Source organism: Acomys minous (genome assembly GCF_964271855.1).
Source record: "Acomys minous genome assembly, chromosome: 3".
NCBI lineage: Eukaryota > Metazoa > Chordata > Mammalia > Rodentia > Muridae > Acomys > Acomys minous.
Window position 1 is genome coordinate 63074123 of NC_140485.1, and position 288358 is coordinate 63362480.

Consider the following 288358-nt stretch of genomic DNA (forward strand, 5'->3'; position numbering starts at 1 on the left):
GAGCAGTGAGAAAACAGTCAGGCTGTCCCTGGTATTGGCTTAGCACGCCGTGCTCATTCCATGTGTGGTTCCTGGGAGCACCTCCTAGAGCTATGGGGAGGACTCTTAGAGCAGGGTTATGTTTGGAGTCTCCTGTGCTTCCCCCAAGTGGCATGGGGCTCTGTTAAGTTACTCAGTTGCACCCAGCTCCAGCTGCCCCATCTGCAAAGTCAGGCTCTGTAGAGCACTTTAGTCGGAGGCTCCTGACTTATGTGGTATTATAGGATTCTAGCAACATAGATAGGCTTTCAAGGGTGGAGATGGTCAGTGTGGCACTTCATGCCATGGCAGTGCATGTCCTCATGGGGATTAGACTCTTAGGGCTAAGTATAAAGCATGGAGGGGCAGTCTTTCTGAGCCCTAGTCTTCTGCTCTCCACCCCCACCCCCCACAATTGCTGCTACAGACAATTCTACATGTTCCTGTTCCTGTTGTTGTTTTAAAGAGACACTCTAAGTTCAGGACATTTGCTTTGTTTTGAATCTCTTTTAGAAAATAGTAATTAGATTCCCTTTCCAAGATCTTGAGCTAATTTTCCAAACAAAATGGTTTGGGTGGTGCTGGGGGGGCGGTGGCTAGAGAGATGGCTCAGCAGTTAAAAGCATGTATTGAGGACCAGGGTTCCAGACCCAGCACCCAAATATGATGACTTACAACTGTCTGTGACTCCAGCTCCAAGAGACCTTCTGGCCTGTGAGCACCTGCACACTGGTACACAGAGACAGACATGTAAATACAAATAAAAATAAGATATATCTTAAACATGGTCACTGAATAGGGGTGAGTTTTGGAGTCTTTAATAATCATAGTAGGTTAGTACAAATTCAAAATAACCAATAGCAATTATTTAGTGCCTTTTATGGATCACAAACCATGCTAAAGTATTAGGTAAATCAGGAGATGAAAATCTTGATTTCGAGGTCCGAAAGCCACACCCAAGCTACTGCAAGAACAAAACGTAGGAGAATTTCAGTACTGCTGGCTGACCTTAGGCATGGCTGCATCCAGGAGCTCACACCCTGTCCTCCGAACTCACCCTTAACCTCTTCAGGGTTTGATCTCAGCTCCTCTGCTTGCCTTCTCTCTGGATACACATTCCTCTTGAGGTAGCATGGCAGTCACTCACTATGAGCTCACACTGCATTCTCTTGATAACGTAAACGGAATAACTGTTACCCCAAAAGCTAACATGAAACACTTGAGCTGAGCGTTAGTCAGCCTGACTGGCCTAGACAGACTGGGAAAAGTATCTGTCTTTGACCTCATCCTCTGTGCCCAGGGACAAGTTGGTTTTTTTTTTTTTTTTTTTTTTGTTTGTTTTTTGTGACCAAGCCTGGCCTCAACATTTATACCTGAAGCCGGAGATGGAAAGTCAGACCCTGTTGTGATCACACAGTCCGGGAGATGTTAAGATGATGCTGTAGAGACATTCAGGGGAAATGGAAGATGTTCTGGTTGAATGAAGCTTAGATTTGGTCCTCAGGGTAATTCTGGGAAGCAGTACTGTTGTTCCAGGACAGATGCGGGGCAGCTGTTTTGCATGGTTATTGCTTGCTCAGTGCCGCCTGGCTATCTACTGGATGATCGCTTTTGTGCCTGGGTTTGGCCTCTCTTATCAGCAGCCCTGCCTACTGTTGCCCAGCTCGAGCATCTCATCCTACAGCCACTCCTCAGGATCTGAGGATGATGGATATCATGGATACAGAGAGCTGTGGGACTGAGTAATCCCATCAGTGTCCATCACCCAGGCTCTCTGAACGGCACTCAAGGATGTGGTGAGGCAGGTCGGCTCATGGACCTATTAAGGGAAAATCTTTGCTAAACCAATCCACAGGGACTGAAGAGCTGTTGGCCTTTCCAGTGCTCCATCAAGTGGCCTTATGCTCACGGGGAAAGCGACAGGCTTTATACATCACGAGAGAGGCTCGCCTTGACATGCTCTCACAGCTGGAATATGGACAGAGTGTTGTTTACTTTGCTCAATGCACAATTAGTGGGAATCAAAATGTCTCCAGATGCACTCGCTGTAGTAAATTATTAGGTAATTAACCTTAGTGCTCCCTGCTCTGGAGCGACAACTCGCTTGCCTGGGAGCCGTTGAGAGCATTTTTCAGGCGTTGGAATATATAGCTGGACTGGAAGCAAACGCCTAGCACAAGCCTGGGGATGGGGGAGGGGCTTAGGAAGAAACGGATTCTTGGCAGGGGGTGGGTGGGTGGGGGGGGAGGGGTGGTTAGGGGACAAAGCTGGGCTCACTGTTGGAGACAAAATACAGACTTATAACATAAAGGACAGGCCTGAGAACACGAGGGAAAAGGGCATTCCCTTGAAGAATCTCACACGCCGGCTTCCTCTCTCTCTCTCTCTCTCTCTCTCTCTCTCTCTAGAAGCAGGTTTAGGCCCTTATCGCGTCACACTTGGACTATTTTAATAGAGAATTCTGAAATGGCCTCTTTCAGTCTCTGCTCTTCAATCCTTTCTACCACATTAATCTTTTGAAGCAGGAAACTGGCAATGCCACCCGCCTCATAAGTCTCCAGTGGACCCCACCCTGCTGACAAGCAGCCAAGCGCCTTACTTAACTTTTCATTCTTCCGGCTTACAGACCCCTGCCACCATTGTGGTTGCTGCTAAGGGTGTCCACCTCCTGCCCTGCACACATTTCTGCCCAGGGCCTGGATGATGAAAATGGGTGATGGTCAAGAGCTGAGAGGGTCTGTGGATTTTAAAGTCTATGATCTTTAATGGGGCATGATCATTCCCTGGGTGTCAGGTTTCTTATTTATGAAAAGTGGGTGGTGATAGACACGGCCCAGAGGTGAGGGCCTCTGTGATGATGAAGTGGCATGGCACAACGCATGACAATGCCTGGGACATTGTCTCACAAAAGGGGCGTGGCATGCGAACATTCAGATGAGAGGGAGCTGGCACGGTCCTGGGGTGGGCTAATCTTCATTGTCAGTTTGATTTAGTTTTAGAGTGGTCACGGAGCTATACCTCTAGGTTTGTATCTGAGGGGATTTTTGAAAGACGGACTGATCCCAGCATGCTTTGCAACTCTTTCTGGTTCCTGCCTATGGAAGCAATGTGACCAGCTACCTCATGCTTTGGCTGACATGCCTTTTCGTCACGATGGGCTGTAGTCTTTTATTGTGAGCCAGAACAGACCCTTCTTTGATTAAGTTGGTTTTGTCAGGAATTTTGTCCTGGAAATACTTAGGTGACTAATAATAAAGTGGCTTCTGGGGTCTGGCTAGCCATGGTCTCCAGGAGGAGCCTGTGTAGAGCGAGTGGACAGCAACATTGGGCATACGGCTATGTCAGCAAGTGCTCACATTGACCTCACATAACTTCCTTTGCAGTCTGTCACCAGGCACCCTGGGTAGGACTGAGTACTCTGCCTGGAAGGGACTTTGCTCATCCTATCGCACATATCATGTTGTTCAAATGTCTTAAAAGATGACAACCAAAAATGACCACCACCCCCACCACCTCCAACAACAACACCAACAACAAGATCAAATGGCAAACAGAAAGGAATGAAGACCTGTGACCTCCTTGGAAAGGAGTTAGTGCAGTGGCTCTCAACCTGTGGGTCAGATTCCTTTGGGGTTTGAATGACCTTTTCACAGGGGTCACCTAAGACCATCAGAAAACACAGCTATTTATATCATAATTCATAACAGTAGCAAAATCATAATTATGAAGTAGCAACACAATTAGTTTTGTGGTTAGGCTCACCATAACATGAGGAACTGTATTAAAGGGTGGCATCGTTAGGAAGATTGAGAACCGCTGAGTTAGCGTGTTGGCCAAACACGTTTTCGGTGAACATGATTCCCACCTGGGTTCTGCCCTTTGTGACTCAGCCTGCAAGAAAAACGAGGCTTTAGAGGTAACTAAGAAGGTGGTGCTTCTATAAGATTCCCATAATCAGAGCAAATAAGCAAGATGGATTACAGAAAACACGAGAGAGGTCAAATCCAGACACGGCAGCTGTTTCTGCCTGGGTCAAAGCTTTGATTTCAGGCATTCTGAACCCCGTGGTCCCAATTCACAGAGTTGAGTCTTTGATTTCCAACTACTAAGATCTCCTGTTTTCTGAAATAATGTGCTTTCCAGAGTTTCAACTTTACCCTATTTGGGGTAAAGGGAAGCGGAAGGGGATATATGGTGATTTCCTCCAAATTGCAGGGTTCCTGCTGGGAAGGAAGGCAGAGACTCATGACTCAGGAAGTAAACCTCCCTGTCTAGGGAAGCCAAAGCTTCTGAGCTCCATCAGGGCCCATTCCCAAGAAGCCTGCTGTGGGAGGAGACTGAGCCTCCACTCTGTGGTGAGGAGGCTCTCAGACCCGTGGAGAAGCTAGCGAGTCCTGCAGAGAGCTCCAGGGTCCTAGCTTTGAAGCTCATCACCTGTGTTGGGATGGGCTTTCCAGTGATGCATCTGATTTTCAGTTACTTTGCTATTTCTGTGATAAAATACGTGATCAAGGCAACTTATAGAGGAAAGTGTTCAGTTGGGCTTATGGTTTCAGAGGGTTAAAGTCCATGAGGGCAGAATAAAGGCATGGCAGCAGGAGCGGGCAAGAGCTCACATCTTAATCTGCATGCAGTGGCCAGAGGGAACATGCTGGAAATGGTGTGAGGCTTTTGAAACCTCAAAGCCAGTCCCCAGCGACGCATCTCTTCCAACAAGGCTATACCTCCTAATTCTTCCCAAATAGGCCCACCAATTGGGGGCCAAATATTCAAACATATAAGCCTGTGAGAGCCATTCTCCTTGCTGAAAGTAACCTACCACAGTGCCTTAAGTAACCCCAATAAACCAAATGTTGGACTTCAGTTCAATCATTCATTTGATCTGTTGTGGTTTCCCATTCTAGAGTGGGTTGACAAATGTGCATCCTGTCTCCAGAGGAAAAGTCTCACAACACAAAGAGATGCTATCTGGCCTCACTGTAGCAAACTCAGATTATTAATCTTACTGGAAGGCATGATTGCTAATTGGATGGAAGAACTTGAACAACTCAAATCAACGGCTTGTAGACTGGTGTCTACAGGCTGCAAATGCCAGGAATACTCAAGAAATTTAAGTTTGCACCATAGTTTTTGGTAGTAGGTGTAACGGACCTGTCTGTTGCTCTGACATATAGGGGTCTGAGTCAGGAGGATTTCTGTGAGTTTAAGGCAAGCTTGGGCTACAGAGTGAAGCTTTATTGCAACAAAGCAAAGCAAAGCAAAGCAAAGCAAAGCAAAGCAAAGCAAAACAAAACCCAAGTTGTTGATTTTCACCATCACAGCCAGTGAGCACAGTACATCTGTGAGAGAGCATGTCTCTGTTCTTATTAGGTACATGGAATCTGTGTCTCTAATGCCTCCAGTCTGTGGGCAGTCTGCCAGAGGACCTGACTGCCCACTATCTCAGTATTCACCAATTAATTGCATTTTGCTTTCATTTCTATTGCCTATCTGTTGGTGCTGCTGGCTGCCTTGCTCCTGTAGAGTGGGCAAGGAAGCCCCTCTTTTTCAAGTGTTTCATACATTTGTTCTTTTAAAATTTTAACTCCAAAAATGCTTCATATGCATCCGTGTTGGAGACTGCCCATCACGGTGCTGTAGCTGCCCTCCCTCTGAGACATCTCAACCAAGACAGCGAGAGAAGCCAAGGGCAGGCCAGGGGCAAAAACATGAGTGCTCTTAGGCTGATGGCCAACACCCTGGGCACAGACTGCAGCTAGAACCAGAGCCCGCTGAGCTGAGACACGAGTGAGTGGCGGGAAAGATGGCAGCTTGGAGAAGGTCGGGAGGAAGTAGAGGTCGAGGTAAAGCCTCATATCACAGCTGCAGGGTGTGATGGAAGGCAGGCTGAAGCTGCAGAAAAGGGCTGTTAGGGGCCTCAGATAGATCCATATGGGCGGGGCTCCAGGAATGCAGTGCAAGAGCAAAGCAGGAAGGGAAATGCCTTTTGAAAAATCCAGTCTCTCCCTGGGTGCATCTGCTCACTGGCTTTAAGAATACAGATGTTTGTAGTTAAGCAAGCTGATATTGTCAAGTATCTATTTTTATTTCTTTTATAGCAATAAAGCTGGTTTACAATTAGATACTTGTGCCTTCAGTTCTGAACCTTCAATCTGTAGTCTATGTGCAGGCACACTTCTCTGCAGAGCCAGGAGATACAGATTTCTGGCCCTTTTGACTGGGCAGTCATATTTTCAACACTCCACAGTGGCGTTCTCTCAGAAAAAGAGCTATTGATGAGTGATCGGGCACTGCTGTTTCAATAAAGCTTTATTTAAAATTTGAGACTGAAGTTAGCTTAGATTTGATCACATCCTGTAGTTTGCTGATCCCTGGACTAAATTTTGTTTTTCAAATAGTTCTCTTTCCATTCAGGAGTCAAATGAGAAGGAGCAGAGAGCTTGCAGCCTCCAGGATCTGGACCAGAGCTTTGCTTTGCACTGCATTAACCTAAGTGGTCAGTACATAGTTTCTTTTGTTAGCATCACCATGATTATTTTCTATAGCCCTGCTTAATATTTATTTGCTCATAAAAATGTTATCTGAGTCTGGTTCCTTGTCACAAATTCTCACTGGTGTGTGTGTGCACATGTGTGTGTGCATGCATGTGTGTATGTGTGGTGTGTGTGAATGTGTGTGTGAGTACATTGGGTATGTGTGAATGTGTGTGTGAGTGTGTATGTGAGTATGTATGAATGTGTGCATGAATGTAGTCAGTGTGTGTGTGTATGTGTGTGCAATGTGGCAGTGAATGTAAACATGTGTGGTGTGTATGTGAATGTGTGTGTGTGAGTGCATTGGGTATGTGTGAATGTGTGTGTGAGTGTGTATGTATGAATGTGTGCATGAATGCAGTGTGTGTGTGTGTGTGTGTGTGTGTGTGTAGGCCAGAGGTTAACATTGGGGTCAGCATCCAAGTGTTTTCTTATCCCTCTTCACCTTAAATTTAGAAGTAGGGGCTCTCGCTGAACCCGAGCACGCTGATTTCATTAGGCTGACTGGCCAGCAAGTCCTAGGAACCCCCCCTGTCTCTGCCTCCTGAGTCCTGGGATCACAGGTGCAATCCTGTCATGTCTAGCTTTTTAGGTGGGTGTTGGGGATCTGTGATCAGACCTTCATGCTCGTGTGGCAGGCACTAACTACTCACTAAGCCATCTCCCCTGCTCCTCTGGGAATTCTGAGCACATTGAATTTCCCCTGCTCCTTTGAGGCTCTCCAGTGATGTCATACTTCTGAATGTAGACCATTGATTTTTCTTTATATAATTGACAAGGGGGACCCGGGTTTGCTGTCTGTACTTGGTGGAGGGTAACACCTGCACTTGATCATTGGCCAAACCTGTGCAGGAAATGCATGCTGCATCTAATGAACAAAGGCAGTGGTCTTGGGGAAGCAGGATGGCAGCATCACTCACCCGGCACCCCCGGAGGTTAGAGGGTCCTAGAACTGATTAAAAGCTATCTTCCTGAGTGTTCTTCAAAGTGAATGAATATTCCAATGAGTGCCGCTGTTTGATCCCAGCCATTTTCTTTAAGCGGTGGCTTGATTTGCTGTTTTGATAAGTCTGATGAAGTGTGTTTGAACATCAGCAGAGCTTTAACAGCCATTCCGACTTGTTTGCACAACGTCCCTAAATTGCAGGAATTATCCTCTTGTTGATATGACAGTTGCTACTTGGGCACAGGCATATTGTGTGCTTGTTTTAGTTAAGGACAAAGCTAGAAAACAACCCCAGATTAATTAGTTGTCACAATTAAGTCTCATCTAGAGTCATTTCCCATCAAGTCAGAGGCAGAGAAACCGGTTCAAGGCAGCTAGTGCCACGCCTTTGATTAATTACACCTGTGTTTGGTAATTTACTGTGACAAATCTGTTTCTTTTTAATTAGTTTTTTTAAAAAAGAATTTCATACAATGTATTTTGATGACATTCACTTTTCACTGACTCCTCCAAGATCCTCCCTATGCAGCCAACTTTGTGTCCTCAATTTTTTTAAACCTGTCCAAATGCTCTTGGATGTGTAACCTTCCCTTGGATTATGCAGGTTTTTATCAGGGGCCATGCCCTGAAAGAAAACTAACTTCTTTCTCTCCCAGAAGCACTCAGTAACCAATATCTCCTCAACTAGGGGTGGGACTTGGTGACCACCCCCTTCCTTTGTCTGGCTTGAGCCTGCTGCAGGTCTTGTGCCTGCTGTCACATTACTCAGAGTTCACATGAGAAGCTGACTCATCAGGTCGCTTGGTTGCTGCATGTGTCTTCTTCATGTAGTCAGGAGATGCTATTGAGGAGATCTCTGAAGGTACTGCCAGAGGGGCATAGCCAGCCTGTCAGAGTAACCGTTCTTTACACACTAAGATACCGACAGTAAGGCTGGTGAGATGGCTCAGTGAGTAGAGGTGTCTGTGACCAAGTCCGATGATCCGAGTTCTCCAGGACCAACATGGTGGAAGGAAAGATATATAATAAGAATGGAAAGCCAGTGAATCATGTATTACAACTAATATATAATAGTGTATATTATACAATATTCAATGTTATGAGCAATATATAGTTGTATATGTATGTAACCTCAAGCTTTTTTATTAACATATGTTAATAATACAATATAATGGGCTTCATGTCATTCACACACACACATATATAATGTAGTCTAGTCACATTCATTCATTATTTTTCCCTCCCCTCCCCCTCTTACTGTAGTCCCTTCATCTTTTGAAACAATGCCCCAAAGCTGCCTTTCTGTCAATGTAAGGTGAAAAGAACAGAGGAAGAAGATAAAATTTAACTTAAGAAGGTGAAGATGGTACCTATGAATCGTTAAAAATAATAATTTAGTGGCCTTCACAGACATGCATGGGTTAGACACTGTGCTTTGCTTTCCCTGTTCTATTAAAATCAGATTATTTTCTGATACAATCTATCCTGATTATATTTTCTCCTCTTTCTACTCCTCCCGGTCCTTCCCTACCTCCCCTCCCATCTAGATCCACTTCCTTTCTGTTTCTCACAGAAAAAAACAGGCTTCTAAGAGATAACAACAAAACACAACAAAGTAAAATACAAGAAGATAAAATAAAACCATGACACTGAAGTTGGACAGGTAGCCAACAGAAGAAAAAGAGCCCCCCAAGAGAAGGTGTAAGAATCAGAGACGCACTAATTTACAAACTCAGGCGGCTTCCCATAAAAACACTAAACTGAAAGCTATAATATGGGTGCCAAGGATCTGGTGCAGACCTCTGTAGGCTCTTGCTACAGAGACTTGCTGCTTTAGCCTCTGTGAATTCATTCCAGCTTTTCTCAGTTCATTTACTGGGCCTTGCTCCTCTGGCATCTTTCATCCCCTTTGGCTCTTACACTCCGGCCTTTTCTTTTGTGGGGCTCTCTGAGCTCTGAGGGGGGGGGTGATGGAGATATTCTTAGAGCCCTCTCTGTCTCTGTCTCTGTCTGTCTGTCTGTCTGTCTGTCTGTCTCTCTCTCTCTGTTTCTGTCTCTCTGTCTCTCTCTCTTACACACACACACACACACACACACACACACACACACACACACACACACACACACATCTCACTGTGGGTCTCTGCATTTGTTCCCATCTGCTGCAGGAGGAGGCTTCTCTGATGGTGGCTGAATAAGACACCGATCTATAAGTATAGCAGAGTGTTATTAGAAGTAATTTTATTGTTACTTATACAGTATTTGGTTTTAGCCTAAGTTTCTAGGCTATCTGATCTCTAGTTCTTGGTCACCTAAGCAGGGTCAGATATGGGTTCCATCTCATGGAAGGGGCCTTATGTCAAATCAGACATTGGTTGGCTACACCTACAAGCTTTGTGCCACCATTTCCCTAGCATATTTTGTAGGCAGGAAAAATTGTAGATAAAAGGTTTTGTGGCTGGGTTGGTGCCTACATTTTTTTGATAGTCTGCAGAGCAAAGACAATGGAACATTGTGGTGACGGTTCTATGTAGGAGGCACCCGCTCGACCACTCTATGTTTAATCATTTGTGTGGGTGTTGTCTTCAGCAACACCCTCCTGTCAGTTTGTGGAGAGCAACCTATTGTCCACAGGCTGGGTTGTTGGGGGATTTTCATGAGACTCCCTTTGGCTAACAACTCAATTGAATGTAACTCAGTCTGGGTCACTGTGATGATCTTTACTCATTAGGGAGATAAGGAAGATGAAGGAGGCAAGCATGACAGAGTGTAGGTACACTTTTTAAAAGTTATTTTTATTGAGTTCTTTTATCTACTACCCTTCTCTACCTCAATCCCTTCCAACCCCCCAATGCTAGGCAGGCAAGAAAGGAAAGGGCATGTAGACCTCTTTGGATTACTCCCTGCTGCTGATGGGTATCAGGTTCCTAAGGGATAAGTCTAGCCTTCATGGTCAGAATATCTCCAGCGGTCCAGCAAAACAGCAATCCAGCAAACACACCAGCAGGACCTAGAAACAGCAAGGACCAGCAGCATCAGGGGAAGAAGCATCTGGAGCAGCATCAGGGAAGAAACATCAGGGGGAGCAGCATCAGGAGCAGCATTGGGGGGAGAAGTAGCCACCACAGTCCCGCTGAGGCCCTCCCAATTTATACCCTCTTCACACTCCCCAGAATTAAACTATCTGCAGCTGGCAAAAATCATGACCCTCCTGGAGCACAAGACAATCATAGTTAGAGGCTGTGGACAAAAAGATCCCCATATCCTATACCTGGGATTGAGACAAAAAACAGATTCATATAACGTAGCTGTTTTGTTTTGTTTTTTAAGAAACCCAAAATTCTCACTACAATAGATAGTCACATAAGCAGGTGCGATGGGGGCTAGAGAGAAGGCTTGGCCACTTAGAGTGTAGAGTGCATGCTGCTTTTGCGGAGGACCCAAGCTTTAAGCACAGGAACCTTGTCTGTTGGCTCACAACCTTCCTGTGGCTCCAGCTCCAGGAGACCCAACACTTCTGCTTCTGCAGGCACATGGTGGTGCATGGCTGTAATCCCAGGGAGGCAGAGGCAGAGGCAGAGGCAGGCAGATCTCTGTGAGTTCAAGGCCAGGCTGGTCTACACAGTGAGTCTAGAATGGCCAGGGCTACAAAGAGAAACCCTGTCTCAAAAACAAAAACAAAAACAAAAACCAACCAACCAAACAAACAAAAAACCCAAGACAAAACAAAACAAAGCAAAACAAAGAAAGAAATTAAAAAAGGAAAAGAAAGAAATATCAAAAAAAGAGAGAAAGAGAAAACTTTACAAGATAAGGAGAGTAGCATGGTGACCCTAGGAATCCTCAGTGGGTGATCTGGTCTGTCTAGGAGGGTGGAAGTAGCTTCCAGGAGGGTTGGGGTGGGCTCCAAGATGGGGAGGTGGGCAGCTGGAGGATGGGGTGGGCTCCAGGAGGGTAGAGGTGGGCTCTAGGCGGTGGGGGCGGGATCCAGGAGGAAGGTGGGAGGGAAAGGGTCCTTCTCAGGGAGACCATTTGAGCCAGTCAGGAGCCAGAAGACAGTGAAGAGTAAAAAAGGCCGCTGGGGAAGGAGGAAAGAGAAAAGCAGATGAGGGAACGATGGATGGATCAGTCAGTGAAGAAGTTAAGTTGACCTTAGAAGAACTGCCACAGTGCTGGGGTGTGTGTGTGGGGGGGTGACTGTTGATACTCTGCTCAAACATCTGAGCTTGATCTCCAGAACTCATCTACAAAATCTGGAGGTGGCTGCTGTGCGCTTGTAATCCCCTTGCTGGGGAGGCAGATCCTGGAAGCTTGCTGGCCATCCAGCCACCCTGGTCATACTTGATGAGCTTTAGATCAGTGCGAGAACCTTCTTTGCTATTTCTTCTATGTTGTGAAGATTTGCATATACTGGAGGCAAGAAGTTAAGTTTAAAGTGGCAACTATCTGTCAGCGTCTGTAGTAAATACAGTTTCCTGGCACAGTTTTTAAAGCATACATTGATTGGACTAATGACTGCAGGAGAAGTGAGAGATGGTTTCTCCAGTGGTGTGATCACTGGTAGGGTTTTCAGTGCGCCTGAAAATATGCCTTACACATGTTCCTGTAAGCAGCCCCCATGAAATTCATTGGTTCATGAAACAAAATTAATAAAAGACAGAAAAGAAGAAGGGGGAGTGTTTGGGAAGAGGGGTGGGATCAATGGGATTGTGGTGAACATGAGAGGGAAGTGGGGGTGAATTAAACTCCCATTGAGTATATCACTAGGAAATTTATGTGTAGTGGATATATGTCAATAAAGACTTGAGATACACAAATGTATAAATGATGTGAATACCTCTTCTCATGCCAGATGGAAGAATCTGGAAGAGAAGGGGAACGGAGTGTGATTTGCCTGGTCATCCTGCATCTCTTCATGCTTCTCCTGGAAGCAATACCAGCCGTGCCTTAACATTTCACAGCCCCTCCCACAGCAGACCCTCACTTCTCCCTCATCTAAGGGCGTGACTGGTTGTCAATCAGAGACCAGCATCAGACTGCTTACCTTAGACATTGGTTCAGAGAAGGAAATATATGCTCTTATTCAACCAATGAGAGTCCCACCTGACGGACCTGTGAGCTGGAATAAACCACAGGACTTCCTCAGCTTTGAGGACACGGGTTCTTTCAGGAAAATTTCTATCATGCAGAGTTTGTGAGAGGAAGAAAGTGATCTCAGGGAAAAGCATGGCAGGGCTTAAACTTCAGTGATGCCTTTTCAGATCTGGATCCAGCCACCTTTGAAGGTAGCCGCACATATATTTCCTTTAAGTTTATGAACCAATAAATATCTCATTTACCTTTATACAGCTGAGATGTGTTCCATCCCTAGAAACTATATTCACTAAAAGTAGAAGGGGGTTCTAGAAATTTCTGTGACTTTACTACAGAATTACCAAGAACATCCTCCACATACTTAAATAATAACTAATTTTGAAACGTTCTGAGCCTTTGTCTGTAGTTTGATTTCTATTAGATGACCATCCAATGTTCCTTACATTGTAAATCTTCTGAACTTTCAAACGTATGTGCTCACAAACTCATTTTTTAATGGCAACCTGGCTCTCTATTTGAAATCATTGTATATGGTAATTAGTAATTGGAAAGATAATTTTAGTTAATTTTAAATTTAAAATCCATCATGCAAAACGGGTCGGATCCGAGTGGAGCCACCAACAAAGGAATGAAGCGGAGTGTGAGAGAAGCTGCACATAAGCCTGGAAATGAGACTCTGCAAACTTCTCGGGGAATAATCATTGTGTAGATTTTTACTTGTAATTATAATTTAATTATGAACCCACTTTTGCAACATTTTAAAAGTACATAGTTAGCATTTAAGTACTTTCCATATAATTATCTGTTATTGAACCTGCTCATTATAGACGGGCTGCTGCATAAATTACGGTGCTTTGTGTAAAAATATTTTTTACTTTAGATTGACTTGATATAAAAGAAGCCCCATCATCTGTATGGCTCTTAGTGGACCCCCCCAATACTGCAGACACTTCCAGCTCGGCTGCCTTGCTGAGGAAGTCTGGATGAAGTCAGGATCACTTTGCCTGATTTCCTCATAGGAATTTCCTCCTTTCTCTGTTGCTTTTCTTGAGACAGTCCTAGGGAACACAGATAGGTCCTGTTGCACCCTTCATTAACGTGCAGGAAATCTCCTATGGGGCGGAGGAGATGACTCAGTGGGTAAAATGCTTGATGGACAATTCTGAAGACGCAAGTATGATCCCTAGAACCCTTGTAAAATATCCAGAATTTGGGGCACATATTTATAATTCCAAATGAGTGGATTCCTGGGGCTCTAAATAGAACATTTTCTGTACAAGGAGTGAAACCATCTCAAAGAATAAAAATAAAAAAAAATCAAGGTTTGTGCCTATGACTACTGTCTTACAGTTCTATTGTTGTGAAGACACTATGACCACAGCAACTCTTATGAAGGAAAACATTTACTTGGAACTGGCTTACCATTTCAGAAGTTCAGCCCATTATCATCATGACAGGAAACATAGCATCACACAGGCAGATATAATGCTGCAGAGGTAGCTGAGAGGTCTACATCTGGATCCACAGGCAGTAAGAGAGTGTGGCACTGAGCCTTGTTAGCTATTAAAACCCCCAAACCTACCCCCAGTGACACACTTCCTTCAACAAGGCTGCACCTACTCCAACAAGGCCACACCTCCTAGTCCCCCCACCCCCCAGGCACGGCATCACCACTTCCTAATTGACCAAGCATTCAAATATATGAGCCTGTGGGGGGCCATTCCTATCCAAACCACACAACTGTGAATGTTAACAATACCCCCTCATCAATGATTTACCAACCAGACAGAAAATAAGACTGGAGAGGACTTGTAGTGACCAACAGGACTTAGTGACGTTATGGAATGTATTATCCAGCAGCAAGAAAGCACATATCTTTTCAAGTGCCATGAAATAGGGATTAAAAAAAAGTTGGAGAAAAAAAAAAAAGCAAGTTGGATAGCATCCTGAGAACACCCTGAGGTTGGTTGGTCTCTGGAATCCGCACACATGAGCACATGCACTTCCAGCCCAAATCTACTGCAGCACCCACTCAGTGTCCCTAGTAGGTAAGAGAAAGACAGTATTGATATTTGCAGGATAATCTTCAATATGTTTTCCTCATTCATTCCTGCTAGTCAACTGCAAGCGAATCCAGTGATGAGTTGTCTACCTACACAATGCCACTTACAGGCAACGGAGACGCCGAGACTGACACCTTGCACAAGATGGCAAAGCTGGAGATGCAGAGCCAGGACTTAGACAGAGCAGTGTGAGCGAGGAGGCGGTACACCCACAGCAGCAGGACCCTCCCTCCAAAGGGTGGGTGAAGATGCTGGGACCACTGTGGGGATGCTGCAGATGACTGAACTGCAGTGGTAGAATTATACATTTGGGCATACACGTGTCTCTTGTATCCCACAAAGGAATGATAGGCCACTGTTATAAGACACCTAAGTTACTAGCTGCTTTTTGTGGTTGTTGTGACCAAATCCTTGACAAGAAGCAGCTTTGGAGAGAATACACTGGTTAGTATTTTTGTCAACTCAACACAAACTTGAGTAATCTGAGAGAAGGGAACCTCGACTGAGAAAATTCCTGCACCAAGTTGACTATAGTCAAATCTATGGGGGTATTTTCTTGTTTAATGATTGATGTGCAAGGGCCCAGCTCACTGAGGGTGGTGACATCTCTAAGAAGGTAAGCCTTGACTGTCTAAGAAAGCAGGATGAACAAGACATGGGGAGCAAGCCAGTAAGCAGCACCTTTCCATAGTTCCTGCCTCCAGGTTCCTGCCTTGAATCCCTGTCCTGACTTCCCTGGATGATGGAGTGTGACCTAGAAGCTTAAGTAGTCCCTTTCCCCTTTTTTCTTTTCTTTTCTTTCTTTTTCTTTCTTTCTTTCTTTTTCCTTCTTTCCTTCCCTCCATCCTTTCTTTTTCTTTTCTTTCTTTTTCTTTCTTTTTTTGTTTTTGTTTTTTGTTTTCAAGACAGGATTTCTCTGTGTAGCCTTGGCTGTCCTGAACTCACTTCATAGACCAGGCTGGCCTTGAACTCACAGAGATCTACCTGCTTCTGCCTCTTGAGTGCTGGGATTACAGGGGTGTGCCACCATACCTAGCTTTCCTCTGCAAGTTGCTTTTGGCCACAGTGTTTATCACAGCAACAGAAACCCTGAGTGAGATGGAGGTCAAGTCGATTTCGGCTGACTCTTTGAGGGATAGAGTCTGTCATGGTGGCAAGAGGCTCCGTGGTGTCAGGAATGGCAGCTTCTTGTCAGATCTCAGTAGGTCAGGAAGTAGAGACTGGAGAGGAAGTGGGCTAGCGTGCCCTCGGTGATTGCTGTCTCTCTAGATGAGGCTCCATATCCTCAAGAGCTTGGGATCAAGTATTTAGACACATGAGCCTGTGAAGGACGCTTTACACAACAACAATGACACTTCACATTTGGCTTTCCAGTGAAAACCAGGTAGTGTCAAGGCTGGTGTTGGCACCTGTTCCCATATGCACTGAGTCCCTGGGGCGCAGCAGTCTGTTTAGGGAGAGCACGTGAAGATGCATTCAAGTGGCGCTCATTGTTAAACGTCATTCTCTCAGACCCACAGATCAGTTATAACCCAGGGCTGCCATCCGTCCGAGTACTGCGTTCTAAATTTCAAATGCACTTTGAGTTTTAAAGGAAGGGGCTGTCACCTCCAGTGATGTTGAAGCCTGTGTGGTCTCTGCCATCTCTGACTGAGATTAAGGCCCCCAGGAAACGAAAAGGAAATAAACACCAGGATTTCTCAAGAGCATCTCTGTGCCAGGCTGCCTACCAAATGCAGCCTCACATAAGAGCAGATACCCAAGGATTCAGTTTGCTCCTGTTTGGTGGGTAAGAACTCCCAGGCCTTGCTAACTCATCACCCTCAGAAAATAAGCTGAGATTTATCTCTGGGGGAAGCCACTGAGGCTGTGCGACTCCCCAGTCTTCCCCCTAGTCAGCCCTATAGAGGAAGAGGAGACCATGGGGTGGGGGTGGGGCTGAGCTGGATATGATGGCTGTCGGGCCTCTCGTGCCTCAGATGCACTGGCCTGCTGATTTCTTGTTCAAGAAAAGACTCGTGGGAGCCTGAGCCTGGGTAGCATTCTAGCCTGTTCCTTACTGGGTTGCCATGGGAAGAGTTATCCTGGAACGAGCACTTGCCATAGGAACTATGGCTGCACCAATGAGGAGACAACTTTTAACTCCACAGCGATTCCCATTGACACCGGAAGCAGTTGGTCTTGTATTGGTGGGGAGGTTCACGTCCTTCTGGAGACATGGCATAGCATTAATCTATCTTATCAAGCTTCTGCCTTTCTTTTCTTTCTTTCTTTCTTTTTTTTTGGTTTTTCGAGACAGGGTCTCTCTGTGTAGCCTTGGCCATCCTGGACTCACTTTGTAGACCAGGCTGGCCTCGAACACACAGTGATCCGCCTACCTTTGCCTCCCGAGTGCTGGGATTAAAGGCGTGCGCCACCACGCCCGGCGCTTCTGCCTTTCTATCACACCTGGCCTCTCCCCCTCATCCCCAACTCAAGCCGTGTTGTTCTGAACTGTATGAGCCATCTGGGACAGCGGATAGTAACGTACACTGTCCTCATGACTAGGGGACTCACCCCTCCATCGTTAGACACGGCTAAATTAGGCACACACCACATGCAAGTGGTTCTGGCTACCCCCACCTCTCTACTGGCAACGGTTCCTAGTGAAATCTCACAACGTTACACCTGACGTATTAGACTTTTATGTATTTATTTTCGGTGTTCTGGGTATAAATACGCAAGTGCTGACATGGGCTGCGTTTTTCAATTTTATGGCCAAATGACGTCTACAACAGACTGATTGATGGAAGCTTAGGACGTAGGATAGTTGGGCTAAGATTTCTCTCCCTCTTTCTCTCCTCCCAATTACTCAAAGAAGGAGAAAAGTTTTAGACAGAGATAAATGGAAATTATCCAGTGCCTTCAAATATATGACTCCCCAGATCTCCTGTCTGGGTAAATCAGAGCCTCTCATGGCTACAGATAATGAGATAATTAAAAAGTAGTAAATATAAATGTGGACTGCTGTCTACCATTAGGCCCAGAAAAGGGCTTCTGATCATGAAACACTGATTCTGTATTTGGAAACGTCATATCAATTACAAGAGACACTTTTACAGATCTTCCTAAGAAATATTTACATAGAACTATATTTCTATACACTACCCAAAATACGCCAAGTATAGATTTAATCAAAACTGTAAATAAGACTAAAGGTAGGCTGTAAGTGTGAAATATGCAGCTGTAAAAATCTTAGCAAAAATTTAAATCAGTTTCATTCTGAATTATATTGGCTGTCCTATCTCTTACCTCTTCCTCAGCCCCCAGCCTCCTCTTCACCTTAAACCTCTATCACTGGGGATGAGACATTTGGGGGGAATAAATGTCATGGTGGCTTTATGATTCTGTGTTTGTGGAGAACAGGGCTTAGATGTGGAGGGTGTATTTCTTACTCCACACTGCACTCTCCTGGTTTTTAACTCACTTATGAGGCCCTATGAGTAATGTGGCAGTTACAGGTGTGGGTGTGGGCTGACTATGGGCTGACTTCTATTTGAGACCAGCTTCTGGTGCCAGCTATGTGCTCTGCAGAAATAGGACTGGCAGAGAGAGAAAGTATTATCCCTTTGGGATGTGCAACAGAAAGTAGAGTCTGTTTAGTACACTTGCAAGAGGCGGCTGTAAGGAGTGGGCAGTACAGAGTGACAGCAGCCTGGGGCAGTGGGCTGTGGGGTCTCTATTAGAAGAATGCTTGGGTTTCTTAGCATGTCATTCTCATCATGTGAATGGAAGTGGTCCAGACTGGTTGGTGTTTCAGACCTTGGATGTTAGCCCAAATCCCTATACATATCATCTCCAGAGTTTTAATCTCTGCCATGCAGAGATAGCTTGCGCTCTTTAGGGAGACCCTTTAAGAGGTGGATCCCCTTCCAAAATGAGAAGATGACAGAGATAGTTTGCTGTCTGAACAGTCATGCAAAACTCTCTATAACGTTGGAGCATCATATCTTCAGCCTTCTGGCCCAATATATCTGACAGACATATTTTTGAAGCAGACACTATTGAGGGCTTGCTTACAATGTCTTGGCAGAGTTTGACTGTCAACTTTGTCTGTATCCAAGCTTGCCCATTTTTAGGCAGACTTCTGTCTGTGGTAGAAACAAGAACATTTTACCTACTGGCTTGTTGGCCACATTTGAAGCCATTTCCATAAGGAGGTTCTTTGATGCTCATCATCTTCTTTGAGGTAGGCTGGGTGTTGCCAGGAGTTAACCTGTCTCATTGTCAATGAATCTTTAAAACAATAAAAACATCTTTAAATGCCATATTCTGTATGTCTCTGAGGTTCTTTCTCAAGTTCTCTGATGGGGTTGAAGACAAGATAGTTTAGTTTTACAATTAAGCTTAGTTGTTTAGGGGTTAAGATGCTTTTCGGTCTAGATAGATGTTTTAAGTTGATAATGATGAGATATGATGGATAGTGATTTACATTCATAATTTTACATTCACCAAGATAGGAACGGCATTTTTTTTCAAGGCTGCCAAATACAAGTAGCCAAAATACTATGAATGTAACATTTATATAATTCCTGATTGTTTCATGGATCTTCTTGCTGTAGGTAGTTTGTAGTCTATATGTGTAATAATATAAACGTATATGCAAAAAATATTTAATAAAAAGATGTGGAGCCCCATTAGAGAAAATGGATCACTGGAGGTGGGCCTTGAGCTATATAGCCAGGACCCACTTCCTGTTCACTGCTTGGAGAGCAAAGCTGTAAAGTGAGCAGCCAGCCTCCTGCTCCTGCCTGTGTGCCTTCGTTGCCTGCCATTTGTCTCCTGCCATGATGAAAGAGCCCAACTGCCAATGACTGACAGTCAGAATAAATTTTCCCTCCCTTAAGTTACTCCCCACCAGGTGTTTGGTTAAATCAGCAAGATTGGAATACTTTTTCTTAGTTTATTTTGTGTTGTCAATTCATAAAGAACTGAAATGTATGGACTCTGGGACATCCAAAGTTATGTTGCCAGCAGGAAGCACAAGAGTCCTGTCCTAGGCCATAGGTCTTAAGTGTTAGTGCCCAACTTTGCTAAGACTGGAGTTGTCTATGAAGCTACATGGCCTCTCCCCCCCACACCTTTTTATTGAATGAATGAATGAAAGTGTGAGTGAATAAATGAAAACCGAGGTATTTTTAAAATGAACCAAATGTTATGATGGGACATGTCCATCATACCTGGTGCCACTGGTAATATTTACTACAAAAGTGGGATTGAGATGTTCATTCCAGGTCTCTGAGGACGGGGTACAGAATGCATGTAGTTTTGATGCATAATGCCTATTGATTCCGATGCAGACATGTGTGGGAGCTGCTGTGGTTATGGTTAGGCTATGGTTGCATTAACTTAGGGCATAGTTTCAAGGATCTGCACAGCTCTGGGAGGTGGGGTGTGCAGGGTGACCTTATCTATAAGGAAAAACACACCTTTGCTTGGTAGGTAAAAGCTATGCAGCTCATAGAATCCTTGGGATGGGTCTCCTATCTCCAGAATGTCCTCTAGGACTTCTTAACACTTGTACCCTATGGGACCTCTGGTATTCTCTTTACCTGAAGGGGTGGGGGGAATGAACATGAAGCAATCTTCCTGCAGCATTAGGACTAGAAATTTCTGGACTATAACATCCTAAGATCAGGATACATGAGTATGTATGTATGTATGTATGTATGTATGTGTATGTATGATGCATGCATGCATGCATCTATCTATGAATGCATAAATCTACCCATCTATCTACCCATGCAACCATGCATCATCCAAACATCCATCCAATCCTTAATCCTGTAGTTAGCATAATTCTTCCAAAATAGCCCAACAGAAAGCACAGAATTTAATTTTGTTGAATTGAGAAGAAGATCCCAATCATTTAGAGAGATAACTTAATGCATTGCTTCAGCCTGGATTCAGGGTCACTATTATGAGGAAAACAGCCTTTGTTTTCTTACCTTTAGAAATGCTATTTCAGAAATGTATAAAAAACAATCTGGATGAGGTGATGCACACCTGTAACCCCAGCCCCTGGAAGGCAAGGGGGGAAGCCAAGGACATTAAGGTCTTCCTCAGCCACGCAGAGAGCTCAAGGTCAACCTGGGATTTGTGAGATCTTCTCTCACAAAACAGAAAGAGAAAACAACTACCACAACAGCAAAATAAATGTGAACAAGAGCCAGCTTCTCCCTAGTAGGCATATGGGGTCCCTTGGAGAAATGCAATGAGGCATAGGCTTGTCCACACAGATGTGTAAAAATCCTGTCTGCCATTTATCTATTGAATGCCTTCAAGCAAATCCTGGGAACTTTGTAAGCCTTTGTTTGCTTTAACTCCATTCTAAATTATTATTATCCTCATCATTGTTATTATTTAACTAGTGTGTGTGTGTGCGTGCATGTACACGTGGGTGTGGGTAGGTGATTAAAGATGCCCAGGGAAGCCATAGGCATTGGATGCTTCTGAGCTGGAGTTAAAGACAACCGTGAGCTTCCCTACATGGATGCTGGGAACCGAACAGGGGTCCTTGGAAGAGTAGTATGTACTCAGAGCCATCTCTCTGACCTCTATTCCCTTAACCCCTTTCTTTTGGGGTGTGTGTGGGGGGTGTTAAGTATTTTTATAACAAAATAAAATATAAGAAGATTAAACAAAACCCATTGCTTCAAAGTTGGATGAGGCAAACAAACAGAAGAAAAAGATCTCTAAGACAAGGCACAAGAACCACTCATTCACACACTCAAGAGTCCTACAAAAATACTAAACCTAAAGCCATACTATATTTGTAGAGGACCTGGTACAGACTCCTGTCAGCCTTGTGCATGCTGCTTCAGTCTCTGTGAGTTCATATGAGCTTTGCTCAGTTTGATTTAGAGGGCCTTGTTCTCCTCGTGTCCTTGGTCCCCTCTGGCTCTTACACTCCTACCTCCCCTTGTGTGGGGTCCCCTGAGCTCTGAGGGGAAGGAATTGATGGAAACAACTCATTTAGAGCTGTATGTTCCAAGGTTTCTCCTCTCTCTCTCTCTCTCTCTCTCTCTCTCTCTCTCTCTCTCTCTCTCTCCCCCTCCCTCCCTCCCTCCCTGCCCCCACCCCCTGTGTGTGTGTGTGTGTGTGTGTGTGTGTGTGTGTGTGTGTGTGAGATGTCTTGTTGTAGGTCTCTGTATTTGTTCCATCTGCTGCAAGAGGAAGCCTCTCTTATGATGGCAGAATAAGATGCTGACCTGCCCCCTTGCAGGAGTCTTTTTAACTTTTAAGTGGAAGAATTAACGTGGTATCTGGTGATCTCTCCCTGTCTCCCTGTCTCTGACTGTCTGTCTGTCCATCTGCAAAGACTGTGTCCTTACCTGCTAGATCTATCTTTCCTTTTGCCTTTCTCCATTTTCTATAGGCAACAATACCCACCTTTCACCACTCATGAATGCTTTCATATACACACAGGGCTCCATCAGTACACAGGGCTGATTAGAACAAAATCAACTTCATCTTTTCTGACTTCTTCATTTCCCCTCCAGAGCTTCCCTTACCCAAGTAATGACAAGGTCTAATAAAATGGTTGTTCTTTTAATGCCTCGAAGCTGTGAAACTCCATGAGTTTTCACACAGAGGAGAAAAAAAATATTAATAAAATATTACTCTAGTGCCTCAGAAATTTACATCAAAAAACCCCATAAGGACCTAAATACTCACTGTCTAGCTTCTGTTTTGGCCGAAAGCAAACAAGAGGCTAAATTCCAGGATTAGAGTGCTGGGCATCAGAAGAACGTGTTTGCTGCCTGCCACTCATGGTCAAATAATGCTGTACTCAAAGCTGCCCAGTGTCTAATGCTTTCTGTCTTTTCTAATGCCCTGGGAGCCATCCCATCCAGGAACTGGTCTTTCTAGACAAACCTGTGTGCGACTGTCCCCAGACAGTTTGTTTGCTTTGAATGTTTTTTTTTTTTTTTTTTGTTTTTTTTTTGTTTTTTTTTTTTAATACATTTTTATTAATTTATACATATTACATCTCAGTTGTTAGCCCATCCCATGTATCCTCCCATCCCTCCCTTCCTCCCACTTCCCCCCCCTACTCCCCTCCCCTATGTCTGTGTCTGAGGGGGATCTCCTCCCCCTGAATATGCTCATACGGTATCAAGTCTCTCCTTGGTGACCTATTATCTTTCCTCTGAGTGCCACCAGGCATCTCCATCCAAGGGACATGATCAAATATGGGGCACCAGAGTTAGGCAAAAGAGATTTAGAGCACAAAAATACATTTACTTGTGTTTCCCTTCATCTGTCTTTCACCCAGCCACCCTCCTTTCCCTCCAACACCTTCATTTCAGGACCACACAGCAATATTTATTGCGAATGTGTGTCAACAAACGCCTACTCACCCCAGATAAAGAACCCACGGCAGATCAAAGTAAGCTTACCACATAGACCAGCTTGCTAAATCACTGCGTTTTACTTGGAATACTTTTGGGAGCAAGGGTGAAAGGTTACTTACAGGAATAGAAGTGGCTGATAGGCTGCTTACCCCTGCGTGGGTGACAGCTCACAAAAGCTGGGAACCTAGCACACACTGCACAGCCTGCAGGAAGCTCAACATGTTGGAGAGTGTCTCTGTTAGGCAGCTCAGCTGGTCAGAGCCTCTCCTAGGCAGCTACTCTGGTCTCTGTCTCTTCCAGGTTGTTTGGCTTTTTGCAAAGTAGTCTCTTAGTAGTCCTTATACGTGCTTGCAGAAAGAGGATGCCTAGTGGATCTGATAAGTTTCTGGGACTTCCGGAGGTCTTTGAGTTTTGTTTTTGTTTTTTTTTTTTACTTCTTGAATTTTAATAGGTCCCTGGAAGATGAAATGCCTTTTGTGGGAGGAAATTGCTCCACAACATGTACAACTATGTGACTGATTTATCCAACTGCTTAGTGCTCTGGTGATCAGAGGGTGATAAGAGACAGCTGCAGTGCTCAGCATCATGAGTTTTTGAGAGAAATATTGACAAAATGGTTCCACAGATGCCTTTAGAGTAATGCATGCAATTCATATTTGATAACTCTAGTGCAAGAAAGGCTATGTGCCAGAGAGATTGTGACCATAATGAGGAAAGGTCATTTTATCACTGGGGTCATTCTTCATGGCAATGAAACTCATGACAAGGGACAGAGAAAAGGTGAAAGGTCATGAAAAAAAGGCCCAGGCCAATGTCATAGGAGGAGGGATGGGGCAGTTGGTAGATGGGAGGCACTGGAATCTTGGGTGTGCCTAGAGTAAAGAGAGAGAGAGAGAAATCAGGAGAGAGGGAGGGTGGCCAGGGCAAAGCTGGGCAGAACAGACCCTGGAAAGCAGATGGGGCCATTGTAAGAGTTTGGTGTAACGTAAGGAGGACTCAAAACATAACAGAGAGTTTCAGGAGACATATCCATCAGGAGAGAAAAGGATGGGTTAAAGAGAAGGTGGAGCAAGGGGAGACAGGGAGATGGTGTAGTCTGTTATTGCTTTGCACATCTCTACCTAAGCCCCAGTGTTCAGGTAAGCTGTGAACACTGCACTGTAAGCCTGCGGTCTCAGCACTGGAAGAGGTAAGAGGGTCCTTGGAGCTTACTGGCCACCCAGTCCAGCCAAATAAGTGATCTGTAGGTTCAGTGAGAGACTGTGCCTCAAAAAATAAGGTGGGGGAGAAACGGAGGAAGACACTCAGCATCACTAGCTGGCTCCATCAATTCATATTGCACACGTGTTCATGCACCTACATACATGTGTACATGCACAAACACATGAATGGGCACACCCAGAGGGTGAATGGAACAGGTACTTCACAGAGGAGGTTTTCTTTACAGCCCACAAGAGGAGGCTAGGGGCTGGAGCCAAACATCTTGCCAAAACCCTAGGGAATGGAGGAAAGCATTTCATTCCAGGATGCTGGAAGGCACTTGGGACAGAACCTACAGACAGATACACTGGCTTATGGGCAGCCTCAGATAGTGTGTTGGCAAAAGATTTGAGGAGATACAAGTGTTCTGATGGGTGCAGGAATCAGTATGGGCGATATAGCGAAAGAAAGGAAATTCAGAGAGTGTTTCAGGTTGGTACCAGAAGAGTGAACAGAGCCTCAGAAAAGAAATCTTAACACACAGGAAACAGAACAAGCAACAGGAAAGTGAATGTCGAGAGTAACACTATGGAGCCATCAAGGAGTCTCTAACTAGTCATTAATCTCCTCCCGTTCTCAAATCAGCTCAGACTAGTTCAATATATCAAGTTAATCTAGTCTGTCATGTGAAGGAAAAATCACACATGTAAAATGGTCAAGATAAAACTTGATCTAACAGCTGGCATCGCCAGACCTTGGAGTCTTCCCACACAGCTCTGGTGGGGGGGACTCTCCTTTACCAATATTTTGTGATACAATTTGTTTGGCTCATCTCATGCCATTTCTCCGAGTCAGAGGGACCCAGAGAAGGGAGTGACATTTCTCCACTGGGAATTGTACAGTAAGAAGAGAAAGCGCACACTGGGAAGGTGAATTAGCAAATGGGCGATCGATGAGCTATCGATTATATCATCCTGTGCTAACTGGCCTCCATTTTAAGAGAGCCCTTCATTCAAGAGGAGTGAACTATGCTATGTCGTGCGCTCATTGCATTTTGTGTTACTGCAACAAAATACCAGAGAAAAACAGCTTAAGGGAGGAAAGGTTCATTTTGATTCATAGTTCAAGGGTTCAGCCCATCATAGTTGGGGAGACGTGGCAGCGGGAGCGTGAGGGGGCTGCTCACGTGGCATCCATAGCTGGCGATCAGGAACACTGGTGCTGAGCCCATGCTCTGTTTTGTATGCAGTTCCGTACTCTAGCCTAGGGGATGATGGTATGTCAAGCATTTAAGGTAGATCTTCCCATTCCAGTGATCCCAGGCTAGAAACTCCCTTAAATACTTGCCCAGAAAGAAGCCAGTCTCCTGGGTGACCCTGGGTGCTCTCAAGTTGGCAGTCAGTACAAACCATTGTGGGGATGCCCTAAGGTGTAAGTACTTCTGGGAGATTCTTGTCCTGTGTGTTGTAGCTTGTGGTGGGCAGAGCCTCCTCAAAGGAAAACTTCCAAATCCTGTTGCTTCCTGGAGTTGGTCATATGGACACCAACTTTTCATAAAATAGCACGAAAGCTGTCATAAAAATGAGAGTGGAGTCCTATCTGGAAGGAGAAGTTTGACCCAGTTGCTTCCCTCATTTTGGAGACTGGTATGATTCAAGAAGGGTATATAGCTCAGAGCCCTTCATTTCTCATAAGTTATTTTTTTCCATGTTCTTCTCTGAATCATTTCATCCTTCAAATTCTTTTTCAAATTTAATTTTATGTTCTTTTTATTTTATCTTGATTAAGCTTTGAAAGGACTTGCCCAGAAACTTCTCCTGCCTGATAATTAATTTTAAGGTATTCTTTCCCAGTTCATAATAGCTTTTGTTATTGTATAATTAAAAACAAAATTAAAATATTTCTGCCCCCTCACTTTCATGAAGCCTGTAATCCAGCTCCTGGCGATGACTGGGCCATCACAATGAGACTAGGAGCTCAGAATCTTTCTCTCTGTTGCAACTAAATTAAAACTCCAATAAGAAGAAACAAAGTAAATATTCAATCATTTCACAGAAATGATGAAATTTTGTGACAAACGAATTCCTCCCACCATTCAACACTCTTTAGTCTTTTCAGGGTCCTAGGGCAAACAATACCAAAACTAAATTGCTATGGGCCCTTGTGTGGGTGGCTGGTCCCCACCAAGATGAATAGCACCCATCTCCAGACACGGAGGATGTAATAGAGCTATGGAGGTCAGACATCTTGCCTGCGCTGCGCTGAGTTTCACGAGAAGGCTTCATCCAGAACTCTCAAATCCACATGGTTCAATCAAACACTTGTCTAGGTAACTTCAGGAAGGGCCTTTGCAGATGTAACTTCTCAAGTACATTTTTGCTCACACGTAAGAGTATGCAATCTCTCAAGGCAGGGAAGGCATGGAGGTAGGAGCCAGAGGCAACTGGCCACATTACATCAGCAGCCAGGAAGCAGAGAGACATGAATGCTTGCTTTCTTCTTCTTATTCAGTCCAGGACTCCAAGACACAGAGAAAAGAAGACTGTTGGGAGAGTCTAGCCAACTAAGTGAGGCCTAGAAAGATAGACATTTCCCCTGACTGATGGCAGAACAGGAAGTGAGAGGTAACCATACATCTTCATGAGGGATCTCAGGACAGCAGTGTTCTGAAGAACCAACCCGGGATCAGCAGCTGCCGCCTGGAAGATGAGCAGGGAGCCTGCCAATGAGGCAGGGAGACCTCAGTCTTTAAGCCATAGAGAAATGACTTCTGCTACTGAATGGTCCAAGAGTAGTATCTCCTCGCATTCTCTCCACTCAGGACTAGAACCATGACAACACTCGGCTGTAAATGTGGCGGGGACCCCAAGTCAGAGGCCAACCAGTGTCCCATACTCTTGCTACTTCCAGACCCACAAAACTGGAGACAAAATAAGGTGGTACATTTAGTGTTTAAGTTCAAGATCTTTTGTTACACATGACAGAAAACTAATTTAGACATTTAAAAGCCAGATAGGTAAGGCCACACGGAAGTCAAAATCTATAGTCAGACTTGAAAATAAATTTTTCATAGTTCAGGACCAGTATCTCAGAACAGGGGAAATATGATTGAGCAGCTGGTGGCACATAAAATCTGATGGCACAGGATGTCACATATGTTCAGTAGTTTGAGGGGTGTGTGTGTGTGTGTGTGTGTGTGTGTGTGTGTGTGTGTGCATGCATGTGTGTGTATGTGTGCACGCATGTGTGCACGCGTGCATGTGTACATGGATATGTGCAGGAACACACATGTGACCATGTGTGTGGAGGATAGAGGTCAACACTGGGTGTCCTATAGCCATCTATTTGTGTTTTGAGACAGGGTTGTGTTTTGACTTGTGAGCTTTCTGACCAGGGTAGACCAGATGGCTGGCAATCTCCGGGGATTCTTTCATCTCTCTCCCTCAGGCTATGATCATAAGCAGAGGCATAGAACACCATGCTCAGCTTTTTGCATGGGTTGTAAGGACTTGAGTTCAAGTCCTTATACTTTCTCAGCAAGTACTTTAAGATGTGCTTTTATTGCCAGGTGATGGTGGTGCTTGCCATTAATCCCAGCACTTGGGAGGCAGAAACAGGCAGATCTCTGAGTTTGAGGCCAGCCTGGTCTATAGAGTGAGTTTCAGGACTGCCAAGGTTACATAAGAGACCATGTCTTGAAGAAACAAACAAAAAGGGTGCTTTTCTTTTCAGTGAATAAGTAAAAGAACAACATACATTCAGGCCAATGATGGGAAGCAGGTATGACAGTGGTGACAAATTTGTATTTCTGGTGCTATCATATCCATCTCTATTTGAGCGGGAATACCTTCATATAAGAGCAAAATCACCTAACTGCGTTTCTCAGATGTATCCCCCTCATTAAATGCTACATGCTTGCTCAAGTAATATATCTCACTCACCTTCCTTTAAATATTTTAGTGACACTGTGCCCAGAAGACAAGAAGCTCAGTAATGAGAATAAGAAAACACACTCTTTTTTTTTTCTTGAGATAGTATCTTGCTATATAGCTCAGACAAGCCTCTAACTCATGACTCTACTGTCTCAAGGTGACAAGTGCTGGGGTGATAAGCACACACACCCCTGGAAGAAAATATAAAGCCTTTAGTGTGATTTCCATAACAAGAAGGGCACGTCCATCTGATGACTCCTATATTTCCAGTAAAAAATACCACAGACTCCACACAAGGGGGGAATGTCTGCTGCCCCTGTCTCAAGACAGTTTTGGTTGTAACAGCTGGGGCAAACTCTGCTGGAAGCAACTGGGAAGAGGCCTAGGGTGCTATTTAGGATTTAGAGTTGCAGGTGGTCACCCCCACACCACATGCCCACAGATAGTTAGACTGGAAAGCTAATGTTACTGAAATTAACAGTCCTAAATTACAGCATCTTTATTTCTCAGTGGGATGGCTTCCCTTTGCTTTCTTCCCTGTCATGATTTCTACAGGTCCCTGGCCTTGGTGGCTTTCAAGAAAATCGTATCCCATACCTTGATTCCACCTTTGACAGCATCACATCTACCTGAATTCTGTCAGTCTCTGTCAGCCATCTTTGACAACTGACACGTGTGGGTAATTACACAAGCTGATCTGAAGACGCCGACTCCAGACCAGGAGTTGGATGACACCTAAGAAGTGGGGAGACAGAGAGAGGCTTGTGCAAGTTTGGAGATATGAACTCTCCTAGTTTCCTTTTTGTTGCTGTGGTAAAATATCCTGACCGAAAGTGTCTCAAGGAAGAAAAGGTGTGTTTTAGCTCATAGTTTCAAGTTACAGTCCATAGTGTAGGGAACTCAAGACAGGGACTTGAATCAGCCAACCAAAGCAGAGGAGGAATGCATGCATGCATGCTGTTCGGTTCATGTTTTCCATTGTTACACAGTCCAGGACCTAGGCAATGGTGCCACTGGTACTGGGCTGGGTCTTCCTACTTTGGCGTGATCAAGACAGTCTCCCAGGCAACCTGATCTACATAATCCCCCATTAAGATTCTCTTCCCAGGTGGTTCTACAGCATGCCAAGTTGACAGGTAAAAGAAACCATCACATGATCATATGTGTGTCTTTGATAAAATAGTTGTTTGCTTCCTGTGGTTAGCATTACCTTCTTGAAGCTTCCCGGAAATTCTGAAGCACAAATTTTATTGTTCTCATTTCACGAATGGGGACATTTGGAGACCAGTGAAATCTAGCCAATATGCTCCAGGCTGAAATGACAATTGATGCTGGGACTGTGGCCTGACTTTTAGTACCTTGAGCCTACGACTGTAGACATCTTCTTCTTTGTCCACCATGACTGCTGATGCTTCAACATTTTGTTTTGTGAAGATAGGGCCTCACCCTGTAGCCCTGGCTGGCCTGGAACTTACTATGGAAAGCATGCTGGCCTTGAACTCCACAAAGATCTGCCTGCTTCTGCCTCCTGAGTGCTGGGAGTAAAGACATATGCCACCATGGTCCGCCTTGCTTCAAATTTTAGTTCTAAAAATGGCTGTGATGATTTTTCTGCTGTGATATTTAATTTAGTGTGACCTGTCTGCTCATTATCCTGACTGTCCTTCTGTCACCTCTCACCTGCTGTGAGATTCTTTATCAGCTCATGTCTCTGTGATCATTTTGTCACTGAGGGCTGGCTGTTCTAGCAAAGGAAAATGGAAAATTAAATGTATTATTTATTACTTTCCACAGAACAAATACAATCATCTTCCCCCCAAATATGCTTGATTATAGTCCACCTCTGTACATAAAATCCTTCAGTGGCTCTCATTTCTTAAGATCCCTCCCCACAAGTTTTGACTGTGACTCCAGTGCCTTGCATAGTCTGGACCATGCCTACCTCTCATGGTTCTTGTGGGCGAAGGTAAGGAACATGGGGAATTTAAGTAGAATGGCTCCCCTAGTGGGAGTTTATGTCTCATGCAATAGGCCAAGTAGACATGATGTGCTGGCCCGCGGTTCTCCTGGGCTTCCCTGCGTCCCTTCCAACCATCACTCCCCTTCCCATGTGGCAGAGTATCAGAGGAAGCGTGGTTTCTCCCTAACAGTCAGGGACATCTTTCTTCCTTCCATCCATTGGATAAATTGCAATCACATGGCCATCCCCGGACTGCAAAGGAAGTTGGGGCATGCCGTTCAGCTATGTGCTGCTGGTACGGGAAGGAAGGAGCCCTGTAGAATTCTTGGTCTTTCTGCGTGTATCTGCCCTTCACTCCTATCTTCTTCTTACATGCTTTAGCTGTACAGTGCCCCAGGGTTTTCAATGGATCTGTGGTCATTTCCACAAGGATATAGTATTCAGTTCCTATGCGTTGACACAATGTGTAAACTATAATGAACTTACAGAATTCCTTCTCCCGATCCAGTTATTTCTTGCTTTCTTTCATGCACCTCTTCCCTAGTGAAGGCGTCACCATTCTCCCAGACCTAACCCCACCCACCAGTTCCTCTCTGTTACATGTTCTTACAGACCCTGCCAAGTTCCACCACACAAATCTCCATTGGAAATCCCATGAGGGGCTGGAGAGCAGCAGGGGACGGACGGATGTTCTAAGTTTAGTTTCTAGAGCTCAGCTGACAACAGCTGACAACAGCTTGAGTGTACTAACTCCAGGGGACCTGGTCCTCTTTTCTGCTTGCTGCAGGCACTGCATGCATGCACATGCACAAACTGCACACACACACACACACACACACACACACACACACACACACACAAGTAAAATATTTAAACACTCCATGTTTGTGTGACAGTGTCGTTTCTTTCAGACTTGCCATCTAGACCATAATGCCAAGACACAGGTGACCACCTTGCTTGCACTGTATCTTAACCTTAAAGCACAACTCCTGCAGCCACTTAATAAATATCCATCAGATTATAACTTGACAAGTATACAGTGCTTGACAATCATATAGTGAGGCACACACATGTATGTGTGCATATGTGTGTGTGTGTATATTTCCATCGACAGATTCAAACTGTGACTTACTGATCATATTTGTGTCCTATGACTGCTTTACATTGCATCTCTGAGTTATTCAGGCTCTTATTTGTGCCCTGACTCCCCTTCTGTTTATTTATTCATCAAATGCATATTGAGTCTACTTGGGCTGCCATTCAGAGCCCTGAAACTATCCCAAAAGAACCAGCCATGTTTCTGCCATCAGTTCTGGATGGCAAAGGAAATCGACTCACATTCAACATCTGGGATGACACCATTATTCTTGCCACAGGAAAGCAATGAATGGAAGGTGGTGTGCGAAGCCTGGATAGTGGAAAGGAGTCTGTTGGTGGAATCAACCCTTCCCATGGCCTTTGTTGGTAGGTTGTGAGGGAAAATGGCGTTCGTTAGGTCCTGCTTCTAGTCTTCAGAGGTATATTATCTTATTCTCAGTGGGCAGACGCAGTGCTGGGATAACCAAATAATGCTGATTGTGTCTCACTGGGGGCTAAAAGGAAGCGCAGGACAGCTACTAGCCTTGCCTAGACACTCCCGGAAGCAGTGGCCTGAGGGCCGGCACCAAAGAGTCAGGCGAGTTTGCTTGTTTGTTTCCTAGTCAGGGTTTATTGTAGCCCACATGGTTTATTGAAATTCCGACGAGGATGAAGATGACTCTGAACTTCTTATCCTCCTGCTGGTCCTGCTCAGGTGCTCAAATGGCAGGCATGTGTTGCCACCCAGACTCAGAGCTTTGTACACGGGAGGCAAGTCCTCAACCACTGAGCTGGATGGTTTGGATGGAAAAGTGCCCCCTCTGAGGCTCATGTATTTGAACACTTGGTGCCTAGCTGGTGGCTGGTTAGAGAGGTAATGAAACCATGGAGGGGTGCAGCCTTGTGAAAGCAGATCACGAGGGGCGGGCTTTCAGGGTTTGTAGCCCCACCCCATTTCCTGCTCCCTCTGTTTCCTGTACGTGGGTGAGGTGTGATGGCTCCTGCTTCGATGTCTACCCTCCACCCCGACCCGTCATGAACATCTAACTGTCTGGAACCACAAGCCAAAAATAAACTTTTCCTTAAGTATGTTATCACAGCATCAGAGAAGTAACTAATATGATCCACACCCTTATCTCATGCCAGATAGTTATTTTTGGCTCATGTGCACTTTGACACCTTAAAAACCAGCACAGCTTCACCAGCTGTGATAGCAGTTGACTGTGGGGTGAACTTCCAAAGAGCCTGTGCCTCCTCACTTAGCCTTTCTCATTGTACACATCTTATTTATTTTATCTATATACATTATAGAGCTAAAATTGTATATATATATATATTGTCTTAGTCACCGTTCTGTTGCTGTGAAGAGACACCATGACCAAGGCAACACTTATAAAAGACAGCATTTAATTAGGGCTGGCTTACGGTTGCAGACATGGTGCTGGAGCTGTAGATCCGAGGGCTACGTCTTGGTCTGCAGGCATCTCAAAGCCCACCTCCAGCGACACACCATCTCCAAGGCCACACCTCATAATCCTTTCAAACAGTGCCACTCCCTGGTGACCAAGCGCTCACATTTATGAGCTTATGCGGCCATTCCCAATCAAACCAGCGTACACATGAAAGGAGATAGAAGTTTCCCTATTGTTCTTAAATGTTCCCGCTGTCCTCTTTAGGGGCAATGGCCAGTTTTTTTCTGCACCATCTTCAAAACCTTCACCTAAAACCTGCAGGATGCTAAATCCTGAGCGGGTTTCCTGTTCTTACACATCTGTTTCCTGTGCTTACTGATCAGCATTATCTTGGAGGACTCCTGTGTCATAATATGTGGCTTACTCACTCTTTCTCACAGCTGCAGAGAAAAAAAAATCTGTGGGAGCCATTTATCAAATCACATAGATGTGTGCACATCTATAATTAAGCCATGTGTGAAATATTTATATGTAAAGTGCATGAACAATCTGCTCATAATCTCTGTAAAGGAACATAGACTACTTTTTTTTCCCCCGTAAGTCACCTCCTTAAATCAAGACTGGGAAAACTTCATCCAAGGGCCAAATGAAGCTTTCTTTTCTTTTTTTTTTTTTATGACTCATTTTGATGTTTTAAACAATTTTTAAAAATTATTTTACTTTTGTACATATATATTTATATTATTACACATATATACAATAGATACAGCTTCAGTGGGACACAGAGAGCCTCAGTTTGAGGAGCAGCAGAATGAGGAGGTGGGGTTGAGACCTGCAAGCAGAAATGAACCCATTTGCTGCCTGACCTCAGCAGCAAGTGCAGCCTCTTCCTCCTCCTCTCTTTCCTGCATCTTCCTCCTCTTCTAAACTTTCCTTCCTCTTCCTGGCCTTGTTCCCTCCTTCTCTCTTCCCTACCTACCACCTCTTCCTTCTTTAAGGTACTGAAGATGGATCCCAGGGCCCCGTGTTTACTAGGCAAGCATTCTATCACCAAGCTGCACATTGTATTGAAAAGTTTTCCCACTGAGCAATTTGAAACACATTTAGCCACTTTACTTTCAGTAAAGTGTTCTTTATATAGGTGATTATCACAAATTATTTTATGTTATTAAAACGGCTTTACAATATAAGAATATTTCCTGTAAAATTAAAGGTTTTTTTTTGTGTTCAGAGAAAAATATTTAATTATTTCCTCAGTTCCACGTCCTTCTCTAAATTACACTGCCATTCTTAAAAAGCCACTGCTAGGAGGTTGTTATTGCAGGTGTGTGTGCGTGCATGTGTGTGCATCCACGTGTTTGTGTCTGTTTCTGTATAATAAAAGTGCAGATGTATCTATGTTTCCATATTATTTTACTAATTATTTGCATAGTAATTTATTCTCTATCAGAGTTAGGAAGTCAATTTATGTTATTTTATTTATTGTCACTGTATGTAGGAAGGGCACACACATGCTAACATGCTTGTGGACAATCAGAGTCATTCTCTTCCGGCTTTACCTGTGTTTCTGGGAATCTAACACCTCCTGTCAGGCTTGTAAGGCGAGCAAGCATCTATTCATTGACTCAACTTGCCAGCTCCAAAAGTCTGCATTAGAAGATGACAACAGTGCAGGACACAGCCCTCAAGTTCTGTGAAGTGGGCGTTGATTTTTCTCTCCAGGGTAAACATTTGTCTTCAGCTTACAGTCTGCGTATGGAAAATAAGAGGAGGTTTGTGTGAAAATGTGGATTAACATCTAGGTTCTGTGGAGCCTGTAGCATTCCTACCTGGGGTCGAGAGGATGGCCCATGATGTCCAGCATCAGATTTCCAGTCATCAGTGTCCCTCTCATCTTTAGCAGAGCTCTATGGTCTATACTCAACCTCTCCTTCATCTTCCGTGGACCCTGTTAGCATTGCCTCTGCATAGTTTACATGTTCCCTTGGTACAATTTTGAAGAGCATCCTTAAAGTTGGCAGGGATGTGGTTCACTTGGTGCTTGCCCAGGAGGCACAAAGCCTTGTGTTGGATCTCAAGCAAGACCAGAAGTTCAAAGATCAAGAACTTGAGGCCATTCTTGGCTACATGAATGCTCATCTCAAAGGCAAATAAACAAAGTCTTTGAAGCAGCTTCCTGAGCTATCTTTTGGGATTGGTAGTGCACATCCTTGTGGGATAGTTGCACACTTAAGTGAAATGAGGTCTGCCAATCACAGAGTGCACTGGCCAGCGTACGGTCAGTTTTCAGTGAGCCACTGTTCCCTTATTACACATGCATTTGCCTGTGCACCTCATTGTTTGGGACAAGTTTCATCCTTTCTAACTTTCTCTATTTGCATTCGTCAAAGCTGCCAGGCATACATGCACATACATACTGGCCTATCTTTCCCCAACCTATCTTCCCCTCTCTTTTAATATTAGTTTTAATTTCACGTGTATGGGTGTTTTACCCCCATGTATTTCTGCGCAGCTTATGTGTGTAGTGTCTTCAGAGACCAGAAGAGGGCACCAAATCCCTCGGAGCTGGAGTTAACAATGGTTGCTAGCCACCACATGGTGCTGGGAACCAAACCTGACTCCTTTTGGTGCAGTGACCAAGGTTCCTAACTGCTGAACCGTTGCCAGCCATGGGATCCAACTTCTTAAACAAAATTCATAACCCAGGATGGTAAGCCAGTGCCCCTGCTTGTTCTGCCTTTTGGGTTCTTAGAAGACAATACTGATTGAGAAATCACTTACCAAAAACAACAAATGAAGAGGGACCACCAATTGCAGGCCATCCAGTCACTAGATAAATCAAGCAAGGAAGCAAGGATGTAAGCAAGAAAGCAAGGAAGGAAGGAAGGAAAGAAGGAAGGAAGGAAGGAAGCACACAAACAAGCAAACAAGCAAACGTGACAAGGCAATCCTTTAAGTAGCACAGCCATCTCCATTGCTGGGGATGAGAAAGGCAGGAATTGGGAGTCATTTTATCTTTTTGGCACTTTAATTTCTCTAGTTAGAAAGTCTAGGCATTTCTCTAGTTTGGTGGCATGCCTATGGGAGAAGGAACCAACTATGGGGGCCAATACTCCTAGTGCTCAACCACAGCATTTGCTAATTAATAATCAACTCCATGTCACATCCCTTTGAGGATGAGGTCTTTGTAATGCATATTTCTCTCCCAGATTGGTAATTGTGTGTGTCATCCCTGGTGAGATGCGAACAGCCAGGATTCTCCTGTTGGTGCTTAGGGAGAGAAAAGACTAAGGAGAGCCCAGAGTGCGGGGAGACATTTGGGGGGTGGGGTGGGGGAGCTAGGATAAATAAAATGTGTTCCTTCTCCTTCGATGCTAAACCACAGTCGTGCCCTATGCACTTCTTAGCAGTTGTGTGTCCTTTCGAGAGACCAGAGAAAGGCCTGAGGAGCGAGGCTGTTTCCTTTCCACAAAGGCATCCCACAGAGCTGGGTGGCCTTGACTTGAATTACAATTCTGCATGGGTTCCTTGCCTGGCTTCTGAAGCTTCTAGCAGAACTTCTGATGTGTGTGCATTTTCCCAGCTTGCGTATTTTGCTGGCAAATTGCACTGTTGGCAGTGGGCACAGTGCCGGCTTCAGCGGAGCTGGCAGGGAACAGGGTAATGTGCTTGGCGCCCACAGAGCCCAAAGTCACTTGAAAGAGACAATGGCGATCTGTAGATAGAGTTGGCAGGAAGATAAAAGGGATCTCAGGCTTCCATCTTGGCCGTGTTGGTTAGGTTCACGAAGCTGATTGTGTCAGCAAACGTTCCATCCACTTCAGGATTAAAGATGAAAATGACTTTCCAAACCATGCAGAAAAAGACAAAGAGGAATCGAAAAGAGTTGCATGCATTTGAACTGTCAACAGCCTGTGTGCTGACCCCTCTCACCTCAGAAATTCCCCTAGCTATGAACCAGAAGAGCTACAGTTCCTGCTTGACAGAGAACATGGTGCTGGCGAACGTTTGCAAGGTTGTCACCAGTTGTCAATCAAACCATCAAGGTGCCCCACAAGTTGGCCCTAAGCTTCTCTCCTCTCCCACACATGGGATTGTGACCAAGTGTAGTCTTTTACCTGTGTGTGATCCTGTCAAATGGGAGGCAGAGGCAGGAGGATTGCTACAAGGTCAAGGTCAAGGTCAGCTTCAGCTACCGAGTGAATTCTAAGCAGGGCTAAATAGTGAGATAATAGTGAGACTCTGCCTCAGAAACAACACAACACAAGTGCCATTCTCTCAAATAAGCAAACATGCCGGTTTTGTGTATTAAGGTTCAGTTGTTGCTGTCTCTGAGAGGCAGAAGGTATAGGCCAGTTAGATTTTCCTTCTTAGTGCCCACTGTTGACCACCTGTCATTCTTTCACTGGACTTAAAATTGTTTCAAAAGGAGAGAAAGATGCTAGGGAAATGCAGTTGAATGAGAAGCGTCCTCCGCGTGCTTGGGTGTTTGAAGACTTTGTTTCTAGTTGGTGGTGCTGTTGTTGGGGGGGTTAGAGATTCTTTAGGACATAGAACCTTGCTGGAGAAAAGTATGTGACAAGAGTTGAGAGTTTGTAGCTTTGCCCCATTTCCATTTCTCTGCTTCCTGCTCCAACCACATGCTGCGATGTTTCCCTCTGGATGAGGGATATCTATTCTAGCCTCCCCTCCTTGCAATCCATACACCAAAATAAACTCCTTCTTCTTTAAGTTGTTTTTGGTTCACTGTTTCATCACTGCAACACGAGATGACGCCATTGTACTTACCACAAAAGCATGGGGATCTGAGTTCAGATTCCAAAAGTCACGTACAAACCCTGGCAGAGTAAGTAGCATAGAATGCCAGCCCTGGGCAGGCAGAGACAAGCGGGTCCCTGGGATTCATTGGTCAGCAGCCTAACCTAATCAGTGACCTCCAGGTTCGGTCCGGTGATAGACCCTCTCATGATAAACAGGGTGACAGGCCCTGAGGAATGACTCCCGAGGTTGATCTGGCCTCATCAGCACCACCTCTCCTTACAAAGACTGAGTGTTTTTTCACCGCATAAAGCTGCATGTGCCTTCATTCCGGATGACCAGTTTCACACTGCTTCTACGCTCACTAGCCAGTGCAGTAAAAGTAGCTAGTTAACCATTGTAAGCACTCATTAGTCGTGCAGTGTGTAGGATTAAGGTGTCTTTGAACCAATCCTATGAGGTAGATATGATGATTCCCCCATTTCTACATGGGACACTGAGGTACATAGAGACTAGGTAATGTGTTCAGGAATACACACATTCTATTACATGTACAAGTAAAAGTTGTATGATTCTTAAGCTATCACAGCAAAATGTAACTGTGTGGTGACCTAAATCAGCAGGTTGATCTTCAGTGATAGGGTCCTAAGTGTGTGTGTGTGGTGGGGGGGGGAGGGCAGAAGATGAGAAGATAAAAAGATAGAAAGCTATGGTTGGGCGGTCTCGTACAAATTATGTCTTGTGCCAAGCAAGCTTATTAAGAAGTACAGCATCTTACACACTATTTCCAGGGGAGAAATGGGACAAAGTCAGCAGAAACTATCATACAATGGGACAAAGCCAGCAGGAGGCTAATCAAGAAATGTTGCATAAGGGGAACACGGGATATCTCAAGGGTGGCAGAGACTGAGCACACAGTGGTCTTGGGGCTGATAACTCTAGTCTTTTCATGGGGGGGAGCCAAATCCCAGGAATGGAAACTTTAACTCCTTTGAGGCCCCAACCCCTACTGGCCTTGTCCAGTCTGCTCCTAGGCAGGGGCGCAGAACTAGGTTCCCTTTGTTCTGTCATCAGGACCCCTCAGAAAACCTTGCATCAGCCTGGCTCTCAACAGTGTTGAAATGCGGTCTGTCTATGACTTGCTGAGAGTGGAACCATATTAGTGGCTTTTACAGTTGACTTTGACTATACAATTACATTTTTCTGTTTGTTTGATTGTTTTTTTAAAAAACAGTTTTTAAAATGATTTGCTTTGAAAAAATTCAGACTAAGAAACAAAGTTTGCTAGGTTGCTGTTTGCAAAGATAGCAGAGTATCATTAATAGTGTCAGAGGCTGGGTCTCTCCCATGGGGTGGGTCTCAAGTTGGGACGGTCATTGGTTAGCCATATCCCTGAAGCCATATCTTATAGGCAGGAAAACTTTTGGGTTGAAAGTTTTTGTGGATGAATTGGTGTCCCCTTCCCTACATTGGAATTCCTGCCTGGCTATAGAATGTGGTGACTTCAGTCTCAGTATCTCCCACTGCTAGGAATCTCAGCTAGGGTCACCCCCATATCTTCCCAGGAGCCTCTTCCATTCCATGTCTCCACCTTGTCCCAGAGATGCTCCAACAACAACTTCCCTTCTCCCTCCAAGCCCTCTCATCTCCCATCTGTGCTCTTCCCACACCTGATTACGCCCCACCCCCACCCCATTTCCTTCTCCACTCCCTCTCTCACCCAGCTCATGTTAATTCTGATTTTATTTCTCCTTCTTAGTAAGATTTATGCATCTTCCCTGGAACCATCCTTGTTACTTAGTTTCTTTGAGTCTGTGGGTTGCAGCATGATTATTCTGTACTATATGGCCAATGTCCACTTACGAATGAGTACGGGAGATGCCATGAGTGTCCTTCTGGGTCTGGGTTACTGTTGGAAGAAACCTGCTGTTTGAGGCTGCAGTCCTCCTGATCCAGATAGTTTGGCATTAGGTGTAGGACTCCCTCTCCCCAGCAGGGCCCCTGGCTCTCTGCCTGCCATCTGGAGAGTGTATTTAGACATAGATGCCCCTAACCACATTTCATATATGGCCTTGACATAGCTCCCTGCTAGCTCTCCCCTCCCTGTGCCTTTAGGATAATTAGGTTCTGTGTTCCCATCCATATGGTAGGAGCATGCTGCCAAATGTAAAACAAGCACGGTAAAAATGCCTGCTTTCAACCAATTATGAACACCTATCCTGGAAGTCCGCCCCACCCCCACCCCCCACTTCCCAATGGCTATACAGCCTTTGTTCTCCCTGAGTAAAATTGAACTAGCTCCTGAAGTGGTTCCCAGAGAGTTTGATCTCTGTTGTGCTTATGGTTTTCCAGGTTCTGTGTCTTGTCTTTTGTTCCTCTTGCCTTGGTGAGCTGGTGGCCATCAGCCCCCCCTCCCTCCGGGAAGAGGAAAACCACAGGTTATCTCACTCGGGATGATTTTTTTTTTCTAGTTCCATCCATTTGCCTGCAAATTTTATAATGTTCTTGCTTTTAATAGATGAATAGTATTCCATTGTGTAAATGTATCACAGTTTCTTTATCCATTCTTCAGTCAAGGGACATCTGGGTTGTTTCCAGTGCTCGGTTATTATGAGTAAAGCTGACATGAACAGAATTAAGCAAATGCCCTTGTGTTTTGGCAAAACATATTTTAGGTATATGCCCAGGAGTGGTTTAGCTGGGTCTTGAGGTAGAACTATTTCAAATTTTATGAGAAACAGCCAGATTGATTTCCAAAGTGATTGTGCAAGTTTGTACTTCAACCAGCAATGGAGGAATGTTCCCCTTTCTCCACATCCTTGCCAGCATATGCTGTCACTTGATTTTTTTTTTTATCTTAGTCATTCTGATGGGTATCAGATGGAATCTCAGAGCCATTTTGAGTTTCATTTCCCTAATGATTAATGACGTTGAGCATTTATTTAAGTGTTTCTCTGCCATTAGAGAATCCTCTGTTGAAAAAAAAATCTCTATTTAGCTCTGTTCCCCCTGTTAAAATTGGGTTATTTGGTTTGTTTGTGTTTAATTTTTTGAGTTCTTTATACATTTTGGCTATTAGGCCTATATCAGATGTAGGACTGATGATCTTTTCCCAGTCTGTAGGCTGCTGTTTTGTCCCATTGACAATGTCCTTTGTCTGAGAGGCTTCATGCAGCAGATAAAGGAAACAGACGCAGAGGCCCACAGTCAAATATTAGGCAGAGCTCAAGGAGTCTTGTGGAAGAGTTAGGGAAATATTAGGGGAGCTGGAGGGGTCAAGGACGTCACAAGAAGACTTACATAGCCAACTAACCTGGGACCTTGGGGACTCATAGAGACTGAACCATCAGCCAAAGAACATACATGGACTACACCTAGGCCCCCTACATATGTATGAAGCTGATGGGCTTCTTGGTCCTCAGGTGTGTCCCTTAACAATTCGAGTGGGGGGCCCTCTCTGACTTGGACTCTGTTGCCTCCTTCTGGATCCCATTTCTCTAGCAAGGCTGCCTTGTCTTGCCTCAGTGAAAGAGGAAGCACTTAGTCCTGATGTGACTTGATGTGCCAGGGTGGAGGAAGGGGGTATAGGGGGAAGTGGGTGGTGTAGGCTTAGATTAAAAAAAAACTTTCTTTATTTAGGGTTCCTGAGGGTGAAAGAATGTTAGTAGGAAAGGGGATTGTAAACCTCTTTAGATATAGTTCCTTGGGTCCAGTCTTTGCCGGTAGAATATCCGCAGACCAGCAAACAGCAAACAGCAAACAGCAAGCAGCAGCAGCAGCAGCAGCAGCAGCAGCAGCAGCAGCATGACCTAGTAGAAACAGCAAGGCTCTGCTGAATCAGCATGAGTGAGCAGCAGTGGCAGGATGCAGCTGGGGTACCACAAGAAGTTCTCTAGAACGCTTCTCTGTGAAGTGAAGTGTAGAAAAGTGAAAACCGACGGAGCAATGTGAACCACTGCAAAGCATAGTGATGCAAAAGCCTTGTCTGTCTGTAAGCTTCTATTTATTCCTTCTCAGAATCCACACAAAGATGTCTTTTAGCTGGGAGATCCATGTCTAGTAAAACATCACCTGCCCTCTCATGGGTGTGTTTTCAGTTAACAAAGATCACGAGTCTGTTTTCAGCAGTGGATAAACATTCCCACATCCCACACTTGGGACCAAAGCAAAAAACATATGCACATGTCACAGCTGAGTTTTTAAACAAACAAGAAACTGCCACTTCAGGATGGGAGTGGGACTAGGAGGAGAGAGGGAGTGGTGTTTCAATAAAGATGTAAAATGAACAAGTAAATTAATTAATTAAAAAAAAAGAAATAAAGTTTGCCCAAATTGCCATTTTCCCTTTTGATAAAATCTCACTCACCTCATGAAACACCATGCCATTATTGGCACGATGCTATTGTCTAATGCAAATCTTATCCAGCTTTGACAAAGTTCCCTCTGAGTGTGCTTTTCTCAGAGCGAGATCCAGTTCATGCTCCATCTGTCCTCACTAACTTCTCATCTGCAACTCCTCCGAGCTGCTGCTGCTCCTTCTTCTTCTTCTTCTTCTTCTTCTTCTTCTTCTTCTTCTTCTTCTTCTTCTTCTCCTCCTCCTCCTCCTCCTCCTCCTCCTCCTCCTCCTCCTTCTTCATGATTGCCTGAATTTCATAGAACTGTCGTTAAAAATTCATGCAAACTTGACAGTTTGTGTCAATAGGGATGCATTCTCTCCCTGTTCTGAACACCACAGTCACAGGACTCATGCATCGTAGCGTGGGTTCCTTGCAGAGATGCTATGGGAGAAAACGTTTTACTACTGTCGTGTATTTTGTGGTACTTGCTCAGAATCTTTGGCTTTGTTCATAGTGGCAACCCTGCCTCTGTCTTCACATGTCCATCTTCTCACTGAATCCCCGTGTCTTCCATTTTTCTCTTTCTTTTTCTAATTAGATGTGGGGACTTGATATAAAGCCCAGGCTGCCTTGGGTTTCCATGTTCCTTAGTCAGCCTTTAGGATGCGAGGATAGGATTACAAGCATGTACCAGCATGCCAGCTTCACGTGTGTGTGTGTGTGTGTGTGTGTGTGTGTGTGTGTGTGTGTGTCTGGGGGCAGTCTTTCATAAACATGTGTTATTGGGTGTCAGTTTCACCCTATTCCAAGATGACCTCATATTGGGGTCCTTCATTCTAAATGAAGTCTCATCATGATAGGGTCCTCAATTCCTGCCTCAGTGACCTCAGTGCATTTTGAGGGTCCATGGCAGCTGTGTTAAAACTTCAACTCTGGATGTTCTCATGCTTGTCTGATAGTTCTCATCTGGGGATTCAAGTGACACATCTTTTGGGGAAAACACCACAAGCATGATGCTGTGCCTGGACTTGGGAGGCACACTGTATCCGTTGGCTCTGTTCCTGGTGATGCATACTCTGGCTTCCTGGTGAACATGCTGTAATGCTGCTTCCTGTGTGGCAACTCCATTGTTCTCCGAGGTTCATATGTACTTTGTGTCAGGGCTTTTGAGCCCATGTATATATCTTGCTCCTTATTGTTCTCTGTTCTCTCAGTTTTATTGTTGTTTTTAATTGAAATGTAATCTATGTAGCATAAACTCACTTCCAGATGTATGTGTATAATCAATGTCATTAAAATTATATTCAAAAAGTTGTGTGGCCATGGTCACTATCTAAGTCCAGAACATTTTCATGACTCAAAGATGTAACCAAATCCAAACCCTAGCTACTATTTCCTTTTAATCCCTTTATCAACTACAAGAAACCACTTATTTTTTCTTGGGGTATCCTGTTCAATTTTTAGCATCTATTGTTCATCCTGCAGCACTTACTACAATGGCATTTGCTATATTGGATATTCCTAAACCACACACTTTAAAAGCCAGAAAACAAAGTGATCCAGCCAATGAGATCAAATTACATCCATCATTAGGACATGATTTAAACGCCTGGGACAGTTTCAATGTTAAATGACCTTGTTTCAGGATGATGAATTGGGTAGACATTACAGCTGTCTATCACTTAGGTTGCTGCAGTTATCTGACACTATTGAGCAGAGTGTGTTCACATTTGTGACCAGAGTGGGTCTTACACCCAGAAGCCTTTCTAGGCTGCGCATTCCTCTTCTGCCTAGAGTTGAGTGAAATGAGTCTTGCCCTACACACATCTTCTTATGTGAACAAGAATCTGCACTGTATCTTGCATGCTATTTCCCTTTTGATTTATACAAGATGTTAGAGCATATCTCGTTCATTTCCACTCTCAAACTTTACCCAAGTCTGTCCTGTCTCGGATGAGCTACCTGGCTGGTTTCTGCACTAATGTCTTCATGGCATGTGAATCTAACTGAAGTCACAGTAAAGACACACTGTACACAGTGAGGATGGTCCCACAGCCATTGCAATGCTTCATCACTGGCATTTTATCATGCCAAAATCTATGATAAGGGATCCACCAGACTGCATGTGACTTCACCACACATCCTACCTTCTATGCGGCTTCACAGGGATATTAAGCTGTCTTCTTATGAATCACCACTAAATTGAATCTCCAGATCTTATGTTGCTGCATCTGAGTTTTTGAAAACTATTTACATTTACTTATATAAATGTATTAACTTTAATTTAGGCCAATAATTGCAGACATTTGAGATATATTTAGCTTGAGTTCTTAACTTGAGACAGTCTATAGGTTTGTACATTCTGTAGGCTTGCTGAATTAAGTGTCCTTGCATAATGGACATTTATTAATCATTTACTATATGCCAGGAATTGCATTAACTATGCTACATAGGTTACTTATGTTAATATAAACACATGTAAATATATGTTTTATATTCATGCAAATCTTCATTCCTCTGTGTTCCTCCAATGTACAACATGGCTGGGTTAGGTTTAATAACTTGGACGACATCCTCCAGATAGCTGTGATTTTATAACAGTCCAATCGGTTGAGGGGAGGGTCCCATTTCAAAGTACTCTGTGATCTGTCCTGATTCTCTGCTGAGTGAAAACTCTCAGAGTACATCCGTGCTGGGCTAGTATCCACTTATAAGTGACTATTTACCATGTATGTCATTTTGGGTCTGGATTATCTCACTCAGTATGATCATTTCTAGTTCCATCCATTTGCCTGCAAATTTCAAGATTTCCTTCTTTTTTAAAGCTGAGCAGTATTCCATTGTGTAAATGTACCACAGTTTCTTTATCCATTCTTCAACTGAGGAACATCTAGGTTGGTTCCAGATTCTGGAGATTACGAATAGGGCTGTTATGAACATAGTTGAGAGAATGTCCTTGTTGTGTGGGGGAGCATCTTTTGGGTATATGGCCAGAAGTGGAACATCTGTGTCTTGAGGTAGAGCTATTCCCAGTATTTTGAGAAAGTACCAGATTGATTTCCAAAGCAGTTATACAAGTTTGCACTCCCATCAGCAATGGACGAGTGATCCTCTTTCTCCACATCCTTGCCAGAATGTTCTGTCACTAGAGTTTTTGATCTTAGCCATTCTGATGAGTATAAGATGGAATCTCAGAGTTGTTTTGATTTGCATTTCTCTGATGACTAAAGACTTTGAGCATTTTAAAAGTGTTTCTCAGCCATTCAATAATCCTCTTTTGAGAATTCTTTATTTAGTTCTGAACAATGTTTCTTAATTGGGTTATTTGTTTTGGTGGTGTTTAATTTCTTGAGTTCTTTACATATTTTGGATATTAGCCCTTTGTCAGATGTAGGGTTGGTGAAGATCGTTTCCCAAGCTGTAGGCCGTTGCTTTCTATTGGACTCCAGGTGAGAGATTAATAGAAGAATGGGGATATAGAAGGACCCAGAGGGTTCAGGAGCTCCACAAGGAGACCATAAAGGCTGGAAGATCTGGACCCAGGGCAGCCTGCACAAACTGCTGTGCTAACCAAAGACAATGCATGCAGTAAACCTAGACTCCCTATTCAGATCTAGCCAATGGACAGCTCACTCTCCACAGTTATGTGGAGAGCAGAGATTGCCTCTGACATGAACTCTGGTGCCCTCTACTTCACCACTTTCCCTTGGTGGGGAGGCCTGGTGGCACTCAGAGGAAAGGGAAGCAGGCTATCTGGATGAGACCTGATAGGATGTGATCATATGGTGGAGGAGGAGGTCCCCTTCTGTCACAGGTCTTTGGGAAAGGAACAGAGGGAGGAATGAGAAGATACAAGTGAGGGGATAACAAACGGGATATAATCTGAATAGATTATTAGAAAATAAAATAATATAAGCAAACAGGCAATATAGAGACAGCTGCTGAGAGTGCCAAGAAGATGGACTGTATGTGAATTTCAGGTGGGCCCAGCTCAGAAACATGCTGGGGAAACAACGAGACAGAAAATTACAGGACACAAAATCCAGTACCTTGAAAATTCATGGTTTTATTTAAATACATATTTGTTAGTTTTTAAGTTGGTAATTATTTATTGCCACAATTAAAAATAAAAAACAACTTGATTTCTTAATAGGTCTAGGGGAGGGGAAAAGATTGGGATCAGGGACAGTGGGAACAGAAAGATAAGAGTGAGGGGATTACAACCTAGTAAATAAGTTATAATAAAAATTACTTGGCCCCCCAAAACCCCCAAGTCCTCCAAAGTGCTCTGTGAAATAACACCAGGACAAGGTATTGTCTCCTCAAAAGAGTAAGGACTAAGCAGTAACGGGGTATCTTTGTATATGACCACACAGAGTTCCACATCTGGGGAAGAGTAGGCACCTGGATTTCATCCTTATTATCCTGATCAAAAAGGGGACCAGTTCAATCAAAGATGTCGGTGGAAGGTTCTAGAACACAGAGTTCTTGCTGTGGTGTCACTGCTTCCCACATTTAACTGTTAAGGACTTCAGAGCCTTAGAGTTGGCAGGTGGGGCAGGTGTGATCAAGGCTACCAACTTAAAATATGACATGGTGAGGGGTCAACCTAGGCTCAAATATTAGAACACTTTTCAATCCTGAGTGGCTCTTGCAACCTGTTTGCTCAGGACACTCCTGATATCAAATGACACTCGTCACTTTTTTCAGACAAATCACTTCATCTAGAAGACATTAAAATGACCACATAAGCTGCTTCCAAGGATGAAATTACTCCACCTTTCATATGGCTCTTCTGCCTTTCTTGCTGCAAAGATCTGACTCAGTGATCTTACTCAGATCAGTTTCATCATAGTATCTGCCTTTATTTATTTATTTATTTATTCATTTATTTTAATAAAAAGCTGTTTAGCTCAGGGCAGCATCCAGAAAAACCAAGGATCTTTGTGGCTGAGAACTGGGCTCAAGAGTGGGGTGGAACAAGATTGTCAGAAGGTAAGGTGCCATCATTGGGTTCAGGTCATTGAAAAGAGAGCAGAAGTGGTATGAGAGGCACGGACTTCCTTCCTTCTTTCCTTCCTTCCTTCCTTCCTTCCTTCCTTCCTTCCTTCCTTCCTTCCTTCTTTCCTTGCCTTCATTAGATATTGGTCTGCGATGGGACACAGAGAGCCTCTAGGAACCTAGCCATCAGCCACGTGCTTGAAGAATAACAAATGGATGGTTGCTTGCAGGCAGAATTGTTTCAAGGGTTGAACCTCAGGGTTTGAGGCTTTGAAAGTGGAGGCTGGATTTTCATAGTGACTAACCCCAGCTATTTGAGTGTTATTTCGTCTTGGCTGTCTTGAGCTGCATCCTGCTTCGCATAGGCCTCTCTCAGAGATGTGCTAAGAGGTTCCGCCTCCCCCCCCCTCCAAACTTGGTCTGTTCACACTCTGTTTAAACTCAGGGCTGTCCAGTTGGGAGATTCCTGGTTAGGCTACTGATCATAAGATGCCAGATTACGCAGAACTTGGTAAGGCTGTGCCTGCTGTCTTGGGAGCTGTGCCTGTTCAGTGTCAGCGGCAGCCACTTGAAGAAAGCAGAACTGCAAAACGCCCTGACGTGTCTGTGCCTGCTACTGTCTGCGCCTGTTTGCTGTAGTCCCAGTGGAGTGTAGAAACAAACCAAGCCTCTCTGACAGACAGGCAGCAGAGAGAGAGAGAGAGCCAGAGAGGCTCGGACAGATTAGTGTAATTTATGCAACAAAACCTTTTAATGTTCTAAGATAGAATCATAAATCTCTTTCAGTTATTCATATGCAAATGTCGAGGGACTCACATGCTCCTGTAATGGATGACAGTTCATAACGATCCTGCCCTATTCAAACTTAATGGAAACGAGATAAACACGCATGCACTTATACTGTGCGGGTTTCTATGGGGGTGATTATAATACACACATCAAAGGTGTTGGTGGAGGACATACATGCCCCTTAGAATACAGGTGCCAAACACAGTCCACTGTAAAGGTGCAGGAATGAAGTAATTACACACAGTTAACAGCTCTCAGTGATTTATGTACTCGGCCTCACTGACTCAGACCATCCAGTGAATTCCTTGCTTGACTTCATTAGATAGTGGACAGGGACAGGAGCCAACAATAACCAGCTGCATTTTACTCCTATTTTTCTTCACGTCACGTTATACATTTCAAATTACTCTCAGAGACGTCTATTAATTATTTCCTTCAACAGCCTCAATCGTAAATCAGCTTTTATGTAATTGCCAAAACTAAGTGGCTTTGCTCTGTGGTGGTAAGCTAGAGAAATAACAACCCCAAAATGGCCATTTAATTATTATTATTATTGTTATTTTAAATGCTAGGGTTGCAGTGGTTAAGAGCACGAGCTGCTCTTGCAGAGGACCTGAGTTGACTTCCCAGGGCCCTCATCAGGTGGGTCACAAAACCACATATAACTCTAGATCCCAGGGGGACCCAACACCTTTAGCCTGCACTGCCATTTGCACTCATGCAAACACACTTACTTAAACATAGACATACACACATGTGCATAACGAAAACATTAAAAATCTTTAAATATATTTATTTACTTATGTGTTTAGGGGCTTGTACCCCTGCCTGTGCGTTTGTGTACTGCTTGAGTTCTAGGTAAGCAGAGGCCAGATGAAAGCATTGGGTTCTCTGGAACTGGAGCTACAGACAGTCGTGAACCACCACATGGATACTGGAAACAGCCTTGGTGCTCTGGAAGAGCAGCCAGTGCTCTTAAGCCCCGAGCCATCCTTCAGTTTTCTTCCTGTGGTGGGAGAGTGGGTGGCTGAGAGAACACGGCTCAGGCTTCTGATTCAACTCAAGGTTTGGGTCCTCACAACTCCGTTTATCCTTCAGGCTTTTCCTAAGGGAGGCAGCAAGGCTCAACACTAGGTCACATATCCTACCATCTCAGAGTTGAGAGCTCACGATGGTACGTGGCCCTTCTAGCACATTCACAGGTCCTTCTGGGTAGAGTCGCCCACCCAGCTTTCAGCCAATCATAAGCGACTGAATGTGGTTGTCTGATTGGACAGTTGTCACAGGTACACAGCAATGCTTGGCAAGGGACAAACTAGATCCCAGCTCCTAAACTCGATGACCTAAATATTGGCGCGTCATGGCTCCTTCAGGAAGTGTCATCAAAGATGAGGAAGAGAACACTGCTCAGGCGAACCACAATCACCTGCTGTGCTGTTTGCGGGTGAGGAGTGGGGGGATCTGCATTCATCTCCTTCATGACACCGCAAATTGCCTGATCCCAAACAAGCTGCTCACGCCTCTCCCAAACTTCTCGCCTGCTCTCTGCTCTCACCCTCTAGTCTTCTCCCCACAGTCTCTATGGTTCTAGAGATTATTTTTCAAACAAATTGCATTTCTTAAGTGGTAATTGATTTTTCCCGTATTTATTAATTGTTTACTGACTAGGATAATTTGGACCACACATAGTGACTATAAAACAACCCAAGCCAGACAATGCAGATGTCATCAGCAGCCGTTTCTGAAAAGATCACTGAAACACTGAGGGGGGGAACTCACAACACTTAACAGCCTCCTAGGCACCCAGGAACCCAAGCCTGGACTGGATACTGCTAGGTCCCTGGAGTTTCTGGGCTAGAGCTCCTAGCTTTCCGTTTCTCCAATATCTTGAAACCTCCTTCTCACATCGTTCTGATGAAGTGTTCAGCGGGAGAAAGCAGGCTGAGAGTTGTAATATAGGTGTTATTTGAGAGCCCGACTTGATTGTAATTATCTCAGCCTTCCCTTTCATTGTTCTGAATAATCTAGTAAATTGTCGAAATGGATCACGAAGGCAGATCTCTCAGGGTGAAGATTTAAGCTGCCTGCAGCTTGTGATTATAGAGAGAGAGCCTGAGAAAAGGCAGCTGCTGTTGGTATCTCACCCTGTGTTGCTTTCATTCTTGCCAGGCACCAAAAAATTCCACCAGCTCTACTTAGGACACGGATTCCAGCATCTCACGCCTCCTCCTGGACCTGAGGTCCAAGCGTTTTTGGTTTGTTGCCCAAATCATTGTGGTAATCTCTCCACTGTTCTACTGGGCTTTCTTTTCCTCATTGCTACAATCTCTTTTTAACCTCCCAGCTAGAGTGACTTGTGCCCTGTGTGCCTAGAGAGCTACTGTCTCTGCTGTCACCTCGGATAGTGGTCTGGCCACCTGCCCTGCCTCTTTATTGCACCTTGGATGGTTAGACTGTCTGTCTGTCTTGCCTCCTTATTGTGTTTTAGTCCTCGACAGTCTAAGCACAGCAGCAGCTGATTGATGCCCTTCAGTAAGTCCTTGTAGTCGTCTATAATCCGCTGCAGTAACAAAATGCCCGAAGCAACCAGTGTGGACAGAGAAAAGGCTGGCCTTTGTCTTCCACTTGGGGATTAGGTCCATGCTTGGCTAGCCTTGTTATTTTGGTCTCGTGGTGAGTGCTTATAACATGCTGGAAGTGTGGGGTGCTACAAAACCACTGATGTCATTGCCGGGGGGGGGGGAGTCAGAAGAGGGGTAGGTTTGGCATGTGTGCTCTGTAGACAAAGTGCTTGCCAGACAAACATCAGGATCTGAATGCAGACCCACAGCATGTAAAAAGTTGGACAAAGCAATGCATACTTATACCTGAGAGCTGAGTGGAGAAGGTGACAGAGACAAGAGGCTGTGGGGTGGCCTGGCCGGGTATTCTAGCTGAAGGACCACTGTTTTTTTGTGCACTTCATCTCCTTCCCTGCAGTGCACTCACCATAGACCTCTACAGTTTCTAATTTCTTCCTATTAGATCTTTATTCAGATGTCTCATTTTCAACAGCCATTGCTGACCGCCATGTTGGTGCTCTGTGACTCCTGTCATACATAAGCACAATGCAAATGGGTCATCCCCCAGTTCTCTAGGTCAAATCCAGTACTACTTCGGTTGGTGGACATCAAGGTTTGGGCATGTCTTCATTGCTTGAGGGTCCTCTTGGGGAGAACCATTTACTTCTGTTTTACAAGACTGTAATTGTCCATGTCTGTATGTATTGTCCTTGCGTACATGTTCCTGCAAAATATATGTACACACGTGTGTACATGCATGTGGAGGCCAGAGTCAACACCTAGTATCTTCTTCTATAACTGCCTATCTTACCTCTTGAGATAGGGCCTCTCACTGAAACTGGAGCTCACCAATTTTACTAGATGAGCCAGTCTGCAAGCTCCGGAGACTTTTCCAGCTCTGGGGTTACAAGTATGTGTCCTATGTTTTTTTTTTTTTTTAATTGTAAGTGAATTCTAGGGGATTTGAACTTAGATCCTCATGCTTGCATACCAAACACTTTACCCAGTGAGCCATCTTTCTAGCCCCCACCTTTCCAGTTTCCAGGGCTTGTTCATGGTCTCCAACCCATGGCCCCTTCCAGATCAAACAATTGAGCTGGTGTTTTCTGTTGTTGTTCTTGTTTGTTTTAACCCTGCTCTATCTCCTTATCCAGGATTTTGTGATTTCACTGGGTTTACTCCTGTAAACCCAGGGACATCTTTCTTCTCAATTCCAAAAACCCTTGGTGATGTACACAGCTTAAGACTTTTGAATCAGGGCGTAGACATTTTAGGGAACCCAGCGACCCCATATGTTCTGTGTAAATCAACACGCCTCTGCCACCATATGTTGTCTCCTCTGTGATTTCATTTGTTTGCTGACTGCATCAAAGGGCTTAGAGAACAGAGGCAGATCCTTATACAGAGCACAGCTTCCACATTATATTTTAAAATAAATTAGTAAGGTCCAAGGAGATGGCTCAATGGGTGAAATATTTCCATAACAGCATGGACACCTGAGTTTAGATTCTTGGAACCCATGTATGCTAAATATAGTAATATGTGTCTGTAATCTCAGTGCATGTATGGTAGCATGTGTTTTATATTGCGTTTTTCAAAACAAGGCTTCTCTGTGTAGCCCTGTCTGGCCTGGAACTCTCTTTGTAGAGCAGTGCCTCTGCCTCCCAAGCACTGTGTACCACCATGAGTGGTACGTATGTGTGTAACCTCAGTGCATGTATGGAAATATGAGAGACAGAGAAAGAAGAACCCCTAAAGCTCATGTGTCAGGCAGCCTGGATTATGCAGCAGCAAACAAGAGACCCTGTTCTCAGTGATGCAGAGCATGAGGACTGGCACCTGAGGTTCTCCTCTGACCTGCACATGTATGCACTGAGGCACATAGGTATACACATTCACACACACACACACACACACACACACACACACACACACACACACAGAGAAACAGAGAGAGAAAGACAGAGAGAATAAGTGATTCACACATGTGCTGTTCCCCACTCCCCAAAAAAACAGCATAATGGACCATCTCACATGGTTTCTATTTTGAGTGTCTAGAAATGCTGATGTGGTCCAGCACTCAGTTGCCATTGCTCATCACAGATGCTGCCTTTTGCTTAATACAGACAACAGCAAGGAGGAGCACAAGCATCCCCTACCTGCAGGAGCCGCTGTGCAGCCCTGCTGAGCACAGCTTGAGTTGGAGGCTCAGGACACACCAGCCGGTGCTTGTCTCATTATGGTCTCCATCTGCGATATGATTCCCACACCTAGGAGTGAAGATAAATTTTAAAAGAGCAATTTATTATTAGCCTTTGAAACCAAACCCCAGCTTGGTACTTAATCATTTTAATTAAATTCATTTTGCATCACTTCAATTTTTTCTTTTTAGAGTGACATCATTGTGTGTATTTAAGGTGTATATCGTGACACCGCAATTGCATTATTCTCTTTCCTGGAATTTTTTCAAATATACTTTTTTAAATTTGTGGTTATTTATTGTATATATGGGGAGTGTCATAAGAGATTTCATCAGGAAACTCTTAGAAGAAGGACACAAAATCAACAGATAAAAACTAGAATTCCTATACACCTATAACAAATATGTTGAGGAGGAAATCAGGTAGTGTTCCTCTCATAACTGCAAAGACAAACCTAACCAAGGGTGTGGAAGACCTCTATAGTAAAAAATATAAAACACTGAAGAAATCGAAGAAGATTGGAGAAGATGGAAAGGCCCCTATGTTTGTATAGTGACAGAGTTAGTGTTATGAAGATGCTTATGCTACCAAGTGTGATCTAAGGATTCAGTGCACTATCAAAACTCCAATGAAACTCTTCACAGGAATGGGAAAAGCAAACCTAAAATTCACCCGGATGCACAAAGCACATTTGGGAGCTAGCGCATTTGGGAACAGATAGAGTAGAGCAGGTGGTATTAATGTACCTGGTCCATGGAGACAGCGAAACAAGAGTAGCACAGCACGGACACAGATCTGGGCAGATTGGTAGTAGATAACTGAGAACATAGAAATAAACCTACACAAGCACCGTCACGCCGTGTCTGGCCCAGATGCAAAGAACACCTGTTGGAGAAAACACAGCCTCTTCATCCAGTGGAGTCTGGAAAGCTGGGGATACAGATCTTTCAATATGCATCAAAGGTCTTACTGTAACACCCGGAAATATGAAACTGGTAAAACAAAATATAGGGGAGATTGAAAGATAATAGGCATGGGTAATAATACCTACTGAGAGCGACCCTGATAGCGCAGGGGACCAAACTCAGGACTGAAAAGTGGCTTACATGGAGAGTGGGCCAAGGCACTGAAAAGACAGCCTGAAGAGTGGCTGGAAGGAACGCCAGCTATGTATCGGACAGAAGACTAGTATCTACCACATATTGAGAGTTAAGTAGGCGACCAAACACCCAAACAACCCAACCGACAAATGTGAAAATGAAATGGAAAGTTCTTAAGATAGAATGCAAACAGCCAATACACATATGAGAACACATTTAGTACTTTTTATCTACCAGAGAAATAAAAATTAAAACACTATTGAACTTCCAATTCACCTCAACCAGAAAGGCTATCGTTAAGAAAATAAATAACAGATGGTGCAAGGATGTAGAAGAAAGGGCACCCTTAAGCATGACTGGTGGCAATGTAGTTGGCTTGACCACCTCATGGAGATTTTTCAAAAATCTAAATTTAGAATATGACCTAGGTATACCACTCCTGGTATATTCTGAAAGACTCTAAAATCAGTGCAGACAAAGCTACGTGTACATCTATGTTTAAAATGTGCTTCATGATAGCCAAGCTTTCCATAAATAGATTGTATGAATTAAGAGATTGTGAACGTATACGATGGAGCTTAATTCAGGCATAAAGAACAAAATTGTATCATTTGCAGGGATATGGAAACAGCCAGGGATCGTATTAAGTATAATAAGATCCAGAAAGGCAATTATCATATTTCCTCTCACTGGTGGACCCTAAACTTTGTATAGATAGACAGCCATGCGTGTGTACACAGCTTGGGAACAGAAGCAAGGTTTCCTGGAGTGTAGTGGGTGATAATAACAGGAAGAAGGGTGGGGGATAATTCATGACAAACCCATATGGAGACGTATTGATAAAATTTGTGTATGTGTTGACAAGTTTATATTCTAAAAAGAACCAGACATTTAATTTCAAGCCCTCAGAGTAATTATCGTCATGGAGGAGACTGCTCTAGCTATTGAGTCACTCATGGGTACTGTAGCCATGCACATCTGTGCACACATGTGCCCAGATGTGTTCTCAGGGCGTGGAAACTAAGTTATTTGAGTCTTCTGGGGGCAGATCGTATCTTGCTGATGAATGTCATCAACCCGGCTTCAGGAGGATCATGGGTTTTCAGGGAAAAATGTAAATCCACAGGGGGCTGTGATCAACTTCTTGGCTAACCATCTCCTCCAAATAATCCTGGCTATGCTAAGAGAGCTTCTGGAAAGACTCAAAAGCAACAAGAGGTCTGGAGATATGTCTCATCATAGGTTGCAATCAATGACTCCATTATTATAGTGTCCACACCTTTGGCTGTCAACAAAGGTGAGGAAAATGTCCCTTGATGCTGAATTCTATCTCAAGGCACTCTTTGTTTATTGTCCCTCGCCCTCTACCCACCCATGAATAAGTTGGTCAGCAACAGGGTACAGTTAGTTAAGAATCCAAAGAGAGACAGCTACTTTCTCGTTGTATTTATAAGGCATGTTTATCGTTGTTAGGTAGCAGAGGTGCTTGTGGGGGCGGGGAGCATTTGACGTGGGTAATAAGCTTGACTTTATGACCTGGCAAGCCTCATGGGTGGTATGGCAGCCTAGGAACAAGGTGGAGCTTTCCTCCTGGGTCCTAATGAGTAGAGGACATGCCTTCGAAGTTTTCATCACTGGGAGAGATGTCTACATACGTCTGTGGATCTCTGCCCGACTCTTTCCACCTCATCTCTATCTCTAGTATGGCCTTAGCTTATTATTTGGCTAAATGTCAAGGCCTGTCTTGTGAGTATTGACTTTGCATCCACATTAATGGCTTTTCTAAGATGGTGTACAGAGAAAAATACAATGCAGAGGGCCATAAATGCTGGGGATACCATGGTGGGAAACCCTCTTCCAGTCAGCGTTCTGCATGGGTATACACATGTAGAGATGAATGTAGGGGCGCAGATAAATGAGACCATGTCTTGTCTGCATTTCTCCAAATGATATATATTTGTAATCATAGAAATGTCTTGATTATCTTGCCAAATGCCCCCTCCCAAATTATTATGATAAAACAAGCATCTATTAAACACGTACTTACAAGTTTATCTAATTAAATGTTTTGACAAGCATTTGATAAGCAGTTTAAGTGCATTGTAGTGGTTTGAATGAGAGTGGCCCTCAGTGACACATACATTTGAATACTTGGTCCCAGTTAGTGGAATTGATTTTAGAAGGATTAGGATGTGTGGCTTTGCTTGAAGAGGTGTGTCCCCGGGAGTGTGCTTAGAGGTTTTAAAAGCCCACAGCATTCCCAATTAGCTTTCCTTCCCCTGCCTCTATGTATGTTTGTGCGTGTTATGGGTGTTGTCTCAAAATGTGAGCTCTCAGCTACTGCTCCACTGTTAATGGCTTTCTGCAAACACGAAGCTCCCTGGCTTCATGATCATGGACTCCTCTTCTGTAAGGCCCCAATTAGATGCTTTTCTTATTTCAGTTGCCTTGGTCATGGTGTGTCTTCACAGCAATAGAGCAGTAACTAAGTCATGTATTGTCTCATTTTATTTAGACAATAGTTTACTTTTTAGAAATACAAAAATTATGGTGTGTGTGTGTGTATGTGATGTGTGTGTGCATGTGATGTGTGTATGTGTGTATGTGTGGACATTTATGTGGGTATGTATATGCATATGAATATACTTAAGAGGCCAGGGGAGGATGCTGACATTCTCTATTTCTCTGCCACATTCTCTTGAGACAGGGCCTCTCACTGAACCTAGGGTTTTTGTTTCTTGGCTAGCATGACTAGTCATTGATCCCCAGCCTGGGGGTAACAGGTGTACTGTGTCATGCTGGCTTCTTACGTGGGACTGGAGTTACAAACTTAGGTCCTCCTGCCTGTACAAGCTAATTTATCCACCGAGACACTTCCCTGGTGCCTGTTGAACAGCTTCCTGAGTCAGTTACTTTTGGTGAAATGGCTTATATGAGGTAATAAAGCCATTGGATGGCCAGATGAAGTCTTGATCCTGCTTATGTGACACCAATGCCTGAGACCTCAGACACCGTGTCATGCTATCCACATGACTGCATTTAATGGCGGGTTTTATTCTTATATTGGATCTCATAATTTACTTATGGTGGCTCAAAACCCCATTTTTTTAAACACTCAAATATCTAACTCTGGAGACAAGCCACTATCCATAAAATTGACTGGCGTGTTCCTGGAAATTCAATTTTTATGCTTCATCTTGGGGTTGTATAACTTTTAAGCTTTTAAATTTTCCGTTGCAAAGAAGTTTCTAGAAATAACCTTGTGATGATAAGGAAGAGAACCGTTATCTTGAATAAGAACAGTGTTTTCTATGCCTTTGGCATCTGTTTCTTATACCTATGGAGATAAAATAAATAAACAAATAAATAAATAATGCTATTCTTAATAGAGTTACCCATAGTTCTCCACGGTTCCCCCTCTGAGTATTCAAACCTAGTTTCCAGAGCAAAGAATTGCCAAGTCATCACTAAGGGAGGAGAAAGGTTCCACTGGCTTCGAATGAAGCTGTTAATTTGTCCATTTTTCATCCCATGATAATCCCCAATTGTTTCATTAGCTGACAGGAGAAAATGCCAGTTTGTTTCCTATTGAAATACAGGACCAGAATTAAATTGCGTATTTTTATTCTGGGACCATGTTAACCTGTTGTTTTAGGAATTTATTAGATGAAAAGGTCTCTAGCCCCATTCCCTCTCTCTCTAACACTGGAGAATAACAGAAGAGAGAAGGAAAACACAAAGCAACAAAATCCTCAAACACCAACGTGATCTCTCTAGTGAGCAACCACAATTGTGAGGCTTTATCTGCTTTCTAAGAAAAACTTTGTGGGTACAATTACGTCTGAAGCGCTATTAGTTGTCAAGATTCTGTCCAAATGTTGTCATGAAATAATTTCACTTTCACCTGGATACTTTTATAACAATATCTAAAAAAATGCTTTGTGTGTATTTTTACCCAAGCTCTGTGATGGAAGGACAAGTTTATTGCATTTTACACAAACCGAGCCCCAAATATACAGGCTTTACGAGAGAATAAAGGGTAGACATGTCATTATAATTGAATTTCAAAGTAGGTCACACACTCTCATTGGCAAACTTAATACAATTCACATTCATAGGTCTGAGGAAAGAGGTGGGGGACTCTTTGCAAGCTTAGAGCTACATCTCAGTTAGGAAATGAGCCGTCCTTCTCTTGATGTTGACTTAAGGAATCTTTCATTTTAAAAAGCATTTTAAGGCTGGAGCCCACATCCTAGTGACTGGGGATGGCATCCAGGTGATGGGATGCTTGCTTGACATGTGTGGTGGCCTCATCACCAGTTCCACATAAACTGGATGAGGGCGGGTGCCTACAATCCTAGTACTCACAAGACTAATGAGTTCAGGGCTATCCTCAGCTACGTAGTGAGTTCTAGAGTAGCCTGGGCTACATGAAGCCTTGTCTCTAAAACTAAACACACAGATAAATAAACATAAACAAAGTGCTGGGATTCTGAGATAGGAGTTACATTCTTAATTATTGATAAAGCTGAGAGGTTAAAAGGTCCTGTTGCATCAATGAAGACTTCAAGATGTTTCATTCCAGATAAGGCTTCAGGGTCTGTTGATGTCCATTTGGGGAGCAACAGAACGGCCAGCTCTCATTATTAAAGTCAAGTAGGACTTGAAAGCAACTTCTACAGCTAGACACAAACACTCATGATCCCTCATTTTTTTTCTCCTTTTGCTCTGCTTATCCTTACAACTCTGCTTTCCGACTTTTTTTTCTTTGGAGATATGAAAACAAACAAGAAGAGAACACAAAGACACAAAGGTGGGACCTCCAATTACTTTGTTTTTTTAATCAAAAGTCCTCTAGGATTTTGAGATGACCCACTGCTTCTTTGGTAGTGAAATAGTCACATTCTGTTTCAGAAGGCAGGCAGGTGGATGACGTGCAGCATTCCAAGGATACGTCTCGTTTGTTTGCACAGTTACTGTGGTTTCCTGTTTTGTTATACGCACACCCAATATTCATACTCCAATATAATTACATTTCTTTTTAAGGTGCTTACATTTAAAATGATGAACCAAAGTTGGACCTTAGCTCATCATAACCATCATATGCATTTTAAATTTAGTGCTTTACAAGAAGATGACAAACGTGTCTGTCGGTTGGAAGATGTATTCAAGGGTCAAGTTGATGAAACTGGCTGGTTTACAGCCTTCCGCACAATGGGGCTCATGTGAGCTGGGTATATATGGATCTAGACACACCAGGCCCAGATTCAACAACTGCGGCCCACTACTGCAGAGTGTGTATTTTAGGAAGGATACAATTTAGCTCCGATCTTGGAGGCTGGGAGTTCTAAGAACATGGTACTGAGATCTGCTTGTCTCCTAGCAAGGGACTTCTGGCCCTGTCTACATTCTGGGGAGCAATGCATGCTGGGCCCGAAGAAGCATCCTAGGCAGGAATCTCTTCTACCATTTAATGTGGAGAGCTGCGAGGTGCCGCGCCTTAACAAGGCGCAGGTTTCAGCCATCCTGACGGCGAGCGCTCTCTAAGATAAACAAGTCCTTATATGGCAAAAGGCTGTGCAAGGGTAACTAGTGATCTGATGATGAGCAGTCCTGCTCTGATGCACCTGGCATGAGCTGATTGGCCCTTGAGTTGTACTTAAGCTTGGCCCTTTCCTTCTTCGGAGCCATTCCCACTGCTTAATCCTGAGTAAAGATCTCGTGAAGAAGTGTGGTTATTGGTGTCTTATTTCTGCTGGACGGTGCGGCGCCGGCATTACTAATGTCACCACAAGGCTATTCTTTGCACCTCATCAACTCCTAATTAACCACCAAGGGACACATCCCCAAATACCATTACTGGTATGTTTTCAGTACACGAAGCTTGATGAAACAAATTCAAACCATGGCCCATGTATACTTCATCCAACTTTTGACAATTGCTAGCGTATTGCTATTCTAATGGGCTTTCCATATCTGGTTAAACCTAAGGAGGGATATAGTGTACATAGATTCAATCCTGGAGCTTTATGTATACTTATAGTTAATTACGTCTTTCTCTGTCATCTTCTATGCTATCTGCACGTTCAGCTGTTGCTCTGTTGCTCATCATTTACTTATTTACCCAATAATTTGCGATCTGCCTAGTGTTTATGTGCCCATCCGTTTGTCATCCACCTGCCCTTGTCCCATTCATACTTCTACTCATTGCCTATCGTCCATCGATATTGCTATCTGATTGTCATCATCTATCTGTTTATATTAGCAATTCTTGTGCTGCCACAAAATGTTGTTCTTAAGTTATCAATAGTGCCTAATAACGTTTATTATCAGGCTTAATATTATTATTACTTTAGTATACCGGGCTAGCAATCAATTAAGACATAGACACTTGTTATCTTTTAAAATAGCCTTAGTTAACCTGGGGCAGGGCAGACATTAATCCTCTAAACTAATTTCCATAGAGGGGCAGGTATAGCATACCTGCCCCAATCCTATGCCATCTGTTTTTAATAATGTCTATCAAGCTACCTCCCATCCATAATCTCAAATACTTGTTAATATTCTTCATCTAGGCCAAATCTCCATCTACGCTGGCCACGTGCTTCCCTTCCATGTAACCCATGGTGGCCTCCTTCCCCTCCTTGGGTCTTTCTCCTTCTCCTTCCCAGGATTCTTCTCTGTCTTAGCCCGGGACCCTTAGCCACACCTATCTCATTTGCCCTGCCCAGGTGGGATGGCTTTTTATTGGCCAAACGGTGGGTCACAGAGACAGCAAGCAGTAATTAGCATTAAAATACATCAGACCATCCTCCAACAATAAAACACCATGACCACAAGCAAATTGAGAAGGAAATGGTTTCTTCTGGCTTTTGTTTCTCTCATTGTCTCATAGTAAGGGGATGTGAGCAAGCAGTAGGGTGGTTTGACAGGAAGCTAAGAGCCGTGCATCAGCCACATATAGGAATCGGTGAACTGGAAGTGGTGCCAGGTGTGAGCATTCAAAACCCATCCTCAGTGACATAGTTCCTTCAGCAAGGCTGCACCATCTCCCCAAACAGTGCCACCAACTGGGGACCAAGTGCTCAAATACCTGAGCCTACAGGGGACATTTCCCACTCAAACCACCATTCTCTGTCTGTTTCTTTATTATCTATACATTCTTTATTCTTTATTATCCATACATTCTCCTAATTATCATCTCTCTCTATATTATCCATACATTCTCCTAATCATCTATTTATTTCTTTACCCATCCTTCAAAACACCTATCATCTGTCTGTCTGCCTGTCTATCTATCATCTGTGAATCCAGGCACTCACATCCGTACGTCCACCCACCCACTCAACTCATCTCTTTGTCCATTTCTTCTTCATCTCAACTGAAACCATGATCAGGCTCTTGCTAAAAGCTTTGCCAATATGTCCTAAATACAGCACAAAGTCTTGGCAATTAAATAATGCACGGCTATAAAAAGCATTTCACTAACTGCGATAGTATCAAGAGTTTTACTCATAAAATGTTTTAGATGTCAGGTTCTAACAATACTGAAGACCTGCACCACAGAGCAACATACCCACCGGTACTCAAGGCACTTTTGTCTCTACCTGTCTGTCATTCTTGCAACTGTGGCGGTAGAAGATTTTACCACATTTCTTATCTGGAAATGTTTACTGCAGGGACACAAAATTCACTCTGAAAACATATTTTCTATTTTGAGATGGAGTGTGCGTTTTGTGGTTCTTGGGTCTTTGACCCACACACCCTCGGCATGTTGCCTCCTATGTTGTCTGAGACTGTTTGTTGATTTCATAAAGAGGCAGAGCTCATTCCTGAAATAGAAAGTTGTAGTGGATCATCTGTCATCCTCTGGGCAGCATTTGACAGAGTTCTAGAATCTTCTGGAGCTGACGGAAAATGAGAATGGTAACAACAAGGGACAAGGGTATTGGCTCAGGGAGTAAGGCGATTGACGACTAAGCATAAGGACCCAAGTTCAGATCCCCAGAGCCCGTGTAAAATCTGGGCAGGGGACAGAAATGACAGAAAGATCCCTGCTTGCTGACCAGCCAGCCCTGCCTAACCAGCAAGCTCTGGATTCAATGAGAGACTTTTCTCAAAAGATCAGGTCAGGAAACTGAGGGAGACATCCTAATGTCAACCTCTGGCCTCCATTCACATCATAAGTATGCACACACATAGATACCACCCCCCCCACCACTCTCTCTCTCTTTCTCCCCCCCCCCTCTCTCACACACACACACACACACACACACACACACACACACACACACACACACAGAAACTGGCTGAGGTTAACAATTCAAGTGACAGCACATGTTGGTGAGGATGTGGAGAAAGGGAAACACTCCTTCATTACTGGTGAGAGTACAAATTTGTACAAACTTTGGAAATCAATCTGACATTTTCTCAGAAAACTGAGAATAGTTCTTTCTCAAGACCCAGCTATTCCACTCCTGGGCATGTACCCAAAAGATGCTCCATCACACAACAAGGGCATTTGCCCAACTATGGTCATAGCAGCTTTATCCGTAACACCCGCAATGTGGAAACAACCTAGATGTCCCTCAACAGAAGAATGCATAAAGAAACTGGCATATTTACACAATGAAATACTATTCAGCTACTAAAATTAAGGAAATCATGACGTTTTCACACAAATGAAAGAACTAGAAAACATCATTCCGAGTGAGGTAACCCAGACCCAGAGAGATACCTATGGTGTATACTCATTTGGAAGCAGATATTAGCCACATACTACAGAATAACCACATTACGATACACAGAACTAAAGAAGCCAAATAACAAAGAGGGAGGACACTTAATTCTCATTCAGAAGGGCAAATAGAATAGACACAGGAAGCAGTTAAAGAGAAGGAACAGGAAGAGAGCCTAACATAGAGGTCCTCTGAAAGGCTCCACTCAGCAGGGGATCCAAGCAGATGCTGAGACACACAGCCAAACTTTGGGGTGGAGTGCAGGAAGTCTTATGGAAAAGTTGGGGGATAGAAAGACCTGGAAGGGATAGGAGCTCCAAAAGGGACCACGATCCAACAAATCTGACCTGTGAGCATGGGATGTGGAGGCGGGGAGAGGTGCGGCAGAGACTGATACACCAACCAAGGACCATGCATGGGGAGGCCTAGACCCCCTGCTCAGATGTGGTCATTAGGCAGTAGAGTTTCCTTGTGGGCTCTCACTGGGGGAGGAGGGCTTGGGAGGAGGGTGGGGGAGGAGAGAGGGAGGATTGAACCGGGAGGAGATAAGGGACGGGGCTACAATTGGGATGTAAAGTGAACAAATTAAAAATTTTAAACTTAAAAAAAATGTTTGCATTATCAAAATTTACTTGAACAGCAGTTCCCAGAGTTAGGATGAGCAGGCAGAAGAGCCACCCTTGGGAGGCTCAGCCTGGCATGTTGTAGTCATGACTTACCTGCATAATTGCTGACTACATAAATGAGTGACTATAACAAACTTACAGATTGTCGATAATTTGTCTTTATATTTCGACTTATTATTCCACTTATAAAATGTTAAAAAATTCAGTTTCTAACAGCACCGAGATTTTTAAGAGTAATTAACATTCATAGTACTGGAATTTTTAAACAAAGTGTTTTTATTTTTAGTTGATTGTGTATCTCCCTTTTCCCCTGATCCTCTTTACCTCCTTGATCCCTTCTGCTCACTCTGTGTACCCCCTTTCTGCTTTCAAGTCTCATGTATCTTATTGTTCCTGCCATGTTCCCCAATACCTCCTCTGGGTCTACCCTAGTTTCATAGCCCATAACCCCCTTACCGTCGCTTTACATGCCTAATGTAAACATAATAAGCCGGAATTCACATATGACAGAGAATAAGCAATTTTTGTCTTTCTGGGTCTAAGTGACCGTGCTTAATATAATGCTCTTGAGATCAATCTATTTTCCTGCAGATTTCATGACCTCATCTTTGCCGTCTCTGAACATAATGGGGACAGAAGTATAATACAAAAAGGTCTCCTATAGCCAAGCAAAACCAGGGTGATGAGAAGTAAATGGGACACCCCTGTTCCACCCCCCCTAAATAGTTGTAGAAAGTAGAATTCCTAAGGAAGACATCCCTTTGGGAAGAACAAGAGAAAATATTTACCAAAGAGAGTTGGACCCTAGAGGTTGGGGGAGGGAGTGAGGGATGGGCGTGGGCTGGGGTGAGACACAGGACTGCAACACAACAGTAAACACAGAGTGTGAGACAACAGCCCACTGAGACAGTTCCCAGACTCACGTCTACTCTTGCCCTGGAAGCTAAAGTCATTTGAGGGTTGAAACAAACCTCTTTTTCATTCTCAGGGCAAACAATGCATAAGATTTGTAGGTCCTTCTTCAAGGCTTTTGCTAGTTTGTTTCCATTTCTCTATCTTGGAAACTTAAACTGAGAGTATAAAACTGTTGCCAAAACAGAATTGTTGCAATGAAGCCAAATCAGAAATTCCCCATAATTCCAAGGCAAAGGAAGGTAAATTAGAAGGAAGAGTGAATAAATGTGACATGCATTTATTTCCAGGAAATTTATACAGTGAGATTTATAGAGAAAGAGAATGCTGGCACAGAGAATCCAATATTAGATATGGCTGTGTATACATGTGTGGTTTTTTGTATATATTGATATATGTGGGTGTCGAGGATTTGAACTCAGGTCCTCATGGTTGCTCAGTGAGTGCTCTACCCACTGAGCCATCTCCCCAGCCCTCTATTGCCCACCTCCCTAAGGCCAATTTGTATTCTTTTCAATGAACTGTCTGCTTTTACATGTCTCAGTACAACCACATGGGATTACATAAAGCGTGGCTAGCAGTTGTTAAGCTTGCCTGTCTGGAATACCGAAGAGAGTCATTTGAAAACCCGTTAAAAGAAATAGAAGCAGTTGGTAAGGAAGGGATTATGTATAAAGTAACTGCACATGAGTAACTGTCTTTGTGCATCCTGGAAATGCACAGAGACTGTATAATACATTTATTAAACTTGCAATATCAATAAAATGCCTCTACCAAAACTAAGAGAAATCTGTGTTTAAAAATAAAGATAATGTGAAACTTTCTGAAGTCAAGGAATATTAAATTGTGGCATGCAAAGGCATATTTCTGAATGGTAGATTTTAGCATTCTAAAGACAGGAAGGCTTCCTAAGTTAATTTGTAGCCTTAAAACAGTTGCAATCAGAATCTCAGGGGAATTCCTATTTCCCCAGGAGCTAGCACCAAAATCTGATATTCATTAAGAAGAAGAAATGATGCAGAAGTTTGATTAAAGCTTTGAAGAATCCCAAGATGGTTAAAAGACACTTTGTTACCAGTGACTAAAGTGTGGTCATCCACCAAGAGTAAGTACGAAGGTTGGCAGAGGAGACTTACGAGAAGCAGACCTGCCATTTAGGCAGTGTGTGATGGGGGCGCCAACTCAAATCTGGGTAACAGTGGGGCTCATTTAGTGGCCGTTCCCTTTCAAGGGTAGCCTTTTCTCTCACAACCAAGCCGTCTGGGGAGACAGCTCAGCAAAGTGCTGAGCACAGCAGCAGGCCCTTGCGATCCCAGCACCGATGAGGCAGAAGCAGGCCAGCCAGCCTCACCTATTTGCTAAGTTACTTTTGGCTAGGAATGGGATGGCTCAGTGGTTAAGAACTCTTGTGGCTATTGAAGCCGATGTAGGTTCGGTTCTCAGCATCCACATGGTGGCTCACAGCCATCTATAGCTGCAATTATGCGGATATTTGATGCTATTTTCTGGCCTCTGTTGGCACTGTGCACACATGCTATACACACACACACACATACACACATATACATATATACATATATACACATATATGCTGTCAAAATATTTGTACACCATTATTGAGTGAAGAACCCATGGCTAGACAGGTCATAGGCCCTAGCAGATAATCTGCTATTATTACTGAGCTGAATGGACAATTCTTAATGACTTTCTGGATACCCATAAAGAAACACATCTTTCAACCCTCATCAAAGGAGATTCTGCTTGTAGTAGAGCATGATAAAAGCAGAGACCCACAACTGGCCAAGGTAACTAAGAGACTGAAGAATCTTGAACCCTAAATGGGACATCTCCATCACTCCCTTTCCCCCCGAGGGTCAGTGATCACTGTGGAACCCAGGATTTGAAGAGTATAAAAAGGCAGTGGCAGTAAAGGACTAGGACGAAACTGTCTTTTGGTCCCAGCAGCATGGCACACATTAACTCATAGCAGCTGTGACAGCGTTCGCAAGACCTATGCAAGCTCAAACCAGAAAAATGCCATTGTGAAGGAGGGAGACGGACACAAAGTCCTATCCCTAGCCAAGGTGCTAGGAGATAGCCGACAGGCAATGGAGAGTCAGTTTTCTTTAAGAATATGGCTGGTAGTAAGTCAATCATAAGCCAGGGGAAGACCGTATATTCAAGAATATGAGCACAGTGCAAATTGGACTTGATATATATATATATATATATATATATATATATATATATATATATATATATATGTGTGTGTGTGTGTGTGTGTGTGTGTGTGTGTGTGTGTCTTTGTGTGTAAGGTAGGTGGGGAAGGGGATGGACATGATCAAAACACAACACACGGTATTCTCAAAGATCTAAATAACAATACCACACAGCACAAAAATATATGATGCTTTAAAAATATGATATATCTTCTAGACTAAGGCACCAGCCAAGAACAATACAGGCGGTAAACCTTAAACCCCTACCCAGATCTAGCCAATAGTCAGAACATTCTCCACAGTAGAGTGGAGAGTGGGATATGACTTTCTCACATACTCTGGTGCCTCACCTTTGACCATGTCCCCTGGAGGGGGAGACCTGGTGGCACTCAGAGGAAGGACAGCAGGTTACCAAGAAAAGACTTGATACCCTATGAGCATATACAGGGGGAGGTAATCCCCCTCAGGAACAGTCATAGGGGAGGGGAATAAGGGGAAAATGGGAGGGAGGGAAGAATGGGAGGATACAAGGGATGGGATAACCATTGAGATGTAACAAGAATAAATTAATAAAGGAAAAAAAGCAAAAAATATGATATAATGCATTATTTCAAATGGCACAGAACTTTATGTGTTTTGACCCAAGTTCAAAGCACATGAATTTATACAGAAAAGGGAATCGGCTGGAATATTCATATTGTATCAATGCAATCTTTTTCTAAGTTAATATCCTTATATTTTCTACTTTTTCCTCTCTTGATGAATGTAATTTTAAATATAAAATATAAGCTGTCACATTTACAAAATCTACTATTTCAAGCATATTGGAGGCAAGTGTCTGGAAGAGGGCTGATACCGAGTACTTTGTCTGGACTTACAATGCCAGTGGTCTCTGTGAAGACCCAGGGGTGTAAGTAAGGCTTGGCTTGTTTTGAGCCACATGCCCCATTCATCCACACACTCTACTCCATTTAAGCAGAACTCTCTAATCAACCTTGCTAATGACGGTAAGAACTGTAATTATAGTGTTGATGCGTTTATAAATGTGTATGCTGAGATGTGTGGCGAGTGCATTTTGTTCTGTATCAAAGCGTTCTACATTCACTTCATAAGAAAAAGCACACGCTTACACGCGCACCCAGTGTTTCAACTTCATCCCAGTAAAGCCAAAATATAGACCTCAAGTTTGCTGACAGGTAACCTTATTCAGTAATTCAGACTGATGACATCTCTGCAGGTCAACCTGCGTGCTCAGTGTGTTTTTCCGCTCCGTTCTTTAAGATAGTTTGGTTGTTTTTAGCTTTGGCTTCATGAGAGATTCATCTAGAAACTTAGACTAATATCTGGAGAACAGACACGGGGGAAAGACCTGTTGCGTAGATGGATAGATGAGTGAGCGAATGTGTAAGTGAGCTCTTAGCTGCAGTAAGGATACTCGGGACGAGATCGGCCCTTGTATCAAAATGTATGTGCACAGTATGGTACGGCTGACTAGAGGTGAGGAGCTGCACAGAACGATGCCTGTAGTATAACCACACTTTCATGCCCTCTGTGCAGCAGTCCTGTGTTTCCCTCTTCAAACCTGGCCTCTGATCACCATATATGTTTCTACAAGTTAAAAAATATACTGTTTGGACTGATTCTTGAGTATGTTATGAGCAAAGATGTAATCTCACTCTTTAGACTACTGATATCCAGTAGTTTTGATAATAATATTGTCCAAAAATTGCTGAAGAACCCAGAGCCTCTCTATATCTCACTGTGTTCTCTTGACACCTGGTTGAAGATCTGATGGAAACATAAATGTAGTGACTTTTTTGATGAGATTTCTCTTTGTTCTATTATCTATGTAACTAGGATTTTTTTTAAAAGATAAAGTCTTTATACCCAAGGCTGGCCTTGAATGCATGATTCTCCTGTCTCATTCTCTCAAGTGAATTATAGGTATGGACCTTTCTCCACACACACGTTTGTGTGTGTGTGTGTGTGTGTGTGTGTGTGTGTGTGCGCGCGCGCACATGCAGAAACTATTTGCAATTGGCAAAATCAGGCCTCTGCCGGAGTACTAGCCAAATCACAATCAGCTTCTGTGGACAGTCTGCAGCAGCTCCATATCCCACACCAGGGATTAAAACAAAAACATATTTTTATAGTATTTCTGTTTTTTTTTTAAACAAAAATTCCAAAATTCTCACTGCACTGGGTTTTGTTTCTCAGCACATATTTCTTCAGCTCACAATTGCCTATTTCCAGGGAATCTGACTTTTTCTAGCCCCTACAGGCATCTGCACACGGGAGAGAAACAGAGACTACAGCAGAAATAAGTCAAATGGGAGAGTAGAGAAAACATTTGAAGAGAAATTAGTCTCTTTTCTGCTCTTTCTTACTTTGGAACCTAAGGAATAAAGGGGTAGATTCAAGAGAAATCAAAAGATCTTAGAACTGATTCCAGAGAAATAAAAAAATAAAGGTACGGCTGGCAAGATGGCTTAGTGAGAAGGGGTGCTTGATTAGTAAGAAGGGGGTGCTTGTTCAGTGCGAAAGGGGTGCTTTCCTGGACTGGAGCCTCAGAACTCACATGGAGAGGAAAGGACTGAGTCCTGAAACTTGTCCTCTGACCCTCACAAGGGTACCAAAAATTAATTAATTAACTAATTAATTAATTAACTAAACTTCTGTAGGGGACTGTTCTATAAGTTCGATAACGGACTGTTCTATAAGCTCTATAAGGGGCTGTTATTAGCAATTATATCTCAACCAATCACATGACCTAGAATAAATGGATAAATTCCAGGAAACATATAACTCATCAAGACTAAATAAATGAACAATTAGAATAAATGAACAATTACTAAGAATATAGAATCAGTAATCACAAAAATCTTCCAACCAAGAGATACCTACATGGCTTCAGGGCTGAATTCTACCTTTAAAAGAACAGTTGACACCAAAGTTTTCATACGATCTCCTCAGAATTCCAAGAAGAGGGAGCTTCCAGACTGGTTTTATAAGCCTAGGATTGCCCCGATCCAGAGAAAGGCAAAGCTAGTACATGGAAAGAAAACCCTAGGCAAGATTTCTCCTGATTATTTCCAACAATCTCTCCCAAGAGCCCGCAGTCAAGGCTCCGACCCTTTCATTTGCTTAAATGTATCGATTGATGGCTCAGGATTTGAGGTTGGATAAACGGGTCTAATTAAGTGTCTATAGAAAGTTAAATATTAGGTCTATGTAGAAAGCCCAGGGTGAACATTTCTGTGTTAGAATTTCTTCCTGGGCGTAGTGCTTAAGACCCAAGACCAGCTAGAGGAAGAACTATCTGGTAGCAAAGTGAGGAGAGTGGGGAGGAGAGGCTGAGGAGGAACTGAAGGGCACAGGACTTCCGGGAGGAAGAAGCAAGAAGGTCACCAAACATACTGAAGATGTAGCCAAGGAGAGTCGCAGGGCCAGGTCTGCATGCAGATTGTGTTCCTGCTCCTGGTCAGGTGGCAGTGGAAAGCCAATGGAATATTTTGACCAGAAAAGTCCAGGCAATGTGTTTTTAAAAGGTTGCCCCAGTGCATGTGGGGAGCAGGTTTGTTGGGGGACAAGAAGAGACTCACAGCACGAATTGGGAGTTGAGGGTGCAGGGCACACGAGAGATGCTGAGTCTGACCACAGAAGTGATGGCTTTGTTAGAGACAAGACACGGCTTGAAAACTGGTTCCCAAATGCTCTTTCAAATCAAGATCTGGATTTTTGAGATATTCTCTGGCCATCTAGGGAAAACAGGCCCTGGAATAATAATTTCCATTTGACAGCTGCATAACCTAAAACCACAAAGACAGGAGGCTCTGCTGCCAGCTCAAGGTCGTGGGGAGCATGTGGCCAAAGAAAACGCAAACAACAGACTGACAAAAGCATAGCCAGGAGTCACCTCTCACCAGCCACCAGCCAGCACTATAAACAAGCCAGCGTTGAAGTATTTAATTCATTTTCCTCTGCAACCTCAAAAGCTTTGAATTTAAAAACCCATTTGAGCAAAATGTATTCCTTTCTCACTTTCTCCAAAGCTCATGGTGTACTTAAGTGGTTTGCTTTCTTCAACACAGCTCTGTAAGTTTGTTCGAAATGAAGTCCAAAGACAATCCACCGTGTTCTTTACATTGGGGGAAGAACAATTAAAAAAACATCTAGTCTAATTCTGTGCTGGCTAATCCTGGCTTTTAACTTGACAGGGCTGGGAAGAGAGGTCCCCAGCTGAAGCATGTCCTCCTTCAGGTGACCCACGGTGGGGGGGGGCTGTCTGTAGGGCATTTTCTTCTTCTTTCTTTCTTTCTTTTTTGTTTGTTTTTTCTTTTTTAAATATATTTTATTAATTTATTCATATTACATCTCAATTGTTTTCCCATCCCTTGTATCCTCCCATTCCTCCCTCCCTCCCATCTTCCCCTTACTCCGTTCCCCTATGGCTGTGACTGAGGGGGACCTCTTCCCCCTGTATATGCTCATAGGGTATCAAGTCTCTTCTTGGTAACCTGCTATCCTTCCTCTGAGTGCCACCAGGCCTCCCCATCCAGGGTACGTGGTCAAATATGAGGCACCAGAGTTCGTGTGAAAGTCAGTCCCCACTCTCCACTCAACTGTGAAGAATGTCCTGTCCGTTGAGTAGATCTGGGTAGGGGTTTGAAGTTTATTGCATTGAGCGGATCTGGGCCCAGGGGTTCTGCTCAAACTAGGGCATTTTCTTGATCACTAATTGACGAGGAAGGCCCAGCCCATTGTGGGTGGTGCCTTTCTCTAAGCAGATAGGTGCCAGCTGTGTAGAAGTAGCTGATTGTGAGCCAGAAGCATAGTACGCTGGGGTCCTCTGTGATTTCTGTCTTGCTTCTGTCTTGAGTTTCTGTTTCTGTTTCCCTCATTGATGGACTATAACCTATAGGGTAAAATAAACCGTTCTTTCCCAAGATGCTTTTGGTCATAGTGTTTAACCATAGGAACAGAAATATGAACTATGATAACTTTCTTTAATTTCCTTTTATTATTTTCAAATAAAAATATGGGAGTAGTTGGCTGAAAGTGTACACATTGTGCTGGGACATGGCTTCAAGGAAGAACGGACGTGGGAAATCAGACCAAGCTGCATTTGGTGCTGGGAAAGCCACATGTTCCACTGTTCTTGCTGGCGTTGATGTGTGTGGCAGTTAATTTTCATCGTCTGCTTAGCTGGATTCAGAAGACTGAGGCAGAGTGTGGTGGCCATGTCCCATGGGCTGGGTCCCTTGAAGGAAAAGGGACCAAATGGAGCAAGTGAACTGAGGAGCGGAAATTCTTGCGCTCTGCTTCCTGGCTATCCCAGATATGCAGAGCTGGATGCACCTGCCTCCATGAGCTCTGCTGTGCTCTCCAGCTGCGATGGTATCCAGGGGCCACAGCAGACCCTTACTTCCTTCAGTGATTTTTTTTTATATCACAGACACCAGGAAAGTAATTAGCACAATGAGTGTGCCTCCTTGCTTCTCTCGGTTTTCCTGAGTGTGAGGAAGCACTTCCACATACTTAGGCCTGAAAGGGGTGTGTGTGTGTGTGTGTGTGTGTGTGTGTGTGTGTGTGTGTGTGTGTGTGTGTTGAGGGTGAAGTTTACATCAAGGTGAATATTGGATCCAAAATTATCCATGCTCCAGTCTGTGGGACTTGGGGGTGTATCTTGGTGAGGCAGAATAGGGAGGCAGTGAAGTTAAACACCCATAGAGGTGGGGAGTGACTTATGCAGTATCCAGGCGGGTTCCATATAAAGTTTACAGTCTACATAGTAAACCAATGCGTCTTTATAAGATGGAGGGAGAGGTATTCGAGAAAACTTTGGAAGACCTGCCACTATTAGCAGTTAAGGTTGAGGAACAGGACATAAGCCAAAAATGCAGATGCCTGGTTGAGCTGCAAAAGGCAAGGCAAGAGGTTCTCCCCTCCTAGCTTCCAGGAAGCGTACACTCCAGCCAGCACTTTGACTTTAGCCCATCAGACTCAATCAGCACTTCTGACCTCCAGCACCATAAGAGCAAAAGGGGATCAAGTCTGTAGCCCAGGTTGGCCTGGACCTCCCATAGCCCCTGAGCTCCATACTGTGATCTGTAATCCCAGCCAGCATTCCGGAGGCTGACCACAGTGCCACTACAAGCAGCTCTTAAGTGTGTGTGGTTTCGAGCTCGGAGTTCATTGTAAATTGTGGTAGCGCTTCATAGGGAGCAAATATGGAGCAATGGTGTTAGCATTATGAGCTCTGCTATTTGTGGTCAAAGAACCAACTCACATGAGTTACACAGATGCAAAGGCAGAGAGATAAAGAGGAGGTCTGTGGAAAACACCGGAAGAGTCTCAAACAGAAATTGGTATGTAGAAAGCCAGTATAATTTCTGCTATTTCAAGAAGGCGAAGATCTTGATTTTTAAAAAATCCTAAAACAAAAACATGATCTCCTTGATTTTATATATGTAAAGGATAACTAGTTAAAAAAAAAAAGATAGAGAGATGTTGTCGGGGTACATAACACATGCGGGAGGGATAAAGAGATCTCAGGACCAGAGCACTTAGTTGTGTGATAGTTTGTCCCATTGTGTTTCTGTTTTGTGCTCTGTTCAGATTCTGACTGTCACAAGCTCCTTCCTGACAGGTACGTATGTGTGTCTCCTGACGACACAGTTGTCCTTCGTTAACAATCCACTGTGGTTTCCCTGATAATAGAAAACAGAGAAGGACTGCAGGTGGATTTCAGCTGGTTGAGTGCTTTCCTGGCCTGCATGAAGCCCTGCGCCCCCTGCACCCCTCAGCCCCTATGTACCTCACACGTAGGGCATAGGTATAGCAGGGTACACTTGCAATCCTAGCACTTGGGAGGTGGAGACCAGAGGGTCAGGAGTTTAAGGTCATCTCTGGCTACCTAGCAACTTTGGCTACCCGAGCCTGTAGCCTCTCCTGGCCTACATGAGTCCTTGTTTCCAACAAAGAAAAATGAAGGGAGGAATGTGTGTGCTGAATTTGCTTAGCATCTACTCGTTTGGAAATGAGAGCGAGAGCCAGGCTAGTCTGTGTTGTAACCGGCACACACAGAGACCCAGTCGGGGTAGAGATGAGAGTGTAGTCACAGCTCTTCACCCCCAAAGCTGATCCCCTGGACCCCTCAGCAAGAAGGCCTATGCATTGGATGACTCTGAGTTTCCTTGTAGAGCCAGGCAAAAATCAATGTCTTTTTCCTCAAATCTCTTCTTTATTCTCCCTTGTTCCTTTCTCGGACTTGCCTCTCTGGCCTCCTATCACCTGCTTTCCCTCCCCGGTTTCTGCTTTCTTGGTGCCGTTATCTTCCCCTCAGTATGTAGCGCCATTCTGCTGGCCCCTCTGGTCACTTCCTGCTGTTCTTACATCTAACTGTACTCAGGTTTATTTCACACACCAGCATCTTCAGCCCTTATTGGGGGCTACTGAACAGTCAGTGAAGCTTACCTTTCTTGGCAGATAGTAGGAATTTATTGCAGATTTATTGCAGAATATTTCACTTTATTAAGCTGATGAGTTTTGCTGGGAGGCATGCTACTCTGGGAAATTCTAAATTTGATTTAAAGGTCAAAGGAAAAGCCTGGCTCCTGCAATCTGCCTTCGGATAAATTTTGTAACACTAAGTAGCGTTTACAAGGAGGGGAAATCTGCCACTGGTCTGCAGAAGGCAGGCACTGAAGGGGGGAAAATTCGAAATTAACACGATCTTCTATGATGTAAGAGATGTCAGGTTAACTAGGTGTGTCAATAGGATGGACTAGTGCGTGGGCTGTGAAAGAAAGATGCTGTAACTCTGGGTGTCGATGGGACGGACCACTGAGTGGAATGTAAGAGAAAGATGCTGTGACATTGAAGGTTGGAGAGAAAATTCTTCATTGCAGTCACCGTTCATGAGGTCCTTACTTGCAAATAAAAAGCTGAGTGGATAAAAGGACCCCTGTATGGTGAGTGAGTACCACGTTTCTCTGGTTGCTGATTCCTGAACAACTGGTCCTGGTACTGGTGATAGGTGTAGGCAATTCTTCACTCCCATGTGCTTCCTATTACTACTGAGAAACTAGGATCCTCTTCAATTAAAATTATCTCACAGTTATCAAATGACTCACGTTAGCAGGCAGGCAGCTTAGTGGAAATATGAAATCTACTGCATTCATTCGTAACGTGCAAGTGTAACGGGGTGACAGAGAAAACAAACATGCAAACCTAAAAGCTGTCAACATTGGGGTTGTCAAAATTCTGGGATAAATATCAGATGTGAACATGAAGTCACCCAACAGTGTCTGCTGGCTAGAAAGGCCCCACTTTGCATGGCTGTTGCGGCTCTTTCTGACGAGAGGTGATTCTTCAAAGTCATTTTCAGGTAGAAAACCAAAAAGGGATCAGTGGGGCAAGATATAGAATGCTGACTGTGTGAAAACAGCAATGTGTCAAAACTCCTTCTTACCTAATTCTGATCTGGCCCTGGCCAGAGGAAGTCAAGAGGTGAACTGCCCTTGACAGCAGGGCTCACAGACATGCTGTATTTGGACTATCCTTAGGGTTTTGATCATCACTGTCTCTTCCATGACCTTTCGGGTGGAAACCCCCCAGCTACTGGCAATCACACTTGTAGGCTTCACTTCTGATAATTGACTCCACCTATAGCTTCTTCAGTATTGCTTTTAAAAACAGATTTATGTGTTTAGTTTGATTTTATGCATATGTAAGTATCTGTGTGGATTTATGTGTGCCTCCTGTGTGCAGGTGCTCACCAAAACCAAAACAGGACCAGGCTCATTGTTGAAGATTTGGGAAATTTATACTAACCAAATGAAAATATAATTCACAGTCTCATCACTTAGAGACACTAGTTATTCACTAATTAAAGTTGTTTAACAATTGTCACTGTTTTGCCTTTTACTATGTGCATTTTGGTATCTGTGTGTTAGTCCTGGTGCCTGTCTGCATAAGATGCTCCAAAAGTGGTAGCTCAGAACGCGGCAGATTTCGCATTCTCTTCGCATTTCCTGCATGTAAACACTTTCTATATTCGTAGTCTGTGCTGTTAGTTTTTGTCAACTTGATACAAACTAGTCATCAAGGAAGAGGGAACTTCAGTTGAGGAACTGCCTCCATAAGATTGGCCTGGGGGGCGGAGACGTGGCTGGAAAAATGACTCAGAGGTTAAGAGCATTGGCTGCTCTTCCAAAGGGCCTGAGTTCAACATGCAGCAACCACATGATGGCTCACAACCTTCTATAATGAGATCTAGTGCCCTCTTCTGGTGTGCAAGTGTAATGCAGCCAGAACGCTGTCCGACCTTGGCTTCCCAACAATGTGCACCCTATCCCTTTATTATTTTATTGTGCTATTATTTGAGAAATCATCTACAGTGATATTGTCTTTGTTTTAAATATTTAACTTATTTTATTTGTGTACCTATATGTATATGTGTGTATGGGTACCCACAGAGGTGGGAGGGAACACTGGATCTCTAGGGCTATAACTACAGGCGTTTGTGAGATGTGAATGATGCGATCCACATGCCGACCCTCTGACAGACCAGGAAGTGCTCTTAGGCATTGACTTCTCTCTCCAGCCGCTCATTTTCAAAATGTAAGTTTCAAAGAAATCCAAAGTGAGATTGTCAGACAGGTCTAATGAAGACTGGTTGGAGATTATAGCTCAATCAATGAGAAACTCAGGTGGATCTTACGCGAAGTCTTAAAGGCATGTGTGTGTGTGTGCGTGAGGAAAGAATGGCGAAGCAGACATGCAATCGATGCAAAGACAGAGTCTCCGCAGAGGTGGGAGGAAGTCTGCTGTACCCCAGAAAGGGCAGGGTTTCAGCGTCTCTGGGTGAGAGCAACTCTGTCCGTTGTCTGCTTTGTTTTGGAATTCCACCACAGCTTAGCTTCACAGAACTGAGAGCCTTCTCATGTGGAAAGCACTCAGGTTTGCGTTGGAGTACAACAAGACAGCAGCAGGTTTCTGTGTGGCATCTTCATACGCACTTGGGTTTGCCTGATTCTTCCTCCTCCCTTCTCATCACCGCGTGTTTCATTCCTGGTCAAACCGTTGCACATCAGCATTTCTTCCTTCCTATTTAATTGTTTCTTTCACGTGTACGTGTGTGTGTGTGTGATCTGTATAGGCGCATGTGTATGTGTAGGTCTATGTGCACCTGAGTGCTTGTGCTTGTGGGAAACATTAGGCTGGTGTGTGAAATCTTTCTTGATCGCTCCCTACCTTGTTCACTGAAGCGAGGTCTTTCCATCAAACCCACAGCTCACATGTAGGGCTAGAATCACAGGGCAGCTCGCCCCAGAGATTCCATTTTGACACTTAGAATTATGGGGGATGCCCACTTGACAGTTATATAAACTGTGGAGTTCCTAACTCTTGTGTTGTAAGCACGTTTATCATGGAGTCATCTATGCAATGTTTCTTTTCTTTTCTTTTCTATTCTTTCCTTTTTGGTTTTTCAAGACAGGGTTTCTCTGTGTAGCTCTGGCTGTCCTGAACTCACTTTGTAGACCAGGCTGAACTTGAACTCAGAGATTTGCCTGCCTCTGCCTCCCTGAGTGCTGAGATTACAGGCGCATGACACTGTACAACACTACGCAATTTTAACAGTGTGCTCCTAGAACAAAACAGTGTATGTCCTTTTCAAAGGGGAAGGCAGCTCCATCCCCCTTCACATTCACTTAACTTGAATTATGTAGGTAACTGATCTCAGAGGAGACCACCTGCACTGTGTATGCATTTAACTCTTTTGGTGGGACGCTCAACCAAACCCATGCCATGCAATGCTACCCAAAGTCACTTAGGAACATTCGCAATCATTCTAAGACTTTTATCTACACATTTTCTTGGTTTAGGAAGTCACCAGATAATTTTTCTAAATGCCAATCTTGCATATTCAAGCTGTGAGTGACCGCCAAACTGTGGTTTTTTTTCCTGCCTCACAGTCCGCCATCACTAGTAATAAAGAACCTACAAATTTTTCAGCTGCGTGTTGACAGTGAAATCTTTATTGCTGGCAATGCAGGACACACAAGGAGCACGGCTTGAGCTTTAGATCCCAGTTGAGTAAGGAGAGCTGGTGTTTAGAGAAAAAGAAATTGTACACCAAACATAGTTGACCATTAAGGTAAGACAAATATGAAACCCAGCAAGGCCTATTTTATAGCCGTGGAACCAACCGTAACTGAGGTTCACTGTTAATTGGGAGGTGAGAATATTTAATGTCTGGATTAACTAGCCAAACAGAAAGAATTTGAGAAAATAGAAAATTAATTTAAAGCAGCAGCTAGAGATAAAAGGCAGATTCGGTGTATGGCTGTAGGGGAAAAATTGATAAAGCAATTTCTCAGAAAATCTATAAGGTGCTGCAGAATAGCCTTGCGATAAGGATTGCAGAAGAAACAAACATTTACCCTGGCAAGAAGCAGAGGGTTGTTTAATTAAAATTAAGTCTGATCCAAAGGGTAAGTTAATTACCATAGGTCATGATCAAGTGGCATTAATAAAAAGTAAGGCATCGTTGGAAACAACACGATGTGCTATAAAGCCCAACTTACCTGCAAGCTCTTTAGCAGAAGGAGATGGAAGCTTGCTTCATCTTGGTGCTAATTCAACATGTTTCCAGTAGGCTAGGATGAGCGGCGACCCACCCACCCTCAGGAGTATTTGCTTTCTTTGGACACTTGCTCTCTCCTGCCATCGCTACATTGCTCAGTCTTGAAGGAAAGCTGTGCCTTTAGTTCCAGAATGTTTTCACTCTTCAAGAATGCAGTTCCTACCGGCCTATCATAAGCCTGCAAGTGCTACAGGATTGATTGACGGATGTCTGAGAGGACAGATGGGTAACATTCTCTAAATGAAAATGTTAGGCTCCAGATAGGAAATGGAAAACCAGGGCTGGGCGGTGCCTCAGTCAGTAAAATGCTTACTGCAATTGCATGGGGGCTTGAGTTGTGACCCCCGTCACTCATACCTGGTATGGTATTTGCTTATAGTGTCAATGGGAGGGCAGGAGAAACATAAAGATCCCTAAAGCCCCTTGTCCGGCAACTCTAGTCCAATCAATGACCTTTAGGTTCAGTGCGAGATCCCTGTTTCAACAAATAAAGGTATAGAGAAATCAAGGAAGACACCCAGGGTCGCATGTGTGTGTGAGCGCGCGCAGAGCTGTGGGTACCTACCATCTGTGAGTACCACGCTCACCTTTTTTCTTTCACCGCTCCTGTGCTCGAATGGGCTGTTATCAAGCTTTGTTAGAGATGCAGAGACCTGGTACCTTCTTAATTAGTCACCAGTTATTTGAGGAGCCAAGCAGAAATCCAGAGACAAACCTCACTAAAATGTCAAACTGTAGATAGGGGTGGCGCTCTTTCAAAGGTTGCCGAATAAGAGACGTTGCAATGGCTCCACCCATGCTGGCAAGTCCTGGAGCCCACTGTGCAGCACCATGCTTTACATATGACAACACAATGTGGTGAATGCAGGATTCCAAAAGGAGGACATCATGTCAACAGCTCTTACGTGCAAAACCCCTGGGAGGCGCTGGGTGTGTCTATTGGGCTGATGCTGATGCGGGTCTCACAGAGGTTTGCCAATAGCCAAACTCCTCCAATTGTGCACAGCATACACACAAAATGCTTGTCAGTCATAACTCAACAAGGCTTCTAAAGATGCGAGCTGGGGATCTCTTAGAGGTGTGAATGTTGGGTGACACACTGTAATTGGTTTTCTTTTCTTGTTTTGTTAGTTGGGCTAACGGTGTGAACGGCGTGAGGTCAGAAAACACATTTGTTTTGTTCAGTTTAAATCCTCAACCCTGGGGCTGAAGAGATGGCTCAGCGGTGGTGAAGAACGCTGGATGCTTCTGCAGAGGACTTGGATTCCTCTCCAGACACCCCACAGTGCGGCTCACAGCCATCTGTAAGTCCAGTTTCAGGACGTCCTGCTTCCTCTTCTGGTCCCTGCAGACACTAAACACTCACATGATGCATACACACACATACAGGCCAACATTCATCACATGGAATAATTAAAACGAAACCTAAATCTTTGGCCCCATGGCAATGCTTAGTAAATACTTAAATTTTTAAAAAATGTGGCAGAGAACCACAGTATAGCCCTGCTAGCAGTGATCAAGGTAGCAGGAGAAAAGGCTAAAACAGAGATTCCAGCGACCAAGAAGAAGTCACAGGTTTTAAAGAACTGAGTATGTTGTGGCTTGAATATACACTGTCTCCCACAGGCTGACACTGGGAATGCCTGTTCCCTAATTGGTAGTACTTTGGGTAGCTTGGGACCTTTAAGAGGTGGGGCCATTGGTTTAGGTAGGCCACTGGTGGTGGCCTTTTGAAGGTTATAGCCTTGTTCGTGTTCTTGCTCATGGCCTGGTTCTCCGTGATTTGAGAGGTCTCTCCGCCATCCACTCGTATGCTCATGCCTTCTCTGCAATGGTAGACTGTCATCTCTCTGAAACTGAGAGCCAAAAGCATTTTTTCTTCTTGTTTCTACTGTATCGTGGTCTCAATGATTCAGAAGTGACTAATGCTTTATGAAGAAGTTGCTCTGTGGTCTCACTAGGCTTGAGCTTTCCTCTTCCTTGAAGATGCCTGTTCTATGTGACTGTTCAGGGTCTCAGGTGCAGGCCGAACATTGAGTGGATGGAAACACAGTGTAAGCACCAGTGTATTATCTGTGTGGGGCTGGGAGGCCACGAGGGTGGGGTGGCTGCAGTGTGGGGCTGGGAAGCCAGGGGATGGCGGGTGGAGTTAAGAGTGGTGTCCAAATCCTGGGAAGCAGCAATCTCATCCTGAGACTTGTAAGGGTAGGAGCACTCTCTTCCTGCCCCAGGCCTGCGTGTCACGTCATGGTGTGTGTAGCCCTCCCTGAGCCATCATCCTTTTCCCCCTGGAGGAGGTCACTTAGGCTGGTAGCCAGGTTAAACTTCCTTTTCCCTTTTAAGGTCATAGCCGGCAAGTGGAATTCCTCCTCACGCAAAGGAGGCATCCCCAGCACCTGGGACACGGCCAATGATGTGTACTCACTCTGAAAGCCCCTATCCACCCCCAGAGGCTTAAGTAGCCTTTGTTCCCTCCCAGTTACACTAGCTCTCTCCCTGAAGCTGTCTCCCAAGAAATATGTTGTTTCTCATTGTGCTTATGGCTCTCTGAGGTATTTTTTTAACCTTGGCTGTTCCTGCCCCCAGTTTTCTCCTCAGGACCCACTGGTCATGCTTGTGCACTGTACCCTACTGGACAGGGAATCAGAGCCTGGATGGCAAGACTGCATAACCCTGTGGCTACCTGTCCTCCATCCTTTATTGTGGGGTGATACCTCTCCAATCTTTGTGGGAATGCCCATCACTGCGCCCACATCCTTCCTGGTTAGGAGGCCCTCTTCCCGAGCCCAGACCTTGAGCAGAGCATTGTAAAAGTGGGCGCGGGGCAAGGCACTACCAGAGAACTACCAAGGAGAAAAAAAATGTAGTGAATTGGCTTAGAGAGATACGGAGATACCATCCTTTTAGCTGTAGCCATTTACAGAACATGGAACGATGACCACAAAGTCACCCTAGAAGGGGCAAGATGATTTGGCATGGAATGGAACAAGTGAGAGTGTCTGAGAGAGGAGAGGGAAGGTGAGCCATGTGGTTGGCACCACTGGCTTCGTGTCACTCTGATGTCACCAAGGTTCCATGCAACTGTTTCAGAGTAGAGTCCCCCTCGCTTGTCATGTTTGGGAGACCACAGCTCACCCAGGCTTCACTGGGATGTGAGGTTTTGATTATGAGAAACCCTGACTAGACCATAAGGGGACAGGGTCCCGGGAGACAGTGGATGGTATTCACTCTAATCACTTTGGTATGAACTCAGCTGAAAACGAGTACCTAGCCCTTCTCCCTCAAACCCAGACACTTTAAATTTCATCCCAATTGAAAGCAGAAGTGTTAGTGTTACATATAAAACTGACTGAACGAGCACCTTGGGCTTCCTGGTAATTAGTTTAAACTGGAGTATCCCTGGCCAAAAATAATAAAAAGAGAATCTCCTATCTCTTTATTAAGCTTGGTTATAGCAGTTGGACAGAGTTTATTGAGCCTGCAGGGACGGAGAGTTCCCCGAAGGAAGACCACAAAGAAAGAAAAAGGCACCTTATGAATCAGTCAGAAAACGCCTCTTTATTGATCACCTTTTCTTTCTCCTCCTTCCTCTGGCTAATGCCCATTCTTTCCCTCTTCATCCTGTATGAAATTATGACCTGTCAATAAAGGTTCAAAGAAGAAACACATCCACAAAATTGACATTGAGGGCTGGTACACAGTGTATGGAATTAATCCTGGTGTGTGTGTGTGTGTGTGTGTGTGTGTGTGTGTGTGTGTATGTGTGTAGTTTTGAGGACAATCTTGAGTGCTGATCCTAGTTTTACCTTGTTTGAGGCAGGCTTTCTTTGTTGGTTGTCTGCTGTGTATGTCATGCTAACTCACCTGCAAGCTTCAAGGGAGTATTCAGTTGGAATGCATGATGATTTCTGGGGGTGCAAACTTAGGTCCTCTTGCCTATGTGACAAGGGCTTTACCCACAGAGCTAGCTCCCAGGCCCAAAGGGTATATAACTAAAATTGATAATGACTGTGTTGTGGACAGTGTACTGTGTGGAGTTGACATGCTTGTATAGATGTCAATAATAAAGGCAGTTAGTGTTCCCTTCTCCTCAAATATTTATATTGTTTCTTTTAGCTTATTTCTTAACCCGGCTATCACACAAATAATTGAGACTCTTTTGTATTTGTTTATATGGCTTCACAACACAATTTGAGCAGTTTAAGTCTGTTCTTAACCCTCTGTGCTATTTTGTCTTACTCCAAGGAAACATCCCTGTGATACTTGCGCTTTGTAGCTTTTCTTGGCTCTAGCTCCTTCCTCTTGATCTTTTTTTGGACCTCTACCTGTGGCTGAATCCCTTACTTCATCACCTAACTCTTCCTCCCCTGGTTGACAGGAAGCCCAGCCCTATTTTCTCCCTTGCTCATCAATTGGCTGTAAGCTGCTTTATTGACATAACCGGGGCACAATTCGGGACCAGAGTTCACACAACATTTAGACAGGAAGTCAGAATTTAAACTACACAATAACCGTACACCTACACGTTTAGTATTTATTTTTGTGAAGAATCTTTCCTCTCCCCTGCTCTAGGGCTGTGTAATGACAGCCATTCCACTGTGCTTTACAATTGCAGGGCTTAGCTCTTCCATCTAACTGCATTTTGGTTCTCATTAGCCAATCTCCAGCGAGCCCTATTCTGCCCTCTTACGACATCAGCTTTTTAAACATAAAGGGGCACGTACTATGCTCACCTTTCTTTGGCTGGCTTACTACACTAAATACAATGTCCTTATTTCCACTCAGATTGCTGCTAATCACAGAACTTCATTATTTTTTTCTGGATGAACAGTATCCCATTGATAGATGTGTCATATCTATCAATAGATTGGTTTGGTTGATCCCACATCTTAGCTATTGTGAGCATCGCTGCGGTACACACAGGCATGAGGCACAAGTCCATGTCTTTTGGATGTATTGGTAGATTGTAATTTGATGTTTGAGCTCTCTGACAAGCTGGGTCTGGGAACAGAGTTGATCCTTGATTTCAAACCTAAGAATGTTTATCTAAAACTGTTCTCATAAGTGCCTTGTCTGGGGCTGAGCTGGACCCCCAACTCTATGGTAAGGAGAAAGGAGAGCACCAGAAATGCCCAGGTCCTTGAGAAGATCTGGAGAGCGAATCATTTCCAATAGATGTTATTCTTTATCCCACACCATTGAAAGTCCCAGTGGAACAGAAAGCTGAATGTTCAGCCACCGGGAGCTCAGCCTTGCAGCAAAAACTCCGAGTCAGGAATGCGGCTGTCCCCCCCCCCCAACTTCCATCAATTTATTCTGACTGTTGTAAGCCCCGATTTGGTGACTTCACCATCATCTCTTTTGCCAATCAGTCCACTCCTGTGCTGTATATCCATGACTTGACTTTGGTATTTGGCTGCTGTTTCTGTTACTTGCTATTTACTCTTTTGCATTTACTTGCTATTTACTTAGTAAATTCACTCATTCAAAACAAAACCCACTGCTACTATAGGTCACTCTCCAGGCCCACACAGAACACCCAGTGATTCAAGATCTGGTAGCCAATTTTTTTTCATTATTGAAAAATAAAATAATTCATATTACATCTCATTTGCTATCCCATCCCATGCATCCTCCCGCTCCTCCCTCCCTCCCGCTTTCACCCCATTCCCCTTCCCTACCAAGGGACAGAGCATTCTCCACAGTTAAGAGGAGAGTGGGGACTGACTTTCACAGGAATTTTGGCGCCCCATATTTGGCCATGTCCCCTTGATGGGGAGGCCCGATGGCACTCGGAGGAAGGATAGCAGACTACCAAGAAGAGACTTGATACCCTAGCATCATATTCAGTGGAAAGAGGTCCCCCTCAGTAGCCAACGTTTTTATGGGGCAGAATTTCACTGTGTGGCCTCACTCGCCTGGGACTTACTAATGTGGCTGGAACTTGTAGGGCAGTGCAGGACGGTCCTACTGCCCTTTTTTCTTCCAAGCACCAGAGTGACAGGTATGAGCCACCACATGCAGTTCCTATTTTGTTCAATTTTAAAGGTAAAAAAATGCAGCATAGAAAGATAAAGAGGCTTTGCTAGGATTCCTCAGGCACCCAGATCCCAGATTAATCTCCATTCCTCCATTTACCCTCTTGACATATATGTGACAGACAGCTCCTTGAAAACCTGTAAACTTTTCAATATCTCTAGAATTAGCTCAGCACAAACCAAAGGCTAGAAGTGGTTATTATAATGTGTGCATCTGTTTGTGTCCCCAAGGAATGCAAGATGAACACTGAGGACAAACTAGGTGCTATTTACTTTGGGGCACATTTCCATCCTGAGAAGAATTGCTGACTGCAATTTTGCACATTGTGAGAGATGTTGAGGTTTGTTACCGGTAATAAAACACCGCAATTGTATATACCGTGAAATAAGCCACCAGCCAGGAGATAAACATCCCCGTTTAGATATTGACAAAAGGGTGCAGCAAAGCTTCTATTTTAGCCCAGTCTCATTAAGCCTGGGATGTGTGCGAAATCCCTAACTACACGTTGCAAAGTGCTTCTCAGACCGTGCGTTTGGGAGCTGCACTTGGCAAGCTCGTGCCACCCAAAGATAACTCTGTGATAGTTCAGGGCATCCTCCAGCAGCATCTGTACAGCCAAGCGATAAACAGCTCGTACCGTGTGCTGGAGGCAGCAAGCCCTACTTTGCAGGGTTAGTAAAACCACAAAAGTTGCAGGTACATCAAAAAGCAACTTTCATGGTGTCAGATGGAGGAGATTCACACTTGAATGAGCAGTTAGCGTTAGACTCATCTGAAGGGAGACAGCATGTGCATACCCACTTTCCTCCACGGAAACAGATCCTCCCCCCTTTCTCCTCCGCCTCCCCCTGCCCACCCCCCACCCCCCGTCACTGAAGATTCATCTTAATCAGGGTTTTTTTTCTCAGTTGTTTGGGGGGTACCAAATCTGCTGAGATGCTCATATAAGTAAGGACTCATACCCAGGAGATTCTCTATGCGCACAAGTGGCTGAGCCAGTGTCTGGTGCCTTTCCTCCCCTCTTCCTATCCCAAGTAATCTCTGATCATTCAGGCAGGTGTATTGGTATCGGGCACTTCTCTGCCCTATGAACAAAAAGCCTTTATTTCAGTGAAAAGTAGTTTTTCTATTGTTGTGATAAAATACCCTGACAAAAGAAAGTTAAGTGGGAAAGGTTTTGGTATAGGTCACAATTCATACATAGTAGGGGGCATCAGCTCGAGGGGCCAGGTTGTGCTACCTCTACAGTCAGGAGGCTTGGAGGGATAAAGTCCTGGTGTCTGTTCAGTTAGCTTTCTCCTTTCAATTCTCTGTCTTCTTTATATCCAGGCCAGGAACCCAGCCTGGGGAATGACATCGCCTACACTTAGAGTGTGTCTTCCCCACCCCTTAAATTAACTACACTTAAGATAATCCCTCACAGGAATGCCTAGGAGCTAACTAACCCATCCCAGGTGTGCCCGGAGGCATCTCTTAGGCGATTCTAGGTCTCAGTTGTCTGTGCTAACCATCAGTGTTTCCTAAAGGACACATGTAAGAGGAGCCGCAGGCTTCACACCAAGTGTCTTGGGTGTTTCCTGTTCTCCTTGCATCAGGTGATGTCTTAACAACAGAAAGAATTTCAGACCACAGTATTACCAATGCCAGACATATGGTTCTAACCACATACAAGGTGAAACAGTGCAAAGCTGTGTGGACGGGGTGTTGTCTAGTGGTTTACCCACTCCTCAGAGACCCAGGATGGCTTGTTTATCTATCAGAGTGAAGTAGCATACACAGCTGTGTCCCTGGAGATCCCCAAGACTCCTGGCACCAAGGGATCTGGATTGTGTAGACAGCATGACCACTTTGTGGTATTTCCGTGGTGTATACTAATGTTTGGCTCCTAATTGGGTTTCTTCTTCAGAATGCTGGAAAACCAGCTTATCTCTCTGTGGTCATACTTTACAATTAGGAAACCAAAGATGATTTTCAGACAAAGAGATTTTTGAATGGGGTTATTAGAGATGTCGTTAATAGCTCTGCTGTCCAGAATGCACTGGGGATGCTCACATATTTTGTTTCTGTTATGGTCATAGTCTACTCACCCTGCTTCCTCATACAAGAAGAAGCTGGAAGAGGATGCTGCAAGAACTGCAGGGGGCACAGAGGTGCAGGAGGTGCAAGGGCACAGGGGGCACAGGGGTACAGTGGGCATAGGGGTGCATGGGTGCAGAGAGCACAGGAAGGAGGTTTCCAGGATCTACTTGTACTTCCAGGGAAGTACACTGCAAGGAAGACACGAGAGGTTTCCGGCAGGTGATGTGGGAATACATATACGCATCTAAGAGAGAGAGCAGGGGAGGGGGAGGGAAGGAGAGAGGGGGCAGAGAGGGGGGCGGCGAGGGATCCCAGAAAGGCAAGGTTGCATGCCCTTCCCAGCAGCACCCCACTGCTTTCCTGATGGCTCTTTATGGACAGAAGCAAACACTTCTAAGTTCCTCAGTTCTCATAGCCAGAGCCTGCACCAGATGATTAACTATTTGTCATCGAAAGAACTCACCATAGTATTTTTGGCTTCTCACGTTATTCCTTCCATCTATCTATAACCTGCATTCCCAAACCCAGCCACAATACCCTTATCCAGTTAATCCTCATTCTTTTCAAATCTCAACTCAGGCAGAAGCACACTTATTAGAATCTCATCCTGTGGATCTGTACATAGGTTAGCCTCCTCTACCACCCAGTGGTCCACATGGGTAAGCCTCCTCCACCATCCCATGGTCCACATGGGTAAACCTCTTCTACCATCTCATGGTCCAGGTGGGTAAGCCTCCTCCATCATCCAATGGTCCATGTTGGTAAGCCTCTTCCACCATCCCATGGTCCATGTTGGTAAGCCTCTTCCATCATCCAGTGGTCTAGCTCCTGACATTTTAGGCAATGTCTTTCTAATGAGTCTACCCATCATTTCTCTTCTGAATCCCAACTCTCTAGAGGTCTGCAGCAATGCTTTATCTGCTTTACTTCCCACTGTAGTCATACAGCACTCATGGGGATGGGGAATGGGTGAATGACAAAGTCAAGGCTGATAGACTGGATAGAGTTTGCATGAAGTACAGCAATTCAGTAATAGCAGGTGATTGAAGAGGCCATTCTAATTGAAAATGTCTGATTATGGTAAGAAAAGTAAGAGAAATAAAGTGTGAACCAGAAGCTTGCATTTGGCCTTGGCAACAAGAGTTATAGGCTGCCTGTGCTTACTAGGTCCAGAATGTGTAGTGGTTAGGAGCCTGGGGTGTTGAAATAGACAAATAAGGATTAGATGCGTCAGCCGCCAATGATCCAATTACATTGAAACCTTATCTACCTGGATTTCCATATTGCTAAGTCCCTTTGTCTCCGTGTGTATGTTCCTGTGTATTCACGTGTGTGTGTTCCAAGTGGACTCCAGAGAATGATCAGAGGGGCGACTCTTCACATGCTGTGCATCTTAAGTTTTGAGATAGGGTTTATCACTGTCTTGAAACTCTTGATTAGGCTAGGATGACCTGCCAGAGGGCCCCAGGGCTTCACTCTGTCTTTGCCTCACAGGGCTGGGAGTGAAAATGTGTGCCACTATGCCTAGCTTTTTAATGTGGGTTCTAGAGACCAAACTCAGATCCTCATGCTTGCAAAGCAAGCCCTTTACCAATGATTTCCCCAAACCAGGTCCCATCTTCTGTTATGTCATGCAAGTATTAAATGGAGACATTGCACACACAAGATTAGGTCACAGTCTAATGGCTTGTTATCAAGAAATGCTAATAAGAACCAGATGGGAAATGCTGAGGTCCAGGGGGGCTCATGACTGTGTTTTGTTTGAAGCATGTTACATTTGGACCAGACTTTCTCAAGTTTAACTTCTAGATCAGAGTATCACTTCATGATGGGAATCTGCCATTCCATATTCTGCTTAATAAATTAATTTTATGAACTCAGTTCTGGGTAAATGCATGCAATTTTAGTCATCAGCATTCAGGAGCATTGTCCTCCGTTCTAACATCTCATAAACATCGAAGCACTTAATGGCCTCAAATGCCAATTTTACACATGCATGCACAACACACACACTTTGATAGTTATCATTACTAGCAAGATTTTATACTTATTTTGAATTTCTTTTTAGCAAGAGTTGTCAGACTTGTCATTTGTCTTTGAGAATTTATGACCTGAGTCAGGCTCTTAAATCCTTCTATATTTGCATGTGATAGGGTTCTACATCGAGGTAATTTACATCTCTTGTTAAAAATATATATTCACAACTAAATTTTAGCAGTGGTTATAGAATCATAGTATGACACAGCCGGGAGATTAATAAGGGCTTTGGGGACTTGGTCAACTCCTTATCTTCTGTGCTGGCCTGAGAAAGTTTCAGTTGTGCTCTGTTCACTATATTGGAAGACCAGAGAGGCCCAATTAAAGTCCAAAATCCTTTAAAAATTACACACACACACACACACACACACACACACACACACACACACACACACACAGACACACAGACTATGAGTGCTGGAAACAGAACCCCAACCTTCTGGAAGAGCTATGGGCTCTTTTATCTGCTGATCTACCTCTCCAGCCTGGATCTTGTATTTTAAATGACAGAAGGGAGGCATTACCAGGAAGATTTTGATATTTTAGTAGATAAATACAAGAAGGCCCATGTGAAAAAAAATGTGGAGACCGTGGCTATCTGCAGGCAGTGGTTTGCTTATGTGCCTCTTCATCCATTGATTCATTCATGGATACTTACTGGAAATCTTCAAATTAATGACTATCATGAGCATATCTCAAAAACTGAAGGGAGCCAGTAATTCCTGAAGGCTTGAGGAAAACTTCAAGGAGGGCACAAAGTTCGAATTGGGTTTAATATTCATTGTTGACTGAATAAGGTCTGTACTCTGAGAGGAAGGCTGAAATGTGTATATCAGAGACTCAGTAGGACAATGACAATTGTATGGGTTTAGGTTATGGCCAAAGGCACTTTGACTGCAGTGATTAAAAACCCCTGCCTCAAAATAGTGAGACAGCAAAGACACATTGCTTCAGACACTTAGTCCCTAGTCACTCATGTCTCCTGACCTCTGGGTAGCTTCACAGGGAGGTCTCTCATGTCCTCCCTCTTCCTGGTGGCTTCTGAGGACTAGTCATCCATGACCTGGCTTGGGCCCTCTTACTTCACAGTGCTAATCACTCACGCCTCACTTTTGCTTCATGTCTATCTTCTACCCTGAGTGTCTTCCTTGCTGTCAAGGTGGCTGTGGAAGTTGCCTGGTATCCACTGAAAGAAGAAAAGATTCTTCTTCTAACATACAAGAAAACTACTCATGATCTCTGAAGATGGGACTTTATATTAATTTAAAGATTGCTTGTGTACTTAACCATGTGTGTGGGACTGTATCTATGTGTGGATCTACACATGAATACAGGTCCTCATGAGGGCCATTAGAGGGTCTTAGATTTCCAGGAGCTTGAGTTACAGGAGTAATAGGAGTCATCTACATACTAGGAACCCAATTTGTGTTCATTGCTGGAGCAATACTTGCTCTTAACCACTGATTCATCTCTCTACGCAAGTACCTCATGCACTTTTGTCAAGGTGTGAGTCATATGAGAGCCTCTAAGACCTATTTAGACTAGTACATCCATTATGAAAGCTAAGAGTGAAATCATCTTCTTCCACAGCACACAGGGATTTCAGGGAAGCTTCTAGGCAGGAAGGGAAAAGGGATGGGGAAATGCTTAGGAAACCCATTCTGCTCACTCCAGGAGGGTGTGAAGGGTAACTGTTATCTGCTGGACATTAGTGTCGGTAGCAGATAACAGTATCTTCCTCAGTACTGTGGCTTAGGCTAGAGCCTGGGGTATGGGAAGCTGCTAGTGCATCTCTCTATACTCTTGTGCATATTTTCATTCAAAAGAGCTTGCATTATGGTAATGTTAGACACTGTGCCTAAAGTACAGCTACCAGCTTAGAGAAAGGGTCTTTTACAGCTACTCAAATCAATTTCTCTTGAGACATTTCTAATATGGAATTATCTAAGAATTATAAACTCTAAATTCAGTTGTGCTCAAAGGCCCATATGGTGTTATGAAAAGTAAGATTTGTAGAAACAGTAGGTAGTGATGGTGGTGGTGGTAGTGATGATAATGGTGGTAGTGGCAATGGTGGTGAGGATAATGGTGGTGGTGGTGGTTATAATGGTGGTGGTGATATTGGTGGTGGTGATAATGGTGTTGTTGATAATGGTGGTGGTGGTGGTGGTGGTGATAATGGTGGTGGTAGTGGTGGTGGTGGTGGTGGTGGTGGTGGTGATAATGGTGGTGGTGATGGTGGTGGTGAGGGGTGGTGATGGTAAGTATGACAATGATCTACATGTAACTGCCAATTCATCTTAATGAGAGGCCTCAGAAGATGATAATCCAATTCAAATAGAGGTGATATCTTTATTGTACACAGAAGGAAGAAACCTAAGGACATCAATCTTTCCGTTTTCATATTGATTAACACTAATGGCTTAAAACCCCAATGAAAGCAATATTGTACTGATTTATGGTTTATGAATGCTAGTGACATATGTGGAGACACAGTAAGGGATAGCTCCTAGGAATGATTACAATAGACAGCCACAGAGGTTATCTAATTATTGAGTAAGCAACAGTGATGAACTTCCCTAATAAAAACACTGCCTGCTTGCCAGAGGCCATGGGATTGAAATAATGGTTGCCACTGACAGCATAAATGGGTTGTACCTTTTCTTCAGTCTTTAATGGAAAGGCTTACTACATTCTTTTAGAAGCAAAAAAAAAAAAAATGGGTGAACAGATCAACTGTTTTCTACTTTTACCCCAGCGTCCTTCTTTTAATCATTGGCTTTTCTGCTAAATTCATTTTGTTTCCCTTTCCTTCTTTCCCTGAAATTTCACCTTGGCAGTCTACTTATAAAAACAGAAACCGCCCCCCTCAGTTTAAGAAAGCATTGTTAACTCCTTTGCACTTGTAGTTTAGACTTCTGGATGCCAAGGCCTCATTGTGTCATCAAGAAACTATGGCAAACCCTGGTGTCTTCTGTTCCCAACTAGAACGTGCCCATGATGGACTCCTGTGGCTGTAATATCTGTTATAGTTTCTATTATTCTAATTTTTTCTTGACAGATTCAATTAGACGTTGTCATTCCTCTTGCCCTGTTTCAGATAAAGAAACAGTCTTGGAAAAGAAAACTGGAACTATCTAGTGGAGCTCATGTTTGAACAGCAGCAGCTTGAACTCAGCATCAACGCCCTTGAACCCTTACCATTGCTCTTCTGTATTGTCAGGTTAGAGATTTGAGTTGCGGGGCACCATAGAAACAGATAATCTAATGAATGTTACACTCTATTGAAAACTGAAGACCTTTTCTGTAATAGCAACAAGGAGGAGAAGACTTGACAGTTCTATTCACCTTACTAGTGGAGCTCATAGCCATAGAAATTAGCCCAGAACATGGAGTCAAGGGGGTGTAGATCACAATGGAAGAGGCAATCTCAAGTGGGGGCTCATACGGGAAGCCCCCAGACAGAAGACACCAGACAATTACTATAAAAGTATAATTACTTTTATACCAACAGTCCAGGAAATAAAGTCAACTAAGAAATTGGTTACCTTTCTACATATCAACTGTAACAATCTAGAAGGAAAGGAAGAAAATCATCCCATGTATAATAGTAACATCTAAGGATACTTACTGGCTTGAGGAGATGGAGGGTGTGTACACTGTAAACTACATAATACTGAGGAAATAAAATTAATGACGTACAGATGGATAGAAATATAGCTGGTGTATGTATGTTGAAAGCATCAGTATTATTGAATGTCCATACCACCACAGATGAACTGCTACAGACTCAGTGTTAACTCCATCATGTGTTTTTTTTTTAAACACAAATAGAGAAGCAATCCCAGAAGTCATGTGAACCCACAGGGGACTAAGTCTATACCCAAAGCAGTGCTGTATATGTCTCTGTATTGGATCTCAAAATGTACTGTCAACTATAGTACTTAAAGCATTCTGTTACTAGTACAGTGGTAGACACAGACAGTGGAACACAGAAAACCTTTCAGAGATAAGTCCTCAAACACTTTGGTCAGCTGGCCTTGGATAAGAATGTCAGTGAAGGAGTGACAGCCAGCTTGGGATTGACTGCTCATTGTGCCTGGGATTTGTTGTTGTGATAATGAACTGTTTTTGGAACTGGGATGCTCAGGATGGTACCACCTCAGGAATGGACCATGTGTCATTGACTTGCTCTTTGTAAATTTCAACTCAATAAAATTCAAAAGAAAGGAAACGGAAGATGAGAAAGATGCCAAAGCAGAGACCTGAAGGGTGAAGGGCTAGGCCAGATAAAGCAGAAAGAGTAGATGAGTGAGGTCTGCTCTTGACAGAGGGAAGGGAAATCCAAAGAGTCTGACTTGGGGCCAATCTAGGGAGACACATGTTACTTTCAGAAGCTGAGCGCCAAGAAGCCAGGATGTGAAGAACAACAGAAGAGGAAAAAGAGGAAGTACAAGGGTGCTGTGCTCAGCCCACCAGGTCGACTATCACAGAGGCAGTGTGGTCTTGCCAGGAAGGTACAAAAGAGTTGGAGAGTGATTAAAGGATGGAGAGATGAGGCCAAGCGAGACAAGAAGGGGAGTGAGGACAGGGGCCAGGCAGCCATGGAACAGCAGCATGGATGGGTCAGAACTCTGCTCCGTGGAGAGACTCATAGGAGCTGGCAGGGAGGCAGCCTCCCATGTGGTCAGAAGATGGAGGCGAAGTGCTTGCTTTGTTTTATATGGCCAAGCTATGAGTGCGTGGCTGAGGCTGGCTACAGGAAGGTGCTGGCATGTGTGGAATTCAGGCCATGAGTCTGAAAGGAGAGTAGTTTAGACAGAATACCTCCATGGTTGCTGGAGGCACCAACAGGATAAGATGAACTGAAATGAAAGCTGGAGGCCATGGTTCTCACTGACTGACAAGGCGTGGCCTCTTCCTAAGAGATGACAAGGATAGTTGCTCAGTTGCATCTTTAGTGACCCAAGGCTTGAGGAAGAAAGAGGAGAGATGGTCTCAGGGGTCCATGAGGAAGTACACCTACCTCACTCCGAGCTGTGGATGGGGTGGGTCCGTGTATGGGGCTGCTCTATTCATCCTTAAGCTTTGTCTGGAAACAGAAAGGGGTCACATATAGGCAAAACATATGAGGGCTGGGTGGGAATTTCCTGATGAGGGATTGTGAGTTCCAGCTGGGAGTCTGAAGTTGAGCATCAACTCTGATGAAGGAGGCAGTGAACTTCTGAGACACAGTGGCCAGTGGCTTTGTCTGTATGGGCTCCTGTTAGTATGAGGCTTAGGAAGGGAGTAAACCCTTCTCACTCAGTGCAATCAATCCCAAAATCTCATCAACAGGCCCAGGGACCAAAAAAAAAAAAAAAAAAAAAAAAAAAAAAAAAAAGGTAAATAATACTTTTCTAAATATTTATAAACTTTACTATTTAAAAAAAAAAACACTACATGCTGGAATTAACTAGACCCAAAATCTCTAGACCTCAGTGGACCTGTAGAGTTTGAATAGCCATTCCAAAGCTCTGGTACATCACGTTGGAGTCTACACTTTCACTATCAAATATATTTTTATGTACTTATCCACCACGAAAAGTGAGAAGCTCATGAGTTAGAACTAGAAAAAACTTTAGCTTTCTATTTTCTTTCATACCTTGTGACTATCATTTGCATTCAGTCAGTAAGTGTATTTTTTTTTTTGGTAGACCTAGAGATTAAATTTAGGGCCTCACACATGTTAGGCAAACTGCTGCTGAGCTTGGTTTTTAATGTAACTTAAGTAATTAATGTAATGTACTTAAAAAAGATTTATTTATTATGTATACAGTGCACACTTGATCACATTATAGATGGTTGTGAGCCACCATGTGGTTGCTGGGAATTGAACTCAGGACCTCTGGAAGAGCAGTCAGTGCTCTTAACCTCTGAGCCATCTCTCCAGCCCCAATGTAATGTACTTAAGTGCTCCTTGAGATGGTCTCAGTTGAACAAGATGGCCTTGAATTCACTCTGTAGCTCAGGCTATCCCTGAGTGTGCAATACCAGCCCCGGCAATTGTTCCATTTGCTAAAGGATAAATTGGTTTCTGGCAATTTTTTCTTGACATTGCACCTTTCAGGAGAGACAGGGATGGACCCCAAACAAATGACACTCATTGGACAACATGCCCACCCTTCCCTTCTGTGTTGAAACTCTTAGAGGGAGGGGACACTCCCCTTGGCTCACTTTGGACATGACCCTTCTGTATCTGGAAGCAAGTTTGTTGTTGGGTTAGGCAAGCAACCTATATGGGAACTTGGCTGTGGGAGGGAAATCATTTCCCTGGGACAGTGGAACGGGGGGGTGGGGTGGTGGTGGTGGTGGTGGTGGTGGTGGTGGAGGACACTCTTTCCTTGAGAGTGGGGGTAAGTTAGAGAAACACAGACAACCCCTCTGCAGATTATTATCGGAGATCATCACCCCTCTATTTGGCCCCAGTGGAGAGGAAGGCTTACAAGGATAGAATAACTCAAGCTTTCAAATGGGAGATCGGGAAAGTAGAAGATCTCAGCCAGTGGACTTTATCCCCTGATGGGCATCTGCCTGAGAGGGCTCTGGAAACATCTGCTAAACTCCCACTCATAAATTATCCATCTGTGTGCTCATATTTCCTACTGACGCTTACACAAATTCATTTCATGAATTCGCCCGCACGACTCAGTAGCCTGAATTACTTATGCGCAGGTCCCGATGTCTGCCCTGGCTGATGAGCTTGGAATCGGAACCCCTGGTGTGGAGGCACAGCAGTGACAAGCACTGGGGTGTTGGAGACAGATAGTAATTAGCTAGGGCTCACCATCTGCACGGCACTTGGGGGGGAGAATTTAAAAACCGGGAAAGGCTCTTTGACCTCTGGGCCTTATGTCGGTAGAGAGGAGACACTATCTTCAATAGTGTGCCTTTTATTTTCCCTGTTGCCAGAGTCAGATGATATGAGGGCTGACATCTCAGGCATGTTTTAAATGGGAAGAAATTGATGCTATTTACTGACATCCTTGAATGTGTTCATTCATGTTGGGTTCAAACATATTCCGGGCATTCAGGCTTACCACGATTTGTGCTTTGCCCTCCACTCACCTAAAATACACGTACAAATCAAGAGTGCTTATGCCTGTCCAGCCCTGGGCATCGAGCGGACAACAGACACTAATTTAAGATACCTAATGCCATCTTTTCAAGTGTGATTCTGAGAAAACCTGCTCTCCAAGTGGGCTGGGCAAATCCCAGATTGCACTGAAAATAGCCATTAGCTCTGGAGGCTGCTGCTCTCATTTCTTCTAAACATAACTTGTCAATGGGGGCTAGCCACAATATCAAATAGCAGTTTATAGAGGCATGTAGAAAATCCTCCCTTTGGAATGAGGAAAATAAATCATGGCACACTCACGGTGATATTTAGTGAGATTAATTGAAATCACCTTCTCTTCTGGCTACATGGGAAACCACGAGGTATTTATCTTTTGAACGGGAGATGGATTAGGTAGAATTAGTTTCACAGGCAAGAAAGAACGTAAAAACAGAAATATAAATTGGAGCGTGATGACCTTGTTTTGAATAACTTCATGTCCAGGGCTTCAAAGAACACGCAGATATAGGTTTTCTGCACCAGACATGGCTGGCCTCTGATTCCTGAATGCTTTTTGAAGGTAAAGCACCTGAGTCATTACAGATGACTGTGTCAAGGGTTGATGTCTCAGTGAAACAATTATCTGATAAAATAATTTCTCAGTTTGGGGATCTTGCATTGTATTTGACAGGATTTTAAGGGGGTGATTAAAAATTCATGGAATAGTTATAATCTTGATGAAATTCTACAGCCCTGATGTTTAAGAACAATAATCTTCCATAATCATCTTTCATATTTTTATTCTGAGGATATATTAGCTCCTTTGACATGTGGGAGAGTTTTGGGCCATAAAGATAAATGCTTCTAGAATGATATTATAATGGTTTAGTATTATCATAGATAGTCAGGATCCTCACACAGCATAGGTATGTGGGCACACACTGACCGCTTTGACAGGAGCCATTCCTTAACACTCCCACCCTGTGGGAACACACTGGGCTTTCTCTCAGAATCAATTCTTTCTCCCTTCTTCTGGGTAAGTGGCCTGACTTGAGACTGTGGGGTGAGAGTGTATGCCTGCAGGTGCAGAGATGGTCTTAGACAGGAATTTCTCATAATTCAGATGGAAGTAATGGGAGGAGATGACAGCCTGGAGCCCTGGGAAGGATACTTTTTAGGAGGCTGAGGGGACCATCTTTGCCCATCTCCAATGTGTGAAGCAGCAGGTGCTGGGCCAGCCTGAAAAGAACCCTGGCAAAGAAAGTCCAAAAGAAAGCTGCAAAGAAGCAGGCCCCAGATTAAAGGGCCAAGGAGAAACCCCAGCTACTGAAAAAACAGAAGTGCTCCTGGGTAGTTGGGGTGCACCTCAGTCAGAGTGCTCACCTGGTCCTGGATTCCATTTCCTGGACCTCAGTTTAAAATAAGGAGTTCAGAGGGAGAACCGAGAGAGTGGGTCTCTCATAGTTCTGACTGGTCAGTTCTGTCAATAACTAAATACACCCTGTGATAAAGAGACTGATCATTTAAGAGTTTATGTTGAGGGAATAGTTACCAGAAAAGGAAAGAAGCAGAAAGGGCTCATTAATATTGTTTAAATAAGGCATACCTCCAAGACATTTTAAGCTTAAATATGATATAAGAATAAATATGTTTTTTTTTTCTAGATCCTGCCTACGGGCTGATTTGAGATCAATCTATCCTTTTCCGATGAGTTCCCCACTTGTAAAGACTCGCAATTCATCAAACGTTGGCTGTTATGTGGGGACTGAGCAGCATGGCAATCACAGTACTTAGTCTCACGTGTCAAACACATCCTATGGATCTGCCTTGAGGGGACACACTTTATTTTTCCTGCCAGGCTGCTGACTTACTTTCCCGTGAGTTGCAAGTAGAAGTGATGGCTGTCCCTTCCAGGGTAAGCACTGAATTAGTAAGCAGAGGCCCCTGTAAAACTCTTTTCCTTAGATGTGGATATACCCACTGTATGAGTAATCCCACAGTATCCATGAGGTTGTGATAAGCCTTGGAGTTGTGGGGCTAATTCATTCCAATAACATAAGCTACCCTCTTTGGGCCCAGCCTAGCACCAGGACTCAACTCTACACAAAGACACTGAGCGAAGGCTTTGGAGTCTCTTCTTGAAACTGGCTTAACATAATATCAGGGGCTATTCAGTGAAAGGACCTACACATCCTGGTTGCCCTTTCTCTGCACCCTCTTATCTGTTTCTCATCCCAATCAACACCCCCAGCTTTCCTACCCATCCCTATTGTGTTTTTTTCTACTCATCTCATTTAACCATGGTCAGTGCCACCAACGAGCTGAAACTATGCATTGGAACCTTGAGGTATGAGGGAGAGAAGGTACACAACCAAAGTCTGTGCTTCTCCTCTTCCCTGATTTGAGCAGTAAGAAAATAATTCAGCACTGATGGATGGATAGGGCCCCTACAGCATTGAGGGATGCATAGGGCCCCTACTGTATTGAGGGATGGATAGGGCCCCTACAGCATTGAGGGATGGATAGGGCTCCTACAGCCTTGAGGGATAGGGCCCCTACAGCGTTGAGGAATAGGACCCCTACAGTACTGATGGATAGGGCCCCTACAACACTGAGGGATAGGGCCCCTACAGAATTGAGGGATGGGATAGGGCCCCTATGGCATTGAGGGATAGGACCCCTACAGTATTGATAGATAGGGCCCCTACAGCACTGAGGGATAGGGCCCCTACAGCATTGAGGGATAGGACCCCTACAGTACTGATGGATAGGGCCCCTACAACACTGAGGGATAGGGCCCCTATAGCATTGAGGGATGGGATAGGGCCCCTATGACATTGAGGGATAGGACCCCTACAGTATTGATGGATAGGGCCCCTTACAACACTGAGGGATGGGTAAGGCCCCTACAGCATGGGTAGGGCCCCTGTGCCTTACATGTGCCCATGCCTAATCATTCAAGAGGTTGTGCAGACCACATGGATACTGTGAGTTCATGGTTTCAATAGCTGTGTTTTACAAAAAAAATATATGGTATTTTGGAGCCCTCCTTCCTATATTTTGTCTCTCCTATTTTTCACAGTGGTCTTGAGCCTTAGTAGAGATATTATAAATGTCTTGCTTGGGGCTTTGCCCTCATCTTTCACTTATTTTCAGTGCTGTGTGAAGACAATATAGCTTTTTTTTTAATGTCAGAATTTTGGGCAGGCAAGATGGCTCAACAGATAGAAAAATGCTTCCCACTCAAGCATGGTGACCTGAGTCCAATGCTGGATGAAGGCGAGAACCAATTTCCAAAACATTTCCCTCTGACCTCCAGTTGTGTGCTTTGGGTATGTGCCTTTCACACCCACACATATAATAACAAACAAGGAAGAGATTGTGAGAATTCACCATGGGTGCTGCTGCTTGTTTTTATAAAGTGCAAATAATTTGTAATAGGGGAACTTGTGCAATGCTTGGCATAAAATGAGCTCTTACTACATGTAAATGGAGTGGGACTTGTGTTGGCCAGGGGCACAGAGGTCCATCCATGTCTATGGCTGACTCCCCAGACAGATTCATGCAGCAGCCAAGTTGAAGAGAAGGCGAGCAGGATGTCTGACTTCTTCTTTCCTGAAGCTTCTACATCTGCTCGGCCAACTGTGATCATCAATTTAAAAATCCACATGATTACAGTGAACATATGCCTGCTTCAAGTCATAGCATCCATTACCTTTGTGTGGAAGTCATACACACACACACACACACACACATATTTAAGGGGAGGCACTCTCTATTCTTGGAGACTTTAATTTGACTGGCACCCCTGGTGCCTGGCATGGGCAGGTGGACTGAATCATGGCAATCATGAGCTCCGTTCTCCCGACTGCAAAGGCTGGTCTGAGATGGTCATGAACCTTGCTAGGGCTTTAAGACTGGGCTCTAGAGCTGAGTTCTAACTTTACAGGAAGAAGCCACCCTTCCTCCTGGATCTAGATCACTGGGCATGTACCTCTTACAGTAACTGACAGGTTTATTTCATCACCAGGAAAAGACCCCAGAGCATGAATAAAGCCTTCTTACAGGAGAGCATAGGCAAAGAAGAGCTGTGGAGCCTCGGGGCTGCCTTCCCTGGATGTTCCATCAATCAGTGAACACTCTGTTCTTCCTATTGTGTTTTAGTCTGTGAAATCCAGACTGTTGAAACACGGAGGCTTCTATGTTAGGGCTACTTTTTACTCTATTTTATTTGGGTTTCTTATGCCTCTGTCTCCTCCCTTCCAACTCTTATCTACCCTAATATCTTCCAATTCCCCAACGCTAGGTAGGAGAGAAAGAAGGTTAGTGGGAGACAGGGTGTAGGTCTCTTTACTACTTCTGGCTAGTTAGGGCCTTTGGATTCTTTGGGGCAATACCAATCTCAGTTGGCAGGATATCTGGCAGTCCAGCAAACCAGAAACTGCAAACACAGCAGAAGGATGAACCAGCAACAGCATGGAGGAGCAGACGCTGCCTTCTTTCTCGGAGTTCCCCAGTCCTCTCCTGGCTCTCAAATTTATACCCTCTCAGAGTCCTCAGAATTAAACTGTCTGCAGCTGGCAAACCTCTGGCCTCTTCCACAACAAGAGACAATCATAGTTAACAGCAATGGACAAACTAAAGTAGCCTCATACACCTGGGATTAAAACAAAAACATGTTTACATAGCATAACTGAGTTTTTAAAGAAACCAGAACTTCCACTACACTTCTGACTTCCCAAGAGAAGAAAAAGAGCCAGTTACAGAGCCCCGCTGGGTGTTCATCATCTCATTCTTAGATATGCACATCAAACTGTTGGAGGGGCAGATGATGGTCAATACGAAGTCTTTGTGTAGCTTTGAAGTCATCAGTGTTTACTAATGACAGTGACAGTAACAGCGAAGGCACACTGGGTGCTTGGCCCATGCGATGTTCTTTTTAAATAGCTCTATGACACAAACTGAACGCTTCCCTGGTTCATTCCATTTTCACTATGGTGGTTTGAATGAGAATGACCCCAAATAGGCCCATGTATATGAATGCTTAGTCATCATGGACTGACACTATTTGAGAAGGAGTAGAAGAATTAGGAGGCGGGGCTTTGTTAGAGGAAGTGTGTCACTGGGAGTGGGCTGCCCAGCATTACTATCATAGCCTGTGGATCAGGATGCTGCTCTTAGCTGCTGTTCTAGTACCATGAGTGCCATGGTGCTCCCCACTGTGATGATAATGCATTAAACATCTGAAGCTATAAGCCAGGGCCCACCTAAATGTTTTCTTTCATAAGAGTTGCCTTGGTCATGGTGTCTCTTCAGAGCAGTAGAACGGCGACTAAGACAATCAGCATTGCCCTTTTGTGGCTTTATGCTACCCTTATATCCCAGTTGGCACAGGAAGCACCCAAGGTGGCTTGCTGACCATAGTAAATGGTGTCTACAGGCTTTCATGGGTCTTGGCTGGGACCACACAGTAAGAGGTGAGACCTTTCCGTTTAATATGCTTTTGCTCCTTCACAACAATCTTGCAGAGCAACTACTACTATTACTTCCCAGGGAGCTGTGGCCCCTGTTCCAGGCACAGAGCCCGGGGCAGCTGAGCCAGCCTGTAGTCAGGGTGCAGTCCTTCAAGCCTCACTGCTCTGAGTCAGTAGTCCCTCTGTGTCCCCAAATGCCAGCCATGCTTTGAGAACAGTTTTGAATTCACCCTAGCTTTAGATGAATAGAAAATTTGCAAAGGTAATACATGGAGAATTTCTGTATACCTGTCCCCTAGTCTCCAGCATGCCTTGGCCTGCCACCATGGCTCATTTGGTGAAATGAAGCCATGAAGATGGGCATTTCACAGTTATTGAATTTCTCTAATTATTTTAGTTCCACCAGCTTCACCACTATCATCTTTCCCCCATGCTTGGACCTCATTCAGGAGACCAGTCATATTTAGTTTTTATGTCAATTTAAGAATTCATTTCATTTTGGGCCCTTTGTCTGGGATTAATAGATGTAGTCTTGGTTCCTGTTCTTATCCTAGTTGGAAAGAAAAAAAATATAGTTGTAATTTTAGTATTTGTGTGTATTTGTGTGTGTGGTATGTGAGTGTGTGTGTGAGTGTGTGTGTGTGTGTGTGTGTGTGTGTGTGTGTGTGTGTGTGTGTGTGTGTGTATACTGATATTTTCTCAACTTCTAAGTGTTGATATATTAACTCCCAGAACATTCATGTTAGCAACTAAAGATTTGGTGTCTGAGCTCTTATTGGGCAAGGCAATTATATGTCAGCAAATGTATTAATTGGCATTTTGCTGCACAGTCCAATTGCTGTCTCCAGTGGTTATGTGGGTGCCTGTCTGGTTTTAATGCTGTTGCTGCTGAGTTCAGCAAGGGCTCATCACTTTGGGTTGTCAGATGTGTGAGACGAGTTAGGCTGCACTAAGTCCTGCATGTCCTCGAGAGCTGTGTGACCCTAAGCCAGCACTTTCTAGTTGTCACCCATCAGTTGGATCATGTCCAGGGGTCAAACTAATGTATCCTGAATATATTCTTAGCAGTGAGGCCCAGGGATCTGCATTTGAAGTAAGCTTGCCAGGTAGCTGGAAACTCATGTTAGAGAGGCCGTGGGCTTTCCATGCACAAGGGACAGACTGGAAGATGGTCTCAAGATGAAGCATGGGAAGAAGGCAGCCCGAGGCCACCGCAGTGGGGCACTTTCCTCTCCTCTCTAGTACCCCGTGTCTACTCAGTGGAAACGTAAACCTCAAGGAGACACCGAGAAACTGTGCTTGCTCAACACGCTGTCTGCCCGAAGAGATGGAAGCCCTGAATCTCCTTCCCTAGTTCTTTTTCTCAGTCTGAAGCAGTCACGTCTCTGCTCTGTATCATCTGTGAGCACACCATCACTTCTGTGCTCAGAGAACGAGACGATGGCCCTTCGGGGGAAAGTCCAACTAGGTCTCTCTTCTGAAGAGATGTTGGAATTTTTGTCCAAAGAGTTTATCAAGAGTTATGTTTGGACAAGACGTGGGAAACTGAGTTTTGCAGAAGAAAGTGCACAGTATTTGGAGGAAATGTTTTCTATCAAGTATAACAACTCATTTCATAAAAAAATGCCTTCAAAGACGTACAGTATTGCCACACCCATGTGCATCCACATTGCTTATATGCTGTTCACATTATGTACTTAAAAGTGAAACCCTAGTGACAGCCATTTGAGTTGGGTTTTTATGCTGTTTCCAGTTTGTTATTGGGTACGTGAGCTCCAGAGGACTACAGCAACTCCCTCCAGACTAAGCCATGGATAATCATGAAGCATGGAGTCAGGGTCTGCATCCATACTTGTGTTTCAAGCAGGACCCTGTCTTCCAGGGTGTGCCAGTCAGTGGGCTAAGAGCAGATGGGACAACCTACCTACACAGGGTTGCCTGCTGGTGCTAAGCATCACCAGTAGCCACTGCTCAGAAATACTTTCGTGATACAAGAGCTTTCTAAGCAAAGGCAGATGAGCTGACGTTATGCATTACACCTGCTGGTTACTGATAATTAATATAGGTGTAGGGCTGCTTCTGTGTTTCTGCAAATGAAAACAAACAGGACAAGGGCAGAACATAAGGATGAGGCTCTACTGTGAGACTAACCATGATAAACGGAACTGCCCTCATCCTGGGCTCTCACTGTCCACCTCCCCAGCACCAGGCCAGCTTCTCTACTCACTCAGAAATCTGTCCATTGCCACTGAAGGGTGCAGAGTTGCAAAGGACCTGGTTTTCCTTTTTCTTGCAGATGAGTGTCTTTTACAATGAAATGCAAATGGGTCTCCTTCGTGGTTGAGCTAACACTTCTGCCTTCTTAAAGATAGGATAACATATTGCTCTACACAAGGAATAAATACCCATGGCGGTATAAACAAACCCATAACAAGGTGGGGGTGGGGGTGTGAAGTGCACTACAGCAGAGTAAGTACAGTGTCTCCTGGGTCTGCACTCGCTCACTTGATTTATGTGGACTGCAGGCCACATTTTATGCTGATGGTGCCTTCCACTCAGGTGCATGAACTGGGGAGATGGTAATGGAAGCTCCCTCTGCGTGCCAGCCCCGCCCCTCACTGTACCAAGTGCCACTACTGCACGGAAGTCCTTTCAGTCATTTCCTCTTAGGGAACTTGTCTGAAGGAAAAGAGAAATATTTTCTAATATGTGGTGCCTCACTCTGCAAGCCTCTTCTTGGGGGATTTGCATTGGCACATTTGAATGAATTTATGAGCTAGAAAAATATTCCAGCGTCCTGATGAAAAATAAAACCAAGAAACAATGTTTCATTACCAGCAAAAGGACATAAAGCACCAAATTAGTGAGAATAATCACCATTAGTTTATAAGAGATGTTTGAAGTGTTTTTTTAATCACCTTAAAAAAAAAAGCCCAGCCACCTAATTATAATAAATATTCATTATAGACAATTTAGAAATTGCAGAAAAGTTTAAAGATGAAAATATTTCACCAAATAGTTGACCGGAGAGAAAACTGTTAATCTTTAGATATCTTTTGGTTCCTGCCGGAAAGGATGCTCTTCGGTGGTTCAATTTAAATGCTCAACCCCCTTCTTTATTCAATTGATTGTCCGAACTTGGCTCCTGTAGTCACTTTCACAGCTGGATGGCAGAGCTGAGACCCCCCTTTGCCCTCCCTCCCTCCAAGCTGACTCACACAGAAGCTTTGGTACGGGAAGATGTGGGGTGCTTAGAAGCCTCTGAGAGGGTTCCTGGTGAAGGGACCTGATAATAGTACTGAAGTCGCCAGCTGTTGGAGCAACATGGCTGTTTTAGGGCCATGAGATGTTTTTGAGTCGGGGTGGTCCTGTGGGGCCCATCTCCCAGCTGTTGGACAGCTCTTCTTTGGCCTTACTATTCGTAGGCAAACACGGAATGGGCGTGCTATTGTAGTTTGAAAGGAACGTGTTTGGGCATGGGGAAGACAAGAGGGGAGTTTTTGGTGATGGCCTCTTTTTGTCAGCCTGACTGGGTTTGGAATCACCTAGGAGACACACTTCTAGGTGTGTCATAAGGATGTTTCTAGGTTCACCTGCTGTGAACACTGGCAGCACCACCCCCAGGGGGTAGGAATCCTGCAATGAATAAGACAGAAAAAAGAGGAACGTGACCTGATCACCCATATTCATCTGTTTTCTGATTAAGGACACATGCCCAGCCACCTCATCTTCCTGTTACCACTCCTTTTTTAAGTGACTGTGTCACTTAAACCTGTGAGCATAAATAAGCCCTCCCCCTCCCAAGTTGTTTCTCTCAGGGGTTTTGTCAGAGCAACATTAAAATAATACACATGGTTTCAGCTCTGGGACTCGGTCGGTCTATCACTGAGTCTGGATGCCAGCAATCATCTTGGGGGCTCACCGAGTTTCTCGCTTGTCTTTAACAGACTCTTCTCTTGCTAACTCAGCTGGTGGTGGTTTGTTATTTACAACCATGGAACTTCACTGATAGATGACTTTCTTATATCAGCATATACCCAACATTAACAAAAAGAAAAGAAAAACCTGAAGTTTCCCCACATTTGATTTCCCTAGATCACATGCTTTGTAACAGCTGCTCCTAGTTACATATAATACAGTCTTGTAAAAATCTTTAGAAGCCATGAACTAGATGTGTGTGTGTGTGTGCTCACGCTTACACAGGCACACACGTGAATGTGTTCATGTGGGCGTGTGTATGTGCTGGTGCATATGCACAAGTGTGCTCATATGTGTACATGTGTACTCTGTGTGAACATGTATACTCCTGTCTGTGGAGGCTGCCTTCCTCAGCTGCTCTCCACATCAGCTTTTGAGACAAGGGCTGTTAATGAACTTGGAGTTATCCATTCTGCTAGGTGAGCAGCCAGTGCACTGGGCTCCAGTGTGGCTCCAGAGCTCAGGCATCTGTCTCCACCTCCCCTGGACTAGAATTACAGATGCTGCTACACAGCATTCACAGAAGGCCAGGGACCTGAACCCAGAGCCTCATGCTTGGGTGAGGGCATGTGCTAACTGAGCTCTCTCTCCAGGCAAAATGAAGAATTCTTTAAACAACCGCTCACCTTCTATGGAATCAGAGGGTCATCTTTCTTGGAGCTAAAGTCTCTTTTCAGAGGGTGAACTATTTTCTACTGCTAGTGACTGGCTCATGGCTGGCTATGACCTGGAAACTTCCATTCCTGCTTCTGCATTATTCTGGTTTGGGGTTGAATCAATCAAAATACCAAGTACCCATATAAGCCTTAATGTCAGGTTGTTTTTTTTTTTTAAGGATCACATATTTGTAGTGTAAATAGGCTTTGAATGCTGTCTGGGGATGCATGGATGCAGTTTTATATGACACTCCCGTGACCACCAGGCTCCTGACCCTGTTGCCCCTCTCGGGTATCATGATCTGCGAAGGTATATGGATGAGCAATTGCCACCACAGCACTCTGCACACAGGATTAAATCACCAGATGCCTTCAGGGGGACATCGGCTACAATTTCCTTAATCTCTCTAGTATGTGGATAGACATATTTTTCTTTTTCTATTTGTCTTCAACAGTTGTTACTATTGTTGTTGTTGCTGTTATTTGTGTGTGAGTGTGTGTGTGTGTGTGTGTGTGTGTGTGTGTGTGTGTGCATGTACCACTGCACACATGTACTCGAAAAAATTCAAGAGTCAGTCATCTCCTTCTCTCATGTGGATGTCTGCCTTCACTAGAAAGTCTTCCTGCTGGCCCTTGTCTTCTCTAACTTTTTAAAGGCAAGTCTAAGCTATTTTGAAAGTTTTATTCTGTTACTCTTTTCCATAGCAGCATGAGGGGACTGTAGATTTGTGCTCCTGAGAGTTCCACCCTTAGCTACTGCATGGTGTATATGTGGTTCTCCTCTTCTTCTCTCCCTCCCTCCCTCCCTCCCTCCCTCCTTCCTTCCCTCCCTCTCTCCCTCCCTCTCTCTCTCTCTTCCTCTTCTCTTCTCATCTTTCCGCATGCTGTTGTGAGCTGCTGCGTGCTCTGTCTCTTACAGTCCTAGCCGTGCACGTCTTTGCACGCAGTACATCTTTCTGCAAATCCTTTCTCATCCATCTACCTGATTTCTCCTTCATTTGCTTGAACTAAACACAGAAACAGGCTAAACCCCAGTCACATTTTTAAAGCAATAATTCAGCAGGTGCAAAGAGCAAGCCAGCACGGCAGGCAGCATACCTCAAGTTAGAAACACATACTGATTTTTCTTGATCTACAAAATTAAATGAAAGCCATGTTCTTTGAAAGTTTCCACTGATGTTTTGATGGGGGGTATGTTCTTCCCTTGTATGAGGAGTTAAGAATGTAACAAAATAGTCTTACTTACAAACATATGGAATACTCTCTTTGTTTACTGAAAAGGCCAAAAAACAAAACTGAAACTTTCCCTTCTTCAGATATTCATTAGAATCATTTAAATAACTTGTAAGAGCCGACAGAAATCCCAAGGCCTTCTGTAGGGACTAGATGGCTTTGTGACCTAAAGGACACAACTGGCATCTCTTTGTTTCTCAGTATTTCTTGGAAGAGCTGCCTGAGGACTTTCAAGGGAGCTACTAGAGAATTTGAAGAGCTATTTGTACTTGATTATTTCTGAGAACCTTGGGTACCCATAGAAAGAAAACAGTCAGAGGAGGATAAGCCATCATTTTCTGTCATTAAAAACAAGAGGAAAAGGTCCCCAGGGAACAGCTGCAGCTTAAAAGTTCCAAGGACTCTTGCAGTGTCCCCATGGGAATGTGTGACTCTAAAGCAAACATTAAGAATGGCCATTTCAAAGACATAATTAAAACTATGCTGAGAGACAAGATTGAAGAATGAAGCTTGGTTGTGGCAGTGTGTTCTTGTAGGAAGCTGAGGCAGGAGGATTATAAATCCAAGGGTAGCTAGGCAACATAGTAAGACCTTGTTTCAAAAAGCAAAAAACAAACCAAACAACAAAAATAATGAGATAAAGTGGTCTGATCACTGATCCCACTCTGTCCCTGAGATAGAGGCCACCACTGTCTTTTTAATACTCTCTCTTCAAGAGTAAAAGTCTTGATTCTCTCGTACATGAGGCTAGCATGTGTGAAAAGGGATACAGAGCAGAAGTTCCAGACTTGAGTCTTCCATCTTCAAAGAAATGGTAGACACACTCCGAAGTTCGCTTCCTTTGTTTGACCTTGTCCTTTGCCTAAAAAAGGTGATGTCACAGGTAGCAGAGTGAGGAAAATCTAAGAGTGAGGATAACACATCCCAGGTACAAGTTGAAAATCTGGACAGAACTAGCTCTTAGCAAGTAGTTGAGCTATTAGCACTCAGGCCCCATTTCTTTTCTTTTCTTCATTTATTCATTTTACATCCTGGTCAAAGCCCCACCCCTCCTAACTTCCCAGTCCCATCCTTCCTCCCTCTCCTCCCTTCCCATTGAACTCAGCTCATCAAGTCTTATCAGGACTGAGCTTGCCTTCTTCCTCTGTGGCATGGCAAGGCAGTCCCACCAGGAGGAAGTAATAAAAAAGCTAGCCAGAGAGTCCAAGTTAGAGACAGCCCCAGCTTCCCTCACTAGAGGACCCACATGAAGCTGAGCTGCCCATCAGCTACATCTTTGTAGGGGGCCAGAGTCTGGTCCATGCAAGATCCTTGGTTGGTGTTTCAGTCTCAGCAAGCTTCTTTGGGCCTTGGTTAGTTGGCTCTGTTGGTCTTCTTGTGATGCTCCTGTAACCTTCAGGTCCTTTTATCTTTCCCTCCACTTTTCCACAATATTCCGTACTTATTGCCCAATGTTTAGCTGTGAGTCTCAACATCCTTTTTGAGGTACTTTTGGGTGAGGCCCCTCAGAGGACAACTCTACTAGGCTCCTGTCTGCAAGCCTAGTAGAGTATTGTTAATAGTGTCAGGGATTGTCTCTCTCCCATGGGCTGGGTCTCGGGTTGGGCCAGGCATTGGATGGACATTCTCTCAATCTCTGCTCTATCTTTATCCCTGCACATCTTGTGGGCAGGGTGAATTTTGGGTCAAAGTTTTTGAGGGTGGGTTGATGATCCCCTCCTTCTATTAAGAAACTTATCTAGTTAGAGGGTATCATCTTCAGTCTCTATGACCCCTGCTACTAGGAGTCTCTGCTAGAGTCCCTCCCACCCCCTCCCCCACTCCCCTCGGAGCTGACTTAGGTCTTCAGCTTGTAAAAGAGATGTTCCCATGTATAGCTTCTTTTTTTCTCTACAGCCCTTTTGTCCTCTCACTCCCACTGTCCCCACCCTCACATCTCTTTGTGCTTCCTCTCTTACCATGCTCCCCCTCTTCAGCCACTGCCTCTGTCTGCTCTATTTCCTCTTCTGGGTGAGATATGGATGTCTTTTCCAGGGGCTGGGCTCATTGAGAATCTGCGATCTGCTTTGAATCCTCCCGACTCCTTCTGCTCCACATATAGAGAAAACATCGTGCTTGTAATGTTTCAGGTACATTGGACCTCTTCCTTTCTTTTCACCATGTGACAGATTCGTTTCCACAGGAGTGGCAGTTCTAGTTACTCTACAGAAAGGAACGACAGAGCAGAGAGTTGCACTGGAAAGTCCCTCTTAGATTGCTGCTTTTCATAGTCACCAAAGAAACAATTTTGTGAATGTGAGTGCCAAATAATGCACAAGACCAAATGGCCTTAGGGAAATGAATTTTATGACATATTATGACATTTGCCTGCTTTAGGAAAGATGTATGTGCTTGTTTGTTTGTTTGTTTGTTTGTTTATTTGTGTAAGTGTGCATGTATGCATGCACACATGCTCCAGAGTGAACAGGCCACATGACAACTGGTAGGAATTGTTTCTTTTCTACCACATGTTGGTGTTAAGGTTTGAACTCAGGTCCTTGGGCTTGACAATCAGCATCTTTATCCACAGAGTCAGTTGTCTCACTTATTCTAAAGATGCATTTTAGATTTGATGAAATATATTCTCCCCAGTTCATGTTATGCTGCTGACTCATGGTTATTTACAGTGTGGAAACTGAGACTCAGAAGTTAACTTACCCAAGGACCCTGAGCTGATTTTTAGAACTTTGTATCATGAAAACATACATGGATAGAGTCATACTGTAAGTCTCTTTTGGTGTACATATCTGTGTATGCCATCTACCTGGCAGCTTCTGTGTCCATCTGTCAATGTGCCCACTTGTGAGCTTTTGCAGCTGGGGTCAGGGGTCAACTTCGTCAGCTTTGCTTTCCTTTTAGGGCTTCACACTATGCCGTGAACTGGAGTTTTTGACGTGGATTTGTTGACTTGCACCAGGAATCTGATTGTTGACTGGGATAGCTAATTTGATGAACTAATGGATGCTAATGAGTGAAAATGGCTTACTGTGCTATTCTTCCTGGCTAATATATTTGCATTTATTCAGGAGTTTTCTGTGAGGAAAATCTTGGCCAACTAAAAGTGACACACGCATGTGCGTGTGTGTGTGTGTGCGCGCGCGCACGTGCCTACCTGTCTGTCTGTCTGTCTGTCCATGTTAGTATCTTTGTTTTGTTTCTCTCTCTCTCTCTCTCTCTCTCTCTCTCTCTCTCTCTCTCTCTCTCTCTCTCTCTCTGTGTGTGTGTGTGTGTGTGTGTGTGTGTGTGTGTTTGAGATCCTAAGACAGAAGAGATACTTTTTTAGATTAATGCAATGGTGACAGTAAATTATATCAGATAAGAAATTATGTGATAACACTCACACTCGCACCGGACATGTCAGTTGGAAGTAAGGGAAGCTTCCAGTTACAGAGTGTTCACTGTGCACCGGGCACTGTGCTAAGAATTCATGCTTTCATCACTTCTCATTCACGAGTCTCCACAATGTCCCCACACAGTCCCATCCTGGCTTTCCTTATCACCGACAAAGGAATAAAATCAGAGAACACAGCCATTACACCAAGGTCACTCTGCTAATAAGAGAGAGTCTGCATTTGAACTTGTTCTGTCTGACTCCACATCCTTTTAAGTGGTACTCTGGGCGCGTGGCCTCCCAACAGATTGTAGGGCTGCCCTGCAGGGTTCCCTGGGTGTACAGTTGAATGACAACAGTGCACGGTTTGGGCAAGGAAGAGAGCACGGGGATGTGATAAAGGCTGACACAGACAGAGCCCACCACATGCCAGCAGAATGCTAATGTCTAACCCACGGGGACTCACTGGAGAGTTGCCAACATCAGGCAGAAGTGAAGCCAGCTGAGGGGCGAAATGGTGTGTCATTGTGAGGGAGCAAGAACAGACTGGGGCTTCTTGGGTTGGAGATGAGGGGTCCCCAGCCCTTTTCACTGTAGGCTTTCTACACACACAGAAGGCACGGTTGATACACAGAGAGGTTTTTCTATCTTACTCTGATTTTCATATTTATAAAACACTATTGGAAACACAGCCTGGCATTTCGTCTCCAGTCCCTAAAACCAAACAGTTAAAGGCACCAGAGAACGTCTGTCCTTGACATTCACAGGAGCCTAGAAATAAAGAAATATCTCAAGACCAGAATATTTAAATATTCAATAAATCCCTGGGGATGGATTTTTGTTCTCAAAATATCATGGTAAGTTTAGCTTATTGCTGTATTCCTAATTTAATTATTTTGCATGTCTGGAGAACGGGCTAACGATCAACTAGCTGTTCTAAGGAAGACTGGTGTTTTGGGACACAACACGTGTTGGGACCAGAGGTGACCCAGGTCACAAAGGAAAACTACACTTTAATTAAAAGCTACACCTTTTATATCTCAACATGCAACTGTTTGTCTTTCACGAAAGTTTAGATAACAGAGCCCGTTAATTGCACGTCTCCCAGTGTGGTCCTTCTTTATTTGCTTTTGCTATCATGGCGTTTTGCAATTTCACTTAACTGATTAGGGCATAACAAACATTCTAAGTTGTTATGGGTTCTAGCAACAAACCCCGAGTGATTGGTAAAGATGCTTTGCTAACAAATGTAGCATCTGAGCTGAAGACTGAGGTATTTTGAGGCTATAGGGTGCGATGAGGTATGTGGGAAAGTGGGAAAAACCACACAGGACTGTTTAGTTTCACAAACAGCGTTCACTTTTATTTCAGAGAAGTATAGCGCTAAATACACTCACAGCTCAAATGAGGGTCACTTGTCAGCCAAGCGCTATCTGGCAGGTAAAATGTGGAAGCTTTTATAACGTACGTAGTAGAGACATTTTAAATGTCTCGTGGCGCTTTAAAAACAACGTGGAAATATCTATCAACAATGCACAAGGTAATATTAAAATTGATAGATTAATATATTAGAGATGACAAACGTACATACTTCAATTTATCAGGTCCAATGTAAGGAACCCAGAAGGTGAGCAAGGCCTACTCAAGTTACTTTGAGGTTGTGAAAGATGTGACCTCACTTCACAGAGACCTGGAGCCAGGGAGTGAGAGTGAAGCTGTGCTGCAAACCCTTACAGAGTGCAGATGTGCTGTGCGAGCTAAGGGAAGTTTCCAGAACCCTGACACAGCCGCTTTGCCCCTTTCCTCCTTGGCAGGGTAACCAGGGGAGCTTTATCTCTCCCTCTGCTTCTTAATTTGCTTTTCCCTCAACAACATCTCTACCCTTTACTGGTGTTAAGGGACAACTGACTCCATTTTTCTCTTTAGTAGAACAACATTAGACTTTGATCATGTCCTTAGCTAGAGGTCAACTTGGTGTTTTTTTTTTTTTTTTTAGTTTGTTTTTCCTCAGTAATCTTGTGGATTACACATTGCAAATTGTTTCCACTGCCCCGAGAATTGACTGACCATAAAATGTTTCACAGTCTGTTAACTCTATGACCATAGCCCCATAACATGTACCTTTCTTATGACCATAAAAATAACAACAAGATTACACTTTGGTAATCCCTTGCTTCCTGGCTATAAAAAGGTCCTCTTGTACTAGCCTAAGCCTCTTTATTCTTCTACCAAGGAAGACTGTAAGTGTAGCCCAGCCACAAAGAAATTTTTTTTACCTTGCAACAGTTTGGTATTAGCTCTTGGTTTTTGACACCATCATAGCGTTCTCTTGTTTATTTTAAAGTTTCTTGTGGCAGACTTCCGACATGGTCCCTCTTCAGATTGGTAAGCAAGCCGGGCTGTTAGTAATTTTCTGCCCTACATTTCTAGTTTGGAGGCGTAGGTAAGACTAAGAGAGATTGGGTGAGAGGTGGTATATAGAGGAGGTGACCTTGACACGGCCGCAGTGTTTTTTTGTTCGTCTCTAACTAGACCTGAGCAGGCTTGAGGCACATTGCGAAATGGACTGTTAACTGCGTTTCTTTTTTTTTTTTTTCTTTTTTCTTTTTTTTTTTTTTTTTTGTGGTTTTTCGAGACAGGGTTTCTCTGTGAACTGCGTTTCTTATAGTGATGACACTCAGAGTTCTTCGTTCCTTTCTCTACCTTATGCAGCCTTTGCTGAATGGGCAAACGGGAGCCATTCTGGGGCATTTTCCAGAAGCATCCTGATAGAACAGCGGCATTGTGGGAACACAGCAGATGTTCACTGGGTAAATGGGGCAGTTTAGGTGCCGGCTCCTACAGCCACACTTCTGATGCAAATGGGACTCCTGCAATATCTCTGAGCTGTGCCTTTCCCCTCGTGGGCAAAGATACTGTCTGTCCTTAGGCGGCTGGGAAATACCCAGCTCCCGCCCCAGGAAGACAGCAGCCGGCTGGACATCCTGCTTCCAAATGAGGCTGAGGCTACAAACAGGGACCTTAGAGAGACTAATTCAAAAGTAGTTCACCTTCTGCCAAGGTGAGTATTAGAATAATACAAAAAAAAAAAAAAAAAAAGCAAACCTGCCTCAGAGATGCACCTTTAATCTGGCAGCCATCTGGCCCCTTGATTTAAAAGATCTCGGCCCCAGCTCCTGGGAAGGCTTGTCTCTCACTTGCTCGGTTCTGGCTTCCTGCAGTTTAGGAACTGCGCAGTGGAGAAGTCCCCAGGACCAGCTTCCATACTCCCTTAAACCCTTGACAGCGCATCGCCGCTCTGAATTAATACCTAGAATGGAGTCCTCATCGCCACAAGCCCGACAGTAAGTTTTGTGGTTGTTCAGGCAAAGTTGCTGTCCACAGAGTGATAAATTCTTTCACACTTTCTCTTCTTCCTCTCTTCTTCTTCTTTTTTTTTTCTTCCTTCCTTCCTTTGTAGCAATTCAGTAATTCTTTTCCTGAGTAATGAGTGCTGCAGAGCAGTAGGTGGGGGCAGAATCCCTAACCTCACAGAGCTCTTGGTCTGTTAGAGGACATTGTCGTTGATCCTGAAGGTTTGAAAGACAAGGCAGAGTGCTTAAGTGATTGGGTGAGTCCACTGTCGTTTACGCAGTCTGACCTCCCTATTTGGTAGAGCTCGGCATTTGGTCTTTCAGTGGATTGGTGAACAGTTACTGTGCACTATCTTAAAGACTACAGTAAAATGATGCCCTCCCTTTAGAGAAGAGGAGAAAATGAACTTGCAGATGCTTAGCTATGGCTTAGAGGAAAGGGAACATTCTAGAAGGGAAGTTTTGTTTTTTTTTTTAACTGAGGCCTGACAGCCAGGCATACAGTTATCTTGCTGTTGAGCTATGGGAACAGAAAAGGCACAAGTCTCTGGGATAGACCTGACGTCATGTTCTGTGGGCTCAGAGAAATCCCACATGGCTATAGGGAGGCGTGGGTGATGACAGAGACTACAAAGAACAGAAACCAAGCTGGGCACTAGTCTAGGGACTTATCCTAACTGCAAAGAGAAGGAAACCATTAGAGGATTTTAAGCCTTAGAGGTGACTCTAGTCAAATAGATTAACAGGGTTCAGGTGGCTGGGTCCCTTTCAAATCCTCTGTGCCAACACGACCCACATATGTGCTCAGTTAATACCAGCTGAGCTGACTGTCCCTTCAGATAAACAGAGTGTGACCTGCTGACTCCTTCTTGGAGACAGATCTACTTTAATTTAATTCTTTCTAAGAGAGGTTAGAGGATGTCTGTGCCAGAACAAATTTTAAGACAACAGATTTGAGCCACTAGCAGTTTGGCTTGAATGCTGAGGTTTAGACTGTGTGACTTCTCCAGGTATCACACAATTGTGACAAATTTCATATAGGAAAAAAAAAATACCTTGAGTGGTGAGTCTTGCTTGTCTACAGTAGTGTTTCCATGACCACATTTTGTACGTGTGCATATAGGTGTGTGTGTGAGTGTGTGTGTGTGTGTGTGTGTGTGTGTGTGTGTGTGTGTGTGTGTGTATGTATGTATGTGCATGTGGAAACCAGAGAACAACCTTGGATAGCATTTCTCAGGTGGGGATCACATTTTCTTTCTCTTCAGGACAGGATCTCTCATTGGCCTCTGTTTCACTGATGTCTGGCTTCTCAGTGAACCCCAGGGACTAGCCTGTCTTTACCTCCTCAACACTGGAATTCAGCCTTTACCACCACAGCCAGCTCTTGTACATGGATCTCAGGCTCAAACTCAAGTCCTCACGCATGGAAAGCGCTGTTTGGACTAAGCTGAATCCCCTCTCGTGCCCTTCTCACACCTATCTCCCATTTGGCATCCACAGACATGCCTTGGTCTTGTCCTACAATGTCCTTAAACTTCTCAAAAATTCCCTTCCCTGGATAAGTTTATATATATATTTTTAATTAATTCTTTGAGAATTTCTTTTTTAACAATTTATTATAATTTATTCAGATTATATCCTGAATGTTATCCCCTCTCTTGTATCTTCCTGTTCCCTCCCTGCCTTACTCTTCTGCCCTATTCCCCTCCCCTAGACCTCTGACGGAAAGGGACCTCCTCCCCCACCATATGACCACAGCATATCTGGTCTCATCTGGATAGCCTGCTTCCCCTTCTTCTGTGTGCTGCCGTGGCCATACGTTGCATTTTGGTCACATTCACCTCCTCCCTCATCTCCTCCTATTTCGTACTTGTCTTTCATGTGTCCTATTTTTTTTTTCTATTGCTAATAAGACAGACCATGATCAAGGAAACTCCTAAAGGAAGGCATTTAACTGGAGACTTGCTTACACTTTCAGAGGGTGAATCCATGACCAACATGGCCAGAAGTGTGGTTTGTAGACAGGCAGGCATGGTGTTGGAGCAGTAGCTGAGAGCTTAAATATTGATCCACAGGCAGCAGGTGGGGAGGGCAGGGAGGGAGGCATGGGTGTTTAAACCTCAGCCTTAGTGACACACTTCCTCCAACAAGGCCATGCCTACAACTTCCTAAACAGTTCCATGACTGGGAACCAAGCACTGAAACATATGAGCCTACGTGGGTCATTCTCACTCCAACTGTCACATGGGGCCTGCTGCCCCTCCTCCTCATGGGAATGTAAGTACTGCGTCCGAACTATTTGGCTTTTCAAAGAAAGAAGGAAGGAAAGAAATTAGAGCATATAAACGCTGTTTGAAGGAAAACCAAGCAACATTTCTCTTGATGTATTCTCACAGCAAGCAGGAAAACAAGCTAGTCAGAAACTTCCCAATAAATGCTGAAGGTATTTTCCCTTTGTGATTGACAGCTCTTTAATGACCTCTTCTATTTGGCACTGCTAGCAAAAAACGACAAACAAACAAAAGCAAGCTGGAGAACACTTGCTGATTTCACTTTATGGGCTGCTTTGTTTTGTTGTTTGTTTGCTGGCTTTTGCTGAGCATATTGTCATGACCTTGAAGGATAGTTCCCAGTGTCTACCCAGTATTGCTGGGAGTCTGTTTCCCAAAGAACCCAGAGGATTTACACTTCCTTTTGCTTCTGAAACTTCTAAATCTTTCCAAGCGGTGGGATCCCACTCCTATCCACTAGCAAAATAATTGCTGAGTAAAAGTGGCATTTGCACCAATCCCTGTGTAAGTGCAAACAGAATACAGTCTATAGTCACAAAGGAAGTGTTGATTAAGAAGTGACAGCAGAGGGTTTTGGTAATGAAGGGGAGGATGGTGGTTACTTGGAGACCTGCCAGGCTCCGGCAATTAATTCTGCTTGGGAGCCAGCAGGATGCCCTGCTGTGGCTTGCAAATCAAGTGGGCAGTTTGGTTTCCAGACTGGCTGGGACTTGATTTGAGTTTTGAATTTAGGAGATTTTTTTCCAGCTTTGTTTGCCCAGCCTTTCTAAGGCAATCATCATTTCATATTAAAAAGAATCTAGGCTTGGATAAAGAGTCTTTATATTTGTGGAACGCCATACGAAGGGGCAATGCCTCACACCAGGGCCTTTTGTTTGATAAGCTCCAGTGTCCAGAGAAGCAGTATCTTCCCATACAGGACAACCTCACTTAACACTCTCTCTCTCTCTCTCTCTCTCTCTCTCTCTCTTTCTTTCTCTCTCTCTCTCTCTGAAAGTTTTTCATGTGGCTTTTCCAGGTAGCCTTAGCATTAGGTATCTTTCCCACAAGCCCTCCTCTGCCTTGGAAGGGAGGGCAGAGGATTGTACTAATCAGACATGAGGCTCAGGAACCCCATTAGTGCCAGCTGATGGCTTCTAGGAAAAGGAGAGTCTGGTTTTTAAGTGTGTGGTCCCTGTTAGGTTGGCTTCACACCTCTGAGTATGTGGGCAACACAAATAGACTCAGTGGGTTATTGAAAACCAAAGAGGACATGAGGCTGGTAAAGGTGGGGAGGTCGGCGTGGATCTGGTAAGAGTTAGAGAAAGGGGAGGAGTGAATATAATCAAATATGTTGTATGCACATGTGAAATTCTCAAATAATTAATAAAAATGCATTTTAAGAGTCAAAAGTCAGAAGGCAAGTATCAAGGTGACTGTGGACTCATAGAATGAAGTTGGTAGTATTCCTTCTGTTTCTATTTTGTGGAATAGTTTGAAGAGTACTGGTATTAGCTCTTCTTTGAATTCTGTGCTGAATCCATCTGGCCCTGGGCTTTTTGCTTTGTTTTGTCTGGGAGACTTTTAATGATTACTTCTATTTCTTTGGGGGATATAGGACTATTTAATTTGTTTACCTGACCTTGATTCAACTTTGGTAAGTGGAATCTATCAAGAAAATTGTCCATTTGACTTAGATTTTCAAATTTTTGTGGCATCTAAGTGTTCTGAAGTAAGACCTAATAATTCTTTGGATTTCCTCCATGTCTGTTGTTATGTCCCCATTTTCATTTCTGGTTTTGTTGACTTGGATTGTGTCTCTCAATTCAGATGTAGCTGATAGGCACCTCAGTTTCCATATGGGTCCCCTAATAATGGAAGCAGGGCCCGTCTCTGTCATGGACTCTGTTGGCCTGCACTTTGATCACTTCCTCCTGGTGGGGTGTCTTACCAGGTCACAGAGGAAGAGTATGCACAGGGTCCTGACGAGACTTGATAGGCTTGGGTCAGTTGGTAGGGGCAAAGGGCTCCCCATCTCAGAGGACTAGGGCAAGGGAATAGGGGGGAGGGGAGAGGAGGGTTGGGAAGAAATAGGGGAAGGGGCTGCAATTGGGATATAAAGTGAATACATTTTTAAAAAATAAATTAAAGATTAAAAACAAGAGTAAAAAGTTAGGGATGATTGCTGTAAAAATAGGTCTTCTGGACACAACAGGGTTTCTGCTGTTGCTGCTTGCCCATGACCTGCGCAAGGTCAATCCAGTCACCATTCTGTTACCAGTGGGACCAGGGCTCCAAAGGCCAATCTCTGGTTTAGATGTGATGGGCAGCTGAGAGCCGTTTGGGTAAGGAGAGTCAGTTTTCTTCAGGGATGGATGATCTTCTAGTGGATGACCCTACATTCATGTGCATACAGAAGTATTGACGGGGCTAGGAGGTATCTCAGGGTCTCTTTTGCTATGATAAAACACCACAACCTCTTCTACCTTCTTTCATATCCTTCCATGTACTGCATCTCAAATGTATGGCCTTTTCTTGTTTCATTATTATTGCTTTATGTACACACACACACACACACACACACACACACACACACACACACACTCACACTCACACTCACTCTCAGATATACACACACCAATACTTAAATACAACCTGCTGAGTCATCTAATGTTCCTTGTATATATGATTTCAGGGACCACCATGTTGGATTGGATTAACAATCAAAGGCTTCTTACTGGGGACAACTAATCTCTGCTCTTAGTGGTCATTAGCTCCCTGCAATTCTTTATCTAGGGATAGTGCCCTGTGTAGTTTTCCTTCCATTTTAATATATCTATTAGTGTTGTTGTTGTTTGTTGTTTTGTTTTGTTTTTTAGGCAGCCATATTGTTGAAACATGGACAACACTTCCCTGTCATGCTAGGAGACAGTATCTCACTGCAGACTTCTTGGTCACCCAGCTCTTACAATCTTCCTGCCCCCTCTTCCGCAATGATCGCTGAGTCTTTGGCGTGGAGGCTATGTTGTAGATGTACCCCTCGGGACTGGAAGCTGTGTTTTTTTATTACTCATGTATCTGTGTGTGAGTCTGGCCATGTGTGTGTGGCAGAAGCTAGAAAAGGGCCACTTCTCTGTAGGATCAAAGGGTTTTGAGGTTAAAACATCACAAAAGAAGCAGGGGAGGAGGGGGACGAGAGGTAGGGAAGGCGGGACTTTTCAGAGGCATCTGTAAACCTGGTAGGGACTCTGTAAACCAGGTAGGGAATCTGTAAACCCAGTAGGGAAGTCTTCAGCCTCCACAGGTGTCTTAGACACCTCGTCCTGGCTGGTGTGACATCCTGGACCCTTGTTAGTTTGTCTACATTTTTCTTCACATCCTGGAGAGTGGGAGGAAGGAAGGGCCTTCTCAGCCTTGCACCCAGGAGCTGGGGGCTGCAGAGGAAGAGACTCCACTTCTGATGGTCCTGGAGCTCCTTCTAAGCAGTGCGGATGCCCTGGAGATTCATCCCTGCATACTTAGTTGTTTAATGTCACTGAAGTCCAACTGACCTACCCAACCAACTGTGGAGTCTTATGTATCCATGCCGAGCCTAACCTATTTTTTTACACTCCTAGCCTAGTCTTTGTTTTGTAATAATATTCTCCAGACATATTTCCTTTTAGAGACTAGCAAAGGAGAACTGCATTCGTAGCTCACAACATCTGAAAAATTCCTTTACCAATTTTACAGTAACTAATCGGGAAAGCTGGGTACGAAGTGGGGGACAGTAGAGGAAGTAGTTGTCTAAGAGACTGAGACAGAACTTTCTCTAAGAATTTTACAGCCCTGGGGGAATTTGAAAGTCTGTGAAAGAAAGGGTGCCTCTCATTCACCATCTTTCTCATGATAGGCATCATCCTTCTGAAGTGCTGATAAGTTTGACTCCTTAGATGTAGAGGGCAGAGCTTAGGAGTTGACCCTCCATTATGGTAGTTGCAGTTTTAAGAGTGAATAGCAGCATAGGTCCATTCGGGCCGCACACCTTAGAATGTGATTCTGAATCATGAACTGGGTCCCTACGTTCTACCATTTCTCAAGAGATGGGCAAATACTAGGCATTAAGAAAATGGTATAGTCATTTCTTAGACTGATTTTACTAATTTTATCTAAGAATTCTGCCCAAGTTTAACTTGGTGAACCAATTAAAAACCAGATTGGGTCACTGTGAAACCTCACTCCATCATAGGTAATGACCTCATGGAAGCTGTATCATAGGGTACCAACTTCCATGAAACTTCTAGTTCCAATATACTTGATAGTTAGTTCCTCAATATCACCAGTAACTACAGGGAACAAGTGGGAAGAAACAATGGACGGGATCCCAGGTGAGGGTCCTGTGACCACCACTTCTTCTACCATGAATATTTAAAATCCTTTTGCTATTACCATGACAGTGGAATGTGTAGGCATACTTTTAAAATATACCTTTATTTTGCTTTCTTATATCTCTTTCTTCCTTCTCCACCCCAATTCCTTCCAACACCCCACCGCTGGATAGGAGAGAAAGGGGGTTAGTGGAGAGAAGGCCCTAGTTTTCCTTAGCTGCGTCCTGCTGTTTGGGGTCATCGGGTTCCTTGGGGGCAAGTCTAATCCTTATTTCAGGATATCTCTAATTTCTCATCAAACTGCATCAACAGCAGCCAGGAGCAGTAGGGGGAGCACCTTCTTCTTTCTTTGAGACCCCACTCTCTCTGGGTCTGGCATTTATCCCCACTGGCAAAGACCTCACCCCCTGCTCAAGGCAGTTCCCAGCTGACAGAGATCACATGCCATTGAATAAGGCAGTAATCAGGTATAGACAAACAGGAGCAGCCCCCATGTCCCACACCTGGGACTAACACAAAACACATGATTACATATAATAAACTAAAACCTCCATCACTGGAATGTTCTGCTATTTCATTGTCAAGGCTACAAAGCCAAAGTTATCTTTATTCCAAGATGATGATGGGATGATAATGTCATTTTTGGAGGAAAAAGACACAATAAAATAATATTTTGCAAGAAAAGAAGTATTCATTTATGATGGGCTGTGGTTTCACAGACTTTGTTTTTGTACTGGGAAGAGCTGGGAACACCACTTTTTAGGGGAAACCCATGACTGAACGTCCAAAATCTACTTTAGTGATTTCCCTCTTCATTTCTTCATTGTTTCTGTTGAGAAATACCCACTTCATCCCGCTTTCTGCAAGCTTCTTACGTCTGTTTACTGCTTCCCAAAATGAAAAACAAAACAAAGTGCCGACCTCAATGTTGAGTTACAGTCCCTGTCTTAGTTGGGGTTTCAATTGGTGCAAGTCTTGGGAGCATAGCATGATGACCCTTGTGCCACAGATCTTCAGAGAAATCAGGAATATCAAGTACTGTCTTTTCAGTGAGGTAGATATAAAAAAATAGTTCTTCCATCCACAACCAGGACCAGAGATAACTAATAGGCTATACGACCCTTATATTATTTGTATAGCCAGAGTCTCTCCCAGGCTCCCACAACCAGGACCAGAGATGGTTAATAGACCAAATGACCTCTACACTATCTGTATGACTGAGATGAGGCCAGAGACTTCCTTAGGCCCTCAAGCTAGTACAGGTAGCCTATCTCTAGAACCCATCTTCTTATAAAAAATAGCATGCACCCTCATTCCAGTTTTGATATAACTACACTTAAGAAAGTAGTTCACAAAGTCTGCATAAAAGATTGTATTACACGATTTAAACTATTTCCAAAACACACCGCATTTAAGTTGTTGGGGATAAACTGCCTGATAGCAGACTCTTTAGAAGTCTTGATCCAGCTTAGTGTGGTCAGTATGAACTGAGTTTTCATTCTCATCTGTATATGGCTCACTTCTCTTCCTGGACACCTGCAGGGTCCCCCTCATGTTTTGAAACACCATGACCAAAAACAAGTTGGGGAGGAAAGGGTGTATTCGGCTTACATTTCTATGTTGCGGTTCATCACCAACTGAAGCCAGGATAGGAATTCAAGCAGGGCAGGATCCTGGAGGCAGGAGCTGATGCAGAGGCCACGGAGGGGTGCTGCTTACTGGCCTGCTCCCCATGGCTTGCTCAGCCTGCTTTTTTATAGAACCCAGGACTGCTGGCCCAGTGTATGGCACCACCCACAATGGGCGGGGCCCAGGGCCCTCCTCCACCAATTACTAATTAAGAAAATGCCTTACAGCTGGACTTTATGGAGATATTTTCTCAATTGAGATTCTCTCTTTTCAGATGACTTTAGCTTCTGTCAAGTTGACAGAAAACTAGCCAGAAGAGACCACATTTATCAAGACACTTTGGGGGAAAAAACTTGATATTTCCTGCATGACATGGCTTAAGTAGACAACATGCACTAAATGTTTAGTGCACAAAACTTATTAATATTCTTTTTTCTTTTTTTAATATTTTATATTTATTCATATTACATCTCAGTTGTTATCCCATCCCTTGTATCCTCCCATTCCTCCCTCCCTCCCATTTCCCCTTACTCCCCTCCCCTATGACAGTGACTGAGGAGGACTTCCCCCCCTAAATCTGCTCTTTTGCGTAGTTCAAATGACTTCAGTTTTTAAAAGGTCTCTACTTCAGAGCAGAACAATGGGTGTGGCTGCTCTTGTCACAAGAATAGCATGTTGGGATAATGAAGACATTTTTGTCTTTCCATGATGTCTGAATTTTCTGAATAATGGTAAATTCACAAGACGTGTGGTTTCCTTAGCAGCAATGTGCCAACAAGTTTTGATTTCCTTGATAGCTGGCAGAAGCAAACAGGATATCTTATTAAAACCTATTCTAATGAAAAAATTTTGAGAATTTTATTTATGAATATGGTATTTATATCATTTCTACCCCTTTCTTCCACCTTCACATTCTCTCGTGTCCCTTCACATTCCATCACAAAGTCATTACTTCTTCTACAATTATTATTCTTTCATATCTCTCTCTCTCTCTCTCTCTCTCTCTCTCTCTCTCTCTCTCTCTCACACACACACACACACACACACACACACACACAGCCTAATTTGACTTTTACCATCTTTCCGCTCCTTGTATGTCTTTTCCTCTAAGCTTTGGGAGTGTGTTTGCATTGCAGATGTGCCAATTTGGATTGGGTATCTCGTGGTAACTTGTTGAATCTCTGTAACAGTTTCCATGTGCTGAAAAAAGAAGCTTCTTTGATGAGATGTAAGACTTAACTAATTTACCATTCCTCTCATGCTACATGTATATCACACTATATCTATCTATCTATCTATCATGTACCTATCAATCTATCATCTATCTACTTCTATAATCCTATCTATCATCTATCTATCTATCTATCTATCTATCTATCTATCTATCTATCTATCTATCTATCTATCTATCTATTTATCATCTACTATAGAATGGCTAGAAATGGTTAAATAGGCTGCTGCAGAGTTCAAGAAGTTAAAGAGAGTTCTAACCTAGAGGCAGAGGCAGGGAGCTGGTAGAGATGAAAGGAGAGTATCTGAAGGGACTCAGATTCCCAGCACTGTTGGAGGTCTTCCAGAGACACCTCAGCAGAGTCAAGCCCTAGGATCAGAACTGAGCTGCAGAAGTGGCATGTAGCATCATTCTGCCAGAGAGGCAAGGGGTAGGACCAGGTCCAGATGGAGACAGATGGATTGAAATTTTAGTAGGTTGTATCAATAGTGGAGGCCATATTCAGCCAACCCCCCCAGGATAGTTAGGAGTTCTTTGCCAGCACCTAGATACATGCACTGGGTGACCAAAGGAGAGATTGGTGGGGGTAGTTCTAAATGGCTGCATTAGGTGCCCTCCCCTGTTGGAGATCTAGCTTTCTTTGGTCTCTTGTGTATAATAAATTTTTGGGCCCAGTTTCTCTGATATGATTTTAATATGCTCATGAGTTTTCATAGTTTCAGTTTACTTTGATATGTTTCTGGGACTGTCCCCTATTATGTTAGGAATATTTATCAGTTCATGCCGTATGGGTGGTGTCAGATAAAGGTACCATAGATTTATAAACTGAGGTATGCAATGACCCCCTATTCTCAAAATGGGGCAAAACCCTGCTTGCTAAATGGTGTTAAGGCATGACACAACCTGAAAAAATAAACCCACCATTTACACAACATGGAATAATTTAGGGCAGGGCACACCTGAGCCTCTACACAGTCAGACTTCATTCTGGCAAAGGCATGTACAGTCTCACAGATAAACAGCTCAACCTCAAGAGGCTCTGTTTATACAGCTTATGAATCAAAGCTGCCCAGGCTTTTGACATCACAGCATTCCTTTGTCATCTATGAAGTTCACGTGAGAACCATGCAACTGTGTTTCAAAACCCAAGCCCAATCCACCCTCTAATCTTTCATGTAAGTTTACTTTTCCATTTTGGGCTATAGTTATAGTTACGCCCAATCATACCTCTTATGGATCATGAGTGGAACATGCTCACTGGGTGGCTAGCTATTGCCTAGGACCCAACTTGTTTATGTTTGTAATAGAAACCTTTAAATAAAAAGAAAGTACAAAATGTGACCAGAAACAAATACTTCAGTTTCCTACACTCATTTTCCTTATCAATATTACAATGATGAAATGATACATGTGGAAATTGGTGGTTTGAATGATTAGGTAGGTGTTATCATGTTGACCTCTTACTTAGGAAGACCATCTACCCAGTCTATGTGGTGTGACAGATTTCAGAATCTGACTTGAAGGCTTGTTGAAGTAGAAAACACTGATAAATGACTCCGACAGTCAGATGAGGGATGAGGAAGCCCCCTTAACATGTGGATTCCCTTACGTTCCTCTCTTTGCTTTCTAGAGTCATCTATGAGAGCTACTGAAAAGGAAAAACTCAGTTAAGAAGCTTGTGGAGAAAAGGATGAAGGGACATTGTGGCAAGGGAAGTGGGTAGGTGTCTACTTATGTGTAATAACAAGACGCAGTATTTAATCTCCTGCGCATGATCCTGGATGGGTCAGAGTGACTGCACATGAAATGAGACAAACAACAAAACAAATGCTCTCTGAAGTTAAGGCCCATGGCTTCCACTCTGTAACTTCTGGGTCTGCGCGAGATGTTTTGTCACCAAATTATTGTTTTCATCCCACTTCAGAGGTGATGATTAGCATATTTATTGGGTAATGATGAGCTATCCAGTTGTCAGACACTGGTCAGAAACCTGTTTCTTGCGGATTCCATGGTGAATAGCCTACAGCCAAACAGATGGCTCTCAGTCCTGTAATGCCAAAAGACTGTTGGAAGGCTCTAGCCTTACCCTTGACCCAGAGCAGATGGAAATGGGATTTAGGGAAGAAAAACAACCAGAGAATGGGGAAAAAATCTATTCCTGTAACCAGAATGGACTTCTTATTTGGGGTGGGGTCTGGTGAAAAAACAGACTGAGCAAAATTGTGGTCCCGGGATCCGTGGCTAAAGATTCTGGCCAGGACACTCCGAATAGCAGTGAGGGACGTTCCCTCCTCCTCTTTCTTTCTGTGACCTGAAATGCAGTCAAGATTGCCTCCAGAGAGCCAAGAGGTTATTCAGGACCAGAGCAACTGACGCCCAGGCGGGCAAACAGCACAGTGGTCTGAGTTAGAGATTGGAGGTTCTCGGCTGCTGGCTGCTGTCCTTGTCACTGAGGTTAGCTCAATGTGGATAAAGCATCAACCCACAGACTTGGTGATAATGGTCACATCATTCAGTTTGACAAGATCTGAACAACACCATAGAACTTAAGTAGGCAATTAGAAGGAAAAGCTCCGCTTGTCCGCATGCTTGCTTTGCGTACCCTCCAACAGTTCCTCCGGTTGCCCTGCGATCATAGAGTACACAGTGTTAGCTAGCTGTGCCAGAGGGGAGCGACACACAGGACTCGATCACCGGCTCTGTGTTTGTTCACTGCAGAAATGCAGCTCTCCCCGCCTCACCAACGTCCAAATTTTCTTTTCAACAGAGAACTTCCATTCTGTGAACCAATTCACCCAGAAGCGAGCTTGATCAAAGTTAGTGCCCAGAAGGCAAGATAAGGAGGGAAGCAAACTAGATAATGTGGCAACCCAGCAACTGAATGCAGTGTGCGGCTCGGCTCACTTCAGATGCATTGAATGCAGGAGGAGCATTTGTAGATACAGTGTATCTACAAAACAAAACAAAACAAAAGTGTATGTTAATGCAAAAAGGTTCTAGTTTGAAAATGCTTTCTTTTTCTAGTTTTAATAGGTGAATTTTGTGCTGGCTCGCTCATTTTTTCTGAGTTCAGAAGTCTTTGAGGAATCCTTGGCTTTTGTGTTGTTTTTGATGAAAAGCGTTGTTCCCATTCGGATCCTGCTTATAGCCAAACTGAAAGCAGGTCACTCTGTAATTTACAGGAAGCAAACCAGACCTTAATACAGTATAGTGCCTGAGGAAAGTGTCTCTGGCCTGTAATTGCTGCCAGTTGATGGGCTTGGTGGTTTCTGAAGTGGTGGTACCCAGGGCTGAGCTGGACAGCTGGGAATCAGGAGCTGAGCTCCGACCTAATGAGTGGAGCGTGAAGGGCAAGGCAAGGGGAACTTCTAGTCCCCAGACCTGAAGTTTTTGTAGATTTTCTTAAACAAACAACCAACAGGAAAGGGTTGGGGGGGCACACTCTCACCTTGAGACATATTTTAATATTCCCTAATTCCTAATATTACAACTGGGATACTAACTGCGCACCACGATGGATTGATCTAAATTGCCATTTTACTTAAAAGGTGTATTTAAAGCTCAAGTGGACTTAAAAATATTCAGCCTGTACTTTATTTTAGGTATAGCAATACAACTTGCACATTAAATAATACTATAATAAAATTATTTGCTATAGTTGTAAACAAATGGGGGAAAAAAGGAAGATTTTAGGTTACACTTTTCATTACTTTTCCTAAGTGGGTCAATGCAACAGACACACTCAGGGACCTGTCGCTCCTGCTTCCCACTGCAGTAATGGTTGGTGGAATAAGGAGAAGCTTGGCTTTCACCATCACTGCCTCTCAGGAATGACGCGTGTCGGAGTCTTTTGGAATGCACAACTGGCCCTGGGTACTTCAATACACGGGAAACTGAAGTCACATATCCACCGTGAAAAGCAGAAAACGACCGAGCTCATACTAGAGAAAAATCGCTTTATATCCTCCTTCATGGAGCCTATGACTGCCTCTTTGCCTGAATTCTGTCCTTCTGTGTTACAGATATTAGCTTTGGTCTCCTTTGTAAATTTTAGACTTTATCCACTCTTATAAATATTTATACACACATGTACACAGTGCACACACACACACACACACACACACACACACACACACACACACCACACCTATGATCCTACAGCCACCTAAGTCTTGACAAAGGAGGCAAAAACACGCAGTGGCTAATAGTGCATTCCACAAATGGTGCTGGCAAAACTGGCTATTCCTCAGCAGCAGATGGAGTTAGGACTGTATCTTTGACTTTATACTGGAATCAGCTCAAAGTAGACCAAACACATTAATTTTAAAGCTAAAACCATTAGAGGAAAACATGGGGGGTGTTATTCAAGATACCAAGAAGGGCGAGAACTTTCTGAGCAGAACTTCCACGCTGCAGGGTTTGTCTAGCCCCTAGAATCAACAGACGGGACTAAGCGAAATAAAACGCGCCTGCACAGCAAAAGAAACTATCATCAGAGATAACAGACAGCCCACAAAATGAGACAAAATCATGACCAGCTACATTTCAGACAAGAGGCTAATATCCAGAATTACAAAGAATTATAGAAAATAAGTCCCAAGGAAGCAAACCTGCCAGTAAATAAATGGGCCAAATGGAATAAATAGACAGTTCTTAAAAGAAACCAATCTGACCAGTAACTATTTAGAAAGTGTTCTCTTCACACAGGGATGGGAGAGATGGCTTTGTGGTTAAGACACCATACTGCTCTTCCTCCCCCCCCCCCCCGAACCCAATCCAGGCAACCTACAGCTCCTGTGACTCCAGATAGAGCAGATCTGAGCCCTCTTCTATAGAGCTCCTGTGGGCACCCATGTGTATGTGCTATTTACATCTAAATAAAAATCAGAATAAATCCTTTAAAAACGTGTTCAACATCCCTAGTCACCAGGGAAATGCAAATTAAAGCTACTTTGAGAAACAGCCTCACCCCAGTCAGAGTGGCTGCTGTCAAGAAATCGGATCACAAATGTTGGGGAGAACATAGGGAAAGATCTCTCACAGACTGGTACAAACTGACACAGAGCCGTTATGGGAATCAATTTGGAGATTTATCAAAAATGAAAAATAGAATTACCACATAGCTCAGCTATTCCCCGCCTGGGCACATACCCAGAGAACTCTCACCCCAGAGATATTTGTACCTCTGTGTGTGGCTTTATTCACTATAACAAGGAAATAAAACCAGCCTGATGTCTATCAACAGGTAAGTGGATAAGGAAACTATACACATACAAGATGGCATATTAATTTTGAGAACTGTTTTTTGTTATTTTATGTGTATAACTGTTTGGCCTGTGTGTATGTCTGTGCACCATGTGCATTCCTGGTGCCCATGGAGGCCAGAAAAGGCCATCAGATCCCCCAGAAGTAGAGTTAAAGAGGGGTTGAGAGCCACCGTGCGAGTGTGGGGCATCGAATTCTGGTTCTCTAGAAACCAGGGCTCTTAGCTGCTGAGCTATTGCTCCAGCTTCCCAAAAGGAATATTATTCCACTGTAAAGAGAAGAAAAAATATAAAGTTTACAGGAAAGTGCATCATCCTGGAAAGTGCAACTTTAAGTAATAAACTCCAAAAGGAGCTTCTTCATGCTCTTTCTCATCTGCCATTTAAATGGCTTTTTGAACCCAGGTGTGACTGTCCTCAGATACACTAGAGGTTTTTGTTTTTGTTTTTTTTAATTCATTTCTTAGTCTTTCACACCCCTCTCCCCCAATGGATGTTCTGCAATGGGTCACCTTGAGCTTCGTGAGGAACAAAGTGAGTCTGTGAGGTATTTCCAGAGATGATTAGTGAAAGAAGAAGAAAACTTATTCTAGATGTGGGTGTCACCATCCCGTATGTGAGACTCCAGAAAAAATAAAAGAAAGAAAAGAAGAGAGCCAGGGAAGCAGCACGGGCCAGGCCTCCACTTTCTGACCCTGACCCTGGGACATGAACTGCTTGGCTGAGCCATGCCCACTTTGTGAGGTGTTACAGCCAGTGAAGCCAGAAACTGAACTAATTCGCTTCCCTCTGAAGGAATATTCAGCAGGCATCTCACCACAGGCATGGAGAGCGACCAGCATAGTCTTATATGTTAATTTTGTTGTAGTTGTTTGTGTTTGGTTTGGGTTTTCAAGACAGGGTTTCTCTGTTTAGTTCTGGCTGTCCTGGAACTCATTCTGTAGACCAGGCTGGCCTTGAACTCACAGAGATCTCCTTGCCTCTGCTTCCTGAATTGGGATTAAAGGCGTGCACCACCACTGCCACTGCCGCCAACACCAGGCCTATTAATTGATGTTTTTAAAAATTATTATTGCTAGGGAGTGATTTTAAAAGTATGAAAAAGTTAAGAAAAGATTGCCATAGTTTCCTTATTATTCAGAATTGACTGTTAAGGGTTTATAAATCTCTCTCTCTTCTGGGTACTTCACAATGTTAGAGAAGGAGCTCCGCACATGAGCTACATCCTAGCTCTTCCTACAGTTTCTTTTTCTAGAGAAAAAAGAATTTCAGTTAAACTAGATTTAAAAAAAATACCTTCATGTATTTTCCCTAATTATTTGATTTTTGATAAGATTTCAACATTTGTCTTCCATGCATGTGTATCTCTATGTGTGCATAGGTAAGATTATAGTTTTGCAGTTCTGTAGATCAAATAAAACTGTGTTTTGATGCATATGATGCACATGAATATTTTAAATTTTATCCTGTAATTTATTAATATCAAGGGATCCAGAGTTAATCTGTTCACTGTTTAAGCCCAGTCTGTTACGCAACTATCACATTTTAGGTAACGCTGTCTTTGTGAAGGTCATGGCATTTTCACACTATTATGAAAGAATCCCAAATTATTTTTCTTAAGGTTCATTAGGTATTTTTTTTTAATCCTGCCTATAAGAGATGTTTTAAAAGGAAATGTGGCATTTGAGCATATGACATTTAAATTGTCTTCCAATTGGCTTCAGCAACCAATGGTCATGCGTTAGTTTACAGACTCTACCAGTCCACACACGTGCAGACATTGGTGTGCTTGAAGTTTGCTTGCCTCGTCTCTAACAGGAAAGTGACGGGCTCTAAGAACCCTACCTTTCTCTCCAGAAGTAATGCTCTGTGGAGAATGCCTCTCCCTCTCACCTCCTTGTCTTCCCCACCCCCTCCCCCATCTCTTTTCTCTGTATATTTTCAGCCATCCCCACACCTTCCATTACCAAGGGTGCCAACCAGAATGCTAAGTCCCCACCGACCCGCATGAACTGTCCTGTAGTGAACACTCTGAGTCACAGTTAGTAAGACAGAACAAGAAAATACGTGCAAGATTCCACAGCCTCTTGGGGGAAGTGGATCACTGGAGCACAGCCTTGAGATATTAGAGCTCTACCTCACTTTCATTTCCCTCCCTTGTTCCTGAATGCAAAAAATGATGTAACCAGTTCATCTGCTTCTGCCGTCATTCCTGCTTCTCCTTGAAGGGGACCTTAGAGCTAAGTCAGGAGACTACTCCTTTCATAAGTCACTTCTTGTCAGGTCTTTTGTGGCAGCAATGGGGAAGGTAACCAATACATGGGCTGCCTAACTGGCCTAAGGTCCCTTTATGCTGGTAACGGATCAAGGTTTACTGAAAAAAGTCTCATAAGTTGATGCAGTTTAAGTAAGACTGGTCCCTCCCTGCTCACAGTTTGGTTCTGCCTGGTATTTCTTTGTTGTAGTGGCTGGCTCAGGTTGGGGCACCTGAATTCCAGGACATCTCTTTCAAATTGATAGGGAAATGAGTTTCCTTCACCCTGGTCTGAAAGCTAGGGATCCACACACCTGGGCTTGGGAGCAGCCATCTTCCCCAGGCGAATCTTTGTGAAATTGAGCCAAACTGGAGAAAGGGTGCTAGAGAGTCTGCATCTCTGTAATATCTTGTGTGCTACTGCATTGAGCTCTCACAATGAGCAGGGTTTCAGCCTGTGCTGTTTAGTTGCACAGGAAAATGAACTCCTTTGTAGAGAAAGCTAGTTTGAGATGAGTTTTTATTCCTTGTACCTGAAAGAGCTTCAGGTTCTAGCAGAGCTCTCTCTCTCTCTCTCTCTCTCTTTCTCTCTCTCTCTCTCTCTCTCTCTGTGTGTGTGTGTGTGTGTGTGTGTGTGTATTGTACTCATGGTGTGCATTTGCCATTTATTCTTAGGCAACATTACTTGTAATCTATGCACTTTGGTTTTGGAGGATATCTCACTGATGAGGAGACCAGCAAGTAGGTTTGGCTGGCTGGCAAGAGAGCCCATGTGCCCTGCCTTTTACTGCCTCCCCATCATTGTGATGAAAAGTTTGCACTACCATATCTGGCAGGTTTTTGTTTTGTTTTGTTTTGTTTTTTGCTGCAGGTCCTGGGACTTGAACTCAGGTCCTCACACTCCCATACTGACTAAATGATCTCCCCATCTGCTATAGTAGGACATTATAAAATGATACATGTGCACTAACTTGATCCTTTAGAGTTTAAAGAATTGAGAATCTAGAAACATCCAGAATCTGGGGTCTAGATTACTACACTCTAAGGCTCACATAGCCGTGGAGGGTTTGGAATTCACCTGCAGTGGTAGTCTGAGATGACAGCCCTGCCTTCTTCAGAAAACTGAGAACCATGCTTGCCTATTTTCATATTAGCGAGAGACTGTGGGGAGAGAGTCATCCCCATAGCTCTCTTCTCTGTATAGCCACTGCTACCAGCAATCAGAGCCCTCTTCTCCTCTCTATCTGGGAATATGTTAGGTAGGGCAGATTCCTAGCAGACCTGAACAGCTCCCGAGAATTTAAATACATGAGAAACAAGCAGTCCTGTTAATCGATAGAGATAGAACGGTCATAAAAATGTAAGCTGTTTAGCAAAAGATATACTATTAATAGAATGAGATTTGAAAAGCATTAAATACCGGATCATTTTCTTTACAAAAACATCCCGGTCTCCGTCTCTTGTCTCCTTGCAACATTAAGCACAAACAAGTTTGGGCAAAATATTAAGTCTCTCAGTGATTTATCATTAATAGTAAATCCAGAGGGAAGACATGCCAATTTGAGGCACGATTGTTATGAGCGACAGTCGGCGACTTCATCCTGGGCAATCAGTGTGTTAGCAGCGCGGCTTCTGTCTTTTGCATATTCATGCTCATGGTCACTTTAGTGGCACTACCCATAGCTGGACTTCTTTTTATTCCTTTATCGTGGTGTCTTCTGGTTGGAAAGATTCCGTAATTTAATATTTTCCCCCAGCAGACCAGCCTTAAGACTTGACTTCACTTTCATGGAGAACATACAAATCAGGTTGAGGGAAATGAGATGCAAACCCAGGCCACAACGGTGTGATCACTATCTGGCCCCACAGGACTTTTCTTTTACAAATTCCCCCCTGTCCCATTTAACACTTACGTTTGTACCTTGCAGTTATTTTGTTGTGGGTTCCTTTGTTCATCCAGTCTCTCATCAGATTAGAAATCGCCCCCTTATCTCCCTCCCTTTCTGTTTCAACAGAAACACACAATTTCGTACCGAGTCAACAAAACCTTATTTATATACTACCAGAGGCCTGGAAATACCTGAAGCTGAAATCACAGTGGGTGGTATTCTCTGACAAATTGAAGCATTTGAGGTCGACAGGGAACTTTTCAGATTCCTCATTCCAGACACGGGATCTGCAATCCACCTGCTGTTGGCTAAATGTCCATCTGCTCTGAACCCCACTGTAGAGTGCACTGCACATGATCTTCCCTGCTTTTGAAGCATCAGAAGTAAAAATGACCTGATGAGCGTCTACCCCTTAATACAGACTGGTGAGTCTCCCCAGCACCGGAGGAGAAGCAGTGTACCTGTCAGGAGGTCACACATCAACTCTACACGATGTTTATTTACCCAGCAGCGTGCAAGGACAGAAAAGCTGTTTTTGTGATGCTTTTGCCCCTCTGTTTTTGCCACCTAGCATAGGCTAGCTGACCAAAAGCCCCATCTCTGAGATTACAAGTGTGCACAGCCATGCCCGAGTTTTCCTTTTAACACAGTTTCTGGGATTGAACTCTGGTCTTTGTGTTTGAAAGGCAAACACTTTCGACTGAGCTATCTCCCAGATCCTTCATATACAATCATAACGTTCACATATAAGTGGAAGAAATTCAGAGGGAAGCATAAAACTTTAAATTTCCTTCTCAGAGAAGTTTTTCCCGGTTTGCCACCAAAGACTTTCTTGTTTCACATTTTCTGACTCATTTATTAAAAGCACTTTCAAGGTTGATGCCATAAATGCATTTGTATAAGTTCTTCAAGGGCAGCTCTGCATAATTACTTGTTCACCACTGAGTTCCCAGAAACAGATGCTTGACACACAGAGACATACAAATGCTTGTAAATGAAGAATATGTTTCTCTGCTGGTTGTTGAGTGTTTTCTGTGGTGGTGGTGGGGGAGGGGCCCCTAGGTGTCAAACAATAAGGAGCATTTCTAAGAATACATTTGACATATCCACAGTGGTGGAACGGTGTGAAATTCACAGAATTAAAAATTAAGACAAATGTTCTGGGTTCTGGAGAGCTGGCTCATCAGTCACGAGGACGTGTTCTTGCTGAGGATCTCAGTTCAGTTCCCAGCACCCACATGGTGGCTCACAACCATCTGTAACTTCAATTCCAGGGGACAAGACCCCCTCTTTTGGCTTCCACAGGCACTAGGCATGCTTAGGATGTACAGACATACATTTAGGCAAAATCTCATGCACATATAATAAAATAAAGAAGTACATAAACATGAAAGAATTAAAGGAGCATTAAGCCTATTAGCCGATGAGCATGCTGCTAGTGGAGAAAGGCAAGAAGGAGGCTTGGATGTCTGCACCATCGTTCTCAGAGGTGCACACAGTGGTTTCTATAGTATCTCTTTCTTTTCTTGTTGTTCCAATTCATTGCTTTTGAATAACTTTTCATGTCCACATTCCTTGTATAAGGGTTATTTAGGAAGATATAAGAGTAGGTCGTAAAACTGGTAGACATCACTCTCTCCTTGAGAGCTGGCCCTGATCATAACTAGACTAACATTGTCTCCTCCATATCACAGAGAAAAATGAGTCCTCTGAGATTCTTCAAGACAGTCAGTTTTCTAGGTAAGATGTCTTAGAATAACAACTTGAAAGAAAGGGATTCTATTCTTTGAGAACAAGTTGGCATAGACAACATGTGTGCTCACCAGAGGCATTTTCTAAGTCAATGTACATTGGAATTCCCAACTGGAACTTAAGCAGGGACAGCTTATGAAGACACACATTATACTGGTGCTTTTCCAGCCATGTTCTAGAAGACTTAGGTTAATAGATTTTCTTGTCTGGAGGCAATGGAAAGAGGGGCTTTTTGTTCAGCCAAACTTGAAAACTTCTGTCTTCTAAGGCTCTTTCTTTGAAATACACAATTTATATATATATATACTTATTACGTGTTCCTCTCAACTAATAAAAAAATATTGGGGCCCTCATTTACAATTAAACAAGTAGCACTATTTGTACCAAATAGTATTCTCTAGCTGTATCCAGAAAACTAGTTATGTATCCAACAACTGACAATCACATTTGCAGAGTAGCCAAGATCCTAAGAGCACCACAACCATTCCTGAAGCTTCCAGATCATTAAATTGCATGATAACATTTTTTTCGCTTAATGAAATATAATATTATGTAATTTTGCAAGCACGATGCCTATGCATTGAGTAGAGAATAACAAAGTGCAGTCAAGCTAGAACTGACCCACTGACTCACAGGTACAGGGTTTGCCCATTTTCCAGGGCACTTGGATTCTCTCTAAGTTGTACAATCAACTTAATGAAGAAGCAATTGTAAGTCTATAATCTATGTACATAATTCTATCTATCTATCTATCTATCTATCTATCTATCTATCTATCTATCTAACAGATACTTTGAGTTATTGTTGAAGAAATGATTTAATTCTGTAACTCCTGTAGTATCTGTGGGTTTAGGTAACATTTTGATTAGATTTCTGAATTGCATTTATCACCTCTAACAATGTTATGTATGAGTATCACACTTATATTAACACTGTATATCTTAATGAGTATTCAAAAAGCATTCAACCGGAGTACTAGAACTGCAATTTTAACCCAGACACTATTGCTCAGAATGAAGCTGAGGGGGGTCTAAAGATTTAGAAAACCACTTGATTTACAAAAAAAGAAAATGATTACGCATTTAAGAGCATGGATAGTACGCAGAAAAATGTCTTTAAGGACTTGGTGAATGTTTGGAGTTTGGGAAACACTGGGATTACTAATTCAGGAGAATGGTGTTAATGGTCAGTCTTCTGCTTCCGGGTTACTTGACTAGTGCTTTCCAAACCTGACCTTGCATTGCAATCATTCGAAAAACCATTATACATATAAAACAGGCTTTAGTGTGGACCAATGGACTCTTAATCTCTGGACATGAAGTCTGAGGTTTGATAATTGATGGATATTTTGGGCAGGTGGAGATTGTGGGAGGCATTATTTTTAGTCTATATAGCTTTGACTGAACTGGAGTTTAGGAACTTGGTCCAGGCTGGTCTTGAACTTTGAACTTCCTTCCACAGCCTCACAAGTGCTGGGATCACAGAGTAATACTGCTAGGCATTAGCAATTCTCCAGTGCTCCTACACAGCTCCACGGTACAGCCAAGGCCGAGACCAGCTGTGTGACAGCTTCATCCGTTACACTTACCAATTCTGGTCTCTTTCCCCCCACATGTTTCTGGATTTTCCCCCTACTTTGACTTCATGGTTACACGTTATGCTTTTCTGGTTGGATATAAATGTCCCTGCAGTTTAAATAGTTGCTTTCAAGTTAATGATTTTCTAGGAAGCTGTGAAACTGTAAGGAAGTGGGGTCCAGTTGGGTCCAGCTGTGAGGAAGGAGGTCACCAGTGGAGGATTTTCACTGTTATAGCAGGACTTGATTCATCTATAGTCCACCATGTTGTAACCACGCAAACAGCCAGTTCCCACTGTCGCAGACTGAGCTGTTCCAGCCTCCAACACGGTAGACTTACAAGGCACTGAACTGTGGGCAGAGATAGCTTTTTTCTTTAACTTGCAAGGAAAACCAAAACAAATTACTGCCTCCGTGAATCTGATTTGCCTGCTTCTGTTTGATTTGTAGTTTTCTCCTTTCTTGACTGAGGACTGAAGTATGCAAGGGAACTCTTAGACCTATCAATTGAGCACAATGCACCTCTGCTAACGTCCTGTCTCAACCTTGGATTTTACACTCCAGTTTTTACTGTCTGGCTATTTTTTTTTTAATCCTACGTGATTCTGTACTAATACAAATCCCAGCCAAACTTGAAGGTGAAATGTTTTCCAGTCAACCAGACTCTGAGACAAAAATCCTAGACAATATCTTTGAATCTTTGCAATGGCGAGCATCCCTTGCAGGTCCTATGTGGGAAGTTGGTTCTGTTCCCCCTGGTTTTAAGATCTAAATAAAACCTTTCTTTTTTTTATTTTTTATTTTTTTATTCTTTCTTTTTCTTTTTTTTTTTATTAATTTATTCTTGTTACATCTCAATGGTTAACCCATCCCTTGTATCCTCCCATTCTTCCCTCCCTCCCATTTTCCCCTTATTCCCCTCCCCTATGACTGTTCCTGAGGGGGATTTCCTCCCCCTGTATATGATCATAGGGTATCAAGTCTCTTCTTGGTAACCTGCTGTCCTTCCTCTGAGTGCCACCAGGTCTCCCCCTCCAGGGGACATGGTCAAATGTGAAGCACCAGAGTATGTGAGAAAGTCATATCCCACTCTCCACTCTACTGTGGAGAGTGTTCTGTCTATTGGCTAGATCTGGGTAGGGGTTTAAGGTTTACCGCCTGTATTGTCCTTGGCTGGTGCCTTAGTTTGAGCGGGACCCCTGTGCCCAAATTTGCCTATCATAATGTTCTACTTGTAGGCTTCTAGGACCCTCTGGATCCTTCTACTTTGCTATTCTCCCATGCTTCTCTCATCTAGAGTCCCATTAGGATGTCCTCCCCTCTGTCCCAGTTTCCTGGTAAGAAAACCTTTCTTGACCGAGTTAGCGGGTAACTCTCTATCACATCACGTAAGTGTTCGGATTCTGCTCCTATGTTGTCTGTGTTCTGCTCCCGCCCTGGACGCCGCTCATACATCCTTATCCTACCTCCCAGCCAGAGCAGGGGCGGCGTAAGAGAATCTGCTTGCAGGAACAGTTATTTTGCTTATTACCAAGTGCCTATTTGATGCACACAGTGTATTGGGGGTGAGGGAGACTATACCTGCAAAAATAGATTTTATATGATGTATTCAGACTGAATGTCCGAATACTTAGGTTTATAATTGGGGCAGTAAATATACACCGCCAACCCTCCAAGAATACAGAAATCCAAAGAGATAGGAAATTATTTACCTGCCTCAACATTGACCTATTTATTCTTTTACACCTGCAACTAATTTGTTCTTTTTCTAAGATGCACGCAAACATCAAAAATGACTCGAATCTTGTCTTCAGTACACAGGGCTTAAACCTGTTAGCTGTTAAGTCTTTCCTGAATCCTTTCTAGTTCTTCCTTTATTAACCTCTTCCTGCTATGCCTTTGCAAGTTTGCACTTGGTTCTTGGTCTCTGTCAGGGATGGCTGTGAGCACTGAGCTGGTGAGATTCTGAAGAGCCTCTGTATGGCATGTGTCAGCAAATGTTCCTCTAAGGGACAAGAGAGTAGACATTTCCACTCTTGTGATGCACACACTGCTGCAATGCCCCACCCTGTCTCTGTAGCCCGAGAACAGCCCTCAATAGTCAACAAGGGACCAAGCTTGGCTGTGTATCAGTTGAGCCATATTTGCAGTAAGCTGGCCAGCCTTTGCCTTCTTACTCTTGTTTTACACTGTTCAGTTTCCCTGAAGCAAGTTAAAACAGAAACACTTAAGGGCATTCTTCAACTCTTTACAACTATATAAAATAAAACAAAAGCCACCCATAAAACCATCAAGGTTAATTCTGGCCTCCAAATGAGCATCATGAGCCATTACTCACACACAGCCATTATCTGCATATTGGACAGGAACTTCCCTGGGTCTGAGGGGTTTTATCTCTTCCCACACTTACAACGCAAAGTGAGTAGAGAGTGGTGTCTGATACTGATGTACAGGGTCAGGTGATGTGTTAGGCAACTGCTCTGCTGATTCATGCCAACACAAGTCTTTTGAAGGGCCCGTGATACTGTCCTTCAACATGCCAACGAAAACCTGGAGGTAAGTTGGTTCCTGCCAAAGCTCCTGTGTATCAGTAAATTCAGCCATATTTAAATATATGACCTTACTCCTCTGACTATTCTGTGTGGGCCACCTAACCACATTAATACCCTACTCAGGGCATTGATGCACCTCCAGTGTCCACATAGACCCCAACATGCAGAAGAGGCCAGACTAATGGCCAAGGAATTGGTACACTTAATCGTACAATTGCTGGGTTTAGATATTCTAATTATAAATACATGCACAAATGAACACATTCTGATTACACGTCTGAATCTTTCGAGACAGGCCTTGGTGAACTAAGCTGGTAGTGGGGTCATGGTAGAGCATACTTGTTGTTGGATCTTAAATGTCTCCTGATGCCTTCCTTGCTCTACCAGTTGCTGTGGTAAAATGCTTGACAATAAGGGAAGAATGAGAAGTTCATGGTTTGTGAGAGGATGCAGTTTGCCATGATGGGGCATATCTAGGAGAAATGGTGGCTCCTGTGTGGTAGGATGAGATGGAACACTGAGTCCACAGCCAGGGACAAGAACAACGGATGTCTGTGCTCAGCCACATTTTCTCGTTGTTCGGTCTGGAAGCCTAGCCTGTGGACTTGTGTCACTTCCATTCAAGGTAGCTCTTCCCATTTAGTTTATCCTCCCTTAGAATGCTCTCGGAATACACCCAGAGGTGTGGGCCTTGGGTGATCACATCCACCAAATTCACAATCATACTTTGTTAGACACCATACTTTGTAGAAGTGGAACCTGGCATGAGTGCGTGGCCCTGAGGAGGGTGGTGGGACCTTGGTCATTTTTCACTTCCCTCTGCTTCTTGACTATGGAGATGAGTGACTTTGCTTGACTGTTCTTGTTTGTCATCCTGTGCTGTCCCTCAAATACAGGGCAATGGGACTGATTGCTCATGGGCCAACACCTCCCAAACCATGAGTTACATTGAGACTTTCTCTTTATAAGTAGATGTCTCAGGCACTTCCTGTAGTGATGGAGAGGTAGCTGACCGGACAAACTCTCACTTATACAATAAGGATAGAATACTGTCGATACCATCAGCCTGACAGGATCTAGGAATACTTAGTAGACTTCCAGACACTTAGTGAGGGAGTGCTAGACCAGGTTAATTGAGGCGGGAATAACCAGCCTAATATGTGGGCAGCATCAATCTGTGGATTGGGGCTCTGGACTGAATTAAAGGAAGCAGAGGAGCTGAGAAAATCTGCATCCACCACTTTCTGCTCCTGATTGCAGTTGTAACGTGACCAACCACCCCTCCTCATTCTTGCTGCCTCAACTTGCCTGCTATGAGGAATTGTACCCTCTAACTGTGAGCCAAAATTAAGCCTTTCACTCTTAAGCTCTCTGTTTCAGGAGCATTGTCACAGCAGCAAGGGAAGGAAGCAGGATAGACAGTCATTGTAATGTCCTGATTTTTGTCTTATCATTATTCTGCAGCCTGGCAGGAGATCCTCCCACCCTTCATCCCTCCCTCCCTCCTTCCCTCTCTTCCTCCCTCCTTCCCTCCCTCCCCCTCTCTCTTCCTTTTCCAGTGCATGTCAATCAGCCATATATTACTTTACACACTCCTGAGAATTTTCTGATGAGACCATTGAAATTTTGTATCTTTTTAAAAAAACCAACATTGCCCTAATCTCCTCCCACTGGAGATTCTGGAAAAGACATCTTCATTTATATGCATTCAATTTTTTAAATGAATTACATAAGTGGGGCTATGAGATATTTATCTTTTTCTGTACTTGCTTATTCCTCTTAACAACATATCTTGTTTCATCAAGTTACCACAGGCAACAGGATCCTCTTCCATTTAAGGTGGAGTCATATTTCCCTGTGTAGTTGTAGCACATTTTCTTTCTACACTTATTTCATCCTTAAACAGTGCCACTGGTATTTGAATGACCAAGATATCAGTTACTTTACACTTAACTGTTTCCTAGCTCATGGGCATTTACTATGCACTATGTACTCTGTTGTGTTTTAAGTGTCAAAAATTACAGGACACAGAGCTAAGGGTCTTCTCAGAGGAGGAGCTCTAGACCAGTGGGAGAAATGATACTCCAACAGGCAGTGGGAACCTGATACTTCATTCAGAAAAATAGACCCCGGAGAAAGGAGAAGTACCCATGCAATAGCAGGGGCTAGAATGCTCTCTAGAGGGAATGATGGCTAAACTGAGGGTAAGGACAGGCAGGGACAGGTGATGTGCATGGAGGTCAAGGCTGTGAGTGAACAACCCCCTGTGCCAAGTAAGGAAGCTGGCCTACAGGGACATCCAGTGTGGCCACAGGAGCCCAGCAGAGGCAGGAGAATAGAGTCAGGTCTGAGCCTATGGCTTTGGCGCAGGGGATTCTGAATTTGGACCAGCTTGAGGGCTTGGGAGCCCTGGAGTCAGATTCGCAGCGTTGATTGGTTTAATGAGCATATCAGACATCTAGGGAATTGGAGTAAATACTTTAAGAGCAGTGTTCCCACGGAAGCACACTGGGAGCTCACTCTGACAGACATCTGTGGTGTTTCTTCCTTTGATGTCTCTTAGGTTATGATAGGTGGTAATGGAGCTTAGAGTGTCTGTAACTACATAATTCTCTCTGTCAACAATGAGTGGCCTCACTCAGCCACAGAGATACAGCAACTGTGAAAAAGCAGTCTATTCCTGCCTTATACTTCACCTCTGGGTTCATATCATATATTTGTTGGTTAACCCAATATCCTCTGCAGCCCCCATCTTCACTTCCGCTCTGAACTCCCCCTTCTGTACACATCTGCTACAATAAAGCCCTGTTGTAGCAAAGCCTTCCTGTTACAAAGGTCTGTCCGCGTTGATTGTTCTTCATTCTTGTATTTGTTTTAGTAGCATGCAGAGGACTGAAGATGCATACAACACACACACACACACACACACACACACACACACACACACACCTATTCTTATTTATACATTTGAATTAAAACGTGTTCCAGAGAAAGTTCTAAAGGAAGGGTGGTGAGGGTGTTACATAGAAATTTTCATAAACAAATGACAGTCAGGGAATATTCAATAAACAGAATATGCGCTTCTAGGTTCTGCTCAAGGTCTGAGTATCATGTTTAACACCTCGAGAAAACTATTCAGAATCACCAACCATCTTCTTGATTTGTGAAATGGTTTCACATATAGCATTGGTTTAGGTTTGGGGAACAGTGATTAGCACTTTATAGGAAACACTGAGCAGAGTCCAGTGGGGGGACCACCATGCCATGCTGCCCCTGCTCTCCCCAGCCTCCGTTCTCTCTATCTTGGGATTTCTTGCTTGTTGCTCCCACAGTCCCTGTCAAAACGCATGCTACTTTTCACCCGTTTTTACACAGGGATTCTTTCTAAGGTCAGGCTCCCCTCCCTCCACTACCACCACCTTTTCCTTCCCTTTTCAGAAGGATTAAGCTTCGTCTCAGTAACTAGGCAAACAACTTTATCTTTTAGATCTGTTTCTTCCGGAGTTCAGTTGGAACCCAACAAAGGAGCTCACCATGCCTGTCCTCCTCCTCCTTCAATTGCAGTGTTTACTGTAATGGCACTGAAATATTTTTATTGCTGGCTTGGTGTGAAATTAAAGCAGGCAGGGTAACGCTTGTTGGCAGTGGAGTGTGAACCCTGCATCGTATTTCCTAGAAGTCATGAGATTTCAGCTAATAGAAAAAGGGACATGCTCCTGCTTACAAGCCCATTTGTAAAAAAAACATTTTATACTCTCTAGGCTTTATTTGTAGTTTGCCCTTTAAAGAGTTATTTTTGACTCCCTCTCACTGTTCAAGGACCCAACACAGGGTGCCAACTTGAGTGATCAGGTCCATTGTCACTTCCTGTTCTCTGCCATGCAACCTTGATGACCTGGAGAGGCAGCAGCTCTAGGCCCCACAGAATGTTCCCAGTTGGGTCAGGTCATGATTAGACTGGGATGTGTGGATACTAAGGAAGAAGTCCACACCGGTGAAGCATCTAATGACAGCTGTGTGGCTTGTGTGTGGTGACTTATCCCCTGGTGAGGGTGTTGCCTGCCAGGCATCTCCATGTCCTTCCTGCTGCTCTATATCCCACTCCTTTGGGGGGAGGGGAAGGAAGAAGTCACTAATGTTGGTCCACTCCTAGTACGGAGAGATAGAACATCCATCTTTATTTTCTGATGGTTAAAAAGAATGAAAATATTTGCAGATATTAAAGAGAATATCCATAAGAAATACTGGTCTCGATATGCCTTTTTAAAATCAATTGGGAGGCACTTTTACCAATTCCTGTCAATAAAACAAAAATCTAGAGTCATCTTGATATTCCGCCTTGCCCTAATGATCTGAAGTGTTTACGTAGTGAAGAACTGTTGAAATGTGTTCCCTATTTTCATTGTGAAATAGGAAGTCTATTCTCACACACAAGCCTTTCTGTTTTCTTTTGAAAAAAAGAAAAAGGGAAAAATATCCCTTTATTAGAATGTTGGAAGATACACAGTCCCAGAGGAATTTTTCAAAGAGAACAAATGATAAATTCCTGGCAAGTGTAGGAGGAATTTCTGCCAATATTCACGGGACATTTTCATAATGTGAACTTCACATATCTGGAGCAGAGCAATTCCTTCACTGTTGCCTGTGGGTCTCCCAGATAGGAGCATCATTCCCTGCTGTTCTGGCCCAGGAGGACTGCTGAACATTCCCATTTCAACTGGCTAAAAATCACTTTGAAAACATTGGTCAATCAGAAAAAACAAAAACGCAAAAAACTTACTGAACATTTCCACTGTGCCTGGGGACACACTGAAAGTGAAACTTTCCTCACAGTTGGATGCCAGGAGTTCATAGTTTCAAAAAAAATTTTCCCTAGAAATAGCAAACCAAAAGTATCTATGTCTTTTTTACTAGAGGTCTCAGCTTTGTCCTATTATTTAGGAAAATTGCAATGGCCAAAAGCATGTGTCTGAATTTGATTTGATGCTTCATTTTGGCAACAAATGTGTCAACCCATACATTGGGTGCAAAGTACACTCATTGAGGAGTAAACACATTCATTGACAAGAAAGCCCATTCGTTGAGAAATAAGCCCATTCACTGAAGAGTAAGGCTACGCATTGAGCAAACCATTGTTCTGAGAGTTTTGTGGGATGTGTAGACTAAAGTTAAAGTCCTCTGTCTGGACAGGGTTTGAGGAGAAGACATCATGTTTCCTTTTGGGCTAGGAGAGTGCCCAGAGAAGCAAAGACAGGTAAGATATTAGATTTTTAAGTGAAAAGAAGAGTGGATCCAATAGATCTCTGTTGTCTATAAGTATTAAAATGTGTGTCTAAAGTAAGTGTCAAGAACACACAAAAATCAACCAGCCAACCAACGAAAACCATCAAACTCAAAGAATATGTGCAACATGAATTTAAGAGTTGTATATTTTAATTCAAATTCTTACTCTTTGGAAGACACCACAAAGAAAGTGCAAATATAGGAGAGGAACTCAGGGGTCCTACTCTTCACTGTTACCTATTTGGGGCTGATAGATTCAGGGAGAGAGGCAGACTTTGTCTTCAGCTGTGCACCCACTAGTGACCCCATCCAGCTCCTAAAAAATTAGTTCCAACTTACTGATCACACAGATAGCCTTGGTTAAAGTAAACCAGACACAAAATCCACCTAAAGGTCATGGTCCTGTGAAAGGGGTTGGTAAGATTGAGGAGACAGTTGGCTGTGGCTGGGAGGAAATAAAGGAGGGGGTGGGGGTGGGGGAGTAACCAGAATACATTATGCACATGCGTGAACTTGTCAAATATAACACATTAGTTCATAAAAGAGAAAGTTAAAGGCAAGGTTCAACGAGAGAAACCACGTGCAAATCACATCTCTAACCAACAACACTGGCAGTCCAAGACAGGCAATCAGAAACTTGGGGAAAAGGTTGTGAGCAGACACTTCACAGATTACTACAGGTACAGGTACAATAAGGAGGCTGTTCATCACCAAAAGCCCTGGAGAAACGCAAAGCAACTGTGGGACAATGGCAAGCCTAGATTCAATTAGGGAAAAAAGGGAATGGTGCTCATCAAAGTCCCCGTGACCTAGCCAAGTGTGTCTGGCGAGCACTTGGAGAAACCTGGAGCCTTCCTGTTGGCCTTCCTGCTCGGATAGGAAGGTGTCCAGGAAACCCACACCTCTGAAGCCTAGGAACCACACAGCTCTGAGGTGGGACACTGTCCCAAGGGAAGGGTATCCTAAGACGTGGGGCCCAGGAAGCACACAGCTCTTGGAGGAAGCCTCCATAGCAGAGACACTGCAGCTCCCAGGGGAGGGTGTCACCCCTAAGCTGAGGAGCTCAGGGACCTCAGCCTCACTTCTTCTCTTCTTCTCTTCTGGGTTTCTTGGGAGAGAAGTCACACCAGGTAGCAAATCTCTTAAGAGAGATTTATTGGAGGGACAACTCACTTCAAGAGTGGCTGCCTCTAGTCCCAGGAGAAGACAGCAGAGAGAGAGAACTGAGCAAACACAGCCTTTATATAGGATATTTAAGGAGGCAGATCTTTCTAGGGACAAGATTTCCAGAGTAAGGATTGATGGGAGTTCAAGTCCTAAACTTGGGAGACCTTAGAGACTGGTGGGGTTTTGTTCAGACTTTTCACCTAAAATTAGCATCATCTGGGAAGAGTCCCACTGAGGGTCTGGAGGTGGCCACTGTGACAATTAGAGACTGGAAATGCCATTATGACAGTCAGAGAGGTGTAGGGGAGGGGCCTACAACTCATGCCTCAAGCAGTTTACACAGACTTGAACTTTAAGCTAAACAAACAAACAAACAAAAACTCTTTTTAATTAAACTGTGAACTTTCACCAGGGGAGCAGATTTCCAGTTTTGGTCCCTGGCTGACAGTGTCAGACCACGTAAAGCTCCCTGCCTGGGGAGGAATGGCTAGTAAATACATTGTCACAGACAGCTCTGGAGTTCACAGACCAGCTCTAGTTGGACACACCTCCCTCACCCTGAGTTCTCTTTCCACAGCAGCTGTAACTGAGCCCTCAGGTGCTGCTGCCTTCTCTGTGGCTTCAGCCTCTCAGTTTCTCCAGGCGTCTGATCCCAGGTCCCAGGGCTGTGGAGATTTAGCCTCGGCTTCTCTGGAGTCCTGAGCTGTTGCTCTCAGGACGTGCAGAGAGGGCAGCAGCACAGCCTGAAGATCTGAGCACCCCTTTCAGGGAACATAGTGGGGTAGCACCCAGAGGAGCTGAAGAGCTGAAGAGGGGAAAGATGTAGAGGCAAAATTTGAAATTGCCTAGCCTGGCTGCTGGAGCAACTCAGGTAGGGGCCTGGACACTTTCTTGCAAAATATACAAAGCTTACAAAGCATACCAAGTATACAAAGTTTACAAAGTACAGGAAGTATACAAAGTTTACAAAGTGTAAGAAGTTTACATAGGGAGCCTATGAGGGAAGCTGCTTGAATACTGCCCAGTGGGAGTATCAGATGATGTACTCACTATGGGCAATTGTTTTGCAGTTTTTAAAGATGTTAAAAAGGTAACCACTGTAGGACTCAGCAGGACCAGGGTACCACTCAGTGGTAGCTCCCTTGCCTGGTATGTGTGAGGTCTCAGGTTTGACACCTAGCACTGATGGAAAAATCATGGGGAGGTATGGATAGGAGTAAGATGTACTGTGTGCATGTAGATGCCAGAGGTTAGAGGGCCATAAGAATGTCTGCCGTTGTGATCTGCCCACTGTGGGAGGTGAAGGCTGGCTAGACAGTCACATCTCCAAAGTGAGCATGATGGTGTACAGGAAAGTGTTAGGCTAACAGTCCTCCCAAGAGAGGAACCAGGGAAGGCCATTGATCCGCATGTCGCTATGTCACTTTATAGACAATCGCGGGATGTCACTCACCAGGGAGGGATCAGGTGATTTATAGAAAAGAATTAAAACGTATAATTCTGTCTTCAGTATCTCAAGTCACTTTTATCTTTTAACTCTGATGGACGAATTTCCACACATGTGTGAGTGTGTACATATGCGTGCCTGTGTGTGTGTGTGTGTTTGAAATAAGTACACTGTACAGTTGGGGTTGGTTTATACAAGGTGCCTTCATTTGGAATGGAGGGATGGCTCGGTGGTTAAAACACTGGCTGTCCAGAATACTCGGGTTCAGTTCTCAGCACTCACATGACAGCTCCCACCTGTTTGTAACTCCACTTCTAGGGGAAAATTCGATGCCTTCTTCTGGCTGCCTCAGGCAGTGCATACATGTGTTATATTTACATATAACCAGGGAACATGTACACATAAAATAAATAAAACTTATAAAAACAAAACAAACAAAGAAGAGCCCTTATTAGCCATGCACAGATGTGATGAACACTGAGTGCAGTCATTCCTTTGAAGTCTACTTCTTCTGGAAGCCACAATAAGATGCTGAGAGACAATACATTCTTTAACCACCCCCCCATATTTCAGCATAAAACCAGTGCCATGGTTTGTTACCTCTCATGCATCATTAATTGCGCAAAGACACTTTGTTTCTTTCATGGGAGGAGAATAAACCGCCCAGGAACACATTCACTGCAGGATACTGCCACACGCAATGTATTTTGGAGAATTCTCTGAAGCTTACATTTCAGAGAGGAAAGCAGTTTTTACTTATCCATCTACCCAATGAATAAGTCATTAATTTTATTTATCACCTGTAGGTGCCTCTGCGCATGCGCAAGACGTGGTTAGAGGTCAAACCTCGAGTGTTGTCCCTCTGGGAGCTGTCCTGTCTTCTTCAGACGAGATCCCTCATTGGCCTGAGACCACCAGATGGGCTGGGCAGCGAGTCCCAGGGACCCTCCTACCAGGTCCTCATGGTTGCACAGCAAAGTCCCTGTCCCCAGAGGCCAGAATAGAGGATTTAAAGCTACTGGCTGCTCAGTGCTCTGCTCAGCTCTCCATTTGGTAGGTAGGTCCTGTTGCTGGCCTTGCTGTACAAACAATCAGGCCTGGCCTTATGGAAGCTGGACAGCCAAGGCCCAGTGAGAAGAGCTGGCGCAGATTAAGTCTCCTTTACCATGTGGCAGAGAAAGCATGGAGAATCAGCACAGAGACTCCCACCTCAGTGTAGAAATGTACAGAACAGCTGCCTCCCAGCAAGCCAGCCTCTCCCACGGCAAGCTGTGTCCCAAAGAGATGAACCTAATGATGAAGACTGAGAACTTACCATCTCCTGTCCCTCCACAGACCCCATTCAGGTGGGAGCTCCCAGTGTTCTGTTGGTATGCTAATCAGAACTCCGCATCTCTTTAAGGCTGGTGCCTGCTATAAAGCTACCAGTTCATAAGAACCTGCCAATGGGGAGGAAAGAAATGTGGTTGATTTCTGCAATTTTACAGTGTTTGAAAACACTGGTAGCTTTGTGCAAATTAGGTGGACGTAAAAATAAAAGCATGTAGTTGTTGGGATCAAAAGTGTGTGTGTAGGTGGGGGGGGGGAGAAGATGGGGGGATGGAGACAAAGGGAGAGTGGGGGTGGGAGGGTAAGAAGGAGTCAGGAGGGAGAGGCAGGGAGAAAGAATAAGATGTAAAAAAATGTTTTGGTTTGTTTTTGTTTTAGTTTGAAAAGCAGCCTCCAGTAGATGCCTTGGATTAAAGCTGAAGAAAAAAAATGGTTGCAGACTTATTTTGAATATGCAAAGGATAACATTCAAGTAATGATTGCATTTAAATACATTCAGATCACACAAGTGGTCATGATGAGCCCTTCCTTGCCTCTCTTGAGAGAGAGAGAGAGAGAAAAAAAAGAACAACAACAACAACAGAAAAAAAAACTCCATCAGTTCCTACCCCAGCTGCCAGAACAAGCCAGAAATGCACATCACTGAAACGCTGCGCTCTATGCCTCCTTAGGACAGATTGCCCTGTGGCTTGACTTCTCTACCATTCAGCTCCTGCCTCACACCTTCATGTCCTTTGGCCCCAGAGGCCCTGAGCTCTAGACAAGGCCTGCAAGCTCTGGGCTGTGATTCTTAGCTGTCAGGGAAGCATCCAAGCCTGGATGGCTAGGAAAAGCCCTAGGATAGACCATGGCCCCTTGCTCCTGTGATTGACAGCTTTGCAGTGCTGAGTCAAGGAATCTTTGTAAGCCATTCTCTGTGCCCCCCCTTCTTTTTTTAGTCTGGAGCATGGCACACCCAATAAATACTGGTATGGTGAGTAGAAATGTGTGCTTGGAGACCCTTTGCATAAGCTAAGCTCTTTTTGAAATGCAGTGTTAGATAGGCAGTAGCTTGGCTCTATCTAGGTGCCTGGCTCTTGGTCTTGGTTAAGGAAAAACCTGCTTTCTTGTTTTTTTGTTTTTTGTTTTTTTCTTGTCTGGTTTTAGATAGGGTGTCATGTAGGCTGTCTTTGAACTCATTGTGCAGATGGGCCTGGCCCGGCCTCTACCTCTTGAATGCGGGGGTTACAGACATGCACCACCATGCGGGTTTTAGTCACTGCTGGGGCTGAAACCCAGGGCTTCATGTATCCTAGGCAAGCACTATACCAACTGGGCTACATACTCACCATGGAAAATTTGAATTATTCCCCCTTATTGATGCTTTCCTTTCTCATTCCTTCTCTCTTCCCTCCCTCCCTCCTCCTCTCTTCTCTCCCCTCTCTTTCATCCTCTTTTCTCTCCCTCTTCTTTTCTTCTCCTCATCTCTCCCTTCCTTGTGTCTTTCCTCCCTTTCTCTTTGTTCTCCTCTCTCTTTCCTCTTTCCTTCATCACTCCCTTTCCTTATTTTTTCCTTAATATTCCTTCCCTTCACACCTTCCTTCATTCTTTACTACTTCATCGCTTCTCTTCCTTTCTCTCTCTTCCCCATCTCTGTCTCTCCTCATATTTAAAAGCTTTGATCCCTCTGTCCCTCAGCTGATGGGGCACTGTTAAGTTAACTCCTCACAAGGCTCGCCCTTTGTGTCACCTACCTGCAACTCATCCTCTGTCCCTGTGGTTTCCTTCCTGGCACCCACTCAACCAGAGGACCATTTTCAACTTCATCTGAGTATGTTTGTTTGTGTTCATTCTTGGAAAGCTAGCACTGTTGAGCAAGCAAGCATTTTTTTTGGTGCAAATAAGCTTGCAGTTTCCTTGCTTATTGTGCTGTGTGTGTTGTCCTGGGTGGAGAGCGCCCATCAATCGGTCTTTATCTGAATTACCCTGGTGTCTTAGCACTCATGGGCTCGGCCCCAGCTGCAAGGCTTCCTCATCCTCCAACCCTCATCTCTCACTTTTTAGCTTTCCCAGTTGGTAGCCACGAGGATTGATTCTCAGTCGCTTGCAGTGAAAATTATGGGACCTGCGGGGGAATTTCTGTTAGTTACACACTCAGAAACCAAACTGGCAGCTTGTGAGTGCTTCATTCGTCTGTGCTGGTACACTTGGCTGTGTTCTGGTACAATCCTTTGTCTGTGTGCTGGTGTACTTGTCTCTGTGTTGTTGCATTGGTCTTGGGCTGGTGCATTGGGCCTCACATCTCCAGCCATATTTAAGAACACGCCACCTGCCTCTTGACTGTCACTCACAAGCTTAATCCTTTGGGCATTAGTATCTAGGATGGAGTTATTGGGATAGGCTCAGGCCACAGGGTTCTGTCCCCAGGAAGTCAGAGAGATCAAACAGTCAGGTAGATAAAATGCCTTCCCTCCCTCCCTCCCCCCTCCCTCCCTCCCTCCCCCCTCCCTCCCTCCCTTCTTTTCTCATCATCTCCTTATTCATTCATTCATTCAGTTGTATGATTGTATGTATGTATGTATGTATGTATGTATGTATGTATGTATGTATGTATGTATATTGAGACAGGATCACAGCAATTCCAGGCTGACTTTGAACAAACTCACTATGTAGCTATGCAGCCAAGGACAGACTTGAATTCCTGAGCTTCCTGCCTCTACCTGGATGAGTTTACAGTTTTGTGTCAACATTACCATGCTCATAGGAACTGTGGGTGACCAAAGGCAGCTGCGTCACCAAAGCGTCTCCCAAAATCTGCCCACCTGGAGCTTGCTGCACAGCCTGGCCTCAGTTCCTCAGGTCAGAGTTTCTTCTGCTTGTTCTGCAGGGTTATTCTGCTTGTTGTGTGACCCTGGAAAGGAACCTTGTGACTTTTGTGAGTTTCAGGGACTTCCTTAGACTTTTGGTTTTTATTTACTCCCCAGTCTTATCAACTTTACTTCTGGCCACCTACTAGCCTCTCTGCTGGTTGGCAGAAAACATGTTTCAATTGGTTTAAATAGCTACACAAATAGTTAGACTTCCTGAGTCCACACCAGATTTAATGCATCATTGTGGGGAGCAAGCCTCTGACCCCTGGGCCATTGGAGACAGTCATAATCCAGGCTACAGCCAAAGTTAACCATGTGCATGCCCACCATAACCCAGGTGTTACTGCTGATGTACCTGGACATAGTCCGGGATCTTTGACCCAGGCTGGGACAGGACAGCAGGAATATATTTTCGCCTAAGGCTGGTGACTCCAAGGCAGAAATGGTGCATATATTTATGAGACAGGTAACATCAGGATTTATAACCAGAAAGCATTTTGTTTTTAGGGCTAGGAGTTCCCCAAACCTACATCTAATTATTCATCTAGAGAAGGTCAGAATTGGGTTTTCCAGTGTGTGCTTTTCTTCACTGTGTTCCTCTGTCCTCCCTCTCTTTTTCCATCCTTTACTCTCATTCTTACTCTTTCTTTCTTTCTTTCTTTCTTCCTTCCTTCCTTCCTTCCTTTCTTTCTTTCTTTCATTCATAAAGTTATTAGTTTTAAGCCTACATTATTTCTCTGTGCAAATAATTTAAGGTTCATATTTGATCATTTCTATAAGCTATGGTCTAACCCGGTCTTCGAATCAGACTTCAATCTATGGCCCCCACCCCCACCCCATGTGCATCGGACACACCCAGTCTCTGAAATGTGATTTTAGCCTAGGCTCTTGTGGATCAGATTTGTACTATTAGACTGTTACTTTTATGCCTAAACACGTGGATTTCAGAGAGAGAACATCATCACAAAAATAAATGAAAAGCAAATAAAACAGATAGATTAAGACAACTCTAAATTCTTATGCCTCAGTTTATCATTGGCACATGAAATGGAAAAAATATTTCTTGGGGTTTTGTTGAAATAATTTAGTTAATAGATGCAAATAAATAATTGACAATAGTGTTTGGGGTGTAAGAGGCAAGAATGTTCACTTTGATTGCATTGCTTCTAAATCCATGTGAAATCCAACTGGATACGTCGCTGAGAGGGGATGAGGTGGTCCAGGAGGAGGATGAAGGTAAGCCATAGACTGAGGGTGTGTGCACAGATGGCTGTGTCCTTCTTAAATCGTGGTGTGGTCATGTTTGGACTAGAGCTTGTATCTGCACTGACTAGGTCGGATTCCTCTGCAAAAGCAACTCTGACATCAGCTGTTCAGACGTGGTGGCAGTGTCTCTCTGTCAAGTGCTTATAGCTCATAGCTGGCATGTAGGCTCCTGCTGTGTGGCCACCCAGTCTGTGAATTCCATTTGCACAGCATCCTGGAGTTCCAACAGCTCTGTCCAGATTCCAGCAGCAGATGTAGAAAAGAGAAAGTGGGCTGAGGGCTCCCTGTAAGGATTTGACTCAGTGAGCTTGCCCAGTAAGTCTTTCACGGGCCACCCAGAAACATGGTCATACTGGCAGAAGGGAGCCTGATGTTCTTAGGAGCCTATTGCAGAGGAAAGCAATGCATTCTGCATTACAGGAAGACATAGTCCCACACAGACAGTGCGATTTACAGGAGAATGGGCTTTGGGTGACACCTAGAAATTTCTGCCATGGCCCCTCTGTTTGGAACCAAATAAAAGCCAACACAAGAAGTATTCATTTGCATTAGTTCCACCTGATGATATAATGAGGTACCAAAGTCTTAGGAGCTTAAACCAGCATAAAGGTTTATTTACAGTTTTGGAGGTCAGAAGGCCCATCTAATTCACAGAGGGTTCAAATCAAGGCTGCACTATCAGTGGAAAGCTATAGCTGTGTCTTAGGGTGTGTTCTCCAGCCATCAGCCCTCTTCCCTCCTCACACAGCATAGCATCTCCAGGCTCTGTCTCTGCCTCCCCTGCCTCCTTCCTGGGAGGACTCCCCATGATGATATCAGGTTCACCTGGGTAACCCAAATTTATCTTTTGCTCTCAAGATAAGTCCGGGTGGTGTTAGCACATGCCTTTAATCCTAGTACATTGGGAGGCAGAGGCAGGCAGATCTCTGCGAGTCCAGGACAGCCTAGTCTACACAGAGTGAGGCCAGGACAGCAAGGGCTACGCAGAGACCTTGTCTCAAAAACAAAGCAAAACAATAGCCGGGGGTGATGGCACCCGCCTTTAATCCCAGCACTCTGGAGGCAGAGGCAGGTGGATCATTGTGTGTTTGAGGCCAGCCTGGTCTACAAAGCGAGTCCAGGACAGCCAAGGTTACACAGAGAAACTCTGTCTCTAAAACCCAAAAGTAATAATAATAATAATAATAATAATAATAATAATAATAATAATAGTCTCCACTGAGGGGAAAATCCTTTTGTCAAGTAAAATGACACATTCATGGGATATATTGGGCTTTCTGATAAACATTTGGGAGGACTTTGTCCTACCTATATAACATGGCAAAGGCTACAAATTCTTCAAAATTCTGACCCTTTTTCTTAAAATATCGTTATTAGTTCTACACAGGCCAATCACTGAAATAAGTTGGTAGGTCACTCATGAGACCTGTAAAGTCTTTAGAATTAATTCCCTAGAGATTCAGGCCAGAGTTTCATTAACCAGAATTTCTTGGAAACAGTTGCCTTTTTTATTAATAATCAAGCAAACTCCCTGAGCCTGCCTTCAGTATTTTATATGAGTGTTTGTCAAGGGCCCTCACTGGGTCCTTCTACTGTGGGGCTGTCTTTTTCTTTGTGGCTAATGAGACAAACCTCTTTTTTCCCCACACTGAGGACTTTCACCTTTAGTTTCCTGACACCTTGCGCTTGCTGATGTGACACAGCAGACTGCTTTGATGCATTGTGCTTTGGCTCGGCCACATATCAAGTTGGAGTTCGCTTGTGGCTCTGTGCAAGCAATACTCCTTCCACAATTGTGACCCACTGTTCCACTACACATGTGTGCGATGTTTAGAACTGATTGCCCTTTGTGGACCATCTTAACAGAGCATGCGGTCTGATGTCAATCGTAGCTCTCACAGATAGCTGTGAATGTGATTTTTGCTCATTTCCATTGTGTGTTGCTTCTGACTATTTTAATAGTAGGGACTTTAGATTTTGTCCCCTTCAAATTAAGGGCTTTCTAATAACATGGCAATATTGATTGAAAAGCTTGATTGTTACTGTTCTTTACTCATCGTGTGACTCTGGACTTTTCTTTCTGGACAGCTATAGCTGCGTCTTAAGGACCTGTGCCTTATCTCCCTTGATACACATATTAATGGCAGGTGGTTTTCTTCACCCACCATCTGTTTTATAGTATCTTCTACAGTGTTTGAGATGGCGGATATCCTTGCCAGCTCTACAAGCTCTAGAAATGCCTGGAAGGCAGACCTCTGGGCACACCTGAGACAGAGTTTCTAGAATGAGCTAATTAAGGTGGGGAGGTCCGCCCTCATGAGTGAACAGCATCTATCGGATATATCTGTTCCATGAGCTGGGGTCTGGTCTGCACTACAGAGAGACAGCTGACCATCAGTGTTCATCTCTCTCTGTCTCCTGACTGTGAGTGCAATGTGGCCTGACAGCTCCTGTTCCTGTGTCTTTTCTTAAGCCGTAAGTCAATGTTAAGTCCTTTCTTTGTCCTTATGGGAGCATAAGACGGTTCTGATAAGCTATTTCTCACAGCAGCATAGAGTGTTCAGGTGGAAGAACATCATTTCCTGAGGTGGGGCATCTAAGGTGCTCAGCATCAGAGACTTGGTACAGTGGTACCCAACCAAGACTTTATGAATAAATGTGTAGATTTTTATTATTCTGGTTGGTATTTTTGATAGCTGATATGTAATAAATTTGATAACCACCCCTTCTTAAAATAACTTGCTTATTGCAACAATCACCTATGAACTTCTAGCTTAGAAACCTAGAAACTAGTAGCCCTATTGTGGAAAAGTTATGTGCAAAGAAATGCTTTTTTCTATTTAAGAGATGAGCTAAATCAAGGAACAGTGCCTACAAGTAAGTCTTCATGATAATTAATTTGCAAATAAATTCCCAAAATATTTGGCAAGTAAATGGCATATAAACAAATTCATATAAAAAGAATTCTAAGTACCTACCATGGTTAAAAATGAAACACTCTATTTTAAGCTAGTTTTTCAATTAAAGTTAGCTTTCTCATTAATAGTTACATGTTCGTTGTAATATTTTCAGGTTTTTATTTGATAATTTTCATCTTTGGCTCTGACTATCAAAAATACATAAATAAAATCAATAAACGCCCAGTATAGGAAATGATGGGAAAAAAATGAAAGAGCAGTATAAGAGAAAAGTACCTGTACTACCCTCATAATAAATACTGCTGCTAGTTCTGGGATAACATTTCTGTAGTTACACATGTTCATTTTGGGTTCTTACTTTTGGTATTTAATATTGTTGAGATTACATTGTGTTTGGGGCCTTTTTCCGTTTTGATTAGCATTATATAGGAAATATTTTTCTATGCCTTTTACTATTTCCAGAAACCATCTCCTCCATGGTGGTCATTTGATGTGACCTCCCACGGGCACAGCATTATTAAAGCAGGCCTGCCCTCCTTGTCATTTAGGTTGCATATCTGCCCCCAGGAGCATGCCTTTGTTTTCCTCTGTTATAACTTAACAGGTGTAAATTTCTACATGTGGAGCAAATGGTTAAAGGTTGAGACTTGAGGCATTGGTTAAATATCATTAACATGGGTTTCATAAAAAAAATATGATACTAGCTTTCCACAAGAATTATCCAGATATGGAAGTTATTGAGGCTGTGGTGTTATAGTTTTGCCATTGCTAAGTATTATTATTTTTAAAGGTGGCCAATGAGGTAGAATAATAATTTAAACTTTCAGTGACTTTAAAGAGAACATCACTTAAAATTGTGTTGGTCATAAAACACGTTTAATTTTTAGAAGCCTAAAAGCTGTAGATTTTATTGAAAAATAGAAGGTAAGGGGTTGGAGAGATGGCTCAGAGGTTAAGAGTGTTGACTGCTCTTCCAAAGGTCCCGAGTTCAATTCCCAGCAACCACATGGTGTCTCACAGTCATCTATAATGAGATCTGGTGCCCTCTTTTGGCATGCAGGCAGAATACTGTATACATAATAAATAAATACATCTTAAAAAAAAAAAGAAAGAAAGAAAAATAGAAGGCATTTCCCATACATTTCATTTCACTGTGACAATATACTTGACCAAAGCAACTTAGAGGGTGGCTCGTTGGCTCACAGTCTGAGGGTACCATCCATCATGGTATAGAAGTCACAGTGGTGAGGCATGAGGCAGTGGGTCACATTGCACCTACAGTCAAAAAGTAGATAGGGATGAATGCTGGAGAGATGGCTTGATGGATACAATGCTTGTGATCCAGGACTGAGGACCTGTGTTAGGGTTTTTAGCATCCACATGAAAAGTCAGGTATATAGAGATACACATGTGACCCCCACACTGGAGGTGGAGACAGGCAGATCCTAGCATGTGACTGGCCAGTTGAGCTGAGTTGTAAAGCTCCATGGGAGAGCCTGTCTCAAAACATAAGGTGGAGAGTGATTGAGGAAGATATATGATGTTGACTTCTGGTCTACCTATGCATGCATTCATACACACATGTGTGCACACACACACACACACACACACACACACACACACACACACACACACACCCCACAAATATAAAGCAAGCAAGCCGGTTCTTATCTTACTTTCTCTTCTTTATGTATTCTTGTGCTCCAGCTCATATGACTGTGCACCCACATTTAGGATGAACCTTCCTGTTTGTGACATCTTCCTGGAAACACCTACAGGGGCACACCCAGAAGTTTTTCCATGATGATTCTAAAATTAATCAAGTTGATGCTATGAAAGGCTGAAAACAATAGCTACTTATTGCTTGGTAACCATTTACATACTCTTTACAAAAGAGTAATGATCCTTGTTTTTGATTAATTGTAATTGACTCATGTCGTTATTTGAAACAAGCATGGCAAGGAATAATTTTCTGTGTCCGTCGACCTCCCAACTCCTCCATCACACCCATTTGTTGTATCTACTATTTGTCTTTGGAACCTTGCATAGAAATGTTGAAAATAATATTTTTCTTATTTAAATGTACATGAAATATCTATATCTACCAAAATATAGGTTATTTGTATTTTATTATGGCTTCAGATAACTATATCACAGTATACTAGAATTATCACACCCTTATTTGTGAAAAAAAAGTAAAGTTTCCCCAAATCAATTTGCATATTATCCTTCAAGGTAAGGCTTTGATCGCCAAACAAAAACAAAAACAAAAACAAACAAACAAACAAAAAAACCTTTGATCATAGATGGTGCTCATCATTTACCTGATGTACAGAGGGAAACTTAGATTCTTTTGTCATTATTGACAAAATATATATCAGAACCTTAGATTTACAAGAATAGTTTTCAAAGTTATATTACACATAAAGGGTAATGAATGAAGCAGGCAAGAGAGACTCAAAGTTCAGGTTTGCTTAAAGAAAATGCTTTTCAACAATAGACTTGATGTGTCTCCTCCATCCCATTCCTCAGCCCAGTTTTTTCCTAGGCACAGGCTCATGGGAATGTCACAGAGAGCTGCATAACTTGTGTCATGACTCAACCTTGGGCTTGATTCCTTTATTGTCCTGGAGCAAGTGAGGAATCTGCTGCGGTGGCTCCAGTGTGGGGTCACTCATTGGAAGACATCTTTACTCCTTCAAGTTCTCTCAATGCCCCCTAGGAAAGATGAACTCTTGAGATTTTCATTCTCTCTCTCTTATTTCTCTATTCTCAACAGTGCCACTTAAAGTACATAAATCACTCAGCAGACATTCTGTGAATACTCTTAAGCAATTTTCCTCATCCTATTTCCTTGGCATGTCCTTAGCCTGAGCATCATAGATAAGCAAGATGTTGGAACAAAATGACTGTGTTATTACAACCCCCAGTCCAATCCTTATACAATGAAAACCGGTATGGTTGCCTTAAGGGTGATGGAGATGGAATTGTGGGATTGTCTTACAGGATTTTTTTTTACTCCATAGGAAAACACTTCCGGCAAAACACTTCTAGTTCTCGAGGCCCAGAGACAATGGAGGGAGGGAAGGGCTTTGGGATGATGCTCAGGGACAACGGAAGTAGGGCCTTCTGAAGTTGCAGCTGTCAGCAGGTCTTGAGTGACAGTCAGAATTTTGCATTTTATCCTACAAACAATGAGGACTCAGCAGGGTTGTCTTAAGAAGGTGGAGACTTGATCTACAGTTGAGTGGTCACAAGCGCTTGGTACTCTTGTAGAGGACCTGGGTTTGGTTCTCAGCATCCACGTGGTGGAAAAGAACTTCTACCTTCTAACCTGTTATACCTAGTTGAAGTAAGCACTATCCATGTACATTTATACATGCATTAATTATTTACATATACATACACACACATTAGCAGGTGCATCTCTAGAGGTGAAGGATTATCATAAAGTGAGGTGGATTACCTGAACACCAAACAAACGGTGTTTAGTTTTGTCACTCTTGTCATATCTGTGGTGGTGGTGGTGGTGGGGTGTGTGTGTGTGTGTGTGTGTGTGTGTGTGTGTGTGTGTTTGTGTGTGTGTTTGTGTGTGCGCGCGTGCACGCACATGCGTGTGCTTGCATTTGGGAGGACTATACTATATTTGTGGACCACTTTGGATAAAACAGAACACTAACACTATTAATTCTCCAAGTCTAAGAATATGAGGTGTCTTCTCAAATTCCTTTAAATTATTTGATCTTTGGTTATATCAATATTTAATATTTTGGTTAAATTTGGCTGTTTTATATCTCTTTAACTTCTGTAAATTAGATACTGCTTTACATTACTGTTGTGACAACTTTGTTAAGAATGTATCAGATTACTCTCAATTCCTGTGCATTGTGTTGTGAAACTGTACTGTATGCATTTGTTAGTTTGAACAGAACCCTTCACATTTCTCTGATTTTTTTCTTTATATACACATCATATCATGTTGTTTTTCAGGTAAGGACAATTAGAATTCTTTTTTCAGACTCCTAAATTCTTAATTTCCTTTTCTTGACTGGTTGTTCTATCTAGTCCTTCTAGTATGGTGATGAATAAGTGAAAATAAATATCCTTGCCATACACGAGCCCTTTGAGCAAATTCAGTTGCCTTTACCTTATTCTGTATGGTGTTGGCCTTGGGTTTGTCAAGTCTAGCTTTTATTGCATTGAAACGCATTCTTTATCCAGTTTCTTCAGAGTTCATTTTTTTTGTTCTTTAATCATGCATGGATGTTGGATTTTATTAAATGCTTTTGCTGTGCTTATTGACATAATCATGTAGCTTGGTCCTTTATTCTACTGATGTCATGTATTATGAAGACCGATTTGTACGTAATGGGCCATCCTTGCATGCCTGGCATTAGTCTCACTTGGTCACGCATCCTAGCCTTTATTATAATAGGCTCAGGGTTGGGTTTGTGAGTATTCACTGAGAACTTTGGCATCTTTGTTTGTCAGGGATGTTGAGCTGAAGCTTTTGCTGGAAGCAGTTGTGCTCCTGCCTATTTTGCTGTCGGGTCACTGAGCCTCAGCGAGCTATTAAAGAGACACTTCCGGGTTACCTGAGCCTCAGCTGGCCGACATAGAGACATTTCCTCCTTAACTTTTTGGAACAACTCATGGAAACTAGTTAAGGGTGCTGTTCCCCATTTCCTTTTCCTCCTAATCCTTATCCTCAACGCTGTTGTTTGTTTGTTTATTTGTTTGTTTTTGAGTCAGGATCTTGCTGTGTATCCCCACTTGTCCTGCAATCTGTGATCCTCCAGCCTAAGCTTTCTAAGCACCCAGCTCCTCATTAAGTGTGGTAAAATTCATCCATGAACCATCTGGTCTAGAATTTTCTTTATACAATTTTTTTCTTTTGATTAAATTTCATTATTCAATCCATGTTGGTTTTCTGTTCATTCATAAAAGGACTTGACTATTTAGGCCAAGACCTGCCAGTTTCTGATTAATTTAAGGTAACTGGTTAGAATTTTAAATGATAGCTGTGAAGGCTTTTCCATTTTCTCCACACTGCAGCCAAGGGTGCCTTGTAGTCCATAATGGCATTGACTGATCCAGCTGTCCTGCCTCCTGCTTGTCCTTCTCAGAGCAACTGTGTGCCTGAAGCACCACGGGAAAAACGAAAATGCTAAGAATGCCCCAGTCTGAGTTCCCATTCTTTCTAGAAGTCCCCAGGCCGTGTCTCCATCTGCGATTACAGGCAGCTTTTCGATGTTTGTGCTCAGCGAATCAAAGGCCAGGGCATCGGAGTATGCCCAGATGAGACTGACTGCCCAAGGTAACATGTTTAAGCCTTGAATGAGCAGCTTCTCAGGGACCCTAAACTTTGGTCCATGCGCACCATGTCTGCGTCTAAGACTTCTGCTTTTGCCTAACTTTCTATCTTAGTGTTCTGTCTCACTGGACTGGAACTGAAGATTTTTTTTTCCCACTGTCTTCTCGTACTCAAGGGGAGAGATTACACAGAAGGACCCCTCGCCACTCACTGAAGGTCCTTAGCAGTGTGCCTGCCTCCCATCGATTGCAAATTCATAATATGGTTGGGTTTGAGGCATGGTCCATTTTTTTTTTGCATGGTCCATTTTTAAAGACTTATTTATTTATTCACTTTACATCTCAATCATAACCCCTTCCCTCCTCCCCTCTCAATCCTGCCCTCCCTCCCTCATCCCCCATCCATCATCCCCTCCCCCTCAGAAAAGGAGAGCCCTCCTCTGCCAGCCCCCCCCCCCCCCAGCACATCAAGTGGCACCAGGGAAGCACAGTCCATTTACTTTTATGCCATGGTCCTACAAAACTTAAGCTCCTCCCAAAGCCCTCCCCCCCCTCCAGTATTCTAGGAGTTTCTTAGTGTGCTGTACTCACAGAATCCCATCATTGGAAACCACTTTTTAGAGCAACTTTAGGTGAGAATAGAGAATGGAGAGCCCCACATTCTTACACAACCCTCACCCATCTGCTTGTAGAGCGTCCCTCACCAGCACCCCCACACCCCGGCGGTCCATATGTCACAACCAATGGGGCTCCACTGACACCTCATTGCTAACCAAGGCCCAGCACTTATGTGGGTTCATGTCTGATTTATTCCCATTTCCTTCTCTAGCTTTATGGAGGAATGATTAAGGAATGATTAACAAATAGAAGCCTCACTTCCTTAAGGCTGGACATACAGTTCACCGGCAGTCGGTCTCATGACTTGACACCAAGATGCCCCCCCAAAAGAAGGAAGAGAAACAGAAGCCCCCAATCTACTGTCACAAGGAACAGACTTGTGAATAGTCAAAGCATGTGTTTCCACTTTGGTGGGAGGTGTTTCTCAGTCCATCAGTTAGACAATGTGTTTAGGGCCAGACTTACCAAAGCTGTAAATGTGCCTTTCCAAGACAAATGCTTATTTTAGTGGCATGTGCTCGTGTGTTCCCACTGCTGCACAGCTCATTCTAAAAATAAAGGCACGTGAACAAACCTCTGAGTTGTTCAAGGGGAACTAGGCAGATGCCACAGTGAGTAATTTTTAATAGGAACAGCAGCATAATTAGTAGACACCTCAGTTGGTAAAATATCTGTTTAACTTAAGCATTTGGTAGGTTGCTTTCAAAATAATCAGATTAAAGTTAAGCACGGTTCATGGAATTATTTTTGTGTGTAACTCAGGGCTCTATACAATGTGGTAATATATGTGTAAGCAGTTGCCATAGACTCCCAGGGAGCCTGCTCCAATCTTGTAGCTACACGACATGACACATGTTGCTTCCAGCTCCAACTCCCTTGGCCCGTCCTTCTGCCTTGAGCCTTTTGACGTAACGATAATGCAAACCAGAACACGGCACTGTGTAGTGGATTATAGTCAACGGTGCCATCTGATCAGAAGGAAGAAGTGAACATTTAAGACAAGATAATTGTCACTGGGGAGGTGGTTCAGTGGCACACAAGCCACCTGACACACCAGCAGAAAGACCTGAGTTCAGACCCCTAGAGCCCACATAAAGCTGGACACAGCAGTGCCTGTCTATAAGCCTAGTGCTGCTCTGGTAAGGTGGGAGATGGAGACAGGAGGTCCTTAACATCTCCCTGCCCGCTATCCTGGTGTAGGTGGTGGCTAGCAGGAAAAGCCCCTGTCTGAAGCAAAGCACAAGGGGAGAGCCAACACCCAAGATTGTCCTATAACTGCTGCATGTGCACCACAACACATGTGTACCTACAGTCACACACATGGGCATGCTCATACACATATAAATGAACGCATCATATACACACCTAAAATATTCTAAAAAGATATTTGTTAAACAGTGAAAGACACAGCTCTAAGTGCTTACATCAGCTCTGTTTCAGAGCGCTTGGCTAAAATGAACACGATGTCAGTCTCAATTACAGACACACATGTACACACACACACACTCCCTCCGACCCCCCACCCCCACCATTTTTCCTGTAAACATGGCAAAGCCTTATTTATTTCCGCCTGGACTAATGTCCTTCATCCTTGTCACCACTGACTTAGACTGGGTCATGTTTGTTGTGGGGATGTTCTGGAATCTGAAGGGTCTTAGACACACTCCTTGGTCTCTACTCACCAGAGGCCAAACCCTGCTCCAACTCCCAGGTCGTAAACAACAGGAAGAACTTCTCAGTCAGTAGGAAACAGACTCCTCAAGAATGTTATTGTAGCTGAAGCTCCCAGCCATCACTCTGCCACGCCCCCCCCCCATCTGAATGTTTTCTTTGCTGTGAGGGTCATTCCCACCACAATGGACCGTGAGCACCTCTCTTGGCTCCCCTTGCTTTCCCAACATGCACCTTGCTCAAACTGAGAGAACAGGCACACAGAGTGAGGGCTGACTGTTTCAGCTCGTAACACTGGCGTTATCCCCACTGTGGGCAATTTGTAGTATTACTATGGACTTGCCCAGTTGCTGAGTTTAAGGTCCTGCCTTTGGGGTCTGTGTACTTATAGCTTGTCTTTCCATGATATAAGCCTTAATTTATCTTACTTCTGTCATGTAGCCCAGGCTAGCCTCAAACTCCTCATGTAGCTAGGGATGGACTTGAACTGTCTCTAGGCTTTCCTTCCTGAGTGATGACATTATAGGCATATGACAGCAGGCTCAGTGCTGTCTTTAATTTTTAAAAAAAATCTTTTTCTATATCCTAAACTGAGTGAACTCTCTGAAGTGACGTTTCTGTTTTGACCACTGATTATGTTTTAAGTTTCAGATTCCATGTGCAGTGACAGCAAAAGCCGCAACGGTCGCAGGTACAGAGTGCTTGCTGAATGCCAGCTATAATTCTTGCTGCGTTTTTGGTTGTCAGCTCATTTGATCCTTACAGCTCTCCAGCTTCCAGTGACTCCGGCGTGAGGGGATCTGACCCCCTCTTTGCCTTCCATGGGCATACCACACACACATGCATATATGCACACAAACACATGCTTATACATGTACACATAAATAATAATAACAAATTTTTAAAAAACTAAACTATATTTAGTTTTTTTCCTTAAAAATATTTCTAAACTAGTTATTTTGTGTAAGATAACATGAGGGATTTGTAATGAATAGATTGATACAGTGTCCACAGCCTGGGAGGGCAACTTTTGTAAGGCTGAATTCTGAAATTCAAAGAGGCAACCAGACCACAGTATCTTGCTTCTACTAGGAGTCTTCACTGGGGAAAACTGGTATTTAAACGGCGGTAATAGTTAAGAGAACAAATTCACAAACTGTGGCTTTGTAAATGAGGTTAGTCAGAGCTGGGTATGGCAAGACGCCTCAGTGGCTGGAGGTGACTGAACCACGTAGCCCGATGACCTGAGTTCGAGTCCCCTGAGTCACAGTAGAGAGAGGCCACTGAATCCTGAATTCGAAAGGACGAGCCTCATCTTGTCCCCATTTCCCTCATGGATGTGGGGATTGTTCTGATTTGTCCTGCCTCGGCCGCGCGAACAGGTGAAGTGACTGAAGAGAGTCGAGCCAGATAAACGGAGCTATTGGGTGCTTGTTCCAAACTGAACCCCAAGTGAAATTGAGCAACACTAGGCTCACGTTGAACTCACTGGGAAACAAACTTGAGCCCAAGCCCTGAGATCATGTGATACACCAGGAAGGCGTGGATCCACCTGCAGCAGCAGAGTGCCAGGGACTCAAGTCTAGTCCAGAAAAGGCCATGCTCTTCTGTGCAGATGAGAAGTTAACTCCTTCCTTGCCAAAACACGAAGCTACACTGATGCTCTATGACTGTCTCACACCTGGAAGTGTTACTTTGAAGTCCCCTATATGCAGTCTCTAGGTCCTTGCTGCAGTTCACAAAGAAGAGCTGAGACCCAGTACAGAACTGGGGAGGCTTTGCCCCTCCTTCTCCAGTACCGCAGCCTGCTCCTTCTCCTTCCAGAAACTGACAACCAGACACTTAGTCCCCAGGACCAAGGGCTGATGGTGCTAATTGCCATCACTGTTGGTCTTTGAATGAAACAGCTTCAAACTTAGAAATCTTATGCAATTCATCAAGTAGTAGCCCTGCGTTTAGGCCCTGGGAGCCTTAGCTGCAGAAAGCATGCTTTTGTAACAGTAATCGTGTCAGGCTCAAAGGACAGAGGGTGTGAGAATATCTGTGCAGGCATGAGGAGACAGCCCAATAATTTGCACGCATTCTCTCTCTGTCTCCATCTTTGTCCATCTCTCTCTCTCTGCCCGCCCCTCCCCCTCTCCCCCCTCCCCCCGCAACCCAACTCCACCTTCTCTCCAGAGTCTCATGTAGCACAGGATGGCTTCCAACTCACTCTGTAACCGAGGGTAACCTTGAACCTCTACTCCTGCCCGCACCTCTTGGGTGCTGGGACTACAGGTGCATGCCACCATATCCAGTCTTGCCATCGACCCCAGAGCCTCACAGGTGCTAAACAAACATGCTATCACTGGGCTACCTCTTCAGGCCTTACTTTAAACATCCAGGAATTGTGCTTCTATGATGTTTTGGGCATCAGTTTGGTGTCCCTTGACAAGTGCACACAGCAGCACACACCCCGCTGTACCGAGATAGGAGTTATAGACATCACCCTAGAAATGTCTGTAGGCAGGCTTCTTCTCGCCCACTCCCTGCACCCTCAGTGAGCCAGCTGCAGCTCTGGTTCTATCACAATAGGCCAGTCCTTCCTCTTCAGAGTCTCCCAGTGAATAGATTCCTGCGGCAGTTCTCCATCGTGTCAGGCTCTTTCGCCAGTGGAATGTTTTGAACTCCGCCAATGACATCTTCTGTGTCAGCTACTCATTTCTTTCTTTCTTTTTTTCTCCCTGCTGAGCCCACACGGTCCTCGTCTCTACTCCTTCACAAATAACCAACAGGCTTTATGTAAAGCCCAGGGCGTTTCAGGCACTGCACTCAGCAGAAAAATGTCTGCCAACTCTTTGTACCATCCATGTGCTCCGGTTGTCCTTTGACTAGGCTGATGCGATCCCCTTCGCATGTGCTCCTGATGGGATATGATCTCAAAATACAATCATTTGGCCACAGCCCCTTAGCAGGTGAAAGGCTGATATATGAGCCATCCAGCAGAAATGATCTGTGACTAAGAGAGACCTACCACCCCTGAGGTTCCTGAACTCTAACTTTTATTTAATAAGCCAGTCCAGCCCCCTGCTCGGTTCTGAATGCCTTAATCTACTGACTCCTTTACTTTGGTGATGTGCTAGGCAGTTATATGCAAGGCAGACACATGATCAAAATGATGTTGCTCTGTGGCACAGCTTCTCTCACATGCCCTGCCTCTGATGTGGTCACCCTGCGTGCACCTGCCTTCATTCTGTCACTGCCTGTGACCAAAGGGGACCAGTGAGCAAGATTCCAGGAGCATGCAAAGGGCTTTGGGAGTGGGGGAAGGTGTGGGCATCAACTGAGGCTCTGAGATGGGAAATTGCTGTAGAGTCCCAGGCACAATATTTAAACAACTTTAATTAAGCTAAAGCTGGAGCCGTAGGGTAGCGGGACATGCTACCATGCCGATAAATTGGGACCAAATTAGGAATTTTCTAAAAGCCAAGGCCAGGAGCTTATGTTTAATTTCAGAGGCCCTGGGGAGCCATTTTCAGCAGAGCTGAGAGCTGAACAGCTCTAAAGGACAAATAATTTGGAGAAAGTAGCACAAGGAGAGAGGAGGGTAAGAAGACTCTGGTATTCCAGCCGCAGCTGCACAGACTCGAGAAAGAAGGTGCGAGGTCACTGCTTTTTGAAATAATTTTGGTTTTTTTCCTTACTGGGTGGGTGGGGAGAGAGAGAGAGAGAGAGAGAGAGAGAGAGAGAGAGAGAGAGAGAGAGAGAGAGAGAGAGAAATGAACCACAAACTAGCTGCCTTGCAGGTTTTAAGCATAATTAACCTCACTGTGTCCAGACCTTTAGTTTATTGTATTTTAGACCTTAAGCCAAAGCGCAAGTAAACCCAATTAAGCTAGTAATGGCTCTGGATTAAATTATATTAACTATTAAAAGAGCATAATTCACCCATAGTCAGCATGTTTAGCTCTTGATGTAGGGAGAAAAAAAAAACCCAAATGCTAACTTGATCTTAAAACCTAAGAGAAAATAAATCTGGGTAACATAATCAGATCACTTCTATGTGGAGAGCAGGGTGAATTGCAGGTAGTGGGATTATCGTAAAAACTGCCAGAGCTATTTGCAGTCACCAGAGGGACTAGGAGGGGAAAACAGCTTCTGGAGGCAACATGTTTGTTTGTTTGGTATTAAACCGCGAGTGAAATAGGAAACTAATGCCAGTGCTCCTCGAGCTTGAGATTGGGGTTCTGAAGCCATAAGCCTGTTTTAAACTGAATATCCTCAGTCCAAACTACACAGAAAATACCTCCGCCACGAAACAGCATGGTTAGCTAGACAGCGCAGTGGCGAGGCCTTGGGTTCTCCTTCTGACTGGCTGCTAGGGGACCTGAGGCTTCAATGAATCTGCCAAGCATCCTCAGGGAGTGTTCTTTCACCAGCCCAAGGAAAGATCAACACTCCACTTTGACATATGGCTTAGACTGATGTGTGGCGTTTTTGTACTGTGGTCTAGAGGTTTGAATGAGAAAGGCCACCATAGGTCCATATATTTGAAGGTTGTTCCCCAGTTGGTAGAACTGTTTGGGAAGGATTGGGAGGTGTGACCTTGTTGGAAGGAGTGGTGTCACTGGGATTAGGCATTGAGGTTTCAAAAGCCTGTGCCAGTCCCAGTGTGCTCCCTCTGCCTCAAGCTTGTAGATGAATAGATGAGCTCTCGGCTCCTGCTCCAGCACCATGCCTGCCTGTCTGCTGCCATGCGCCCCACCTTGATAGTCATGGACTCTAACCCTCTGAAACTGTAAGTCCCAAACAAACTCCGTCTTCTACAAGTTTCCTTGGCCATCTTATCACAGCGATAGAAAAGTAACTATGACACCTGGTAAAGGAAAAAAAAATCCTGAACCTCCATTAGTCATTTTCACTGATGGTCACCAAGAGATACATAACACATGTAAAAGACTGAACTAGATAAGGGAGTCCCTTGGTGTCCACAGGTGTCTGGCTCCATGATATCTCCAGATGCCAACACCTGAGCGCACTCAAGTTCATAGCATGGTAATGTGTGCAGCTCAAGTGAATTCTCTCCCATGTTTTAAATCTTCTCCAGGTAGCTTGTAATAGCTGGGACACTATAATCACAACAACCACGTAAAGTAGAATTTTCAGTGTGTGCTTATAGATGTGCCCATGTGGGTGCACAAGTGTGCATGCATGTGGAGGACAGAGGTTGGTGTCATGTATCTTCCTCAGTCACTGTCCCCTACGTTTGGAGACAGGGACTCTCTCTGGACCTGGAGCTTGCCGAGTATTCTTGACTCTAAACAAAACCATTATCATCTTTAAAGCCAACACCTCAGCTATTTTTTCATAAAACCTTCATCTCTGGATACGACGGTTGCTGAAAGTCTGTATGAAGTTTAATAGGTGATGTCTTCTAATGGACTGGTTTGTCCAGGAGACGGTGAGGAGCATTGGCTCCAGGTCAGGCTCCGGTTAGCATGGGTTCCGGCTGGGAACCTCCAAGAGCTTGCTGAGCGCCTCTGACCATTTTCTTTTCTTTCTTTCTTTCTTTCTCCTTACCTGTAAGCTGGGACTCACAGGTTGGTTCTACCTGATTGAATTGTTATGGTACAATAAGGAAATTCCAGAAAGCAAGCATGGTATGCAGAGCTGAACAAACACTTAGTACATGTTGATCATATGCAACGCCCCGTGAATTTGTTATGTACTCATAACCTTTATTAGGTGGTAGCAAAGGTTTGGTGAGAGTTTCATCTGTGTTCCATTAGATGGGACATCATAGTACTTGTCCAAATTATTCTGCCTTAGGCTAGAGTTATTACTCAGCTCTGAAGTTTTAGGGAGATCAAGTCTTTTTTAAAAAAAATGTTTAACTAATTAGAAAGTGGCAAAAGGGGTGCCAGAGAGATGGCTCAGCAGGTAAAGATGCTTGCTGCCAACTTGATGACTTGAATTCAATCCCCAGAACCTCCATTTTAGAAATGAGAACTGACACATAAAAGTGTGCCATGGTGTGTCCCCAGCACCAACACATATAAAATGCATACATAAATAAGTAAATAACTGAGATTTCTGCTCAAAATATATTTGAGTGTATGGAAAAATAATTTATGCTTTAATGATGAATGCCATGGTTTCGAGGTGAAATTCAAGCTCATGTTGACTGAGTTTAGTTATATTAAAAAACTCAGAATCCTGGTGGAGATTTTCTTTCAGTCTATTTATCCTAAGATAAGGTTAATCTTATGCCTATAACACAGTGGGAGCTCAGTAGGAGACAGCATATAATGGTAGCTATTGTTCATATACAAATTCTTTCCATATGTGAAAATCAAATGAATATTTAAATAACATTTATGAAGTAGGCTGTTGATGTAGAATGAAATCTAGTGAAAGAAAATGTGTATTACTTTCTCAGATAGTCTATAGTATATACAAGGCTTTTGTGTACACACACACACAGCATGGGCATATCCAGAGTGGACATATGGGTAAGCTGCCTATTCATATATTTATAGCATGTGGACAACCCTACAACATGGATGGCATCTTCAAAAATACATCAGTCTATGTTACTCTATGACAGTTCGTTTGGACAGCTATCTATTGTTTTACAGAATAGACACGCTTTGCATTTTTAGCATATTATAAATCTGTCAAGTAAGAGTGGTTAAGAGCAGTTGTTGCTCTTGCCGAGGACTCAGGCTCAGTTCCTAGCTCACAGCATAGAGACTTACAATGATCCTTGACTCCAGTCTCAAGGGACCCAGTGTCCTCTTCTGACCCTATACACATGGTTCATGCATAAATGCAGAAAATTCACTAATAAAATAAATACATTTTTATAAATGCCAAGCAGAACTCTTACTCCTTGAAGCCAAACAGCACAAAAGGGAAGGAACTTTATGACAAAAAGAGGCATGTCCACTACGTAGATTCCAAAATTAAAATTTATTTTATATGCATATTTATCTATACTTCCTTCATGCACTAACAACCTAAATTCTTATCCTGTGTTCATAATCACAGTTCAACATGGGTCCCATATAGTCCAGGTGACCCAAATCCTCTGAATCACTGTAGATGACCTTAAATGATTAGCAACATAGCATACTCATGAATGCTGCCTAGCATCTTCAGGAAGCATCAAGCTGCATTTCACTTGCCCAGGGAAAAGTCAAAATCCAACATTTGGGGTATGGTTTATAGTGATTGTTTAATACTTATGTGCCATGGGAAATGAAAAGAACTCTAAACTTGGCTTCTCTGTTTTCTCTCTAAGAGCTGGACAGTTAGTATGTGAAAAACTGAAGTAGACAGTGGCGTTTCTTGGTGTCCCTTGGTATCCACAGGTAATTGGTTATTGTTCCCACCTGCCATGTTTGGCCTCCACCTTTGGAATGAGTGCTGATATTATAAGCATGCACCGCCACACCTAAATCACCTGGTGCTGGTGGTTGAGCCCAGAGTTTTGTGTACAATAAATAGACAAACAGTACCAACCAAGCTATAACCCCAGCCACATGGTTTTCATCTTATTAAAAAAGAAAAGAAAGGACGAAAAGAGAACGTTCTTACTAGGAATATCAGTCACATTGCATTAAATTTGTAAGTCAAGAGCAATTGATATCTGAGATGTTTAGTTTCAACTATCAACTCGACACAACTTCGGATCATCTGGGTAGAGAATCTTGGTGAAGGATTCTATATTTGGGTTGGCTATAGGATTGTCTTAATTAACTGATGTGTGGCAAGACTCGGTCCACTATGGCCAGCACTGTTCACTAGGCATGGGGGAGGGAGAGTGCTGAACAAACAGAATGAGTGGAGAAATCAAACTGACGACTAAGTACTAAGCAAGTGGCACTGGTGTGCTCATCCCAGCTGTTTTGGGCCGCGGATGGATGAGAGGAGTCTTCTTTTCACACTCCTGACAATGAGCCGCCCCTGCTGTGATGAACCTGGAGCTGTAATGCCCTGAAATGGGCCCAGACTCCTGTGTCCTTTCAGCATCTTTAGCTGATCCTAGGCATGCTCTGTTGTGCAGGTGCCTGCCTCATCTCCTCACTGTGGAGCCTTCGGCATCGTTTATAGGGCAGAGATTTGGAAGCATCCTTTATTGAAAGCTGCAGGTGCTCATGGATGCTCTCATCACATTGATGGACTTCCATTCTATTCTTCCTTCACTAAGAATATTTAACCACAAGTAGGTGTTGGATTATGTCAATTGCTTCTCTTCAGGCTGCGGGTGTGAATGCATATGGAGTTTTTGGGGAAATCTAGCGTTTTGGCTCATGCACGGCTGATTTATCCATAACCTATGTCAGCTATTGATGATGTTTAGCAAATTCTGTGTGACTCCAAGCTTTGAGAGTAAAGACACCAAGGAAAACAATGAGATTAAGAAATATTCAAGTATTCAATATGTCATTTAGTCCTAAAAGAATTTGCTAGGCTCTGGCGTTTTCTCCTTCCATGTTTTACATAACAAGAGTGAAGCTTAGAGAGTGTGTCAGATTCCACAGTCACAGTAGTTTGCGATTTTCACCCTGACTCTATATCACGTCAGTCTATTTAGGACCCAGAAGTAATTTCTAAGAGTCCCCTAAAGACCCACATAAATTAGCAGCTGTTAATGACAATTCTCTATGAATTGTTTTTTACTACTGGCTAATCCTGATGCTTATGTAGATAGTATTCGACTTTCTTCATTTTCAGGGAGAACCTTATGGCTTAATGTGGGGTACAGGAAGGATCTGGCAACCCTCCTGGTACCCTGACCGACTGACTCAGTGGCAAAGATGCACATGAATTTAGCTGCAAATTGGAGATTCTTTTGGTTAAAATGACCGGTTCTCCCAGAACTCATACTCTTTGTAGGAAATGGGCCAGGGGTTAGGGTTAAAAGGTTCTGTGCAGGAAAATCACCAACCTTTTGAAGTTTATTGAGGAGAAAAATGTTAAGTTCCTGAAGTACAAGTGACGGTGCGTAGATTTTAGGGGATGCAGGGCAGACTATGTAGACATGCTTCATATGCAGGCCGGTCCATTTTCCATGGTGCTCACTATGACCGGTCACTACCTCAGGTCGAGTGACTGACCTTGCCTGAAATACCTGGTGTTCTCCTGAATTGAGCCAGCTGTTTTAAAAGTTTTTCCATGTGTGACAAGGACTACATGAATTAGAATTTTTCTAAAACATTTATTCTAAGCTTCCCAGGCTTCCCCCTAGATTCTAGGCATCTCAGGATGTCTAAAAACTGATTCCCTGGGGATATTTCAGATCCATAGCCTTGGGGGGATCAGCTCAGTGTGTATGTGTATACCAGAACACCACAGTAGCTCTCGGCTGTGGTATGCTAGTTAACTGAACATCCAATTCTACCCCTCCCCTTTTGGTTTAATTTTGGCAATATTTGCCATGCGTGGGCTATGGTGCAATATCCCAGGACCAGAACAAGAAAGATCATGGCTCTCACATGTTTCAGAGCATTGGTGAAGGTTCCCAGTGCTTCCCTTTGCGGAGATAACCATGCATGCATGTCAGGGGCTGATGCAGAGTGAAAGCTGAATCTTTCGGAGTTTCCCAGGACTAAGGACTTTTTCCGTGTGATTCCAGTAGGCATGGTCCCACAAGTCTCGGGGAGAACAAGCCATTCCCTGCCTTCAAGGCTGACTTCACCATGGAGAGACAGAGCTTGGGAAGTAGTGACTGGATACTAAGTCAGGTGGGGACCTGATTCCTAGTGACCGTAAGCAGGGGTCAGGCTCCTCATGACACTGTCATGCGTTCCAATCACTCACGTGGCTTGCTAGGAGAGGGCTCTAACCGGATTTGATTTACCTATCTATTTAACAGGTACTGGCTTACCTCTTGCCATCATTGCTTAGTTCTGTTCATGGCTGTTCATATTCATGGCCATCGTGTTATTCAAACTACCAGCACCTTTCACGGACCGGTTTCTTACTACGTCCCGACCTGTGCTCGCATTCTTCCATCTCCACAAGGTAGCCAGAGTCATCTGACAAGGCAGCCTTTCGAAACCTCTCCATGACTTCTGCTGGGAGACTTGCAAACAAATGCATGCAAAACAATGAGTTTCATCATGACATTTTATAGACTTGTTGTACACATGCGCACACACACATGCGCACACACACACACACACACTCACACATGCGTGCACTTGTAAGCTGAGTATACGTGACAACTTGGGATATTTTTAAAAAATCTTTTAAATGTTTCTATATTTATGTACTTGGAGGCATGCTCATGACATGGCACACATGTGAAAGGCAGAGGATAACCTGTGAAAGTCAATTCTCTCCTACAGATGGGGTACAGGGATCCAACTCTGATCATCAGGCCTAGTGGCACGTCTTCAACCCCTGAGCCGTTTCACTGGCTACCTTTCATTTATACCTCCTGAATGTAACCTTTGAGCCTTTTACCTATCCTGCATAGCCTCTTTCTACTTTCAACACACACACACACACACACACACACACACACACACACACACACACAGACACACACACAAAGATGAAAAAGAAAACAAGAAACAAGCAAGGCCTACCTCAGGCAAACATTCTCAGTCTGCCCTGTCAATCACTGAGTGATCTGGCTGGCACCTTCCTTTCCTCTGGTGGAGATTTGCAGTTTGCATACACTCCTGTCCCCCACCACGGGCCCCTCCTCCACGCCTCCACATTCCATCTGCCTACAGTTATCAATGTCCAGGACTGAGAAAGTCGAACTGTCTTTTCAGTGTGCTTCCAAAGACACATTGCACATTCTCAATGCCCCATGGCAGTTTGTATTTAAGTACTTGCTAATGTGGTCGTTTCTATGAGTAGCTGTCTTTTATCTTATAGCATATGTTAGCATCATGTTTAACATATAGATATGTGCCTATAGATGTCCTTGAATCCAGCTGTTTCTCAGTATGTATTTACTACAGGAATCAAGAATTTTTCTACCTGACCAAAAACTATTTTTTTTTCTCAAAGATCACCGTCTTGGGAGGGGGGAAGGAAGTGCTGGGCAAATTTGAATTGATCTGGCAGCTTTAGACTAATTCCCACCATACAACATAGTTTTATTACATATTTTTATGAGAATTAAGAACTAAATTCAGGCTGGGTGTGGTGGCACATGCCTTTAATCCTAGCACTTGGGAGGAAAAGGCAGACAGATCTCTGTGAGTTCTGGGACAGCCACAGCTGTTACACAGAGAAACCTTCAAACAATAAAAATTTAAAAAAAAACCAAAACTGCAACAACAACAAACTAAGTTCAGATAATTTAATCTTTAAAGGGGAGATCTTGTCATGATGGCATGACTAACTTGAGAATTTAATACCCACCCTGATGATTTAAATGCTGGTAAAATTTAATTGACCCTGGATGATGTCTTCATACTTACACATTCATTTTCCTCCTTCTGACAAAGCCCTTGTGGCCCCGTCACTTCCTGGGAGTCCTGTCTGCAAGCTAATACTGAATTAATATTTTACAGAGTAGCTTGTGGTCGCTGGCATGTTTCTGATGCACACTTACTTCCCTGCATGGCTAGAATACAAATCCCAGAGCAGGGCTGTCTGCTAAAGAGATCTGTGGCTGCCAGTGAGACGTGGACCGGCTTCATCCTCCGCCTGCCTCTGGACGTACAGAACTGGGAGGCAAAGCACAACTGTTGTTTGGCCCTTGGCGTATCTGTTAGCAATTGCTGCAGGCAAGTTTGGCCCTGGGGGATTTCCGTGGAGTAAAACACACTTGAAATTTGAGATTCATTGTCAGAGGCAGGCATTTCTGTTTAGCACCTTTAGTGGAGGGCAGGAGCAAATGAAAAAGAGGGAGTAGTGGGCACAGAGTCCCCCGTCCCCCCCCCCCCCCCGCCCCCCGCACGCACACCCGGAGGTTGCAAGCCAAATTCACTGACGTAGATGATGTTTCATCTGTCACGTGGGACTGACTGAGATTTGGTTGCAGGATAGGTTTTACTCCTTCCCTTTAAATCCCCTCCCTCCTTTCCCTGCCAAGGAAATAACTGCACTGATGGAATTAAGTGAGCAACTTTATACAGGGCTCCTTTACTAGCGATGACTGAAGAAGACTGAAGGCTGGCAAGAAAAGGATTTTGAGATGGGACCATCAGGTTTTGACCGTCGGTGCTTGGCTCCGTTAAGCTCCCTGCCTCCCGAAGCCATTGCAGTTCAAAGGGGGTCTCCCAGGTTCTTAGAGAAAGACACCGAAGGCTTGAAAATCTGACGGGAGACTGAGAGAAGACTGACATCTCAGCGAGCCAAAGGAATAATTTACAATCACAGATTTTCTAAAGCACGTGTTTAAAGGAAAGAGCCGCGGGCCTCCAGTCTGAAAGAATCTTGTCTGAAGTTCAGTCAGGCTGAGCGGAGCCTGCATGCTTATCTGACTCCGGCTCCTTTGGATTTCCTTTTCTACTCCCACCCCAAGCCCCTGTGTGTGTATGTACATTCAAGCATGTGTGTGTGATGTATGCATAGGTGGAGACCAGAGGTCAACATTGGGCATCTCTGGTAAACATTCTTCACCTGCATTGTTTGAGACAGAGTCTCTCATGGAGTCAGAAGCTCCCTGACTTGCCTAGGCTGGGAGCTCCAGCCATCCTGCCTTGGCCTCCTCAGTGCTGGGCTTGCAAAGGTATACCACCATGACCATCCCTTCCTGCACATGCAAGGGATCTGAACTCGGGTCCTCGTGTTGTACAGCAAGGATTTCACTAACTGGGCCAATCTTCCCAGCCTCCCTTTCTTCCTGTTTAAGAATGTTTGGGCTCTCAGGACAGAGCTTTGTCAAAGGGTCGTTCTTGAAAGGCAACATTCTAGTTAAAGGGTCGTGTCTTAAAGGTAGCACTGTAGTTCTCATGCGGATATAACAAACACAGCTTAAAATACTTAGTGCACTCGTCATTAAGTGAGGGAACCAGGTAGATGTTACCACCGGTTACAAAGAAAGTATAAGTGACATGTACAGGTAAGGAACACTGGGTAAGGGAGGCTGATTGGGCCTCTGTGCACAGACTCCCCATGCCTGCTAGGCTCTGCTACCATTCCGTCTTGCCTTCCTTCTCAACCTTGTTTCCACACCCCTGTATGAAGCACTCATGACGGGCCATGCGTACATGCCTCCCAAGACACAGTCTTCTCCCCTTGGATTGTTCAACCTGCTTCACTAATAACATCTCCGTGAGAAATGGGATAATGGTGGGAACCAACCCCTGCAAGTCTCAGATACCTTTGAAAGGTGAATTCGTATTATCGGGAGTAAACTAGAGGGGTTATCTAAAAAAGGGAGACCTTGGGAATATCCCCCTGCCATTACCTGTATGGCCAGTCGATACGGCCAAGGCCAAGCTCCTGGCTGGAAACGCTGTCAGTCATTCAAGAAACAGGGTTGATGTTAACAGAGGAGTGAAAATGTGAGGAGTGAGTCTGCGGTGAGTCACTGTAGCGGGGCCTGGGCCGGGATTCAGAGCGCATCACTTGCACTGGCGGGAAAAGGAGGGCAAAATATTTCAAGGTGGAGAAGTAAAGAATCTTAGAATGTGATCATTTCTGGACGTTTTCAACCAGAGGAAGGCACATCCTCCCTGGGATCCCCACACCGAGCAAGCGACACTGTTTTTTACCAAGGCCTCCATTTTCTGCCTTTAGTGTCCAGGCTGGGTGTGGGGGCTGGCAGTTCTTGGTCTCAAACTTGACTGGACTTTGAAGAATGGCCATGCCCTCTGCTTCTGGCAGAGCCCATTCCCTGTGCAGAGCCCCGGTCGGTGGGTGTGGGGGGGGGGCGGGGGGGGGGGAGAAGCACGGGCATATTAAGAAAGTAGGCCCTTTGTTACTTCTTAGCATGCCTGGCAAGTTGTAACTCCATTCACCTGTGAATTGGGGACTAGAGCTTTGAAGATGAAAGTCCCGTGGGGCTACGCTTTAGGTAGGGTTTCCAGATAATATTGCAGGACATATATTTATACTAAAAGGCTATCTGTTCCTCTGCAGTTCAGGTGTAGAGCAGTGTTGTGTCTTTATAGTCTGATAGCCATACTCCAGCCATTCAGCCTCTCTGTCAATGAGTTATCCAGCCTGGAGCTACCAGGCCTCAGTCCCTGTCTCTAGACTCTGTTATTGGGATGTAATTGCTCTCAGTATTGTAAAGACTCTTATTATGAAGCCAATCCCTTCTTTCTTCTCACTTTCCCTCTATCCAACCTTCTAGAACTTTCACCCTTCCCCTTCTCTCCCCACCCCTACACTTTCTCCTCTCTTGTAACTTGGCTCCCCAAACATTGCTATTAAAGGAGAATGGTGAACACGTGTATTTGGCAAAGCACATCCTGACAGTGCCTGGAGATTCCCTGGCCACTCAGCGCCTGGGGCTGTTAGCTGAGTTGCCACACCTAGGTCATTTGCCTCAGCTGGTCATGTTAGAGTCTGACTTGAAGACTGTGGTAAGAGCAAACAACCTATCCCCTCTTACATCTTCAAACAGGTCCACACCCAAATCTCTTAACAGTATGGTGGAAAACGTCCTTGCAAATGAGCTAAAATCTTGCTTTGGGAGCTTGTTTATGATTGTCCAGGTGCGTTTGATGAAGGTCTTTGCAGAAAAGAGTCAAGTCAACACAGAAACACAGGGAAGGTGACATTCAAAGGCTTAAAAGAGTGGCAGAAGTGGCCACAAATCAAGGAGTGACAGACACGCGTCGAAGCTGAAGTTGAGTCTCCTATGACGTCTTCAGAAGAAACCAGCCTTGCTGATATTGCAGTCTCGTCAACGGGAGAACAACCATGGGCTCTTGTTTTTCAGTGATGTAGTAGAATACATGTACACTCTTGTAAGGCACCAAGAATGCGATGATTATATCAACAACAGAAAGAAAATACAGAGAGGCGGTGTGTGTGTGTGTGTGTGTGTGTGTGTGTGTGTGTGTGTGTGTGTGCCCTAGAATGGGACCATCTCAGATTTGATAACAGTGGTGGATGTATGGAAAGCCATGCATCCCAGGCTAAGATTAAATGTGCAGTCAGGGAAGCCAAGATGCAGCTTCAGGGCTGTGTGTCCTCTGCAGTCCCACAGGCCCTAAGAGTTTAGGGGGCCTTACCCTTAGTTTAGTCATGAGGGTCAGGCCCAACCACTCTATAGCATCAGGCAACACAACAAGGGAACTTAATTCTATAAGAAACTTCTTCAAAGTTTTATATGTGAGAGGACTCTGGAGTGAAGGGCGGTAGACCTGCGTTTAACTGTGTTTCATTAGACGTGTTCTATAATCCAGGGGCATGTAGAGATGTGATTGACAAGAGAGTACGATGTAATGCTTATTGATTGACAGAGAGAGGCCTTGCCTTTCAGCTTCTCTAGGTACCTCTGTTGTAGAGCATTTCTTCTTTCTTCCAGGATTTGGGGTGGAGCCCCTTTCTGAATAGGGATATATTAGTCAAAAATTTCCACACCATGAGACAAAATGTCTGGAAAAGTAACTCAAAGGAGTGATTTGTTTAGCAGTTTGAGACATAGCTCCATCCCTTTGGGTCCAAGGTGAGGCTGAGCATCATCGCACTGGGCATGTGCACAGAGGTGGCTGCTCACCTCATGGTAGACAGGAAACAAAGAAGCTGAAAGAGACTTTGACTAAAGCAAAGCTTCCAGCAACCTGTTCCTCCAATAAGGCGCCATTTCCACAAGCAGCACCACCTGTTGGGTGCCAAGGGTTCAACACAAGAAGCACGAGAGGCATTTCCTATTTAACCTATAAGGAGATTTTATGATCTTTCATTAAACAAGGTCAGTCAGAGAATTTTCTGGATTCAGGTCCAAGAAAGAAAGATGAGAGAAGACTAGAAAACAGATTTTAGAATTTTTTTTTCAGTTATAGTTTCCATTTTAGTGAGAAGGTGAGGCTACAAAAGAGAGCAGCAGTAGGGGCAAAACATCAGAGAGAAATTTGAGGAATTGCCGAGGCCATATTTGGGGGGCACATCACTGTTGGAGCCCCTACAATGTTGTGTTATCCATATTTTGAAAATCTTGATCATTTTAAAGAGTGAATATTTTTTTATGTGTATAGTGTGGGCCTGGGAATATGTATGTTCTCCTCATGAATGTAGGTGCCCACAGAGGTCAGAAGAGGGCGCTAGACCCCCTGGTACTGGAGTTAAAGGCAATTATGATGAGTGTGCTCGGAGCCCAGCCTGGGTCTCCCTCAAGAGCAACAAGCACTCTTAACTGCTCCAGTCTTGATAATTTTAATTGAGAAACCCACAGATTCCCCCTTCTTTGTTGAGCCCTGCAAACACTGTGGATGATCCAATGACCAGGTTTTGTATCTAGCACTGTTAAATTATTATGGTTACAGAGTTGAAGACAGGTCTGTTAACTTTGGGACAAAAGCAGAGTTGGCTAGGGGCATCTGAGACAAGATATGGAGAGGTAGCAAGAGTTCAGAAGGCAGAGGGAATAGTGCTACAGTGGAGGCTTATGGGAACAAAGAGCGAGGGGCGAAATCGCCTGCTAAGCTTGAGGTGATGGGGCCTTTGTATAACTTCTGTCTGCTACCAAGGGAGTGCTGTCATAGCATAAAGTCAGATGCCAGGAGACTCTGAATACATCAAGCAGACTGTTTGGAGCCTGCTCCTTGGGCAGTAGGAAAACCATGGATGTCATTTGAGAAACGCACTGACAGACTCCAATTTTGGGCAGCCACTCAAAATTAGTTGAATTGGGATTTTGAAGGGTGATATTTTAGTCCAAGTCTGGCAGATGAATGAATGTGCAAATTCTACTCAATCCTGCCATTTTTATGCAAAACACACATAAATGGTTTTCAGCTTTACTCCCTGGGGAAAAACTTTAATGCAGATCACCAAAAGAGGAATCCATAGATGTGTGGAGAGTTGTGTTCAGTGTTTAAAGGAGCAGGGTTAGTTTGGAGAATCAGACAGAAAAATCCAAAATAAAGGAGATAGAATGAAAATATACAAGATCAAAGCTCTGTCACAGGTAGGACCAACATCTCTACATTTTAACTAAATCTGGAAGGTGGCAAAAAGAACCCAGAGTGACAGTATTTTATTGAGTCATTGTGTCTGCCTTCCCATTATTTTCCTGTCTCTGCTTGCTGACTTTTTTCACAGAAAAATCCAGGCTATTAGACCAGAATTTTCTCCAAAATAGGGCAAAAGTCTTCTTTTCATACAGATATAAAATGAATACCTACCAAAGGTTTGACTACCTCATGGATTAGGGAAATGGTAAGGACTTAATATCTGCTTTTTGAAGGAAAATCCAATGTGTAATTCTTTTATAGATGAAGGATGCTGAGATAGATTTACAAACAGGTTCATTCTGGATTTTTCTACAGTGAGGAAGAGAAAAATCAATTTTCACAACTCTAGATAGATTTTGTGTGGATATAGAGAGGGAACATTGGTGTCATTCTCCATTTTCCAGAAGACGACTTGAATCTACAGAGTTGAAAAATGGTTAGTCAAAACAATGGTGTGTGTCTCTGCAGCATAAAATAATTCTATTCCATTGAAATTGTGTCTTGTCATCTCTCTTGAACATTTCAAAGCCTTAAATTTTTTTTCCAGGGACCCTTCTGTGCCATTTGCCCCTAAGAATGTTTGTTTCACAGGCTCAAAGCCAACCTTCATCTGTCATGTTCTTTCTTTCTTCTTGGGATGAAAGAAATTAACCCTTAGGAGAGGTCCCACTTCTAGACTAGACACAGAGGAGAGCAAGGAAGAATTTCTGAAGGGAGCTAAGAAAACAGGGACCCTTTACATCTTGGTGGCAGAGGGGCACGAAGACTGTCACACCATGAGTACTTGGTTTTTCCAAGATTGAGTCTCCATACCTGGAAGTTTAAGGAAGATGGGTGTCTAAGTATTTTAGCCTTAAATACAGACAATGATGATGATCAAATTCACCCTCTGGACCAGTGTGTGTTTGAAGATGAAAGGAACTGCTATGTTAGCTCACTAGCATGAACTGGCATGACCCCAGCTAACAATGATATCAAGCTTTAGTGTTTCCAAGGTCCCAGGGGAGTTAAAGTTAGGTCACATCTGAATGAATCTCAGAAGGACAGCACTGGACAGTCTGCACTCCTTGAAAGGCTATTTTATTTTGCGCCCCATAGGTGGAAGGTTTAGAAGACCGTTAGCAGACTTGGTAGTCATAAAGCAATGGTTTCAGAGGGATGGCTAGGGCTACAGGCCAACATGGTGTGAACAGTTAAGAGAAAGGCATTGAATTGATACCGAATGAGTGATTTTTAGCAACACAATTATCACAGAAGAGGGAGGCCATGCTGTTTGAAGTGGTCATGAAGCACTCTTTAAATGGCTCAAGTGCCTGAGTTACCTTTATAAAGAGGATGCCCATTTGAAAGGGTTTTCTGTGGCCCCAACAGCAGTGCCTGTCCCTGAAGAAGGGCTCAGGTGACAGCCCCTGCTGCATGTGCACAAAGGCTGCTGCATGGATGCCACACTTCTTAAGAAATGCTGCTTTCAGAGTGCCTCAGAGACAACCGGATGTTCTGTGATGCTAGCAGTACAAGTCACACAAAGGGCTGCTTTGTTACTCAGCTTTCAACTGTCCTCTTCCAGTCGCTCAGGAAAAGATTACACTCTGTGGCCATTAAAGCCGAACCAAGCATAGGTAGAACTCTCTTGCCAGATATAGCACGTTTCCTGTTCCTCCCTCGAGTATGTTGTGGGAAACTCTGAGGGAGGGGGAATAAAAAGGGCCATCTATGCACCTAGACTGTAACATAGCCACCCCTAACACTGGACTCAATGCGATGTGATGAGTCTTGTACTTGTCTTGTGGACTGGGAACTGTGCCTGCTACTTAGTGAAGATGTTGGGGTGAATCCCTAAACCAGGGGCATGGATATTGTGTTGTATTGTCAGTGTGTGCCCCAAGGAACCTTTTTGATCATCTTGTGAAAGGAATAGAAGCCTTTTCAGAACACACAATAGATACTTTACAGGGTCAATAGGATAGATTTAAAGAATTTATCTCAAGCATTCCAAGGGTTAAAATGCACTTATGTTTCATAGTGTCATAGGAGACTAGCTGTAAAACTTGGAAGTCATTTGAAAGCTTTTACTTCCATTGCTGTGATTAAAAATGCCTGACCGAGGTAACTTATAGAAGGAAGGGTTTATTTGGGCTTATGGTTTTAGAGGGAAAGAGTCCATCACCATCATCACAGGGAAGTGTGGCAGCAGACGGCATGGCAGCTAGAACAAATGGAAGCTCATGCCTAAGAGTACAAGAAAGAAGCAGAGAGAACAAACTCAAAATGGCATGAGCCTTTGAACTCTTCAAGTCAGCCTCCAGTGATAAGCTTTCCTTGGCAAGGCCACTCATCTCCTAAACCTCCCAAATAGTGCGAACAATTGGCAACCAGATATTCAAGGGCCGGAGCCTCCACGGGGAAAATCTCATTTAAACTAGTACGATAATAGAGTTAGTTTTTGATTTCCCAGGGCTGCCCAGGGAAGTGCTTTTCCAAGTCCAGCTGCCTTGGTCCTCAGAGGTCTTGGAAACCATGCTTTGGGGGTGCCTGGGGGCTACTTCCACTGGCATTAGTTCTTGGCAGGGTCCATATAATGCTGTATAGGGACACAGAATGCAAGAGTTACAGGGTCATGGAGGTGAGCTTCAATATCCCAAAGGTTAAGAGGCCAGACAGCCTGCGGCAGGGTTGTGTTCTCTACAGGAAGCCCCTGAGTGAGCAATGTGAGACTCAGCAGCAAGGGTGAGCCCAGGGCTGCAGTGGGAACCTCAGCAGGACAGAGACACCAGAGATAAAAACTGAGTGCCGAGGAAAGCTGAGGCAATGAGTGGATGAAGGCAAGAGAGTGACCACACACACACAGACACAGGCACACACTAGCACACACACAGACACAGGCACACACTTTCAGACATACACACACACACACACACTTTCAGACATACACACACACACACACACACACACACACACACACACACACACTCCCATGTTTACTTCCAAGACTTCCTGAGTTCTACCTATGTGATCCAGGAGACCCAGAATCAGTGATTAAGAGCCCCTCTGGCAGAGATCTCTTGACTCTTTTTCCCGACTTCCTACACTTGCTCTGCCCCCTTGTCTCCTCTCAGCTTCCCCCCTGGGAATTCAAAGCCTTTATTCACTTTCCTTTCCTTGCGTGGAGTCTGGGTAGATGTAATTTTAACATTTTTTGCTGATATGAAACTGTTTGCATTTCATCTCTAAATCAGGTTAGTGCTTGCAAAACCCACTGCAGTATTGATATTCAATATGAGAGGCTTCAAGGCAGCGGGAGGCTGATGAAGAGCCATGCCCAGGGAGGCCCTGGGACAGAGCAGCCAGTGCAGTGAGCTGCCTGCAGCACCTGGCTTCTATGGGAAATGCTCTTTTCCAGACAGCTCCCTCAGGGGAATGGATCAAGAGGCCCAGGAGAGCTGCTGTCTTCTAAGTAATGTCACCTCCATAGTGCCTCCATCCAGGCTGGGCAGTGCTGGAGGAAATAACTACAGTTATATTAGTTTCTCTTTAGACACTTTCAGTATCTATCTTTTTGTTAAGATTACCCATTATTAAGAATGTCTTTCAGTTTCTTTTGTGTGTATGTGTGGGTGCATATACGTGTGCGAATGTGGGTGTACATGTATGTGCATTTGTGTGGAGGTCAGAGGTCAACCTTTAGTTCCTCAAGAGCTTTCCATAAAGTCTAGACTATACTTTCGCAAAAGATTCACCCGTCTTCGCCTACCCAGCACTAGGATCACAAATACATGCCACTCTGCCTCTATCCACAGCCCCACCACAACCCTGGTGGCTCTGTGGGTGAAACTCAGGCTCTGGTGATAGTAAGGCAAGCACGTTAGCAGCTTAGCTATACTGCAAGCTTTATGCCTTTTACTTTCAAACTCATTCTAGTTTGATAGACAAAGTGCGCGCACATGCACTTGTGTGTGTTTGTGTGTGCACATGTGTGTGCTTGCACGTGCTCTCTCTCTCTCTCTCTCTCTCTCTCTCTCTCTCTCTCTCTCTCTCTCTCTCTCTCTCTCATGTGTACATGCACATGCATGATTTATTTCTCAAAATGCAGTGGTCAATGACTAATGTCTTGCTGGAAATTGCCTCTGTGTGAAAAAAAAATCGCTTTATATATTCTCTCGTGCATCCCCCGCAGGCAGTTGGCCAAAATGGGGTTGAGAGACACAGATGGTAGAAGGATCCAGTCTCAAAAACCCAGGGCAGGGTTGAGTCTTCTGGCAGATCGCAGGGCAGGGCAGCGCATGGGTTTCCATTGCAGCCTTTGCTACAACCTCTTTGCAACTAAGGCTCTGCCTCTGCTCAATGCCCTCCCCCCACTTTCTTCCTAAGTGCTGCTGTGAAGAGCTTCCTGTGAACTCCTCCATTCCACTCCTGCTGCCCCAGCCTGCTGCGTGGTGAGACCCTTCTCCTTCAGGCTCCACTTCAGACCCTTTTTAAGGTTTTTTTGATTGCCCTTTGTGATGTCATCACTGAGCACAGTGATCTTGCTCATTTCTTTTATTTACTTTCTCACAAGCTTTCGACTTCTCCAGGACAGAAGCTTAGTGTAGAGCGAACTCTGGTCTTGTTAACCCGTGAACCTCTGGACACTGGCTCAAACTCTGCCATGGAGGAAACACTAATTATATTGGTCCAAAAGAATAAATGTGAACAAAGAAGCCCAAAACACGCACAAACATTTTTTACACTTTATCTTGTTAAAACGGTTTAGGGTGGAGGCTGCTGAGATGATTCAGTGGGTAAAGGAAATGGCAGCCACCCGGGAGTGCACTGCTCTTGCAGAGGACCTGAGTTCAAATCCCGGAACTAGGTGACTCACACCTTCCTATCTCCCCAGGAGTATTTGTTCTTTTTAACAAAATCTCAGTCATCAGATGCTGGGATGAAAGCCTGTTGGTTAGAAAGGCAGAGAAAGCACCCAGCTGACCTTCTTCCTCAGCCAACATCCCAGAAGGAACGCATTCCTTTCCCTCCGCATCTCAAACAACCTCCCTCAAACTCAATGCCCCTCCCTTCTTTCCCTATATGTCTCTCTATCCATTCTCCTGACTTCCTCTTTGTCTCTATGGTTTTTTTTTTCCTTAATAATGCCATATTATTGTCTGTCAACTGGTTGCTTGCACCAGCCACTTCTTGACATATGGTTGACTTTCTTTAATCCTGTTTACAATATTTAAACAGAAAGCTCTTAGATTAAAGGCGTGTGCTAAGCCTGAGCCACATCACAACTAAAACAGGTTTTTTCCAGTAAATAACACAATGTCAGGGGGTCCAAGTGTAATAAAATATCTTGCAATAGTATCTGACACTCTCCTTTGGCTTCCGTAGGCGTCTGTATTCCAGCACCTACATACGTACACAGAGATTCACATGATTAAAAATAAAAGAAATCTTTAAAAAACGAGTTGGTACGATCGAGAAATGAAATATAGCTTATCTTCTGCTGGCATAGGATCCTACCCCTGGCAAGCCATCTGTCATCATTAACACTGACACTCAGCAACAACTGTAGTTATGACTCTTGATTTTTACATAGAGTAGAAACTGTTTTTCTAATTGGACTTCTTGTCACTGGGGAAAAAAAAAAAGAGCGATGGCTCCACAGTGAAAGGTAGAACCTGTGAACCCAATGAAGACAGGACCAGTAACTGAGCCAGTCCTGTCTCCCACTGAGCCGCTGCTGCTTAGAGAAGCATCTGGTCTACCCAGAAACATAATAAGAGAGTGCCACAGTTCATCCTAATTCCGCCCTCCAGGCTCAGGCCCAGGGAGTCATTAAAGTGGTAGATTTTGAGGTTCTGCTCCTGTTTCTATTTTATATTCTTGGGGTGGATTCCAGGAGAAAAACAAAATGGGGACTGGCCCTTGAGGATCCCATATCCAAATCTGGGCATGTCTGACTTGCTTCTGGGAGTCTCTTCTCCTTCTCCTTAAGTCTGAACTAAAATACCTTTAATAGATTCTCCAACTCACCCTGAACACCACCATCCAACAAAACCCCACAGCTGAGGTTAAGGCTAAGGTGGATTTGAGCACCTCCTGTTTAACTTTTCATTCTGGAGTAATAGTTAGAACTACTGCAAGTGGGTGGGTCTAAACACAGAAGCACATTGTGATATTTGCAGGCCTACACTCATAGCCAAGTGAGGCCTAGCTGATGGCTGCTCACGTCAGTGACTTTAAGCTTACTCCCAACACAGACCACACCACATGGTCATCTACTTCTACCAAGACTAAGCTGGTATCTGGGTCCTATGTATGTATCAGGTCATCTGCTTTCATAGTAGACAAAGTGATGCCCACAGTGCTAGAGTTCTATCCTGTTATAGTTAAGGGTGGCCATTCGGGTGCTTTTCGCTTTTATAGACCATCCAACTCCAAAATATAAGGCTCAAGCATTTCTTCTCATAGCCATCTAGCTGGGCTCTTCTCCATGAATAGGTAGGAAAAACGGAAAACGTATTAAGTGCTAGCCTAATTCTCTTTAACTTTACTTGTTTTTAGTAAACAAACCTGGGTTTAGACAACTTCACACATGCAAGTAATTCACAGTGACCCCTCTCACCCCCATCTTCTGCCACCCGTGTCATTCCCCTTCATCCCCGCAAATCTTTTCCTTGAGTTCATGACTGTTCCTCTTATTTTGTGACCCGTGACAGGGCTTTCTGTGTGAGTGTGGATTTGAAGCTGTCTGTGGGAGCATGGAGGTCTCAGTAGTGGCTGCACCACTAAAGACACTTGCTAGTACTGTATTAGTCCAAGAGTCCCTTGAAATGTACATTTCCAAAAGAGAGTCTGTACCTCTAGAATTTGGATATGACATTATAAAGACTATGTCATTGAGTTTTCTCGAAGCTGGAAGGAAAATAGCGGACTGAGATATGGGAGAAATTTTCTACCACATATTTACTCAACTTAAAGGCCCACTGAGTCTTCCTTTTATCTGGGAAAAAGCCTTGGATGGAATCCTTGTCTGCTGGAAGAAATCTTGCTGACACACTCAGAAGGGCCAGGCAAGCAACTTACCAGTGTAATTGGCAAGGACCTTGTATTGCCTTCCACTTAACATAATTAAATCTGATTATACATAATTACTTCTTCCTACACAAAAACTTCCCTGAAAGGTTAAATAATTGACTGCTGAGGGCGGAGACTGCAAATATTTCACGTATTGGCCATGTGTAGAAATAATCATTTGGCAAAGCACCTTTCTAAATTGTCTCATCCAAACACGCTGGCATACCTTTCTCCTAAAACGTATTTAACTTTTCATTCAAGACTTATAATTAGAACTACTGCAAATGGAAGGGTCTAAAAACAGAACCACATTGTCAGATGTAAATAATCGACATTCTTTCTGGGATATTTCTATCAGTGTGTCCTTCCCTGACTATGACGAGGTGGTTAAATTCACCGAGATGTTAGCTGTTGCATGTCCACTGGGAAAGGAAAGGATGTGAAGGAGGATGGTGAAGCCACGTGTCCATGAAAATGTGGAAGTGAGTGTCTTCTGGTTTTCCTCTATCCTGTTCCCGGCTGGCTCCCTTTGGACTTTCCCTCAATGGCCCAGACCTGCCAGCTGAAGAGACAGATTGTGACGTCTGCAGGCAATGAATTCCTGCTGTGAGGAGTATCCTGCCATGGAGGAGTACCCTGCCATGGAGGAGTATCCTGCCGTGGAGGAGTATCCTGCCATGGAGGAGTACCCTGCCATGGAGGAGTATCCTGCCGTGGAGGAGTATCCTGCCGTGGAGGAGTATCCGAGGTCCTCACTGTGGCCATCATCTCGGCCCAGCCCATGTTCTGAATTCTCTTCTCTTTATCTTTGCCCCATCAACCAGCCTTTTAATCCCTACCATTCTTTCAGCTCCAGCCACATCAGCCTTGGGCTGTTCCTACAATAACCCAGTCAGGTCTTACCCAAGGGCATTGCTTTATTTTCCTAGAATGCTCTGCCCATCTGGGATATCCCACCCCCTTTTCCTGTCTTAACCAATTCATTTGTGCTTAGCTCAGAAAACAAAGAGAACAGATGGGCATTTCCTTCTTGCATCTGCCCTTGTGATGCCGACAGATCCAGATTTTCCAGTACTCTCAAATCATGTTTTTAAAAAGCTGTACAGAGAGAAACACTTAGGTATTTAGATCTGTTGGTGGTCACTTCCCGTCATCACAGCCACAGAGTTAATTTTTAACTTCACAATGAGAACCAGACCTGGTGGCAGAGGCTTGTCGTCTCTGTTGTTATGGAGGCTGGTGCTGGGTTATCGTAAGTTCAAGGCTTGTTTGGGCCACATAGTGAGTTAAAGGCCAGCCTGAGTAAATTAGGAGGACCTTGTCTCAAAATAAAAGACAAACCTAAGGCTAAAATATACTTCAGTTATAGAATGTCTGCCTACCATGGATGGGACCCTGCATTCAGTCTCCAGGCCTGAAAAGGAAACCCACAATAAGCCAGTAAAATAGTAAAAACAAATGATTAGAAAGAACACTGTGTGATAAAACAGGACACTTTCTGGGGACAGCCTGCTCCTTTCTTAACTACACAATCTAAAATAATAGTGTTGGGGAGTTCTCTATGACTTTCTTAGTTTGCAGCAAAAGCCTTCTACCTGGCACATGGGGAGCAGAAGAAGTCCTGAGTGAAGATGTGGAGTTGCAGACTGAAAATGGCAAAATCCATCCTTGGGTGAGGCTCCGAAGCCAGGAAAGGCCGTCCTCTGGTCCACGTACAAGTATCTGTGAATGATAGAGGGGTTTGTGTGACAACTAGCAACTGCCCCTTGCCCCTCCAGGATGATTGCAACCCGAGACTTCTCCTACAGAGATCTCCTACTGAGGCCGGCTCCCTGCTCCTCCAGGTTGTGACGCAGGTGCCCTCCGCCAGAGTGACACCAGCTCAACTGATGATAGCCTTTCTGTTTGTCTCTCTCCTGTTTCCTCAGTGTCTGCACTTATTCATTCTTTCATTGTTCTAGTCAGGTTTCCAGGACCAAGCCGCATGGAATACAGTGCTGGCCCATTCCAGAATTTAATTTATAACTTTACCAAAGATAAGTAAGTAGGCTGTGGCCACAAGACTTGTGCCTTCTCAGCACCCCATTTCAACACACTCACCTGACCACTAATACCTAAACAAAGCACACCAGTTTATTGTCAAGTGCCTTCCTCCTCCTTCTTCTAAATTTGTTTAGCTTTGGGCTGGAGAGATGGCTCAGTCATTAAGAGCACTGGCTGCTCATCCAAAGTTCGATTCCCAACAATCATATGGTAGCTCACAACCATCTCTAATGAGATCTAGTGCCCTCTTCCGGCTTGCAGGTGTACGTGAAGGCAAAACACTGTGTATATAATAAATAAATAAATCTTTAAAAAATTGTTTAGCTTCGTGAAGTCTGATGCAATTCAATTACTCACCTTGTTTCTGGTGTCCTGTTTTCTGCTAGATTTATAAAAAAAAAATAACATTGTCAGTAAACTTCACCTTGCAACTAACTTATAAAGATAAAAGATTGATTTTGGCTTACAGTTTTACAAAATATGGCCCAAGATCAGTTTAAAAAAATGTTGCTTTGGGTCTCTGGTAGATATGAAGATGGCAACATTGGGGTTTGTAGAAGAGAAAAACACCCAAAGAGACAGGAGACAGAAAAGGAGAAAGGCGAGAAGTGGGAAGTTCTGGTTTTGTCGGGGGAATTTTAATTAGGAGCAAACTGAAATCCAGAGGTGGCCTGCCTAATCCAGGAGAGTGGAGGAAACCATTGAAATGTTTAAGTTAACAGTAATTGAATATTTTCAACTTCATATGATTCACTGTAACAGAGTAACTCAGATATTTATCCTAAGCCTTACAGACATCCATATTTCGCCTGAACCTGTCAGCTTTCCCTCACTGTAACTCCCCAGGCATCTCTCCTTATACTAGTTTAAAAAGATTCATTTTGTTATTTCTCTACCTGTCTCTCTGTTTGTGTGTGTATGTGGTGTGTGTGTGTGTGTGTGTGTGTGTGTGTGTGTGTGTGTGTGTGAGAGAGAGAGAGAGAGAGAGAGAGAGAGAGAGAGAGAGAGAGAGAGAGGGGGGGGGGGGGAGAGAGACTGTGTCAGTGTCTGTGTGAACATGTATGCAAATGCTCACAGATGTCAGAAGGGAGCACTGGGTCTCCTGGAGCGGGAGCTACAGGTGGTTAGAAGCTGTCCAGAGTGGGAGCTGGGGACCAAACCCTAGTCCTCTGTATGAGCAGCAAATGCTCTAAACAGCTGAGCCATCTCTCCAGCCCTGCAACTAACTTATGAAGCTAAAAGATTGCTTTCGGCTTACAATTTTACAGAACATTGTCCAAGATCAGTTGAAAACATTGCTTTGGGCCTTTGATAGTTATGCAGATGGCAACATCAAACGTTGAGATTTGTAGAAAAACAAAACACTCAAAGAGCAGGATGGAGAGAAAAGGAGAGGAGAGGAGATGGGGGCATAGGAAGAGAGAGAGAGAGAGAGAGAGAGAGAGAGAGAGAGAGAGAAACTCCAATAACCTAAAGATGTCCACCCCACCCCCATCTCTTAAAGATTCCACCATCTTTCTCCCAAACAGACCTTTAACAAGTGGTACCCTTAAGGGTCACTTGTGTGGGTTAGTTTTGTCAACTTGGCATAAGCTAAAGTCATTTGAGATGAAGGAACCTCAATTGAAAAAAAATGTTCCCATCGGAGTCTCCTGTAGGAAAACCCATGGATCATCTTCTTGATTGATGATTGGCTGGATGTGGAAAGGCCCAGCCCACGGTGGGTGGTTCCACTCCTAGGCAGGTGGTCCTGGGTGATATAAGAAATCAGGCTGATCAAGCCACAGGAACCAGCGACTAACCAAGCGTCCCTCCCCAGCCTCTGATTCAGGTCCTGCCTCCTGTTTCCTGCCTGGAGTTCCTGCCCTGGCTTACCTCAGTGTGACAGTGTGACTTGAGTGTTGTAGATGAAATAAACCCTTTCCTCCCCAAGTTGCTTTCAGCCATGTCATTTTATGCTAGCACTAGAGAACAAACCAAACACCCATATTTTGTAGTATATATATATATCCATGAAACTGTCTCTACACAGTGACCAGGACTAGCTGAGGGCAGACTCACAGGCCCCAACTTCTGTGGTGTCCATACTGTATTTCACATCAGCCCAGATGATAAATATGGCCCGACCTGCTAGTTTTACTACTTGAGTTTAGGGCCCTTGCTCCAGTGTTCCATCTGACTAGGCTTGGCAACCCGCTCCAAACACTAAGTATGGACATGGTTGATGGTAACAGACAGAGAGCGGAAATTTAGTAGCCACATGGTAGGGACACAGAGGTGACTCCAGGTCCATCCATGGGGCACGGACGCGAGATCTTGATTTTTATAAAGAAAGAACCTGGCAGGAGGCGGGAGGTATGTGTAGCTAAGCATGCCAGATGAAGTGTGGAACGAACCATCCCTTATCTCAGTTCTAGGTTTAAAGAATGGTTGGAAGATGTTGTCTTACTGCTGTCACCTCTTCAGGAGAACAGCTGCCTCCCATGAGGTGAAGGGTCTTGCTCCGGGGGCAACTTGCCATCATGTGGGCCTGAGCTGCCCTTGTTTCCTCACTGGAGGTCATTTTCACCATTTTTAATAAAGCTGCTTCATGCTCAGGTCTTTTCCCCCAGGAATATGAAGTGGCTGTGGGTTAAGGTGATGACTAACTACCTTCAGGTACTCTTTGATGATACAGAACCATATTAGTGTTTCTCTCACTGCTATGACAAAGTACCTGGTCAAAGCATCTTAAGGAAGGAGGGTTTATTTTTGGCTCTGAGCTTGAAAGTGGAGAAGTTATGGTTGTGAGATCAAGTATAGCTGTGATGCCAAGAAGGAGTTGGGGGCAGCTGCTCATGCAAGCCCACAGTCAGGAGTTGGAGATACATGAGGACCTGGTGGTGTTTTGGTTCCTTTCTGTTTCCCTTCTTTCTATTGAGGCCAGGACCCAGGCCATAGGAAGCTGCTGGCCACATTCAGAACAGGCGTTCTCTTCCTAGTTCGATCCCTCTGGGATTGTCACCATAGACATGCCCGAAGCTACATCTCCTAGGTAACTCCAAATCTCACTGAAAACGAAGAATGTCAATCATGCCAAGAAAGATGACACTGAGATGCCTGGAGACAGCCAGGAGACGCAGGTCGTATTAGGCTTTCTTCTGCCCTCCCCCCCCTCCCCCTGAATCCTACAACATCCCTGTATTTCCAACATGATGTCTAAAAGATGTCATTGTCACCACTGAGCGAGCACCTTTGCTCTGAAGCAAGTTGGTAGGATTAGTCTTTCTCTGATTTAGGGACCAAGGTTCATCCTGGGCGAAAGCTTGCTGGCTGCCTCTTTTATGTGTTTCCTTCCAAAGCTTCAGCTGGCAGCAAGGAGGCCAAGTTCCTGCCCTTAGTAATGGACACAGCTTGAGATGAATGCCTACTTATCTGTGGACACATTAACCCAGTCACCTATGCTTTTTCTAATGCTCTCTGGAACTTTGAAAGTATATTTTCTACATGGAATTTATAGAGGGGAGGGGGAGGAGGAGGGAAGAAAAGAGCCAATTTTCTTTCGGTATAAATGTTTTAGTCTCATTATTATACGAAGTATGAAGATAGTTAAATGTACTGGAAGGTCTAAGTAACAGTAAACAGATGAGTGAATTTACTTCTAACTGACAGGATATTAGTCTCCCGAGGAGGAACCTTCGAGTACATGTATTCCGCTGTCCATTTGGGTTGCCCTGCTGTCAAGGGAGACACCATGGAAGATTTGAGGTCAAATGCTCACCTGAAACGCACGCACAGCTGCATGCAAGTATCTAGAGCACGGTTTTTTTTTTTTTTTTTTTTTTTTTTGCTGTGCTTACCCAGAAGGGCTTAATCATTTCTAGTCTTAGCTCCCAGTCATAAGCAGGTTTCTCTCCTAATGCTGGAATTCTCCTTCCTTGGTCTCTCTGCTTTTTAATTAATCAAGAAACAGTCCTGGCCACTGGGTCCTCATTTTTTTTTTAACCGAGCACTAGCAGATTAATGATTCTCCATGACGCTACCAAGCTCTAACCTCTGCACCCCAAACCCTCCGGCTGTGAAATGGAGGCACCAGGTTGAACCAGATATGCTAATGGCCTGTCTACATTCAAGAGTTTACACTCTGCAGCTGTAATTGCAGTTGAGTGACCCTGGATTTAATAGGCAGGGAAATCCTACTGATAAATGGGTAAAGTCACTCCGTAGACAACCCCATAGGAAACTTGGAGAGCCTACAAACTCGGCTGTCTGCTGTGTCTTGTTTGTCTGAAAGCCGTGTCTCTGCAGCGCAAGGTGACGGTTGGGACTGCAGGCATGTCACTCATCAGTTTTGTGCCCTGTGACCTTAGGGCCTCACAACCCAGTGGAGGCGATATTAACTAAGGCTTTATGTGGTTCCTGCATGTAGTGAGTTAACCCATGCGTGCTCTGCGTTTAAAGCGAGCGTCCCAGCATGCAGTAGATGTTTGGCACTGCTTAACTCAAAGTTTAACCCGGCCTCCCAGAGAGCATGCTGGGAATGTTGTCAAAGGTACTGAATTGGATGAGGTATTTACTTCATAGTCACTGTTTTTCATTTGGAGGACTTTCTGTAGAAGTGTTGTACTTAGTGTTTCACATATTTGGGGTCTGTTATGAGTATTTGAAATCACAGACTATGGGAGTGGATGGCCTCCCACAAATACCATTTCCCCAGATGGTCATTTGCAGCCTGTTAGTAGCTCTGCTGACTGACACATCCAGAAGTCACCTCCTTGTGACAGGTTTATAGCACAGTAATTTTACTTTGCCCACAACCTTGAGGTGGGGGGCGGGGAGCACGGTTTCCATTATAAGCAACGAATGAAGCCCAGAGTCTTCCCACCCACATGAAATGTGCACATTTTGGAGTCTGGGAGAATTTCACTTTTCCATTATGAAAATACCAAGCATTATGGGGCTTTGGTTGCCATAACCTGCAAGACTTCTGCTATAGTCTGAACGCCGAGGGCTGCTGTCTGTGCCCATGGCACATCTGAGTTCAGAATTCTCTTTCAAATTATTATTATTGTTATTGTTATTATTGGACAAGGTCTCATGTATCCCACTGCCACTGAACCCCTTCTTCCTGTCAACGAGGCCCCTCCTACACTCATGTTCTTTTCTCATTACACAATGTCTACTTGGAATGCTTTGGAATTCCTTTAGGAGCATGTGACAGGGGCTCTCTGCTGGGGTGAACAACTTATCTGCAGTGGCTACACCACTGAAGAAAGTGCCTCTCCCTCCTCAGGCAACAGTTAACTGTTTGAAGCTCCTCAAATTGGCATGGGGCCTCAGGAGCACCTTGCTCATCCAGGATTGGGGGTTAGCACTCCCAGTGGTCCTGGCTGTTGCAGGGCTGGAAAACAAACCCATGGCTGGTGCATTCTAGGTGAGCATTCTGCCAACTGAGTTGTGTCCCTAGCTAATTAATTTCTTCAGTCTTATGGGGTTAGCGATTTCAGGGCCCAGGCCAAGACACAGACCTGGGGATACCTCAGGCATGATGTTTTTAGGGTAACTGTGGAAGTTAGCTACACTGACCAACTCGACACACTTTAGTGGAGCATCAGTAAGGAATGACCATTGGATTGGCCTTTATGTTTGCCTGTGGAGCTCTTTCTTGATTGGTCATTGACGTGGGAGGGCCCACCTACTGTGGGTGGTGACATCCCCAGGCAGCAGGGGCTTCCTGTATAAGATAGGTCACTGAACAAACCAGTAAGCATCATCTCTCCCCGCATGATTTCTTCTTTAAGCTCCTGTCTTGGCTTCCGTTGATGATGTATTATAACCTATAAACCAAATAAACTCTTCCCTCCCCATGTTGTTTTTAGTCAATGTTTTATCACCACAACAGAAAGAAAACTAGAGCAGGTTCCTTGAATTTCTGTGTTCTGGCTTGGATAAGTGTTCCCCAGATGTTTGTGACTCAGAAGCTGAGTCTCTGGGGGGGGGGAGGGGGAATGCTCTTGGGAAGTAATGGGACTTTTAGTGGTATAGCCTGGTGGGCAGTCCTTAAGTTACCAGAGAGCATGCTGGGAAGGAGTCTTGAGGTTTTCTCCTTCCTTTGGGCCCTGGATCAGGTTGTAAGGGGTTTTACTCCATCCCATTCTCCCTGTCATTGCCACCCACATGCCCACCAGAGGCCCCAGGCAAATCTACCTGATTTGAAATCGAGAACCAAATAAACATTCTCTTTATGAGCTGAGTGTCTCAGGCACTTTATTCTAGCAATGAGACTCTGACTCAGACACTCTGTCATCCAGAAGCATAACATCGGACTGTTGTATTTCAAAAGTCAGAATTATTGACAAAAATTGCATAAGCAAGATAATACACATTTGAAGAAGACAGGGTCAGCAAGAGCAGTGTGGTTACTTATTTTAACACAAAAGGAGTCAGTGATGCCCATCCTGCTAGGTTTAAAAAATGGATTTTCATTGTGCATGTTTTGGTGTGACTTCGGCCAGTGGTGATACTGCATCCCAATAGTGTTTCTATAGGCTGAGAGTTTTCCAGGCCTTTCCTGCCACACATAATGTCCTGAGGCCCATGCAACCTCTTTTCATATTAGTTACCCTTTCGTTTCCATCTCCTGTCCAGGAAGATGACAGATGCTTCAGATGAGTAAGGACCACCTGAGCAAGGGGAAACTGTGGAGAGCAAAGGGCAGCCCATGGGGGAAGGAATTGGAGCAGGGAGCTGAGTTTCACTAGTGGATTATGTGGTGTTCGAGGAGCGCTGGGACTTTGCATGCCTCAGGTCTGACTAATTGTGGGATCGATGTGCCACAGAACTATTTCTTTCTGGGGGACATGTAAAATAAAGGCAGTGGTTAGAGAGAGAGAGAACTGCTGGTCATACATGGGGCACAGAATTGGGAGTCTTGGGCATATTCAGTTTCTATGACAAGCTCAAAAATCGGTCTATCCTCTAAGCCAGGAGGAGTTGGCAACATTTTTTAGTATAGGACCGGATTTTATGTCTTTTAGGAGGTCCTGGATTCGAACCCAGTGCCTTATATACACAAGACAAGTGCTCTACTATCGAGCTACATCCCAGCCTTCTTTCTCTTAAAACTTTAAAAGTGTTATTTAGTCTGCTCACTGGCAAGTTCACACACATATAGTACAGTCTTGTTGGTTGATCTCTCTTCCTCTCTCTCCCACCCTATACCCTCCTCCTCTTTGTCAATCTCCTCCCAACCCCCCACCCCCCACTGTCAGGTCGTTTGCTGATGTTGCCTTTGTGTTGCTATTTTATTTTGACATGAGGTCTCACCAAGTTGCCCGGGCTAGCCTTGAGTTTTCTCTGCAGTCCAGGCAAGTGTTGAACTTTTTTGATTCTCCTGCCTCAGGTTCATGAGGAACCGAGATGGCAGGCCTATGCCAACAGGTCTGGCTGGCTCCGGACATGGATGTTTTCGGTTCTGTAGCCTGTGCAGTCTGGGTTAGTGCTTCTCAGCAGTGCTGTGGCTATGGAAGGGCACCCAGAGTGTGAGGATGCATGTGGAGCTATCTGATAGGACAGGACTGAGAGTGCCGAGATGTGGGCTTCCTGTCCCCCTCATGTCTGCAGCATCTGATTTTTTCTTTTTTCTTTTCTTTTCTTTTCTTTTTTTTTTTTTGCCATTAAAAGTAACCCTCAAGGCTGCAGAAACCCTTAGCAAGTGGAAGCAGCATTGGGCCTGTGGAACATGGCAGTAGAAGGCTGTTCCTATAATGTGCACCAAAATAGAAAAACAAAATCTACCTGTCCTTAGGGTGGAGACAATCCATTGATACCTTTCACCAAATAGAATTTAAAATTTTAAATGCATGCAGTTTCTAAGATGATGTTCACAACGTGTATAGGATTGGTTAAGAGAGAAGTTCAAGGACATCTCACTGAAACTGCTGATTGAGTTATATGCTTAGAGTTTACGGGGTACATCTCCTGGTAGTGTCCCTAATACTGTGTGCTTCATTGTGGGGGAGTTATATGTATTTTCTTGCCTATTGATATGTGCATATAGACTCTTTCTGTTCTGTGCATTTGGCTTCTAGCATAGGCCAGGCACACAGTAGGATCTCAGCAAATATTTCAGAACCACACAAGCACACTTCATTTTCAGAGAAAAGAGCAAAGCATTGCAGCATTTCTCTATCTGCAAATAGAAAAGTTAATTTTGTGTGTATTTTAAAAGGTATTAATTTGCTAGAAAAATGATCTAGCTGCCTTCTTCAGAGGCAAGGCCCCTCTAGTATCAGAAGAGGGGGGGGAACTACTCACTTGTCTGAGGTATGTTATCAATAACCTCACATAAAATCAAAGATAGAAAAAAGGAATAAATGGTGATATGTTAGTTTTCAATGGATATGAAAAACTATTTCTTTATTTTACAATAAACCAGGAATCCCAAAGTATTTGATATAGAAATGGCCTGGTTTTTTATGGGAATCAGTCACTCTTTGTTAACATGAAGAAAATGTCCTGGGTCTGGTAATTCAATTTTAAGATCGATGCTGTTCAATTATTTAGTAATAAATCCTCTTAGAACAGCATTATATAAGCACTGCGCTGTTTTTAGTAGAGGCTGGGGGGAGATGAGAAGGCAATTTATTGATCAGATGAGACTAGGGGTGACTGATAAATTTCTGAAAATGCTAGACTTTGCCCAATGCTGAGCACTGTTCAGAAATTCTTCTTGTGTCTCACTCATGGATTAAGATCTCACTTGCAACCCCCTGACATGTTTTAGATGCAAAAGCCATTTCAATATCTTATTACTCTTTCAGGCCAAGTTCTGAGGTCAGTACCAAATGCCAAAGTCATCTTCAGGGAACATTGTCCTTGGAAATCTGTTAGGGAAGTATCCTGTTAGAAATGGACTCACCAGAGGCTAGGGGTTTCTAGCTGGGAAGCCTTCTTTCTGTGTGGGCCGCAGATGAAACAACTAGTTTGTAATTTTTTTTTATATGACGCTATTGGAAAAGTGACTTCCGTGTCTTTAAGTCCCCATGGATCTGATGGCTATAACAGAAGAGACACTGAGAAAGAGCTTGACAGAGAAAACACCACATCTGTGTTTCTTACATCTGCGCACTATGGGGCCATCCCATATGGGAAAGCATCCTTGCTTTGGGGTTTGAGATCATCATCAGCTGGAGACCATGACTGGTTGGGGAACACTGGGAGCAATAGTCAAATGTAAAAGGCCCAGAAGATTCTCTACTAGTTCACTTACTCTCAGCCAGACTGCTGGATTAATGCTTTTTCTTTCTTTCTTTTTTTCCATAAAACATCCAACTCCAACCTCTTCCACACTAAATACACTTGGCAGGAAAGCTGCTCACTGGTCCTGCCCACTTCTGTTGAGCTCTGTGCTAACCCTGTGTTTTGTTGTGCTTCAGAATCTTAATGGTTATTCTGCTTGCTATTGTAATTACATAATTTAATTAAGTATTCTGTAAACAAATTATCAGTGTGAAAAGAGAATTATCTTCTCTGAAGATAAAGTCTAATGCTTTTGGGGGAAAAATATTAGTAAGCTAGTTGGCCAAAAAGTGCTGCCAAGTTACATATGAAGGAAACAGATGTTAAGATGCTGAAAATAAATACGAAAGCCTCGATGTCTGAACTCATGTTATGTTACACTCTTTAAAGTCTTACAGCATTTTCAGAAAACTGGAGATGGGTGCATTTGGGTTGTGTTTTGTGTAAGAAAATTTTGGATCTCTAAGTTGACAGACCTCACTCAGGGCTTGTTCTCCACACCCAAATGGTAGAAAACTGTGGATTAGCGGGCTGAGTAACTTTGGAAGTTTTTAAAGCAAACAGAGGCTGTGAGCAGTGAGCTGTGCATTGCACTGTGTGTGTGTGTGTGTGTGTGTGTGTGTGTGTGTGTGTGTGTGTGTGGTGTGCATGCATCTTTTGTTTGTTTGTTTTGAAATACGGTCTCTCACTGGACTGGAACTCACCAAATTGTCTAGGGAGGCTAGCCAGCCAGCTCTAGGGATCTGACTGGCCCTGCTTCTCCAGTGCTTGGCTTATTTAATATTTGTTATTTTAAAATACGATTTCTGTGGATCAAACAAGCCAGGCATGGTGGCACACGTCTTTAATCCCAGCCCTGTGAGAGACAGAGGCAGGTGGTGAGTTCAAGGCCAGCCTGGTCTACAACGTGAGTCCAGTGCAGCCAAGGCTACACAGAGAAATCTTGTCTCAAAAAAACAACAAAAAATTATTTCTTTTACCCTTTGAGCTTATAACTACATCCTTCCCCCCCCCTAAACCCTATCCTGTACTACTCCTATTCTCTTAAAATTCAGGATTTCTTTTTCCATTAATTATTAACACACACACACACACACACACACACACACACACACACACACACACCTAAATAAATAAGTATACACTACTAAGTTTGTATGTTACCTGTATGTATATTGTCAGAGATGGCCATTTGGTATTGGATGAGCAGTTGCTGTGCTCTTTCCCTGGGAAGACAATTTCTCCCCATCTCAGCCTCCAAGGAATGTTACTGGACACCTAAGCAGTGCATGGTTTGTGAAGACAGCCCGCCTGGGGTACACATTGACCCTGACATCATGCAGTCTCAGCATGTGAGACATTAGATTAACACTAAACACAGGGGCATTTAAGTAACCTGCACCATGTTAAAAGAGCAATGGACATAGAACTAAGGCTTTGTCCACACTGTAGAATGGTGTGAGTCTTTAGAAAGGACGCCATAGGCTAACTTTTTATGACATGAAAAATGCCAAAGAAAAAGCAAAATAATAAAATGACATTGAGATTATAATTGTATAAAAAACTATGTCTCAGGCCTGGGAGATGGCTCAATCGATAAAGGGCTTGCTGCCAAGCCTTAAGACCTGTATTCAGTTTCTAGGACCTACATGGTAGAAAGCACCAAATCTTGCAAGTTCTCATCTGTCCTGCACATGGTTGTCATGTGTGTGTGCATGTATGCTCATATATACTATGCACATATATGAAATAAATGTTAAACAGTTCATATCTTTGTGTGTGAGTGTGTGTGTGTGTGAGAGAGAGAGACAGAGAGAGACAGAGACAGAGACAGAGAGAGAAATTATTCTGAGAACATTTAAAGGCATGTGCACTGATATATAGAGCATAGCAACCTCTGATGATTTAGCAAGACTACCACAGCTGTGTGCTTGAGGCAGAGACAGTAGGCAAAGGGAAGTTGGCATCATTATGTCTTCCACACCAAGGGAATGTTCTCATGCTACTTCTGTATTTAAAGAGCAGTCAAGAATGAGAAACAATCAGCTTCCTTAGAGCTGAGAAGTGAAAGGGCAATGGAGAAAGGTTCACTCTGGTCTTGCTCCTGGAACTGCCATTTGACCAGCCTTTCTAGGAAGTGACCTCAAGCACTTAGAAGCATGTGAAATGTTCAACTTTGCAACAGTCATTTCACATCCAGGAATTTAGCCCAGAGAAGTGGCCCATGGTGTGCAAAGAGAATTTCAATGTTGAGAGTGTTCATTTGAGATTTGGTTATGATAGCTTGAAAAACGATTTTCAACAATAGAGAAATTACTAAATAAATTACAGCAATTCTATAGCAATCCCGCATGATGAAGTACTATGAAACTGTTAGAAATCTTGTTTTAAAGACTGAGGAGATACAGAAATGTTCATAGCATGGCAACCTGTGGAAAATAAATGGAAAAACCCACATTCCCTGATAGTATGATATAATATTCTAATAGAAGTAATGTATTATCCACCACCTGTCACTTATCTGCTATCTCTCTATTTACCGATCTATCATCCATTTGTCTATCATCTCAAAAGGTACAGCATGAAAAAACTAATTTTATTGATGCACAATTGTGTTGGCTTTAAAATTAAATTTTCAAGGTGTCCCGGGCTTGCTGCAATGCAGAGGAATCACTCTGGTGAACACACATATGTGTAGCAATAAACGTCATCTTCACACAAAGAGCAAACACAAAGTTGGCCCCATGTGTGACAAGAGACCCCGTATCTCATTTGTGGTGGGCCAACTTACTCCCAATTAATCCCTACCCCCAACTCAGTTCACAAGACAATTACCACATGTCAGTTGGAGAACCCCATGGCCTTCCTGTGTTTATAGAACGTGCTGATGCCTGGTTTGCAGGTTCATATCCACATGGCTCAGAATGTCATTCAGAGCATGCTGTTTTGCGAAGGCCCAAGCTTGAAGACTCTCTGAATGGCCTATGAGCAATAGCCCCTTACTTTCTTCCCTCACAGTGAGCCCCATGGATTCTGCAGTTCCTCTTACATGGGGATGCTCTTGACAATAGTGCCCAGTGGTTTCAAGCGAGCATATAAAGATGGTATTTTTGGAAATCCTAAGGGAGCAGTCAAATAAAATTGCCCTCATTTTCTAAGCCATAAACCTAGGCCCATTAAACACTAGCCTCTGTGTCATTGGGGACACCTCAAAGGATGTGTCAGGAGGCTGTGTGTAGGAGGCGATGAAAGGCGTCCCCTGACTCTTCTAAACAGAAAAGGAGATTTGGGATGAGGTTATATCAGTTACTAGCTTTCAGATGAGCATGAAGAGTTCTCACTACAACACTCATAAGCTTCTCATAGGCCCATCATAAAGAAAAAGCCTTTTATTGGGTTGAAACTGTGAGAAATAAAACAAGTCTGCCTTGTGTGACCAATCCAGTACCACAACTGTAATGCTGGTCAGGTAGAGCCTTGTTCCTGTTCTGCCCTTGCCCAGAGGTGTTCGTCTCTATGTCTACCCACTGCTACAACGATACCATCACTTAAGACCGAGGCAAAGGACCAAGGAGAGGGAGCAAGCCTACTTTGTTTGTCAATACAAGGCCCAAACCCCAGGTAATAGACAATGCATTTGGTCCACCATCTTTTGGAGGGACCCATTTTCTCTCTAAACAGGCAATCTTTTTCTAAGTAACAAAATTCCTCAAAGGAATAAAGTTAGGTCATGCAAAGTAACGTTTATGACACCTTGGTTTAATGCAATGTATTTCCATATCTCTTATACTCCTTACTGAACTGCAGTGTAGCCTGTGTTTAATGTATTCCTGTGTGGAAATGATCTTTGAAATATTTCACTCCTTTACACACCTAAAATATACCTCAGGTAAGTAATTGATTATTATAAGGGTGGGGACACTTACTTTTAGATTAGATGAAATCCTAAAAACTGACATTCAAAATGGAGCGGTGCTCAGGTCCTGACCTTAACGTGGGGTGGAGTACCATTTCTGAATTAGATATTACCTATAAAAAGTTGTTTAAAGGATATGGCATGGCTAAGTTTAAAGTTTTTATCAGGCTGTCTTTGGCTAGCAAAGCCACATTAAATTAAAAGTAATAGGCAGAGTCTGCGAGTCCTAAAATGAGATAAATATTTGCATCTGTGCTTAGAGAAGCAGCTTTACCTCCGGGAATGACTAGAGGAAACAGATGTTACATGGATGCAGACCTAAAGTGAGACATTGGGTGTGTGGGGAAGCCGTCGTCTCATGGGGAGGGGAGGGATATCACCTTGTAAGACTCAGGGTGTAAACTGAAAGACTTTGAGGGATGGCTGTGAGAAGCACCACAGATCGACTTCTGGCTCTCTCAGCCTCCTTGTGAGAGGGCACCTAGATGCACACCAATGTGGTGAGTTAGTAGAGCTGAGGCAGAGCCTGAGGGGACCAGTGAGCTCTCTTTATGAGCACAGCAGCAGCAGTAGGAGGATCACATCGGAATAATCTGCTTATGAACTTTATTCTTTTCCTTCTTTACGATATGTGACAGCTATCAGATTCATTTATTCACCCAATAACTTTTTCACAAGTATGTTTTAGTTGCCAGCCGCCCTGCTAACTGCTGTCTATATACAATGCCAAACATGACAGGTCCCTGTTCTCAGGAGACATGTTCTGTCATGAAGGAACTCCCTAGCCGGTGCAAATGGACTCCAACAGGAAAGAGTGATAGCATTATATCAGGATGCTATTTTTTCTGGGTAGAAGCATAACAGCATTAGCAAGAGTGGTTTCAGGAAGAATTTGGGATTTTGTTGGTTTAGTGCATGAGTCTGTCTTCTATGGGAGCCTGGGAAGGACAGTGATGGATGGCCTGATCTGATTTCTTTCAACAATTGGTTTTGAAACTTGGGGGAGGACCTTTAATTTCTCCTTTATAGTCTCTAAGCGAGCACTTCTCAGGCTGTGTGGAGGGATACTTTGCTGAAGTCAGGCTTTCAGAAGGGGAACCAATGGCTAATAATGATACAGAGCACCACGGTTCGTTTATTGCTTTCTTTAAGAAGGAGAATCATACTTTCATTTCAAGTTACATCATATGTATCATGATACCTTGAAGAGATTGGATTTGCTACTGTACCATTAAAGGTTGTGATAAAATTTATAACTAGTTTTATCTCATTTTTTAATCAGAGTAGATTTATTGACACGGTGTTCTCTCTGATCTCTTAAAATGTAAGTTTATTGCCAAACAGTCAGTGTACATAGAGGTGCATACAATATGAATACACACACACACACACACACACACACACACACAGAGGTGGGAAGGGAGAGAGAAATAGAGGGAGGGACAGGGAAGGAAGAGAGAGGGAGAGAGAGAGAGGGAGAGAGAGAGAGAGAGAGAGAGAGAGAGAGAGAGAGAGAGAGGGAGGGAGGGAGGGAGGGAGGGAGGGCGAGCACACAGGATTGGTTCTCTATAATCACCACAGGCACATTGTGGTGGCTTGGATGGTAATGACCTCCATACAGCCATGTATTTGAATCCTTCGTTCCCAGTTGGTGGGACTGTTTGGGAAGGATTTAGGAGGCGTGGCCTTCTTGGAGGAGGTGAGTCACTGGGGAGGGCTTTGAGGTTTCGGGAGCTCACACCATTCCAAGCTAGTTCTCTCTGCCTTCTGCTTGTGGATGAGAATATAAGCCCTCAGCTACTGACCCAGTGTCACACTTGCTTGCTGCCATGCTCTCTGCTATGAAGGTCTCTAGCCATAGGAAATCATAAGCCCTCCCCCACAAAAAAATCCCTCTTTCTCCTATAAATTGCCTTGGTCATGGTGTCATGGTTTTTTAATCACAGGATTAGAGATATAACAAGACAGACGTAATATCTATAGTTGCTGACAAAGCTGAGGTCACAGGCAAAATTATGTAGCAGATATATGAGCCTAGAATCAAAGAAGTTTCCATGAGCATCCTTTTCCTAGAAGTAAACAGGCCATTGTAACCTGGCTGCATAACTCTATTGCTTAAACAACGGTTTTTACATCAAATTTTTGTTTGGTTGGTTTTTTTTTTCAGGAATATAGCCTAATATCTCTCCAAGGCAGAGCTTTTGGTTGAGGAGTTTGAAATCCTATTCACACTGACTTAAGTAAAAAATAAATAAATAAGTGAGAATCTGGTTGTCGGTTTGTACAATGAAACCTCCCAGCCTGAGGCTGGTTTTTAGTGTTCCCTGATCCGAAGGACTCAGACACTATCAAGTGGCCAGGTCTCTTCATTTTTCTTATTTGATTTTTCTTGTTGCAATAAATTGGTTGTGCTTCTTCCTGTGTGCCACACAGCAGAAAGGGGGACATCCTGACACCCTTACTCCCTTACCTAAGTCCAGGGTTCGAGTGTGTGCGGAGGCTTCGGGAACCTGATCCCTGGGCCTGTCACCCAGAGTCTTGCTTCATTTCTGCTCATGTGATAAAATTCTTGGGTTGTTGGATTGAATTCAGGTCTTTGTGGTTGAAAGGCTTTTCTGTCCCACCCAGCCACCTACCCCAGTGTCCCCCTCCCCTGTCGCTTTTTAATGCAGAGTAAATATAAACCACATGCTGTGATGGTGAATCTTGCTTGTCAGTTGACTGGATTTGGAATTAATGGACAGACAAGCTGCTGCGTGCACCTGTGAGGAGTTTTCTCCATCACTGTAATTGCAGTGGGAAAGACCACTCTAAATATGGGTGGAGTCCTCTGGGGTCAGCCAAGGTAATCTGAAACGTGAGAAAGAAAAGTTTTCTACCCTTCCTCTGCTTTCTATCAAGTTGTGCCGGCAAGTTCATCCACCCCGTTGACATGTTGCTGCCACAGCTGCCACTGTTGCCACCAGTCATTACTGACAATGGCGAGTCCAGCTTCTTAAGCCGTCCAGCGTGGACTGGGGACCAGCGTTTCTCGTTTCTCTAGGGATCTCCCAGGCCTTCAGAGCTTCCTAGTGTGAAGGCACGAAAGCTGCCGTTGTTGGACTAACTAGACCATACTGTGTAAAGCAATCTAATTAATCTCATCCCTTTGACACACATACACACTGGTGCATGTGCGTGTGCAGGTGTGCACCGCACCTCACTTCTGTCCCTCTAGAAAACCCTAACTTACAGGCTATGTGATCCTTTTATGTCAAGTCATTCGTGCCCTCACTTGGCTAACCCCTTTCTCCAGTATTCTAGGAAGAGTGGGTTTTAGGGATGGAGGTGACTGTTGGTTTTCTTTGAAAGTCAGGGGATGCTTTGGTGTCATTCTTAGCATTAATTTAACTTTGTATCACGTAACTACTGACAAAGGGCAGAGTGACTAGAAGGTTTGTGGCTGCAAATAATGCCATCTAAATTTCAGGCATTTGGAGAGTGACCTCTGAAGCTTTCTTCGTTTCTGGTTTCATATTTTCCACCAAGAGGGGAAAAGGCATAATTTAAAGGCTTTAACTTAATAAAGCCTTTAATACATATAAGCACAATCGATTGCAAAGGGCAGTAAATTGCCATCTGAAATCGATACATTGTTTTCTAAAGCTCATCTGTGGCTAACCATCCTAGCCTCACAGAAGTGGGGAATGTTCCCAGGATTTGCAGCTTTTACTGGAGGTTTCTCCTGTATCCTGTTTCTACTGGACGCCGCAAGGTAGAGGGGCTTGGCTGTCCTGCTTCCTCTGCTATGGACGAGTGCATCAGAGCAGATGCATCACCGAGGAAAGAGAACCAACCCTTCTCGTGTTCCCACGCACAGTTAGCTGGTCAGTCAGAGATGACGCCTGCTATAGTTCGTTCATTTGTTCCCATTATTCTCGGGTTTGCAGCTGGAGGCCCTAGTCTGGCGAAGTTATTTTATTCATATCAGTATTATAAAAACTTGAATTATAATACATCAGGCCCTCTTCGTACCTATAAGGGAAAAACAAAACACATACTACAAAAATTGAAATAGTGTAAATATATTAACGGGACCCACAGCGTATATCAAACTCTTGAGGTATAAACACTGAGAAAGCAGATGTTGAGGGTTTAATGTTTAGGGCAGAGGTATTCCGAGGAAAAGCATAATAACAATTGATTTCTTTCCCTATGAGCCTTACTTAAAGCTATGGGAAGGAACCTGTAAGTGCACAGTAAAAGCAGACATGATTGTAAGTCATTAATGTGCGCTTCATCATGCTCTGACCGTGCCTAGGCAGGCTGTCATCCTCTCAGTCCTCTCAGGATCAGCCAGTGCATTACGGTACTTAAGAGCCAGTGTTTCTATGGTGAGCTCTGCTAGGGAGCATCTCATGTGTGTATTACGGTACATGAGGGCCTAGGGACTGAATACCTTTGGAATTGTTTTTCAGTTTGCCTAGACCTAAATTAGTTCAGAATGAATGGCGATGTCTGACTCCATTGTAATTTATGCCATATGATCACCTTGCTGAAATTCTAAATGCCCTAATAAAATATTTTTGTAGAATTAGCTATCTTCTTTTCTATTTTGGTGAGGGCACTTCCTTTAGAGTATTTATGCTGTAAACCATAATAGAATGTCTACTTTGCAATAACACATTTGCCTTTCTGAATAAGCCTCTCTGCACTTATTATTTGTGCCCTGAAATAGAGCCACTTTATTAATTAAACTTGTAAACTGTTTCATCTTTAGGCATAAATTAAGCAAGGCAAATATAGGGCCAGTTGATTATATTTTGCTAATAAATATTTCGAAAGCCTTACATTAGGCAAACTAATCAATCTCTCATGCCTGTGCAGCAGGTGAGTAAGTAGCAGCGAGGATGTCTCTTTCTTCCTTTCGGTGGAGGGTTAGGATGGTGAGCGGGCACATGTCCCGGGCTGGCCCGGAACTCACTGTGTAGCTAAGGATGAGCTTGCATCCTGATCTTCCTGCTTCTGCCTCTCAGGTGCTGGGATTTCTGGCCCATACCATCATGTCTGGCTAGCAAAGGGGTTTCTAACACAAGCTTCAATATACGCAAACACATTCTGAAGGTCACTTTCTCCGGGAAGCCATGTCTCCACCCACGCGTGCTTATACCTGGCTCTACAGAGGAGAGAATCTCACTCTTCGACAACATCAGAGAAGATAGCATCCCCTCCTCTCTCAGTAAATGTGTCCATCTTGTCTCCCCCTAGTGAGTGGTCAAGATGTATTGCCTTCTGTTTTGGGGGTGCCTGAGACTTAGTCCCAGAAACACGGCGGACTGAGGAGGATGAAGCGAGGATGGGCTTTGTACTCAGAATCCTCAAGCTGGGCAACAGTCGCGCGCATGGGAGATGCATGGATTTTACCATCTTCTCTAGTTAGGAGGTCGGTGAGAACCCTGGTACCCTCCCCATGCTGGAGTTTCCACTGGGTGCTGCATAACCTAAGGCTGCCATTTCTGACCTCATGCTTCTGATATTAAACTGCACTCCAGATGCTGCATTTTTCCCTGAAAATTTTTTTATAACTACCTATAATGTAAAATTAATGACCTATCTGACAGGTAGAAACTTATTGATTTTTTTTGACCAGATAATTATCCTATATCAGATATTACGGATATAGGAAGTAATATGGTAGATGAAATCTTCATTATCAGAGACTTTAGAGATGTAGATGATAAACGGGAAATAAACTCAAGTCTTTAGCGTAGAAAATTGAGAGAAGTACTGTGGCACATGCTGGGGATCTACCCCACTAGTGAATATTATTTAGTGGGCACAGTGCTTTAGGTTAAATATCCATTACCAGAAAGCACATCTTATGGCAGATAATGGGTGAGATGGTACCACAGGAACGCTGAGGGCCCCTCTTTTAATGGAGACCCACCTCTTAGCATCAGAACAGCCTTTGACATGTGTTGATAATAGCCAGAGGAGAGGCTCAGTTAGTAAAATGCTTGTCATTGCAAGCATGTAGTCCTGAGTTCAAACCCCTAGCATCCTTTTACAAAGAGGGGCATGGTGGTTGTTCTTGTTTGATTTCTATTGTTACGATAAAGATCATGACCAGAAACAATTCTGGGAAGAGAGGCAGAAAGAGGAGAGCTTCTAGAGCCTGCTGGCCAGTCAGTTTGGCCAACCAGTAAGTTTCAGGTTCAGTGAGAGACCTGATCTAAAAAAAAAAAAAAGGCAGTGAAGTGATGGAGGAAGAAATCCAGTATGGACCTCTGGCTTCCACATGCATACACAAAGGCAGATGCATCTTATTTCAAGACAATATGGCAATGGGTTGTTTTCTGCTTGTTACTCATACTGATATCTTGCTTTCTTGCATCTAAATTTGGATATTCATGGCAACTGCACTTTCTGGAAGGCCCATGTCTCTGACGATGGCACTTGTACTGTCTTGCCATTTTCACTGAAGAAAAGAACAATGTGTCTGGCGAATTGCATGGTGCATGGGGAAGGCAGAACCTGTTCAGTGCCTCTGGATTCATGACTTTGTAGTCTGACAGTGTGGCGTGGAGTCCCTCCCTCTGTGACAGGCTGGAACTGGCGTCACACACATTACTATTGGAAGCACGGCCCTCTCCCCCTGAGCAATAGAATTCCTGTTGATTTCAAAGTGTGCTTTATGAAGAGGAGGTTGCATACCGGCTGATAGGTTAGGGCCATAGAGACTCCCCATCCACAGTCTTTCTCCTTAAATATGCACTTTTAGCTTGCAAGTCTCTCAAACAATAGAGTTGTCAATAATTTACTAAATAATCTCCGAGGTCTTGAAACTTTTATAGGACTTTGGTTTTGCATTCTGGTGATGTTTTGCATGCTAGAGGCTACCACAAATCAAAACTGTGGCTCACTGTATTCCAAATCCTTGCAGGAACAGACTAGTTCTAGAAAGAGGCAGGGGAGGGAGAGAGGAAAGTGTTTGTAAAATAAGAATATTTTAGTACAATTTTATTGAAGTGTGAATGGACTAGTGTCCAGTTGAAATGTCTGGGGCCAATCATTCCACTAATCAGGTTTCTGAGGGGATTTCTGAAGACGATTTTGGCACGATTAGACAAAAATCTAAAGGTAAAGGTGGATGCTCATTATGCTGATCATAACGGTACCCTGTCCTTAGCACCTGCTTGATGTTCATAGTGATGTTTCTTGGATTTACACGACATGGTGCAATCCTGAAAGTGATTTTATTTCCCAAGCTAGCAGGAACTCACAAATAGTGTGTGTTTGTATGTGTGTGTGTGTTCTATGTGCGTTTTTTCATGTATGTATGCTCATGTGTGTGCATGTTCATGTGTGTATATTTGGGTGTGTAAGAGAGAGAGAGACAGAGAGAGAGAGAGAGAGGGAGAGAGAGAGAGAGAGAGGGAGAGAGAGAGAGAGAGAGAGAGAGAGAGAGAGAACACTCAGGAGCACATATACACATATGCCACATGGAGGCTAGGGTCAACCCTGAATGCTGTTCCTCAGGAGATGAGCACCTTGTTACTGTTTGGTTGGAGACGGTGTCGGTGTCTGTCATTGGCTTTTAGCTCATTGATGAGGCAAGGTTGGCTTGCCAGTGAGCCTCAAAGATCTACCTCCTCTACCTCTGCACTGCTGAGGTGTTAGGCATACAACCCTGCTCTCAGATTTTGTACATGGTTGCCAGGAGCAAATGCATTCTCAAGTTTATTCAGGAAGCCTTCTACTGACTGAGCCATCTCCCCAGCCCTGGGGCTTTAATAAGGTGTGTCAGCGTCATTAGAGAAGAAACAGGGAAGGCCATGAGGTAATGCGGCTCTCGTTGATATTTGTTATTAATTTTACTATATTGGCAATTCTATCCAAAGGAATATTGATTTTTATAGCAAATATTTCATGGTATATTCTTCTTCTCGTGATGTGGAATTCATAGATAGTATAACCTGCTAATAATATAATTTAAAAATATGAACCAGAAATCAATCAGGGGAACCACTGATGTTAATAACAAAATAATGCACAGGTATGCTCAGGGGTGACCATGCTAGAAGACATAGCGTAGAGCCAAATGCTGATGCTAACATACAGAGTTTCCTGTTTTGTGAGTTACCTTTGTAGCGGTGTTGCCAAACACCTGGCGGAAACAACATGAGGAAAGAAAGATCTCTTTTGGCTCCTAGTTTTAGAGGGATCCCTGCGCATAACAGTGGGAAGGCATCTCAGTTCCTGGCAGTAGCAGCGTGTGAGGGAGGTCATTCACATTATGAATGCCTGGGAAGCAGGGAGCAGAGCCAGAACAGGGTCTGCGCTGTAGCTTTAAAGACCTGTTCCTTGTAAATTAGCTCTGCATTTAGGTCTGACCTTGTCCAGTCTTACAGCATTTCCAAACAGTAGCAGTGGCAGCTGGGGATCAGGAGCTGAAACCCCAACCTGCAGGCGGGGGGCATGGTGGGTTCCAGGTGTAACAGGCATTCTTACGCATCTACACCGCTCTGAGGGCAGAATAACACAGGTGTGTGGCACTGGTTGCACTACTTGGAATATCCTGGGATTTTCCCCCTAAATGATGAATGAGAGCTCAAAGCCTTCGGCAAGGAATCTGTCACAGTGCACAGATGCAGAAGCTGGGAATCCGAGTGCTGAAGACTGCTCAGAGGACACTTCATGCTTGCACATGCATGCACACTTAGGCTCCAGGCACAGAAGGTTATGGACAGCTTGTCATCTGGATGGATGGATGGATAGATGGGGCATTTCAAAGTCATTAAGAATACAAGAGGGGCTGGAGGGAGAACTACGTAAGTAGACTGCTTGCCAGCTTGCTCTGTGAGCATGAAGACCCAAGCTCAGGCTCCAGCGCTCCCGTGAAAGCTGGACACTGCTTCATGTTCTTATAATCCAGCTCAGGAAGGCAGAGACGGGAAGACTCCGGGGACTTGCTGGCCATCCAGCCTCCTCATTGGGGAATCCCAGTTCCAGTGAGAGAGATGCCTCGTCAAACAAGATGTTCACTTCCCCAGGAACACAACTATGAAGGCTGCTCACTGGCCTTCACACCCATGTGTACACATATACACATGTGCCCTCTCATACACAAACACACACACACACACACACACACACAGAGAGAGAGAGAGAGAGAGAGAGAGAGAGAGAGAGAGAGAGAGAGAGAGAGACAGAGACAGAGAGAGAGAGACAGAGAGACAGAGAGAGAGAGACAGAGAGAGAGGAATGTAAGAACATCCTTTGTTGTTCGAAACAGAGATGTCAAGTTTCAATTTACAGCCAGGCCCTGACACATCCCCCAGTCTCCACGATGCCCAAAATAAATGTGATTTCCTATTCCAAATTGCTTCCTCTGGGGCTGGGCTGTGTCTGCTGAGAGCCAGTGTATCATGTCATGAAATCAGGCAGGGACTGTGAACCTGTTTTCTGGTTTATTCTGTGACTTTTATTTTCATCATTGTTTTCCAAGTTCCTGGAATTTGTTAAGCATTGAGGCCTTCTGGCAATGTCACTGTCACATTCTGACAAGTGTGGTACTTGGCTTTAACTGTCAATTTAACACAATTGAGAATCATCTGGTAAAGAAATTTCAAAGAGTTATTGTCACAGGTCGGTCTGTGGGAGATTATCTTGATTGTCTTAATTGAGGTGAGAATCAATCGACTCCACTGTGGGCAGCGTATTCCCTAGGCAGGGGATCCTGGGTAAGGCAGGAAAGTGAGCTAAGCCCTAGCATGCACTGTTTCTTCACTCCCTGCTCCTGACTGGAGATACAATGTGGTGAGTTGCTTCCAGTTCTTGCTGCCTTGACCTCGTTGCAGTGATGGGCTGTCACCTGGAATCGTAAGCCAGATGAATCCTTTCTCCCATAAGTTGTTTCTATCTGGGTATTTTTAATTTGCAGCTGGGGGGGGGGGACCAACACAGTGAATGGCTTTTTTTTTTTTATGTTTCCAGTCAATGAAAATAAAATTGGAAGGAAATAAAGATACTTACGTGTTTATATGTAATTCTGGGTTATATAGCTACAGAATTAGAAAAAAATTCCTTCATTAAATGGAGGGAATAATTCATTCCATAAAAGAAAAAGATGAAAAAAGAGAAGTATTTCTCATCTTCCAATAGGAATATAGTGTGACAGTAATGGAATTATGCATATAAAAAATGAAAGGGGTTTCATCAGAAATAGACTCAGCATGTTGCATTTATGTACTTGTGTGTGCACATGCACATGTAACAACAATAGAGTGAAGGAGGCTGTCAGCTCAAGAGTGGGGGGGGAGGGAAGGGGAAAGTGATGTAATTCTATTTAATCCCAGCACTCGGGAGGCAGAGGCAGGTGGATTGCTGTGAGTTCGAGGCCAGCCTGGTCTACAAAGTGAGTCCAGGACAGCCAAGGCTACACAGAGAAACCCTGTCTCAAAAAACCAAATAAATAAATAAATAAATAAATAAATAAATAAATAAATAAATAAAATGTCTTTAAAAAAAGAAAAGGGTTTCAGATGATAGTTGAAGTCAGTGCACTTTCAACCTCAAAGCATCAAGAAATGATAAAATGAGCAAATGTGGTTTTGCTGACCATTGTGACGCTCCAGGTTTTAAGCTCAGAAACTCAGAAAACCAGATTGGCGTGGCAAGTCATTCTCACCTCGGGTGTTTCGTGTTGAGATGCTAAGCGGCCCATAGCAGCCATCTGTTAAATTCCAGTTGACCTAAGTGAGGCCATCTGAGGGTGGGCTTATAATTAACAGAGCACTTCAGCTAATTTTGATGAGTACATAGAAAAGATCCAGCACCTTGTCAACACTGGGAAGGTTGTGCTGAGGAAGGGATGGTTGAACTCTGAGGAGGAGGAGGAGGAGGAGGAGGAGGAGGAGGAGGAGGAGGAGGTATGAGGACCTTCTCACACGGTTTTATCTAGGGAGATATTCTATTCCCACTTTAAAGTTGGGAGAATTGCCAAGGTCTAACCTGCCCTACATTCCACAAGTAAAGGCTCATTTAGTTCAGAGCTGCACAGGAGAACAATATGCTATCTCTATACTAGGTCTTACATTGTTTTGTTTTGTTTTGTTTTGTTTTTTTATTCTGCTAGCTCACGTGATAGCCCACAAAGTAAAGGCAAAGAAGCCAAAGAGCCAAAGTGCTAAAGATCTCCTTTTCTTCTCATGCTGTCTTAAATACATCTTCTCTCAGAGTCCCTCCTACTTAATCCCAGTCAGCTGATTTCTTGTTCCACTTTATCTAACCCTACGTACAGAAAGCTCTTGGATTAAAGGTGTGTGTTAGGGCTGAGCCACGCCAAACAAGAAGCCGATTTTTTTACAGTTCACAGTCTCGGGAGTTCACAATTGGATCGAATATCCAGCAACAGCATTTGGCTGAGGTTGCATCAACAAATCAATGGTGTGAGTCAGTTTTAACATGAGGCTGATGGATTTTCAAAAGGGAGTTTCTGCCGTGGCCCCCGGTCTACGTAGCACCCTCTCACTTGTACATTCTGAGACTTGTGACTCCTCATGCCACATTTCCTGCTTGTGGCCTTACTCTTTGAGGCTCTGGATCCCTTAGGAGGTGGGATGTAGCTGGCTTAGAACTATTGCACTAAGGCGGGTCTTTTGAAAGATTCACCCAACCCCTATTTCCTGCCTTACTCTCTGCTTCCTGTTCTCCTATGATGTGAACAGTCCCTGCCACGTGCTGCTGCCATCCTCCGTGCAGCCCTGCTGTGCCCCTCCGTCTATGACTGACACCTAAAACTGTGAGCCCAAGGAGCATTTTCCTGCCATAAGTTGTTGCTGTCAAGCAATGAGATCAGACAGGCCAAGAGACTAAGGAGGCGGTGTGGTTACCATCACAAATAAAGGTTACAACTGGCCAATGAGGCAAACCAAAGAGCCTAAAAGCTTAAGTCAGAGCTGAACCCACAGATGCCCAAACCGTTCTGATAATTCACATTTTGACCAAGGGAACAGAGGACCATAGAGACAAAGCAGATGTCCCTCCGTGGACTGAAGGATTCTGAACGATGGAAATTTACAACCATGGAACACCTCTTCCTGCCTACATTTTTCCAGATAAACAGAGACTCAAGCACTGAGTTAGCGGAAGAGATTTTATATCTGGAGGAGTTTATTTTTGATGGGTTCCTAATGAATACAGTGTTATCATCAGTTTTCACAGCTAAAATGCACAGAATAGGACCACAGTATAAACCATATCTCACTAGTCACTGGCTATGATGTTTAGAGCAAAGTTGTGCTGGAGATCACTGTCTCATGTTTATTTACTTACTCGATGATAATATCCCTACACAGTCCAGATCCAGCCTTACTTCCAAACCAGTGATTACCTCCTGCACACAGTAAGTGCTCAGAGGGTTTTGGCATTGGTAAGATCTGTTTGTTGTATTAGAAGAAGCTGGAGAGATGCAGGTTCACATCACAGCTATGCTAATTTATTCTAGAATTTTCTATTTTAGTCCTACAGTATGCAGGTAAGGAGTGTAATAGAAGGTCCAGACTGATTTTGGAGCCAGTCTTTTTGACCTGTGTCATGTAACTTTGTAATCTTGGCTGAGCTCTTAGATCTTCCTACACCTGTTTCTGCATGTATAATAGCATCCCTTCTCCAGGCATTTGCTGTGGACCTTACATGAGCTACACATGTAACTTTTAAGGCTATGTTCGGTGATGTCATAAGGAAGATTTTTCTCCTTTTATGCTTTTCGAGTCAGGGTCTCACTCTGGATCCTAGACTGGGCTAGAACTTCCCATATAATCTGCGCTGGCCTCAAACTTGTAGCAAAGCCCCTGCCTCAGCCTTCCAAGTGGTACGATTACAGGTGTGAGCAGCCATCCTTGGCTAGGAAGATTAATGAAAGAAAACCACACCTTGAAGTGCAAATGACAGCTTCATTTATAAGTAACATGGAAGGAGAGTAAAGGGTTAGCTCTGAAGTATCACGCATGTGCGGTGAGCACAGCACATGCCACAACCATTTCCACCTGGAGGTGGCAGAAAATAACACAAAGAACAAGATGGAACCCAAGAAACACTGAACTTGAGATTCCTCGCCTGAGAAAGGAGGTGGTTATTCTTTCCTCAAGCTCCATGGTGACCCTTTACTCACCACGGTCACAGTGCTTGTTACCCTCAACCACCTGGGGTCTCATCCTGACAGCCTGTTACACCTTCTCTGGTGACCATTATAATTCTAATTATCTTTTCTTACAAAGCCTCTTAATGTTGTTCTTGGGCCTGGATCCATACCCAGTGTCCGGTTTCTTCTGTCGGTGTTTAAGTTGAGGTCACGGTCCCTCTCTTTAGTACCCACTCCAAGTCTTTGCCTTCGTTAGTCTCCGCCAGCCACATCCAGCCAAACCTTGTAATGAGACATTTTTACCTAGTGCTGCGCCTCGCTCTACCGGCAAGAAAGACACGACCACCGGTTCTTCTCCTAAGCAGCTTTATTCAGGCCTTCTTTCTTCTTTCTCGGAGAATCCCCCCAAGCCACGCCCCTCACACTCATTTATACCACCCAAACAGCCAATCACACTAAGATACGTCTCACGCGCTGATAGGCTCGCGAGCAGCGGGCCTTTTTCAAATAAGGGGTTGTTTGTTTAAATCGAGGCGGTTCCGGCTGCATGCCAGGCGCCATGTGGAGGCAGGCGTCCACAAAGGGCTCTGTGGCTCCCCACAACCTAGTGCAACTCTGACAAACGTATGTTTTCATGGTTGGTGAAAACAGTTGCTTAGGGCCAGCGCATCCATGTAAATGCCTCCAGCGTGCAGGTACAGTCCCAGCCACTACTGATCTAAATCCAACTCAGGATGATGAGAATAATCAGATAATTCCGCGATCTCTTGTGAATGTCTTCTTTAGAACTTAGTGCAGGAAGATGGGACCGATAGGTAAACGTTGCAGCAAGCTGCCTCATTCTGTGAGTTGAAAGCAGTATAATGAAAACTATTTAATACACATTTGAAAAGATTTGTAGGAAAGCATCTAAGGTGTGCTGGGATAATTGGCTGATTGTGATGGTAATGCCCGAGATTAAGCCTTGTGTAAGGTGTTCAGTATTTCAAACCCTGGAGGGTGTTTTCACAGTCTAGTCAACGTTCATTTGTCCGTATTCAGAAATCCAGTATGGTAGGTAGGTTGCAAGGATGTGCATGAGGAAAAAAAATATACACACAAAAACAAGAAAACGATGCCCACATTGGGATGAATACTCAATTAGAGAGAGCAATGTGTGTCCTTTATTGTCAGATAAAAGCCCAGGACTGCCATTCATTTTGCTAAGCAAAACTGCAGAACATTGAAGGTTACCGTATTCATTATTTCATCTTGCCCGAGGTTGGATTCAAATGGTGTACATCTGAGGAAATGTCTTCACTTGGCTCACACGTGCGGAGAGAGTGCCCTTTGACGTTCCCTGGTCTGGGCACCTGCCTTGTTTCCCTCTCTTCTTCCTGAGGCCCAGACTTTCAGCATGGCCTCCTATGCTCCAGTTTGGGCTAGATTTCCCTCCTTCACTGGAAAGCTGTGGCTACCAGGCTTTCTTTTCAACATGAGGAAGTTAGTGAGCAAAAGAGACTTTAGAAATTCCTAGTCACCCACTGAAGTCCCTGAAACCCAAACTCCTGGCTGAGGTACTGGTGGGCACTTGGGTGTGCTAAGCTTCAAGAGGACCCAAGTTTTGTTCTCAGCATGTGATCTGTAGCTACAGCCTCAGAATATCTGATGCCCTCTTCTGGCCTCCAAGGGCACTGCACTCACAAGTAAACATACACACACACACACACACACACACACACACACACACACACACGTGCACACACATGTGCACGCACATATACTTAAAAATAATTTTTAAAGGATATAATACCTAGTATTAAGAACATACTGTGTGGGAGTGGGGCTATCACTGAGTTGACCACATGTTTGCCATGCATGCATGAAAACTGAGTTTTATTCCTGGAACCCTCATGTAGAATCTGGGCATGGTAGCATGTGTTCCTCATCCCACCTGAGGAAGTAAAACAAGGTTCCTGGGCTCTCTAACCAGCCAGTCTGCTGAGCCAGCAAGTTCTAGATGCCTGTCTCAACATTCAACATGGATGGTGTCCTGAGAAATGATCCTTCAGACTGGTCTCTAGCTTCCAAATACATGTATATACACCTGTACAGGCACATGTGTTCACATAAACACAAACATGCACATGTGTCAGTACATCAAAAAGAGAAATGTATGTAAAAAATGACCGTGTTTTAGGTTGGATCTCCCCTTCTGTTTCTGTTGTGTATGTGAGATTTTGTGTCATGTGACCACCATCCTCACATAGGACAGAGCTCTGGGAAACACCATGCCACTCTCTCCTCCAATGGAAACAACTCTTCATCCCAAACTAGAGTGGAATTACCAGGAGAACAGAAGACAGAAAGCTAACTGAACCACATCACTTGGAAGCATATGGGGCCAACACAAAGTGAAGGACCCCAGGAGTTTGTGTCTGGAAGCAATTGCTTAGACTAAGAGAAGCAGAAGAAATTGTACCTGTGTTTACACCAATGAAAGTAACGCTGTGTGCTGAGCTGTTGTGTCGCTGTTGTGAGTAACTTGTGGGTACTTTACATTTGTGTGTGTGTGTGTGTGTGTGTGTGTGTGTGTGTGTGTGTATGTGTGTGTATACTATTTGTTGTGTCTATGTGTGCCCATGGACATGCCACAACATTCCTATGATGACTACAGGACAGATTTTAGAGTTTCTTCTCCCCCTTTACCATGAGTTACAAGGATTGAACACTGGCTGTCTGACTTGGCAGCAAGAAGAAACTTTGCCTACTGAACCTTCTGCTGCCTCTTATGTGGCACTCGCTTATTTGTATGCAGTTCAATCTTCCTCTACTTATTTATTTATTATTTGTTTGTTTGTTGGGGGATGGGATGACGGGGCGACAGGTGCCATCACACCTGTGTGAATGAAAAGATGACTTGGAGAGTTGGATCTCTCCATCTTCCAGGTGAGTTCTGGGACCAAACTCAGATGGTCAGGCTTGGTGACAAGTGCCTTTACCAACTGAGCCATCCTGCCATCCCTCAGTGTGGCGTGGCTGCACCTTTAACAAAACACCCAGGCCCCACCAAGTCTGTGCAGGTTGGTTTTTCTCAGCTTGACACAGACTGGAGACACATCCAGTGAGAGGGAACCTCACTGAGAAACCACCTCCATCGGATTGGTCTGTGGACAGGGCCCTGGGAGGTGCATTTCTAAACTGCTTATTAATGTAGGAGGGCAGAGCCCACCACTGGTGGTGCTGTCCCTAGGCAAGTGGGTCTAGGCTGTGTAAGAAACATAACTGAACAAATGAAGGGAAATAGGCCAGTAAACGGCATCCTAAAATGGCTTCCTCTTCAGTTTCATCCCTGACCTGCTCTGACTTCCTTTCCTCGTGGATTATAACCTATAAATCTAACCCACTTCCTTCCCCTAACTTGCCTTTGGTCACAGTGTTTATCACAGCAACAGAAAGTGAAGTGGGAGACAATCTATGCAGGATATATGCATGAGAATGGGGATGATTTTTATTACAGTCCGATGGAACTAAAGATGCTTCTCATGATGTCATAGTCACAGAAGATCATGGGATTTTGCTTCGAATCAAACCTCTGTCTCTAACTCCATGTTCAAAAAGCTTATAGTTCCGTTGCACAGATCCATCTGCGAAACTGGTTCTGGTGTGGTGGAACAGCCCAGATCTTAAGGGTGTAATGAAATATCAGTGATTGTGGCTTTGCAGAGGCACAAGGGACATGCACTGGGGGGAGTGGGGAGAGTGGCAGTGGCCTGGGAAAATGAACAATAAAGACAAACATTTACATCCATCGCTGTGAACACATGAGAGCACTAAGGAAGGTAAATGTCTGGTCGCGCAGGAATCCTGAGAGGATGGAGAGAGAGAGAGAATGTGATGAGAACGTCGATGAACAAAGCCCCACCCGTTAAGGTTTAAATTAAGCTGGAAGCTGGCTTAAAAATAACTTTGAAAATAAACTATTTTCCCTATGTCATTGATTTCACGGTTTCCCTTTCATCTTCTATGTTTGTTAAGTTTAAAATCTTTTGGCCAAGAGGAGATCTTTTCCTCTCAGATTTCAGAGCAAATGTTCAGCTCTTTATCATGTACGATAAATAAACTGACAGACAGAAACCTGAACAGGGGGCCACTCCATGGGAAAACACTGTACTGCCGGGTACTGAATGCAAGACTGTGTTTTTGCTTGGTGTGAGGTAAATGTTAAAGTTTAATAAAATGAATTTTACTTTGTTCAACTTTAGGGAATGGCCGTGTTCAGGAAAGCTCATATATGTGTGTCCACAAGTATGGGTTCCTGTGTGTGCATGTGCACATGCATATGTGTGCTAATATGTATGTGTGTGTGAGTATAGGTTCATGTGTGTGTATGTACACAAGTATATGTGTGTGTAGAGGCCAAGGAAAATGTGGAATATTGTCCCTCTGTCACCCTCACCTTGTTTTGAGACAGAGTTGTTTGCTGGGACCTGGATGTGGCCTACTAGGCTAGCCTGAGTGGCCAGTCTGCACCTGTCTCAGCCTCCCCAGTTATGGGATTACCAGCATGTTTCTACGCCCATCTTTTCATGTGGGTTATGAAAAAAGTCAAACTCCAGAGTTATTGATTACATCCCCTCCCCAGCTTTAGGCAAGCTTTGTTTTGTTTTGAGCCTCTAACACAAAATCGGTGTTTGGGAAAGTACCACTTGGAAAGGAAATGATGGAAATTTAAGTTCTTCCTATTTGTATACAGTGGATTTAAGATGTGCGAAGGGGCTGCTTCAGGAGAGGAGGCTAAGATAAGATTGGTGGGAGTGTTCAGAGGGTGTTTAAATACCCTATTATAAACGGCTAATATATTCAGTCTCTCAAGAAGGCTTGGGAGATCCAAAGAAATAAGCTGAAGTCTGGACGAAAAGGAGTTTAAAGAAGGCACTTTAGAGAATTCCATGATTAAAAGGTACAATTCAGAGCCGTAACAACATGAGGCAAATAGCTTGCACTCACTGTGCGCGGGCTCTTCCTCAGCCTTGTTCGGTATCTCCCAGTCCTTTAAAGGATGTGAGTCCACTAGTCTGAATGGAGCAAGAGCTGCCATGCTCCAGAACACAGCAGAGCGTGGACTCTGCCGAGGGAGCGCCTCAGTCCTTGTGATATTTTCTTTATAGCTGTCTTCCCCACCTGCATCTACATTCCAGCCCCCTCTGGGGAAAACTTTGAGGTTTCTGCTTGGGGCTGTTCAAACTCAAAATGTTAACGGAAGCACAGAGAGACGTGGCTTCAGGGAGTTTGTGGCGCGGCTGGTGATTTTGGTGGGCGAAATGGAAAAAGTGTAGAGTACATAGTTAGTTACCCGAGGGCCTTATTCACATGGGGGGAGTTGGGAGTATCTGTTTGCAGACTGCCTCCCTGGGCTAGAGATGGCTGCCAGTAAAGAGTTTGCTATGCAGGCATGAAGGCCTACATTTGGATCTCTGGTACCCAAGTAAGACCTGGCATACAGCTGCACAAGTCTATAATCACAGTGCCAGGAAAAAGCAGAGACAGGAGGATCCCTGGAGCTCACTGGCCAGCTCGTCTTATCCAAACCATAAGCTTCAAGTTCAGTCCAAAAGTCTATCTCAAAATTGATGTGAAAAGAAGCTTAGGAAGACCCCCAACATTGACCTTTGGCCTCTACATGAAAGTGCATCTTCCTGTACACACATGAACATGTACATATATGAACAAACACACACACACACACACACACATACAATCATGGAGGGAAGTCAGGGTAAGAACTCTTGCAAGAAGTAGAATAAATCACAAAGTGTCACAAAAGAGACAGAGACTGTCACGTTGTTACACAGAGGTTGCTTGAAAGGCCTTCTACTATAATGACAGCTCACCCTGTTACATGCTTAGTTCATAATGAGCACCATGCGGTACATTTAAATGCACTATATTCCTTAATTATCATTACAGCCCTGCAAGAAAATTAGGCTTGATGGGAGAAATAATTTTGCTGAAGCCAGGTAGCGGGACGGCAGCAGTTGGGACGTGACTGCACTGTGCCACGGTTCATTTTCATTGTCCACGTGATGGCGTGTGAAGCCACTTCTGGGGCTGAAGCACACTTCCAGGGAGAGGGAATTAATAGAAGGAGGAGACCCAGGCTTGAATGGAGTTGGCACCTTCCTAAGCACCGAGAGCCTGGATGGAACACAGAGAACAAAGGAGTGCTGAATTGCCCTTTTGGACTCCCAGGTCAGCCATAGAGGGAACAGTTCTCCGTCCCCACAGATCCCCACTGCTGTGTGGTTCTAGCACACGGACTCTGCCCACTGAACCTGCAAAACCATGAGCTAGGTAAATCCTCCCTCCCTTAATCTGTTTCTGTCAGGTATGCTGCTACTGCGATGCTCAAAGGAATCACACAGTCTGACCACCGCCACTAATCCCATGATCTTTTATTTTAAAATATACTCCTTAAGACTGTATATTTACCATGTGCCATGATCATAATCCCCTCCCCCACCACCCTCCCCAACTCTTTCTGGTCCTGCCCACCATGTCACTCTCCCAATTTCATCTCTTCCTCCTCTTCCACTCATTGTTCATTCCTTCATTTCTCCCTTCCTCTCTCCCTCTCAGAGAACAATGACTCTCCTTCCCAGAGCTTCAGTCAACTGTCAATATCTCCTCAGAGAATGGGTGGGGCCCAGGGAGCCCCTTCCAACCCAGATTGGATGTCTGATTGGTTTGATAATCGCTGGTCACGTGATCCTTTGGGGCTCTAACCAAAGAAGGCCTGTTCCTCTCCTCTCCTCTCTTCTTCTTCTTCTTCTTCTTCTTCTTCTTCTTCTTCTTCTTTTCTCTCTCTCTCTCTCTCTCTCTCTCTCTCCCTCCCTCTCTCTCTCTCCCTCCCCCCTCTCTCTCTCCTTCCTTCCCTCTCTCTCTCTCTCTCTCCCTCCCTCCCTCCTTCCCTCCCCCCCTCTCCTTTTCATAGTAGAATCTAAACTCCAGGATGCAGGGCTATCTGCCTCTAGGACTTTGGCCCATGTTCCAGGAATTCCATCTGAGTTTGATGTTCATTCTAGATCCCAATAAATGTTTCTGTGTGGTAAACATAAATTCATGAACAAACATTTACAGGAGTAGAGAGGGATTGACAAAAGGGGCCAAATTGAGGCAAGGAATGTCTGTGTTTGCATTCTACCATGATAAAATATAGTGAAATCTGTGGTGGAGAGAGAGAACACCATATCTCGATCAGGTCAACTTCCTGGTCAACAGCCTGTCAGCTTTAGCATGCCATTGCTCAGATCCATGTTGAAAGGGATTGCGTGTTTCCTTGAACAGCAGCGCTGAGAACTTTCTAGTCTCAGACTTTGAAGGGGGCAGACTCAGTAGCTACGCCTGGTTACTTTTTAGCGATGGGATTTTGAGCAAAGCATTTAAGCCTGCCTACGTAATGAGTTTCAGAATGTTTTGGATTCCCACTGTGGAACCAGAAAGCTGTGACTATTTTTTGAGAAGATCAAGGTGAAATAGATCTCAGTTTGTATCATCGGCGGGCTCCATCCCCATATCTCTTCTGGCTCAGCCTTGATGAAAGAAATCCCAAGGTGCAGGTGAGGGATCTTGCGAAGAGAAGATGCAGTCCTAAGGACCTAAATTTTCTTTTATATTCAGGTGCCCTGGTCTGCAGCATCTCTCTCGATGAATGAGACAGAGAAGGATACAGAACGTCTACAGCTTGTGAATGAAATATGAGGCAAAGGTTCCAGGTGAGATGAAATTTGATTGTGTTCAGTTCTTTTTTTATGTGTTTGATCATCTCCTCATGTTTTCCCGTGTTCAACAGACAGAAGATAAACATGTTGACAGCTCCCATGCTTAGTCTACACAGGCTCGCTTAGTCTTAATTTAGGACTCCAATCTTTATCCCCAAGACTTGGGCTCAATTCAGAATTACAAAACATGTCTTTCAAAATACACACCATAAAACCCTCTGCTAGGGAAAACATTCAGAAAATTTATCTTATTGCTCGAATTTATGGTAAATGCACTCGTGTGTTTCTTGTCTCCATCTTCAATTTTCTTTGGAGCCTATAGTGAGAGAGGAAGCAGATGAGCTTAAACAGGCTTGTCACCAAGTTTCTACTGATCAAGTCACTATTGGTATGTGTTGGTCTGGGTTGCCTTCTGGCTTGTTGAAGATAGCAAAACAAGTGCTATCCCTCTAACACATTTAAAACTACACAGTGAAAACTACATAGGCGGGGGTGGGGGATGGGGGTGGGACTTGGGTTATGGTAGCCCTGGGCTGAGCTTGGAAAGAGGGGGATACAAAGGCATAAGCACTAAGATTTATCAACTGTAACCTTTAAAGGAAACCAAGGCCCTGCCTCACATCTCACTGATGCTGTACCCATACCCCCCAGTAGTTAGAAGCCCGGAATATCAGAGAGATTGAGACTCAAAATCTTGGTGTGTGTGGAGTTCACAAGAATCATTAAATAATATAAACATAAACAGATGACCAACAATTTTGCTTTTCGCAGAATTGTGATTTATATTTTAAAAATATCAAACTACTATTTCTTACAGAAAGGAATGCCTGTGCTTTTGCTGTTGCCTCCAGCATCTGTTTACTCTTCCTGCCATAACCTCCCCAGCACCGTGTTGATAGAATCTTCCAGATGGTATGAATTCAACAGTAGAACCCATCCCCGATTCATTTGTGCCTAATCACCTTAATTCAAAATTATTTTCGAAAGAGTTTGGGCCTCTTTGAAGATTGATTTCTTTTTCCAGTCTCAAGTATGACTAAGTGAAGCAATAAATGGGGGACAAATGGAGCCACAGAACAAATTAAGAAGTGGCCTCAGGCAGCCTGCAGCATACCTCCTTTAAATCCCCATCTGCCAAGTGCAGGTTTCCAGGGCCCTAGTGCAGGAGGGAGAGAGGGTGTACTCGTACCAGCTTTTTCCTTTTCCTTTTTCAAAGAGTCATGCCCCTCCTGATGAAGGCCTGACAAACAGTTAGGACCCACTGCCCTAACGCAGCCAGAAGGTGTTCCCAAGCCTGAGGGCTGGGACCCCAGAGCACTGACCTCATTTGGAGAGCACGGTTCCTGAGGCTTCTCCCTGACCCCTTTCCTTCACCTACCCTCCAGTGGGTCCCTGCACAGCTAGGTTATTTGGAGACCACTTGAGTTGATGATGGGCTTTGAGGAATATTCTCTGGCACATGTGGGATGGAAGCCTGTCTGTCGCTATAGGTAATAAGAAGACAAGAAGGCTTCCAAGAGTTGGGTTTCAGGAACACAGGTGCAGCTGCTCCCGGGCTCTTGGCTGGATTTCTTCAGCACCTGCATTTGCGTGGCAATCACCATTTCTCTCAAGTCTGAGCTCCATGGCCTCTGAGGTGTCCCGCTTTGCTTTCTTCCTCTACAAATAAGCTGTTTGGCTTCTTGCTCTGGAGACATCCTCTCTGTCCAACACCTGTGAGAATTACATCCTTTCCAAAGTCCTCGCATGTTCCTTCCCTCCGTTTCCAGGAAGACACTTATCTCTGTTGAGCTGGGGAAGAAGTTGAACCAGAGCTGCACTAAGGTGTGCACTAAGGTGTGCAGTGAACGCCATCATTTCTAAGCCCCTGCTGACAGCTGCAGGGCTTTCCCTGTTTGGGTGCCATAGAAGCCAATGAATCTTTACTCCTATGTCTTGGCCTGCTCCCTGGTCCTCCCTGGGACTTCATCTCCTTCAGTGTGGTGACCATCTGCTCTCTCTAAGGGGATCAGTTATTAGAGAGTGAGGTAACTCTTACTCTGCTGTGATCTGTGTACAAATTTTCTTCCTGACCAGGTCTTTCTCCACATTCCTATTTCATGGAAGGACCCTCCTCCAGTCTCCTGATGCCCAAGGAGGCCAACAAATCCTGCCAAACTTGAAAAAAATTGTTCTTACTGTCACTAAAAAAAAAAAGCCTAAACTGTATTTTATTAATTTTATTTTACTAATTGTTGCATTTTCTTAAGAAAGTGGAGGTGGAGACACCACCACTGGCCCCCCGACTCCTGTCACCCATCTCCCACCCCTTCCTACTTCTCGCTTTCTTTCTTTTCTCTTTCTTTCTTTCTTTCTTTCTTTCTTTTTTTCTTTCTTTCCTTCTTTGTGTGTGTCTTTGTTAGGGTTTCTATTGCTTTAATAAACACCATGGCCATAAACACCTTGAGGAGGAAAGGGGTTTGCCATGTCACCTTACAGGTCCACATCACAGTCCATCATCAAAGGTAGTCAGGGCAGGAGCTCAAGGTAGAAACCTGGGGGTAGGAACTGAAGGTCAGAGCACAGAGAAATGCTGTTTATTGGTCTTGCTCACCCTACCTTATTACATACACCAGACCTACCAGCTCAGAGGTGACAGCACCCCCAGTGGGCTGGGCCCCTCCCACATCAATGAAGAAAATGCTCTACAGACTTCCCTAAAGGCCAAGCTGATGGAGGTAGGTGGCTTTACCCACTGAGGCACTGCCTAGGCTCAGCACTGCCCTTTTCATCGCTGGATCATTCCAATCAGGAGTGTAGCCTCTAGATTCAGTAGGGATGTGTTCAGGGACACACCTAGGAAGCTGTGTGTAGGATCAGAGCTCTTCCTTTGTGTTCACTATGGTCCTAAGGGTGCTTCACTTACCAACTGGACTCTTAACAGCCTTGTAAAATGGATGGAGATAACGGTCCCATTAACAGGTCAGGGAATTGTGGGGCGTGGAGTGCCAGATGCTTCCTTCTGTGACTGGGTGTTCACCTCTACGGCTCTGTGCTGTAGATGGAACATAAGCAAAAACCCACGAACTCCTCAGGAGAACTGGGCTTGGGAGCTTGGAGCTGGTACTGAGTGATGACTCTATCTGGAAAACTGAGAAATTCCACACTTCCTACGTCAGGTAGTTAACCTGCTTGGGAAATTAGGTTCTTCCCTCCCTCCCTCCATCCTTTCCTTCCTCTCTCCCTCCGTCCTATGTTCTACGCTCTCCTTCCTCTCTTCTGTCTTCCTACCTTCCTCTCTCCCTCCACTCTTTTCTCTTCCATTCTCATTTTCCCCCACCCACCTCTGCCCTGGTCAATCTCCCTTCCCTCATGCTCTCCTTCCCTTCTCTCCTCTTTTCTCTCCTTCTCACTTTTTCCTTCCCCCTCTCTCTGCTTCCTTCTCTCCTCTGGAGAATCACCTCAGTGCTTATCCAGGTCTGCAAACCCTTGTCATGGGATTAACACCAACAGTATTAGGGATTTAGAGAGTTTTGCTTTATTTTATTTTTAAACTGTAATCTTAAACCCAGGTCAATTAAAAAATACCACCGTATGTTAAGATTAATAAATTAAATATTTTACAAGCTGATTTTTTTTCCCTGAGCATGAGAATGAGTGATCCAGAGCAACACAAATCCTACTGACTTTATTGAAATATTAAAATGTATGAATAATTTAGATAGAGACAGACTCACAAAGAGATATGAAGTCTTCAGAACATTACATATAAATTATATACACTATCTGAACCCAAAGTTTAATGTGTTAGAAAATATCCATTTTGCCCTTCCATGTTCAGCAGACCCTTAATAGGATTTGGAGGAAGGCGGTTAAAATGAATATAAGGAAAGAAAATTAGGATTTTAAACTGTCACTTTTATCAAAAAGCAAACTCAACAATTGTCCTCAAATCAGCCAGACGAGTCACTCAGGGAAACAGATGTGTTTTTATGACAGGCCATAGTAGAGTGTTATTGCCGTCATAAAACATTTCAAGCTAGACTGGCTATTATTGCCACCTCCCCCAAGATCCACGTGTCTTCTCTCTAACAAGCACAATCCTTACAGTCCTTTGTATAAGGCTTTGTGTCGCACTCAGACTGCAGCACTGCGAGGACACGGAGGCTGTTGGGTTACTGTGGTACCTAGCAAGCACGCCTGTGTTCACGTGGGCTGATCATTTAACCTCTCTGTGTCTCAAGTTCTCACTTGTAAGTCGAGGAGTGCTCAGGTAGTTAATACATGGGTGTGATGAAGATGTAGTCATGAACGTAATATATGCAGAACACTCAAGACCCCCCCCCCTTGTCAAATCCTGGGTTTTAGCTGATGCTTTCACTACAACGGATGCTACATAAAATGGACTTTGCAGGCCCTGCCTAATGGTGGTTCTCAGACACATATAACAAGGCCGTGGACATTAAGTGGTTTGTAGTTAATAATTCTTGAATAAATTAGTTACTAAATTAATATTTTAGACCCTTAATTAGGTTTTGACACTCGCTTGGAGTCCGGTGAGTGGCACTACAGTGCTTGTGTGTGCATACACAGGCACATGCACCATTATTTTCAGATTGTCAGTATAAACTTGATTAATTACATTGGCCAGGGATTAGGAGGGCAACCAGATAGCAACAGGGCATTCTTCCAAAAGGAGACATCTGGGAAGGTGGGCTGTTTTTCTCTCAGCTCCCAGCTGCCTTTGAACTCTGCCACTGGCTGTTCCCCAGATGTTCCTTTATGCTCCGGATCAAAGCTGTGGCTGGTTTTTCATTTTGCAAGGGGCCAGCACCACTAACCGCCGCACGGATTGCATCAAGGAAGTAAATAGCCCCTCACCTCAAATGCCAATTTATTGTTCCCACTCTGTCGCACGATTAAAATACAGAGTTGGCCTCCAGGGCTGAAATTAGCTTTTCATTTTGACTGACTGCCATCCAGGTCTGAAAAATGGCAGCTCGTTTGTTTCAATATTTACCACATCCATTCAGGAGAGGTTTACATTATTGCCAATTAGGACTTAATTGTTACCCATAACTCAAACATTTCCTGGCTGTTTGCAGGGGAAAGCTATTATACTCTTTTTTTCCCCTCCCGACTCCCACCACCTTAGACCCTTGTGCTCTGAGCAGAAGAATTTTATTGTCCTATGATCAATCTGGGTTGTGAAGGAAGCTCCCCTTGAATCTCTTGGTTTCAAGATGTGGCCAGGGGTTTGCATTAGCTGCCTAGGCTAATGGAAGATAGTCTTAAGTTTGTGTTGGGCATCTGCTGGTTTTGCTAGTCTGCCTTTCCCAGGATTCTGCCAGCTGACATTTATTTGACTTTGGGGGTATGCAGGCACCCTTGGATTCCTGCAGATCCTCCCAGGTTTTACCACTTCCCACCTACGGTGCATAGCATCCTGGCAGCTCTCAGTGTAGAGTGATCCTTTAAAGACAGACCATGACCTGTGATCTCCAGTCCCAAGGTCCCAGGGCCTGCCCGCCTCACCATAAAGATGACATCTGTGAGGGCTAATCTTGATTGGCAACCTGCTAGGATGGAAATGTAGTAGGACCTAGTAGGCAAACCTGCGGGAACGTCCATGAGGGAGTTTATAATTGGGTAGAGAGGGAAGACACATCCTAAATGTGGGCAACACTGCTTCAAGTGCTGGGCTCCTTGACTGAGTAAAAGGAAAAAGCTCAGTGCTGTCACTCATCCTGTCTCCATGGCTGCAGATGCAATGTGACCAGCTGCCTCACACTCCTGCCACTGTGCCTTTCCATGATAGACAACAGCCACTGTTATAGCCATTGAGAGTCAAAAAACAAACAAAAAAAGCCCCCCCCAAAATCCAAAACCCTGTCCATCCTTAAGCAACATCTGTCACGTCCTTTGGTTACAGTAACAAGAAAAGTAGCTAACAGAGCATCTTCTACTGTGACACTGGGCCCTAACCAGGCTGGCCCAGGCTGATCTATTTCAGACACCAGTCATCTTCCCCCTCTCTAGAGCAGCTTTATTCCAGGAATCCCAGTGGCTTGCCCAGGCTTCCTTCTGAGATAGCCACCTGCTCAGCCGGATTAAGCTTGGCCTAAAGCTTCACCCACAGTATATTAAATTTGGCTGAATGGCTTTTCCACACATTGAACTATTAGCGGATTTGGTCCTTGCACTACCTGCAGACTGCTCCAGCAAAGAGCAGTGGAGTCTCAATCGCAGGAGATCAGCTGGCTGAGCTCGAGTAGGACAGGTATGAGCTGGAACCAGTCAGTGGGCTGGGTTCCTTACTTTCTGTAGGTCACTTCCTTTTCCTCTGTCTACCTGTGTATTGAGGGATTGTGAACCAGTTTTCTCTCTGGATTGATATCTCATCTACAAAACAAACTAGTTGTGTGTGTGTGTGTGTGTGTGTGTGTGTGTGTGTGTGTGTGTGTGTGTTTCTATTTTAATAACCTAGACTTAGCACCTTTGTAAGAGTAACTGCACAGGATTGGGAAGAAAGCCGTCAGTTCAGTGTTTATCGTGTAGGTATGGAGACCTCGGATCTATGGTACACACATAAAAAAGCCAGACACAATGGAGCCAGGGGTGCTCTCTTAATCCTAACAGTAGGGAGGGGGAGTCAGGCAGTGTTCTGAGCTGACTGGCCAGCCAGTCTTACTGATCCAGTGAACTCAGAGCACAGTGAGAGACCCTGTCCCAAAAATGAAAGTGGAGAGTGATAGAGGAAGGCACTTGGGATTGACCTCTGACCTCCACACAGGCACAGCACACGTGCATGTACCCTTACACACTTGTGCAGACACAGATACAGACAGACAGACAGACAGACAGACACACACACACACACACACACACACACACACACACACACACACACACACACGGAACCATTCCTTCAGTATCCTCTTGCTTGTTCTACTTTCCCCTGTCTCACCTGTCATCACGGCTCTTGCATTTGTTTGACTATTGTCTGTTTCCTTGACGATGTGCGTTCTAGAAAAGCAGGGGCTCTGTATGCTTATGTTTGTTGTTATAGTGTCAGGCTCTCTAGAGGAACAGACCTGATATATCGAAAAGGGGATTTATGAAGACTGGCTTACCGGATGGTGGGGGAGGGGAGCTGAGGAGTCCAGCATTGGCTGTGTCACATTGGGAAGGCTGAAAGTCAGAGTGTTGTTCATTCCACAGGGCTGGCTGTCTCAGCAGCGACACTTCGGCACTGACGGCCTGGCATGGTTTCTGGAGAGCTGCTGTGTTAGCTCTGTTGGAATCTTGAAGAAGTCGGTTCTTTTATTGGTGAAGGAACGATGCAGCAGCGGGACAGATGGTCTTGCCAGGGAGAGCGAGGGCAAGGGAGCTTAGAAGCCATTTCCATTTTTCTGTGTGCTCTCATCTTTTGCCGCCACCAGAAGGTACCACCCACATCTTGAGCGGACCTTCCTTCACACTTCACGTAACCTGACCAAGAAAAGTTCCTTGTAGGAGTGCCCAGCAGCGTGACACTGTCAGGGTTTTACTTGATGCTAGATGTCGTCAGGTTGCCGGCCAAGATCAGCCAGTGTTGCCATGTTTTTCTTCTCTCACTTCCGGGCTGCCCTCATCTCTCCCTTGCACAACCCCTTCTGGTTCCCCAGTGTCCACAACAACTTCCGTTTCTTTCTGATGCTTCGGGAGGCAGAACAACCTATCCTCATTTCTAATTAAACACGTGGTATTATTGTCCCCAGTGCTTATAGCATCAAAATACCCCCTCCCCCCCAAATCCAAAGTGTATAGGGAAGTTCATGTTCAAGGTGTGTGCTGTAGCTTCCTAGGAAATCAAGATATCTCATTGAGAAATCTGTTTTGGAGCTGGCCTTAAAAGTTGAGTGGTTTTGCCAACATCCTGCTGGAATTACTGTCGCTATTCACCTACCCTTAGACAGCATGGGGGTTTGCCACGGTTCCAAGCAGGGCATCTTAAACATTCATGCTTGACTGAATGCATATTTGGCCATGTATGGTGTGTGAATAAGCTAGTGAGTCTCGTTTCCTGAACATTCGGGGCCAGCTCAGGCAGACGCCTGCCTTTCAGCATCCATAGTGGTTTCGTCTCAGCATGAGCCTGTGAAGATAAAGATTTTTCTCATTCTGATAATCAGGAGCCTACTATGTGGTACTTAAAAAATATTCTGATACATTTATCTGACGCAGATTAACTAAACAGAGGAGCCCATTGTCTGGGCCCAGCACTGGTCATTCTTTTAGATTCTCCTGTATTTTGAAATGTGGAATTTTGTAATTAAATATTTTTTATTTTTACATATACATTTATATTATTACACATATGTACAATAAACTACCTACAGCAAGAAGAACCATGAAACAATCAGGAATTATATAATTGTTACATTCTTAGTGTTTTTGCTATTTGTATTTAGCAGCCTTGAAGAAAACATCTTTCCTATCTTGGTGTGCCTAAAATTCTGAATGTAAATCAATATATATCATATCTCATCACTATCAACTTAAAACATTTATCTAGACCTAAAAAGTTCTTAACCCCTAAACAACTAAGCTTAATTGTATAACTAAACTATCTGGTCTTCAACCCCATCAGAGACTTGAGAAGAAATAAAACTGATTATCTGAGTATACAGGGAGTGCAGGTTGGTACCTTCCAATATGAGAAGATGACAGAGACAGTTTGGTACTTGAGCTGTCACCCAAAACTCTCTATAACATTGGAGCATCATCTTCAGCCCTCTGGCTCACATCTGACAGACATATTTGTGAGGCAGGAACTATTGAGGACTTGCTTACCCTGTCTTGGCAGAGTTTGGCGGTCAATTCTGCTTGCATCTGAAATGGACAATGGATTTGAAGGTCACTATAAAAGTGTTCTTTACTGATTCCTTCCACAGGAGATGTCATTTCCTTAGGGTGGCCTTGACACAAAGGATAAACCAAGCATAACTCCTCTCACTAGAAGGGACATAACCCCAACCTCTCTGTCACCCAGCTCCTGTAACCTTGGCATGCTAACCATCTAACAGCCAGAGGTGCTAGGGTTCCCCTTTGGGTCCCTTTGCCCTGACTGGAAAAATACACAGATGCAAAACAGACGAGCAGAGAAAGAACCTGAAGAGGAGGGGTTTTTTTTGTTTTTTTTTGTTTTTGCTATTTCTCTGTGTAGCCTTTGGCTATTCTGAACTTACTTTGTAAACCAGGCTGGCTTCAAACTCACAGAGATCCACCTGCCTCTGCCTCCCTGAGTGCTGAGATTTCAGGCTCATGCAACTGTGCCAGGCATCTGTAGAGGAATTTTAATCTAGCAACAAAGCTGCTCTGGCAAAAGAGTCACACCCAAAGACCTTCTAGGTCTGTCTGTCTGATCTGGCTGGAATGCAGGCACACCCTTAGTACACACTTCTAATCCAAAACGATCCTAGGCAAGGTTAGCTTGTAGATGAGGCAGCCATGCTTGAAAGTGATGCTTAATTGAGGGACAGACAAAGTGATGAATCAGGGAATGATTTCACAGAAGAGGATACAGCCAACTTGCAGGAGAACAGACAGGAAAGAGAGGCGACTTAAGAGAGCAGCACAAGGAGAGAGAGAGAGAGAGAGAGAGAGAGAGAGAGAGAGAGAGAGAGAGAGAGAGAGAGAGAGAGAGTCAGTTGGAAGTCTGTCAGTCAGCTGAGAGCCCATGGGTAGTTAGTTGAGAAGCAGTACAGTGGAGCTGAGTCCATGGCAGTGTAGTTCGGTGCAGCTCAGTTCGTGGAGTTCAGAAGCAAAGCAATTCAGGAGAAGCTGAAGCCAGTTTGAATCAGCCACCTTGGAGAGTTAGTTTGAGCCAGAACAGCACAGTTGAACCAACCAGCCAGAGCTCAGAAAGAACTAGAAAGGGTGAGTCTATTCAGCACTAAGCCTCCAAGATGAGAGTTGTATGAGGTGAGTAAAAGGTACAATTATAGATCCTAAGTGGAACGTCTTGTTTCTGACTCAAAGAGTCTCCCTATTGTCTGACCAAGGACTGGTACCAGCTTTTAAACCCTCAATTCAGGGGCCTAAGGTGATGTCTCTGTCGGGAAAAATGCTTGCTGTGAAAGCATAAGAACATGAACTTGGATCTGAAGCACCCCACAAAAGGTTAGGTAAATGCCATGATAAAGGTTTGGTATCTTGGCATTGAGGAAGACCAGAAGGGTCCCTAGAGAGTATGCTGGCTGGTGAGTCTTGCTGAATTGGTGAACCCCAGATTCAAGTGAGACTACCAAAAGCAAATCAATGAAAGGTATACACATGTGTACACACACATGCTAACACGCATACACACACACACACACACACACACACACACACGCACATCACACACTATGAAAGTCACACAGAGCACACACAAAGGTCCTTAGTGGAAGACCATTTTCTCCCAAGGTCTGGAGTCAAGCTGAAAAAGTTGCTTTGCTGTCAACTGCTGAACTTTCCCAGTAATTGAACCCTGATTCTCTTTTGTCTCCAGCTTAGAATTTATAGCACTCTCCTGAAGTGATTGCTGCCTGACAGATATATTTGGGCAAATGTAGTTAATGACAAGTCCTGACTGCCCCAAGACTACGAGAGAGGTCACTAATCTTCAGGGACTTGGAGTGCTGTGGGTGTGTGGACGTCCTGCCCACCTAGCCTCCTGTCTTAGGCAGAAAGTTTATTGTGGGCAGATTTCAGAAAATGACCCATTCAGAGATGCTTGTCTTTGCTGTGAGACGCTTCAGCCTGCTCTGAGGGCATGGCTAGAAATACTTTCAGATATCGTTGTGTTAACAGATTTTTGCAAGGGACCACAATTCACAGGAAACTCCACTTCCAGCACAAGCCTGGAGAGCAATCAATAAGGCGGGCGAGAGAAGTTACCCTGGTTTAATTAGCTGGCCCTCGGTGACAGATGGAGAGGGCAGTGGCAAGGAGCCACAGCTACCCGTGTACGCAGGAGCATCGCTCTTCTCTCCAAAACTTTGTCAAGATCATTTGACCAGAGGCACTTGCTAGAAAGCCCCCTTTTGAGTGGAAAATAAGGAAGGCAGAGAATATATTTCGTCAGGCAGTAAAGCAACCACTTAGAGACGCGGCACTTTGATTATACTCTCAGAAAGAAAGAGAGAATTGGATTTTAACTACCACGCCGAGTCCCTCACCTACGGGCCAGAATTATAAGAGCTCTGTGCATCACCCTCATTATTACTAGATATTCAGACAAGGGCAAAATTAAAAATAGGGTTATTCGTCAAAAGCGCCTTTTTACTTCCGTTGGGCTGTGTAATACGCGGTATGGCAGCACAAGTCGGGTGCGGTGGTTATGTTTACTGAACATGGCCAGAGGGCTTTTCCTAATGGTTTGGGCAACGAATGATTAAATCTAGATGCTTTCCCTTTCTACTTTTAATCTCAAACAAAGCCAGTTAGCTTTAGAAGAAAGTTTCCCAACAGGGCCTCTCTATCCCCGAGGGACTGATTTTGTCTCCTACCAAGATCTTACCGCTAAAGGGCTCTTTGCTCAGTGGGCAGAGCCTCAAAACCATTGGCTGCAGCTGTTTCTGTGTTTCTGCTACAGTAGCCTGGAACTTTAGTGACACACAACAATACACTTTTTTGTGTGTGTCTGTGTGTGCATGCCCATGGGTGTGCATGCATGTGTGCGTGTGCGTGTGTGTGTGTGCGCGCATTTGTGCACATTTATTCATGTGTATGTGCTCATGTGCCCATCGGTATGAAGTCGTGTATATGCATGTGGAATACAGAGGTCAACTTCAGGCCTTGTCCTTAGTCTTTGAGAGAAATTCTCTCACTGAACCTGGATCTCATGGAAAACATTACATTGGCTGGTCGGTGAGCTTCAGAGATCTGCCTGTCTCCTGCCCCCGACCCCCAGCCCCACCCCAACACATATATACTAGCCAGATCTGGGGCCACAGGCTTTTGTCATCATAACAGGCTTCCTACTGGTAATCCAAAGTCAGAGCCTTAGACTACCTCCACCAACTTCCTAGTTCCTAAAATCACCTTTTGTTGACCTAAGCGTAGCATACTGCTTTCATGAAAGCGTGCTCCTGAGCAGAGGATCACTGTTACGGATCATCTGACCCTCAGGAAGACCCTTATCAAACACGAGGAGGAAAGCAATATGACAAATATGTCCCCTCTCTCCTTTTGTCACCACACTACATGTCTGGAAATACTGCTGTGCCCCATTCGTACGGCAAGATTTCGATGCCTTCCACCTAGGTGTGTAGCTTACTCTGATGTTCTGGCATTTGCGTCTTCTTCTAGGTGATTGAATAAAAATTTTCCATGATTTGAGAGTTTGGGGAAAAGAATAGCTTGTATAGAGGAATAGAGGTGTGCATGTGTTCGTCCCACCGAGTGCTGCTGACTGCTCAGGCACTACCTACAGAAGGGAAGAGGGCTCCATCTTCAAGGGACCGGTGAGACAATGGTGGGACGCTTGTTGAAAAGTATGTTTTAAATGTTCTTCCTTCTATTACGGGTCAGCCTCAGGGTGTAATATTCCTGTTATGACCAATTTCAAGCTTGAACTCTACCAGTAAAAATTCTTGCTTATGTAATAACCCGTTTTCCCAAAAAAAAAAAAAATGCATAAGCAGACACCGACTTCTGCAAGGAGCTCACATTCCAGTGGGACAAGATGGAAAAGGGTAAATGGAGAGATAAACAGTATTCCTTCACTCTGTGGGAAATGCTATGTAGTGAGCCAGGAATAGGATGGAGTAGGAGTGGCTAAGGAGACACAGTTATTGCGTATGCAAGCGCCCTGTGAGCTGCAACCGATGCACTGCACATCGTGGAAGCGTTAGCCAGGAAGTCGTCTCTTAGGAGTTACCATGGGAGATTCGTTATAACTGACGGAGAGGGCCGCTGTTATACAAAGTGCATGTCAGGCTGAGGGCGTAGAAAATGCAGAGGCCTTGCGACATGGAAGAGTCTAATGTGCTTTGAAACCAGAAAGGTCAGTAGCAGTGAACCTCTGGGGGAGGACTCCCAGCTGCCTCACTCTGTGAGGGCAGAGTAGGAGACAGACACACCGACACTTGGGCAGAGATGCAGGGAAGTTCACGGAATTTGAGTTCTTCCTTCTGGGTGTCTCTGATATTCCCTAAATTTCTAGCATCGGGTCCAGTGTTGTCATAGTAGATGTCTGCTGTCGCTAGAGTTATGATACAACGCATGTGTTCTGCTGCACACACACACACACACACACACACACACACACACACAGGGAGCGAGCGAGCGAGATCCCATTGGAGGGGCTACATTTGATAACAGAATCTAGCAGACATTTTTGTGGTGATTTTGCATATCTGTGTCAGCCACAGTGCTTAGCACAGCTCAGCACACACCATGGACTCGGAAAATAGTCAATAGAGGAGTGAGTGACAGACTCAATTATGCTTAGGGCAGAGGTTATCAAGTCTGAGTATGTATCAGAAATTGCCTTGTTAAAAATGCAGGTGAAAGGGCCTTGCCTCCTGAGACTCCACACCTTTAGTGAGAAGCCTGGAGGAACACACCCAGCTTTAGAAAGCGGAATTAGCAGATGAACTGACTAGAAAAGCAGAGATGGAAAATGAGACCTGCCCTTCACGTTACCAATAAGGCAGGATGCTCGGGCAGAAATGAAGTCTACAACATCCTAAGTCATGGACTCAGAGAAAGGGCTTTCCTTTTTGTGGGTACCATTCTCAAATTCATGAGAAGAGGAAGGTTTCATGATCTCAGTGGCCTCTTCCAGCTGAGACAGTTAGTCGTTCCCTTAGCAACCCTAGGAAACACATGTCTCTGCCTTTTCTACAGGAAGAAAGAAACAGCAATGGAAGAAAGTAACTTTTATTCACCTGGTTCAATTGTTGTCTGGGAGGATTACTACCTCCTTCTGCCAACCTAGGCCCAGCCCTGGAAGCTTCTAGCCTCCATGCAATCTAACCTGGGCCTAGAATGTTTTCAGCCTGAGACTTACTGCTGAATGAGCTCACCCTTACTTGTTCTTTCTGAGCGCTGGGCTGGCTGGTTCAACTTAGCTGTGCTGGCTTAAACTCTTCTCCCAGCTGACTTATTTAATCTGGCTTCTCTCTCTGCCTGGAATTGCTCTTCTTAGCCTTAAACTAACTCAGCAATCTGCTCTAATATTCTGGCTTCTTCACATTTTCTGTTCCATCTTCACCTGAGTTCTCTCTCTCTCTGCAACCCATCTCTCTATTACTGTCCTGGTAAAACTGTCTCTGTCTCTGTAAAACTGCCTCCTAAGTAGCTTCCCTTTCCTCTCTCTTCTCAGGAGAGTCTTATTCTGTCAAATCTTCTCTGATTTGTCACCTTTTCTGCCACTCAATTAGACATCATTTTCAAACATGGGTGCTTCCTTCTACAAGGTAACTAACTTTACCTTCCTTTGGGATTAAAGGCATGGACCTCCACACCTGGATCTAAGCTTTTCGTTGCCAGATACTTTCTGTATACCAGGTTGACCTTGAACTCAGATCTGTTTGCCTCTGTCTCCTGGATTAAAGATGTGTTTGTATTCCAGCTGGATCAGACAGACCTAGAAGATCTTTGAATGCAATCTCCTACTAGAACAGCCATGTTCTGATTTAACATTCCTCTACACAGCGATGCCATGGGACCCTCAGTTTCCCTTAGGTGACAGTAGGTAAGATATGGATAAGAAAACATTTCAAAGTTGAGGCACCAGAGTATGTGAGAAAGTAATATCCCACTCTCCACTCTACTGTGGAGAGTGTTCTGTCCATTGTCTAGATCTGGGTAGGGGTTTAAGGTTTACCGCCTGTATTGTCCTTGGCTGGTGCTGAGATGTAACAAGAATAAATTAATAAAGTAAAAAAAAAACAGAAAAAAAGAAAACATTTCAATGAAAATTATCTTTTTCATCCTAACAACTTGGCCAGCATTGCACTGGGTTTGATTCCTGTTTCTTACCGGGGCAGACCATGGATTAGAGATAATTTTAGGTGGTAAGGTGACATAATAATAATCTTGAATTGTATATAAGAATGTTTCTCATCTTTCACATGTTCTCAGTATCTTTTAAATAATCTGAGATAAATCTCTCTCTGTGGTTGTGGTGGCTATAGCCATCTTTCTTTCTTCCTCCCTCTCTATTAAACCTAGGGTCCTGACCCATACATGGTACCACCTTTTTTTTTTTTTAGTTAAATCCAGAGGTGTGTCTTCTAGGTGATTCTACACCTGGTTAAGCTGACAGTGCAACACAACCATCACACGTGTCTGGGTCCTCAGATACCTGAGTTCTTTCAGTGGTTAGATACCACTTTTTCTTGTAGTTTTGGATGGGAACCTCAAATGTGGGAAAGCTACTTGACTCTTCAAGAGAGTGTGTAAAGTTGGGCACAAATCAATTCTGTAGTGAGTCCTTGGCTGGAAACAAAACAAAGCACCTGGGAAAAGGAAAGCGAAGAAGCACGCTTCGCCCCTTCACTGACTCGGAAGTTGGTTTAACATCAAGAAAGGCAGGTTACTCTATTTCCTAAGTCCAGTTGCCCAGATAAATAGTTTAAACTCCTAAGGAGGGAATCATGTCTTTACTAGACATGTGACTCTTTGATAAGTGAGCTCCAGGTGTCGATATCAGAGAGGCAGCGTCTATACATGGGCAAATTAGCTGTCAGGAGAAAATGTCCATTTCCACATTCTTCTTTTTAATCTCCAACCTAGTTTAAAATCATCATTATACAAGTAAGTCTATATTTTTCCCGAGTCACTCAGCCTACAGAGAATGTTTTTAGTGATTGTAAATAAAAAACACAACAGTTGCGATTAAACTTGAATTTTAGGTAACCAGAGATTAATATTAAAAGTATAAAAATGCAGTTCACCCATGCAGCATTTTCCCCATGAGGAGGATGGATCTGTACTGACCAGATGCCCCCACTGCTTTGTTATATTCAAGTTGGACACAGCATCTTATAGGCTTTTTAAAGTTTTTCAATTTTATTTACTTAATCACAATCTGATCCTAGTCGTCCACTTCCTCTTCTCCTAGTCCCACCCTCACATGCCCTTCCCCCATTCTATTCTCTCCTTCTCAGAAAAGGAGAGGCCCCTAAGGGGTACCAACCTACCCTGGCACTTCAAGTCACAGCAGAAATAAGCATATCTTCTCCCTCTGAGGCTGGACAAGACAGCCCAGCTAAGGGAAAGGGATCCAATGGCAAGCAACAGAGTCAGAGACAGTCCCTTCTCCCATTGTTAGGGGACCCACATGATGAACAAGCTGCACATTTGTTACATATATGTGTAGGGGGTCTAGGTCTGGCCCATGCAAACTCTTTGGTTGATAGTTCAGTCTCGGTGAGCCCCCTATGGGCCCAGGTTACTCCACTCTGTAGGTCTTCTTGTGGTAACCTTGGTCCCTTGGGCTCCCACAAAACACCTAAAGCTCAGCCTATTGTTTGTCTGTGGGTCTCTGCATATGTTTCCATCAGCTGTTGGGTGAAGCCTCTCAGAAGACAGTTCCTGTCTGCAAGCATAGCAGAGTATCATTAATAGCGTCAGGAGTTGGCTTTCTCCCATGGGGTGGGTCTAAAGTTGGGCCAGTCACTGGTTTGCCATTTCCTCAATCTCTGCTCCATCTTTATCCTTGTATTTCTTGTGAGCAAGACAAATTTTGGGTTGAAAGTTTTATGGGTGAGTTGGTGTTCCTCTCCATCTACTGGAAGACCCACCTGGCTGGAGGAGGTGGTGAATTCAGGATCCATGTCCTCCAGTGTTAGGGCTTTCAGCTAGGGTCACCCTCATAGACCCCCCAGGGGCTGCCCCAGTCCCAGAGATGATACCCCATTGATTTTAGTTCTCTCTCCAGGTCCTCCCCATCCCACCCCACTACCCACCCTTACTCATTACCCTCCCCACCCCATCTCCTGCATAGCTCTCTCCCTCCATCCACTTTGGAAATCAATCTGGTGGTTTCTCAGAAAACTGGGAATAGTTCTACCTCAAGACCCAGCTATATCACTCCTGGGCACATACCCAAAAGATGCTCCACCATACCAAAAGGACACTTGCTCAATATGTTCATACCAGCTTGATTCGTAATAGCCAGAAACTGGAAACAACCTAGACAGTCCTCAACCAAAGAATGGACAGAGAAAATATGGTACATTTACACAATGGAATACTATTTAGTTATTAAAAAGAAAGACATCATGCAATTTGCAGGCAAATGGATGGAACTAGAAAAGATTATCCTGAGTGAGGTAACCCAGACCCAGAAAGACACACACGGTATGTACTCACATCGAAGTGAACATTAGCCATAATTGATGTACATGAGAGCAATTCTGCAACCCACAGACCCAAAGAAGCTAAGGAGGGCTGAAGAGAGGATGCTTGAATCTCACATAGAAGAGGAAATAAAATAGTTGTCTGAAATAGATGGAGGGAGGGGCATCTTATGTTTTCTCTAGCGGCTCTACCCACAGTTTCTGCAACAACTAGGGAATCAGTGTCACAGCAGATGAGGCAGGTCATTGTCCGGTCAGGAGCTGAAAATGTCAGATGGAACAAACTGTTCCTTCTCACTGCAAATAGAGCCATGTTCACGACATCAATTCCTAAAGTCTTCCTAAAGTCTCATGGCAAAAAGTGTGCTGTTTCACAACAGAATAACAAGTTGACTGGTAGATGTTTTATGACGCTAAACTGCCGATTTTTAAATAATGGTTATTTGCTTTGAGCAATTTTTAAAAATTTTTCTTTTTTGTAAAAATTTCCTTTCACAAAATTATTATACTCTACAGCACAGTTTCTTTGTTACACTGGAGGCTTTCAGAATCTTACTGAAGGAAAAGAAAGTTAGCAGCGACATGTCAGTTTCAAACCCATATTTTAAATCAGTCTAAAAACCCTAGAATCCAGGACCACTGTACTAAATAAAATCTCATTTAAAAAGGTGAAATGGTTTTACTAAATAGGTTCAAGTCAAGAATATTGCTTATGTGAGCTACTTAGAGAAAATTGTAATGAAATGAAAAGGTTCTATATTGTAATGTCTGTTGAGAGATAGAAGTCATGTGACAGAGCAAAAGGGTAGGTGTGTTGCTTTTTCATTTCTATTCTATCCATTTGCCTCACCCACAATGTCATTGTCATTTTACTGTGATCACAGAAATGGTTTCTTATCATATGTTCCATATTCTGATACTTAGAAACAACTCATGTGGTCTATTCACTCAGGGGAAGGCAGCCACATAAGGCATGACTATGAGGGTGTGGCGTCTATACACTCAGGGGAAGGCAGTCACACAAGGTGTGACTATGAGGGTGTGGGGTCTGTACACTCAGGGGAAGGCAGTCACACAAGGCGTGACTATGAGGATGCGGGGTCTATATACTCAGGGAAAGGCAGTCACACAAGGCGTGACTATGAGGGTGTGGGGTCTATATACTCAGGGGAAGGCAGTCACACAAGGCGTGACTATGAGGGTGTGACGTCTATACACCCAGGGGAAGGCAGTCACACAAGGTGTGACTATGAGGGTGTGAGGGAAGGCAGTCACACAAGGCGTGACTATGAGGGTGTGACGTCTATACACCCAGGGGAAGGCAGTCACACAAGGCGTGACTATGAGGGTGGAGGGTCATTTCAGTGTCTATCTAGTACACCCTCAAGATCCAGTGTCAATTTTCTTACTATGTCACCTGCTTCTCCCCACATCATAGGGAGGATGTGGAGCGTATAATCCACCAAAGTCAATCTCGCCTGTAATAGCACCACCATTTTTGCCAGCAACAGTATCCTAACAAACCCTTACAGAAGAGGCCTTTAAGGCTATGAAGTGGAAGTAGTGAAATTTCAAAACTATTCACTGAACTGAATTAACGGTGGAAGAGCTTAGATTATTTGGCACACTCTCCATGCCTACATCCTTCCAACTGGGAAATAGTTAGCAGGGACTGTCTATATAATAATATAGGTCCTTAGGGACTTTTATGTACCAAGTCATTAAAAAAAAATAAGTGTACACTGCAGAATACTGTTTGTCTCTCCTCTGCTAGTTGACAGGCAGAGTAAAGGGCCAGCCAGGAAGTGACAGTCAGAGAAGCTCCACACCAATTTGCTGGAAATTATTGGGACGATGTGTCAACTCCTGGGATCATAGGGCTTTGAATGTAGTCACTTAATTGTGTCTATGTTGCTTCTGTTGGGCAGAAGAAGGCTAGAATTTTAATGCACGTGGTTAATCGCGGTCTTCCAAGGAGAACACTGTCACTCAGGGATAATTAATTAAGTTTTTACATGAATGAAAGTTTAGAGAAGCATGCTAAACACCAATATGAGCTGTAATTTGTGACTTCTGGGCTTTGATAATTGCACAATTACAATGCAAGCTTTCCTGTCAGAAAATATTTTCTCTCATTTTTTGCTCTCTACTTCAAACAGTTTTTTAGAGATTAATTTGGGAATGGAGGACACTGTACTGGTTGAAAGTAGAAAAACTGCTGTTCAATAACCAGATATTTGATTTACTGTTTATTTCTTGACAGAATATATGTAGTTTACTTTGCCCATGCATGGAACTCATTTGATTTAACAGGACAATAAACATTTATAAAAGCATTAATATTTTATTACTAAGTTATATTATTATTATATTATTTCTTTTCAGAATATATTGGCCTTTGTGGCTCGCAGAATTACCATTCTGGGAACAGAGGTGGAAGTAAATTTTGAGGAAACATCTTCATTTAGAAAGCAAATCTCAGTTATATTGTAGAGTGCTGAGTTCAAGTTAAAAAGCAAAAAAAAAAAAAAAAAAAAAGCCTGGAGAGATGGCTCAGAGGTTAATAGCACTGGCTGTTCTTCCAAAGGTCCTGAGTTCAATTCCCAGCAACCACATGGTGGCTCACAACCACCTATAATGAGATCTGGTGCCCTCTTCTGTTGCGCAAGCATATATGCAGTCAGAACACTGTATATACATTAAATAATTATTTTTTAAAAAGCAAAAAATAGTAATAATAAAGATAAAAAGACAATAATAAAAATCTCAGGCATCCCTTCAAGCTTTGGAATAGTTAATGTACCTTCATAATAAAAGAAGTGCTTGTGCCTCAATTCCGTTGGGTATTGATTTTCATCACTGAATCCGAGTCACTCAGACCATTGCTTCCCTGGGTTGTAAATGACTTGAACCGAGATCACTCATGGCATGGATCTACGTCGCTACAGCAGCCTTTGTGAATTTTGAAAATCAAGTTGAGCACAAATGTTTTGTATTAGACTTTATTTACTTATGGAATCTTGGCTTTTCCCAGTGAGTTATAAACTCCTCAGGCAAAGGGAAGACAAAGCGACTGAGAATACTTGGGGACACTGGCCTTGTTAACAGAAATGCCTATATAGCTTTTAACTCAGCAGGGAAGGTGGTCCTTTTGTTGTTGTTCAGTTGCTATCATGACAAACAGTATTCCAGTTCACTCATTTAAAAAGAAATCCACACTTAGCATTTGATATAGTGCAGGCATAGTTCCAGATGTTTAGGAGACACCAGGAAACACTTAGGCAACAGACACTTGGGGGCAAGAAAACACATGATACACATATGAATTAATAAATCCCATGATGCTAAAGAAGATGATCGAGGTCAGGGAAAGAAGGAAGAGGAACCAGGCACAGTGGAGAGACCACACATGGATGGGGAGCTCAGGGCTGACTCATCAGTTAAATATCAGGGTGAAAAGGGGTCACCTGAGCAAAGTTCATACAGAGGGAGAGCCTCAAGCTCTGCAGATGATGAGAAGGGCATTCGACGAAAGAGACCAAGGAGAAGTGATCAAAAGTTCAGTGTGGATGGTTCTTTGTGTTGTCCTACATATACTAGACAAGATGAAACTGTAACTCGGTCTGTGGCTCTTCTAGAGAGCTTTGGAGGATTTACAAAATAATGTTCAGGCTATGCCCTGAGAGTCCCATGCTTTGGGGGCTGGTAGAACATCAGCTTCAGGGTGTGTCTTGGTTGCCTAGTCTTTAGTCCATAATCTAATTTTTTTATTGTTATATACTGTTCTCTAAATACAACTTCTTACAGTGAATTGATTATTTAAATTATGACGTTCTAGCATTTTAAAAACTTTGATGAGTGTACTTAGCTAGGTTCTCATAAATTGTAGTTTTACTGAGTGTTACAATGTTGAGAACCGGTTTTAGAGGAGGCACTTCTGGTGATCTAGTGAAGGCTTAGCTGCTAAAACCACTTCCCACTTTTCCAGAGAAACAGTTCTTTTCCATACATCCCTCTGGGTAGTGCAGAACTACCTGTAACTCCAGCTCCAGGGGCCTGGCCTTCTCCTTGGGTTCTGCACTTATGTCAGCATGTTCTTCTACAGACAGAAGGACAGACAGACGGACCGACTCCCAGTTTTCATTTCATACACTAGTCTTGTCACCCTGATGGCAAGGGTTGTGTAAAATTATTTCTTAAATAAAGATTTTATTAATTGATATATATGTATATGCACAAACATAAGTATGTCTTAAAGTATAGTGAACAAACATAAATATGTCTTAAAGTATAGTGATTTCCTTTCCCCAGAATGATTCCACAGATTACTGGTGAGATTGAGGAAATAAAAATCAGTTATAGGAAGGTTGGAGAGATGGCTCAGAGGTTCAGAACACTGTCTGTTCTTCCAAAGGTCCTGAGTTCAATTTCTAGCAACCACATGGTGGCTCACAACCATCTATAATGTGATCTGATGCCCTCTTCTGGCCTGCAGGTGTAAATGCAGGCAGAACACTGTATACATAATAAGTAAATCTTTTTAAAAAATCAGTTATAGATATTAAAATTTTGTTATCATTCTATAAAATCTGAGTACCTAATTAGTGACCTCATGAGTCCTGTTTTTACATGACATTTATATTTTAATAATTTAAAATACAGTCATCATGAATTCATGCTATATTCTCAACACATGTGTGTAATTTCAAATAATTAAAAAGTAAATTTGTTTTAATAACCCACCTACTTAACTTTGTGCCCTCTGTGTACCCTGAGTGTGACGCTACCTACTGGAGTAGCTAACTCCCTACTCCACACTGTCATATTGAGTGATTAAATACAAGAGTACATGAAGTTAGGGGGGCCAGGGAAGTGAGGTGGATCTGTGTGGAGTTTCGGCCAATATCATAAAAAATCCTCAATTAATAAAGGCATGTTTTTAAGAAATAATTTTACAGAGCCCTTGCCATCAGGGTAACAAGACTAGAGTCTGTGAAATGAAAATTGAGTGACACAACACTTGCTAAATCAGTGATGGGAGAATGATGTCTACGTTGCGAAAGAGAAGTTGATTAAAAGTACATTCTGACAGGCCTGGAAAGATGGTGCAGCAGTTAGGGGCACAAGCTGCTCTTGAGGAAGACCTGGGTTCCATTCTTGGTACTCAGGGCCACTCACAATCACTTACAAGGGATCCAATGGCCATTTCTGGCCTCTGTAGCTAGGTACCAGTTATATACATACGTGTGTGTGTGTGTGTGTGTGTGTGTGTGTGTGTGTGTGTGTGTGTGTATGTGTATCTTGTTAAAGAAGCTTTCTGAGAGAGTAATTGATCTGGATATCAGGTTAACGGTGTGACTGTGAAACCAGGGAAGAAAAGTTGCATTGTTCTCCATCCTTATCCCTCCATTCTGTATGTTAGCACGGGATATTGGCTGAGAGAGACTGTGGTGTCTAATCTCCAAGATAAGTCTCTGTGGACCCCCAGTATTCACACCTCTTATTGTGCGAAGCCCACCCCAGCATTGCACAAGTTTTATCTTAACCTCAACTACTGACTTGATGAGAGTTAGAATCATCTGGGAGCCAGGCCTCTCAGCATGCGTCTAACAGATAACATTGATTCGGATAATTGGGGCAGGAAGAGCCACCAATCGCAGGTGGCACCGTTCCTTGGGCTAGGATCATGAACCAAATAAAAAGGAAAAAGTGAGCTGAACACAAGCCTTCACCATGGAACATTCCAACGTCCTCCAGCTGACAAATAAATAATGATAGTAAGATGCACCTACTCAATGGAATGTGCACCATTACAAAATTGCATCGCGACCTTTGCAGGTAAATGGATAAAGTGAGAACAGATAATATTGAATAGCAAAGTTCAGAAATAGGAAAACAAGTGCTGTGTGCCCTCTCCCACTGTGATCCCTTAGCTCCAAGTCCTCAGGTGTGAGTGTACAATATGGGTTAATCGTAGAGACCCGGAAAGCAAAGAGGGACCATGGTGAGGTGGGTAGAGAAGAGAATAGCAAGGTTAAGGTGATATGAAAGGGAGTGGGAAAAATAGGGAGGGGATTGATAATTGGGGAGGGTAAGGGAGGTCAGTATAGAAAGAAAGGGACCTCGATTTTATTTGGTCATCCAAGATACCCACTGAAATATAAGAATTTACCACAGCAATGGAAAACTAACCCCACACTAAATGCTATGCAGGCTTTTAAAACACATATCTGGCCATAAAATAAAATCATTAGAAACTTTGAAGCTTCTTTTCCTCAGTCTGTTGAGGTACAAAAAGAATTGAAATGGTAAAGAAGAGAAATCCTTTTGGCTGCTAACATTTTGTTGTTGTTGTTGTTTGTATTCATTTTATTATTTTCTAAAAGATCATACACAAGTACTGTAATTATACCATTTCCCCCTCACTTCCTCATATGCCCCTCACCTTCATGACCTCTTCTATTTTATTTAATATTGTAATCTATATGTGTGTGTGTGTGTGTGTGTGTGTATAATATTTAGTGTTGCTCATGGGTACATGTATTTAGGGCTGACCACTCCCAAGTGGTTCATGGCCTCATCCATGGAGAAGACTGAATTTCCCTCTAACCAATAATTTCCTACAGCTCTTTATCTAGGATGTGCCTTGTGAGATTTTTTTCCCCATTCACTTTGGGACGTCAACTCTTGTTCTCACTATTCACGGCTTTTGTGGGCAGCCATATTGATAAGGTTTCATGGCCGTAGCTTCCCTGTCAATAATAGAGACACTATTTCATGGCAGTTATAAATTCCTGTGCCTTTGGCTCTTACAATCTTCCCACCCCATCTTGTGAGATGTTCCCTGGGCCCAAGGTGTAGGGTTTGCGTTACAGCTGTGTCAACTGGGACTGTCCATCCCAAAGTCAGTTTTTCTCCACAGGTTGGTTCATGGTGGCTTTCTGTAATGGTCTCCATCTGTTATAATAGGAAGGTTCTTTGATGAGGGTGGGATGTACACATAAAGCTAAATATTTAGGTTGCAGTTGGGAACGATGCTGGTTTAGGAGAAGGAGAATAGTGGATTCTCATCTAGGGTCCATGACATCACCTCCGAGTAGTTGGGTAGGTTACAGTGGCAGGCATGAATTCATCCCTATTGGTCAGGCTTTGAAGCCAATTGGACAACTGTTTGCTATTCCCAAAATTAAAGTGCTGCTGTTGTATTACTGGGGATGTCCCACTGTGCTGGTCATCACTTTGGTCCTTATGTATTATATCTGGGTAAGACCTAATTGCTTTCCTCCTTGGCCACTTCCGTCCACTCAAGCCAGGGTGACAGTCTCTAGCCATTTCTAGGCTACTGTGTTGAGACAATGGAGACAATTGAGGGAATCTGAAGACCTCGCAAGTGTTCTTATGTCAACCTTAAATAAACAATAGCGATAAAAGCACATCCCATAGGCAATAAGGCCATTTGTTTCAACTAAGAATGTCCTGGATACTTCACAGAAAGCTACACAAATGTTACACTGTCTTCTTCCATCTCTAAAGAATGGGTGAAGTGGGAGCTACTGATCTCATGACTTATATGTGTGGCAAGGTACAACAGCTCACATTGAGGCATAGTTAGAAACTATCTGGGGGTCTTGTTTTAACTACATTTAGTAGATAAAAAAAAATTCTGAATTTCTGATAAGCTAGAAAACTGAGGTTGGTTTGGATTACTCAAGAACTGAGCCTTACAGAAGTGAACTTTCAGGATAGTGAACATCTATAATGGGCCCAGCAAATTTATTTGTTTCTTTCCATAATTTTCCACCCAAGACAAATATTACTATGTTTCCTTTGCTATAAATAAAAGCCCCGAGGATCACAGGCTATAAATATTTTGAAATAAAATTTAAATAACTTTCCTCAGGATGTGTAATTATTTGTTAAGAGGCTAAACTAGAATTTGAATCCAACTCTTTACTAATACAAAGTTCATGTACTTTTTACTATGTCAAATATACAATGAATATCTATTTTCAAGAAATATTTTTGTTGAAAATAACACTGTTATAACAGAAGTAATAAGAGACACCTGCCTGTGTCCAACCATGCTTCTGTGTGCAATGCCCAGAGGTAAGATCTGGCTAAATATTTTGACAGTTCTTTTTTCTGTGTCTAATTTTTAGGTATGATGACATTTAAGATGATGTGTCAGGGAGCAGGCATAATTTTTTTTTCTCAAATGACAGGACAGAAAAGAAAGAGAAAGCACAAAGCTCAGAGTCACCAGAATGGGTTATTTTCATGGAGAACGCCAGCTGGGCAGAAGGGAACATACGCTGAATTCAGGAAAAGTTTCACAGGATGCGAAAGGAAACCATCTGCTTTGCTTTTTTGTTCTTGTTTAAGAGCAGCTTGTGTTTGCAACTCACAATTTAAAACATGGTAATAACCGACGGAGCTCTGTGAAGCATAAATTGCCCCAGTTCGTTCTCATTTTCTCTTACTTATTATTATTTTATTTTCACTCTGTGTTTGCAGAAAGCCAAATGTGAAGAAGGCATGTATGTGTATGTGGCAACCTGGGTAGTAATGTTCTCCTGATCCTGGCCCCGGGGATGAGTCTGTATGGATTTTGTGTTTTCCGGGCATCCCAGGATGCTGCCCTGAAACCCAGCCACCACGAATCCCATGTAATGCAATGCTCAGCTTAGCTGTGAGGATTCCCCCCTAGGCTGAGATTGTGGCTTTGCACAAGGTGTCATCCCGTGGGGGGTGGGGGAGGAGGGGAGGGCCTTCCTGACACCCTGGTTTATCTGCAGCTGCACCTGCTAGAGACTCAGAAATTGTTTTGAGAGGGGAAAGTGTGGTTTTACCTATTTACTCTTCTCCTTGGCATTCATGGCAGATGGTCTGATGTGAGCTCCTTTACCTGCTCAAGGTTCCTAATCATTCCAGACTTCACGGTTTCTGCTGAGCACACGAGCTTACTCTGGGAAAAAAAGAAACATGGAGGGAAATAGACAGAGAAAGCAACCTTGAAAGCCTCCCGCGGCCCTCCACCAGACAAAACTGCCAAGTGGCTCACACTAAGGCTGGTGAGAACCTACCTGAGTCTCCCATGTCCTATGATCTCTGTGGATTCGGGTGACTAACCTTAGGCTGCTCATCTGTGGGGAAATGGTAAAGTGCTGCCTGGGCCTTGGAATTCAGTGATTTATGTAGATTGAGCTCAAACCTGCATTTTAATGTATCACTGAGTATATCTTGCAAGAACCTGGGTCTCTGGCTTCCGGGGGCAAGAGACATATCCTTCTCATGATGTGATACCCAAACAAGTGCCTGTGTGCTGACTACCATTTCTTATAACTTATGTTTTCCTTTGTTACTGCCAACCTAATTGATTTTCCTCACTTATGTGTCTGCGTGGTTTTGTTTTGAGACAGGGTTTCACTGTGAAGCCCAAGTTGTCCTGGAACTTGCAGCGTAGCCAAGGCTAGCCTTGAGCTCATGGCTACCACCCTCCCTCAGCCTGCCCAGTGCTAAGATCACTGGTATGAGCTAGCCTGACCATCTGTGAAACCTAGGGCATCTGGGACCCTGTGTTCTGATGAGGAAGTAAACTGAATAAATGCACAGCTATCCTTGGACAGCTTAGTACAGGAATGTCATATTCTCTGTGTGTCCAGAGGCTTTGAGGACCAAATGCAAACTTTGCTCTTTGTACAGATGCAATAGTGCAGATGAACTCATCTCAATTGAAAGGAATCATTACAAACTCATTAGGCACTCAATTTTCTGTCCCTTTATGTGAACAACCTTTAAATTAAGATATTATCTTCTTAATAAGTGGTGGGCAGAGTAACTCAGGGGTGTACCTTGGAATACTGTGTCGGTTTTAGAACTGGGAGGTCCTAGAAAGAGTGCAAGGTTAAAACTATTTTGGAGTGGTGTCAGAGTATTTAAGGCAGTGCATCTTGGAGGTGGCTATAGGTTCCTTATTAGTTTGTAGCTATTATTAGCTAAATAGTCACTCGTTTTTCTAAAAGTTATTTTTAAAATTAATTACGCATGTATTTCTCAGCCATTTTGAATCATTCCTATTTATATCTTAAGTCTTTCCTGTCAAGTTCAGAAGACATTGATGCAACCTTTAATTTTCTTTGGTTTCTAACATTGAAATGAATTGTGGTTATGTAGCGCGAACAATAAACTCAACCGCACCGATCTAGACTCAGCTGAGATAGGTTGAGTCTCCACGGCTTGATTTAATCCTTCAGCTCCAGATTCGGCGGCAACAGCTGAAATAACAAGTGGGAAATAACAGCCAAGGTGGATACCCTTTTAATCCAGCTCCTGGTCTGGATGCTGCCAGGTGTAGCTGGCAGTCAGATGCTTGCCTTTAAGCTAGGGGCCACGGTTCTGTAAAGGATGGAGGAAACACTCTGCTCATTGCTGCAGGGCCTGAAGACCAGGCCAGGTGTGACAACAGTGTGAAGAAAATCTTCCCAAGTCAGATGTTGGAGACGGGGTATTCTTTTTATCTACGGTGATTTGGAGTCACACCTTCCTTCTAAAAGAGTAATGGGAACACAGAGGCTCAGGATTGCTGGAGATGTAAACAAAATGTGTGTGTGTGTGTGTGTGTGTGTGTGTGTGTGTGTGTGTGTGTGTGTATGCTTTAGAGTGAAATATCAAATAAAATTGCTACTATATAAATACAGTAATACAACATTATAACATATGCTAAATCAATGGCTTAAACCAACTCCAGAAATCATGTGGTGCTGAGGAAGCTGCAAAATAAACAGTTTCAACAGTTAGAGTCCTGGGAAAAGCAGGATCAAGGCAGTCCCCGTCCCCGAGTCCCATCCTGTTCATCATGCCTTTCTCTTGGGGAGCTCAATTTCTCAGGCCACACACCAGAAACTCAAGTGGATAAACCACGAGATATATATATATGCCCAGTGGAAACCTATAAACGAGAAATGTGAGGATTCAAACAAACTTGATAAATTTGTTATTTTTCTGTGGCTGTTGCAAAACACCGTGACCAAAGCAACTCATAATACAAAAGGCTTTATTTTGGCTTATGATTCATCATGGAGGAGGGAGGCATGGCCTCAAGACAGGGAACTAAGAGCTCACATCTTGAACCGCAAGCAAGAAGCAGAGAGCAAAAAGTGAGGCCAAGCTGTCTGCTGTCAAATTGCACTCCCAGTGATTCACTTCCTTCAGCAAGGCCTCCTGAGCTTCCCTCTGGAGAGACTGCACCACTAATTTGTCTGAGCTGTGAGATTCATTCTCATCCAAATGCATAGTAAATGGTTGAAGTGTAGGTTGAGTGTTGTGTAGTAGCTTCAAAGACAGTAACTGTTCACAGAAGGCTGAGAAAGACTAAGAAGGACCAATGAGGGGGTGATGAAGACTGAAGCCCAATGCAGGAATGTTAAGGTCAGTGGCAAACTCAGAAAGTAATCATACAGAGTACCATATGGATAATTTCATACAGAGATAAAGTAAGCACATGTAACAAATTTTCTTAGACTCGCCTTCAATGAGAGAATGTATATAATGTTTCAACTCGTTTGAAGAATTAAAAAGAAAGACCAAAATAGGCAGAGTAAACGAATATTGTAATTAACTGACAAGCAGATCATACAAAGTAAGCTTTTCTATGAAAGATTAGACAGCAAGTGAGCCAAGGATCTGTGTGTTAGAATATTCACATCTATGGACATAGGTTCATTTGCTTTGCTGTTAAGAGCCTCAGATGTAATCATCTTTATGTCAACAAAGGGCTAGACTGAGATAGCATGGAAGATGTTGGTCAAAGCTATTTCATACTCATGCAAACCACAGTGTTATCCAAATGCAGTCTGCTGTTGATGTGCAGTGTCATTAGACCATAGCCACACCCACTTTCTACATGACCTCTGTGGTGGTTTGAATAGGAATGACCCCCATAGACTCATAGGCTTGAATGCTTGGTCACCAGGGAGTGGCATTATTAGGAGATGCGGCCTTGTAGGAGGAAGTGTGTCACTGAGGATGGGCTTTGACGTTTCAGAAGCACAAGCCAGGCCCAATGTCTGTCTGTCTGTCTGTCTGTCTGTCTGTCTGTCTGTCTGTCTGTCTCTCTCTCTCTCTCTCTCTCTCTCTCTCTCTCTCTCTCTCTCTCTCCCTGCTGCCCACAAATCCAGATGTAGAACTCTCAGCTATCTCTCCAGCACTGTGTCTGCCTACATGCCACTATGTTCCCCACCATGACAAGACTGGACTAAACCTCTGAATCTGCCATCCAGACATAATTAAATGCTTTCTCCTTTATAAGAGTTGCCATGGTCATGGTGTCTCTTCACAGACATAGAACATCGGCTAATGCTAATGACAGCTGACCCATAGCTGCTGTCAATCATGTGACTCACAGAGAAGAAACATTCACTAACTGGCCTCTACAGAAGACAGTAGTAACTCCTGCTCTAATTTGGTTTCTACTAAGCGTCAATGTCTTGTCTACATGAATGATAGCAATCCAGAAGAAAAGGACAAAGAGGCAATATTTAAAAAGAAAATTGACATTTTTATCTTGATTAAAGAAAAAACATGGATCCCTAAGCTGATCATTTCTTCTGAGAACTGGAAGACATGTAGGTTCACCACAGAAGAGCTACAGAAAATTGAGAGACGAGGAGGAGAAAGAGAAAGTAAAGAAAAGAGTATATAAAGTATATAAAGAAAAACATAAATATGGAGAACGAACTCAAGGATAAAAGTACAGAAAATATTTTATGTGCATTAAGTCCTCTGACAACAATTATGCTATGGATAAATATAATTTTTCTACCATCCTTTTCCAGTGAAGAATTTGAGGTTAAATTCACACAGCTAATTAAAGTTCCAACCTCTGCCCCCAGGGAATCACTTATGTGGTTAGATATATATATCCATGCCCCCGTAGAAGCTCTGGTTACACTCAGTGTGTCACAACACACAAAGATATGGCTGTGGGAAGCAGAACTGTAGAGCAGATGACAGGGGTTGGCAGGGATAGGAGCAAGAGAAGATGAGATGCTAATGAATATGACCAGAATGTGTGTTTAAAAAAATTGTTTGAACTCAGAGCTAGAATCAGAGATGTGAATATTCTGTGTACTTCCTTGTTATAAGAAAGTATCAGACTTTTATTTTCAGGAACATATTTTAAGGGCTCGTAACACAAGATCCTCCCTTGCAATATGCAAGGTAAGAAGTTAGCATATGAGTAATATGGAGGCCTTGGGAGTGAAAGCACAATGCTCCTGAAGAGTGCAACAACCAGAACCTTATGTAGATCCTAGGACTGGACAAGTGTCACAGCAGCTAGAGAAATGGAAAGAGTGAGGATGCTGGAGAGAGGGCTCATCATTGGGACCAAACAGCTTTGCAGGCCGTTTGAAGGGCTCCACACTCTTAGGAGCAATAAGAAGATGTGGAACTCAAACAAAGAGACATGGGGCAATGGTCTGATTTACATTTTGAGAAAGGCCCTTGGGCTCCAGTGTGAAAAATGGATCCAAGCTGGCTGGGAGGCACGAAGGGAGACCAATCAGAGAGTGGCTGATATACAGCAGCCAAGGTTATTGCTTACCCAAGGGGAACTACTAAGCAAATAACTGCTTGCACTCGTGGCATTCAGTGTGGAAGTGCAGAGGCTTAGGACTTAGATGAGCTAGTTTCGGTCATGTTTTGTCCCCCACAGACTCATGCATTTGAACGTTCTGTCTCCAATTGGTGGCATTGTTTTGTAAGACCATGGATATCCTTCCATGTGGGGCCTTCTGGGGGAAGTGGGTCACTGAGGGTGAAAGGAGGGGACAGTCTAGCCAATCGGTAAGCTCTGGGTCAGCCAATCACAGACACTGTCTCAAACACGTAGGTAGAGATGAATGAACACGGAAAGTGTCCATCCTGTCTTCTCTCAGCTTCATGATCTACGGATAGGGTCTATTCTATACCTTATTCTTTATTCTTTCACTTATGTTCTTTCTAGCAAGTTGATAAGATCTTTGTTTTCTGGGTGTCTGAATCCCTGAGTAGTGACACAATTACTTCTTTCGTTGGTCTTCCCACAAGGAACTTGGTGTTTCTTATTACTATGTCAGCACTTTTAAATTTTAGCTTTCCAGATAGACTAGACTGAAGACTTCATATCCTCGGTGACTAGAAGTACTGACCACATATAGCTTGTCAATGTAAGCCATGTGTTAAATAAATGGGATTCAGTTAGGTGGAATGGACCAGACCACTTTCTTCTAGTTTTAAGACCTTTCTTTCTTTGTTTCTAGGCTTGTACTAATTCCCAAGCACCTGAAGAATTAAAGGTCTTTGTAACAATCCTTTTGTTCATTTAAACCAACAATACCCCTTCTATAGAATATAGAGTCCATTAGGAGTCTTTTAAATAATGAAAGTGCCTTGGAACCATATTATTAATAGTACCTCAATACATCAAACATAGATCATTAATGATTTCTCAGTCACAGTCTTACATTGTGGTTATGCGTCAACACATGACTTAATCAATGCATGCTTCTGGTGTTTCCTGAGCAACACCTGTCTGAGTCTTAGAAAACAGTTATATGTACTCTGACTCGGGTCAGATCTGTTAATGAGATACCATGACATGTACTTGTCATATTTCATATTCAACTGCATTAAAACCCCTTCTATTACTTTTATATCTCTGCCTAACATGTCTTTGTTATGTACTTGAGTGTGGTGTATGATGTGATGTGTTTGAATGAGTGCTCTTGCCCATTCATGTATTTGTGGAGGCCAGGGTGCTACACATCTATTTTCATTCATCTCTACTTAATTTTTTGAGATAGTGTTTGTGATTGATTGACCCAGAGCTTACTGATTGGCTAGACTGGCCAGCCGACAAGTGAGTTCCCAGGCTTCTCTTCTCTGCACTTGCTGTTGTGGGATTGCAGGTACACACTGTCCCCCCATACAGCTTCTACATAGGTGCTGAGGGTCTTCACTTAGGTCCCCATGATTGTGTGGCAGGCTCTCAGCTCCCTGAGCCATTTTCCCCCCTTAACCACAGTTTTCAGTAGTGTTTTTGCCTTTGATTGCCGAACAGGCTGGGCCTTCTCTTTAATTTTCTTACATCACTGACTCTTTTCTGACATTTGCTCAGCATTTTGCCTTTTCTGCCTCAGCTAAAATGGAATCCAAAGACTTTCTCCTCTCCATAGATCACAGATATTTTTATTTCAATCCTGCCCTCCCCACAACAAATATTCTTAAGGGAACTGTTCAGGCTTTTCTGATTTTCCCAGTTCACTCATGGTTACCTCCTTCCTACATTGAATGGAAATCTGCAGATGGCATGGGCCCCACATTTGTCAGATGTGCCGTTTGTTATCCATGGGAGCTGGGCAGTGCTAGCTTGGTGATGAGCCGGAAACAATAAAGCCTTGTATTGTAGGCATTGCTTTGTGGGATTGGCATTTCCAAATTTAGGACGGGCAGATGCATTCATTCACTCCTTCTTCTCTTTTCTCCACCACTGGCTCTGGACTTTCTTTAATCCTTTGCATCAGTCCACTTTCCCAGGGCAGTTTTGCAGGAGCTATAAGATGAATCCTGGCTGAGAATTTCTTATATTCAAATACCCGCTGAAGAGTTCTTGTGTCCACTGTTGGGTATCTCCCCTCCTGCCCCAGAGTTCTCCTGGAATGTGTTTTTCTACTAACATTAGCTCATTGACTTAGATGCAGGAAATGACATTCTAGGTATGTCCTGGTAAGCAAGCATGGTGCCAGGAAAACACAAAGCCAGATGTGGTAAGGGGACTCAAAGGACTTCCTGTGCACAGATCACTCAAAGAGCTGGCCAGCATGTCGTTTCTGACCGGCAGGCTGTTAGGATCTCTTATCTCTCTCACCCCCTCTACCCTCTGTGCTTTCCACCATTCATTAAGCCACTCACAAGATGCAAACCGGAAATTCAAGTTGGGAACTATTAATTTCCGTGGCTGCCAGAGAGGATGGCCATAAACAGAGAGCTATGGCCTAAGTGTTTTAGAGACCACAAGTCGGAAAGTAAAACATCTCTGTCTGTTATGAAGATGTAAGGGAGGTTCGTTCTCTGCCCTACCCCACCCCCAGCTTCAGGTACCCATCCAACTGATCCAGCATCATTCCCATCTCTCCAGGGTTCCTACAACCTACCCCGTCTTCTCTACACCCTCCTCTGTGCATCTCTTAGAAGGACGTTATTCAATAGATTTTAGTCTAGATGGCCTAGGACCATGTTGTTTCTAGATGACATAACTTAATTATGTCAGAAGTGACACTTGGGATTACAATCACATGGACATATTCTGAGGGTTAAGATTTTGATAGGAGTTTGATAGGGGAAGACGTTGGGCCACTCCTAGAGGCATTATGTGGTATATAATCTTCATCTTCCTTATTCAAAGGAGAGATCCTTTGATCTAACAATTGTTTTTAATGGAACTATTAGTGAAAAGGAGGATGTCCTTGTCCTTTTTATTTATTAATGTCTTGTAGATGTCTGTGGAAGATGTGAGCGTCCACAGTGGCAGCTGTAGGAAACAAAGCATTATTAAAAACAAGTGTTAGAGTCAAGAGACAAAGCAAAGAAAAAGAATACGGCGAAACTAAAACCTAAGACAGTGGACAGCAACAGAACCCTAAAGACACTATGGCTGTGGCTTCCATGCTGTTGTCCACCCGAGTCACTGTTCGCGCTACTCTGATTCTTTGGGCACATGGATGCCTCAGAGTCTTTTCACTGTTAGAGATTCAGTCTGGGCTGAGGCCAAGCTGTTTGCCCGATGAGCTACTCCAAGTCATGACAACACAGCCTATCCAGCAGCCATGCTGTGAGTAGCAAGGGCTTTGCTTGGCCAGGGTAATGAGAGTTTTAGAGGCCTCGGGCTGGCTTGAGCATGCATTGCAAGGGAGCAAGAGCATGTGCCTGTGAGGAACTGCAGCGTTCGTGTTTCCTCCTCTAGCTTCTCTTAAAAATTCAAGTCAAGTTTGCCAGTTGTCTGACTTTTCAAGAGAATCTGTATTTTTAAATACAATCTTTATACTTATCAGCACTCCAATCAAATTCTAAAATTGTGAAACAACTGGTAGGGCCAATCGAATATGTATATACACACGTGTGTATATGTGTATTTGTTTAACCTGATGAGTGAGTGATTTATGAAGGATTTATACCTTGAGTAGGTCGGTTACTTCCTGTGTTTAAAATAGTAATTATGAAATTACTAAGAGTGCTAAGCAGAAGGGAGAAGAGAGGCAAGCAAGGCTGTGCTGCTAAGGAGCTGCCTGTATTTTGTTTTTGCACAGAACTCCAAGGGGGTAGCTATTCAGAGCACATCATGTCAAGAAGGAAATGAGACATTCCAAGGGCTATTAACTACTCCACCAGAGATCCCAGAAGATCACTGCCGCGTTATTTAGTGTCGATATTTATCTAATTCCGGTGCATAAGGGCAAGTTTAACATGCTCAATGGTCCTCACGCTCACCCTGGCTTGCAAAAGTGTGGTTTAATGATCCATTGACAGTGGACTCGGGTGTGAGCTTATGAAACAAATGATGATGGGAGGGCAGCACAGAGCATTTAAAAATATACATTGTGCGCTTTATGAATCTGTTTGCAAGTAGAACTCAGGATTACCGTGTCCTTATCAGTGGTTTTAAGAGTGTGGAATGAGACTGAGTGTAGCAATTAGCAAGCCCTCATCGTCTCTCCATGGTGATAATCTGTGAGCTCAGATCAGTGCACACTAATCTGCTGACACCGCCTAATGATGCTACTGACCCATAAATAACCGGTTACATGTTAGAGCATGCACATCCTGTAATAATCCAGTCTTGTCTGCAGGATCATGTGATCTTGATTCTGAGGTGGCAAAAGCACCCCCAACACCGATGTCAGTTCAGAATGATGGGGGATACATACTGAACAGCCGCCTGAGGTGCAGGCAATAAAGCAATTGGGTGTATAGCTTTCCATGTGAAGTCGGAGATCTGCGTGCGCTGTAGTGCTTCTCTGTAATGGGGTAGAGGGAAAATGTTTTAACAAGCAGGAGGGCCAGCACTGTAATACAGCTAGGTGTGTCAGAATACATTTTATTATGTGATGCTTAGGACTATTCAGGGTGTTTCTGAAACCCTCAAACAACCAATCCAGCCACAGCAGAGAGCACAGAACTGGTAAGGGCTCAGGCTCTGTGGCCAGGTTGATGCCTTTGTGAACTTCGTGCAGGTGCGAGAGTGAGAGGTGACAATCCATGGATGGTATTTGGACTTTAAAAATTGTATTTGACTGATTCTTAGGATTTTTCTCTTAAGCAAATGAAAAGAAAGAAAAAGGAAATTAGAAGGCCCAATGACCAATCTATAGATGTTGCATTTTCAAAAACATACAAGAAATAATAGAAACATTTTTAAATTTTTCATTTTTTTCTCTTGAGACAGGGTCTCTTTATATATCCCTGATAGGCTTGGTTGTCCTGGAACTCTCTATGTAGACCAGGCTGGTCTTGAACTCACAGAGGTCCTTCTGCCTCTGCCTCCTGAGTTGTATCAAAGGTGTGTGCCACCATGCACATCTGAAAAGAATGCAAGTATTAAGAAGTGACTGAGGCATACAGCTTGGTTTTCCTGAGGAACTGACCGACTCTAGGTTGATAATATTGAGATGTGCCAACCTCACTTGGTTGGTTGTGGCCTCTTGGAACTCTTATCTGTTCATTTGTTTGTTAAATACAAACAATCTCACTTTGCAGCCTAGGCTGACCCCAAACACACAGTTATCCTCTTGGGTCTAGAAGTACAGATGTGACACACCATACTTAGAAAAGGAAATTCTGATGAGTTAAGATGGCTTCTGAGACTGGTTATGGGATCACTGTCAAAGGAAGAGTGCTGTGATGGATTTCTAGAGTCTGCCTGAGGCACAGAAAGGGGACGAAGGTCATCTGTCTGCCATACATTGCATGACGCTTTGTATTCAGACTTAAAAGGATTCTCTTAAAACTGAGTAATTATCCAATACTTTGAAAGTGCTATTGCAAGCTGTTTAGAATAAATAAGTTATACAAGTTAATTGTTAGTTGATCAAATCATGATCATATTAATTACTAGTCTATTTTTATCACAAGAATAAACATCATAGGTGTAACAGATAGATATGATTCTATAGAAGGATAAGATAAAATAGTTAGATAAGGTCTTAAAAAACCTCAGAGACATAGAGAATATAGCATTTAATTTTTTTTATTATTTTAAAGATTTACTGACAATGAGACAGGTTAACTCCTGGCAATACCCAGCCTACCTTAAAGAGGATGACGAACATCAAAGGACCTCCCTATGGAGATGGCTTCAAATGTGGCAAACAAGCCACTGGAGAAAATGTCCTTGTTTCTACCATAGAAAAATTCTGCCTAAAAAAGGGCAAGCTTGGATGCAGGCAGAGTTGAAGGCCAAACTCTGCCAAGACAGGGTAAGCAAGTCCTCAATAGTTCCTGTATCACAAATATGTCTGTCAGATATACTGGCCCAGAAGGCTAAAGATGATGCGCCAATGTTATAGAGAGTTTTGGGTGATTATTCAGGTAGCAAACTGTCCTGTCATCTCATTTGGAAAGCTACTAACCTGAACTCCCGACGTATTCAGATAATCAAGTTTATTTCTTCTCAAGTCTCTGATAGAGTTAAAGACCAGGTAGCTTAGTTTTACAGTGAAGCTTAGTTGCTTAGGAATTAAGATGTTTTTAGGTCTAGATAGATGTTTTAAGTTGATAATGACAAGGTGGGATGGAGATTGATTTACATTCAGAATTTTAGATGCACCAAGATAGGAAAGATGTTTTCTTCAAGGCTGTCAAATACAAATAGCCAAAACACTAAGAGTGTAACATTTATATAGTTCCTGATTGTGTCATGGTTCTTCTTGCTATAGGTAGTTTATTGTATATATGTGTAATAATATAAAGGTATATGTGAAAAATAAAAAAGTATTTAATAAAAAAAATTGTCTCACTTTAAACTTTGTAATGAAAACTATAAGCTGATTGAAGACCTCTGTACCCCCTCCAATGAAGGAGAACTAAATGTAACTTGTTAAGTAAATGGCAATGATTATGATAAACACAGGCTTAGTGAAAAGTTATAGGGCCAGCACTGGGGATGAGTAAGTCTCAGATTCTTTCCAATCTCAGAACACGAAAATTACATTGGTGGAGCTGATACAAGGTAGCATTACAGTCACAGCACAAGGCGATGTTGCATGGCTCGGACACGGGCACACCAGGAGGCTGAGTGAGACTGCACTGCTGAGGGCTGCTCTACATCCTAATGATAAAGGCATAAACCTGAGCCTTAGGAAGCTTTCAACTTTCTATTGTGAATCTTCAGTTTGTCTTTCCTCTGTGGTCATCAGAATGGCCCCAAGCCATGTACACATTGAACCTTGAAGCCTTTGGGCATGACACTATGTGTCTTATGTGTGAAATATTGTCTTAGATTATCCCAACAAGCCCACTAATCTTAGCTTTCTCCGCTTAGAGGCAGAAGTACATCAGTCAGGGGCATGAGAAGAACTTCTAGAGTCAGCTTTGTACAATGCCCACTAAGAAACTGGGGAGCCCCTGAGAGCAAATGCCAGTCCCAGCTCATAGTCTAAGGAAGGGGGATGCAGGCCAACAGGCACCAGCAACTCAGTCCAACCAATAGTCTGTGGTGCCCAGGAGTGAACTCTCCCTCAAAGGCTGGCCAAGCCCCTGCCAACATCTTGATTTTAGTGTTGTGAATTCTAAGCTGAGGACCCCACTAGATGACCACTTTGTGCTTAGACTTCTAATCAGTGAACAGGGACAAAGTTTTGCTTCAAGGTAATGAGTTAGCAGTAGTTTATCAATGAACTTTCAAACAGTAGAAACCACTATGGTATGGTCTTGAGACACAAAGGTCTTATAGTTGGCCCAATAATGTCTGATAAACCCCAAATCCCTGGAGGACACTATTTCATCCATCATGCCATAGCCAGTTGAGATTAGTAGACTCTCCTTAGCCACTGTCCTCTGAAGGTGACCCTGGAAGGTGATCAGGGTCTAGGAGATGGCTCAGAAGGTACAAAAGCATGTTCATGCAAACCTGGAGACTTGAATTTGATTCCAGAATCCACATAAGAAGCCATATGCGGTGGCTTTCATCTGTAATCCCAGCCAGTACCCCTATGGAGAGATGAGGGTTAGCGATAGAAGGATCACAGGCCAGATAGCCTGGGGAACACAGCCCACAGCAGGAGCAAGAAGAGAGAGCCTGCCTCAACAAGGTGGAGAGCAGTAATAGACTCCAGATTGGTTATTTTCTGACCTCTGCACAAGCATGCTCACACACACACACACACACACACACACACACACACACACGGAGAGACACACACACACACACACACACACACACGGAGAGACACACACACAGAGTACATAAGTAAATACATAAAGATGAGGCTGTCAGCTCGGTGCTTAGAAACCACAGCTTCTGCAGAGAAAGGTTCTAGTCATGCAGGAACTCTGGAGACCAGGCCTGCTTTTGTGGGCTTCACTTCATCTTATTGCCTGCAACACTAGTCATGTGATCTAAACCAACTGTTCAGGATACTATGAAATTTAACTTAGAAGGAATATGATCACAGTGTGTTCTTGGGGGGACTAACAGCCCCAGGTTGAGAACTTCTCAGCTGCTATAAACCTACTTAGCCTATTGGCCTCACCTCACTTGTCTGTGATCTCTGGTCCATCTTTTAAATGTGTTGTTTGCAGATGATTCCATACTGGATCTGTAGAGAGGAAGAGTTTCTTCTGTGCTTGGGAATCTTTTATTCCTCCACTATCCTGATTATCTGCTTATTCCTGAAAACACCGTAGGATTCTGAGCTCTCTGCCTCCACGTCTGGATTGCGGCCATGTTTCCTCAGAGCTCCATTCTGACTGAAGACCACTCCTGGTTCCTTTATGCACCATGGCTCTAGGGTAATTTTTAAGTGGGGGGCAGGCTTCCTTCTTTCCTTTGATGAGAGAGAGCGATGGGAAAAGCCCTAACACTGTTCCCTCTTTCCCCCTGCTTTGGATGCACCGTGAAAAACTGCCAGAGTCTTGAGGTAGAAAACAGCACCCCAGACCACCACCAAGATAGGTCTATTGTAGTTTGTCCTCTGCACCATCTTTCCCGCACCATTCTCCTGCTCCCAGAGTGTTTGTCTGGTCCCTGTGGTCATAAGCGCAGTCTTCAGAAGCAGCAGAGACCCAGTGTGGCAGGCCAGGCCTTCCCTGAGGTCTTCATAGTTGAATATATTTAACAAATACGTTGTCTTGGGTTAGGAGTCTTAGTCTCAGCCCTGATGCCTTTTGGGGCTGAACACACAGTTGGTGTCTATCAGGGAGGTTCTGTGGTATCCCTGGTGTCTGCAGACTCCATGCCAATACCAGTCCTTACTGACAGCAGTGCAAATGATTAGGGAGCCTCAGACCAGCCCTGTTCTACAGACAGGCCCTGAGATTACAGGCATATGTTTGCTTTAGTGGTCTATGGGGGTACAAGTACAACTCCAACCTCCAAAGTCACAGTGTGTCCGTCATTGCTAAGGATTCCCTAGGGCACCAACACAGCTCCAGGTTGAGAATCTCTCAGTTGCTATAAACCCACTCAGCCTATTGGTCTCCTCTCACTTGTCTGTAATCGTTGGTCCATCCTTTTTTTTTTTTTTAGATATAGCATAATATTTTTATTTTTTATTTTTTGTGATGTTTTTTATTAATTTATTCATATTACATCTTGACTGTTAGCCCTTCCCCTGTTTCCTCCCATTCTTCCCTCCCTCCCACTTCCCCCCTTCTCCCCTCCCTTATGTCTGTGGTTGAGGGAGACCTCCTCCCCCTATATATGCTCTTAGAATATCGAGTCTCTTCTTGGTAACTTGCTATCCTTCCTCTGAGTGCCGCCAGGCCTCCCCATCCAGGGGATGTGGTCAGAAAAAGGGGCACCAGAGTTCGTGTGAGAGTCAGATCTCACTCTCCACTCAACGGTTGAGAATATCATGTTCGTTGGCTAGGTCTTGGTAGGGGTTCGAAGTTTACTGCCTATATTCTCCTTGGCCGGTGCCTTAGTTTGAGGAGGACCCTAGGACCCAGATCTGCTGGTCCATCCTTTACGTGAAGCTGCACGAAGTTGAGAATTCAGCAGCATGGACCTACTCCATGATGGTGGCAAACTATTTCTGCGCTCTGCAATGAGCTCCTACATGCAGTCGGCACACTGGGGCCCTGCAAAGGTCTTCCTCCAGCTGGAAAAAGCCTAATTAAACAAGCCGGTTCAGCCAGAGGATTTGTAGTCATTAGTGAACTCTTCCAACTGCTGTGATCACAGCTAAGCAGGACTGAGCAAACACTGCCTTATTCTCTCACAGGGAGGCAGACATCATTGCACTTCCCTGTCTGCGTACCTTGTCTTTGCCTCTCAGAAAATGTGGTCCGTCTGCACGGCCCTCAGTTCACATGTGATCTCTGCTGCTACACAAGTGAGTCCTTATATTTCATTCTTCTAGTGTTATACTGAGCACAGATACAACTCCAACTATAAAGCAAATCCTATTTCAGATAAATATCTAAGCCAGGTGCAGTAGCACATGCCTGTAATGCCAGCACTCAGGGAGGCAGAGGCAGGTGCTTTTCCATGAGTTCGAGGCCAGCCTGGTCTACAAAGTGAGTCCAGGACAGCCAAGGCTACCTCCTGCAGCCTGAGAAACCCTGTCTCAAAAACAAAAACAAACAAACAAACAAAAAACATAAATATCTAAAAAAAGAATATTAGTGAAAATATTGAAATAATTCACATATATTATTAATGCATATGGTATTGTGTATCAATACGGTTTATACGGCAGATGCTGGGAATGGTGCTGCATGCCTGTGATCCTAGCACTCTGGAGAATGAGGTGGCTAGGTCCCCAGTTTGATGCCAGCCTGGGGATATATGGTGATATTTAATCTCAAAAGCAGAGTTGTTGGAGAAATAGGTCAGCTGCTAAACTTCTTTGTGAGGACCCGAGTCTAATGAACAGTCTAGGTGTGGTGGTGTGTGACTGTCATATCCGTACAGGGAGTGAGAGACAGGCGATTCCATGGAGCTCCCTAGGCCAGGCAACCTAGACTGCATCGTGAGCTCCAGGTCAACAAATCTGCCTCTTGCAGCGAATTGGATGGAGCAATGCACAGGTTGACCCCTGGCTTCTGTATATACATGTAGACATGTGCACACAACTGTCCGCGCCCCCCACCCCAATCCAAATTTATCATTGTAAAATTGGAGAAGTGCCAAGCCAGCCTTAGGAGCAAAGGAAGGCTGGGTGCTGGCAGAGCCACCCTCCTCCTGAGGACATCTGTCCAGGCCTTCCTCAGCCTCTGGATGCTGCAGTTTTTGCCTTTCACCTCCATCCTCTTCTTCATAGTACATACTCCACCCTCTGTCTTGGTCCTCATCTCTCCTTTATTTGCTTTTCTCTAGCAGTCTTAGGGCCCCAAGACCTCTGGGTTGAGCATGCACATGCGAGGATGTCTGTTGCCCATGGATCCCTCTCTCTTCCTCTGGGTCATTCTTTTCAGTCTTCGGTTCTGAAATGCAATATGCAATCTCACCAAAACTTTTAAGAACATTTTTCTATTTTCAATTTTTAAACATTGCACATTTATATGCTTGGCTGGGCACTTGTTCTCTGACGAAAGCGTAGAGGTCAGAAGGCAGGCTGCAGGAGCCGGATCCCTCCGTCCAACATGTGAGTTCTGAGGCCTGGCAGCAAACGCCCTTACCTGCTGAGCCACCCTGTCAACCTACCATCAGATTTTTAAAGTCTTCACCATCTTCATTTATTTTCAAATTCATGAATGCATTTGTTTGATATATTGTTTCAAAAATATTTCATGTATATGATTAATTTGTTATATCCCAATTTCTTCCTTGTATTGAGAAATTCAATCCTGGAAATGTTTGGTGGGGGCAGGGTGTTCAGTCTCTAATCGATCAGAAAGTTTGGTATCTAATCTAGCTATTATCTATCTATCTATCTATTTATCTATCTATCTATCTATCTATCTATCATCTATCTATCTATCTATCTATCATCTATCTATCTATCTATCTACCTATCTATCTGTCTGTCGGCCTCTCACTCTCTCTCTTTCACACACACACATACACACTTATACATGCGTCTTTCCCACTCCCTTTTCTCATAGCTTGTTCTTCGCTATGATAATAAGGGTTTGGGGAAAATGCATGCTTTACAACTGGCTAATTTATGTTCCAATTTGTATGGATTCTAAAATAGTCAAAGGACTCCAACTCTTTATGGAACCAGATGGTGAAAAAGATTGGAGGGTACTCCCAGTAAAGTGTGCAGGTCAGTGAATTCTTTCCACATTACGATGCACCGGAGACGACCCTCATGAATTTTATTCTATGACCTTTTGCAGCTGTCAGGTCTCAATAATTTTTACCTGTTTTGATATTTTCGAAAACTGCTGAGGACACTACAACATAAGGAACTGACGAATATGCAGAGGCCTAGAATCCTGAGCATCTGGAAGTGAGGCTGAGGAGGTGTGAGGTCAAACCCTGTGACACTTGAGGGTCTATAGTCTTGGGAGATAATGCAGATTTTGAAAATAAGCAGTGCTCTGTCTCTTAGCATTGATTCATATTTAATCAACTAACTACCTCAAAATCTCCAAATTTCTTAAAACATTATCATATTTATCTTCCTGTTTGCCAAAGGGGGGGCATGGGTTTGCATCACCAAGAACCAGTGTATTTCCCAGCTATCTTTCTGAACCTAGGCCGGTGTCAAGCATTTAATCTTGGAGGAAATGAGGCAAAACAAATAAACAAACTAATAAACAAAAGCAAAAACATCTCCAAGTCCAGGTCTTACTTTGTGGCATCTCTGTCCCTTGTGGAGGTTTTCAAGCTATAAAACATATTGGTTGTGTGTGTGTGTGTGTGTGTGTGTGTGTGTGTGTGTGTGTGTGTGTGTGTGTGTGCGCTTGTGTGTATGTGTGTATAAATGGATAAGAAAGGCAACAAAAAAAAAATCTCATTTTATGGCATTCTAAATATTTTACATTTTTTTATATCCTTGCAGAATGCCTTCATAGATCATTTTATAAAAATGGATTTCCCGGCAGATTTACTTCAAGACGGGAAGAGTGCTTTATTTTCAATGTGGTCATTTGTATCTACAGTATTGTACTTTGTTAAACAGCCTTAATAAAAATGATATTATCCTTTTATACTGACACGCATTGTCTTTACTTGCGTAAAAACAGTAAAAAGAAATGGAGCCAGAGAAAGCCTTTGCTGGGGTGGCAATATAGGGGCTCCAAAGATGTTATTATTTATACCTACATTCCTTGCCAGCTCTTCATGAAAGATGATCTTCTTGAATTTCTTCAATATTTAGGCCAGGAGACCAAGCTAAGGCACTCTGTCCTCTCAGTGAGAGGCACTTCAGAGGATACAGAGCAGAGCTATGATCCACAGTGGAGCCGTCATCTCGCTTGGAAACCAGTGTGCTCAGGTCTTCTGCACAAGCGAGCTCTGGCCTATCAACAGCCACTACACTCTAGTAGGTTGCTCATTCAGAGACTTTTAACTTAAGAAAGGGAAACTAGAAGACACAGTGAGAGGTCCCCAGAGTCCCCTTGAATTCTACACCCCTTGTCTTTTTTTTTTTCACTTATCTTTTATTTTTATGTATCCCTTTCTCTGCCATCCACCCAAGATGGAAGCACGCATCTTGGCTACACAATATCCTGGCAGGGTTGTAGGCATAGCCGTAGAAATTTCCACTCTGTGGCCTTTGGAGTCTTGCCAGACAAGAGCTGATTTCTCAGTACTGAGTACTTCTTGAATGTGGACCTGAGCTCTGAGTCTGAGGCAAGGGCTCAAGTGTCCCTACCCCATAAAACAAGCTTCTGTTCATAGAGCCAAGCTGTTTGGTCTTCCTTGGCTTTTGACTTTTCAAGACTTCTGTTCGAATCCCTTAAATCCATATTGGGTTCTTTTCATTCCTCTTTTTTATGTCCTGATCTTTGTTTATAAGTCTATAATTTGTTATTCTTTGATTTCTCCATCAGCCTAGAAGTGAAAACCACAATAAAACAATAAGACATCTTCCCTCAGATGTAATTTAGTTCAATCTATTGATTTTCTTACTCATTTAAACATTAACTCATGAGCATCACATTTCATTCCTCACCTTGACACTTAATTTATAGCTGAGTGCTTGGCGTATCTTTCTCAGGCCATCCAATATATTTGCTCTCAAGCCATCTTTAAAACATGTATCACTCACACTTCATTCCATTTTCACATATTTGGTATTTGGATAAAACATTGGGCAAGAGAGATGGATCTGCAGGTAAAGATTCTTGTGACAAAACCTCATGATGATATGAGTTCAACTTCTGGAACACATATGGTGGCGGTGGGGAGCGGGGAGAACTGTCTCCTGTCCTCTGACCTCCACATGTACACTGTGGCGTATGCACAAGTGTGCAGAGACATATCACACAGACACACGATAAATACAAAAATATAAAATAAGCTGACATTCATATTGTGAGTCCATTGCAAATAAGTCTAACTCATATGACCTCACTAAGAACATGTGACTTCAAATACTGAAATTCATATTTACAATTGCTATATTCCTTTTCTACCAAAATTTTATTTGTGAGGGGGAAAAGCCACACTAGTTAATTTTATTATTGCTATCAGAAAATATCCAAAAAAAGAAACTTAAGAGAAGAAATGCTTATTTTATTTCACAGTTTAAAGATGGAGTCTGTCATGCTGGAGACTCTTGGCAGCAAGAGCATGAGGCAGCTGGTCACACTGCATCCACATTCAGGAAAGAGAGAGAGAGAGAGAGAGAGAGAGAGAGAGAGAGAGAGAGAGAGAGAGAGAGAGAGAGAGAGAGAAGAGAGAGAGAGAGAGAGAGAGAGAGAGAGAGAGAGAGAGAGAGAGAGAGGCTGGTGCTCAGCTCCCTTCCTCCCTTCTGTGCAGTCTGCGGCTCCAGCCCATGGAGTGGTTTGGCCCACAACTAGGGCGGGTCTTTTATTTCAGTAAACCAGTGACACTCAGTACCAGTCATCAATTGTAGCATTTATTTTTGCACCTTAAATATTTAGATAATTTTTACATGAAATTCTGAGAGTAAGATCCAGAATGAACATGAAAATTTCTTGCAGAAAATCCCTGCTAACAGCAGAGATAATAACAGATATAATACTTGTCTGGAGCTTCCTCACTGCCAGGTACGTTTTCACGCGCTTTCCTCGGACACTAGTCCATCCGTTTGCCTTCCAGGAAATCCCCAGGTAGAGCTGGTCATCTCTGCATACTAATGGGCAGGCCCCAGCTAGTTAGTGGCACAGACAGAGCTGCTCTGGGGCCTTGACTGCTGTGCTGTATGCTGTGTGTTTCCAAATGAAGTCAGAACTGCACTTTGCATACTCTCGGTCAATGGTGCCACGTCCTCTGGGGAGCGGGGAATTCACCTGTGGTATTCATCCAGGTACTTGACTTCACACTCCCTTCCCAAGTCCCAGAAGTACTATGAGTTTTCTCTTTGATAACGGAGAGAAAACGCAAGATGAATAACACATCTACGGTGCTTCTTGTGTGCACATCCAGACAATATGCACTTTGGATGAGGAGTCCATCAGCGCAAGGTCCTTGAGAGGCACCCGAGGTCATTGACCCCCACAGTTGCTGTGCGGTGTGCAATCAGAGAGCAGTTGGAAACGACGCTAATTCTTTTCAGCCGATGGCGTTTCTTAAGTGCTTTTCTGTGAAAGTGTTCATCTCTCCACCCATAGGCTCCTCTTCTTCAACATTGTAACCTAAGTAGCAACTTCGATTGCCTTGTCACTTAAACAGAACAACACAGTGAAGCTGAGTGGGTGCGTAAGGCTGAGGCACGAGGGTGGTGGGTCTCAACTTTCCTGATCCTGTGACCCTTTTAACATGGTTCCTCATCCTATGCTGACCCCCAACCATAAAATTATTTTACTACTACTTCATAACTGGAAATATCTGATCTGCAATATATCTAATATGTGACCCCTCCTCCCAAAGGATTCAAAACCCATAGTTTGAGAACCACTGGACTAGGGTGATGGGACTACCATGAGTGCCCCCCCACAGGTCCAGGTGGTACTGCTGAGACATGGCAGAACCTTCAAGAAGTAGCACCTAGAGGAAGGTCTCTGGGTCACTTGACGCACCTTTTGGAGGGTGCAGTGGGGCCTCACACCTCTTCCCTTCGTTTTCATCCTTGTGATGAGATTGGTGGCTCCCTCCACCACATTTTCCTGCCATGGCATGGTGTCTCGTACCAACCCAAAGCCAGCATAGATTCCAATCTCTCAAACAGAATAGGATCTTGCTTTTCATAAGCTAATTATCACATGTACTTTGCTATAGTGACAAGAACTTGAGAGGCACTTGTCTGTGTGTGTCTATAGGTTGTGTGTCTTCAGCCCCGGCTGCACAGCCAGAGCTCTTGTAGTTCATATCTCTGCCTTGCCCAGGGATTATAGGTTTGTGGTGCTGTTGAGTTTTACTAAAAGGCATGGAAAATAAAGTGAAAAGATGAGTCTTTTTGTTCATCTCCTGTACCTCAGAGTAGAAAACAAATGAACTGAAGCTGAAGTGCCCTTAATCCGGACCCTGCTGGCCTTTGTGATGTTTTCAAGATATGTCAAAATGTTTTCCTTTAAATTTTTTTTTCTGAACTGATGAATGCATTTTTCTTGTATGATACAGCACTAAAATCATTAAATGTTTTAAATAGCTGTGTGAAGTAGGAAAAATAGCCCGGATCCTAAGACACAAATGATTTTCAATTTTATACGGGGAATGTTTCACATCCTGACACCCAGAAAATGAATGAATCCAAAAGCACAGAGAATCGTGCTGTAGGGTATCTTGGAGTTTCATGGAACTTGTAACCAACCAAAACAATTTTTATCAGCCGGAAAACAGTACACAAGTCTGTGATCAAGGTGGCTTTGTGGCCAATCCCAATCTAAATGACAGCCGCCCTAGAAACAAACAGCCCATCAAAATGACATCGCTGCCCCCACTGAGACAATAAATATTAGCCTTGTCCCTGCTTAACTGCCTCAAAGTGCCATCCACTCTCTGACTGTCACCTCAGAAAACCTCTGAGGGACAGAGAGACGCTCAATGGATTCCATGAGGCTTGCAGTCAGAACAGAGGTGGTCTTGAATTTCAAACTGGCTTTCTACTTAGCGTTGGTAGACTCCTCATGTATCGAAAGAGTCTGGGCTATTCCTCCCTGACAGAAAGATTTCTCACTTCTCTGCCGCATTTGGTTCCATGGTTGCTGGTTCCATGGTTGCCACCAGCCATAACACAGCATTAGGCAGGCTGAGAACCACAGCACTGTAGTTTCCAAATGCCACTGTTTGGAAAACTGCATTCCTTTACTTCTGCTACCTCAAGTGGTTTCCATTCCCTGCAGTCATACGCTTACTTCTTTCATTATCTCTCCTGGATAATAATTTAACTACTAAGATGGAGAAGGGTCTGGATACAGTGTCCACCTTGCTGTTAGGACATAATAGGAGGCAAACAGGGAACTGCCTCGTTATAGGGCCATCACGCAAAAGCGGCCACACACTGGTGTGAAGGCAGCGGCGAAGACTCATGGTTTTTCTAGTAGGGAAAAGAGTGACTACAGTCCGTCAATTTAACGAGGTAGTGGTGGGTGTTTTCTCCTGTCCATATAGAAGTCACTCCCACTCTCTGGCCACTGCCTCTCTGAGTGCTTTTTTGACTGTTGAGAGAGGAGTCAATTTCCCTGACCTCTTCTCTTTCTTAACAACAAAACTGAAAACAAAGCCTGACCTAAGTGTCTTCTTGATTCTGGATCGTCTAAATTTCTTCCAAGCCAGAGTCATGAGGGAAAAAGCACAGCAGTGGGCTTTCACCTGATCAACAGTGAGTGAACAGAGGACCTCATGACTGTGGCTTCAAGGAGGCGTTCCAAGGCTGCACAGGTGCCATCTGGCATTCCCTCATCGGACATCACTGTCCTGCCTACACAAATTCTCCTGTGTGGACGCCGACCTCTCGCTCTTGTTACGCAGCGGATTCTGCTGTTAGGAAACTTGTTTTAAAAGCCCTATTCTGATGGCTTATTTTATAAGGCAAGATGGAGAAACTGGCATTGACTTAAGATCTAAAGATGAATGCACAGTAATGGGTACGTATTGGTTTTCATCCTTTCCCTTCCCCTAGTGTTCTTGATTCTCCCTGTTTTCTCTCTGCACTTTCCATAGGCATGGCCCCTATTTAAATGCGTTTGAACGAGATCTGACTTTAGACTGTTCTGAGGGGAAAACATTCTCCACCATATGCAGAGTGGGGCTGAATAATAATAATGTTGATTTCCACCCTAAATAGAGGGAAGTGCCTTGGGGTGTGCAGCATACAAGCTGATATTTAATTAAATGTAAGTCACAGAGCCGAAGCTCTCTCTACTCTCATGTGTGCTCAGCCATCCTATACAGCACTCACTGTTGACAAAGGATGAGGCACCTATATCTGGACCAATGTGTGATCGCACCTAGAACATTCCCAATAAGAAATGATCTTGAAGGTCTTTAGAATTTCTAAGTGGCATATTCAGTTTGGGAAATAAAGTAAATGGCAATGCTTAAAACAGGACATTTTTTTTCTAGATAAAAGGAGAAGATGTAAAGGACAGGAGCTTAGGAAGTCCAAGTTGGTGTCAGTCAAGTGGACAAATGTGATTTTTAGACTGTAAGTGATAGGCATGGGCATCAGCAGGCCCATAGTGCGAAGAGTTATTCGTGATGGTCTAAAGCCAGTGCAAGCGTCAGGAGACCCGGCCCTCTCTTGAACCAATAAATGCAAAATGGAAGGGTTACACGAGTTGCAAAATGAAGTTTAGTGGTAACAGAAGCAGGTGGAACATACAGACCTCACAGAAGGAAACCCGAGAGTCAGAGAGGACAGGCGAGATGAAGGGCATTGTCAGGATGCGGTGCCTCCTAGACCTAAGCCTCTCTGTGGCTGCTTTCTCTTTGGGTGGCTACATGGCTAGCTTAAAAGTTTGGCAGGAGCAGAATGGTGCTCACAGTTAACAACAGGGAATGACGTACGCTAATCTAAACAGATCCTCACACCGCCTTGTGCTATCTGCTCTCACACAAACCAACGATTCAATACTATTCTCCTGCCTAAAAAACCAAGAAATGGCGAGGGTTCGGCGTTGTCTGTAAGTCATAGAGTAGTGATGGATGAAGATAAAAGAGCAGCCTACATCTTTCTGACTCTCCATTCCTCCTCTGAATAGTGAGCAGCACCTGCTACAATGGTGGAAGAACTTGGGGGTAGTTCTGCCAATGCGGTTTTTCAGGGTGGGTAAAACCATCTCATTTCCAATGCATTCTAATGCCTCTCACCAGCATGCTCCGACAAGTGGTGGAGCAGGTGAGAACAACTTGTGATCAGAGCATAACCACAGAGGCGCTCAGCTGCAGGCTTCCTCCTCAACACGGAATTACTAAACAGTGACAAACAAGTCTTAACTGTGAGTTGTAATGGCATCGAGAGAATAAAACAGCAGAACTCCACTAGCCTTCCCCAAGAACACTCAGCCTCAAGCTCCAGTCTATTCTTCATTCCCCATTTGTGCATGGACCAACTTACAGGCGGATTTCCTTTTTTGGAAAATAGTCAGTGAAATCTGAAATGCTGATATTTTTATTTTTCTTGCCCAATTAGAGACATGAGGCCTATGTTTAGGCTTTCAGACTCTTTCCCTCTCAGTATTGAGTCCTGGCTGGACTCTGTCAAGGATGGAGGAAACAGATATTGAGAAAATTCCTCCCAGGAGTCCTGTCAAAATGTCAAAATGTCACGACTCACTGGCATCTGCTGCCTATACTACCTGGTGCTCCATCCTGTTCCCCTAGACTACCCAATGCTCCATCCTGTTCCCCTAGACTACCCGATGCTCCTGCCTGTTCACCCAGTAAGCCAGTGTCAAAAGCGCTCCAGGGACCTGAGCTATATCCTCCAAAAATGATCCTTTTCTTAACCCACAGCTCCTGATGAAGGCAAAAATGCCCATTTCAGCCCACAAAGTGCCATTCCCAAGTATCCAGCTTCTGCTGTGCCCTCTGAAGCAGTGTGCTTAGCCCTGGGAGTCCACCCTAGCCCATTGGTGGTATCCTTTTCAACACTTTGTGCCATGTGGAGGCATCTTTCATTGTAAATCTTCTTACATGTCTTAGAAATTTATTCTTTTACAGTTTCTTGATAGTCACACAGGAGAGGGGAACAATTCTCATCATGTGCAGGAGAAGCACAAGTTATTTGGTTTAAAGATTGCCAGAGGGTGTGAACGAGGATCCACATAGCCAGGTGGAGAAAGGGGCACCTGGGTTCCTTGAGCAAGGGTGTCTATAGACAATCAAGACACCTCTTCAGAGATATACACATACAGTCATATAGAGACACAAATACATATACACACATACATATAAAGGTGCACACACACACATATACAAACATACTTATCTATACATGTACACAAACATAAAAATAAATATACTTACAAGCACACATACTTTATGCATACTCATAGCACATACATGCAAACAAACACACACAGTCAAACACATATAAACACACATTACCCTGTAATACACCTATAAGAACACACATACACTCATGGCATGACACAGACACACACACACATACATACACATACATACACACATACCACATGCACAAACACAGTCACAGACACACACCACATATAATCACACCACATATATACAAACACATATAGCCACTCAGAAACACAACATACAGTTACCACCACCACCCCACACACACATGTGTCACCCAAAAACACACCAAACAAAAACCACACACATATAAATACCTTCACACAAACGCACCACACACACACACACACACACACACACACACACACACACACCACATGCACAAACAAACACACATGCATCTCATGTACACACTCAAATGAGGCTTTAATAATCCTGTTGCCTCATCAGCACACGACTTTTACCTTCCTACAAAAAAGAAAGCCCTCTGAGCGAAGGATGTTCACTCACTTCCTTGGGTCTGTACCAAGATTTTAGATGCTCAGGAGGGACACGTGTTCCTCAAGGAATACAATAATACAAAGTGGTATTCCAGTTACCAGTGGACAGAGATGACAACAGAGGGTGCTCTGAGGTCCCTGCAAGGCTGGATGCTGCATATTGCCTTACATAGTTACCAAGTGCAAACAGCAGGCTGACACCATGTGCACTGCTGCACCGAGTTGTAGACACTGAGCAGTAGTTCCCTTGAATGTGGGGAAATGCAGCATGTCAATCACTGACAACGTCAATTAGAAATAATGTGTACTTTCTTCTTCCATAAAAGAATGAGTGAGAAACTCAAAGCCAAATTGCTTCCTACAGGCAAGGTGCCAAAGGTAAATTGAAAGCATTATTCTCGTACAAGTCAGTTTCTTGATGAAGCAACCAGGCTTCTATTACTTCCTGAGAAATCAAAGACACTGAGGACATGATTGTAGAATTGAAAATTGCTTATTAAATGTTAATACTTAGGTTTTTGTGATTAGTGGGCAGTAAGCCAGGGAAACGGTCAAAAACTCAAAATATTTTTTTCTCAAATATCCTTTGTGTGCCAGAAAATCATTGCACTGTTACTGCTGGTTTTTTGTTTGTTTGTTTGTTTGCTTTTTGTTTTTGTTTGCTTGCTTGTTTAGTCTCAAAATCTATCACCTGAAATACTCTAAAGCCAGGTGCTCCCTGGGAGATATATGGGATGCATTTAAAAGTTTCCCAACCCTTTCACAGTAGCTGCTGTCCAGGGGAAACTTTAGAAAATTTCAGGGTAACAATGTAATTACCCCAATATGTATTAGCCCAGGAATCTTAGGTTATCGTTGGTATTAGTTTGGCCATGACCAAGTACAGATAATTTAAGTTTTTGAAATGTTGAAATTTTTTAAATGAAGATGGATGGATTAATTAATTAGTCAATTAACCAATTTACTTATTTCCCTGTTTCAATGCTCCAGAGTCTCGAGCCCAGGGCCTTGCACACCCTATGTAAGCACACCGAGCTGCACCCCCCACCCCCCACCCCGCACTTCCCCACCCCCACCCCAGCGCCCCAGCGATGTCATGTGACTGACAGTTACATTTCAGAGCCAGAGTGACAGATCCTCTGGGACTTACATGGTTTGTTGCTGCCTTGGAGATTTTCCTCGTTGACATGACATGTGTGCCAGCAGTGACTGGGGAGGAAGGGTTTAAGTGGCTCACAGTTCAGGAGACACCAGTCATATGGTAGGGAAGGCACTGCAGCTCAGTACTTAAACCCATGGAGGTAGGCTTGTGATGCAGCCTGAGAGCATTTTGGCGTATTGGAAGGCCTGCCCTTAACAAACCGTTTCTGCTAGGAAAGCCTCAGTCCCCAAATTCTGTGACCCCCTCTTGGTTTTTGTTTCAGTGCTGTGACAAAACCCCAACACAGCAGTTTAAGGAGAAAGGGAAATCTTTTTTTTGGCTCAGAGTTGCAGGATTCCATGGAAGACTTTGCACACTCAGGCTACATCAAATATACTACAAATTGCAATTATATAGCAAATATGTACACATATATGTATATAAACATGTATCCTTTTTAATTAAGGTGTATACTTATATAAATATAGTATTTTTTTAACATCCTAAACTAATCTGTATGTGTGGTCATAAAAATCCACGTTAAATTTATGTTATTGCAATTAGCCAAATTTCTAAAGCCCTAGATAGTGCATAGCTGATTCAGTATGTGATATATGTACATCAACTTAAGATTGAGTTAAGTAAAAAATGTTTATTTTTCATTTTTTTTATTGGCAAGAAATAGATTCCCGTATATGTTTTTCTTTGTTCTACGGGATCTAAAAGGATAGATGGTATCCATGCACATCACCCTGAGGTGTCAGTCGGGAAGTGAAGGGAAGGGGACAATGATTGCTGAGCTGACAGTTTCCGCACAGAGTGATGAGATCACGTAAAACAGTAATGAACTCGCCGCTGACCTCATCTTACAGGCCAGCGGTAGGAAGGCCTGGGCGTCGATGCCTGCTCAGAGCTGACCCTCCCTTTGGAGCAGAGACACGAGGCTGAGGCTTACATTTTGGCTGGCTGAGGAAGCCATGGCAGCTTGGTAGGATGATGTGGGTGGGCCCTAAAGTTGTCAAGGAGGCTTCTCCAGAGCCCCAGCTTCTGGTGGAGTGGATGAGTTTAATGCTTTCACAAGGAACTTACTCAGAAGGCAGAATCCCATCCAGGTGACAGGGAAGCCTTTTCTAGTGACCTACAAGGAACCAGCACTTCAGGAAGCACACAAAATAGCAGCTACAAAGCCGTGTCAAGGATGCTCAGTGATGCGGTTGGGCCCTGTTTTTGCTGTCTAGCTTTTGCCTGATTGTAAGACCCAGCCTCTGCTGCGCTCTTTGCCTTTGCCAGCGTACACCATCCTTACCTTAGCCATAAGGGAAACTGAGGCTCCTGTTTCCTCAAACCTCTCTTGGTCTGAGAGGCCAAATTCTTAATCACAGAAGCTTGATTCTATAAAAATCTGTCCCTTGCCTTCCTACTGGCATACGGTGTTCTGCTAAACTGGATAAGCTTGTCTTTGAGAATTTCATACAATGTGCTTTGTATGTTTGCCCTTCCCTCTCACTGGCTGTCTTCTCCATCCCACTCCATCCTGTCCCACCCAATATTAATGAGTCTTTTTTTTCCCCCACTGAGTCCAATTTGTGTTGCCCTAACTAACTAGTCTTGGAATGGGGTGCGCCCTGGAGTGTGTACAACCTACTAGGGTTGCTCGCATAATTAACAAACAAACAAACAACCTGACTCTAACTCCCAGCAGCTATCAAATGACAGTAGCCTCTTGCATAGGGATGGAGCTTTGTGTTTACCTTTTCTTCTCCGTGATAGGATTTTGTCTGTATCATGCTTGCCTGGGTCTCGTGCACTCTGCGTTGCACCTGCACGGGTCTTGTGCACCTTGTCACAAGCACTGAGGGTTCGGATTGCTGTGTCCAGAGAAGAAAACACTGTTTTGGTGAAAGAAGAGAAAAATAAACGTTTTCCGAAGTTGCAGAGATGCATCTTAATGAGGTATCAATAGACTCTTTGGGGGAGGGTGGCAATGGTGAAGGAAGTGGTTGAGCTCATGGTGTGGATATTTAAATTAGTAAGGGGTAGAAACTTATAGAAAAGTGGGAGAAAATAAGAGATGGATGCAGACTTTCCTGAGATGAGAGAGTATTGCCATTTAGGTGGTCATTGATAAGCAGGTATTGGGAAGGTAACCCAAGAATGACTGTGGAGAGGGAAGCTACTGGGGTTTCCAGAAACAGTTTTCTTTTTCCTAGACAAAATTTGATTTTGACTTAAAGGGATAAGACTCAATTTGTACCGGAAGCCAAATGTTTGGACCCAAAGCCAAGCTCATGTTGCGCATGACACCTCAGTATAGAAGCTCTGCAAGGATGGCCGGAGCATCACGAGGGCCACCAAATACACACCATGTTGCTGAGGAGAGGATTAGCCACCACTGCAGAAATGTTGGACGCCCCTGAACAAGGGCAGTGCAGAGCCGACACCATGGCTACAGGCACACACGAATAAATAAATGACCCACCTTAAATAACTGGTACTCTTCCGGACAAGGCCAGGTAGAGGAAAATGGCAGTTCATCTGGAAAAGGGGTTTTAATTATAGCCTTGAGGCACAGCGTGAAAAGTATCGGTGAAGAGTAAGATGAGCGAGTGTGGCAGGGGAGGACCACAATCAGCAAAGGCAGAAAACTGGACGATGCCATGGAGAATGGTGAGAAGATGAACAGCCTGGGAAGTATGAGGGTGGAGGAGCAGGAAGAAATACTGGAAAACGGGAGTGGGGGCCAAGAATAAAAAAGAGGAACACAGACTGACCGTGCCTATCCAGAGGGGGAGGTGTAACGGCTGACTCTCACTAACAGGGTGAACCTCTGGAACACACCCCATTACTTGAGGGTCTTAGTCCCTCAGTGAAACCCATGAGCAAAAGGGAGAATTTTGTGGGAACTTTTGTTATTCAGGAATGTTTTTAACTATCCTAGAATTTTTGTGTTTCCACAGGAAGTTTAACCTGTTTTTTTTTCTTAGAAGAAGTGTGTTGGAGTTTTGATGGGGATTGCATTGAATTTGTAGATTGCTTTTGGTAGGATGGATGTTTTCACAATATTATTCCTACCAATCCTTGAGCCTGGAAGGTCTTTCCACCTCCTGATGTCTTCTTCCATGTCTTAAAGCTTATATTTTACAAGCCTCTCACTTGCCTGGTTAGAGTTATTTCAAGGTCCTAATGGCTTCTAAGTGCCCTTTCATAGTGATGAGAATTTTCTTGAATTAGATTGTGATGATGCAACTGGATAATGAGCAAAGGTGAAAGTGTTTGGAGCACTCAGTCCTAAATGGGGTATCTCACCTAACTCCCCCGCTAAGAACTCTGGGATCTAGATAAAGAGGAGGTGGAACAATTGAGGGGGCCAGAGGTGATAGATAACTCCATGAAAACAGTATCTTCCAGACCAGCAGGACTGATGGACATGTGAACTCACAGCAACTGTGGTAGCACACACAGAGCACGCACAGGTTCAGGACAGATGGGGTCCCAGCGCTAAGAAGGGGGAGTGAACATGGACGGTCTATCTAACCAAGAAGCTATCTGTGAGTGATACCCACGGGCAAAAGGAAAACACAACACTCCCCCACGCACAATGAGGTCTCACTCTGCATATTAACCACACTCCATGGCAGGCTCCATGTCCAGGAATAGTTGGCCAACACAAAAGATTTACATGGTATTTTTGTAAATGTTTTGCCTCCTATGTTTTTGTTTTTGTTTGTTTGTTTGTTTTGTCATATTGGTTTTTGGCTTGTGCATTTTGTTTTCCATTTTTGTGGGATTTTTTTTTTTGTGAAATACTTATGTGTATTTCTTGTTTACTTGCTGTTGTTTGTTTTTGGTTTTTTTTTTTAATTTTTATTTATTTTTATTAATTTATTCTTGTTACATCACAATGGGTATCCCCTACCTTGTATCCTCCCATTCTTCCCTCCCTCCCATTTCCCCCTTATTCCCCTCCCCTATGACTGTTCCTGAGGGGGACTTCCTCCCCCTTAATATGCTCATAGGGTATCAAGTCTCTTCTTGGTAACCTGCTATCATTCCTCTGAGTGCCACCAGGTCTCCCCCTCCAGGAGACATGGTTAAATATGAGGCACCAGAGTACGTGAGACAGTCATATCCCACTCTCCACTCAACTGTGGAGAATGTTCTGCCCATTGGCTAGATCTGGGTAGGGGTTTAAAGTTTACTGCCTGTATTGTCCTTGGCTGGTGCCCAAATCTGCCTATCATAATGTTCTACTTGTAAGGACCCTCTGGATCCTTCTACTTTGCTATTCTCCCATGCTTCTCTCATCTAGAGTCCCAATAGGATGTCCTCCCCTCTGTCCCAGTTTCCTGATAAGTGAAGGCTTTCATGGGACATGCCCCTTGGGCTAGTATGCAGATATAAGTGAGTATATACCATTTAAGTCTTTCTGCTTCTGGGTTAACTCACTCATTATGATCATTTCTAGCTCAATCCATTTATCCACAAATTTCAGGAATTCCTTGTTTTTAATAGCTGAGAAGTATTCCATAGTGTATATGTAGCACAGTTTCTTTATCCATTCTTCTACTGAGGGACACTTAGGCTGTTTCCATGTTCTGGCTATTATGAATAAGGCTGCTATGAACATGGTTGAGCAAATTTTCTTGTTGTGTGCTGGAGCATCTTCTGGGTATATTCCAAGGAGTGGAATAGCTGGGTCTTGAGGAAGGTTTTGTTTGTTTTTTAAAGAGAGAGAGAAAGGCTGTGGAGTTGGGTGGGTGAAGAGGCATGGAGGATCTTGGAGGAGTTTGGGGAAGGGAAAAAGTGATTAGAATATGTGTAAGAAGTTTTCTTTTTCTTTTCTATTAAAACTGGTGATGGTTAAACACATTGTGAATATACTTGCTCCACTAAATGTGATTCATATTTCATCAGAAAGAAAGATTCTGCTGCTGCTGCTGCTACCAGAATGCATAGGAAGTGAAAAGATTGGTAAAATGTGAGTCTGAATAACCATAACCCTGAAATGAAATACAGGAAAGGCTATAGGGTAATGTGGGCACGGGATAAGCCAGGGGCGAGTAACTGCAATAAAGAAGCCATTAACAGGGGGGCTGAGGTGTGCTGAGCCCACCTGAGCTGTGTCTAGTTGAAGGCTACTCTACCCTTTCCATACAAAGACTACATGCTGTATTAATCTTTCTAACCTAGACTAGAGACGATTGAGGACCACCCTGTATTATATCAATCTTAGCCCCTAGGACAAAGCAAGAGTGTCTTGCAGGCATGCTTTACATTTCTAGAAATAATTTGAACTCAACCAAGTATTTCTTAGGGGATTGTTTTTACAGTTTACTTTCTTCTCCCAGTTCTAGAATGGTTCGGGGTTTTTTGTTTTTTGTTTTTTGTTTTTAACCAGAAAAGAGAGGTAGGGCAGCTCAGTGGCTCTCAAGTAGAGGTTTCACCATGCGATGCACAGAGGTTTAGAGAAAGAAAAAGAAACCCCTATTCTAAGCATGGACCTCAGTTTCCCTTGAGAGATGACAGATTCTAGTGTTACAGATGCATAGCTTGCTATGTTTTAGATGTTCTTTGTTTGTTTGTTTCCCTCCCCTCTCCCCAGATGATCCAGAGGGCTTCTGGGATGGTTTACATTATTTCTTAATATTTTTCTTTGCACTTGCTAAGTCCGAGATGTATTCTGATTTTATGTGCACATATACATCTATTGTGCTTATTGCCTAATATTTCATGACATCATATACATGTGAGGCATAATTTATTGCTTAAAAATAAAGTGATATTTCAATAAGCTATCACCTTTATTTATAAAAATTATGGATTACTGCTTGTTAACTCTTATATTATTAACCCTTTCACCTTGTTATTTAACAGACCAAGCAGCTGCCTTAGTTACAAGCCACACTTTCCTTTGTGTTTTTGTCTTTTTGTGTCTATATCTTAAGCATTACCTTCAATTTATAGTCTCTTTATAGAAATCTTTTAAAACCCCTTTTCCATTTGAATAATAATGAGTTTAATTAAAACTATAAAATATAGCCCATAAACTCACTCAACTGGGCATTCGTGATTTTCAGTAAATTACATTATGAGTCTAGCCACCCTGGCACCTCCCTGCTGGTCTGGGACCATATATATATATTTTTTGGATACCTATTGAGTTGTTGGAGAAAAAGCCTCCTAGGATTTGTGGACCCAGTGAGGATGCTATGTCTCTCCGGTTATTGAATAGTACTAACTTACTTCTTAGAAATCGTTATCCTAAGTAAACATTTAAATACACTGAGACTCACTGTGCATAATTCATCCTCACATCCTGATTTGGAGGCCAGGAGTTCATCAATACAGTCACAGGCAGTAAAAGGATGTAGGGTAGCATTTAGGGATGATAAACACCTGCTGACCTCCAAACTGGGCTGTCCAGTCGGCTTTGTCATGACAAGAGGATGGATTTGCCAGGGATGTCACTCAGTTGCAAGAATGGTTTCATTAGTGTGCTTTAAGCTCTGGGTTCATCCCACAGCACCTCCTAAATGTGTACTGGGACACATCTATGATCCCAGCACTTGTGAAGTAGAGGCAGGAAGATCAGAAGTTCAAGGTCAGGTATATAGGGAGTACTAGGCCATCCTGGGCTAAAATGCACGCCAATGAGAAATAAGTAAGCAAATAAAAAAATATTAGAAATTAGTTGTGTCAAAACCTTAAAAATAACTACATAAAGTCTGGCCCTTTGGTCCTACAGATCTAAGCAGCAACTGTTAGCCAGAACTGAGTTATAATAAAACTTATTTATAAATGTTGGCAGAAATGACAAAATCTGGAAGACAGTGTAATTTGTGTCTAATGATGTTATACACTTCAAGGAAGACATTCAGACATTGTAATAAGAATATAGACATAAAATCTCAACATTTACAATTAGAAAATTTCAATTTATACCAAGAAAATAAAGGTTAAAAACACTTGGATTATATGGAAATTGATACACCACCATTAGGACGAAAGAAAATGTCTCCTTTCATAACAGAAAAACATTTAAGGCATTTCAAGAACCAGCTACTTCCCAGGACTTCTTTTATGATCAAGGCATACATCATAGATTTTGAAGAGTATGTACAGCATGAGGTGCAGGCTCACTGTGGTGGTTTGAATGAGAAAGGATCATTTGTTTGAATGCTTGGTTCCCAGTTAGCGGAACTGTTGGGGAAGGATTAGTAGGTGTGGCCTCGTTAGAGAAGGTGTGGTCATGAGGGTGGCATCATGTTTGTCTGCTTCTCATTATGATGATCATGGAATGACCCTTTAAAAACCAGAATCGGACTCCACAATTAAATGCTTTCTTTTGTGAGACTTGCCTTGGTCATGGCATCGCCCCACAGCAGTAGAGCCGAGACACTCAGTGACTGTGTCCAAGGGGCAGAGAGGAAGGAAGTTCATGATGTTTGATACAGAGGTTCGTGTTCGGACAGAAGAAAGCAGGGTCGAATGTTGTCAGAGCTCCAGCATGTATCCTGTCTTGCTCACCATGACTTCAGTTGCTGTCATCTCCATCAAGGGATGTGTGTGCAGAAGTCAGCAGACTAATCACACAAAAACTTCGTGGTCTCTAGTACGCAGTATTCTTTTGCTTATTGAATGCACCTTCGTAAGCGAGGCGCCACAACAGGACCACATTTTAGGATTGCTGGGATCATTTCAGGTGACACCGCACCCATTTACATATGGGCGTATACACTTTGTGGAGTTTACAGTCTCTGTCGCAATTATAGTAGCATAGAAGACACGATGCACAACTTCTGAAGAACTGAGCTTGCATGTCTCAATAAAACCTTATTTACAAAGAGAGGAAACTAGCTGAATTTAGAAAGAAGGAGTAGTTCGTTGGATTTTCATCTAGGACAGCACACCTCGCAATGGTTTTAGCTCAGTGCTTGGTGACAAGGGTGAAATATGCCATCAGAAGTTAAACATTCATAGAGAAACCTCCAAATCCTCATTTTGCTTCCAATTATTTTTTATTATGATTTTCTTTCCTTTTTTTCTTTTTTTTGAAACAAATGGTATAAAATAAAGCCTGAGTTGGGAAACAGTAAGGCATATACTTCAGCTACAATTTTTTGTTTGATTTATTAAACATTTATTGAGCACATACTATGCCTCTGACTGTAGCTATGGGCATGTGAGGGAACTTACTTTATGTCTATATGTCAGAAATGTATTTAATCTTGCCTCTTTGACAAAATAACTCACACAGCATCTCATCGTAAGAACTTATTTGGCTTTCTGTCCAAGAAGGCACAGTCCATCACTGAGAGGAAGGCCTGGCAATGTTCATGACGTCAGTGGCATGAGACCGGGACCCCTGGCGCTTTGGCAGAGTAGGGAGCAGAGAACAGGAAACACTGGGTTCTGCTCATTTTCTTCATTTCCCCTTTTTATGAAGTCCAGAGCTCCCGACAGTGGGGTGTTGATATTCACATTCAGAGTGGGTCTTCCTTCCTGGGATAACCCTGGGAATGTTCTCACAGACAGGTCCAGAGGTGTGTCTCCTACATGGTTCCAGATCTAATCAAGCAGATGAAGATATCCATCACAGCAGTTAAATTCAATGATGAGAGAGTTCAACTAATCCTGAGACAGTCTCACAATCTTTGACACATAGGAGGTTCAAATATACACTAAAGGAAAACATATTTCACAAGCTATTGTCAAGATCTGGTAAAGTAACCTGTGTATGGATTTTGCCGTACCAAATTGATGTTAAAGAAAGAAGGAAAGAAAGAAAGAAAAAAAGAAAGAAAGAAAGAAAGAAAAGAAAAAAAAAAGTGTCTTACTTTCCCAGGAACATAGAGTCTAGAAAATTTGATTGATATTCTTTCCCCATTTCCCATTTTCCACCTAACAGGTTAAATAAACAAACAACCTTCGGATATAGTTATATAGATGTGGTTGATCTGTTTGGAAAAAATTGCATTCATTTAGAGATCTGAACTACGATGCTCACCATCAGCAGGGTCACCTTTCAGGAGCCAATGAAATAAAGGATCACCACAGACCAGGAAAGGGTGAGAGAGCGAACAGACATTCTGCCACCTCCGGAGGGAGATCTGTCAGCCTGAGATACCAGCTCATCTGCAGAGAATAATTTAATCATACTTGTAAATGACATTCCCACAAAAGGTCATCAGATCTATCAGGCCTTAGTCAGCATGGGAAAATTAGACCTGCTTTATTGATGTTGGAAAAGTGATACAGTGCCCGGCTCTGCCCAAGCAGGGAACTGGGGAATTGAGAGGAGGAGGTTGAACAGAGCAGCTGAAATGTTGAAGCCAAGCAAGCAAGAGCAGCCAGTCAGCCACATGCCCCTCCAGTTGCAAATCCCCACAGCAGCTGTGGGTTTCCATCTTCTGTCTCCCTCCCTTCTCCCTTATTGTTAACTATGTAAACATGTTATAAAGTGATAACATAAGCAGAATCATTTTAGGAAGCCAGAGACTAGGGAATCTAGGCACGGGAAAAGCCATCAAGGATTGCTGACGCCTCCTGTTCAAGCAGGCATGAGGCATTGTGTGTGGTAGGGTATTCACCTCACAGGCTCAGAGGCTGCTTACCGGAAGGCTCGTCCCCAAGTCTGTGTTGTTGGTTTTTATTATTTATTTATGTGTATGGGTGTCTTTCCTGCACGTATGTGTCTGTATACCATGTGTGTACCTGGTGCCTGCAGAGAACAGAAGTCATCAGAGCCCCTGGAACGAGAATTAGAGTTGTGAGCTGCCATTGGCTGCCGAGAATTGAACATAGCTGTTCTGAATATGTGGCCAATGAGTGCTCTTACCTGCTGAGCCATCTTTTCAGCTCTCTGGGTCTGTGTTTTATAAAGAGCTGACTTAGGAGGTGGTAGGGTGTCTTCGTTAGTGTTCTATTGCTGTGAAGAGAAACCACAACCACAGCAACTCCTGTAAAGCATTTACTTTGGGCTGTAAGGAGCATGGTGGGATGCAGGCACACATGCTGTTGGAGAAGTAGCTGAGAGCTCTACATCTGGATCTGTAGGCAGAAGAGAGAAAGAGAGAGAGAGAGAGAGAGAGAGAGAGAGAGAGAGAGAGAGAGAGGGAGAGAGACAGAGAGAGAGAGACAGAGAGAGAGACAGAGAGAGAGACAGAGAGAGAGACAGAGAGAGACAGAGAGACAGAGAGACAGAGACAGAGACAGAGACAGAGACACAGAGATAGACAGAGACAGACAGACAGAGACAGAGACTGAGACCAAGACTGACTTAGAGTTTTGAAGCCCCAAAGTCTACACTCAGTGACACACTTCTTCCAACAAGGCCACATCTCCTAATGCCTTTCAGGTAGTGCCACTCCCTGGTTACCAAATATTCAAACATATCATCCTATTGGGGCCATTCTTATTCAAATCACCATACAAGGCTTTAGATTTGGACCATCTCCTTAACAACGGCATTTCTCATCATAGGACAGTTTCCTAAACTTCTGTTTCCTCATCCACAACAATGAAGAGTCCATCTCCCCCAGATCGGGCAGTTGAAGGAAAGGTTAACTCCAAACAGACTGGAGAACAAAGCATGATAGTAACTGTTTGCAAAGAGTAAGGAGGTCCTTTACCCCGAGTTTTCATTAGTAGAATTTGTTATTTAGGTAACTTAGTTGTGGGATGTAGCTTCAGTAGTATCCTAATAACACGGTGCTGTGAGATTCTGTCCCAAAGAAGTGATCTGTTTAATTTCTTTTCTTCCTACTTTTCTTTCTCTTTCTTTGAAGTGCTGGGAATAGAACCCAGGGCCTCAAGCATGCTAGGTAATACTACGTCAGTAAACTTCTTCAGGATCTTTATTACACAGAGAGTGGTACTTGGGAATGATTATATTAATAAATTATTTATATAAATACATATATACACACGTGTGTGTGTGTGTGTGTGTGTGTGTGTGTGTGTGTGATTGCACATGGATGTAGTTCATGCAGAGGCCAGAAGAGGGGGCTGGATCCATGGGAGCTGGAATTACAGACAGCTGTGCGCTGCCCGACATGGTACTGAAAATTGAATTTGGGTTCTCTAGCAGTATATGATCTTAACTGCTGAGCCACCTCTCCATCCTCAGTTCCTGCATTGATGCTGGCCTCGGTACTGCAGTCTTTGGATGCAGTGTAGTTAGAATTGTGACCATAGGTGAAGAAAATTATTCACGTAGTTGGACTGAGAAAACAAAAGGAAAGCAGGAAAGGCAGTAGGTTTGCCTTGGTATGCAACAAATCCTCACATCCACAGTGTATGGCTGCCTTTCCCTGAGGGAGAATGTGGAACAGGTCACCTATTCAGGGTTTTATAGAACCAATTCTGGATGTCAGCTCAGCCTGTGACTTCCTATGAGACATGGAAGCCTCCTCCCAGATCATTGGCTGTTGGTAAAATCCTCATTGTTTTTATAGGACGGATGTCCTTAGCTCCTGATATCCAATATTCTCTCCCATGCGGTCTACTCCAGATGAAACTGCTTTCTTATCCACCATCAGCAGGATGGCATGTTTCCCTGAGACACATCACCTGATTTCCTCACAACCTACTCAGCAGCCTCCTATGAGGTAGTCACCCAAGTCCAAGAGAAGGTTATATATCCCAAGGCACACACAAAGCACCTTAGAGGAAAATGAACAATTTCACCCAAGCAGTGCTATTTAGTTACTAATGTGACCCTTGGTAGCTGGATATTTCCTGGTAAAAAGTCATAGTTTATCTCCCAATTTAGTCTGTGGATTGTCTTTATGTTACAACTGTAGAGTAGGTGATAGTACCTCATGTGTGTGTGCACAGTGTGGTCACAACCACCATGGCTGTGAAGCACTGACATACTGTAATACCTCTCTTGAATTTCCTTTTGCTCATAACCCATTGACCTTCTTAGCAATCTTCTCTAAATGCTTTCAGTTGTATATATTAGTTGTACAGAAAAATGGATTTCAGGGCTTTCAGAGATGGCTCACTGGTTGGGAGCACTGGCTGCTGTTCCAGAGGTAACAGGTTCAATTCCCAGCACCCACATGATGCCTTGGAACTATCTAGTAACTCCCAATTCAGGGGATCAGACACCTTCTTCTGGCCTCCTGGGGTAACTATACATACATGATGTACACATATAGAAATGCAGGTAAAACACTCAAACTTATTAAATAACCGAGTAAATTAATAAATAAACCCACTTGTGGTGATATTTTTAAACACGCATATAACGTGTTTTGAATGTATTGATTCCCCCATTCCCATCTCTGCACCACAAGGGACATCACTGATTTTATATAGAGAGAAACAAATGATTGGCCAGATGTGTAGTCTGATGATCCACAGTAGAGTTCAAAGCTTTCCTCCTCCTCCTCCTCCTCCTCCTCCTCCTCTTCCTCCTCTTCCTCCTCCTCTTCCTCCTCCTCCTTCTCCTCCCCCCCCCTCCTCCTCCTCTTCCTCTCATGGTCCTTACAGTTGGAAAGGAATCCGTGCACACTGTGTTCTCCTGAGTGTCTGAACTGTGGCTTCATCTCAACTCCTCTGAGTTATCACCATGCCTCAAGCCTGACATGTTGATCTATCCAGACTCCTTGCAGAGGCTGCCTAATAGGAGCCCGATGATAGCCGAGCATACGTCATGTCAGCCCTCCACACCCAGGATCGGCAGAGTCTCAGCCAGTGTTTATCCAGAGCTTGTCAGATTTATTTCTCAGCTTCCGGGGGTAAAAGGCATGAATGATATGAACACATTGGAAAACTCTAGAAAACTCCAAATGTCTGTGGCTGCACCATTGAGCGCTCCAGACAATTACCCAGGATTCATTTGCAGTGGTTCAAATTTGTTCAATATTTCTTTGAAAATGTTTGGGCACTCTCAGGCATTTCTAGGTATTTTTCTCCTGGAAATCTCATCCCCTTCATTTCAGAAGATACTTTGAGATGTCAAGGCCGCTGCCAATGCACACCACGCAGTGCATATGCCACACACAGACAACTGCTAAGTATTTTAGTCACATCGCAGAAATTCATCTAAATATTGATAAGCTCATCACATGATCTGTTTTCCCCCAGGCACTTATTATAGATTGTAATTTTATGGGCAGTTGTTTATTTATTTTAAAAATAATTTTCCTCTTGTCCACTAAACTCTCCCAGGGCAGGGTGAAGATTTGTTGTACTAGGAGTTTATTTTGTTGCCTTAGGAGAGAGTGATAAAGTAATAGGTTAGGACTTTGTTGAATGATTATAAATAGTTGGAGAGGCACTTTCAATGGGTCACCTATTCAAGACTATTTTCCCTTATAGCTTTATTCCTGAATGTTACAAACTACCCCAATTTTAGTTTTCTAACCTCAAAACCAATGCATGGTTGCTATAGTTATTGGAAATTACTAAAAACTTAATGAATTCAATTTACCCACATCCAGAAATAAGTATCATAACAGCTTGACATATATACACCCATGAGTTTTATTCATTATTGCATGAAATTGAATGGGTATGATATTTATTAACTTGCTCCCTCACCTGTTATATCAAGAACATTTTCATACAGAGTGAAATATTGTTGTTTAATTCATTGTGTGCCTGATGCTTGTCGAAATTTTCATTGGCAGGGGAAGGGGGTGGGGGTAATAAAGATGCATTATAAAACATGATATTTCTTTCTAAGAAAGTAGGGTTCCCATTAGAAGTTGTGGCAGGATGCCAAGAAACGAGGGAATTCAGCTTCTGACCCTGAGCAGTGTCTTCTTCCAAGTCTCCTTATTGCCTTAGTATTTATACCATTTTGATTCATTTAGCGAAAACAAAAGATCCTGAGTTTAACGTCCCCCTATGACACTGTGTGATTAATGATCATGGAAGTTCAT

The 288358-nt window shown here is 43.7% G+C and overlaps 1 long non-coding RNA gene across 3 annotated transcripts; it reads left to right on the forward strand.

Annotated features, from left to right (window-relative positions):
- The first annotated feature begins 111719 nt into the window (after positions 1 to 111719).
- Positions 111720 to 236445, forward strand: LOC311593596. Of its 3 annotated transcripts, none has more exons than XR_014777774.1 (6): positions 111720 to 111870; positions 112198 to 112546; positions 112707 to 112829; positions 123966 to 124054; positions 221644 to 221738; positions 236329 to 236445. It is a non-coding gene; the product is annotated as an uncharacterized lncRNA (long non-coding RNA). The 3 variants fall into 3 exon arrangements; XR_014777775.1 differs by lacking the exon at positions 236329 to 236445 and adding an exon at positions 222562 to 222652; XR_014777776.1 differs by lacking the exons at positions 221644 to 221738; positions 236329 to 236445 and adding an exon at positions 130065 to 130179.
- The last annotated feature ends 51913 nt before the right edge of the window (positions 236446 to 288358 follow it).